This window comes from Phascolarctos cinereus, unplaced genomic scaffold, assembly GCF_003287225.1.
Source record: "Phascolarctos cinereus isolate Bilbo 61053 unplaced genomic scaffold, phaCin_HiC Scaffold_9;HRSCAF=440, whole genome shotgun sequence".
Lineage (NCBI taxonomy): Eukaryota > Metazoa > Chordata > Mammalia > Diprotodontia > Phascolarctidae > Phascolarctos > Phascolarctos cinereus.
Window position 1 is genome coordinate 225,679,495 of NW_027556402.1, and position 270,223 is coordinate 225,949,717.

The 270,223-nt window shown below is 36.9% G+C and overlaps 1 protein-coding gene across 2 annotated transcripts; it reads left to right on the forward strand.

Annotated features, from left to right (window-relative positions):
* The first annotated feature begins 2,362 nt into the window (after positions 1-2,362).
* On the forward strand, positions 2,363-232,780 carry METTL15 (methyltransferase 15, mitochondrial 12S rRNA N4-cytidine). 2 transcript variants are annotated; one of them, XM_020977970.2, is made up of 6 exons: positions 2,363-2,520; positions 5,712-5,999; positions 113,608-113,744; positions 189,184-189,375; positions 195,038-195,216; positions 212,894-213,711. In XM_020977970.2, the coding sequence occupies exons 2-6, from the start codon at positions 5,730-5,732 to the stop codon at positions 212,902-212,904; spliced, it is 789 nt and encodes a 262-aa protein (XP_020833629.1). In that variant the 5' UTR covers positions 2,363-2,520; positions 5,712-5,729; the 3' UTR covers positions 212,905-213,711. The 2 variants fall into 2 exon arrangements, with proteins under 2 accessions (XP_020833629.1, XP_020833627.1); XM_020977968.2 differs by lacking the exon at positions 212,894-213,711 and adding an exon at positions 230,062-232,780 and having other exon boundaries at positions 2,371-2,520.
* Positions 232,781-270,223: the final 37,443 nt, after the last annotated feature.

A 270,223-nucleotide genomic window follows, 5' to 3' on the forward strand; every position in this document is an offset into this window, starting at 1 on the left:
GAGCTGAGGGAAAGCTCCTCCATCCCCCAGCGAGGAGTCGGGGGGCTGCAATCGCTGGGGCCTCCTGCCGCTGAAGGCCTCCGGCCTGGCTCCCTGTCACCCTCAAGGGCCCATTCATCCCGTCTTTGATTTGTTTGTACGCAGTTGTGTGCGCTTAGGCTGCTCATCAGACTGTAAGCCTCCGGAAGGCAGGGCCTGTCTTTTACCTGGCCAACTGCAAGTGCTCAATAAATAAATGCTTATTGACTGACTGGGGCTCCGCCTGAGCGGGCGCCTCCCCAGGCCTGGCCTCTCCAGCTGTTTACTTCGTGATCCGAGCTGGCCTCATAAACCTAAACTCATTAAGAAAAACCATAAAAATTAAAAATTAACTCAGTGAGTTTGAAGCGGTTCCCTAAGCACTAGGCCAGTGGGGCTGAAAGGGTGCTATGCAAATTCATTGTTCTTACAAACTTGTAAGAATTTTGTGAACTGTGAAAGGGGGCACAACTGGGAAGCATTTCCTTTCTGTGACATCTTCATTGGGAAAAAAAGTGCTTTTTATTGGTCACTTGATCTGGCTTGTCACATGTTCTATTTATTAGTACTTTTTTAAAATTGGGGTTATAAATATCCAAACAGTCATCCTTTCCTCTTTATTAATATTTTTGTATTTGTTATCAGGGCATGTTAGCAGCCAAACAGCCATCCTTTTCTGTGTTACTTGATTTTTTAACAATACTTTTTCTACTATTGGGGTGGCAAAACAGGCACTCTTTCCTCTTGTTCATTAAGACTTTTATATTTGTTAATTAGGGAGTATAAGTAGCAAAACAGCCACAAAATGGATAAAGCCATATGAATAAAAGACTTTTATTAGGATTTTTTTTCCTACATAGAGCAAATGTGTCCTAATAAAACACACATTAAAATTGTTTTTCTTCTTGATCTGCCCCCTGTGATTTCACCAAACTTGCCACAAGTGCAGATGAGTAACTTTTCTAAGTTATAATCAGAATTGAGTGTGGGAGAGCAGGTCAGGACTAGACAATTGCCCTTGGTCATGCAGAATTTAAACCCAAATCTAGCTAACTCAAAGTATTAATAAATAGAGAAATTAAATAAAAATTAATATTAATCATCAGAAAAGGATGGCTTTTTTGTACGTGTACAATACACTTGTATACACAGTACACCCTAATAATACTGGCCTGCTATGCAAGTGAAATAATGTGTGAAGTGCTTTGTAAGCCTTAATATGCTATAGAACTGTGAGCCATTCTTACTGTTGTATTAAATTTTGTGAATTGATTCCTTCATTTAGGTTACGTTCCTTGCCACTATAAAACCAAGCCTGATTCAAGTTGTCAGTCAACAAGCATTTTTAAACACTACCTGCCAAGCACTGACCTAAATGCTGGGCATACAAAAAAAGATTACTGACAGCCCCTACTCTCAAGGAGCTCCCAGTCTAATGGAAGAGACAACATAAAACCAATTATATACAAACAAGATATGTATATGACAAATTGGAGATAATCGATAGAGGGAAGATTGTGGCATCCAGGGAAATTAAAGCCTCCTTATAGAGGGTGGAATTTTGGCTAGGACTTGAAGGAAGTCAACAGGCCAAAATGAGAAAGCAAGGTGTGTGGAAATAAGAGATTAAATAAGTATTTTTAAACATGTCTACTGAAACCCATTTTCTAACGCTTGGACGTTATGGGAGAAAATCCTAAAAATCATTTTCTTGCACTTGCACTAACCAGCCATTCATGGATGGGTCATTTGGTTTTGTGATACTTTGAAATTAAATGAGGAGTTTGCTAGAATTTGGCAGGGGCAATATTGAAATAGTTTGGCCTGGAAGCTGGTGCGTCTTTATCCTTTTTTTGTGTGTGCGTCAGTTGCGCTGGCCGGCTTTAAAAAGTAACGTGTCAGAGTCATAGGATCATGCTCTGAATCTGTTAATTTTTGACAGATTGCCGGGGTCTGGGTCTGTTTTTCTCGCCAGGATTTGGTGCAGTGTTGAGCCAAATGATGTGGTCAAAGGAGGATGGCCAAGCTGGGAGACTTTTCACCTCTCAACTCTCCTCACATTAATATAGTTTTCAGAGTCCAGAAGCTACTGTTATTGTCATCTCCTTTTGTCCTCAGCCGGGATCCCTTCAGATTTGGCAGTGGTACAAAAACCTATGAAAGGACTGCGAGGGCGCCCTTTGTCAGGTTACCGAGCGCCCGGCTTTGGCCCGGGACCTCGGCTCGCTCCGCGCGGCAGCCCTCCGCTCCGGCGCCCCGCACCAGGAGGAGACGCGGCTTCGCGCCCCCGGAACCAAAGGCGACGCGGCTAGTTGCCGGGGGAGCCGGGCCCGCGCGTCCGTCCTCGGCGTCTTCCCCTCCGGGCGGGCCACGTCGGGGGGCCGCTCTGCTCGCTCTGTGCTCGGTCCGGGCTCGGCCTTCAGGGTCCGGGCTCGGCCTTCAGGGCCCGAGCAGAGGCCAGTTAAAGACCTAGCTGGAAATAAGCCCTCGTGTCCGACCCAGGTGAGGAAGGCCGCGGCTGGCGAGGCTTCCCACCCTCCCCCAGGGGAAGCCCTTCCCCCGGACCCGCAGCCGGGGCGAGCCCGAGACCGGGAGGAGGAAGGGCCGGCTCCCCGGGCTGGCCACGGCCTGCGAGTCACTTTCACCGCCGCAGTCACTGAAAGTCCTTTCAGCCTCGTTTCCGCCTGGCGTTAAAAGAACTGAGTCCATTCTTCATGTTCCCCCAGGGTGGGTGGTAGCTGGGTGCCCTGCAGGCGTCTGTGGTAGAGAAAGGGAAATAAGTCAAATGAAGCCAAAAGGCCGGGGAAGAGCAGCAGCAAGGCGCAAGTTTTGGAAAGGTTTTCAGGAAAGTCACCATGTATAGCTCACATTTAATGATAATGATGATAGTAACATGTATAGAGCGCTTTAAGATTTGCAAAGCACTTTGCACATTTAATTTCCACAACAATCCTGAGAGGTAGGTGCTACTATCCATCCCCATTTTACAGGTGAGGAAACCGAGGCAAAGCAGAGCCGATTAGTGACTTGCTAGGTATCACACAACTAGTCTAAAACAAGATTTTATTTGAGGTCTTCCTTCGGGTGTAGGACTCTTGTCTCTGGTTCTAATGGACAATCGCCCGTTTCTGTTGAGACAAGGAACTATATGACAACTGAGCAATTTAGGTGTCCCAGTGAAATTTTTGGCAGAACTATTCAGTTCTGGCTACTTTAAAATGTATCAGTCATATATGCAAAACAAACAAACAGAAAAAAACCTTTCCCAGGTAAGATTGCCCTCTCTCCTATTTGTTTCTATATTTTTTCCCGCAGTCTTTCTATGATAATACCTTTTAGCTCTGTGCTTAGGGCATAGTTCAGTGACTTCACAAAATCTGATTTTTTTGGAAAGCATTGCAAAGGCCAGTGAAATGTTAGTGCTGCTTTTCCAAAATTTCCAATATTTCTTCCATTTATTTTTATTTTCTCCATTACTGTGGGCTCTTAGTTTGATTCCAACATTGAACTTGGGGTTCCCTGTTTTTGGTTGGTTTTTTTTTTTAAACTAAAACCTGTATGAATGGAATCTGCCACTTTATTCACATGCATACTTTGGCCAATGGAGCAAAACCAAACATTCTTGACTGCTTAATTGTCTAAATAGAATATTCCTATTTTTGAAGGTAAGACATGTAAGAATTTCCTAACCAAAAATTAGATGATTGCTGGTGGGGTGGGTGTGTCATTCTTTCTCAGATATAGTATGGACTACATGCCTTTGTAGTCACTTTCACCTCTGAGATCCTGGGATGATTCTGAGTATGTGTGTATGTAGGTTTGAATATACAGAGTATTAAATGGGAGAGTTTGGTTGGAGTTTTATTGTCAGGTAGGAAAGTTGGTATTGTCAAAAAACTTTCTGGAAAATAGAAGGCATTATTTTATGTTTAAATTGTCATCCCTTTACCTCTCCAAGGGATAAACAACCTTACCAGTTTTCACTGTTACTTTGTTGACTCTGTTAGTGTTTACTGGCAATGTTTGCAGTAGTTTTTTTTTTAACTTGAATGACCTATTATCTTTATATCCGGCAGCTTGTTGTTTAGATTTGTTTCTCTTTGGAGATAGCTAAATTAAATCTTTTCCCCAGGTTACTTGTTAAGCGGTACCACATTTTTTCATGTTTATATTTTTGCAGATTTTACAGGATTGCCTTTTCAATATCTATCATTTTATCTTCTGAAAGGAGGAACATTTTTAGGCAAGATTTTGAGTCTTCTTGGTGTGTTTTAGAAGTAGGGTGGTTTCTGTATTCTTGTTGAAAGGTTCAAGTCCCACAAATTGTATTTTAGGAATTTTTACTTCCTCTTCTGATTTGGCTGTTTCTGCTGAAATAAAAAAGTTCCTGAAATATTGTGTTTTGGAGTGATGATTAGCTAGGTAATTATTATTTTTAGGAAAATGAGGGATGATACCTTAAATGTTGTTTAATATCATTTGGCAAAATAGTTATGCAGAAGAATTTTATCTAGGAGATATTCTTTTTATATATATATATTCTATCTCAGTTGTATTTTTTTATCCTAACATATTTTTGTCCTGTGAAGCTATAATCTGCAGACTAAAAAGGAAAAATGAACAAATGTAAGAAAACATGAATCTAAGTTTGAAAGAAGTTGAGGAGTAAGTTGTCTGTGAAAAAGTGGAAAGATGGAAGGAAGCTTTATCTAGAAGTTTGGTTCTGAAAGGGAGAAGAGAAGAGAGGGTAGTAGTGCCATGTAAACATTTTTTAAACAATAGAGAAAGTGTTTGTAGGTGGCAAGGAAGGCACCAATTAATGAGGATAAGACTCATTCACCATTTAATTTTGCTACTTTGTATTTCAAAATGTGTCACTTATTTAATTTATAATAAATGCAATTAGTGAAATATTGATGTATAAATGTAATTATAAAAAGAAATGAGTCAAAGACTTTAAAAGTACAATCCATTAATATTGACATGATAGGAGTTGTTGGTCTTTTAAAATAAAATTGGTCTTTGCAAATAAACAAGGTAGCTTCCTCCAGATTAAAAAAAAACAAAAAAAGCAAAAAAAACCACCTTAATTTTAAGTGATAAGTGTACAAAATTTAGCATTTCTCAAATAAATGTTTTAAATCAAGGATGGTAACATGATAATGACCAGGGTAAAAAATACATCTACAATTAGAATTCTGTTTACAGACTGAAAGACTTGTTGAACCTGGCCATCTTTTTTTCTTCCACTAGGAATCGATTTCTGTTATAGACAGCACCTTTCTTAAAACATATTTCTTGTGCTATTGCACTCAACTACTTTATACTCATATTTTAGACTTGATTAACATTCCAAAACTATTCTGCAGAAGACTAATGATTGGCAAGTAATTTTCAGATCTTTAATTGTTAGAAAATCTCTCACAGTTTTGATGGCTTATCAGATATGTGAGCACTTGCATTTTTAGGCTCTTTCTAGGTTTTGTTCAGGCTCATTGCTCCATGTTAGAAGACTCAATGTTTCTTGGTTAAGATGTTCAAATGAATGATGACTAAGTTTCTGAAGTAATAGTTTTTCTTGATAGTTTTTAGTATGCTCTGAAGGTATAGTACTTGGCAGAATTCTGAATTTAGCTTTCTTTTGCAAATATTGTTCAAGTTTAAAAAATAATGTAGATTTTTTTTTCTTCCAGATCATATGAGCTTTCAATATGCTTCGATACCAGTGTCTTAGCAGAATCTGCAAAGGTTTCTTCCCATACAGTTTTGAAACTGGCATATTTAATATAGGCAGACGCCCAAAAGAAATGCATTCTTCAGTCAACAAGTACCATGAACGTGAAAGTGGAGAGCATGCAAGTGTTTCCAAAGATCAGGAAATGCATGATTCTCAAAGTGGAAATCATGAAACTGTGAAACAATTACATATACCAGTGATGGTCAACGAAGTGATTAATTATTTAGCACCACAGCAAGGGCAGGTGAGTTAACTGTTTCCTTGTATAGTTGATTATTTTAAGAAAGTCCAAATTTGTTCCTGAAACACAAATGCTAGAACTTGTATCATAACTGAACATTTATTTTAAAAGAACAAGTTTAATATAACTTTTTTCTAGAAAGTTCTATTGTAATTTCTGTATCTTGATAATTATCTCTTTCCTTTTCAAAAGTTGGCTTTTTACACTATAGACACAGCTGTTTTCAGCTAAAGGTGACTTGTTTTAAATCTGCTAAATAGTACTTCCTGCCTTTTCGGCGTGTATAGCCCAAGCTAACTTTACTTTACTCATTGTTCTTTTTCATATGTCAGCCACTGTAGAGAAGCTATCCATATTTAATTTTATTTAATATTTAGTAGTCATTTTTTAGGTAATCTTTCAGATTGTTGATCAGAAAATATTCACGAACTCCTTGTTGCCAGTATAAAATGTAGGCAGTGAAATGATGAATGTTTCTAAAATTTTACCAGCTCAAAGACAGTAATTTGCCTCATTTCTCTCTCCTTAGCTGCAATATATAAATAACAAAATAATTTTATAGTCTTTACTACAACATTCACCTAGAAAAACAGCATGATCCTCTATCTACAAGTATAGGTGTAAATATGAAAACATCAGAATTTAGGTTAGTAATTTTGCAAAAGATATTTGGAAGAATGGAGAAACTCATATTTAACTAGATTTCTTAAGTACTTTTTAGTCTTCATTATGTCAATGACAATATAGTTCTTTTTACTATAAAGAGTATACAGTGTTATAAAGTAGTGAAAAGTGAGATCTCAAGATTTTGGGCTCTGTGTGTAATTATTGGATGAAATTACTGTGAATATTTTTATAACCTAATTGTTGTTACCCTATTGAAAAAATGTTTGCTACTACCTTTGGTGTAAATTTTAGAGCTTCATTAGCGTACAAAGATCCATAAAAATAGTAAACCTATTCTCCATTTTGATCTACAGAGATCCTTTTCGTTTCCTTAAAAATTGGACAAATGGGGATCTCGGTAGATTTTTCATTTCATCATCATGGGAGCCTGAGACCCTGCTGGATTCAATAACTCTCCATGGAGGCAAATTAAATCTGAATCAGGTCTCATCCTGTATGATTCTTGTCCCTGTTTTATTCTAAAACTGCTCCAAAGAAGCAACATGCAAGAGGCTTCAGTCTTTGTTCTTTTCCCATCTTGGTAATATTGGTGGGCTTCTCAGATGATCCAGCCTTACTCTGCTGTTGCATAGCTGTGTGACCTGGAGTACTGGGGAATATCATGTACTACAAGTAATAGTTGTTCTGTAGACACAGTGCCTTACAAGCATTGTTTCATTTGAACATTACATAGAGCTGTAGGTGGAGGGAGATGTGGCAGAGATGATTGTCCCATTTTATAGATGAGGCAAGTGAAGGTCAAAGACTTTAAGGGACTCTCCCATGGTCATACTTAACTTCTTGAAGCTATGATGTCCTCTCCTAAGGTATCTTGTAAACCTTAAAGTGGGATTTCAATCAACAAGCTTTCATTAAGTGCCTACTGTGTGCCAGATGCTGAGCTCTACTCAGAGGATACAAAGAATGGCAAAAACGCAAAAGCATTCGCTGCTCTCAAGGAACTTAATTAGCATTCTTTTCTCCCTCAAACTAGTTTTCATTAATGTCTTTTTTTAATATCACCATAATTTTCCCCAATATCCTTCACACTTTCCTTCCCAAAGAGCCATCGCTTATAAGAAATAATATTTTTCAAGGCCAAAAAAGGGATGAAATAGGAAAAAAATCAGCATAATCGATCAATATATTGAAAAAGTCTGAAAATATTTGCAGTGTAGAAACCTGTACAGACCTCCCACTTCTACAAAGAGATGCATTGGGAGTGTCCTCTTATATCACTTGTTTCAAGGTGTGAATTATTCTTCATAATTTACATTGACACAGTCATCGTGTATATTGTTTTCTTTGCTCTGCTTACTCCACCCTGTAAATCTTCCTCTGTATTCATCACTTCTTATAGCATGGTAATATTTAATTACATTTATGTACCACAATTTGCTTAGGCTTTCTTAAAGTGATGAACGTATACTTTGTGTCTAATTCTTTACTACCACAAAAAAGTGTTGCTATAAATGTTTAGATGTGTTATAAAGATTTAGATGTAGACTATCTTCCAATCAATGACTTCCTTGGGATATGGCTACTTGTGAAATTACTAGGTCATTTATTTGCATAGTTTTAAATTGCTTTACACAATGATTGTTTTGATTCACAACTCCATCAACAATATGCCAAAGTGCCTAGTTTCTCACAGCTCTTTCAACATTGACCATTCCCATCTTTTATCATCCTTGACAATTTGCTGGTTATAGAAAGAAAGGCAGAAATGGTTTTTACTTTCAAGGAGCTTTCATTCTAATAGGGGAGACAGCATGTAAATGAGGAGGTATTTGCAAGATATAGACAGAGTAGAGGGAAGGTCACCTTAGAGGGGAAGGCTCAATTGACCAAGGCAGGAGATAAAAAATGCCTTCCATAGAGAGTGAGTCATGAGAATAACGAGTGACAGTCAAGAGGTATTGAGGAGGGATAACATTCTAGGCATGGGGACAATCATGTATGTAAAAGTAATGCTTAATTATTGTTTTCAGAAGTCAGTAGTCAAAAAGCATTGATTTAGCCCATACTTTGTGCCAAGCCCTATGCTAAATGCTGGAGATACATATAAGATAATCCTGGCCCTCAAGGAACTCACACTCCAATTTGTGGAGACAACACATAAAAAGCAGGGGAAGGAGGGGTAGGGTTGGGGAATAGTTACCTCACCAGGGGCATGATGAAGTCTTACAGTGGTGGAAGGAAATGGTCTGAGAGGTGTGATTTCAGCGTTCATTTCATCTTGTAGGATGACAAGTATGTAACATGACAAGACTTTTTTGTAGTCATACATGCCCTCCAAAGGGATTGTAATGAAGAAAAATAAACTCAAGTGTTACTTAAAAAATCCTCCTACATTAAAGGATTAATTAGTAGGAAGATATAAAATGGAAAACAGAGACCAGAACTGAACTTAGCCAAAACTAATCACGCTAATTTGAGGCTAATTTGCTGATAACTCCCCCTTCTGTCTTCCTCTTCATGTCATTTTTATGTCCATAAAATTTTTCATGTCTGTTTTTATCTGCCATGCACAAGTGGGCCTGCTCCTTGCCAAAGTATGTGTCTTCTACGAGCACCCTTGATCCTGGGCCATCCTGACTTCTCCAGTGGATTATCCCCCCATCATCCTAACTTTTTCGTTAATCTTTGGTCCCTCCCTATTTACTAGCTACTTCCCCATTGCCCAAAAACTTGTCCATATTTCCCCCATCCTGAAAAAACCCTCACTTGATTTGACCATCGCCACTGGCTCTCATGCTGTCTTTCCTCCCTTTCAAAACTAAACTTATTGAGAAAGCCAGTTATACTTGGTGGTCTCTCTTCTTCTCCTCTTGCTCTCTTCTAAAACATCTGCAGTCTCGCCTTTAACCTTTAACTTCATTCAACAACTGCATCATCAAATTTCTTTCCAGAGTTACCAGTGATTTCTTAATTGCCCATTTTCTCAGTCCCTGTCCTTTTTGACCTAGGTATTCTCTCTTTTAGGTTTGTGTTACAGTGCTTTCTTCCAACAATCTATTCTTTTTCAGTTTCCTTTACTGAATCTTCATCCAGAGCATGCTTACTGAGCACAAGTGTTCCCCTAGATAGGCTATCCTGGGACCTCTTCTTCTTCTTCTTTTTTAAAAAATTTATTTAGTATTTTATTTTTCCCCGGTTACATGTAAAAACAATTTTTAACATTTGTTTTTAAAGCTTTGAGTTCCAAATTCTCTGTCTTCCTCTCTCCCCACCCCTGCCTTATTGAGAAGGCAAGCAACTTGATATAGGTTATACATGTGCAGTCACGTAAAACATATCCATGTTAGTCATGTGAAAGAAAACGTAGACAAAAAACCTCGAGAAAAATAGAGTAAAATAAAAGTATGCTTCAGTCTGTATTCAGATACTTCAATTCTTTGTCTGGGGATGGATAGCATTTTTCATCATAAGTCCTTCAGAGTTGGCTTGGATTGTTGTGTTGCTGAGAATAGCTAGGTCATTCACAGCTGATCATCTTACAATATTGCTGTTACTTTGTACACAGTACATTTCACTTTGCATCAGCCCCTGCAAGTCTTTCCAGGTTTTCCTGAGAGCATTCTTCTCATCATTTCTTACAGTACAATAGTGTTCCATCATAATCACGTACTACTACAACTTGTTCAGCCATTCCCCAACTAATGAGCATTCTCTCAATTTCTAATTCTTTATCCCCAGAAAAGGGCTGCTAAAAATATTTTTGTACATGTAGGTTCTTTTCTTTCTTTGCTTTCTTCCTTCCTTCCTTTCTTCCTTCCTTCCTTCCTTTCTTTCTTTCTTTCTTTCTTTCTTTCTTTCTTTCTTTCTTTCTTTCTTTCTTTCTTTCTTTCTTTCTTTCTTTCTTCTTTTTCTTTCCCTTCCTTCCTTCCTTCCTTCCTTCCTTCCTTCCTTCCTTCCTTCCTTCCTTCCTTCCTTCCTTCCTTCCTTTCTTTCTTTCTTTCTTTCTTTCTTTCTTTCTTTCTTTCTTTCTCTCTCTCTCTTTCTCTCTCTCTCTCTTTCTCTCTCTCTCTCTTTCTCTCTCTCTTTCTCTCTCTCTTTCTCTCTCTCTTTCTCTCTCTCTTTCTCTCTCTTTCTTTCTTTCTTTCTTTCTCTCTTTCTTTCTTTCTTTCTTTCTTTCTTTCTTTTTCTTCTTTCTTTCTTTCTTCCTTCCTTCTTTCTCTCTCTCTTTCTCTCTCTCTTTCTCTTCTCTTTCTTTCTTTCTTTCTTTCTTTCTTTCTTCTTCTTCTTTCTTTCTTTCTTTCTTTCTTTCTTCTTCTTTCTTTCTTTCTTTCTTTCTTTCTTTCTTTCTTTCTTTCTTTCTTTCTTTCTTTCTTTCTTTCTTCTCTTTTAAAAAACATACCTAGTAGTGGTATTGCTGGTTCAAAAGGTATACATAGTTTCATAGCCCTTTGGGTATAGCTCGAAATTGCTCTGCAGAATGGTTGAATCAGTTCACAACTCCACCAACAGTGCTTTAATGCCTCATTTTTCCCACATCCCCTCCAACATTTGTCATTGACCTTTTCTGTCCTATTAGACAATCTAATAGGTAGTACCTCAGAAGTATTTTAATTTGCATTTCTCCAAACAGTAGTGAGTTCGATTATTTTTTCATATGTCTATAGATAGCTTTGATTACTTCATCTGAAAACTGATTATATCTTTTGATAATTTATCAATTGGGGAATGGCTCTTATTTTTATAACTTTGATTCAGTTCTCTATGTGTTTGAGGAGTGAGGCCTTTATCAGAGAAACAGGCTTCAAAATTTTTTTCACTGTTACTGTTGCTAACTGTATTTCTTTATTCTATTTTCCCTTTCCTTTCACCCTGTTACAATGTTACAATCTCTGTTAATACTGAGAAAACCTATTTCTGAAATAAAAGATCTTTTAAATTCTTCTGGAAACAGCTCATCAAAATACTACTCTCTAACTTTTATTTTATTCATGTAAATTTTCTAACAGAAATATAGTTTGTTCTTGGTAATAGCCATTGTTCATGACTCAAATTGGCCTTCTCAATTAATATCTTTAAGTCTTGTTTTAAAATTTTCATCTTAAAAGCTTTTGTCTTGGCTACAGGTTTTTAAAAATATGGTTTCAGCTAAAGCACAGGCAGCTTAATTTACCAGTTTTAAAATTTCCTAGTGTAATAAGGAGTCATTGCATTCCTTAAACTAGGAAGGCTACCATTTAATCCAGAAGTCATGATTTTGCTTCTTTTCTTTCTGGGCCCTTTTGCCTAAATCCCTTACCCTCATAAACTGTGAGTCATACACTTCACTCTTATCCATCACCCACTTAATTACTGTTTTCAGCATTACCATCAACACTGTTGTTACAAATGAGAATTTTGCTTGTAGCATGGACTTTTTAATATCTGAGGTAGTGTGCATTTGAGGCCCATGATATTTTATAGTTATTTTCAAATTCAAGAATTTGTTTACCTAAGGAAAGGGACTGATTTGTAGAAAAATTTTAGTACTGAGGACATTTTAATATGTACTAATTTAGCGTTGCAAATAAGGTCAGTGATTTTAAAACAAATTCATTTGTACATCCCCAAAAGTGAACTAGAAAAGGAAGTAAACAAAATTAGCTTTTTTTCCGTTTAACGAAATATTTTGTTTAATGACCACTTGTTGAAGATAGTTGAGTGACCATTAGTAAAGTTTAATAGAATTTCAAGGATTTTTTTCAAACTGAGTGAAATAGAATTGACCCATTAAGCTATTGTATTAGAGTGTGCAAGAGTTCTGATGCCCCATCTCCAGCAGCTGTCTCACTTATTATTTTGAAGCATTTTACCTTGTAGGCATTTTTGGATGAAATACTAGAGAATTAATGACCAGAAAAGACTGCAGATAAGATTTGGGTGACGGAGAAACTTAGAATCCTCATCTACCAGATGTTGAGGGTGTGCTGTCTATTTCTAGAGTCTTTGCATTTCAGTTTTTTTTTTTCATCCAGCTTCATCTGGCCGTGCAAGGGAGCATCTGAAGGTTCTCAGTGATCAGTCCTCTTTGTTGGGTTTGGATTCTGCTGCCTTGTAGGAGAAGGCAAGGAAAAAGGTAGAGGCAAACATCTGGTTGCTCCCAAACATCCTGCTACTTCAGAAGTCTAAAGGGACCAAACAGTTTTTTTTCCATCCTTTATTAACTGAATTAAGTACTTCAACTGAAAGAAATTATACAAGAAATTTGGGGAAAAGGAAAAAAAAAGGAGTTTTTAACCATAAAGAGATTATAGTTTAGTCTTATCTGCCTACTGCATGAAGCAATTAGAGAGCAATAACATTTTGAAATTTTAATTAACTCAATTAAAAATGTATTTCTCTAAACATTTAGAATTTGAATAGGTCAGTAAAGGTGTTAACTGAAAACCTTAATATTTAGAAGTTCTCTCCTTTGCAGAAGGGTTTCCAGCAATTGCTAAATAGTACATTTTCTCTAATGAGAGTGTTTGTGTAGTATTATTTAAGAAATATACATTTGTTTAAGGTTATGGAAGGTATATGAAAGTTGAGTTTTCATAATTGTGGCATATTAATAAGTAAGATATCATTATTGAATGGGTTAGGTTGTGTTAAAAGTCCCATTTATTCTGCCCAACTCTTAATTTTGTGGAACAGAATCATTTTCATGGGAAAATAAGAGTAACCCTGGGTGTTTATATTTACCAGGATTCTAAGAGTGCTGGCTTTAAAATGAGCTAGCCTGGGTGCAGATCATGGCTATGCCACTTAATTCTTGTCTTACCTCACACAAGTCACATAAGCTTTCTCAGTGACACTTTACTTATATGTAAGATTAAGTGATCAGACTAAATGACCTCAGAGGTCTCTATTTTCTCTAGGTGTGTGTATGTGTATTACATGTATTTTTTAAATGGAAATCTTTGCTCTAATGTTTAAAATGTAGTCAGAAATAGTTCTGTAGCATCTGTAATTTAGCTTCACTAGCATGATTTTACAAGTAGCCTATAACCATCCCGAGGAAAGCCATACTTAGTCAGTAAAAATTTATTAAGCACCTGCCACATGCCAGACACTATGCTAAATACACTGATACAAGGAAAGATAAAAGATAGTTTCTTCTCTCAAGGAACTCCCATAGTAATAGAGAAGACAATATGAGAACAGCTGTGTACAAACTAACTACATATATATATCAGATTGGAAACTATCAAAAGAAGAAATGCACTAGTTTTAAGGGAAATCAGAAAAGCCTTCTTATTATGGTGGTTGAAATTTTGGCTAGGACTTGAAGGAAGCCAGGAAAGTCAGGAGGAAGAGTATTCCATGTACTAGGGCAACTATTGAGAATGTCTGTAGTTAGGAGATAGAATGTTCTATTCCAGGAATGGCAAAGAGGCTGGACTCAGTGGGGGGTGGGAGAGGGAAGGGAGGTTGTAAATTGTAAGATGATTCGAAAGGTGGGGTAGTGGGTTATGAAGTTCTTTGAAAGCCAGAGGATTTTGTGTTTGATGTTGGAGTGATTGGAAACCACTGGTTTTTATTGAGGAGGGGTATGACATGGTCAGACCTGCACTTCTGGAAGATTACTTTGACATGAGTGTAGAGTTGAAAGAATGAGGAGAAACTTGTAGCCAGGAAATAAATTAAGCCATTGCAGTAATTCTGATATAAGGCTCTGTACAGGGGAGTCGCAGTGCCAGAAGGGAGAAGGATATATATGCAAGAGATGTTATGAAGGTAAATAGACAGACCTTGGCAACAGATTGGATATTGGGCTGGTGAGATAGGCTGAGGAGTCACACGCAAGATGTGAGGTTGAGAGGATGGTGATGCCCTCAACAGTAGTAGGGAAGTTAGGAAAAGGGGAGGGTTTTTGGGGAAAGATAATGAGTCTAGGTTTGCACATATTGAGTTTAAGATATCTACAGGACATCCAGTTCAAGATCTTCAATAGGATGTTGAAGATGAAGGACTGGAGATCACCATAGAGATTCAGACTGGATATGAAGATTTGAGAATTGTCAGTGGAGGGGTGATAATTAAATCCATGCAAGCTGATGAGATCACCAAGTGAGGAAGTATAGAAGGAAAAGAGAGTATAGAAGGGCCAGAGCAGTTAGCTTGTGTGACCTGGGCAAAGGTCCAGCAAAAGAGATCAAAAAGAAGTGGCCAGATAAGTTAGAAGAGAACCAGGAGAGATTAGTATCATGACCTAGAAGAGAGTAGTATCAAGGAGAAGAGAGTGATCAACTGCATTGTGGACTGCAGAGAGGTAAAGGATGAGGATTGAGAAAAGGTCATTAGATTTGGCAGTTAAGAGATCATGAATAACTTTGGTGAGAGCAATTTCAATTGAAAGATTAAGTCAGAAGCCAAACTGTAGAGAGTTAGTTAAGAGAGTGCAAGGAAAGGAGGTGGAGATAGCTATTATAGACCTCTTTTTTAAAGACTTTAGCCACCAAAAGGAGGAGAGATATGGAATGATAGCAAACAGGGATGGATAGATGAAGTAAGGAATTTTTGAGGATGGAGAAGACATGGACATGTTTGCAGAGAGTAGAGAAGCAGCCAGTAGACAGAGAGAGACTGAAGATAATTGAGATAGAGGGAAATCTGCTGAAGAAGGTGGGATGGAATAGAATTGATGTGTATAACCCTCATAAGAGGATTTTGTGATTTCATTCATATGGATAGTACTTCTACCAATACAGATCACCTGTGTTTTGTTAAAGGTTCCAAGAGGTGCTTTGGCCAAAGAAATTTATCACTGGATGGCCAGCCTTCTCATAAGAAATCTTTCCAAACTATTTTAGTTCTGCCTTTAGACAACTTACAGGGAATCCATTGTGAAACCTGTGCTCCGAACCCTTCCAGACTGGAAGGACTCACTAGAGCTGAGGCTTTGCTAGGATGGCCTTTGAAAGCTAGGGTTACCTCTATGACACAATGAAGCATTCAGTTAGCACCTGCATGCAAAGTCCTTATTGCTAATTATTATTATTGTGACATAATAATAGATCTAGTAGCCATGAAAACATCCTTGGTATTTTGGCAGTTTTCCTTTAGCTCTTCCCTTGTACCACAGTTTCCCTCATTAAGATTTTATAGGGTAGAACTTAAGAAAAGGAGGTGGGACAGTATTTGACTATCACTTTATTTAACATATTTGGGTTGAGTATATTTACATTTCTTTTCTCTAGTTTAAACTTTTCTTTGGGAAGCCTGAGAGAACATAAGCTTCTTTCCCCCTCATGTTCATTTTGTTTGGAGGGGGGGAAGCAGAGGACTGACTGTATAAAAAAGATTCTAGTTGTGAATTTTTAATAATAATATAGTTTGTAAAGGTTTATCTTTCCCATTTTTAAAGGTATGATATTTACATATACTATTTAAAATACTTAGCTATAGCTTCTGGTTTAGGAAATAGATGCCTCAGGAGAAAAATAAGGTCCGTCTTAGAAGAAAACAAATAGAAATAAAAAGAAAAAAAGCAAATGCTGTTTTCCTATTCACAATGCACATTCACATGAGTCATGCCAGGTACTAGTTACTTTCTTTTTAGGTCAGCACTAGTCCCAGATCAATAGTCTAATCATAGCTTCTGCCAGCGTCTTGGTGAATTCTTGTCACCGTTTTTTCCAAGTCACTGTTTTTCTTGTCACTGTTTTTGTAAAGGGTAGTAGGAAGTATACCTTCACCTCATGAGGTTTTTTTTTTTAAATATTTCATTTTTATTGTGTCATTGTTTTGCTACTACCTTTCTTACACATATTAGAAAGCTTTAGTAGCATACTTATGATGTTATAATAAACCAAGATGCAGAGCTTTGTGGTGACTCATCTTGTAATAATGTTTGTGAACTTGTTTTTGTCTTGTATTAATCTTTGCCCCCTTTGGGTAAAACAAATACAATTTACCAGGAGGTAGTATACATTTTTTTAAAGGTTTTTCTTACTGAAAACTGTGATCATAGAAAGGTTGTTAATTAATTGTTACTGCTACTCGTTTCCTTTCATGTTTATTTTTGTGTATGCTTTTTGCTTAATTTGCTTGTTTAAGTATTTGAGATATTGGAAAAAACACTAATTCAAAGATATATTTTATTTGTTGTGCTATTTCTCTACCACTTTGGGTGTATTACTATTAAAAATTCACAACCAGATTTCCACAAAAATGCTATTTCCTATGTTTACTCTTGTTGTGTTTCACAAGAAAAAATTCTGCTCTCACTGGGCCTTGAAGGCAGTTGTAGAAATGGAGGCTTCCCTTTGAGGTCAAAGTCTTCTGATCTCAGTAACATGTTTGGAGTGTTGTGGGATCAAATTTTATGAAGAATGCTGACCAAGTAGAGTGCGTCATGAGAACTGAAACAATGATGGTGAAGAGATCTTATAAAATTAGAAAAAAAATAGAGAAAATAAACATAATCTATGTAGTGTTAGAAGGCAGTATTAATGAGTAGAAGTTAAAGGGAGGCAGATTTCCACTCAATTTAAGGAACAAGTCTAGTAATCAAAGCAGTGTAACAATAGAATGGGAAAGAAATGCGTCCGTTTAAGCCATGTTAAACAAATGGTTTTTTATGTGATACATGCTTTCTTCTTAACTCAGTGTGGCAGAAATATGCTGCAAATAGTCATGATTGACCTAATTAAATTGGTACAGTTTAATTTCTAGTGATTTCAGTTATTTATTTTGTTTATCCTTGGTAAAATAACCCTATCATTGTTGAGTTCTTAAATAAGGTAGTAAAGTCAACCTGAAAAGATAACAAAATAGATCTTTATTTCAAAATGTATAGGGTATACTTTGTAAAAATAAAGTTTACATTTATCTCTGAATTATGAAGGATATATATTAAGAATTGTTGGAGAAAAATTTTCAGCTTATTTAAATCAAATCCATCCCACACAAAGTCTCTAGTTATGTAGGTATATTAAAGGGCACCATTAAATGATAAGGCAGCTACATGTTTTGGGGGGGTGGTGCCAGGCCTAGAATCAGGAAGACTTAAGTATTTCTAAGTTCAATTCTGGCCTCAGACACTTACTAACTGTGTGACCCTGGGTAAGTCACTGTTTGCCCCAGTTTTCTCATCTTTGAAATGAGCTGGAGAAGGAAATGGCAAACTACTCTAGTATCTCTGCCAAGAAGACCCTAAATGGGGTCATGAAGAGTATGACATGACTGAAAAATGGCTGAACAAAATTAAATGGCAAACAGCATCAGAAACTTGAAATATTTTAGCCCTCTTGAATACTTTTGTCTCCTTAAAGTCCTACTTTAATAAGTGCCTTATTGTGGCATAGTGGTGAACCTGGGTTCTCAAAGGACTGGGCCCTATGTAATTACAGATAGACTTTTCACCAATAGGTTGGCCACTTGATTTTTTTTAGGGTAATTTTGTCTTCTTATTCTGACCTGAAAACCAAAAAAAGAGCATTTACATGTACACAGTAGAATACAAAAAGAGGACTGATTGTGATGAAACTATGAATCTCCATTTTTACTCCTTGCTTTTTTTTAAAAGTATATAATAAATGCCACACATTTACTTTTAAAACTGTCTTACTTGTCTGCTATTCTTTCTGTATTTCTCTTCTGTGAGTTTTAAAAAAAGTTTGGATGGCCCTCTTTTTTGGGCATCACTATTGCTATTTCTCCCTTTTCCCTTGCAATTTGTCTCCCTCCTTCCCTTCCTCCCTCCCTCCAAGAAAACTGAAAGAAAAAATATCTTACAAGCATTATCAAGCCAAATGAATTCATACAGAGATTGTGTTAAAAATGTATGTCTATTTCTGTACCCTTAGTCCATCGCTTCCCATTTGGGAAGTGGATAACGTGCTTCACCATAGGTCTTCTGGAGACATTTAATTGATATTGATCATTGAATTGATCATAGTTCTAAATCCTTCAAAGTAGCTTTTCTTTACACTGTTGTTGTTCTTGTATAGATTTGTTGGTCCCACTCCCTTCACTCATCCTCCATTCATACTAACCAAGATCCTCTGAAATTGTCTCATCATTTCTTACTGCATAATGATATTCCATGACATTCCTGTGCTACAAATTTTTCAGTCATTCCCCAATTCATGGGCACACCCTTACATTTTAATCCTTTTGTTTCCTTTTAATTCCATGTTGGCCACTTGGGGATGAATTTTTTGATTAAACAAAGAATGATAAAATATAGAACAACGTAAAATGACCCTCTATGATAACAGCCGAAAAGGAGGAACAGAGTGCTTAGAATAACCTAGAAACTTTAGCTTGAGCCTTGATGTTCTAAATGTGAGATTCTTGTCTAATGTTAAGTAAGTTCATATACTGTTGATGACAGTTGAGTCATCTCAACCTTGATATTCTTGGTACAAACAAAATCAGAAGAAATTGCAACCAAGTGGAAGAATGGCCCAAAGATAATTCTTGGAGAGTCAAAGAAAGGCAAAGGAAAAGCATTGGAAATGGTTTTATCGCATTCCTAAAGACAAAAAAAAATGTTTCATGAGATGTTGATTATTACCCATTGTGGTACTCAAATGTGTGTATCATGTACTTCTTGCCAGAAGAAGTCAGTCAGCTAGCATTTAGTGAGCACCTATTAAGTTCCAGGCCCTGCTAAAAAGCACTGGGGAGACAAAGGGGGAAAAATAGTCCCTGCTCTCAAAGAGCTTACAGTCAGCTGGAGGAAACAACATGCAAACAACTATTTGCAATCAAAATATCGATATAAGATGAAAGGGAGATAATATTTTTCTGAGAGAAGACAATAGTTGCAGTAAATTGTGTAAATTTTATGATAGCTATTTTCATTGCTGCTCAGAGCCCTTTTTTAAAAAAATTACTTTTTCCTCCTTCACTATTTTATGAATGATTGGAAGTGCTAGAAGTAAAACTTTCCAAGAAACACTGTGTTTAGTTACATGTAGCATGTAATAAAGGTTAAAAAGTTGTTTAATATCTGGTGCAGAGAGATGATTATAGATGCTGTAGTTTTGAAGTGTGTATCTTTACTACAATATTTATTTGCATTTTTATATTACATTGTTCAGGTTTAGAGCCGCATTAAAAATTTACATACAATAAATTTCTTAATTTATGTAGTTTACTTTAGCATTATTTTCCTTGGATTGTTAACTATGTAACTAAGATCCAATGATGGAGAATTATTTATGAATTTTAAAATAAAAAAGGATATTTTATTTTTGTCAGAAGTACAGATTCAGTTAAATCCAAGACTATAGCTATGTATTGTAAAGGTCTATGAGTTTAAATTTATTCAATTTCCTGACAAATATTCTGAGCATATTTTATTTAAAGATGAATAGCCTCCAGTGAAGTGGTGTATTTTATACACCAAGATTTTGTGTTTTGATTTGATATAGAATAGAGGTATGAATGAGCTGCCAAAGTAAATTGGATGTTGGTTTTGATTAAATAGCCATGGTGATTTGTTGTATTCCAATGTTTAAATAAATGTTGGTATGTTTTTTGAGCTGGTTGTTGAGTTGGTGTGTTTTGTGGATGAGTATTTTTTTCTTTAAGGTGAAAATATACTTCCATTTTGTCGGTGTATTCTTTTATTGGCTGATACTAGTCAAGAAGTCTATGTCACATGCTGTGCTAAGGCATTCTTATGGAGGCATGCATAGCATTGGAGAGTGCATGTACGTGTGTGTGTGTGTGTGTGTGTGTGTGTGTGTGTGTGTACACATGCATACAATGTATTACGTGAATGTGGGTGGTGATTAACAACACCTCTTTTGGTTTTCTTGACTTTTTTCATACCTGTCTAATAACTCCTCAGTTTCGTTTACTGTATTGGCAGCTATATCCCACCTATTAAATGTAGTGTACCCCAAGGCTTTGTTTTAGGCCCTCTTCTGTCTCTATAATCTTTCTCTTGGTGACTCATTATTCTAATGGATTGAGTTATCATCTCTATGCAGATGAATTTGAGATTTGTAGATCCAGCCATAGTTTCGCTTCCAATACAACATCAACAGTCACCTTTTGGACATATCAAACTATATGTCGTGCAAACATCTCAAACTCAGCATGTCTAAAACCAGAACTCATTATCTTTCTATTCAAACCCTTTCTTCTCCTGAGCTTCCCCATTTCTGTTGAGAAAACTAACATGCTACCAATTACTTAGGTTCATAGTTTGGTGTTATACTTGATTTTCCCTACTTCCTAATGTCCATTGCCAAATCTTGTCTCTTCTACTCCCATATCTTTCCATTTATATGGGGTCACAACCCTAGGGAAGACCATTATAACCCATTTCCTGAGTTATTAAATTACCTGATTGTTCTCCTTTTCTTAAGGCTTTTCCTTTCTCAAGTCTCTCTCTTCTCTATCTTGCAGTCTGTGGACTACAGATTAAGCAGGCCTCATAGCTTTCAAAATAATTTTCCTCAAGTACAGGGCTCATCATGTCACTCTACTGGTCTGTAAGCTGCATTGTCTTCTTATACCTCGAAGAAAAAGTATAAGCCCTAACTTTTGAAGTCTTGTATAGCCTCACTCCAAACTTATTTTTCCATTATTCCTCTTTGTATACTCTAAAGTCTGGCTAATTCACTGAGTCTCAAATTTCCAGAATTTTATAATGAGAGTGGTTGGACCGGATAAACTCTTGAGTTCCTTCTAGCTCTAGATTTGACTCTAGATTATGACCTAGAAGAGAGCAGGAGAGAACAGGCAAAGATTCTGAATTGTTGAATGTAGTGAAATTGAACCCTTGGGAGATTGCCACCATTTATTCAGCTGAAGAATAGGATGAGCCATTTGCTTTGAACATGGGATATAGGGAAGGGAGGTGCTTGGGGATTTCAAGACAGGAAAAGGGTTGGAACAACCACTATGGGGAATTTGAAATTTGTCTTTAAGGTTTAATATTAGTTTGAAATTTAAAACTTTTGGGGAAGTGTTTTCTGTGGCTAAGATCCTTTTGATGTTCATGATTGTCATAGGACTTTGCCTTCACAGACATCATTCCATTCCCTTTCCCTGTGCCTTAGTTTAGACTTTGTTCTGTGCATTATTTTATCAACAAATATTAAGTTTAACAGTTGGGGTTAGAAAGAAAAGGTGTCAGACTACATCCTTGCCTTTAAGGAAACTTAAACTGTAATGGGGAAGACATCATCTGCTTCAAGAAGTACATATTGAATGGATGACTAACATGTGCTCTTTCCACACCTCTTTCCAAAGCAAAGGGGAGGTCACATTTGATAGGGTAAAAAATGGAATGAGCAGGAATCAGTGGCCCTACATTCTAGACCTGCTCAAGTAACTCTGTGACCTTGGACATTGAATCTCAGGACCTCTAAATTGTCATCAAAAGCCCCATTCACTATTTGGCTTCAGCCTACTTTTTTCTGACAGCAGGCATGTTAAAATAATATAAAAGGATAAAAAGGTACATTTTCTGAATTTGCTAGTTGTTTTTCCTTACTTCAGTCATTAAGATTTCAGTCTGACATACACATTCCCCACATTCCTCATGTCCATCCCAAAAAAACCCTTTAAAATTATGGAAAAATATTTACCACAGAAAGTAAAATAAATCTTTAAATCCCTTGATGTTTATATGGCATCTCCTCCTCTCAGCCCTTAAAAATTTTTCGTTTAAATTTGTTTTGTTTGTAAAGCACAGCACAGTGCCTGGCACATAGGAAGCATTGTGTATTTGTTAGCTATTGTTACCATGATACCACCGTCACTTTCCAAAGAAAAAACATTTAAGCAAAATAACTAGTGCAGAGCCCTTGGCTGGCAGCATCTAAACTATTCTGCACACATAGTCTACCATGCCTTCATGGAGAGGAAGGAAGTGACTCATCATCATTTCTTTGTAACAAATTTTGGTCATTGTCTTTAATTTGAATTCTGATGTCTTTCACTGTTTTAATCGACATTACTATAGTTGTGTTTTCTATTTTTATTCTTTGTTTGCTCTTTCAGTTCAAGTGTTTCTCTTAATTCCTCACATTCACAACTTCTTACATTAAATTCCATTATACATTCATTTACCACTGTTTATTCAGCCATTCCACAACTGAGAAGCCCTCACTTTTTTCAAGGTTGTTGTTATTGTTACTACTACAATAAGTAGATTGTTTTACATAATTTGGCAAATATAAGAACTTTCTGTGATTTACATATTTTGGTTATATGCCTAAAAATGGTATTTCTGGGTAAAATTAATAGTATAGTAACTTTTTTTCCCTATAAATCCAAAATGATTTCCAGGATAACTGGCTCAATTCAGTGCTCTTCTAACAGTGCATTGTATGCTGTATCTTTCTTCCATGGTATCAACAGTATTGACTATTTCCATTGTTTCATCATCTTTGCAAAATTATGGGGAATGAGGTTAGTACTCAGAGTTGTTTTCATGAGCAATTCTTTTTTTGATTTATTTGAAACAGTCTTACAAATAAGTTTTTGATAGCTTGTACTTTTTCTTTTGAAAACAGTTTATATCTTTTGCCTGCAAATTTTTGATGTTATTTCATTTTTGTCTTTGTATCTCCAGTTCCTAGCATAATGCCTAAAACTATACCTTATTGAATTGAATTGATTTGTTGAAATATCTGTTATGGTTTTGTAAATTCCTTATATAACAGCTTGGATATCATACTTTTTATCACATATACTAAATTCAGTGATTTTTCCCACTTGACTGCTTATCCTCTAGTTACATTGTCTTTGTTCATGTAGAAGCTATTAAATTTTATATAATCAGATTGTCAGTTTTCCTTTTCCCAATCTTGTGTATGCCTTTTGACTTGACAATTTTCCCTTAACCATAACTGTGAAAAACACTACTTTCTGATGTACTTCATTTTTTAAAAAAATAGTGTAAACTATTAAATTTAAATACTACTTTATGATATACTTTATTTTTTTAATAATATAAACTGTTAAATTTAGGTTTCTTATTCATTGGCCACTTATTTTGTTATATGATGTAAGTAAGATGCTGGCCTAAAGCTATTTTCTGTGAAATTGCTTTTGATTTTTCCAGTAATTTTTATCTAGTTTGGAGACTGTTCCCTAGTAGTTGGGGTTTTGGGGTTTATCAAAGATTGAGCCATTGTGTGTGTTATCTTTTATGTCTTGTTTATTAGTATCTTTCACTGATCTAGTTTGAAACTTTTTTTAATTAATTGTTTTTTATCACTACCAAATAGCATTGGTGATTATTGTTCTACAGTACAGCTCGAGATCAGAAACAGAATTTGCCCCGTAATTTATATCTTTTTCATTATTTCCCTTTACTTTTTGCTTCAAATTAGTTTTGTAATTTTTGTATCTGTTGTGCCAAACTGTTAATTCCTTTTGCATTTCTTTCATTCATAGCTCTCATTTCTTTTCCAAGGTTTTCCTCCAGCATTCTCATTTCATTTATAAAGCTTTTAAAAAAACAAACAAACAACAACAACAACCACACAAACAAAAACATGCTTTATCTCTTCCAGGAATTTTAGTTGAATATAAGCTATGGTTTTCTTTTAGCCTTTGTAGATGTTTTTGGAATCATTCTCCTGGGTTTGTGTGTTAAATATGACTGTCACTGTAATAGAATTTTATGGTGAATTTTTTTTTGTTCATTCCTTCTATCCTATTTCCTGACTTTAGACTCGCTCAAGAAATAGACTCCTTGAAAATTAGAATGAGCCAAAAGAATCTAATCATCTCATGAGAGAACAAGAAATATTAAAACAAAGTAAAAACAAAAAAAAGAAAATGTAAAGTATCTCATAACAAAAACAACAGACTTGCAAAAGAGATCCAGGAGAGCTAATTTAAGTCATTGGGCTATCTGAAAGACAAGACCAAATAAAGCAGACTTCATATTTCAGAAATTATAAAATTTCCCAGATATCTTATAGTCAGAAGGCAGATTGTAAATAGGATCCATAATTGCCTCTCAAAAGATACTTCAAAATGAAGTCTAGGAACATTATAGCTCAAATCCAGACTTTCCAAGTCAAAGAAAAAAAAAATACTGTAAGCAGTCAGAAAGAGTTACTCTTACTCAACTCCTAATGGGAAGATCTTGGACTCAGGGTGCAGAAAGAGATACATTTTTGAATATGGCTACTGTGTGGATTTGTTTTGCCTTATTATGCATATTTTTAAAAGTTTTTTTCTTTCATTTTTTAAAATCTATTAGAGAGTACGGGGGGAAGGATAGGTAGCAATAGTGATTAAAAAAGGGGGAGGGCATGGAACTAATATAAAAAATGTACAGAAGAGAATGAAAAAGCAGTTCATAAGGAAGCATTAATAAGTTTAATAGTTTTGAAAAATAATGTATGGAATTTATTGTGTGTGTATATATATGTACACACCCATACTTATATATACTTACATTTAAAGCAAGCAGTATAAAATGAAGATTAATAGCTTCATATTCATGTTGTTCTGCTATGTATATGAAAATGTAATACTTTTGTTGCTTAAGTTAAAAAAAATAAAAAGAATATAACCTTTTTTAAAGCACAGAGCACTAAGGAGATAAAGTACTTATTAAACACATAATGAATTCCAGGCTTTAACTGTGTGAAAGGACCATGTTTTGTTTGTATTTCCTATCTCTTCATGTAGTTTGTTGCTTTGCACATGTTAAGCTGTAAGGCATCTGGGTAGCTCAGTGGAGAGAGCACTGGTCCTGGAGTCAGGACATCTTGAGTTCCAATGTGGCTTCAGATACTTATGAGCTGTATGAGCTTGGCCAGGTCACTGTATCTTCATTCAGTCTTTGATTGTTCTGGGATTCAAAATAATTTGAATTGATATTTGTGTAAGATTGTTGGAAGAAGTATAGAAAGTTTGTTTTTTTTTTTGATTCATGATATTATTTCTTTGAATTTAATATAAATGTGTGTGCTAATTATATATTTAGATATGAAACTCCTATGTAGGGCATTTAATGGTAAAATAATAATGTGTTATGTAAAAATGTATTTCTCCCAGTATGCATATTAGAAAATTAATCTAGAGGTTTTAAAATTAATACATATATCCCAATACTTTGTACCATTCTATAACTGAGCAAACATTGTATGCATTGAGTATTTCCCCTATACTGTATTTTGGAATAGTCCTACCTATATTTTTCTTGTTCAATCTGTTTCCCTATTTTCCCCCCCAGTTTATATAGTTTATTGTAGAATTAGAAAAAAAACTCCACTGAATCTGATGAAATTTTTCTACTAGTTTTCTAGGTAAAGCTATGTACTTATAAATATTTACATTTATTCTTTTTGATATGGAGGTGGATTGACAATAAATTTCTTTTTTAAAGTTAATTAGGTAAAAATATTTTAGGGCAGCTAGGTGGTGTAGTGGATAGAGTGCTAGGCCTGAAATTGGGAAGACTTATCTTCCCAAGTTCAAATCTGGCCTCAGATACTTCCTAGCTGTGTGACTCCAGGCAAGTCACTTAACCTTGTTTGCCTCAGTTTCTTCATCTATAAAATGAGCTGGAGAAGGAAATGGCAAATCACTCCAGTATTTTTGCCAGCAAAACCCTAAAAGGGGTCATGAAAAATTGGACAATACTAAACCACAACAAAAATATTTTAGTATAATAGAAAGCCTTTTAATTGCTAATAGTACATCAATTAGCTTTGGGTGTTTTTTTAACGTAAATTTATGCCCTGGCTGTAGTAATGGAAAACTAAGATATTGCTCCCTAGGCTAGAGACATTGTTCAGTTCACAGCCAACCTGTAGACTTAAGGGTCACTGTGTAAAGGGCATTTAAGCTGTAAATAGATATGTTTACCTTGGACTCTTGAAGTTGCTCATGGTCTCTCCTCCCTAACCTGCCATCACACCTTAAATTGGTTTTACCTATTGATTTTGTTATATAGCAGACTCAGACAATATGTATTCAAGATATATCTTTGTACTTTTTTCTTTCCTTTGCTACTTAACTAGGGGAAAAATTTCTTTTGATGCTGTACTGTCCACTAATATAATTTGGTTTCTGTGTATCCTATAAAAATGCTTGTTTCGGGGGCAGCTAGGTGGTGCAGTGGATAGAGCACCAGCCCTGGATTCAGGAGAACCTGAACTCAAATTCGGCCTCAGACACATAACACTTACTAGCTGTGTGACCCTGGGCAAGTCACTTAACCCCAATTGCCTAATGAAAAAAATGAAAATAAAAAAAAAGTTTGTTTTTCATTTCACTAAATCTTACATGGCTGTTAATGGTGTAACATGCTAAGGCTATAGGAAGTGTTAAAAGAACATGTGAATATATGGAGTAATTTATTTTTTAATTTTCTTAATATTTAAAAAATCTGTCATTTATTTCTTCTTGATTACATATTGAATTCTCTATAAGGCATGCCACGATTACAATATAAGGCATGAAGAATTTTCTGTAGTTTGATGTCATGTAAAAAACATCATTAAATTATATGTGTAAGATCAGAAAGGAGGTAGTACTTTCATGTAGTGAAAGTGAAGGAAATCAGGTAGAAACCTGAGCATTGGGCAAATTCCCAAGAAATATGGAAAGAATTCGAGAAGATTGGCATTGTGTTTGATACGATTCTTGGTAGAGGGATTAGGCTAGGACCTCACGGCACAACAAGGCATGGAGAGATTGTGATCTACACTGAAGGAGGGAACACTTGTATTTTTGAGATCATGGATTGACTAAAGTGTTAATGCCCTTTGAGGCCAGTTTGGGTTCATGAAAGAAGAATTAGTGGTCAGGAAGTAGAGAAAGGAAATAGGAGAGGTCCTTTTCTCCATGCTGTGTGCCTTTCTCTATAATCCCGGATTCTATGTCTAAGATTGACTGCTTCAGAACATGAGTACTACCACTTTTCATTTCATTGAGCTCAGCTTCAAGGGTCCCCTTTTACATTACCTGAATAGATCATAAGGTCATCTATTATCAGCTAACACCTTAATTACTAGTTAATGCAACTACCCTATGCTTTTGGAACAGAGACTGGGTCTTGAGCTTTTTGTGTATTCTTCAGTGAGTACACATAATAAGTTTTCAGTAAGGATTTGCTGATTTGATTTAACACTTTAACACTTAGCTATTTGACAACCAGCTGAGAAGAGGAGTGGGTTGAAGGATTGGTGTCTGAAGGGTGCCTTAGGGGGGTGGTGGCATTAGGAGGGACAGAATTGATTGGGGAGGTGGTAGGGTAATAAAGACACATTTGTATCATGTGTTTCACAATTGATACTATTACCATCTCGAATTATTTCTTCCTATTCCTGTTAACCCTTGGTCTTGTTGATTTAGATAGCTAAGGTTTGTATTTTCATTTCTAACCTATTATTTGATGAATATCTTAAAAAGCAGCCAATCTAATTCTTTAACCACAGTGATGTGTCAGTGTAGTCCATTAAATGTCCTACTCTTTAAATTCTGGGAGGAGGGATGTTTTTGTGTCCTGCAAAGCTAGAAATGAGGAGATTTAGGCTTATTCCTATCTTTAATTAAATGTATTACCTAGCATAGTTACCTATGTGTAGCAGGCATACATTAAATGTTTGTGAGAATGATTTCAACCAAGGTAATTAGTGTAATTTTCTTAATTTTGTTTCACCAAAACAGTTTTTTTCCTTCCAAATTACTGTACTCTGAATTTTTCTTCCCCACTCATCAATTAAAGCTAAAAATTTCCATGTATATTTATATAAACACGCACTTAAATAGTAAATATATCTACATATAGACATTCACACTTAAATGATATATTTTCAGGTTGAATTGATAATTAGAGGAGAAAAATTCAGAGTACAGTAATATATGCAATATAAACATAATATAAATAAATATTCTATGTATATAATAGATCATTTATATACATATATATATTTTATAAATAATTTGGTACAGTTATAATATATTATAACATAATATATACATATGTATATATGCTTAATGCATATAATAGATATGGTTTAATACATACATAAACAAATATATAAATCTATCCCTTCCAAAAACACAGCTTGGCAATGTTTACTTTCTGAGCAATTAACAATGCCAATAACAACAATAATAATTTTATTATTTAGCATAAATAGCATTTGTATAGGTTTAGGGTTTACAGATTGCTTTATAATTTTTATTTCATTTTGTCCTCACAATAGCCCTTGGGAAGTAGATGCTATTATTATCCTCATGTCACATATAAGAAAAAAATAAGATTTAGGATTATACAGAAAGGTCCGAAGTAGGATTTTAACTCATGTCTTTCTGACGCCGAGTCTAGCATTTTAAACATTGCACTACCTAACCTCATAATATAGCATTACCACAACTTCTAAAGCTGTTCTTACAGTTTTCTCTAAAACTTTCTGTATCATACTCATGCTATGATTTCTCCAAAAGTAGATACCAATCCAAAGTCTCTATTTGTTCTTTGAAAAATTAAATCCATTTCTAACAGTCTCTCATAAAGCAGTTTAACACACACACACACACACACACACACACGTGCGCACGCGCGCGTGCACGTGCGATGTAACTGTGAACTTCTTTTATGTTGGCCTAGAAGCCTGTGTGACTTTTAGTTATCTAGTAATCTAGTAGGAGGTGGGGAACAGCAGTATGTTTCACAACGCAGGCCTCCGTAATCTGGTCCTAGTAAATTCACAAAGAGCAAACATTGGGAAACTTTTTGCTTTAATCTGAAAATTCACCAAAATCTTTATATCCTCTCTGAGGATCAAATAAAACATTTGATTTTTGTGATTTTTGATAGCATTGATAGAATCCAGGTAATCAGTGGAGAAGAAAAGACAGTTCGTTGTTGTTAATGCTCAGATATACGATACCATTGTGAACACCAATATCACTTAGATTTTAGCTGTGTTAATATCAGTATGAGCTGTTGAACATTGAACCTTTAGAGTAGATATTATTTGCCATCTTAAATAATAATTCATTATGAGACAGAGTTCTGAGGGTGCTGAGTTTTAAATGGCAAGTTGTTTTAAAATAGTTTTTGTTTATGTAATATTAAATTTTTTTCCCGGAAGGCCACTACTGGGAGTATTTTATAAGGCTAGCCCTTTCTCTCTGGGCTCCCCCCATATCCAAGAATGCTCATTGTCTATGGCTCTACTTTATTAAAAGCTCATTTAAAAATTCTATTATTATGCTTGAAGGCTTTCTGTATAATGTGTATTGTTATGTTTTAAATATGTTTTGTTCAGTTTTATTCCCTACTTTGTCTGTTAGCCCTCAAAATTTTATGTCTTGTAACAAGTCAACTAATAAATATTTATTTGGTGCTTATTATATAGAAGACATTTTAAACACCAAGTAATTACCTTCTGTCTCTTAGGAACCAACCATTCATCTGGGAAGGACCTAAACATATTAAAAAGCGCATAGGATTGTAGATTTAGAGCTGGAAGGTCCTCAGAGGCCTTTTAGTCCAGCCCCCTCCTTTTACGTCGGAGTCTGGGGGAGGTTAAGTGACTTGCCAGGCTCACCCAGGTAGCAGTAATTGGCAGCATCAGGATTGGACTCCACATTACTCACTCTGTCCATGCTTCAGTACACTACTGACCATAGAATGTGAAGGAGAGGAGATCATGGAGTACCAGTAGATCTCACAAAAGCCCTTCAGACTGGGGAATCCCTGGGATCATTGGGAGATGACTAAGAATGTCATGCTAAACTAACATATTGCAATTTTTTCATAGGGTTACTAGACTAATGGATAAGGAGATTCCTTGACAGTCTCTCATGTGTCCCTGTAGGTAAGATAGACATGTGGACTGAAGGACTTGGGAATTTTTGTGGACTGCAAGTGCAAAAAGAATCTGCAGTGTGAAGTTGCTACTGAATGAATGTACTAGTACTTTTTTCAGTCCATATCTTGAAAAAGTTTGCCCCTGTCTAGAGGATAAAAACAGCTAATACATAGCTATATGAACAATGGGATAGCAATGGATGGAATACTGGGCCTGGAGTCAGGAGAACCTGAGTTCAAATTTGGCCTCAGGCCCTTACTAGATAGGTGACCCTGGGGAAGTCACTTAACCCTGTTTGCCCCAGTTTCCTCATCTGTAAAATGAGCTGGAGAAGGAAATGGCAAACCACTCCAGTCTCTTTGCCAAGAAAACTCCAATGGGTCACGAAGAGTCAGACATGACTGTAAACAAGTGAAGTGATAATAAACAGTATTACATCAGTTGATTCATTATAAAGCAGAATGTTATGTGAATTCTGAGAGGGAGATCATTACCAACCAATGAGATCAAGGAAGGCTTCTTGGAGGAAGTTACATTTGTGTTTTAAAGGATAGAGGTATAGTGGACAAACTAAAAAAAAAATGAGGGAGAGGATGTATTCAAATGATATTGAGAGTTCAATTTGACTAGAGTATAGAGCAAGGGTGGGGAACCTGTGGCCTGGAGGCCACATGTGACCTCCTAGGTCCTCAAGTGTGGCCTTTCGACTGAATCTAAACTTGACAGAGCAAATCCCCTTAATAAAATGATTTGGTCTGTAAAACTTGGACTCAGTCAAAAGGCTGCACCCAAGGACCTAGAAGGCCCCCTGTGACCTCGAGGCTGCAGGTTCCCCATCGGTGGGTAGAGTACATGGAGAGAGGAGTAATTGGAGATGAGTCTGGAAAGGGAGGTGACAGCAGGTCATGGAGGGTTTTGAGCACCAAGCAGAAGAGTCTGAAAGTTACTGGAGAGACAACAGCGAGTCACCAAATTTTTTTTTTTGTAAGTAAAACAATGACAGGACTAAAGCTGTAATCTAGGAAAGCTCATTCTGGCATTTGTAGGAACAATCAAGCAGAGTTGGGCAGCTAAGTGGCAGTGGGTAGAGTGCTGGGCCTGGCATCAGGAAAGCTCATCTTCCTGAGTTCAAATTTGGCCTCACACACCTACTAGCTGTGTGACCCTGGGCAAGTCACTTAACCTGTTTGCCTCAGTTTCCTTATCTTTAAAATAGGCTAGAGAAAGAAATGGCAAACCACTCCAGTATTTTTGCCAAGAAAACTCCAAACGGGGTCACAAAGAGTTAGACATGACTGAAAATGACTAAAAACAACTGTCCACCTACTCTGTTATCGTGTATGTTCATGTATATTTATATTTATCTGCACACATATGTATGTGTGTATATATATATATATATATCTCATACATATACATATGTATATATATGTATGTGTATGTATGTATGTATGTATGTATGTATGTATGTATACACACATACACGTATATTTGTCTCCATTATAACATAGTTTTCTGGAGGGCAGGGCCTGACTGTGGTTTGGGTTTGTTTTTGTATCCCCGGTGTTTAGCACAGCACCTAGTATGAAGGAAACACTTGATCAGTGGTCGTTGGTTGAGTCCACATAGATCGTATTCAGGACCTGCACTCAGATGACTGTAGTGGGGATAGAGAAGAGAGGCTAGATTCAGAAGGTGTTTCAAGGGCAGAATACATAAAACCTGGCAACTGGATGAATGGTGAGAGAGAGGAAAGAATTAAAGGTAACTCCAGTGTTGAAACTGTGGTAGCCTGGGTGATTGATGGTGTTATCAACAGACATTGTAAAATAATAATCTAATGAGCTTGGTTGTAGACATGTCAAATTTGAATTCCTGTTGGGATTTCCAGTGAGAGGCAGTGTGGACTGCGGAGGGCTTACTGCGGAGTCAAGGCACCTGAGTTCAAATTCTGTCTCTGACATTTATTAACAGTATGCCCTTGGGCAAGTCATGTTACTTCCTTGGGCCTGAGTATCTCTATGTGTGAAATGAAAGAGTTTGAAAAGATGGCAACTGAGGTCCTTTCCAGCTCTAAACTGATCATCTAGTGATTCAGGTGAAGCTACTGTAGAGGGAGCTGGAGATAAAAGGTCTAAAGTTTAGAAGGAAAATCAAGAGTGGAGATAAAGTTCTTGTAGACATCTCAAATTCAACATGTTCAAAACAGACCTTGTATCTCTTTTCCAAAACCTAGCCCTCTTCTGAACTGCTTTTTTTTTCCCCAGTGGGTGCGCCTCTATGCTTTCATTTGTTTTGGTATCATCCTTGACTCCTTATTCTGTTTCACCTAACAACATCCAGTTAGTTGTCAGATCTCTTTTGAGAAAGGTCGGGCTTTTGTAGAACACAGGGTTGAGAAGAGGTTGAGTAGCCAGTGAAATGAGACAGAGTGAATGCTTTAGAGAGGTGGGAGAACCAGAAAAACGTGGTGTCTTTACGTCCAAGATGTGGGAGAATATCTAGTGAAAGGTGAAGGTGAAGATCTGCAGGGTTAAAAAGAATGAAGCTGGCAAGAAGGCCATTGAATTTTTGGATTAGGTGTCCATTGTTGGTCTTTGAGAAAACATTTTGGAATAACATGGTGAGGTATGGAAGCCTGATTACAAGGCATTTAGGAGAGAAAGAATAGTGAGGAAGTGGAGCTATCGGGTATATAGAACTTAAAGAATGTTAGCATAAAGGGAGGTGGTGATTGGATGGGGTGGAATATATCCTTCTCTTTAAATTGTATTTCTAGGTTATTTCATCAGCTCACATGGACTCAGCTATCATCTGTATAGAGATGAATCACAGATCTATCTAGCCCTCATCTCTTTTGAGCTGGAATCTACACGTGTATGTTTTTAGGCTTCTCAAACTCGTCTTGCCTAAAACTTTCCCCTTATACCCAGCCTTCTTCTTCATTTCCTTATTCCTGATTATAGCACCATTTTTATTCCACTCATTCAAGTCATTGTGAACTTTTCATGTTCTTTCAGCGCTCGTGTGCAGTCACTTGTCAAATGTTGTTGACTCTACCTCCTTCACTTCTCTTGCATCCATTGCTTTCTCTACTCACACTGCAACCATTCTAATTCAGGATCACGACACTTGTTGTCTAAATGATTGCAACAGTTGCTTAATTGATCTCCCTTCATCTCACTAATCCATTTTTCACGTTGGGGCCAAATTGGTATTCCTAAAACTGCTAGATCACCATTTTCCCTCCCTGCTTAGGAATCTTCAGGGCCTTCCCATTGCCTCTAGAACATGGGTTCTTCACTGTCATGAACTCCTTTAGCATCCTGATGAGACCTGTGCACCCCTTCTTAGGGTAATGTTTTAAAATGAAGAAAGTAAAATACAAGGATTTCGAAGGAAACAAATTATATTGAAATACAGTTACCAAAGTATATTTTTTACAAGTCCATAGACTCCAAATTAAGAACTCCTCCTCTAGAATAAAATTCAGATTTCTCAGTTTAGCATTTAAAGCACTTCACAAATTTTGCTTCATCCCGCATTTACAGGGCGATTGCACGTCACTCTCCCTCATGCATTCTGTGCTGTAGCCAAACTTGACTCCTTGCTATTCCCCCAACACAACATTTTATTTCTGCCTCTGTGCCTCTGTGTATGTTGTCCCTCATATCTTCTCCCTTGCTTATCAGAACTCCTGGTACCCTTTGAAGCTAAGCTCATGCGTCGTCTCTTTCAATGAAATTTTTCTTATTCCCCTAATTGGTAGTGCTGAGAGTTCTGTATTATAAAGGATTTTAGAGGTCATAGCCCAAACTTCTCACTTTACAGGGTTTTTTGCTTGTTGTTTTTGTTTGTTTTAATTTTAAATTTATTTTTAACATTCATTTAAAAAATTGAGTTCTGGATTCTCTTCTGCTTATCATAACCTCTCTTGTCTGGTTGAGAAGGCAAAGAATATGATATCATATGGTAAGTCATACAAAACATATTTCTATGTTTTATTAGTAGGTATGTTATAAAAAAAAAGACTGATTAAAAAGCAAGAAACATAAAGAAAGTGGGAAAAAAATAATCATTCATCTTACTTTAAAGTTGAAGAACCTGAGGCCCAGAAAAGTTAAACCAGGTTTGAAACCACTTCCTCTGTTCAAAATCCTACATTCCTTTGATTGTGCTACATTTCCTATCAGTTTATTGGAACCCTGACCTGGGTCTTCAAACATATTGTTTAAGTCAACAAGCATTTATTAAGTGCCCGCTACGTGCAAAGCATTGTGCTGAGGACTGAGTGTACACATGTAAGCAAAAAGGACAAATAGGCGCCGCCCTCAAGGAGCTTGCTGTAGCTGCTGCTTCTTCTTCATTTGTTTTTGGCTAGGCAGTGGGGTTAAGTGACTTGCCCAGGATCACACAGCTAGCAATTCTTATGTGTCTGAGGCCAGTTTTGAACTCAGGTCCTCCTGAATCCAGAACTGGTGTTCTATCCACTGAGCCACCTACCCGCCCTAGGAGCTTACTTCTAATAGGAAGACAGCACATAAAAGGAAATTGGAAAGGCAGAAGAGGAGAGAGAAGGTACCATGATGGAGAAAGTTGGAAGAGTCAGGAGCAGAGCCCCTGGAGGAAGGGAATGCAGTGGTGAACATGCCAGTCTTACTGGACTGGAGGCATCTTCTTCCCAAAAGGAATTTGGGCACAAAACACTTTTGTGCTTGAAATACATTTGAGGAACCCACAAATGCCTGTCTGAGTGGTTGTTAAATATCCCCTTGATTAAGAGGTGAAGGGTTAGGGAAATTTTGGAGCAAAATAGAGAAAATTTATCAGATAGTCTTGTTGAAAAATGATCAGACTTAGAAATTATGTATATATATATATGTATATATATATATATATATATATGTATATATATATGTATATTTTCATATATAGTATAGTTTTTTGAGGGGGAGGGGTGGATATCACTAGCATTGCTATTTTCTTGCAGAACATCAGTTCATGGTGCCTGCAGCTTTAGCACATCCTAGAACGTGTTTGGGAAATAGATTTAAGAACTTTACTTACTTGAATTGTAAAATAATTAAAAGACTTCAGTGCTTAGGAATTTCAGATGGGTAGTTTATCCGAGCATCGGGACATTTTAATCCATTCTATCTTTATTTAAGTGAAAACATTTATTACAGATTTTTCCTGTTTTTAATTTTTAATTATTTTTGTTTTATGCTTACTACTTTTGATTGTCACCAGCAGGTACTAACATTAGGAGAAGGAGAACAGATTTGATGGTAAATATTTAAATGATGATAGCATTAATAGAGTGTAAGTTTGGGTCTAATAATAGTTTATATTGCTAGCAGATGTTGAGGTGAAACTGAGAATTTTATTTTAGGAATAGGAATATTTCATTAGAAAACAAAACCTTCAGTCAACAGCTTTGTTTTTAAATCAACTTGAACAGAAATAGTGAGCTCTCGATATTTTTCATTCTTCAAGCTAGTGCTCCTTCTTATACAATAAAGAAACAGAGATGGTAGGCAAAGGCCAACTTTATCACAGACATCTTACTATTTCTAAAGATTCATAGATACTTTTCAAGGGATTTGACTAAATAGTCAACCTTTGGTTGTATGTACAACTGCTATATGTCTTTGACTTTTCAGTAAAACAAATGTGAACTGAGCTTAGTTAAAAATCCATGAATAGCAGTGTAAACATTCTGAAAAAAATTGACATTCATTTTTTACATTTGCTCCGTGGCCATCTACATACTTTGGTACTTGTTACTGCAATCATTGCTTGTGGCACAGTTTGTAAGTTAATGAAAATTGTTTTGTGTAATGCGTTGCACTTGGTAGTTCATCTCTCATTCATTCCCCTTCCTAATTAGAGCCTCAGTGAGGCAAGAGGCCTAGTATTGTCCTTACCATAAACAACAAGTGGGTATATTTCTATTTGTGTAGGTCCATTACTAATTTAATGAATTCCAAGGAACTATCCAGATATTTTTGTCATATAAAGATTTTGTTGTTTTGAATGCTATTTTAAATAAGGTGGTAATTGACTGGAGCTTTGAAATTTTCAGGGTTTTTTTTTATCAGATTTTAATGATATCATAATTGCATTTGATCTGTGTTACATCATGTGCTTCTCAGCAGCCTAGATTGCATCTTATTAGGAAAAGTTAATTCTGAATGTTGGACTTGGAGTCAGGAAGACCTGAGTTTGAATCTTGCCCCACATACTTACTAGCTGTGTGACCTTGGACAAGTCACTGAACTCTTTGCCTCAGTTTCCTTTAATGTGAAATGAGGATAATAACAGTACCTGCCTCCCAGATTTGTTGTGAGGATCATATGAGACATTTGTAAAGTGCTTATATAAATGCCAGCTATTGTTGTTATTAGTATTATTGTTTTCTGACCCATTATTTCAGCTTTTTGCCTATTGGCCCTGATTGCATTAGAGAACTCATGATGAGGAGGTATCATTTTCTGGAACATGTAGAATAAGGATTAAACTTTTTCTCTTTGTGTCAGAGGGCAGAATTAGGATCAGTAGGTGAAGTTGTAAAGAGGTACATTTGGACCAGATTGTCAGGAAAAATTCCTAACCATCAGAGCTGTCCTGAAGCAGGACAGCCTGTCTCAGGGGGTGTCATATCAATCAAAGTCTTTAAGCAAATACCAGATCATCAATTTTCACAAATATTATAATGGGGCTTCTCGCCTGAAATGGGAGCTGGATTGGATGGCCACTTGGTTCCCTGCCAAATGCTGTAATTCTGGGCATCCTGGCTTTAGCACTCACAAGGTAGCCTCTGCATAAATCTCTGAAATTCACTTTCTTTATCTATAAAATGAAGACAACCATATTGGCCATGTTTCTCACAAAGTTATTTTGAATAAAAGGGTGTTATAAATTCATAAGCATACACACACACACACACACACACACACACACATAAGAACCACTCTTATTTTTTTTAAATTTCATTTTATTTTTTTTTTAATTTTTTTTCCATATGCTTTTGAGTTGAAAATTTTTTCTCCCTTTTTCTCCCCCCCCACCCTCCCCAAGACAGCACAATCTGACATAGGCTTTACATTTACATACCCATTAAACATATTTTCACATTAGTGAAGTTGTAAGTAAAAATTAAAACCAATAGGAGGAACCATCAGAAAGATGAAACAAAACTCAACAGAGGTAAAAATAAGTGAGAGATTCGACTTCCATAGTTCTTTCTTTGGATGTGGACAGCATTTTCCATCCTGAGGCCTCTGGAGATGTCTTAGATCCTCGTAATGCTGAGAAGGGTTCAGTTTAACAATCTTAGTCATTGCATAACATGGCTGCTATTGTATACAAAGTCCTCTTGGTTCTGCTCACTTCACTCAGCATCAGACCATATAAGTCTTTCCAGGTTTTTCTGAAGTCAGCCTGTTCATCATTTCTTATAGCACAATAGTATTCCATTACATTCATATACCACAACTTGCTCAGCCATTCCCCAATTGATGGGCATCCTCTCAATTTCCAATTCTTTGCCACCACAAAAAGAGCTGCTATGAATATTTTTGTACATGTGGGTCCTTTTCCCATTTGTTTGATCTCTTTGGGATATAGCCTGGATCAAAGGGTATGCACATTTTTGTAGCCCTTTGGGCATAGTTCCAAATTGTTCTCCAAAATGGTTGGATCATTTCACAACTCCACCAACAATGTATTAGTGTTCCAATTTTCCCACATCCTCTCCAACATTTATCATTTTCCTGTTTTGTCATGTTGGCCAATCTGATAGGTGTGATGTGGTACCTCAGAGTTGTTTTGATTTGCATTTCTCTAATCAATAATGATTTAGAGCATTTTTTCATATGACTATAGATGGCTGTAATTTCTTCATCTGAGAACTGTCTGTTCATATCCTTTGACCATTTATCAATTGGGGAATGGCTTGTGTTCTTATAAATTTGTCTTAATTCTCTATATATTTTAGAAATGAGGCCTTTATCAGAGAGACTGGTTGTAAAAATTCTTTCCCAATTTTCTACCTTCCTTCTAATCTTAGTTGCATTGGCTTTGTTTGTGCAAAAACTTTTCAATTTAATGTAATCAAAATTATCCATTTTGCTTTTCATAATGTTCTCTATCTCCTGTTTGGTCATGAATTCTTCTGTTCTCCATAGATCTGATAGGTAAACTATTCCTTGTTCTCCCAGTTTACTTATGGTATCAGCCTTTATATCTAAGTCCTGAACCCATTTTGACTTTATTTTGGTATATGGTGTGAGATTTGGGTCTATGCCTAGTTTCTGCCATACTCTTTTCCAGTTTTCCCAGCAGTTTTTTTCAAAGAGTGGGTTCTTATCCCAGAAGCTGGGGTCTTTGGGTTTATCAAATAATAGATTACTATAGTCATTGACTACTGTGTCTTGCATATTTAACCTATTCCACTGATCCACCTCCCTATTTTCTTAGCCAGTACCAAGCAGTTTTGATGATTGCTGCTTTATAATACAATTTAAGATCTGGAATTGCTAGGCCACCTTCCCCTGCATTTCTTTTCATTAGTTCCTTTGATATTCTGGACCTTTTGTTTTTCCAAATGAATCTTGTTATTATTTTTTCTAACTCTATAAAATAATTTCTTGGTAGTTTGATTGGTATGGCACTGAATAAGTAAATTAGCTTAGGTAGGATTGTCATTTTTATTATATTAGCTGGGCCTACCCATGAGCAACTGATGTTTTTCCAATTATTTAGATCTGATTTTATTTGTGTGAAAAGTGTTTTGTAATTGTGTTCATAGAGTTCCTGGGTTTGTTTCGGGAGGTAGACTCCTAAATATTTTATAATGTCTACAGTAAGTTTAAATGGGATTTCTCTTTCTATCTCTTGCTGTTGGGCTTTGTTGGTAATATATAGAAATGCTGATGATTTATGTGGGTTTATTTTATAGCCTGCAACTTTGCTAAAGTTGTTTATTATTTCAAGTAGTTTTTTACTTGGTTCTCTAGGATTCTCTAAGTATATCAGCATGTCATCTGCAAAGACTGGTAGCTTTGTTTCTTCTTTGCCTATTCTAATGCCTTCAATTTCTTTTTCTTCTCTTATTGCTAAAGCTAATTTCCAGTACAATATTGAATAACAGTGGTGATAATGGACATCCTTGTTTCACCCCGATCTTATTGGAAATGCTTCTAGCCTGTCCCCATTACATATAATGCTTGCTGAAGGTTTTAGATATATGCTATTTATTATTTTAAGGAAGACTCCATTTATACCTATGCTTTCTAGTGTTTTTAATAGGAATGGGTGTTGTATTTTATCAAAAGCTTTTTCTGCATCTATTGAGATGATCATGTGGTTTCTGTTGGTTTTTGTTGATATGCTCAATGATGCTGATAGTTTTCCTAATATTGAACCAACCCTGCATTCCTGGTATAAATCCTACCTGGTCATAGTGTATTATTCTTGTGATAAGTTGCTGCAATCTACTTGCTAATATTTTGTTTAAAATTTTTGCATCTATATTCATTAGAGAAATTGGTCTATAATTTTCTTTCTCTATTTTGACTCTTCCTGGTTTAGGTATCAACACCATATTTGTATCATAAAAAGAATTTGGTAAGACTCCTTCTTCACCTATTTTCCCAAATAGTCTATATAGTATTGGAATTAATTGTTCTTTAAATGTTTGATAGAATTCGCATGTAAATCCATCTGGCCCTGGAGATTTTTTCCTAGGGAGTTCATCAATGGCTTGTTCAATTTCTTTTTCTGAGATGGGGTTATTTAACTATTTTACTTCCTCTTCGTTAATCTGGGCAATTTATATTTTTGTAAATATGTATCCATTTCACTAAGATTGTCAAATTTGTTGGCATATAGTTGGGCAAAATAATTCCTAATTATTGTTTTAATTTCCTCTTCCTTGGTGGTAGCTTCCCTTTTCATTCTTGATACTAGTAATTTGGTTTTCTTCTTTCTTTTTTTTAATTAAATTAACCAAAGGCTTGTCTATTTTATTGTTTTTTCATAAAACCAGCTTCTTAATTTCAATTTTATTTAATTTTTCCTTTGGTTTTCAATATTTCTAATTTGGTGCTTAGTTGAGGATTTTTAATTTGTTCTTTTTCTAGTTTTTTTAGTTGTATGCCCAATTCATTAATCTCCTCTTTTTCTATTTTATTTATGTAAGCATTTAGAGATATAAAACTTCCCCTAAGAACTGCTTTCGCTGCATCCCATAGGTTTTGGTATGTTGTCTCATTATTGTCATTCTCTTGAATGAAATTATTGATTGTTTCTATGATTTGTTGTTTGACCCAATCATTTTTTAGGATTAGATTATTTAAGTTCCAATTATTTTTTAGTCTATCTTTCCATGGCCCTTTATTACATATAATTTTTATTGCATCATGATCTGAAAAGGATGCATTTAATATTTCTGCCTTTCTGCATTGGATTGTGAGGTTTTTATGCCCTAGTACATGGTCAATTTTTGTGTATGTGCCATGTACTGCGAGAAAAAAGTATATTCCTTTCTATCCCCATTCAGTTTTCTCCAGAGGTCTATCATACCTAACTTTTCTAATGTTCTATTCACCTCCTTAACTTCTTTCTTGTTTATTTTGTGGTTAGACTTATCTAGTGCGAGAGGGGAGGTTCAGGTCCCCCACTAGTATAGTTTTGCTGTCTATTTCTTCCTGTAACTCCCTGAACTTCTCCTGTAAGAATTTGGATGCTATACCATTTGGTGCATATATATTTAGTAATGATATTACTTCATTGTCTATGGTGCCTTTTAGCAGGATGTAGTTTCCTTCCTTATCTCTTTTGATTAGATCTATTTTTGCTTTTGCTTTGTCTGAGATCAGGATTGCTACCCCTGCTTTTTTTACTTCAGCTCCAGCCTTTTACCTTTACCCTGTATGTGTCACTCTTTTTCAAATGTGTTTCCTGTAAACAACATATTGTAGGATTATGGTTTTTAATCCATTCTGCAATCCTTTCCGTTTTATGGGAGAGTTCATCCCATTCACATTCACAGTTATGATTACTATCTGTGTCTTTTTCTCCATCCTTTTCCCCCTATTTATGCTTTTCTTTCTCCTTTTTCCTTTTCCCCTTCACTAGTGTTTTGCTTTTGACCACCACCTCCTTCAGTCCCTTCCCCCTTTTATTATCCCTTTCCCTTTTCTTCCCCTTTAGTCTTACTGCTGCTTCCCTCCCTTCTTTCCCCCCTCCCTTTTCTTTCCCCTTTTCCCTCCTACTGCCTATAGGGCAAGTTAGATTTCTATACCTAACTGATTATATTATGCCCTTCTTGAGCCTAATCTGATGAGAGTAAGGTTCAAACAATGCCCCCCCCTTTCCCTCTGCTGTAATAGGATTTTGTGTCTTTTCCTGTAATGTAATTTACCCTTGTCTGCCTCCTCCTTTCTCAGTACTTTTCTAAGATAGATTGATCCACTTATTTGGATCCATTTAACCCACTTGATTAGATTTTTTTTATCATTACATCAAAGTCAACTAATATCCACCCTCTTTATGTATACTCCTTTAACAAGGTGTAATAACAATACAGTTCTCAAGGGTTGCAAGTCTCATATTCCCTTGTAGGGGTTTAAACAGCCCCCCCCTTATTAACAACATATTGTATCCTTCTGTCCCATTTACCTTTTTAAGTCCTTCTTGAGTCCTGTACTTGAAGATCAAATTTTTTGTTGAGCTCTGGTCTTTTTATCAGGAAAGTTTGGAAGTCTCCTATTTCGTTGAATATCCACCTCCTCCCTTGAAAAATGATGCTCATTTTTGCTGGGTAATTAATCCTTGGCTGCATTCCAAGCTCCTTTGCCTTTCGGAAAGTCATGTTCCTGCCTGTGGTCTTTTAACGTAGAAGCTGCAATCCTGTGTAATCCTGACTGTGGTTCCATGATATTTAAATTCTTTCTTCTGGCTGCTTGTAGCACCTTCTCTTTCATCTGGTAATTTTGGAATTTTGCTATTATATTTCTTGGCGTTGTCAATTTGGGATCTCTTTCAGGTGGTGATCAGTGGATTCTTTCTATGGTTATTTTCCCTTCTGGTTCTAGGACTTCTGGGCAGTTTTCCTTTATGATTTCCTGAAGATACTGTCCAGGCTCTTTTTTTCATCATGATTTTCAGGTAGTCCAATAATTTTTAAATTGTCTCTCCTGAGTCGATTTTCCAGGTCGGTTGTTTTACTGATGAGGTATTTTACATTTTCATTTTTTCATTTTTTTGTTTCTGTTTGACTGATTCTTGCTCTCTCATAGAGACATTAGTTTCCATTTGTCCAATTCTAGTTTTTAACAGATTGTTTTCTTCTGTTAGTTTTTGTACTTCCTTCTTCAACTGGCCAATTGTGTTTTTTAGGGACTTGTTTCCTTCAGCATACTCTTCTGTTAGATTTTGTACTTCCTTCTTCAACTGGCCATTTGTTTTTTAGGGATTTGTTTTCTTCAGTGTACTCTTCTGTTAGTTTTTGTCCTTCCTTCTTCAATTGGCCAATTGTGTTTTTTAGGGACTTGTTTTCTTCAGTGTATTTTTTTCCAACTGGCCAATTGTATTTTTGAAGGACTCTTTTACCTCTCTCATTTGACTATTAAAATCCTTCTTGAGCTCTTCTAAGAAGGCTTTTTGGGCTTCAGACCAGTTCATGTTCCCTTTTGTTGTTGCAGATGTGGGTTTGTTGACAATGTTGTCCTCTTCAGAATTTCTGTCTTGATCTTCACTCTTCTCGTAATATGAGTCTATGGTACCTTTCTTTTTACTCATGGTGTTTCCTTATTCCCTGGCCTTTAAAGAGATTGAGCTCTCCTGCTGGGGAACAGAGGGTACTGACCCAAGCTTCTTGTGTTGGGAGCCAAGGTCTTGGTCACTGGCTTTCGTTCTGGGGCCTCTTATGCTGGGATTTGGAAGCTGTAGGTTTCTGGCAGCTTACCTTGTGTTGGGGCTGGAATCAGCAAGGCTGGAACTTTCAGGCAATTCTAGGTTGCCTGTTTTTCCTTTCCTTTAGCTTTCTTCCGCTCCTTTTAGATGGCTGCTGCAGGATGTTTATCTGCCTGGGACCCCCTGCAGTGTTGTCTCCCTCTGTTCTGCTAATGCACCGGGAGATTCCTTTGCAGTGGAGTGCCGAGGCTCCTAGTGGTTTTCTGAGCTGGTTTCCGCCTGTTCCCCTGCCCTCACTGAGTCACTCGGAGGTCCAGGTGTTGGTGTTTGCCTGTTCTACCACCTGGGCTACCACCTGGGCTTCCGGATTTCTTCACAATTGGGGGCTTCAGGGCTCCTACAGCTCACCTGGTGTTGGGTTGGAATCAGCAAGACTTTAGGAAGCCTTTAGGTTGTTTTCTTCACCTCCTTTCAGATGAATGCGGCAGGGTACTTATCCGCCTGGGGCCCCTTGTTTTTGCTGAGGCACTGAGAGATCCGTTTGCTGGGCTACTGCACTGCTGCTCCTTGTCTTTCTTCTAGTTCAGGTGTTCCAGGCTTGTTTTTTTTTGTTTTTGTTTTGGTTTTTGTTTTTGTTTTTGTTTTGTTTTCCTGTGCTGATATTTTCTGGGTTTGCAGAGGTTGATAGGGGAGAGTGAGAGCGACTACCTTTTCACTCCGCCATCTTGGCTCCCGGAAGCCTTATTTGTTATTTTTGATAAAAAGTCATCTTACCCTAGGATTAGTTAGAAAACCAGGGAATACTTAACTTAGAAAGGAATTGGAGAGTGTGATGGTTATTGTCTTTACAAAATGAATATGCTGTGATGTGGAAAAGAAAGATTAAACATTTCTTTATCTAAGGAGGGAATAACCAGGGTCCATAGTTGGTTAGTTTCTGGAGAGGTGGATTTCAGATCAGCAGAAGGAAGGGAAAAGATGGTGGCTGGCCGAGGAAAGAGCAGTAGAGCAGGAGTCAGTACTTAGGTATGAATTCTGAACCTGCTTCGTAGCCCCTGTGGGATCTCAGGCAAAGGATGTCACCTCTCTGAGTCCTGAGCATCAGAGGAGAAAGCAAGGGGTCAGAGAAGATGACTTCTGGGGCACTTTGCATCTCTAAATAGATCATCTTGAAAACTTAACAATGAGAGTAGTCCAGGAGTTAAAGTGAAAGGTAGTTAATTCCTTGTCAGTGGAGATGTTTAGCCTGTGAACAAATAACTGTTTTTAGAGATAGTATAGAATAGTTTTCATGAGTTAGCTAATGGTTGTGCTAGATCAGTGTTTTCCGAAACAGGTTGCATTATAGATGGACAAAATACCTAAATTTTCTGCCTCAGACTTCTCAAACTGGGTTTTGGAGTCAGAGGACCTGTACTTACTATCTCTGTGGGCTTCACTTTCCTCCTCTGTAAAAACCAGGGTGGTGGACTAGACGACCCTCAAGGTCCCTCCCAACTCTAAACTGATGATGCCTCATCTTCAGTGGGGTAGGTTAGTTCTTAATAGATCGAGGGGTAGAAATAGGAAGTCAGGGAAGAGGAAGCTGAAGCTTAATTTGGTTTTCATAAGACTTAGAGCAGAAAAGGCCTTAAGAATCATCTTTTGAGCAGTAAGACACAAAGAAGGGGAGGAGAAAGAAACCAGTTTTAAAAATGTATAGGTTTTAAGTCTTTCACTTGAATTCATCAGGTTACTAAGTGTCCACCAGTCTCAGGATACTATTTAAGCTGCTTGGGATACAAATGATAACTATAATAGACAAAATTTGCCCTCAAGGAGTTTAGGTTCTATTAAGAGGCGTACAGTATGATACATGTAAACATAATACAATGTAGCGTGTGATGGAGCCCAAGTCGGGGAATCCAGACCAAGTATTCTAGGAAAATTTGAGTTACAACATTTTCATCTGGTAGGATCCGGAAATATTCAAACATTGCACAGGGAATCAAGATAGGCTTTGAAGGAAGAGAACAGTGGGAATAAAACGAAGAGGGGAGACATTTGAATCAAGTCAGTCATTTAGGATAGAATGTATGTGGAAGATAAAGGCCCTTACCACTGATTGGCCTGGTCTGGCCAAAACATCTGAACTGCTTCTTTGCAGGCTCTAGGGCACGGCTGGGGCGGGTCTTATTATTTCTCCTTCTTGGCCACCATTTTATTTAGGAAGCCGTTGTGTCCCATAGTGAACAGTGTGCAATACACAGCTTTTGAGTTTGCCTCCCCTTCTACATCCCCTTGCCTCTTGATTGTCTCTGAATTGTTGTTGCCTTTCCCTTTGTATATAAGAGTTTTAATAAATTATTAATGAATTAGATGATTAATTATAAAGGCAGCTAGGGGGCAGTGGATAGCACTCTGGACCTGGCATCATGAAGAACTGAGTTCAAATACTGTCTGAGGCACTTCCTAGCTGCATGCCATGAAGCAAGTCACTTAACTTGTCTTTTGCCTCAGCTTCTTCAAAGGTAAAATGGGGATAATAATAGCAGCTGCCTCACAGTGTTGGAAGAAACAAATGCAATACTGTTTGCAAAGCCCTAGGCACATGTTATTGTTGATCTTATTTAATTCCATTATGGTATTTTATTAAGATCCATTCTTATTAACTAAATCTTAGCCTTCATTCTTTGATTTCTAATTTCCCCACAGATTGAATGCTTTTATTTCAATGATCTCACAGGTTACATATGGGATACCTTCCTGAAAAAAAGTGTATAATTATTGGGGGGTTTTCATTTAATTTTTCTTTTCACTTAGTGAGTCGTGAAATACCCTCTTTACAGCATTCCTGTCAGGTAGAAATCCATGTTATTAAAAGATCATTTCCTTTAAGTGGGTCACTAGGCCTTGATTTAAGAACTAATTGTTCATATAAACTACTATTAACAGCCATTCAGTCAGTTAACAAGCATTTTGTTAAGTGCCTACTATGTGCCAGGCCCTGTGCTAAGCATTAAGGATACAAAGGAAGGCAGAGACAGTTTTTGCTCAAGGAATTTACATCCCAAAGGAGAGACATGTTAATAACTAGGTATAGATAAGATATATGCAGAGTAGATGGAAGGTCATCTCTTGGAGAAGGCATTAGCAGCTGGTGGGGACAGGGAAAGATCTTCTACAGAAGGCAGGCTTTGAGTTGAGTTTTGAAGAGAGACAGAGGAATTGTCTTTCACCTAAGAGGGGGAGGTGAAAGGGGCAGCATTCTAAGTACGGGAGAGAGCCAAGTGCATAGGCCTGAGGGTGCCAGATAAAGGCACATGTTCAAGGAATAGCAAATAGACCAGTTAGCTAAATCTCAGAGGGTGTGGAGGGGAACAAAATGTAAGAAGTCTAGAAAAGCAGAAGGGATTCGGGGTTTGAAGAGCTTTAAAAACTACTTATATTTGATATGGAGGTGATAGGGAACCAACTGTTGGAGCTTCTTCAGTTATTGGGGAGAGGTGATGCTGTCAGACCTGCAGAAGATTTACAGAAATCACTTTGGCATTTGAGGATGGCAGTGGAGGATGGATTGCAGTAGGGAAAGCCATGAGATTGGGAGATTGATTAGAAAGCTACTGCAATACTGAAAGGGGGAGGTAAGGAGGGACTGAACTAGGGTGGTGGCTTTATTGGTGGAGAGGTATTGTGAAGGTAGAAATAATAAGATCTTGCTCTGCTTGTAATATGTGAGATGAATGAGTGTAACAAATTGAGGATGACTACTAAGTGACTGAGAGGATCATGGTGCACTCAACAGTAACAAGGGCTTTTTAATGAGAGAAGGGTTTGGGGGAAAAAGAGAATTAATTCTCTTTTGGACATAGGATCATAGATTTAGAACTGGAAGTGCCCATAGGTACTATTGAGTGTAATATTCTTTATAGACAAGGAAACAGAAGCATGCAGAAAGATAAGTGACTTGACCAAGAGTCACAGAGCTAGTTAGCATTGGAGGCTGGATTAGAATTTGATGATGTATTAATGTAGTTCAGGAGACAGACTTGAGCATAGACCTAGGAATTACTCATACAGATAGATAAAACATTTATTAGTATTAGTATTATTTTAAAAATAATTTATTTATTTTTAGTTTTCAATATTCACTTCCATAAGATTTTGAGTTTTAAATTTTCTCTCCCTCCTCCTCTCCCCTCCCCAAGACGGTGTGTGATCTGATATAGGCTCTACATATACATTCATATTAAGCATATTTTCACATTAGTCATGATGTATAGAAGAATTTGAACTAATGGGAAGAACCACAAGAAAGAAAAAACAAAACAAAACAACAAAAGAAAAGGAGAGCAAATAGTATGCTTCCATCTGCATTCAGACTCCATGGTTTTTTTCTAGATGTGGATAGCATTTTCCATCATGAGTCCAAAACATTTATTATTTATCACTTAATATCTACCAGGCATTGTGCGAAGCATTAGGAATACAAATAAAGCAAGCAAGACAGTCCCTTTCTTCAAGGATCTCACATTCTAAAGGGAGAAGACGGCACATCAACCAGAGCTGGGAAAATGTGAGCGTGTATGTGGCTGGCGCGGCACCGAAATGATGAGAATGTAGATTGGGAGCCGGAATTCTGGCAAGAGAAGGTGGAAGCCCACCTACCAGAGGCAAGGATGATTCCAAGGGTTGAATCCTGGGTTCCTGTGGGGAGGATGGCTGCAATGGAGGAAAAATGGGGATCCCACAATGAGGTCACCAAGAGAGATAGTATAGAGTCAAAGGAAAAGAAGACCCAGAAAAGGAACTGGAGGAACACCCCTAGTTAGGAAGCATGACCTGCTAAGAACCAGTAAAGAGGACTGAGAAGGAGTTATCAGACAGATGGAATGAGACCTAGGGGAGAGCAGTGTCCAGAAAATATAGAGAAGAGAGAGTGTACAAGAGGAGAAGAAGATTGGTGGTTTCAAATCCTGCAGAGAGGTCAAGAATAAAGAAGATTGAGAAAAGACCGTTAGATATGTCAATTTGAAAAGATCATGGTGACTTTGGAGATGATAATGCTGCCCCTGCTACTACAGCAATAGTACTCCTACCCTTGCTACTACTTCCATGGATGCAGTGTAAGCTTCTGCCTTTTTGGCTTAAGCTTGGATCTACTACCTTTTAGTGAAACCAACCAACAAGAAAAAAATTCATGAAAAAGATGTAGTCCTGTTCCTGAAGGGACTTTCAAGCTAGTATAGTTGAGTGAGATGTACACAGATAAGAATAATATAAGTTAGAATTTGACAAACATAGAAGTGACATCGACAGAGGAGTGCAAGAGATTTGGGGAGGAGATGGGAGACAAGGTGGGGGATAGGGGAAGGCTTAATGGAAAAGGGTAGTACCTGAGATGGTCCTTGAAGGAAGGACTCCTCTCAATAGACAGAGACTGCTCTGTTTTTTCCAGGAGCTTTGGATACGATATAGGAATGTAGGGAGTCAGGAATAGATAGTCCAGTTAATCTGGAATATAGAGTATTTAAAGGAGGGTACTATGAAAATGAAGTTGGAGACAATTTGTAGGAGGCATAGAATGTCAAAATCAGTTTGTATTTTGTCTTCTTAGTGATGAGAAACCACTAAAGGTTTTTGACTGTGATCTGAGAATTGTATTGACAAGACTGCTTCAATTGCAATGTGGGGGATGGATTGGATCATGTTGAAACAGAGAAGTTGAGCAGTTAGGAAGTTACCATAATAGTCCAGGTAAGAGACGTCCTTACTGCTGTTTGTGATATTGGGCAAGTCATGTAAACTTCTTGAGCCTTAGTTTCTATGGCTATAACATGAGGAGGTTGGATCATGTGGCCTCAAAGGTCTCTGGATTTGTAATCCTGTGACCTTATGAATAACTGAGGTGGCAGGAGGGTGGAAAGAAGTGGGCAGATATGAGAAATATTGTAAGGATAGAACTGAGAATTGGTAAGATAGGTCAAATCTCCAAATCCCTTACCCTGCTGGAGTACCTTTTTCAAGATCTGTAGCTTTTAGCTCCTCCTAAGAGCCCCTCCTCACTAATGAAGTCCTTTTAGCCTAAGTCTCTGAGTAATGTTTAAAGTCTGCAACAGTTGTGTGTAGGAGCTTTGGGTAAGTAGAGTCTCTGCTATTAAGGTCAGGGAGTTATGTTTCTGCCACTCCAAATTGGTATGTAGTCCATTTAATTTATTTTAGGTTGTCCTTTTGACCCTTTGAATTTTTTTTTAATTAAGTGGTTGGGAAGAAATTATGTATTTTAAAAAAATTATGTGGAGATAGGAAGTTCATTATATTATTAAAACCTTGTTTTATATGTCAATTATTATTTATATCCTGCATGGTTTATTTTATCTGTAACCAGGATTCTTAGATACGATTGTCTTAAAATATAATTTTTTCCCCCCAAAACTGATATTGAAGGATTTCTGTTAATGCCTACAAAAATCAAACTTTTCTAACTCTCTGACTACTAAACCTTTCTGGAAGGTTGTTCCTTCTTCCGGTCATCTAAATTTATCACAAGGCTCTAAGAAGGTTGGTGAACCTTCTTTCTTTTTGATCTTGCATCCTGGTGGGTGCTTGGATATTTCTTCTGTAAGAAAAGTTTTGCTGAATGAGTCAGCACCCTGAATCATCAGCAGCATGAAGCCTCTAGTGTTCTAGACTAACTAATTGGAAACAGTTTCAAAATTAATTAAGGCACAGCTGTCAGCCCAGTGTTACTGATTGACATTCCACCAAAGCATTTTGTTTTTTGGCAGCTTGCTTTAATTGTTCTTGGGTATTTGGTTTTTTTTTTTTTTTGCTTCTTTGCCTTCAGATCTTAAAAACAAAACAAAACAAAAAAACAGCAACAAAACATTGTAGTGAATAGACTTCTAGTTATCAAATTGATTTTTCCCAAAGCTTTTTCTATGAACCCTGTGTCATTTGTGTTAGATTTTCCTCTCTAAGAGTCTTCTTTTTTCTTTCTTTAGACATTATAATACGTTATTGTCTCCCAATTTGTCAGATTCTTAGGAGGGAAATCTTTCCTAATCTATAAAATAATAGAAGTTAATATTGATTTGTCAAACATGACCCTTTTCTGTAACCATATATATGTGTACTTTATGAAAAGCGAAACTGTATTACATTTATGGCTTTGTGTGAGGTTTATTTGAATAAGTATTTTCTTCATAAAAGTTTTTTTATTTGTACATTCTATGGGCATGTTTCTTTGGGACTCTTTAAGAGGATAAAAAAAACATGTCCCTGAAGGTTGAGACATTCATCTACTTCAAGGTGAAGAGCACTCATTAGAGGTCACACTTTGAATATCAGTAGGTTTTATTCTCTTGCAGCTTTTATATACTTCAAGCTTCTCAAATAACTAGCATATGGACACAATAGTATGGACAATTCTCAGTTTATGTATTTTCTCTTTTTAGTCCACGGTTCAACTTATGACTTTTTCTTTTTAGGGAAAATTGTGCTATTTGAAAATTATTACCAAGAGAATTGGGGTTTTATGATGAAGTTTTTTACTTTTTTTTTTAATTTTCTTTTTAATCTGTGGAATAAAACAAGCATTTTCATAGCAACACAATAAAAAAGATGATTGTACATAAAACTTCAAATCTACTGTTCACAACTTATTAAAATATACAAGAAAATTAGCATGTACATTTCTTTTTACTTTTTTTCTTCTGTCCCCCTCCTACCCTAGAGATGGCTATCATTAGATACAAATAGGTATTTGTATATATATGCAAAATTATTCTACACATGCTTTTATTTATCAGTTCTTTCTCTGGATGCAGAGAGCATCTTCCTTCATATGTCCTTTATACTTTGTGTGTTGACTTCTTTTTTTAATTGTATTTTTTAAAAATTTATTTATTTTTAGTTTTCAGGGTTCACTTCCACAAGATTTTGAGTTCCAAATTTTCTCCCTATCTCATCCCTCCCCACACCCCAAGAAGGCATGCATTCTGTATACCCCTTCCCCTAATCTGTCCTCCCTCTATCTTTCCCCACCTTCTCTTATTCCTTTCCCCTTCTATTTTCCTATAGGGCAGGATAGATTTCTATACCCCATTTCTTGTATTTCTTATTTCCCAGTTGCATGTGAAAGCAATTTTTTTTAACATATGTTTCTAAAACTTTGGGTTCTAAATTTTCTCCCTTCTTCCCTCTGCACCCACCCCCATTGAAAAGGCAAGCAACTTGATATAGGTTATACATGTGTGGTCATGCAAAACACTTCCATAGTAGTCATGTTGTGAAAAACTAAGTATATTTCCCTTCATCCTATCCTGCTCCCCCCATTTACTCTATTCTCTCTTTTGACCCTGTCCCTCCTCAGAAGTGTTTGCTTCTGATTATCTCCCCTCCCCCAATTTTGCTGTGCCCTCTATCATCTCGCTGCTCTCTTCTCCCCTTCCCCCCTGTTTTCCTGTAGGGTAAGATAGATTTCCATACCCAATTGAGTGTGTGTGTTATTCCCTTCGCTTAAGCCAAATCTGAATAAGATTCACTCATTCCCTCTCACATCCCCTTTCCCCTCCACTGTAAAACCCTTTTCTTGTCTGTTTTATGTGAGATAATTTACCCCATTCTACCTCTCCCTTTCTCCTTCTCACAGTATAATCCTCTCTCACCCCTTAATTTTATTCTCCAGATATCACCCCTTCATCTTCAACTCACCCTGTGCCCTCTATCTATCTATCTATTATCTATCTATCTATCTATCTATCTATCTATCTATCTATCCATGCATATAATTTTTCCCTCTAACTACCCTAATACTGACAAAGTCTCATGAGTTACAAATACCATCTTTCCATGCAGGAATGTAAACAGTTCAACCATAATAAGTCTCATGACTTCTCTTTCCTGTTTACCTCTTCATGTTTCACTTGGGTCTTGTATATGAAAGTCAAATTTTCTATTCAGCTCTGGTCTTTTCATCAAGAATGCTTGAAAGTCCCTTATTTCACTGAATGACCATTTTCCCCCCTGAAGGATTATACTCAGTTTTGCTGGGTAGGTGATTCTTGGTTGTAATCCTATCTCCTTTGCCCTCTGGAGTATTATATTCCATGCCCCATGGCCCTTTAATGTAGAAGCTGCTAAATCTTGTGTCATCCTGATTGTGTTTCCACAATACTTGAATTGTTTCTTTCTGGCTGCTTGAAGTATTTTCTCCTTGACCTGGGAACTCTGGAATTTGGCTGTAATATTCCTAGAAGTTTTCCTTTGGGGATCTCTTTCAGGAAGTGGTTGGTAGATTCTTTCAATTTCTACTTTGCCCTCTGGTTGTAAAATATCAGGGCAGTTTTCCTTGATAATTTCTTAAAAGATTGTCTAGGTTCTTTTTTTTTTGATCATGGCTTTCAGATAGTCCAATAATTTTTAAATTCTCTCTCCTTGATCTATTTTCCAGGTCAGTCGTTTTTCCAGTCAGATATTTCACATTGTTTTCCATTTTTTCATTCTTTTGGATTTGTTTTCAGGGTTTTCATTTCTCACAAAATCACTAGCTTCCATTTGCTCCATTCTAATTTTTAAGGAAGTATCTTCAGTAATCTTTTGGACTTCCTTTTCCATTTGGCCAGTTTTTCTTTTTAGGGCATTCTTCTCCTCATTGGCTTTTTGGACCTCTTTTGCCATTTGGGTTAGGTTGTTTTTTCAGGTGTTATTTTCTTCGGTATATTTTTGGGTCTCTTTTAGCAAGCTGTTCACTTGTTTATCATGATTTTCTTACATCACTCTCATTTCTCTTCCCAGTTTTTCCTCTACTTCCCTTACTTGCTTCTCAAAATCCCTTCTGAGCTCTTCCAAGGCCTGGGACTGACTCATATTTTTCTTGGAGGCTTTGGATATAGGAGCTTTGACTTTGTTGTCCTCTTCTGGTTGTATGTTTCAATCTTCTTTGTTACCAAAGAAAGATTCTGTGGTCTGACTTTTTTTGCACCTTTGTTTGTTCTTGATCCCAGCCAATTACTTGAGTTTTAAACTCTTTGTTAAGGTAGAGGTCTGCTTCCAGTGGAGAATGTACTGTCCCAAGCTTCGAGGGTTTTGTGCAGCTTTTTTCAGAGATACTTCTAGGGACCTGTAAATTTTCAGTTCTCCCAAGGTGGTATAAGGGGCGAGGTGTTTACTTCTTTCCTGGCCTGTGCTCTAGTCTATGAGTGACCACAAGCACTCTTTTCTGCCTTGGAACTGTGAGGAGGATTTCTTCTGCACTACCACTACAAGCTCCACCATGCCAGCACTCCTCTTTGCCCCAGGATCGCCACCCATAACTGTGACCCAGATCCAAGCAAGGGGAAAGCAAAATAATTCTCCACCAGCAGCGAGATCCCTGCAGTCCTCCTCTGATTAGCCACCCTATTCCCCTTCAGCATGTGGGCCAGAAGCTCAGGAGGCAGCCACCGCCCCAAGGCTGTGCCTGGGACTGGGGCTAGTACGTAGCTTCTCTCTCACCACAGTCACAGACTTTTCTCACTGACCTTCTAAGTTGTCTTTGGCATTGGTGGGTTGAAAAGTCTGGAAACTACCACAGGTGCTCGCGATTCAGTCCTGTGAGGCCTGCTCCAGGTTCACTGAGGCCTATTTTGCCTGCGCGCCCACACCAAACTGCGCTCCTCTCCCCGCCAACACGATAGTCCTTTCTAATCAACCATCCAGGCTGTCTTGGGCTGGAAATTTGTTTCACGCTGTCTTTTTGTGGGTTTTGTTCCTTTAGAATTTGTTTAGAGCCATTTTTTAATAGGTATTTGGAGTGGTTTGGGGGAGAGCTCAAGTAAGTCACTGCTTTTACTCCACCATGTTGTCTCTATTACAATTTCTAAGGAGACTTCTGGGTAAGGGGTGGATCATAAGGTAGAAATATCTCATATTAGATAAAGCTGATTGTTTTTATGATGTAGAATTATTGTTTTGGGACTACTGGATTTAATGTATTCTGCATCTCAATCTGTTAACATCTTAGCTACCTTTGGGTCTAAGGTATTACCTCAGTGTTATTTTAATTGCACATTTAATTATTTTAATATCTCAAAATATTTGTGATTTGGACATTTTTTTCAGGGAGTTCTTGATTTTCTTTTGAAAATTTTTCATATCTTTTGACTATTTTTATGGTCACATGTAGAATGACTCAGTTTATTTTAATATTAATTCATTATGTAGTTGGAACGTTGGATTTTTTTTAATGAGAGAAATTTACTGCAAAAATATTTTCTCTAATTTGTGTCTTTTTTCCTGATTATAACTACATATGTTGTATTTGTACAAAATGTTTAAAAATTTTACATATTATTGCCTATTTTTGTCTTCTATGAATTTTTATCCTTCATCTATTTATAAAATTTATAAAATTATGTAAGCTACAATCCTTCATTCTCCATTTTTTGGGTGTGACTTTTTTCTTTAGATTGTTTGTACATTTTGACTTTAGTATAGCATATGCTGTTCTGTTCTGATTTTTCATCAAGCTGTTTATGAATTTGCCCACTAGTTCTTGTTGAATAAAGGAGTCATTTCTCCACTAGTTTATGCTTTCCATTTTGTCAGATTATAACCATGTGAATTTGTTTTTAGGTCTTACTTATTTGATTTTTACCACAGTTTTACTTTTCTATTTTTTATCCACTTTCAGATAGCTTTGATAATAATTCCTTTTAAATATAGCTTTACAAATGAATCTTCTTGTTTTTCTTCCTTGTAGCTTCCCTGTTTGTGAATATTTTCAGTGCTGGAGTTGTCACTGTCCACACCCCTTTAGAAACTTCTTGACATTTTGACAGCCACCTTCATTTCCTTTTTTTTTGTCTTTCAGACTTCTTATCTTATCATTTCGTATTACCTCTACCTTACTTTGCTTCACCAATTAACTCTTATATTTTCTTAAGTGCTCTCTCAATTTTTCCTCTTCCTCTTTGACTTTTTCCCCTGTTCTTTCAGTTTCTACTTCCACTTTTCCTTCACTCTTTCTGCTCAAATCCTACTCTTCCAGGCCTTTTTCTGTACTCTGCTTCTCATCTCCTTTTCTAGCTAGAGTCCCTCTGTCTCTTCAGCTCTGATATTTTTCCTCATTTATCCTGAGTCCTTTTTTTCCTCTTCTCCTTTTTCTCAAGTCTTCCCAAATGCAGTCTCTTGCCTTCTTCACACTTTCAGTGCCCTCTAAATGCTGTTTCCAATTCTTGTTAATTCTTCACATTTCTTTTCCCTCCGTTATTTCCAGCAGAACACAAAGTAGAGATGATACCCAGTGGTTGTGTCTTCATATGTGTCCTATTACCTGGGTAAAGTGGCCATCTAAGTATTTCTTATCTTGTCTCTGTGTAGGTACAGATGCAAGAAGTGTAGCGATGAGGGCTATTGGAACACCAAGGGAATTGGCCAGTACAGTCATTGGAACTTACCCTCTTTAGTGCTGTGGGGAACAATAGATGCTGCTGCTCAGGTAGCAAAACGGAGAGGCTTCAGTTGCTTGATCCAGATGTATGAAACATTGTTCAAGGACTTGATAATCTTTTGCCTTTGGATTTTTACTTGGCAGATCTACTCACTGTTGATCATTTACTTTGTATCAGATCCTGATTCACTTTAAAGTCGTTCTTAGAGATTATTTGCTGCTTCGTGATTGGATGCTCTATTTCACCTGATAGATAGTTGGAACTTTTGGAACTTCTTCTGCCTCCTCTGAACATTAGTGGAACTTGGGCTCTTTTGACTTGTTAATTCTTTGTACTGGCCACTCTCAGGCCCTACCCAAGTTTAACTTTATGGGTTTGTTTGTTTGTTTGTTTTTCCCAGTGCACTTAATACTGAAGCAAACTGGTGGTAAAAACACATGCAGTCTAATACTTCATTGCTTATCCATGTAGAAGTCACTTATAGTCTTGAAAAAGGGAACTACAAGATGGTGGAGACATGGTTGTTGTCATTGGATGACCACCACCTTTGGATAACTGCCTCTGCTTTTCTGTCCTTCTTTGTTCCTCCAAATCTCCTACCATCTGTTGTATGTGAAAAACCTCTGCTCAGCTGCCTGAAGACTGATCTCTTTTCGGTTTCCTTTTTTTCCAAATGGATAAGAACTACAAACTCTAAGATTTTTGTCACCCCTTCCAGAGGCCTTCTCTGTCATCTGTTTACACCAACTTGTCTTCTCCAAATAGTGGCCTGTGAAAGAGCTCTTTTGGTCTTCTTTAGCCTTTAGCCTTTCAGTTTTTTCTAAGGTTTAACCTCAGAGGTGCCCTTTTTAGTTTCCCATGCCTTTCTTTTTTATCTTACCTCATATGTCTCTCTTTTGATTGTTCTTATGTCTTGCACTATTTCCAATTGAAAGGTCTGGCTAATTTTTTTTTAGCCTTGCACATAGTAGGTGCTTAATAAATATTTAATTGATCACTGGCCTCCGGTAACCCAGGATTTACTGTATTAAAGCAAATTGCTATTTGCCTTATACCTACCTTCTCAGTGGTCAAAGATTGGTTTCTGCATCGCTTGGCTTCTGAATCCGTTCTGTGTTGGAACCGTGGTATTTACTTTAGTCTTCTGATTGTCTTAGGGAAACCTAGCTTAATCTTGCATTTTCTTTTTTCTTTTTTCTCTTTGCTAGGCAATGGGGTTAAAGTAAGTGTCTGAGGCCGGATTTCAACTCAGGTCCTTCTGACTCCAGGGCCACTGCTCTAGCCACCATTTTCTATAATATTAAAAAAAAAATTCTAGGTACAGCGATTTTACCAAGCTGGAGAATATATACAGGATTCTTCCACTGCAGCACAGCCAACTTGATTCTCATCCCACATCCTCTAGTCATTTACCACTCTGGCTTTTGGAGAGGCAGCAGAGTGGAAGACAAAGGAAGTCAAGGTGGGATGTAAGAGTGAGAAGATCATAGTTAAGATTTTAAAAGAACTTTCCTCCCTTCCCTAGTGCACAGCAGTGACTTGGCCTGGAACCTTAGAAATAGGGAACATAATTTAGTTGATAATCTGATTATTTTTTCAGAAGAGATTGTACTACAATTACTTTTTACTGAGAAGTGATATAGCAACCTTGCCATAGGAACATTTGAGAACAAGTGATATTGGCCCATCAGAGCTGTGGCTTGAGCTTTCTTTGCTTGAATCTTGGTATATGTCAAAGGTATTCTCATGAATTAATAATAGACTTGAAACTGGTCCAACTTTCTAAAATAATCCAGTGCTGTTTAGTTTGAGTAGATATAAGCATTTTTTGTAATCCTGTGCCAAAAAGGTCTTACTTAGCACTTGAAATTTCTAGAGGTATAACAGGTTTCTCAAGACTAAAGAAAAGTGATAAAGTTAAATTAAGGGGAAAAAATCCTCTTTGGTGATATTTTTGTGGTGGAGGATGAGCTTTTTAAAAAAATATTTGTAGAGATCTTTTGATTTCTCATGACAAATATTTCTGTCTGAGGTAAAACAAATATTTGGAATTTAGTTATCTTTAATCTTCTGTTTCTAAATATAATACCTAGCACCTTTATTCATTTTGTCAGATGTTTGAATTTAAAGCCCAGTATGTAAAATATTATCAATACCATAGATCTGATAGTATCTAGGAGAAATATTTCAATTCTTAACAGTTTTGAGAGCATGTCCTGATATTAGGCAATTGAGAATATAGAACTCTCATTTTGTGACCTTCCATGAAATGGAGAATTAGCTCTGTAAGATTTTGAGTGTGCCTTCACCTTTTCCATTCCAGAATGTTCCTTGTGAATTTTCTCTGTATAACTCTTGAAGAGCTTCAGAGCTGTTACACAGAATTCACTTCTGACTTGATCAGTTCTGCTTGTTCCTTTTGCAGAACTCAAGTGCAGCCAGCTGTTGCTAAAGAAAGTGCCTTTTGTGGGCAGCCAAAAGGATCAAATAGGGAGGCATTGGCTTCAGTTGTCACTCAGGGGGCTAACTAATGTGGCCTGTGTTGCAGGGGGCTAAGCAGCCTCTATTTTCAGTCATCCTGGAATGCTTTCGCTGTCTTCTGGATGTACCAAGATGGAATCCTCAACACCATAGTCATAGTTATTGGAAGAAGTTTGTCATTGTTGCTTGGCTTAATGAATCTAAAGGTGAGAGAAAAGCCACCCTCCAGCCATAAAAACAGGAGAATGTGCTCCTACCCAACGGCCTCAGGATCTCTTTTAGTTCGTAAGCTTGAATCCTATTTGTGCCTCATGATGCTTCTTGTGACTTTGGACAAGTCAGTTTACTAATCTGAACAACAGTTTGTTCAATCATAAAATGCCATTTGTACCTCATGAAGTTATTGTGAGAGCAAATTAAAAAAAAAAAGCCTGTGTACTTCCTTTGTGTGTGTGAAAGAGCTGTGGAAACAAGTGTTATTAAAGTGTTCCAAGAAGAAAGTGACATGGAAGATCTAACAATTTACTCCTTAGCCAGTTTTGTCCAAAAGAAGTTCATGTGGTAAATTTATGACAAAACTCTTTCACATTTTACTAGTGCAGTGATTAGTTTTACTATGGTGATACTATTTTTTTTCTTTAAGTAATTGAGTAGTATTTGCAGAAGAATGAAAGGAAAAATGTTTATTTGGGACATTGTTTAAAAATTGCTCACTGTCTTTGGGAATTTTTTTTTAAGCTTTGGAAAATAGCTTCTAAAAAAGAAATGTAGTAAAATGCAATTTGTATAGATCTCTTAAATGGGCCATATTTTTTAAAAAAGTATTCAGTGAAAAACCTGCTAGAGAATGTTTTGGTCTGTTGGCCACTTGTAAGAGAGAGAGTAAGTAAAGAATCAAAAAACTTGATTTCACTAAGTGTTATACTAAAGGTTTGTCTTGGTGACCCAGGCTACTGAGTGGGCAAGAGTAAAGGCTCAGAACATGATAGAACTGGCATTTAGAAAATCCCGCAGATAAAATTTAACACCCGCTGACTCATGAAAAGAAACAATTAAGGTACCAATTTAGAATGATTCTGGACAGAGGCTCTAACAGTTTAGGAAATAGTTCTTGTGGTAGAGTTGGAAACATGAGCTAAGCATAATAGTTACTTGAGTTTGTGAAGCTTCTTGTTTCATTTTTTTAGCCTCTGTTTATCTCCAAAGTTACCCACTTCATATTTTTTTATACAAACAGCTACATATCAGTAATATAACCAATTGAATATTCAAAATGATGCTATTTATAAGATGTTTTATTGCTTTATATTCAGTTTTATGTGTCACTCATTTAAGTCCAAAGTGTGTTCATCATTTAAATTAGTCAGCATTGGATACCTACTGAATTTACTGAAATAGATTTGTGATCTCATTCAATTGGATTGTCTCTATAGCAATGCAGTTTGCCCACCTCTCCCACCTGACTCTTGTTCATATTTGCCTATAAGTTTTCTATAGGGGATCTGTCCATTGTTGTGGATGCCTTCAGGACACTATGAGGTATAGCCAAGTCATTGAGAGTTCTGAACCTCTCATCAATGAAGTGGCTGAGATCTATTGCTATTCTGCTAGGCTGGGCTAAATCTACCTGACTATTTTCCAATTTTCCCAGCTGTTTTTGTTAAATAGTGAGCCCTTACCCCAATAGTTGAAGTCCTTGATTTTACTGAACATTATGCTGCTACATTTGCTTGCCTCTATCTCTTATGTGTCCAATATGTTCCATTGATCAACTTTCTCTTTTTTAAGCTGTACCAAATAGTTTTAATGGCTATTGCTTTTAGTAAAGTTTGAGAACTACTACTCTAGTATCTTTCTTTTTCTTTTTTCATTATTTCTCTTGTAATTATTGACTTTTTGTTCCTGCAGATGAGCTTTATTATTATAAATCTATAAATGAATTGAGGTATTATTGTCCTTTTTGTTATATTGGTCTTACCCACCAATAAGAAATTAATATATCTCCAGTTATTTAAATCTTTACTCCTGAAAATTATTTTGCAGTTTTATATATATATATATATATATATATATATATATATGTATATATATATATACATATATATATAATTCCCATGTGTCATCATAATAATAATAGTTAATATTTATATAGCATTTTATGTTTAGTAAGAGGCTTTACATATATTATCCAATTTAAGCTTCATAACAACCTTATGAAGTAAGTATTATTATTATTTCCATGTATGGATGAGGAAAGAGGCTGAGACAGGTTGAATAATTTACCCTGGGTCAATATTTCAGGCAGGATTCTATCTCTTTTAGACTCCAAATCCAGTACTGTATCTAGATAATTTTATACACTCTGTAGTCATTTTGAATGGAATGTCTGTTTATATATCTTCATTCTGGGATTTGTTGGTGATATGTAGAAAGGGTGATGGTTTCTATGAGTTTGTTTTATACCTTGCTAATTTATTGAAGTTGTTTCAATTATTTTTTCAGTTATATAGGATTTTATGTACAATTTTCTAAACCATCATATCTGCAAAAAGTAATACTTTTATTTCCTCTTTGCCTATATTTATTCCCTCAACTTTTTTCTTGTCTTACTGTTAGAGCTAGCATATCTAAAACTATTAAATAATAATGAGGACAATTGAAGTTCTTGTTTTATGTAAACCTTGATCTTACTGGAAAGATTTCTAATATTTCTCCATTACCTATATTGCTATGCCCTTGGTTTTGGCTAACTACTATTTGCCATATTAAGGAAAGTTCCATTTGTTCCTCTTCTTTTCAATATTGTCATAAAACTGATGTATTTTCATAAAACTTTTTACTGCATCTATCATTCTTTTTTGCTTTTGGTTATTAACAAAGTATATTATGTTTATAGTTTTCAAAATATTGTGCCAATCCTCTATCATTGTATAAATCCAATCTGGTTATAATCTGTTTTCTTTTTAGGATGTTGTAGCCTTTTATGCATTTAGTAATACTATCTAATATTATATAGTGATTTATTCATTATTATATCAATATTAATGATGTATAGTTTTCTTATTGTTTTATATTTCCATGGTTTAGCTATTACTACCTTTTTTTTCCTCATAGAAGCAGTTGACTGTGATTTCTACCTATTTTTGCATGCAATTTGTGTAATACTGAAATTAATTGGTCTTTGAGTATTTGATAGAATTCATTTGTAAATCCATCTGTTTATGGATTTTTTTTTCTTTTTGGAATCCCTTTATGTCTCATTTTGATTTATTTTTCTGTAATTGTATCATTTAAACTCTCTTAATCTATGATTTTATATTTATTTGAGTTATCAGTTTTTGCTTGGAAAAACTATTATAGAGGAAATGTTTTTTTTACTTTATATATTTTGATCCTCCTTTCTTCAAGTTTGATTTTTGATAACTTCGTATTCCTCCTTTTTTCTTTTTCTTTTTGTCAAATTAATAGTTTATCTACATTACAGGTTATTTTATGTAAATTTGCTAATTTGAATATAACTAAAAAAAGACCTAAATACCTGTAGTTATTCCTGACTCTGGGCCCAGTGCTCTACCCATTGTGCCATCTGTTTGCCTACTTTAAAAGTAATAAAACTTTGGTATTCAATCTAGTTCCTTGTACCAAACAGAACTCCTTATTTTCACCCATACACCCTCTATTCTCCCCTCCCCACTTTGCACCTTTCCAATGAGTGCCAGGAACACCACTCATGCAGGTTCACAAGCACAGTGATATCCTTAACTCTTTACTCAAGTTCCCTGCACATATTCAATCCATCATAAAGTTTTGTTGTTTCTTATCTTCACAACGTCTCTCCTATTCAGATACTTGTCTCCACCCGTACAACCAGCCATTATCACCTCTTGCTTGGTTTGTTGCAGTACATTTCTCTTCTTTAAAATAAATTTTTATTGATACCTTTTGTTTTTTGCTTTATCTAAATTTGTCCCTGTATTCCTCCTGTCCCAGAAACAGCTCATATAACATTTTTTTTTAAAGGAAAGGAGGAAGAAGACCAAAAAATGAGTGAAACCAATTAGTACATTGAAAAATATCTGACAACATATACAACATTTCACACACATGTGTCTCCATTTCTGCAAAATATTGGCCAGGGAGGTGTCTTCTCATATCTCTTGGGGCCAAGCTTGTACTTTGTACTTTGTAATTTTGCAGCATTTATTTTTTATTTATTTTTTTCCTGCGTAGCATTCTAATTGACTTTTCTACCTCTGTCATCTCCTAGTGATTCTAATCCATCCTTCACTTCAATGCTAAAGTAATTTCCCTAAAGCAAAGGTCTGACACATCTCTCTCCCTACACACATTTCATAAACTCCATTGGTTCCCTGTTACTGCCAGCATCAAAGAGAACGTTCTTTTTTCTGTGCACTCAGTGATCCAGTGCCTCTGGTCCACTTTTTGCTCCTTGGTTAGGATCCTGCCTCCTGACTGTGCACTTTCACTGACTCTTTTTCCTGCCTGGAATGCTCTGCCCTCTCACTTTCCCCTTTCAGTGTCACTAGCTTCCCTTAAAGCTCAGCTCAAGTTCAGAAAGCAGCTTCCTTTATATGGCTAAATACATACATATTTTCATACATAGATTTTTAATGAACTTTTTGTTGTTTAGTCATTCAGTCACGTCCAACACTTTGTGATCCTATAGACCATACTGTCAGTGGGGTTTTGTTGGCAAAGATGCTGGAGTGGTTTGTCATTTCCTTCTCCAGTAGATTAAGGCAAAGAGGGGTTAAGTGACTTGCCCAAAGTCACATAGCTAGTAAGTATCTGAGGACAGATTTGAACTCAGACCCAGTGCTCTTTACACTGAGACACCTAGCTGCCTCATCTTTAATGAACATAATTGTTTGCACGTTATAATCTCCACTAGAATAATATGAACTTCCTGAAAACAAAGTCTGTGTTTTCTGTCTTTTTTTCTAGCTCTAGTTTTTAATTATTCCACACTATATAGAAAGCATTTAAATGCTGGTAATTTTACTTACATAAGCCAACCTCTGATAAAATGTTCACTAAGAAATAAAAATTTTGGAACCAAATTTGCTTCCTTCAGTACTAAACACTTTGAACCTGAATCCTTTATATGTCAGATACTACAAAATCTAGATTCTTTTTTGAAGTATATTCCTTTCCTTTGAATACATTGTTTCAGTTACATAACATTTGATGTAAAACAGTTCTTCAGAATGTATACTTTTGTTTAAGATATTTCCTTTTCTCTTATGTAGTAGTTCCTATGGAAATTTGTAAGCTTTATTTTCTAGAGCTGCATTTCCATTTTTCTGTTATTGTGGGTTCCAAACAGAGGCAAAGGCATTTAGATTTTTTAAAAAATGTAAACATTTGCCAGACTATCTAAGAGGATTTAAAAACTATTGTAAAATCTTATGTATTGAAATGCTGTTATAAAATACTGTTACAGTTCGCAATTCCATATAGTAAAATGCACCTTGTACAAATTGGAAAGCAAATAGTCTATGACAAGTCACTGGTATGATGATGAAAGATCATATCTTATTAACTTAAAACGTTCCTTTTCTCTGAAACCTGCTTTGTGAAGACCAACTTGTTTGTCACTATGCTGGATTTTACTATTATTATTGCTGCTGCCACTAGTATTGCAAGTTTTCTTTTCATGGTGGTAAGGTATTTTTCCTGTGATCTCCCTTTTCATTTTCAATAGTCTAATCGGGTTAGATGTAGAAATTATTATCTTCATTGAACAGATAACTCAGAATTCTCAAGTGACATCAAAGAGCAAATTCTACTATATTTTTGAATGATAAATTTACTTTTAAAAATGAAAGAAACATTAGGTACTTAATTCTCTACTAAAGTCTTATTTCTTGGCCTGTGTCATTGATAACTGTAGCTCTAGTAAATCTTACAAAGTGGGAAGGCTTTGAGAGAGGGCTAAGCTATGGGCTGCCATGCCATGACCAATATTAGTTTAAGGAGGTTGATCATTAGATTGGTCTGCAAGTGACATTATTTTTTTCATGTATGACAACTCAAGATTGCTGTCCTTTAAGGTGTAGAATGATAGAAAGCTGTTTCAGTAGAGAGAATACATAACACTGTAAAAAATCAGGAATCTTTGTGATTGTGAAGTAATGCATGTGGGAATGTTACATGTCTGTATCTATGCCAGCAGCTGTAGTTTCTGCAGTTTAGTTTGAATATACTAATAGCACTGCTTAGGGCTGATTAAGAAAATTACCAAGTAAATGAATGCTAATTTGTGATCTAGTTATTTCTTTCTCATCCTTATATGAAAACCACCAAGTATCACATGAGCAACTATATAAAATATATAAAAATAAAACATAAAAATAAAAATTTAGTTCTTAGAAGAGCATGTGCAAAAACTTACAAATGTTTTGGAAAAACTTTTTACTGAAAAATCTTCATATTTTGTGGGAAGACTCATGTACATTTCTTATATCCCAAACATATTATTGTAAATGTATTCACAATTCTATAAAAGGGAATATCCCCATAGCAAAAGTAATAGATTGAATTAGTGTTTTTTTCCCAAAATACTTGGAAGTAACCCAAAGAAAATGCTGATTTCTCCAAAGACGATTGAAACAAATGTTTGAGAATTTGAAACATTTGCTGGTAAAGCAGATGTTTTATTTGTCGGCAAATGTTCTAGATACTATGATGGTTTTGAGTTAAATATTTCTTTGTAGACAAAATTGCACACACACACACACACACACACACACCTCCCTCTGTAATTTAGAGCCTTAGAGATTTGCCTGAGTGACTTGCCCATGGTGACATAGCTACTGTATATCAAAGGCAGAATTAAACCTAGGGCTTCTTGATTTCAAAGTTTACACTCTAGCCTCTCTCTTTCTCTAAGGCCTATAGTGCCATGAAATACACATACATACACACACACACACACACACACATGTATGTATGTATGTATATATACATACACGTGTATATATAATCAGTTATGCACATTTGTGGCTATTGTCTCTAACTCTGAGACTATTAGTTGTAAAACATGATAGTTGTAAAGCAAGTGATGATTTGCATGAGAAGAGTCATCAGATCTAAATTGAAAGGATCATCTAGTCCAACTGTCTCATTTTACAGATAAGAAAAATGGGCCTGGATCTATAAATCTGGGAGTCATTGGCATTGGGTTGGTAATTGAAGCCATAACAGTTAATGACATCACCAAGTGGGAGAGTATAGAGGGTAAAGAGAAGAGGATCCAAGACAGAGATTTCGGGACACTCAGGGAGTGGCATGGATAAATGAGCAGTAGTGACCATGCCAGAGCAGTTAGATGAGGAAAAGAACCAGGAGAGAGCAGTGTCAAGAAAACCCAGAGAGAAGCAGGTGTTTAGAAGTAAAGGATGATCGAGAGTGCCAAATACTATAGAGAGATCAAGAAAGGTCTGAACTGAGAAGAGACCCATTAAATAGGGCAATTGATACATCATTAGTAACTAGAGAGAGAGCAGGCTCAGTTGAGTTCTGTAGAAAGTTTAGAAGTGAGGGAGAAGAAGATGTAGAAGCACTTAGTGTAGATGTTTTTTTCAAGGATTTTGGCTGAGAAATAGAGGAAAGAGATAGGACTGTAAGTAGCAGGAATGGTGAGATTTAGTGAGCTCTTTTTTAAGGATGGGGGAGACTTGGACATGTCTGTAGGCAACAGGGAAGAAATCAGTAGACAGAGTGATTGAAGATGGAGGGAGAGAGAGTGCGCGAGAAAAGATGTGATAATGGGGGATGGGAAAGAAAGCCATTGGAAAATATGGAAGGTCATGGTAGAATGATAGATAGAGAATTTGCTAAAAATGCCCTACATCAATAAAGTCATAAATTTGAACTCCCATGTGTATATAAATACATATTTACTAGTGTATTACATTTTATTTATATTGTTCATATATGTGTACATATATGACAGATACAGACCCTGCTTTTATTTAGTACAAGTAGACTATGGAACAGTGAGACTTTTTTGCACCCTATGAAGATTTTAAAAATCTTTAACTGAGGATAGAAAGTAGTCACAGTGCCTCATATTTTTATTGTAAACAGGGCATACATTTTGGTTGTAATCTGCTGCCCCTCTCTCTTATGTCCTTAACATTCTTACTTCCATTTGCAAAAATTGCAATAACAATTTTCATTTCAGTCCGGTTCTTGAAGGCTGATGAAGGGTTTGGAATGAAAGCTCCTCCTAAAGTTGTGCTTGTCTTTGAGTTTTAGAAACAAAGGGGGAAAAAGATTTTCTCCATATTTGGAAGGTAGTAGGTTATTTTATTAGGATTTGCTTTGCTATTAGATTTCATATTTGGCACTTAAGCACTATTTAATTCCTAAGGAAGCAGAATTCACTTATCTTCTTTCCTTTCTTTGACCCAATCAAATGGTAAGCTCATCATTTTTTATATTAAACTTTTGTGTGCCTGGAAAAAATTAAACTTATTTCACTTTAGAGAAGCTTCCCTTGGCAACATAATTACTAGTTTACAGTTGGGGGGAAATAATTGGGCAGATTTTTGGAGGAAAGTTTTCAAATAAATGAAGAAATTATAGTTCATTTTAGGCCTACGCTTCTTAAAGTAGTGATGGATAGCAATCATATATGTGTGTGTGTGTGTGTATGTGTGTGTGTGTGTGTATGGATATATGTACACATATGTAATTGTACCAAGTAGTGAACAGATATATACAGAAATTTGATCAATTGTGTTCTGTTTATCCCTGTGGGTGTTTGAACACACAGAGAAATGTACGACATATTTTTACATAAAAAAATCCTAGGTGCTTCTCAGTGTCATGCATTAATTTTCAGGATTCCTCTTAGATGGTCAAAACAGTAAGAAATGTAGTTATAGAGGATGCCATGAGAAAGAGCTTCAACTTAGAGTTTTCGTTAGGAGACACACATTAGAGGCAGTGATGTGAAAGATGGCAGCGCTTAGCAGCAAAACAATGCTGGGCCTGACATGGAGTTTCTTCTCTTCATGGTTACCAAAACTCATTTCCTCTCAAATGCAATCTAGCTTTTTCCTCTCTAATTTTTCTTGAAGCGCAGAAATCTAGTGCTATATGGGCAATTTAACAACAAGAGATAAAGACCAAGAAGCAGTTCTAAGAAATGAATCATCAGATATAAGTTAGAAGCCTGTGTAGGGAGATGTTGTGAACCTAGTGTTGTTACAGGGAACCTAGTGTTATGCTATCTTGATGGTAGGAGTGGGGCAAATAGTGAAGACAAGTACATTGATTGAGAAGGAGAGATAAGAAGATAAGTAAGAAAATTTAAGAAATGATGAAAATGTAATTTAAAAAAATTTAAGAAAATGATGACAAAACTGTGAATAGCAGTATTTATATTTTTATTTTTTTCTATTCTCCATACTAAACATCTGATCTTCAGTTCTGCTCTTCCCTAGTGTTTCTGTTCACGAAGTGTGGGAAATATATGTTATTTTCCAAACACTTCTAATAGCTAATTCCTATTCTTCTTTTGAGAGGCTATTGTTTTCAGCTGGAGGCTATGAAACCAGGGATGGGGAAACCTGCGGCCTTGAGGCCACATATGGCCCTCTAGGCCCTCAAGTGTGACCCTTTGACTGAATCTAAACTTCACAGAACAAACTCCCTTAATAAAAGGATTCGTTCTGTAAAACTTGGACTCAGTCAAAAGGTTGCACCCAAGGACCTAGAAGGACACATGTGGCCTTGAGGCTGCAGGTTCTCCACCCCACTATGAACCATTTCAATCTTGACATTCTTGCTATAAACTAAACAAAAGTAGAGAAGGAAATTGTAGCTTAATGGGGAGACAAAGAAAGGAATTGGAGTGAATACAACAAGAAACAACAAGAAATATCATTTTATGTGTTACTTTATTAGCACGTGTTGCAGTACTAATAAGTATTTGCAAAGAGGCCATCGTGAAAATGACTAGAAATTATTAACATCAGTGTCTGAGTTTGAAAAATGTAGAGAAAATAAATGAAGAACCTTGGTAAGACTCCACAAAGTTTAAATCAACATATAGTCTGACATTTGGTGAATTCATTGTAAAAATAGAAGAAGTGAGAATGGAGAGAAATATATAGGAGAGCATGATTCAGAAAGAAAGAATCAGAGGCCATAGATTTGTGATTACACATAATTTTGACTCATTTACATTTTGAGCAATATCTGTGTATAAGAAATTGCAGTCACTGGTATCATTTAAAAAATATTATCGGGGGCAGCTGGGTGGCATAGTGGATAGAGCACTGGCCCTGGATTCAGGAGAACCTCAGTGCAAATCCAGCCTCAGACAAATAACACTTACTAGCTGCGTGACCATGGGCAAGTCACTTAACCCCATTGCCCAGCCAAAAATATATATATATATATATTTATATTTTATCAAGGAGATGCAGTGGATAGAGCACCAACCCTGGAGTCAGGAGGACCTGATTTCAAATCTGGCCTCAGATACTTGACATTTCTAAGCTGTGTGACCCTGCACAAGTCACTTAACCCCGATTGCCTCACCAAAAAAAAAAAATTTAAAAATATATAAATAATTGCAGTCACAAGCATCAAATAACATGTAAAAGAATTTAACCTCACTTCTGCTTTGAGTTTAAAGAATTTCAACATACATGTTATGGGTCCCTTGAATACCTTAACTTCCTAATTCCTGAACCTATTAGTCCCTATTAATATTTATTCTACAAGGACTTCTTGTATGAGAAATGTAATGGGAAAGTCAACTGATGCATTTATTAATATATAGCATAAACATAAAGTGGATGAATGCAAAAGTATAACAAGTAGTTAAGCACAGGGTAGATTGGGAGGGAGGCCACTAGCAGTTGGGCAGGGATCAGAAAAAGTTTCATTTAGAAGATGCCATGAAAACTTCAGACTCATGGAAGACTTAGATTAACTGATAGTGTGAAGTAAGCAGAACCAGGACTCATTCACTACAGAAATGCAAATGGAAAGTACAACAATGGAAGCCACTGACCACTGGGGCAATTACAATATACAGACTGGTCCCAAAGAAGACGAGAAAGTATTCTACTTCTGAGCATTCCAACGGTGGGAGATTGCCTTGAATGTTAGACTCAATAGATTTATGGATGGTTTTGCTGAGCCACTTTCTTATTTTTGCTCTTCTTATTTTTTTTTGTTCTTGTTAAACATTAGGACTTAGTGGGGAGGCAAATTCAGAAATTATGGTGACGTAGAAGAAAAAATACTAATAAAAATGAGATAAAACAATGCTATGTATCCTCAAGGCTCCTGAATGGATATGTGAGAGAGGAAAATCAAAAGTAATTCCAAAATTTCAAAAACATTAGAATATTAGGAAGGGGAGTGGAATAGGAAGAAAAAATTGGAAAAGCTTGTTTTTAGGTAACTTGAGTTTGTGACAGAGAAACATCCACATAGGTTCTAGAACCTTATAGATCTGGAGCTTCATTAAAGGGGGAGACCTGCTTTTTGGAATTAACAGTATAGAGTGGCTTTCAGCCAGATAGAGTGAAGAATGAACTACCAGTTATTGAGCAACTTATCACTAATTTTCACTTATTAATTTTTGAACGTGAAATCATTGGAAAATAAAATTCTCACCTAATCTAAAGAGACCTTCATTTCAACTTTCTACCCAAACTTTTTGGCAGTAGCTAAACATAACAAGATTAATTGAACTGTTTTTCCTTCCTTCCTTCCTTCCTTCCTCCCTTCCTCCCTTCCTTCCTTCCTCCCTTCCTCCCTCCCTCCCTCCCTCCCTCCCTCCCTCCCTTCCTTCCTTCCTTCCTTCCTTCCTTCCTTCCTTCCTTCCTTCCTTCCTTCCTTCCTTCCTTCCTTCCTTCCTTCCTTCCTTCTTTCCTTCCTCCCTCCTTTCGTTCCCTTTCCCCCCACCCCACTTCTTTCTTCCTCCTACTTTGTGGAAGAATGAGATGGAGAAAACAAGTAAGATGCACGGGTAATGAGACCACTGCATAGCTGTACTCTGTATAGTAGAGCTGTGTCTGTATTCTATTTTCATTAATACTATGAGGCCCAGCTAGCTGCAAGTTTGGTTTCTTAAGGTTAAAACCAGCTATCATGTTGTAAGTTTTCCCCAGCCAACAACATTCAACAAACATTAAGTGCCTACTATGTGCAAAGCCTTCTGCACTGAGGATGGAGACAAAAATGAGTAGCCTTGGACCTCAAAGAACTTATCCATATCCCATTATGAAATCATGAGCCCCTGCTTTAATGATGTTCAGATTGTTGCCCATTTATAGTATTTTTCTGAATAGCTCCCCGAAGCTAATGACTCTTTTTCTTTGATCCATTTAAGAACAGTAGGTAAAGTAGATCTCTATCACAACTTATATACTATAGTTGTACTCTTGGTTGTACTGTATACAAATTTTAGTATTTGTATCATTTGGAAGTCAGCCACACAAATCCCATTGAAAAGAATATGTAATAACTGAAAATAATTGAAAAATAATTGAGCATAGATAAAGTATAATTTTCTAAGATTGACTTCGCCAGTTATTTTTAGAAATTGTTCACATCTTTATCCAAATATTCACTTTGTTCCTTATAATGGTCCTGGATTTAAAAAAAAAAGTGAATACTTTCCTGTCCTGCTTTTTCTTATTCCTAGAACTGTCTTAAATTTTATTTTAATGGATAATGGAAAAGAAAATAAAGAATCAATTGAGTTGGATTTCCTGTAGTTTTTTTAAAGTGTTTTACAAGCCTTTTGAAATGAACACAGCAAAATGAAGTTTTCTGATTCATATTTATTTGAGACATTTATTATTTTTATATTTTAACAATTCTTGCCTTCATTATCATTGTTTACTGATCAGTTGTTAGCAATTTGAACTTCATATTTGTGGTAAGGAATTAATCTTAGTTTAATTGCCCCCTGAGTCTAAAACATGTTGCTTTGTAAAGCTGACCTCACATAAATATAAATCACCATAACTGCTTGTTCTTTAATTATGTATTAGTGTATTGTACTTGTATGCCAGATGAGAATGAGTATCTTAAGTTACAGTGTAGTGGAGGTCATTAAACCCTCCCAGTACAGAGATATTTAGTTGGGTTGTATTGCTCTGTAGAATGACAAAATAAAGTGTGTTGGCTTTGATTGGTTTAAAGTACAAATTTTACTCATAAGTATACACCCTCACATAAGTTATTTGGCATGGTTGGAGAAGAAGGTGTCATGATTACCTGAGAATGCATTGTCATACAGTGAAACCTGCTCAGGGAAGGAGTTTCCTGATTTTGAATATATAAAGTTAATTGCGAACAATTGTATTTGTTCATCTCTCTTTTATGTGTTTTTGTTTTTTTAGAAATAAGGCGTTTTACTAATCAGGGATCTTTAGTTACTAGGCCTGTCACCTACAGTATCTATCAGCTTTGAGAGAAATCAAAAAGTCAGTGTCTAAATGACTTTAGAATAAATTGAAAATATATAAAACTTTTCTCAGAACTTCACATTCTTAAGAAATCCAAAAGTATCCAAAGTCCTTGAAAAATTATAATTGTTATAGAAATAAAGTTTGGTTGAAAATATGTAAGATGTTAGAAATGATTCAGAAAAAGTGAAGCAGATAGAAATAACATGTAGTGGTGATGGATATATAGATCTGTTTGCCTTCGGTTCTCTCAGTTGGATTAATAAAGTCGAGGCTGAAAAAGCTTTGGAATGTGATCTTCACATTTGGGCTCATGTAGATTCAGAATGTTACAGCAGAAAGGGGTCTATTAAGATCATAAAGTTCAGCATCTACATTTTCAGAGGACACTGATAAGTTAAATGATAGCTCCCAATCTATGCTGGTAGTTGGGGTTCAACTTAGACTAGTCCTCAGGTCATTCTTTCTGCTGCTTCTCTTTTGCTCTCATTACTATCTAGAATTATGCAAGAATTCCTGTTTTGACTTAGGGTTTCATTGTGGTGCTGGTAGCTTGAAAGGAGTCTTTTAACTGGCACTAATTACCTGGGATGTTATTGTATTGGATCAAATGTTATGTATTTGTTCAAATAGACTTTTAGTGTATTTTACAAGTAAATAATGTTGATTTTGACATGTTATATTTGGTATTATAAAGTAATTTTGCCGTTGGTGTCTTTACTTCTATTTTCTTCTGGCACCTGGTTTCACAATTCATTCTCTCTCTCTCTCTCTCTCTCTCTCTCTCTCTCTCTCTCTCTCTCTCTCTCTCTCTCTCTCTCTCTCTCTCTTTCCCTCTCTCTCTCTCTCCCCTCTCTCCCTCTCCCCCTCTCTCCCTCTCCCCCTCTCTCCCTCTCCCCCTCTCTCCCTCTCCCCCTCTCTCCCTCTCCCCTCTCTCCCTCTCCCCCTCTCTCCCTCTCCCCCTCTCTCACTCTCCCCCTCTCTCCCTCTCCCCCTCTCTCCCTCTCCTCTTTTCTTCTCTATTCTCCTCTCTCCTTTTCTCCCTCTCGTCTTCCTTCTCTCATTCCTCCTCTCTTTTCCTTTCTTTCTGCCTCCCTTAATTTTACTTAACTTTACTGTTTCCTCAAGCTATCCTATCTGTCCACCTCCCTTTAGCAGTCAAATTCCTAAAAAAGCTTCTTGATAATTTTTGTTTGTTTCTTTGATTTTTATACTGAATTTAACCACCAAATAGGGAATTTTACTTGAAAACAGTGAATTTCCACTGTATACAACTTGTTTTTCTAAGTATAAAATAAATTCTTCATGTAATTTTAAAAGCTGTCTTGCTTTTCTATGATTCTTTCTGACCCATGGTCCTTCCTTCCCCTGCTTCTTCCCTGTTCCTATTTCCATTCCCTTCCCTTCTCCTTTCTCTTTCTTTCCCCCTTTTCCTTCCTGTTTTTGTTTGTAAAGACTTGTTGCTAAGTTTTATGGAGTTATTTTCTCTTTTGGAGTTTGTGTCTTGGGTGTCCCTGGTTTTACAAAAGATCCTTACCTATAATATCTTTTTTGTTTTCTCATTTTTCCAGACTTACTTCCTAAATTAGAATTTTATGTTAGGCCTAGATTTTGTATACTTCTGGAAGGAATATTGAAGCCCTGTATGATTTTGATCTGTATTATCTAATGTGTTACACCTGCTTTCTCCGTGTATTCAGTGCTTTGTTCTTCAGGGGTCTCCAAGGCAGCAGGGCCTAAGTTTCAGCAGTCCATAAGAAGTCTGTTCTAAGATATTGTGTGAATATTGCTCTTCTGGTACCAGCTTTGGGGGCTCCTGACTTTAGTTTGGATCTGGGAGACCCAACTACAGATTTTCCCCTGATTGGAGCTCCAGTGGAAAGCTGTTGGCTCTGGCATCTCTTAGCTAGTTGGCAAGTATTCCTGGTTCAGAGCAACAGAACTGTAGGCTCACCACTGTTATACTAATTTTGATATAATGTTAAATATAATTAATGTTTATATTGTAGAATTTCACCTGATTATTTAATATTTCCTGAATATCTCATCACTATGGAACACATTATAGTGGATTCATCCATGGTTATTATTTGGTAAACAAAACAGCATAAGATATGAATCACTTAGTTTGGCTTATTTGAAAATATTATCAGATGACTTAGTGGAAAGATAACCTTATAGCTTAATATTCTAAAACAATACAAGGAAAATCTAGCACTTAGCATATAACCTGGTATATATAGGTTTTAATGTCTGCTTTATGTTCGGTGTTTTTTTTGTTTTTGTTTTTTTAAATTTATTGTGATATGTTTTCTTACATTATTGAACGGATGACCTTGGTGCCTGAGGAACAGAGAGTGTTAAAGCAGGAAGGAAGTTTAATGACTCTCTTTATTGATGAGGAAGCTTTGGAAGCCTAGAGAAATTATCACTCTTCTTATGTCACACAACAGGTTTGTGTCAGGGCTGGCACCAGACCCCAAGGATTATGAGTCACTGTCCTGCCCTTCCCACCTACCACACTGCTTCTCTTTCCATTGTGCCTTCTGCTGGGATTTGAATTTTTTGTTCAGATTTATGAAAGAAGAAAGGATCAGATTTTGTTTCATAACTTTTATATTCCTACTTTGAAGTAAGAATATAATTATATGGGAGCAAGCACTTAAAACTGGACTCGAACAAAACACAAAACTTCGTAATAGTCAATACTTAGTAAGTTGAAGTAGATCAAAGGTATATAAGAATATCAAATACCTTTAAGAGTAACCAGAACATTGAAGATAGATTTACTCTTAGAACTTACCTGAATTTTCTCTGCAGCTTAGCTACAAAGTGTCATTACTACGCCATATTCTCATTGTGGCTATGCCATAACTTAAACCATAACAACTTGCAGCCTGGTTATTGTGTTATGTCCTTTCATCATCTTTATGCAGATGATCCACAGATTTAGATATCCAGCCTTATTTAGTTCCTTTTAATTAATTAATTAATTGATTGATTGATATTCTTGCAAATAAAGCAAGTGATAGAATGTCATTCAAAAATAGAAGGGAACATAACTTAGTATCTTCTGTCTCCATGGGACTGCCCATATATGTTAAGGTCTCTTCTGTTTGATTGAAGACCGCTAAGGATATTATACACTGTTTAATAAGATAAACATGTCTCTGCCAAGACAAAGATTTAGAGCAGGGATGGGGAACCTGTGGCCTTCTAGGTCCTTGCATGCAGCATTTTGATTGAGTCCGAGTTTTACAGAACAAATCCTTTATTAAGAGGATTTGTTCTGTGGAGTTAGGATTCAGTCAAAGGGCTGCACTTGAGGACCTAGAGGGTGGCATGTGGCCTCAAGGCTGCAGGTTCCCAACCCTGATAGAATTAATAGTGCACATCAATTAAAAACATACAGTTTTGTGTTTGAAATCAGTGGTTTCATTATAGTTGAATGACCTCACCATTCAGCTGAAACTTCTCTCTCCAAAGTTGTCAATATTCTCTTAATTGACAAATTTAATGGCTTTTTATTAATACTTGTTCCTTCTTGACCTCTCTCCAGCCCTCTCTAGGTGTTGCTGATCTCTCCTGATTTTCCAGAGCCAGCCACATTAACCTGTCTGTTCTTTTTCAGTCTTCTTTGCCGTATTTTCATCTAGGTCATCTTCACTGAGTTCCCCAAGACTCTCTTCTAGGCCCTCTTCTCTTCTTCCTACATATTCTTTCACTTGGTGATCTCATCAGCTTTCATGGATTCCTTTATAATTTCTATTCAGATGATTCCCCAAATTATATATCTAGCCTTAGTCTCTCTCCTGAAGTCTAGGGCCGCATTACCATCTATCTTTTTGACATTTCAAACTTGATGTCCTGTAGGCATCCCAAATATGTCCCAAACAAAACCTCTTCTCTTTTCCCCTATACCTTCCCCTGCTCTGGGGTGGCTCCCACCATTCTTCCAGTCTCCCAGCCTCTGGGTCATCCTCAACTCCTCATTCACATATACCCCATGTAGCCAGTTTGTTGCTGTGTCTTTTTGTTTGTCACAACCTCTTATCTCCACTCAGGTGGCCATCACTCTAATGCAGGCTTTCATCACCTCCTGCCTGGACTATTATGGCCATAGCCTTCTGGTTGCTCTCCTTGCCTCCAGTCATTACCTACTCCAATCCATCCTGTAAAGAGTAGATTTGTAATATCTGACCATATTACACCCAGTCACACACACACACACACACACACACACACACACACACACACACACAGTAAACTCCATTGTCTTCAGGATCAAGTAAAAATATCCTTTTTGGTATTTAAAACATTTCACTACCTAGATCCATCCTATTTTTCCAGGCTTGTTATACTTGACTCCCTTCTACGTGTTCTGTGATAAGAGTTACCCTGGTATCCTTGATATTCCTCACATAACGTACTCTATCTCCCAAGTCTGTGCCTTTTCCAATGCCTGGGATGCATTTCCTCCTCACCTTTACCACTGGGCTTGGCTGGCCTCTTTGAAGACACATTTCAAGTCCCATCTTCTGCGAGAGATATTTCCTACTTTGGTTCCCCACTTCAGAACCAGAGTAGAGGTGACACCTGCCCATGGTCCCAGAACTAAGCAAGTGTAAATAGTATTCAAATCTAGGGCTATTGACTTCAGGTTCAGTGCTCTGGCTAACATTCTTACCTGTCTTTTACTTAGGAAACCATAGTTGTGAAGTCCTATATAATAAAGTTCCTATGTATTTGTAGTTATGGTAATTGATAAAAATTCTCCTTTTAGGATCCCATGAAAATGTTGCTTTAGAATCCTCTCTTCTGTCCCCTGCTGTTTGAAATGATAAAACTGATCTCCTCCTAGATGTATATTTTTTTTTACTGCTTTAATTTTTATGGGTCAGCAATCAATAAAAAAATAAAATATAGTTTAAAACTGATAACTTTCATGAAACGAAATCGATACCTTCTATTCCTCACCCTAATTTGCTGATCTTTGGTTTGGAAAACCCCAGAGAATTTCAGCTTATTTAACCGCCTTTATTCCTGTACTTAGGTAATTTCCAAGTTCCCAGGAGTCATTAACTATTTTCATCTGACCAACACTACTGGTGTCATAAAAGGAGCTTCACATTCTTTTGGGAATGGAAAATTTTTCTAACCATTCTAGAGAGCAATTTGGAGCTGTGCCCAAAGTGCAACCAAACTGTGCATACCCTTTGATCCAGCAATACCACTACTAGGTCTGTATCCCAAAGAGATCATAAAAAAGGGAAAAGGACCCACATGTACAAAAATATTTATAGCAGCTCTTTTTGTGGTGTTAAAGAATTGGAAATTAAGAGGATGCCCATCAATTGGGGAATGTCTGAATAAGTTGTGGTATGTGAATGTAATGGAATACTATTGTGCTATAAGAAATGATGAGTAGGATGCTCTCAGAAAAACTTGGGAAGACTTACATGAACTGATGTGAGTTAAGTGAGCAGAATCAGGAGAACATTTGTTCAACAGCAACATTGTACAATAATTAACTATGATAGACTTCTCAGCAATACCCTGATCCAAGACAGTTCTAAAACACTTAGGATGGCAAATGCTATCCACATCCAGAGAAATAACTATGGAGTCTGAATGCAGAATGAAGTGTACTGTTTTCATTTTTTGTTGTTTTTTGTTTTTTTCTTTCTTGTGGTTTTCCCCTTTTGTTCTGATTCTTCTTTTTTTTTTTTTGCTTTTTGGTGAGGTAACTGAGGTTAAGTGACTTGCCCAGGGTCACACAGCTAGTAAGTGTTAAGTTTCTGAGGCTGGATTTGAACTCAGGTCCTCCTGATTCCAAGGCCAGACTGTATTCATTGTGCCACCTAGCTAACCCTGATTCTTCTTTTACAACACCACTAATGTGGAAACATGTTTGTAAATGATTCTACATATATAACCTAAATCAGTTTGCTTGCTGTTTTGGGGAATAGGGATGGAAAGGAGGGAGGGAGAAAAATTTGGAACTTAAGATTTTACAAAAATGACTTTTGAAAATGATCTTTTCATGTAATGGAAAAAAATAAAATAGTATTAAGGAAGAGAGAAAAAAAAGGGATGGTAAATTTTGCTACCATTTTAGGAGATGATTTTGATCTCTTTTTGAGGGGCAGGGGTAAGATTTGGTACTGAAATTATGGTATAGTCAAATTTAAATACTAATTAAGTATTTTCATGACTGTTTAGTAATTTTGTGGGTGAAAAGAGAAGCATTCTTGTATATTATGAGGAAACCTTATTTGTCACAGTTTCATTTGTCTATGTATCCAAACTGCTAGATGTCCATAATAACAGTAGGTCATATTTATGGAATACTTTCAGATTTATACACTATCTCCTCAGAATAACCCTTTGAGGTAGGGCAGCACATTTTCATTTTGCCTTCATTTAAAGCCATCTTTAAAATCATCACTCCAGGTCTTTGGTTTGAGAGAGATCAAATGACCATTCCTATTATTAATAAGTTTATTAATACATTTAAAAAAAATCATCACTCCAGGGAACCTCCCAGTCCCTTCCAGCTCTAGATTTCTAAGCTTGTGTTCTGAATTGTTGAATGAGTGATTGGTGAGGTTTCCATAAGAACACATTGTTTTGGTTCTGTCCTAAGCTTTGGTGACTTTTTTCTGATGAGTAATCATGGAGTAAAGCAGGAGGAACACCTGCTCAGTTTTTGTCAATTATCGTTGCAGCTTGTGCAAGGAGAAAACCAGGTACAGTGTAGTAGTGATAAAAGTTATCTTGAGTGCCATGCTTTTTCTATACCAAGGCATGTTGTAAACCGAGTCCGACGGTGAACTTCAATTGACAGAAAAGAGACCCCATATGTTTTACAGAAGAAAAATGATCCTGCTTCCAGTAGCTCTTTTTAATAGATTGCTTGTTACCATAGTAAGGTATTCCAAAGTTAACCCTGACATTTCAGATTGCCAAGTGTAACTGAGGTTGCATGAATTACTTTGTTCAGTATTACTTGTGGAATTACCATAGAAGTGGCAGGGCTTTTCCTCTTCCATTAATTGACATTATTTTTTCTTAATTTAGTTTAAATTTGTTTCTGAAATTTCAAAGTAAAAATTATTCTCTATAAATACTAGGTTCATAAATATTGTGAATTGACAAATTGTTCTTCCTTTTTCTTTGTGTTCTGGGGGTTTTATAAGATGAAAAGATCATGCACACATATATATGCATATAGCATGTATATGTATATATTTAGACATAAAAATATTAAAATTATCATATGGAAATTATAAGATGAATTGAAAATGTAGAATAAAGGTTTCAGTAGGGGATGGAGTCTGAAACGTTTATAATTGTATAAATTCTTAATTATTTAAATTTAGAATTTAGCTGTCTAGAATTATGACCTCCTCCTAAACAATTTTTTGGGTATAATTCTTTGTAAACAGGAGTAACCTCTTAAAATCTCATTTCCTTTTGTAAAGATAGTTTATGGACAAAATTCTGTGGTGTATCACAGATTTTATGGGAGGTATTGCAATGTCTTATTTTGAATCTCATATGTAAACAAGCTGTCGTACTATATTATGGAAAAATCTTTTTGACACAAATATTTAAAGAAGTAACAATTATATGTCTGAAATTAACTTACATAAGACAAAGTTGATTTATTTTTAAGTATCTTGTTAAAAGTTAACAGGCAGAAAATAGCTATACATTCTTTTCTAAGACTAAAACACCTTAACTAATTAACAGAAAATAAATCTACTATTAGGATACTTGTTCTAAGAAATGATGGTCTTTGCCTAACAAATAATGAGCCTGACTTTCCTCTTCTGGCATCCACAAAACGCAAGAAAAATGTTACTTAGGGATCACTTTTTATAAGTTTATGAGAACCTAACCTATGTCCCATGTATCTAAAATTTAGGTTAAATTTTTTTACACGCTTGAAGAACTTTATAATGATTAATGGGTTAAGTGTAGGACTTCTCAGTATTACCTTTATTTCAAAGATGAAACAACTCAACATTTCATTAAATATGCTTATATATCACTTTGCAAAAGTTGTCATTGTGTTTGCTTAGACTACATCTTTTATATTGTTTGACTCACATTCCTATAAAACATACAATATATGGCTAATTGGTTCTTGATTGAAAAATTCAGTATTCCAGTAATTAAATCATTGTTGATATCTTGTATTTCTCCCCTTGAAAACTGATAATAATTTTTAGCAGTTTGTCTCTTGTGGAATGGCTCTTGTTCTTATATATTTATATTGATTCCTTATATATCTTGGATATCTGATCTTTATCAGAGAAACTTGTTGCAAAATTTGCCTTATATTTTTGACTACTATGATTTTCTTTATGCAATACCTTTTCAATTCTTTGTAATAAAAATTATTTACTTTATTTCATAAAGTAAATAAATTAAATAAAATTGAATACAATTAAATAAATAATTTTGGAAGTTAAAATCTATTCAATACATTAAATTTAATAAAATTGATAAAAATTAATTAATTTTATCTTATTCTTAGATGTTTGTATTGATTCCCTATGTATCCTGGATACATGAGCTTTATGAGAGAAATTTGCTGCAGAGTTTTTTTGCCAATTAATTCTTTGCCATCTAGTTTTAGCTGCATTCCTTTTATTCATGCAAAACCTTTTCAGTTTTATGTAATGAAAATTATTCATTTTTTCTCCTGTAATCCTTTTAATCATCTGTTAGCTCAACAATTCTTTTCTATCCACAGTTGTGAAAGATCCTTATTTGTCTACTCCTAATATGTTTATAATTTGACTTTTTATGTCTTGATCATGTGTCCATTTGGAGCTTATTATTGTTACATGGTGTGAAATTTTGGTCTAGACATTTTCTGCCAGTCTATTTTCCAAATATCTTTGTAGAAGAATGAACTTGGGAATTGAAATAGAAAGCAATATTGAGTAATTGCATGACTAGATGCACTTTTAAGAGGCCTGAAACTAAGCAGCTACTTTTTTGCCTTGTGCATTTCAAGACCATTGATACCAATGGTATAGAAATCTTTTAATATATAGGAAGTGGGGGCAGCTAGGTGATGCAGTGGATAGAGCACCAGCCCGGGAGTCAGGAGGACCTGAGTTCAAATCTGGCCTCAGACATATAACACTTACTAGCTGTGTGACCCTGGGCAAGTCACTTAACCCCATTGCCTAGCCAAAAAAACCCCACCATACATACATACATACATATATTATATATATAGTTATAGTTATACATATATAAAGTGATGCTCTTTTATCTTTGCAAATTTTTGTTTGCCTAATGACAAATGCCAGATCCTAAAGCCTCAAATAACAAGATTTTTAAGTTGAAAGGGATCTCAGAACACCTGTCCGAAGCATGAATCCCATTTGTGACACTTCAACAAAAAACTGTGCAATCCCTGCTTGAGGACCTCTCAGTGATTAAGAACTTACTACTTTCTGAGGCATCCTATTTTAATTATTAAGCTATTATTTCTTTCATTGAACCAATATTTCTTCTTTCTGCCTTCCAAAGATTTGTTTAGAGTTTAGAATGAGTTTACGTGATATAGGCAGAATATCTTCACATAAATGAAGATAATAATCTTATCCTTCCTAATTTTTTCCTTCTCCAGTTTCTGTCAATTATCCACCTGTGTTGTGGTTTTACATCCTCTCAGCATCTTGATCACCATCCCATGATGAGCTACAGCTTGCTGATATCTCTTCTTAAAAGTGAAGCCCAGAGCTGGACAACAATAGTCATGTTGTAGCCTAAGCAAAATAGAGACCAGTAGGATGGTCACCTCTCTGCTATACTTCTACAAAGGCAATTTATGATTGCATCAGTTTTTTGACTGCTGTATCACTGCTTACTTATGGAGCTTATAGATCATTTAAAGTATGCTTTTTTCCTAGGAACTGTTTTTTACCTCATCTTGTACTAGTGCAGTTTAATTTTTAAATCTCAAATGCAAGACAGAAAACATTCCAGTTAAATTTAATTTTCCAAAACTTTAGCTGACTCTGTTAGCCTCTCAGAATTTTATTAGATTCTGGTTATGTTATCACTTATGTAGTCAGGAAATCTGAGAATGCTGTTATCCAAATTGATAAAAATGTTAACCAGAGCCTGCTTTAAACAAGAAAATGATGTTATTCTCTTCAAGTTGATATGGTTTCATTAATCAATACTGTTTAGGTCCTATCAGTTTACCTACCAGCAGATCCACTTAACTATGCTATCATCCAGATCACAGGTTTCCATCTAGAACATAGGAATAGTGTAAGAAAATTTATCAGATGCCTTGCCACAATTAAAGTATATATAATTTATATATTATATCTCTCTGAGGTACCAGTCTAGTAAGTCTTTTTTTTTTCTTTTTTTTTAGTGAGGCAATTGGGGTTAAGTGACTTGCCCAGAGTCACACAGCTAGGAAGTATTATGTGTCTGAGGCCAGATTTGAACTCAGGTCCTCCTGACTCCAGGGCCGGTGCTCTATCTACTGGGCTACCTAGCTGCCCCAAGTCTAGTAAGTCTTAAGGAGGGGAAAGGATATGAGATTAGTCTAATATGATTTTGTTGTTGAGGAACTCAGATTGGCTCATATTAATGAATTTCCCCCTTTCTTTGTGCTAACATGCTTTTAACAATTTGTTATACCATTTTACCAGCATTTAATATGAAGTGTATCACTTCTGCTTTTTGAAAATCTAATAATATTTACTTATTTCTAAGACTTTGGCACATCTTCTTTTCATTCTGTTGCCTCAAAAATAAATGATAATGATTCAGCAATCAAATCAGAAAGTTCTTTCAGTGCTCAGATAATTCAGACTAAAACAAGGGCAATAAGTACTCCAGTCACCCTTTTGCTTATTGCCATTGACATATCTAAGCCAACCTAGAGCTATCATGCTGCTCTGGAGGCACCTGCTTCCCTCTACCCCTTGGAATAGGAATCAAATCAGCATATCCATTCCTGCCAACTTGTGTGTCAATCAATTGCACTATGGCCACTTCCAGACATCCTGGCCATTGCTGCCTTGTATATTTTGTCTCCCTATATTAGAATAGAAATTTCTGAAGAACAAGGACTGTCTTGATTTTTTTGTTTGCATTTTTAGTGCTTAGCACTAAAGTAGTAAGTCAGATTAGTAAGTACTTGAAAAAACTACCTTTTCAGTTAATAAATATTTTCAAAGCTATACTTAAAACCATTTACTAAATTGTGGAGGACTGTCTTACGTTATCTACAGTGTGCCATAATGGGAAGAGACTGGATTTGGTATCAGAAGACACGGGTTTGAGCCTTAGCTCCATGAGAAAGCAGTTTAAACTTCCTAATTCCTAATTTTCTGATCTGCAAATTCTAAAGCATGATATAAATGTGAATTGTTTTTATTATTGGAGAATTTACCCATATTAGAGAAATCCTGTATGTTTCAAAGTACTGAAATAAGAACCAAAAGGAATTTCATCCTGTCAGTGATTCAAATTCTAAGCTTTCAAGGTTGCAATGTAAACTCCTACTTTTTAGAGTCCTTATTCAAAATCACTGGAGCATAATTGTTGCTTTCTGGTTCAAAAGTACAAGGCAGTAAATGAAGAACTTTCCCCCTTGTCTTGTAAATTTTCTGAGATGGTTATGCATCTAGTTACCTCTGGAGAATTGATCTGTTACTGTTACAGCTGTGATCCTAGCTGAACAGGGGCCAAGTATACTCTTCCTTAAAGTCCTGAAAATCACCTTATTGAAAAACATCATCAGGAAGTGTGAGGAGAGCAAGTACACACCCTGTTAAAGCCCCATCGTGTACCCTATCTTTCTTGTTCCCTCTTGTGCTTTTGCACCAGGATATGTTTCTGAAGGGAGTAAAGCACACAAGTTTCCAAGCATACTGCATATAATGGGGAAGGAAGTTGCTTCTCTAGCCCTAATAGACCTATGGAGGTGTTATCTAGGAGACAGGGATTTTTTTCTCTTCCATTAAGGTCTTGTTTGCACCTTTATAAGATTTAGGCTCAGAGGAGCATTCTATATATTATCAGAATGAATGAAAAAAATATTGTTATTGAGGTTTGGCTGTGTGCCAAGTACTGTGTTAGGTACTGGAGTTAAAAATATAAAAGTGACAAAGTACCTTCCCTCAAGGGTCATTGAACATAGGGAAGTATTGTCTGAGGAAGGGAGTTTTGGGGCTTTTTTTTTTTATTGTTTTAGTGAGGACCCAAGAAATAGTGAATAGAGCCACGGGGTGGTCAGTTGTGATGCCCTTTCCAGAAACTGGTGGTGTTGATTTAATTATTGTTCCCTGAACAAGAAGTATACATGGGGGAGGGAGCAGCAAAGAGAATGTGAAGCTGTTCCACGGTGTCCAGGGAGCATGTATATTAGGCATGCTCTTCTGCCTGCTAGATGTAGGCCCTTAGGAGAGTTTCCACTCACCTACTTGGCTGCTAAGCTCAGCGCCATGGCTTTGTTCCAAAAATGAGTAGAGCGGCTCATTCACGTAGAAAGGAAAACAGGGTCTCTGGTCCTGAGTGTGGTGCCATTTCAGGTAGGGAATTTGATTTCTGTGCATTTTTTTTCAATGAAAAAATGAAAATTGGGCAGGTTTTTAAATTAATGAACTAGCTAATTTTGCTGAAAAAACCAAATTACGTAAAAAAAAATTGACCATCCTCAATGTTTACTTAGATGTCATGGACAAAAAATGTCAATGGTAGGTTTTTTCTTTTTTAAAGTTAAATGAAAGTATTCTAATGACATTTGTTAAAACTTAACTAATCATATTTCCATGATATTTTTTGTCTTGGAACTTGTTTCTTAACCATAAAGACCTACAGGGAAAAAAAAAGCACCTATGGGTGGTAGAACAAGAGGCAATTATTAGAAAAACTGACTTAAATCATTTTAATTTGGCTTGTTGATGAATTTTCATGACTTGTTTTCAAGATATGATTTCAAAATACTTGGTTTAGGATAGAAAATTAAATGCTACATTCAGGAAAATAGTGTTTTGGTTTTATCTGCTGAATAAAAATTTTCAAAAGAAACACTTTTTAAACATGGAAGGAATCAAAGATAAGCCAGTGGAGGTCGTGTGCCCTCCTTTGAGTTTATGGCAGCTTACAATGTCTTTGCAAAAAATAACTTTTTCATTTGTCTTGGAAACTTTATTTATAGAAAGAAAAGTGATCTTTTTAAAACCAGCAATATCATAGTGTACATGTAGAAGTGAACTTTCTTAAAACCTAAACAACTAACAGTGATAACCTTGAATCTATACAGTTTTTCACATCTAAAGAACTTAAATTGTTTCAGGCAGTTCTTTCTTTTTTTTCATCCTTAAATAAAGCTGATAAATAGGTTTGTTTGGTAAGAAAACATAACAAATGACTTTTGTTCAAAGAGCATCCTCAATTATTTGCAAAGACAGAAACAGAGCCCAAGCCTTCTTGACTCCTAATATAGTGACATCTTCCAAAGGTAGTACCCCTAATTTTTTGATTCACTACAAATATTTCTTAATTAAATAAAAAAGTTTTACTTTACCTTTGTTGTATACATTAACAATAATGTTTCCAGAAACTTTTTCTAATGATAGTTAAGATGGAATTAGACATCGTCTTCAGCCATAAGTATTAAGAAAAAAAAAACCATTGGGTACATTGCAAACTGCTAGACAGCAATACATTTACTTACATGTGGGATTGTAACAGTCAAATATTAGTGTCTGCAGTTAAACTTCTTAGAAGGGGATTGATTATAAAAAACCTAAAATGATAGAATGTTAGATTTTGGGGAAAAAATCTAAGATATTTTTTAGCACAACCCCATCATTGTATAAATGAGGGTCATAGATTTACAGTTGGAAGTAGTCACCAAGGCCACTTAATCTAGTTGAGGCTCAGAAAAAGGAATTGCCTTGTTCAACCAAAATCATGCAGCAATTCAATGGCAGAATGGAAATAGAATTCATACCTCTTTACCTAGTACTATATCACTGGTATCATATGGTATCGAACATTCACATATAGTCAAGACTGGAGGAGAAAGTCAAGTGACCAGTTCTATTTTAAAGTAAATTTCAGCCATATTATACCAACTTTGAAGGATCATATTTTTTAAAATTAAATAATAATTTGAAGACTTTAAAAAATAAACTCTGTGAAAAGGTAGTATTATAATTTGTAATTTGGCAGATATTTTCTTTTCTCCAACTTCCAAAAAAAGTCATTGTATTACCAATTAACCTAGACTTTTAACTAATATTTTTATCGCATATAATCTTAGGGGAAGACTATATCTAAATAATGTGAGGTTTACAAATAGATTTTTAAGGAAAATGTGAGTACTTTTTTGTGATATACTTGTCACCCATGACTAAGTGTTGCCACAAACAGAGGAGTGTGCAATGAAGAAACTTGGGCCAAGCCAGTCAGTGAAAGACTGAGCCTTTTATTATTCTGAAGGTCTGGTTTATATAGTGAAAGCTAACAATCATTCCTGAGGAGTTCCCAGGATTCTTAAGTGACTAATCCCAGCCCTTATGCGCATCCTTAATTGTTCACACCCCCTTGCCATCAAGGTTTAAGGGGCAGAGTGTTCTAACACCTCCCAGGCAGGGGAAATTGGTGAGCCAAATATTCTGAGTAAGTGAGCCCTTATTAGACCCTCTAGCTCTGGCCCTCAACAATATACACATGTGAATGTTTAGATGTAGGTATATGCATATATAATAATATGTGTTATTATATGTACAATGTTCTACTTCTTGCTTCACTTTGCATCAGTTCATGTAAGTCTTTAGAGGTTTTTCTGAAAGCATCCTGCTCATCATTTTTCTTTTTCTTTTTCTTTCTTTTTTTTTTTTTGGCATTCTTTCAACTGTAGCTAAGACATCTGTTAAGGCCTTTTTTTGTTTTTGTTTTAATGTTTTTTTCCAATGACATGTAAAACATTTTGTAGCATTTATTTTTAAAATTTTTGAGTTCTAAATTTTCTCTCCCTCTCCTGCCTCACCCTTTATTGAGAAGTCAAGCAATTTAATATTAGTTAAAGAAAGTTAAAAACATTCTTTGATCTACATTCAGACTCCATCAATTCTTTCTCTGGAGGTTGATAGCATTTTTCATCATGAATCCTTTAGAATTATCTTACATCATTGTATTGCTGAGAATAGCTAAGTCAGTCATAGTTGATAACTATACAATATTGCTGTTACCATGTACAATGTTCTCTTGGTTCTGTTCACTTTGCATTAGTTCATGTAGATCTTTCCAGATTTTTCTGAAAACATTCTGTTTGTCATTTTTATTGCACAGTAGTATTCCACCACAATCATATAGAATTTGTTCAGCCATCCCAGAATTAATGGATATCCCCTCAATGTCTAATTCTTTGCTATCACCAAAAAAATTAAAAAAAGCTGCTCTAAATATTTTCATTCATATCGGTTGTTTTTTTTTTAAATATGCATTTCTTTGGGATACAGACCTTGTAGTGGTATTGCTTGGCCAAATGATATACATACTTTCATAGCCCTTAGGGCATAGTTCCAAATTGTTCTCCAGAATGGTTGAATCCATTCACAACAGCAGTGCTTGAGTGTCCCAATTTTCCCATGTGCCCTTCAACATTTGTCATTTTCTTTTTGTGTCATATTAGCCCATTTGATATGTGTGAGGTGCTACTGCAGAATTGTTTTAATTTGTATTTCTCTAATCAATAGTGATTTAGAGCATTTTTTTGTATGACTGTAGATAGCTTTGATTTCTTTATCTAAAAACTGTCATGTCCTTTGACCATTTATCAGTTGGAGAATAACTTATATTCTTATAAGTTTGACTTAATTCTCAACATATTGGAGAAATAAGACAGGAAATTTGCTGTAAAAATTTTTACAGTTGTAATTACTGTGTATTTTCCCTATTTCCCCCATTTATTCTTTTCTCTTTTTTCATCTTGATCCTTCTAACCACTGTCTCCCTCAATCTTCCCTCCTTTCTCTCACCCACCTGCCCCGTTATCTCCTTCCCCTCTTACTCCTCTATAGATGTATTTCTATATCCAAATGAGTATGTACGTTATTCCCTCTTTGAGGCAGTCCTCTCCCCTATCTTTCTTTACACTGTAAAAGCTTTTTTGTACCTCTTTTATGTGAGATAATTTACTGCATTTTACCTCTCTCTTTCCCCTTCTCCAAGGGGCATCCCTCTTTCTTAACCCTTTATTTTATTTTCTTAGATTTCATCCAATCATAGCAATCATCGTCAACTTACGCCCATGCCCTCTATCTATGTATTCTTCTTCTAACTGCCCTAATAATGATAAAGTTCTTAGGAGTTACAAGCATCATCTTCTCATGTAGAAATGTAAACAGTTTGATCTTAATGAATTCCTTGTGATATCTCTTTCTTGTTTACTTTTTTAAACTTCTCTTGAGTCTTGTATTTGAAAATCTTATTTTCTGTTCAGCTTGGGTCTTTTCATCGGGAATGTTTAAAAGTTCTCTATTTCATTAAATGTCAAATTTTTTCCTCAGAAGGATTATGCTTAGTTTTTCTGGGTAGATGATTCTTAGTTGTGAGCCTACCTTATTTGCCCTCTGGAATATCATATTCCAAGCCTTGTGATCCTTTAATATAGAAGCTGCTAAATTTGACTCCGTGATATTTATTATTTCTTTCTGGCTGCTTGCAGTATTTTCTTCTTTACCTGGGACCTCTGGAATTTGGCTGTGATATTCTTGGGAGTTTTCATTTTGGGATCTCTTCCAGGAGGTGATTGGTAGATTCTTTCAATTTCTATTTTACTATCTGGTTCTAGGATATCAGGGCAGTTTTCCTTAACAATTTCTTGAAATATGATGTTTAGGCTCTTTTTCTGATCATGGCTTTCATGTAGCTTAGCAATTCTTAAATTATCTGTCTTTGATCTATTTTCCAGATTAGTTGTTTTTTAGATGAGATATTTCATATTCTTTTTTCTTCTTTTGATTTTGTTTTATTGTTTTATGATTTCTCATGGAATTATTAGCTTCCATTTGCCCAATTCTAATTTTTAAGTAATTTTTTTCAGTTGACTTTTGTACCTTCTTTGTCATTTAGACAAGTCTACTTTTTAAGGAGTTCTTTTCTTCAGTGAATTTTTGTACTTTTTTTTCTATTTGGCCTATTCTGTTTTTTATGGTGTTATTTTCTTCTGAATTTTTTTTGTGCCTCCTTTACCAAGCTGTTAACCCCCTTTTCATGATTTTCTTGCTTCACTCTCATTTCTTTTCCCATTTTTTTTTCATCTCTCTTATTTGATTTTAAAAATCTTTTTTGAGATCTTCTAGGAATCCTTTTTTGGTTTGAGACCAATTCACATTTTTCTTTGATTCTTAATATGTTAGACTTTGTTATCGTCTTCTGAGTTTGTATTTGTGTTTTGATCTTCTCTGTAATCATTGTAACTTTCTATGGTCAGGTTCTTTTCTTTTTTTCCCCTCATTTTTCCAGCCTATTTCTTGACTTTTTTTGTTTGTTTTTGCTAGACAATGGGGTTGAGTGACTTGCCCAATGTCACACAGCTAGTAAGTGTTATGTGTTTGAGGCTGTATTTGAACTCAGGTCCTCCTGACTCCAGGGCCTGTGCTCTATCCACCTCTCCACCTAGCTGCCCCCTTGACTTTTAACTTAATGTTAAATTTGGGCTCTGTTCTGTGGGCGGAGGGGACACTGTCTCAAAATTCAGATTTTTCATTTTGCTGCTCTCAGATATAGTTCTGGAGATCTGTAAGCTTTCAGTTTTTCTAAGGAGATTTGTGGTCACTGCTCTCCTGGCCTATGAGTGACCATAAGCACTCTTTTCCACCCTAGAACTGTGACCATAATCCCTGTTCCTCTGCAGTTGCCTGCTCTAATGTGCTAGGGCTGCCCTTCACCCTCACTGGGAACTGTGACCCTGGAACAGTGGGCAGTGAAGCAGAGTTCTGCACCCAGTGCCAGCAAAGGGCTCTTTTAATCTCCTTCTGATCCAGTTGTCTGACCCCCTTACAGTCTATGGGCTGAGAGCTCCAGAAGCTGCTGCTGCTGATTCAGTTGCCCCTGAGGCCTGCTTCTGTTACTCTGCTGTCATCTCAGTGAGACAGAACTTTCCTGTTGATTGTTTAAGTTGTCTTGGGCTGAAAAAATTGTTTTACCCTATCCTTTTGTTGATTCTGTCACTCTAGAATTCATCTGAGGCATTATTTAAAAGTTATTTGGAAGGAAATTTGGGAGAGCTCAGGTGAGTCCCTACTTTTACTCCACCATCTTCTTTCTATCCATTTTAGAATTTCATCAGACTGTTAGCATTTTTTCTCTCTTTTGTTCTGTTGTATTACTGTACCCACTATGAGCATTGAAAATATGAGAAGTATGGATTTTGCATCCCTAGAATACTACTGCTTAGAAGTTCAACCAGATCATACTATAATAGCTCATAATTGTTCATTTTTTTCTTTTTACTTTGAAGCAGTCCTACACTATTCGCCTCGTATGTGATATGAGTTCAGATTTCTTGTGAGAAATCTTTATGGACTGCCATTTCACAAGAGAAGGCTTGTGTGATGGTTTAGAAACCCTGAGTAAATGACCATAAGTGTTTAATCTTTTGGGGGAGCTCCATATTTTTGAGAGCTTTTATGAGTGTTTTCTTTATGTTAACCTGCTTGTCCTAATGAGGGATGAGCTAGAAACTCAGTTTGGACTATGCATACAAAGGCAGAGAGATTCACTGGGAGAATTTCAGGTCATAGAGACCCAGATGAATTTGCCCAGACATTCAAGGGAAGCACCTAAATTTTGGTTTGGGGGCAGCTAGGTGGCACAGTGGATAGAGCACTGGCCCTGGATTCAGGAGGACCTGAGTTCAAATACAGCCTCAAACACATAACACTTACTAGCTGTGTGACCCTGGGCAAGTCACTTAACCCCACTGCCTATTCCAAAAAAAAAAAAGAAGAAGAAGAAGAAGAAATTTTGGTTTGCCTTGGCTATGAAGGGTCTCTAGAAATTTCTTTATATTGCCAGTGGATGGACATGTTCTGATGGAATCGTGGGAGGTTATTATTATTATTTTTTTTACCAAAGACGATTTGGTTTCCCACTTGAATGAATGACATCTAGTCAACCCCAGGTCCCAAATACCTGTGGGAAGAGCTCTTGTTGTTCTGGGATCCCCATGGGGACCATGGTTTCTTTCTGAGATAGGAAGCTTGATTTTATTTTCCTTTTAAGTTAGTCCACAGTTAAACCCAGCTTATGGAGCTAGAGGAGAGGCACCACAGTGGGAAAAGGTGAGGGTGAGTACCCCACTTATATCTGGTGCCTCAGTGGTTTTGTTATAGCACTTGGTACACACCTGAGCCAAGAAATAGGAGTTTCTCATTGTGAGGAGAGGTCAAAGTCATCAGCCTTTTAGAATTAACAGACCAAAGTTGCTATTAGTGTTTGGTTGTGTTTGCTAGCAAACACTAAGCTAAATTTGTTGGGTTTCTCACCTGAAGGATAAGGAGGTAACCTCTAGTAGACCATACTTGCTTAATCCCTGTGGGAAAGCCCACATGCTCAGGGGCATTCAAAGAAAGCAGGCTTTCTCTTTGAGAAGGGAAGGTTGAATTTCCTTAGCTTTTACTTTCTGTTTTTTTGTTTTGGGTTCAAAAAGACTTTTTGCAATCTGTAAGGCAATCAATTACTCTTTATGAAGCACCTGCTGTGTGCCAGATATTATGCTAAGTGCTAGGGGTAGAAAAAGAGGGAAAGGACAATCCCTGACCTCAAAGAGCTTGCCATCTAATGAGAGAGGCTGGCTCACCATCAGGGCTTGGGGGACCAATAAACAGGCTATTAGAATTTTATAAATTTTGTTAAATTGTATCACCATGTATTTGCAGGCATAGAAAATATTAATTCCCGGATGTGAACACAGACTTTTCCTAAGACCCTTGAGTACAACGTACTAATGAAGACTTTCACAAAGCATAATGCAAGCTCTCCCCAAGTTATTAGAGAAGTATACATGACTTGGGACTGGAAACTCTTCCTGAATCCAGAAGTCTTTAGTCTAGCATTGCTTCCAGCTCCGTACCCTCAGCTGTCATCCTAGTGGAGGTACAACTTGGCAGCTTACTCCAGGTGTTACAGCCCCTTTTATTGAAAACTCAAAAAAAAAAAGTTCTTGTCACTAAATGTCCTTGGCACTGTCCAATCGTTCAGCATCAGAAAGTGACATGATTTTATCAGTGGAAATAACTGTTAAAGGAGAAGCATTAACATCTGCTTTGCTGCTGCACCCAAAGGAGCATAGGACTTTTCCTTCCACGTGTTTTGTCTCTCTTGTTAGAACATGGGCTCCATGACATCAGGACTGTCTTGCATTTCTCTTTGTATCCTCAGTTTAGCACAGTGTGTTGTTTATGGTAAGTGCTTAATAAGTGCCCTCTATTCATTCATTCCTTCACATTCCATTAGATTTGCTGGGGACAGCAAATCTTAAACTGGGGAGAGAATCAGTCACTCCACCCCACTTGAAATAACAGGAGATTCTAGTCATGATGCCTTCATCAGATGAGAACAACTGTATTGAATTAATTAATCAAATCCATTAAACTAATATATGCCATGTTGTTCCATATTCTACAAAATAGCAACTAGTTCAGAACCCCAGATTATTCAAGTGTATGGCATCTTAGAAGAGAGAACAGTTCCCACCAAGCCCTCAAGAGGGAATGTTTTGGGCCCAGAGAACAGAAGGAAGAAGTAGAGCCTCTGTCCCCTTTCTCTTCCTCCTATCTTGACCAGAGGAAGACCTTGTGAATTTTGTAGGGTTGGAGGATTTCGGCTTCTCATGAGCTTCCTAGCAGTGTCCCCAAACCAACAGTGACTAGCAGAAGGGTTTGCATTAGGAGCTGAGGACAAATTAGACACACTAAATAAAGGCAGTTTCAGGACTCTGTAAGGTGCCTCACAGAAAGGGAAATCTTATGAGTACTCCACAAAAGGAAGGAAAGGACTCCCAGTAGCCAGGATTTGTTTTAGTCCTTAATCAAATGGATTCTTTCAACTTAAACTCACTTTTCCCAGGATTCAGTATGTATTAACAGAAGTATGCCCTAAGTTTGGGCTGATTTTTGTACCAATTCTCTTTACCATGCCATGTTAGTAAATATATGTTTTGAAGGACAATTAAGTCTTGTTAGCTAATTAATATTGACTGATTATCCAATAGGACAAACACAGGGCTTCTGTCTCCTCAGAGTCCTTTAGATCTCTGAAGGGAGAAATGATGATCAACCTCTGAGACCCAGCTTGTCAGTGAGAAACAGAGTTTGAGATAGTAGCACCAAACCATGCACTATATAAATATAATCCAAGTTACTTTATAGCAAGATGAGGTTCTTTGAGATCAGGTGGGAAGGAAATTACGTCCAGTTAGGGGTGATCGGGAATACATGGTGTAACTTCTGCATTTAAATATCAGGGAATTTAGACCAACATATAGATTAAACTTTATTAATAGAAATGACCTGACAGATTAGTCACATAAGCAAGGAGATTCCCCTGACAGCCATTCAGGGAACAACACTTCTGGCCATTTGTGTTGAATGGATTCTTGTGTCTGTAAGATTATCAAAAGGCATTGGAGAAAGGATGATGGTACATTCCAGATTGAACAGCACACTATTTATCAACTGTAACCAAGGAGTCATCCTAGCTACAAGTCACAAGACAGGTTGTCTCCTACATGACATTTTAATGTCTTAGAGCCTTTGTCTCAAAAATTCGGTAGAAAAAATTAAGTTGTGAAAAATGACTATTTCTTTATGAATAAAGTGACAGCAAGATGAAATATTTGCAGAATGGCAGGATGAGCCTCACAGTAACACCGATACTGTTAATAAAATGGAAAAAATGTGATCTATGTAGTGCAATGTATTGATTTTTTTTGTTTATGACATCTTTTATGTTCTTTGATGGTTGCGGTCACCCCTGCCCATAACATAAGCTAATGTAATAGTTACAAATAAAACAAAATAAGAATTTAGCAGACAGCTACCCAGTCAAGCTTAGCAGTGCAATAATAAATCAAGTGCTTGGATGGCAAAGTGTTGGTTCACAGCATTAAGACTATTGAGTTGACCTTCTGTGTTCGCAGATACATGGCTATAACTCATTTCAGGTATAGAAATGAATCAGAATGACAAATGTTTCCTTGTCACTTTAATAGGCAAGAAACATAGGTAAACCCTCAGAGAAGTAAGTGAACTATTTCTGACCTCTTCAATATGTACTTGTGATTGTTTGGCTTAGCAAATGCAAGTATGTCAGTAGCATGGCAAAGCAGATAATTAGTCCCAGTGAATTTTCCTAGCCAGAATAACCTATCATAATTATGTCAGAATAGATCATCTTTCTCTTAACATTTGATATATTAATTGCATAAAAAAATTGCCTTTGGTTATTTTCAGGGAAGATATACCAGGTAGATACTGATTTTGCCCCAAATCTCTATGAGTTTTCACAATATAATGGTGCTGAAAAGCCATTTGTCTTAGATTTTGATACATGTCAATATATGGGTCCAGGATTAAGATAAAATTAACTTTAAAATGCAGAATAAGCTAAACATGAAAGTTTAATATACTGAAAATTCAGAATTAATGGAAATGGTGTAAAATTCTACCCAGTGTATTTAATAAGCTACTTGAAAGCCTTTAAAAAGAAATAGGTCATTAATCAATGTATGTAGGGCCTTCTACCTAATAGGCATTTTTGTTTTTTGAATTGAATTGATGGCTGAATTTAAATTTTAGCATACAGATTTAGTAATGACATTTCACAAAAGCTAACTGATTTGTATATCTGCTTCTGTGTTCTAAAAGTGACTCTTCAAAGAGTTGTAATTGTTTTTTCAGTTTTTCAATAACTCTATTATTACTGTCTGAATATAGGGTATCTTTAAATTTGGTTTTTATATTATTATAGTGTTTTAGTATCTCATGTTCAGTGGAAAAATGGTATTATTTTTATTGATGAACAAAAAAATGCAATCAGATAGAAGTTTATATGGCTTTTGCAACAGAAACATATTACCCTAATTACTGATTTTTGAACTGGTCGTTTGTGTTTATTTGAATCTAGTCAATTCTGAACTTTTTCTTCTTTGCTTATAGATCCATGATCTCATAGACTTGGGTACTCATGTGACAATTATAATTCACCCATGCCTTCTCATCCTATATGATTTTCTGGATAGTATCTAGAGGAGGGACACCAGCATGGTGAAGGGCCTTAGTTTCAAGTCATACAAAGTTTGACAAATCTGAACCTACTTGTGATGGTTATGGAGAAGAGATAGAGGGCCACGATAGCTGTCATTTGTAGGAGTATCACATGGAAGAGGAGTTGTGCTTGACATCAGGTGGCAGAATCAGGAGCAATAAGGAGAAATTTCTAAGAGACCAATTTAGACAGTAGTGGGGGAAATTATATATAGTTATAGCTGTTCAGAAGTGGAGCAGGACTTCTTTGGGGGAGTGGTTCATTCCCTTTCCCTGGTGGTCTTCAGGCAAAGAATGGATGATAATCACTTGTGGGAGACAATAGAAACAGCAATAACTATGAGACATATCACTACTGATTGGAAAATTTTATTGCCAGAATTTTGTCAGAAGCTTAATAAACTGAGAGATGACAAATCCCTGTGTTGCAAATAACAGTCTTCAAAATGTCCTTGAGATTTCAACAAATTATACTGAACCTAGACACATTTGTTGTCCACAATTACTTGGACCTAGCAATGATCTATTCAGATATAAGAACAATGTTTTAAGATAGATGTTGCCATGTGAATGCTTATAATTTCCAAGCTACATGAAATCAAAACATTTCAAAATAGAGACCTAGAGGAATAAATCAGTACTATATGAAAAGAGGGTAAAGTATATACATATCATCCCCATCCTTCTATCTGCTGCTAGAGTAATCTCAAAGATGCTTTTAGTGAACCTACACAATATAAAGTTTCAAATCAACACTTGTACTCATTTACGAAAAGCATTTGCTTTATCCAGTGGCATAATAGTCCACAGACTATTAGACACAAAAGAATGATAGGATAATGACCTACCTGAGGACTGTTTCAATTTAAACTCTATAGAATGAGAATGACAACAAGATAATAATAGGAACTTACATTTACATAGCACTTTCACAGTCACATGAGGTAGGTAGTACATTGGTTGTTATCCTCATTTTACAGATTAATAAACTGAGGCTGTAAGTGATTAAGTCATTTGCCCATGGTGACATATTTAGTAAGTAGTTGAAGAATGGGATAGGAGTACCGATTGAACCTATGATATCACTTTTTTAGGGAACGCCTCAATGTAGGAAATCTCTACAATTTATAGTTATCTTTCTTTTTTTAGATTAATAAGCTGAGAATCTAAGAGATCTGCCAATGGTAACACAGCTAGGAAGGAGTAGATGGACTGTACATGTAATTTCAGTGATATAGGGAGCTCCCCAGAGAAAATTCCCTTTAGGAATTCAGATTGGCACCTTCTCTGCAATTTACATTCTTAGACAGTTTGTCTAGAATACTGAGAATAATAACACAGAATATTGAAAAGTTTAGTGAGCTGCCCATGATTACAGTCAATTAGAGCTAATAAGAATAGCTAACATTTCTATGTTACTGTGTGAGTACTGTGTGCCAGGCATTGTGCTAAGGCTTTACAATTATTATCTCATTTGATCCTCACAATAACTCTGAGAATTAGTTGCTATTATTGTCCCTGTTTTATAATCTGAGAGTCAACAGAGTTTAAATGACTTGCCCAGGGTCACACAGTTAGTAAGTGTCTAAGACTGGATTTGAACTCAGGTCTTCCTGACTCTAGGCTCAGTGCCCCATCCACTATGGCACTACCTAGCTGCCCTAAAGGCAGATCTTGAGCTTTTCTTCCTGGCTTTAAGGCTACGTCTGTATCCACTGTATCATGCTTCCTCCCAGGTACTTGAGGCAGAATTCCAGGTGTCTCTCAACTCCAAGTTCACAGTGCCTGTTTTAGAGGGGATCCTTTACAGTTTTGACTACACGACTGCTAAGGTCCTTTCCTATTCTGAAGTTCTGATTCCTTCCATGTATTGTATAGGTAAGTCCATTCAATTGTGGATCATAATCTTTGTGCAATAGACATTTAGAGGCAATTAGTTATAGGATAGTGTGGGATAGTGGAAAGAACCAGTTGGAGTAGAAGTCGGTTGAAATACCAGTTCTGCTACTTGGCTAATCCTGTGGCCATGACAACCTAGTGTCACTCATGTGACCTGACATAAGTACTTTAATTTCACTTAATCTCAGTTTCTTATAATAATTATAGCTACCATTTATATAGTGCTTGCTATGTAGCAGGCACTGTGCTAAACACATTACAATCATTATCTTATTTGATCCTGAAAACAAACATGGGAGATAGGTGCTGTTGTTATCACCATTTTACAGATGAGACAATTGAGGCAAACAGAAATTAAATGACTTGCCCAGGGTCACACAGCTAGTAAGTGTCTAAGGCCAGATTTGAACTTAGGTCTTGCTGACTCCAGGTCTGGTTCTCTGTCTACTAGGTGCTCATTCTCATCTGCAAAAGAGATAATATTTATTTTTTCTTTGTGGAAGATGCCTTGACAGAGTCCTACTCTGATAATTCATCTTGGTCTGGAAGGAGATCCTGAGTTCTTGAAGGCTCTCTCAGTGGAGTACAATCCCTGGCAGGTTCTACCATGCTGAAAATGCTTTGAGTATGGTCCCAGGCAAAAGAGATTATCTCTTCCTTCCACTGACCAGCCTACCAAAGTTCAGAGTACATCACCAAGAGACTGGCCACTTGCCTAATTCTTTAGCTATGGAAACCCATGAAATAAAGAAAAATTCAAAAGGACCCTTAGTCATATGGAGTCTCTAAGCCCTTTATGCTTCTGCAGTAACAGGGCAGAGAGTTCTAAAAACCACACGGTTTTCAAATCATATATATATATTAACCTAACTGTTGGTAAACTAAATCTGGGATCCTTTTCCTAGGAACAATAAATGGAAGTGCTACCGGAAGGGCTGAATTATATCAATTGTGGCATTTTAACCACAAATGAAGTTAAAAGGTAGAAGGAAGTTGGAGCTAAATAGAGGAATTATTCACTGCTAACAACTTCTCCTTGGGCAGACAAATAAAGGAGGAGTTAAGAATTGGTTTTATCATGTGTACAAACTCAACAACATTTTATGGGGCATTTGGTCATCTTGAATTACAGAGCTCATAATTATGGGCAAAAAGGTCACCATGAAAATAATTGTAGCTTAACCTCGTGTAGAGGATGAAGAGATAAAGGAAATCTATAATAAACTCAGTGAGACCCTACAAATTAAATCAATATACACATACATGAGGATTTATATGTTTATATTTTTTATGTATGTGTGATGTTATTTGGTACTCATCATGTCTAGGGCTTTCTGAGTATTTATATATGTATATATATTTATTTTGTATATTGTATTTATATATGTATGTACGTATATACATGCATATAAGCACATACTTTGTTTTTGTTACTTTAATGTAAAGGTGAGAATAAATAAAGATGGCAAAAATTATGTTGAAATATATAGTGCAGGAGAAGGAAGTGGGAGAGGTCAAAGACTTGTGAACTACAGAAAGGCGTTATGAATACTTTCTTTGAAAAAAATACTCAGAAAGCCCTAGACATGATGAGTACCAAATAACATCACACGCACACACACACACACACACACACACACACACACACACACACACACACAAAATACCCTGAAGTCGATATTAACAAACAGGAAATGATTCATTACTGGTGTACGAGTCATTTGTGAACCAGCTGTCTGTGTGCATTCAGATCACTGACTTATTGGAGCAAAGATCAAAATTAATACAAAGCTAGAAGAAAAAAATGAAAATGAGAAAAAAAGATAAGGCATATAATTAAAATAGCTCCATCTTGACCTATTTAAATGAGCTATTGATGTGGAAAAATAAGAGCCAGATTATGAAAGCATATAGAAATATAATTTCATGTAGAATTTTGACTGGTGTAAATCATTTGCCATAACCAGACTAACATAGCTTAAAAAGTTCCTTAACAAACAGCCGCTTGACGTACCTGCCAAGTAGACAGCAACGATAGAGAAGGGCAATGCCAGCTTAGAAGATTGGCTTAATTTTTCAAATATTAAAGAGAAAGATTATGGAAGATTATAAGCAGCATTTTCTTATAAAGAGCACAAAAAGCTATATCAAGAAAAAAACACTTTAAAGAAAACTTACCAAGAGAGAAATGTGAGCAAAATAGTCCTCAGTACATTAAAAGAAGACACTAGAAAGAAGATAGTTAACAGAAGAAGGCAAAGGTCTACAAATATTTTTGTAACAAAAGCTTTTCACCATTGAGGACATCGGAGCCTTCACATTTGGACTGTTAATACGGTCCTGGATTGTTTCTAGAGAGGTAGAAAAGATGCACTGAAGAAAACATAGATGAGAAAAGCAGTCTAACCAGACCAAATATACGTAGAGATGGACTGTTTTGGAAGTGATGTAATTTTGAAGGCATGAAAAGTACAAGGTATTTAAAAGAGAGAAAGATACCAAAGTGAGAAAAACAGCTTGGACATTATAATTTTCCCAAAAAGGCAAGTAGGAGAATATCTATAACTACCAACATGTATGCCTACTTTCTCGTATACGATTATGATGAGAATAATCTATATCCACATGTAGGGCTTTCCTTATTCAGGCATTAGGAGGAGCCAGGCTTTCAGAAGAGGTTTTCTGTAGTAATCCATATCTTTATCATTGCACAGTTGGCTTAAAGATAGAGAGAATGCGAGATCCAGCTCTATTTATTGATTGATGATGATAAAAAAGCTTTTAATTGAGTAAAGCCAAATGCCTCCTTAAAACTTCTCCCAAAACAACATGCTTCCCATGCATGTATCAGATTTATAGATGATTCCTTGAAATAGATGACAACATAGATTAGCTTATTCAGTGACCATCTGATTATTAATATCAAGACAGGCAAGAATTTCATGGCACATGTTTACTAAAACAATGCTTGCAACTGTTGTGAAGGAGACCTAACTCAGAGAACAAGTTGATGTTCTGTTTTACAGATGACGTTATATTGATGCAATTCAGCCCTAAAATGTTATATAGAGCCTCCTAAATGAAATCCATAATCACTTTAGCCAGTTTGGCCTATCTGCACAGGAAATATTCATTGAATGAACAAGGTTCTGTGTCTAGATGATGATGTCTGAATGAATGATCAACAGATTTCATCTGTCAGTGTAGGTACTACAAATTTCAACTAAAATTTAATAATCATTTGTTAAGTACCTCTGTGTGTTAGGCACTGGAAATATGAAGACAAAAGCAAAACAGATGTCCTCAGAGAGCTGGTATTCTGTTGGGGGGAACAACACGTACAGAGAAAATTATAAATATAAAGTATGTGTGGACAGTGATTTCTACCCTGTATTGAACAGAAGTGAAGAAGAGTGGATTGTCCTTGGGAAATTGTGTGGTTCTTTTAATGGTTTCAGCCTTCTCTCTGAAGCTAATATCAACATCCTTCTGATATTACTGTATGGCTACAAGTCATAAAACCTCTAGTCTCCAAAGAAATGAAACTGACTATCACCTGAAGAACCATGAAGAAATGCATGGTAGTAGATGGAAGAATAGAAAGAAATAGAGCCAAGCTTCCCAACATATCTCTTCCATAAAGATATGGAACACATACCAGATGAAGTTCTGATGATTGAGAAATTAAAGAAAAACACCTCAGCAAGTCACATTTCCAATTTAAGTCAATAGAGAAAGAAATCTAGAGAGGTCTATGAACATTGGGAACAGAATCTGGGTGATAATACCCTATGAATAGCATTCTAGCCCTTGAGAACTGAGAGAAGACCAAGGCTTTGTATCAGGACAGGAAGAGGTCTTAGTTCCATAAAGGAGGGCCCAAATCTTGTGCATGATGCAGGAACCGGTGCCAACTGGAAAATCTGTTGTTCTTCACCTAGTTCTGGTTCACAGATACAGGATGAACTGAGGAGAAGACCTGGGCCGAAGGCTGTCTACTAAGCAAGGAGCAAGTTCAGAAGTAAAAATTAGTTGCATACTTCTGACCCCAGGAATGGCATAGAATCAAAAACCTTAAAGGCAAAGTTAAATTGAGTTACAGGGGAAAATAGACAGTAAAACTAAAATAATAGAGGGCCTCAATTTGCCCCTCTCAGACCTATATAAGTCCACCCAAAAAATAATTAAACAGTGAAGGACCTTAATAGAATCTGAGAAAAATTAGATATCCCGGAGATTATTGAATGAGAATAGAAAGGAGTATTCATGTTTTTCAGATGTGGATAGCACCTTTACAAAAATTAAACATCTACAAGCCTCACGAATAAATGCAGAAAAGCAGAAATATTAAACATATCTTTTATAAACCACACTGAAATAGAAATTATCTACATACAACAAGGGGATTCTGAAGAAATGATGAAAAACTAATTTGTGACTAAATTAATTTAATCCTAAAGAATAGGGGTGTCAAAGAACAAATCAGAGAAAAAATGAATAATTTTATTAAAAATAAGAACATTGAGATAGTACACCAGAATTTTTGTGGTTTAGTCAAAGTGGTCCTTAGGAGAAAACTTATATTTGTAAACACTTTTGATCAATAAAAATTAAAACTGCAGATCAATGAATTGGGCATGCAACTAAAAAACAAACAAATACTTGAAAACAAACAAATTAAAAGCCTCCAATTAAGCACCAAAATTGAAATCCTGAAAATCAACAGAGGTGAAAAAAAATGGAAATAATAAAACAACAATATTAAATTAGTAAATAAAAATAGGAGCTATTTTAGAAGGAAAAAAAGTAAAATAAAACTATTAGCTAACTTAATTTTTAGAAAAGAAAGAAAAAAACAAAATTATTAATATCAAAAATGAAAAAGATTAATTCACAACCAATGAAGAAGTAATAAAATAATTAGGAACTGTTTCACCCAATTATGTGCTAGTGAACTTAAAATTTAAATAGGTCAATATTTCTAAAAATATAAAATGCACTGATTAACTGAAGACATAGAATCCTTAAGCAACTCAATCTGAAAAAAAAAAAGAAATTGAATAAGTCATAAATGTGCTCCCAAAGTATATGGGAGATGGGAAGAGGATGACTCAGGACTGAATGGATTTGTAAGTGAATTCTATCAGATATTTAAAGAATAATTCCAAAATTGCATGACCCGTTTAAAAAATAACTGGAAGTGGAGTTCTGCTAAAGTCTTTCTATGATATAAATGTGATTTTGATATCTATACCAGTGAGAGTCAAAGCAGAAAAAGGACAATATCTCTAATAAATTTTATTGAAAATTTTAAAAATAATATATTCTCAAGGAGTTGATCGAAGCCTATCAAAAAGATTATATACTTTGACCAGGTTGAATTTATACCAGGAATGCATTGGCTGTTTCAATATCAGAATAATTATAAACACAATTGGCCATGTTAATAACAAGAAAAACTCATGGTTTTATTAATAGATGCAGAAAAAGATTTTAACAAGATATACCTTTTCCTTAAGAACAACGACAACAATAACACTAGAAAGCAGAGGAATAAATAAATTTTTCCTTAATATTTTAAGTAATATCTGTCTAAAACCTGATCCAGCATCTGTGATTGGCATAAATTAGTGGCCTTTCACAGGAGTAAAGCAAGAATGTTCATTATCACCATTACTATTCAGTTTAGTGCTAGAAATGCTAGCTATAGCAATGAAAAAAGGGAAAAAAAGTGAGGAAACAAGAATAGTCCGGAAGGAAGGAAGGAAGGAAGGAAGGAAGGAAGGAAGGAAGGAAGGAAGGAAGGAAGGAAGGAAGAAGGAAGGAAGAAGAAGGAAGAGAAGAAGAAAGAAAGAGAAAGAAAGAAAGAAAGAAAGAAGAAAGAAAGAAGAAAGAAAGAAAGAAAGAAAGAAAGAAAGAAAGAAAGAAAGAAAGAAAGAAAGAAAAAGAAAGAAGAAAGAAAAGAAGGAAGGAAGGAAGAAGGAAGGAAGGAAGGAAGGAAGGAAGGAAGGAAGGAAGAAAGAAACAAGAGAGTTGCTTTTTGTAGAAGATATGATGGTTTATTTGGAAAATCCTAGTAATTCTACTAAAGCTAATTGATTCAATTAACAAATTCAGCAAAGTTGTAGGATATAAAATAAAGCCACATAAATCATCATATCTTTGTATTGCAACAGAATCTATCAGAAAGAGAGAAATTCTATATTAAATAGTTACAAAAAAAAATGAATTGCAAGGCAGCCTTCCAATAAACACAAGCAACTAGGTGGTGGACAAAGAGCTGGTCCTGGAGTCAGGAAGAACAGAGTTTAGATCCATCCTCAGACACTTACTAACTGTGTGACCCTGGGCAAGTCCCTTGATTTCCCTTTTCCTCAGATTTCTGAACTACAAAATAGGGATAACAACAATGTCTATTTCCCAGGGTTGTTGTGAGGGCCAAATGAGATAATATTTATGAAGTGGTTGGCACAATTCCTGGCATAAAATAGGTATTATATAAATGCTAGCTAGTCTCTTCCTCCTCATTCTCATCATTGTTGTTATAATTAACTGCATGAAGACAACAATAAAACACTTTATACAAATAAAGGCAGATCTACAGAATTGGAGAAGTATGAATTTCTCATGAGTAGGCCATGCCAACATAGTAAAAATGATAATACTAGGATATATGCTCTGCCACAGATAGTATATCTTGTCTCTAAAGATAAGCCTATCTGCATTTGGAGCAACTCACTTCTAGAGGATTGGCCACAGTCTTCTAAGGCATAGAGGTGTGGCATTTTGCATTATTGGCAACATTATCCATGTAGATGAAAAATCTGATGTTAAGGTGTTGAATAATCAGGCTCTAACAAGTGCACAATAGATATTTTATACATGTTTGCTGAATTGGATGTAAACATCAAGGTTTTACTCATCAATTATTTATTATGCATTTCCAAGTAGAGAATACTCAACCATTTAAACACAACATGATGGAAACATACCTCATTATCTTACACCTCTTTCAAACTTCTCTGTTTCTGTCACGAATACCATTGTTCATCATACTATAATCTAGTCAGTCTGGGCTACCCGACTTTCCTGATATGTGACATTCTGTCTCTTACCTTCATGCAATGAAGTTTCTGCTTTTCTCTCCCTCTTAAGACTATAGCCATAGCTTTCTTTAAAGCTCAGGGCCACTACCATCACTTACCTTTCCACATGAGGCCTTTAATCATTTGATTGTTATAGAAACATCATAGCTAAAATCCAGAAGTTTCCAGGTTAAAGAAAAAATATTATAAATATCCAGAAAGAAAGAATTCAAATACACAGTCAGAATCACACATGATTTAACAGTCTCAACCATAAAGGAGTAGGGAACTTGAATTACAGTATTCTAGAAAGCAAAGCATATAGGCTAATATTCAAGAATAACTTTCCCAGCTAAACAGTATAATGAAACAAGGGAAACAATTGACCTTTAATGAAATAGAAAACCTATAAATATTCCTGATAAAAGACCAGAGCTATTTAGGAACTTTGAAAATTCAAATTCAGAAGTTAAGAGAAACAGAAAAAAAGTAAACACAAATGAAAAATGATAAAGGACTAAACAAAGACTAACTGCTTACAATATGAGAAGATCATTTGGGGTCATAGGAGTGCAATTAGACTGAGACAGGGAGTGTTTCTGTTATGTTTTGGTGATCTTAAGAAATGAATTAAATGAGAGGATAAAAATAATACAACCAGTGGAGGGATTGGAGGTGAGGGAGAGAAAAGAAAGGAAAAGAAGATAAGGGAAATTATCTCACATAAACAAGGTAGGCAAGTAGACATCTGTGGAGATAAGCAGGAGGAGATTGGATGAATAGCTGACATTTCAACCTCACTCTCTTCTTAACTGATTAAAAAAAAAGAAATTGCACATAGACAGACACAAACAGGTAAATAAATAAATAAATAAATATTATTTTACTCAGCAGGGAAATAGGGAAAAGGGAGAAAGGGCAGGGGAAATAGAGGGAGGGTAGACTAAGGGAAGGAATACTCTTAAACAAAACAAACTCTAAGGATATCCAAAAATATTTATAGCTCTTTTTGAGGTGAAAAAGGATGACAATATAAGGGGGGTATCCATCAATTTAGGAATGATTGAACAAATAATAGTAGATAAATGTGATGGGACATTATGGTGCATGAACTGGTGCAGAGTGAAGTAAACAGAATTGGGTGAATAATTAATAGGAATGACAGCAATTTGGTAAAGACAAACAACTATGAAAGAATTAGGAACTTTGGTGAGCACAATAACTTTATCGTAATTGCAGAAGACTAATGATGAAACATGCTACCACTTCATTTTAGAAATGTGTAGATTTTTTTGGACATAGACAATGTAGAAATTTGTTTTGCTTGACGTGTTTTTGATGTTTTGCATGTTGGCAATGGGTTTTGTTTTTCTGTGGTATTCAATTTTGTGTGGATGGAGTATTGGTTGGGGAGGGCGAGAAGGTAGATTTTTGCTGATTGAAAAAAATTTTTAAAGTTAAAAAAGTTAATCTTGTACTCAAGTTTTAGAGAAGCTAAAATTATGGTGGTTTATATTCAGTTCGATATTGAATATGCATATATTTGTGTATGACAAGTTTACTAAATAAATGTTGAAATTTCCCAATAAATGATGTTCTTATTGGTTTTATTTTAGATTCTTTCAGAAATGCAGCCTTTCATTTAAGGATAAACCTATTGAATTTTACCAGAAATGAGTCCAAGTTTGCAAATATGTAAATTAAAAGGAAAAAAAAGTTAAACCTTTATTTTGTAACACTAAGAATTAGTAATTAGCAAAAAAAGTAAAATATATTCATAGGAGGAAAACTTAAAGTGAAATAAGGCCATATTGTTTCCAAAATGGGAGGAGGACTTACTAATTAAAAATCTTGCACAGATTGGAAATGACTAATCAACATTAGGGAAATAAAAAGGGAAAATCTGTACTGGTATTGCTCATGTCTAAAATTGGTTCCATGTCCAATTTTAACAATGTTTTCTAGCATGTCACCAGCAATTGTGTTTTAACTACTGGATTGAAAAGAAGTATTTTGTCATCTACTGTGTAAAAAATATTTTGTAACTTAAGATTAGTTTAAATATGTGTGTCGTTGTGGAAATATCTGTCTTATTGCAGATAAATAATGGTGGTTGCACAGTATCTGATTCAAAATTATAAGTACTAATCAATTACATCTTCAGTGTGAAGATTTAGAATTCAATGATAGCACAGACTCTCAGAGCTGGAAGGGACCTCAAAGGTCAGTCTATTCCAAACTGCCCTGTAATAGTAATACGCCCAATGCCTCTTCTAAGTGGTCATAATCCAGCATTTTTGGAAAGAATTTCAGAGAAGAGTAACCCATTGATTTAAAAAAAGCAACCAGTCTTATGCACTTTCTTCTGTATTTCTGAGTTTTTCTGTACACTGAAACAAAATGTGCCTCTCTGAAACTTTGACCCCTTAATCTTATTTTGCCCACCTAGGGCCAATCAGAACAATTCTATTCTCTCTTCCTTATGATAGTTGTTAAAATATTTGGAAATAAGTGACTCTGTATTCTCTTTTATAGGCTAGACATCACTCATTTCTTCATTTTATTTTTATATTCCAACGGTGCTAGTCCCCTCAGCTTCCTAGTCACCATCCTGTGGCTGCATTCCAATATATCAGTGATATATTGTGACTCCCAAATGGAACATGATATTCCATTTTCCACACTATCTTATTAGGGTAGAATACATAAGTTAATTTTCTTTACAATTTAATTAATCAAGTTAGTCTGTATAGACTAAAAATGCAAAGCTGGGTAGTGATATTCTAAAAACTATAATAGTTTTTAAAAAAAATAACTTCATTATTTTTACCATTCATTAAAAATTTTTTTTGAGTTCCAAATTCTCTCCCTCCCTATAGTCGTTCCCCAACCCATTGAGAAAGCAAGCAATATATCAATTATACATGTGAAATCATTTAAAACTTAATTCCATATTAGCCATGTTGCCAAAAATACGTGAGAAAAACAAATTGAAGAATATTTCAGTCTGCACTCAGACTTTATTCTCTCTCTGGAGGTAGATAGCATTTTTTGTTGTGAGTCCTTTGGAACTGTCCTAGACCATTGTCTTGATTAGAGGAGCTAAGTCTTTCAGTTGATCATCTTGGCAATATTAGTGTGTAATGTACTGGTTCTGCTCACTTTGCTCTATATTAGTTCATGTAAGTATTCCCAGATTTTCTAAAACCATCCTACTTGTCATTTCTTATGGCATGATAGTATTCCGTGACAGTCATAATGCTACAACTTGCTCATCCATTCCCCAATTGATGAACATGCCCTCAATTTCCAATTACTTGCCACTACAAAAAGAGCTGCTATTAATATTTTTGTACGTGTAAGTCCTTTTCCTTTTCGTTGATGTTTTTTTGGGTACATACCTAGTAGTGGTATTTATGGGCCAAAGGGTGTAGTTCCAAATTATTCCTTTCTTCCAAACTGCTCTCCAGTTTTCCCAGCAATTTTTCTCAAATGCTAAGTTCTTACCCCAAAAGTTTAGATCTTTGAATTTATCAAACACTAGAGTACTGTGGTCATTTACTACTATGTATTGTGTACCTAATCTATTCCATTCATCTACCACTCTATTTCTTAACCAGTATCAGTTGTTTTGATGATTACTGCTTTGTCATACAATTTGAAATCAGGTATTGCTAGGTTACTTTTATAATTTTTTTCTCATTGATTTCCTTGATAATCTCAACCTTTTATTCTTCCAGATGGATTTTGTTACTATTTTTTCTTACTCTATAAAATAATTCTTTATTTTAGTTTGATTGGTATGGCACTGAATGAGTAGAATAAGTTAGGTAAAATTGTCATTTTTATTATATTGGTTCAGTCTTTCCACGAGCAATTAAGATTTCACCAGTTGTTGATATAATCATTATTTTAGTTGTTTTTATTATTAATATGATCAATTATATTGGTAGTTTTCATAATGTTAAATAAGCCCTGCATTCCTGTTATAAATCCTCCCACCCCTGGTCATGGCATATGATCTTTGTGATATATCGCTGCAATTCCCTTGCTAGTGTTTCATTTAAAGTTTTTACGTTAATCATTCATTACGGAAATTGGTCTATTGTTTTCTTTCTCTGGTTTTGTTCTTCTTGGTTTAGGTATCAAAACCATATTTGTGTCAGAAAAGGAATTTTATAGGACTTCTTTATGTATTTTTCTAAATAGTTTATATGATATTAGAATTAATTTTTCTTTATATGTTTGGTAGAATTCAGTTTCGTTAAATTCTTCTGGTCCTGGGGATTTTTTTTTTAGTGAGTTCATTATGGCTTTTTCCATTTCTTTTTCTAAGATAAGGTTACTTAAATATTCTGTTTACTCTTCTATAGTCTGAGCAGTTTATATATTTTTAAAATTATTCACCCATTTTCACTGAAATTGTTAGATTTATTGGCATGTAATTGGGCAAAATAGCTCCTAATAATTGCTTTAATTTCATCTTCACTGGTGGTTTATTCACCCTTTTCATTTTTGATACTGTTAATTTGGTTTTCATTTTTCTTTTTTAAATCAAATTAATAGTTTATATATTTTATTGATTTTTTTTCCTGTCATAAAACCAGCTTCTAGTTTTATCAGTTCAGTTTTTGCTTACTTTAAATTTTATCAATCTCTCCTTTGATTTTGAGGAGTTCCAATTTGGTGTTTAATTGGGAATTTTTATTTTATTATTATTTTTTTTAAATTACAGGTCCAATGCTTTGATTTGTTCTTTCTTTCTTTCTTTTTTTTTTTTATGATGTAAGCATTTAAAGGTACAAATTTTCCCCTAAGTATTGCTTTGGCTGTATAACACAAATTTTGTTTTGTTGTCTCGTTTTTGGCATTATCTTTAATGAAATATTGACTGTTTCTATGATTTATTCTTTGACCCACTCATTCTTTAGAATTTAATTATTATTTAGTTTTCAATTAGTTTTTAATCAATGCTTCCAAGGACTTTTACCCAATATAACTTTTTATTGCATTATGATCTGAAAAGGGTGATTTTAATATTTCTCCTTTTCTGCTTTATTTTGAGGTTTTTATGCCCTAATAACATGATCAGTTTTTATGAAGGTACCTTGTATAGCTGATAAAAATGTATGCTCCTTTCTATTCCTATTCAGTTTTCTTCAGTGGTCTATCATATCTAATTTTCAAAAATTCTAACCACTTCCTTAACTTCTTTCTTGTTTATTTTATGATTAGATAGATCTAGTTCTGAGAAGGTAAAGTTGAGGTCCCCTACTAGTAACTGTAATAATTTTAAGCATCAACTTACTAATGTACCTAGCTGAACATTATGGGAAGAATTGAAGGTTGGTGTCTCTGACTCTCCACTTCCCCCTGGCCCCAATTTTTCCTTTTATCTCTGTCATAAGATTCCCCTAGGGGAATATAATTCAGTGTTATAGCAAGAGACTGAATTGGAAGTCAAAGAACATGAACAGGAGGCCCAATTTGCTACAAATTTAGGGGGTTGTCTTACACAAGTCACTTTTCCTCCATTTCTTTATCAGCAGAAATAAAAGTATTGGACCAGATTGTCAGTAAGATTTCTTCTAGTCATAATACTATGCATGTACAATATGACAGTGTTTTACATGAGAAACAGAGCAGTGTAGACACAATAGTATGAGACTTGGAGTTGAACCTTCTGAGTTCAAGTCCTGGTTCTGTCACTTCCTCATTTCTTTACCCATTAACAAGTCATTTCATCTTTCTGGGACTCTTTTTAATCATAAAAAATGAGGAGGTTGTAAGAGATGATCTCTAAGGAGACTTCCATCTTAAACAGTGTTATGATTTTATGATAAGCAGGCGTAACTTCTGTCAAAATATGACTCAGAAGAATAGGTTTAATCATTTTATTGTAGTTATAAAACCATAAGAGTAAAATGTCATTTATATAAATATATGCATATCTGTGTAAAATCACAAAAAATCAGATTAAATTTAAGAAATGGGAATAAAGAAACATCACAAGATCTTAGATATAAAACTAAAGGGCCCTTAGTGGCAGAAATATCCAGTTTTTCATTTGAAATGTAAAAAAAAAACTTGAACACTGAATAAAATACTTTGCTGTTGAAATTGTAAGATATTGTAATTAATTTCAACTCATGGGTGATGTTCCAAAAAGGTTTGCTCATCAAGAAGGGCATATTTATCATTAAGAATAAGTTAACATGTAATATTTAGTCAAATTAATGAATTTATGTAGGTTGCACTCAGTAGCTGAACATCTTTTTTTTAGTAGAATTTCTTATATGCACACACACATCAACACATCACTCAGTAGTGATTATAAGTTAATGACACAGACTTTGAAAAACATACCAAAATTTATTTGTATATCCAAAATGAATGCTGTATTTGAAAGAGCATAAGAATTGAATTCTAATCATAGATTTAGAACTGAACAGGACCTTAGAGGTCATCTAATCCAAATTTCTTATATGACATAGGAGAGTGAGAAAAGTAACATGAGTTACTTAAGGTTACACAGGTGTGGTAGGTGATAGAACTGGAATTTAAATCCAGGCACTCTGGGTCTGTCCACTATACCAGACTGCCTGCCTATTCAACTTGAGATGCTATTGCATTGATGCTTCTCTCTCTTAGAACAAGATTTGATGATGATTGGAGTCAATCTTTATGAGTTGCCTTCAGAGCTTCTATTACCTTCCTTTGAATAATCTCACTGGTTACAGTTATTTAACATTTGAGAGTCTATTTTATACTGATCCAAAAGTCATTTGGATCCATGATTAGTAAAAATAGTAATGGGAATGGTTTTCTTATGTACTTACACACCACCTGACTTCAAAGGTAATTGTCAAAAGTTTCCAACATGGTTTGAACAGTGCACCCATTACTGAGATTAGTGCACATCTTTTTATTATGACAGTTTTGAAAAAGACCATTCTTGTGAAATTCTGGTGTAGAATGTAAGCTTCTTGAGGGCAGGAACAGTTTTATGTTTGTCTTTGTCTCTCTGCCACTTAATGCGGTTCCTCAACCAAGGTTAGTATGTAATAATATTTGTTGAAATTAATTGTTGGATAATTTATTTATTCCTTCTTGGTCACCATTTGGGTATACAGTATTTTAGATAACTTGATGAAGATTTTCCAATCTTCTATCGCCATGCATATCTTAGTTTTCCTTTTACAACCTGGATGTCATTGTTAAACCTGAAAAACAAACTAAACAAGAATTGAAAATGGAGATGAATTTGTTCTCTAGATTATCCCAGAACTTGGGTGGTGGTCTCCACTTTGCATCTGATGGATGCTCGTTCTCTCCCCTCTGGGATTGATGTGTTACACTTGACTGGCAATGCTAGATCTTTTTCCCCTCTGGAAAGTTACTTGATTATCAGCACATCTCTAAAGACATAATCATGATATAATAAAGATAATTATGTAAATTGTAATCTATCTCCTATTTCCCTGGAAAAATCTTAATGAAATATTTTTATATTGATTGTAAGTGCTCTGACTTGGGAGATGTAACAAGCAATCTCAGGGAAATGTATTCTTTTTTTAGTGTGTGCTTTGTTGAAGTCCAGTGGTTAAGTTTAGGGTAGGTATTCAAAAGAAAATAGTTTTCTAGCATCGCCCAGGGTAAATGTTTCCTGTAGTTTAACTAAACACTTTGAGGTATTAAAAATGGAGAGGGGAAAAGAATTCAACAGGGATTTTAATATTTCAGTTCAAGAAATGATTGTACAAACTAGAAAAGAAATTCTTAGGTGTTCATGCCACTGTGGGATTTAAAGGGCCATGGAATGCCCAGACACATCTGCAGAATTTTCTTACCTTTTAATAGGATCAGAAATAAGAATGGACCCCCCACAGCCCTTTGCACTACTTGTTGCATATTTGTTAACATTGACACTTTATGCATCCATGTTAGCTCCTTTCCTCACTCTTACTCCTTCCTCACGTCAACCTTTTTTTCAGGAGGAAATGATGTAGGAAAAAGTTTTCCTCCTCGCTCTTCTCTCCATCTAGGGCACTTGGATGAGCTCAAGCCACTGAAAGCATGGGCAGACCATGGTCTGTGCTGACAGATTACCTGCAAGGAAAATTAGCAGCATTATTGCTGTCCCCTTTCTTCCCTTTTGATGGAGGTTGGCAGTGAGAATTGTCAAAGGATACAGTCATATTTGTTGCTGTGCTTTCATTTATGCAGAAGAAAATATGGTATTACATAATAAATCTGTGCCTTTATATGCTTTTAAAAGGGTGTGTTACATTTACTATTCTGTATTTGTTTTTATTTTTTATGGGGAAGAATAAAGCCCTGCATTTTTGAGGTAGAAGAAACACCAAGAATATTTCAGATTTTCTAATAGGAAGCATTTTATATTGTAGCATATATAGGTGCCAAATGACTTTTGAATCAGATCCTCCAACATTGGTGATTGCATAAGAAGAGGATTTGTTAAGAGTTCTTTGTAAAGAATGATTTGTTAATCATTAACATGTAGGATTTGAGTTGTAAGGAACCTCAGAGGTCATCTAGTATACCCTTCCATTTGAGAAAATAAGGCCCTAGATGGTGACTTGCCCAAGGTTACCCAGGAAGTAAGTGTAATTTAATTCACTATTCGACTGTCATCCACCATGGGAGGCACTGTAGTGGTATACAAAGAAATGTGACCATGGGGTGCACTAAAGGTCTTGGAAGTAAGGGAATTCAGTTCAAGTCCCTGCTTTCTCATTTATTGCCTTTATGACCATGGTCAAGTCACTCTCTGGGCCTTTGTTTCCTTATCTATAAAATGGAGCATTTAGAATGGATAACTTCTAAGGTCTCTTTCAACTCCAGAACTTTGATCCTTTTTCTTAACACATTGCCTTGCACATAGTAACTGCTTATAAGCATAATGCTTGTTGAATTGTTGACTTTGTAGTTTGGGCAATAAAAAATAGACAAGGACTCAATATCTTAATCGTCTTACCATTTTAATAAAGTTCATACTGTATCAATAGGATTTTCTTGCTCATTTGTTTTGTGTTTTCCTTTATTTAAAAAAAAATTGGGGAGAAGTTAGATGGTTCTGGAATAGGAAGTTATTTTCTGTTCTTGAATATTTTTCTCATTTGTATGCAATATTTTTGAACATTGAGATAAAATGGCCCACATAGAAAGCTGTTCACAAATAGTGGGAGTATGGATTCTAATCCCCAGCTTTTCTACTGACTGCTTCAACCAGTTACTTAAGTGTCAATTTCCTCATCTGTGAAATTGAATGCATTGGACTTGATGACTTCTTCAGCTCTTTTGTGGATTTAAATTCTGGCATTCTACAGAGACAGGAGAAAAGATGAATATTTTCATAGAACAAATAATTTGAGCTCAATTTAACAGTTGTCTAAAACTGAGCCAGAATTCAGTTGGATCCAGTTTATATAACCTCATCAATATTTATTACTTTTATTGGGGAAAAATCATTATACATATTTAGAAATTGACAAGCTACTTGAAAGAGAAACCAGTGAAGACTTAAAATTCACATTTAAATAATTTGGTTTTGCTTTTTTGTATGTTCACTAGAATATTCTCGATATGACATTTGGTTCAGGAGGCCACTCCAGAGCCATTCTCCAGAAAGAAGTGGATATTACCTTATATGTTCTAGACAGAGATCCAACAGCTTATGCCATAGCTCAACAGCTTTCAGAATTATATCCGTAAGTATTGTGTTCTTTCTTTTATGTAGTTTAAGTATTTAATTTCTTCGGATATCCTCTGTTTTGGGTTCTGTTGTCCTTAATAATAGTGACAACTTTGCTCTCTCTCCTATTATATGCTCTCATTGTTTTCCCCACCGTAATTAATGCAGTTACCTGCAATATTGATACCACTTATATAATGTTTTCTGTGCTATTTTTCCTCTTACTGCCATCATAGATATGCAAATACAATAACTGGTTCTGGCCACGAAATCAACACATATACACATATATTTAATAAATTAATAGCAATTTGGCAAATGAATTTGTCTCTTAAAAAAAAGTAGGAACACTAATGTTTTCAGAGTCCAGGAATGTACTAGAATTCCCATGCTATTTAGCGGGGAGAAACAAGCACGAGAAAATACATATAAGTTCACCAGACCACATTTCTACTGTATGTACTTCAGAGTAATATCACTGCATATCATTATTTTTTTTCCCTAACATTCAGACTGACTTTCCTCTAAATAATCTAAATCAATGCCATCTTAGTAGTACATGTTGGAGTTGTGGAAAATTTTGTCCTTGATAAAAATGAGATGATAACAATTTTCTTTGGAAAAATGTAGATGGGGAGTAGATTAAATCAAAATTAAAAGTTATTTAAAAGGCATCGGCACAGAATAAAAAAGAGTTATGGAGGAAATTATGCTTGTCTCCAGATATTTCATGGGCCATATACATAAAAGATGGTAACCTTTTTCTCTAGAGTAGAACTAGAATATATAGGTAGATATTACATAGAAACTCAATAGAAGGAAAGACTTTTTTAAAGATGGAGCTGCTGAACAATGGAATGGACTACTTTGTGAAATGGTGTTTTAGTTCCTATGATGGGAAATGCTAGGCTGGATTACTATATGTTGGTTATATTCTAGAACTAGATTGGTTTGGAAATTGTAATAAATGATGAACTCCAAATTTCCTTCTAGATTTCAATTATATGAACCAAGTAGACATGTAATGAATGGTTGTTCAATTAGTGAATAATTTTTTGTATCAGGAATCACGTTGATGCAAATTCTAGGCTCATGGAACTTGAGATGTCTGAAGTTTATTTCTATACTTTTACCTAGGAATTTGAAGTTGTGCTAGCAGTTGTTATTATTTATAAATAAATTTAAAAAATTCAGTCTTTCTGAGATTATTCTTATCAACCTAGAATGCTAACTGTTCCATTTTCAAAAATATGTTGTGATTTTTTTTAAAGGTTTATAAAAAAATAACAAAATGCTTCTCTCCTTGCAAGGTTCCAAATTCTCTCACTTCATAGTTTTTTCCCAGCCATCTTCAGAGTTATTTGTGGAAACAATGAAATGCATCCTATCTCTTATTTCTTTGATTACTATTTCCCAGTTCTTTTGATCCATCTTATCTTTTATTCTTACCATTCTTTGGACTTGAACCTCACAGAACCTGGACTTCATTAGAGCTGGAAGGGACCTTAGAAACTCAAATAACATAGCCTACAATCTTCTCTCGCTCCCATCTCCTCCTTATTTTGCAAGTGAGGAAGCTCAGGCCCAAGAGTTTTAAGTGCCTTGTATAAAGTTGCCCACCTTATTAGTGGAAAGTCTTCTGTCTTCTGGGCTAGTATAATTTCCTTTACATCATGACATCTTCTCGACCAATAAAACTGTATTGAGCCATGTATTTTCTACTGGATTAGATGATATTTTCTCATACTATAAATGATTCAGTATTTCCATTTTCAGTTTGGGTTCACTGTTGGAGAACTCAGTTTCTTCCCACTTTTAATCAACATTCATTATATATCAATGTTACCAAAAAATTGATCTCATGGTGACTAAATCTCTGTTGATCATTTCTTCCTTGCTTATATAGGCCTGTCATATAACAACAGGTGCACAGTTTGTCACCTATAATCAAAGACCTTCTAGCTTGACATGACATGCTAGAGACTTGAACTGGCCCTGCCTTTTAAGTACCCGCTGTCTATTCCAATGTCTCCTCCAATCCAGGGATGGAGATTTTAATTGAATTTCTTATAATTATTTTATCAAAAAAGTAAGTGATGTGAAATCCTTTGAGAAATATCACGACATAATCTTCTGAAGTTTTTCTTTTTTTAACAGTACTTAGACTTTTCCTCTAAAAGGTAGTGTTTTGAACTTTCACAGAGAATCATAAACCAGCCATGTTAACAAAAGCTAATTAATTGGTGAGGCTGGAGTTTAAACTCATGCTTGACATTATAGGCAAGAACACATCAAATAATATATGTTGTCAGAAACCCACATAGTAATTTTCCTTTGGGGACAAGAGGAAACAAAATATAGATTAGAACCATAGGGAGTTAGGTTGATTTTTAATAATAAAAGAAAAAATATCAAATTGCTTGCCTTCTCGATGAGGGAGGAAGGGAGGAGAAAGAGGGAGGGAAAGAATTTGGAACTCAGAATCTGAAAAAAAATGTTTAAATTGTTTTTATATGTAATTGGGGAAAAATAAAATATTAAATTAAAAAAAGGAAAGAAAGAATTGAATTAAAATTTTGCATAAGTAAAAATGGATTAATAGAACTTGGAGACTTGTACAGCTCTACACACACACACAAATCATTCATAATGGCACATGTACAAGGGGCATATATGCATCTGTAAACTATAAGTGTGTGACATGAATTTGCTTCTCATTTTCTTGTGTCTTTTTGGGCTGTTATATGTAGTGTAGAATGTTTCTCAATTTTTTTTACTTAATTTATCACATCTACCCTTAAAGCTGTTGCATGTTGTTTTTGCCTGATCTGTTTTATACCCCATTTCATTGACCCAGGTACCTTAAAATTAAAATATACACATAATGAGGAAGAAAAAATGGAAATGATGAGGATTGTAAAAACTGTAGATTTTCCAAGAGTTCAAAGGCCACAGTTTGGAAAAGTGTGCTATTTATATATGTGACACAAGGATTTCTTTTACATTTCCATCAGAAAATGTTCTTTGCTGCCTCCTATTCTTTATGCTTCTCCCTAAAGTGGAAGTATTCACTGGTTTTGGAAGGCAAAGCAGGTCCTATTAGGCTGGAAGAGCTTCCGCCACGGGCCTGATGAGTCCCCTTTGTGTCTTTGGTGTGATGTTGTTTTTGTTGTGGTGGTAGTTTAGTTGTGTCTGACTCTTCATGACATCTTTTGGGATTTTCTTGGAAAAGATACTGGATTGGTTTGCCTTTTCCTTCTCTAGCTCATTTTAAAGATGAGAAAACTGAGGCAAACAGGGTTAAATGACTTCCCCAGGGTCATACAGCTAGTAAGTGTCTGAGGCTGGATTTGAACTAAGGTCTTCTTGACTGTAGGCCCAGCGAGCTATACACTGCACTGCCCAGCTGAGCATGAGGACACACTTTGTAATTTCTGGTTTCTTCACCTAGGTTCTTCATCAGGCAGGATCATGCATTTTTTGTTCCCCTACCTCCCATCTGCCCTCAGAAACTGTCTTACTCTGTTCTAGAGGAGCTGTGTGATCTGCTTTAGGGAGGCTGGGAGAGGGTCCATATTGACTCATTACAGATCCTGGTGGTAGTGAAGTAAGTGTTTTATTGCAGAACATCCAATTTAATCTCCATTTTAACAGCATTGGATGGAGGTAAGTGCTTTCTGGTTATACTCAGTTTGAGTATTTCCTGTTTCAGCAACTCTGCTTTGGAGAGAGATATGAACCAACTTTTACCACCCCAAGTTAAAAAGTATGCCATAAATCTTTATATATTCACACCATTCATGTATGTTGCCTCCCCCTTACCACTTCCCGCATTATTCAAGGAAATATGTGATTTTTTTTCATGTCTACCTTATTTCTCTCTTGACAAGCTGTATTGTGTCTAAAGCTTTGCTAGGAGTAGTCAAAGGGTTGTAATTCTCAAATAAGTGATAGAAATGCTTACCTGCTGCTCTGACAGAAACTTCAGGAATTTTACTTGTTGGGAAAATACACTTCCCTTTTCAACAGCTAGCTTCCAAATTTGCCTTTAGCATAGTTGGGAGACGGGGAAGGAAAGCAATTTATCCTAGTAATTTTCCAATACCCTCTCACCACCTTTTATTGTTAAATTGTCTGCTAAAAGACTGTGTGTGTGTGTATGTGTGTGTGTGTGTGTGTGTGTGTGTTGTGTGTAGGTAGTAGTACTGAGAAAATATATTATAGCAAACGTTTCTTCTTACTCAAAATTCAGATTTCTTGGTAAATATTCACACAATTTTCCTGTAAGATACACAGCTGCTGTAAATTTCATTAGCCATAGGCAGTCATTTCTGCTATGTGACATTAAAGTGGATGAATTTCTATAAATGTATCCAAATTAAAAAAAACAAATTGGAAACAACTAACCTGGGTCATTTTAACTATTGATAATGATCTTTTACCTTTTTGGCATCATGAAAATAAAAAAAGTGATATTATAGTTTTTTTTTCCATTTCAATATTATTAAATGCCACCTGAACCAAATGGCCATCAGACATTATTTAACTTGAGAAGGGAAATCAGTTAAATTGCTGATGTCTTGAGCATTTTGTTCCTTTTCTAGGGAAGAATTTTCTCCTCACCATCTTGTTAAAAGGTACTAAATTTGGAAAGCAATAGTATTAATAAGCTAAATTTGGAAAGCAATAGTTTTAAGATGTCTATTTTGTTGAGATTTCTTTTGTATAACTCTTTGATATGTTTTAATTTTTTTTGATTCATAAGTAAATTGGAGCTCATACCTGTACAATTTAAGAGGATTTTCAAAATCAGCTTGTAAGAGTCCCCCTTTTCCCAGGTATTAGTGCTCTGCCGAGCCATTCTAAAGTATGAAATAAATTGACCCTAATCTGTGCCATATACTAAGGTCTAGAATATAGACTAAACTCTTTGAGAAGATAAACAGTAATGTCAGTGAAAACTAATTCCTGTGCTACTCTTTTGGTTACAGGCTCCAAGTTCTCCAGAGTCTTAGAAATGGCCAAAGGCAATATTTTCCTACCTTAGACTTTGGTCATCAGCTCTAGGATGAATGCAGCATAATCAATCAACAAGACTTCATTAAAAACATATCATGCATGCCCAGGTCTGTGCTAGATATTCTAAGAGAGAAAAAAGGTAGGAACATGGTAATATAAAGGAAATATGAGCCTTGGTTCTTGGTCTGAAATAATTTACAATCTAAATAGGCAAATAAGTCTACAATACAAAATTAATGGATTCAGTTGTGTGGTACTGACTAAAACGACAATAGAACTTCACAGATGGGAAGATCAGTGTGGGTTGGAGTTAGCAAGGCTTAAAAATCTCTATCTGGCCACATGCACTGCTTTTCTGGGATTTTCAGATAAACTTAGTAATGCCCTAATGTCCACATTTCTGATGAGCCTTTTCCTAGCCAGGAATTCTTAATATGAGATAGGAAGTGATATGGGTTTTCCTGTTGTTGAAGATATAGACAAGGAAGTAGAATCACAAAGAGACAGCTTGCCAGACTAAGTCATGCCAGACTAAGTACATTTCTTTTTGTTTTTGGAAGGGTTACTAAATTAGCAAAACAGGAAAATGGCATAAATGTAATATGTCCAGATTTTAATGGAGCATTTAGCAGAGTCTCACTTGTTATTATTGTGAAAATGATATCCTTGTATATGCTAGATAATAGGTTAGTTAAGGGGATTTAGAACTTGTTGACTGACATACCCAAGAATTGTCATTAGTGGCCATTGTTAACTAGGATAGAGGTATCTGGGAGAAACCATTAGGGATCTATGCTTTACAACATTTTTATCAACAATTGGGTTAAAGGTGTAGATGACTGTAAGCTTAGTATAAGTTCAACTTAGAAGCTAAAAAAAAGGCTACTACGAATTATTCCACATTAAGTGAAAGTGTTCAGAAGAAAAGAGGTCTTCTTGCCGTTTGCCCTGGTCAGAAGCTATCTGGAGTGTTGTGTTTAGTTATGGGATTTTAGGAGGATATTGATAAATTGGCAGTCATCAGAGGAAGGTGATTAAGATAGTGAAAGACCTCAAACTCATGGTGTAGAAGGATTAGCGAAAGGCACTGGGGCTATTTAGCCTGAAGATGACTTGGGGTTCAGGAATGCTAATCTGCTTCAAATATTTGCAAGGGATACCATGTGGGAAAAAGGGTTAGACTTGCGTTTGTTCCCAAAGATCAGAATCAGGAATGATGAATGAAGGTAGGGAACTGATTCAAATTTGTAAGATTGAGACCCGTTCTCTAATTGATAAGTGGTCAGAGGATATTAATAGGCAGTTTTCAGCAGATGAAATTCAAGCTATTGATAGCCACATTAAAAAAAATAAATGGTCTAAATGACTAATAGAAAAATGCATGTTAAAGTAATTCTGGCGTTCCACTTTGCATTCATTACATTGGCAGGGTTCACAAAAAAAGAATGAGAAATGCTGGAGGGGCTGTGGGCAAACAGGTACATTCATACACTGATGGTGGAGCTGTGAATAGTCCTATTCTGGAAAACATTTTAGAATTGTGCCCCCCAAAACTGTTAAACTTTGGATGCCCTTGGACTCAGCAATGCCATTGCTAGATATATACCCCAAAGAGATGAAGGAAGGAAGAAAGGGACCCACATGTACAAAGATATTTATGTCAGTTCTTTTTGTGGTAGTAAAAAATTGGAGACTAAAAGAGATGTCCATCGATTAGAGAATACCTGAACAAGTAATGTGTATGAATGTGAAGGGATACTGTTGTGCTATAGGAAATGATGAGAGAGACAATTTCAGAGAAACCTGGGACCTAATGCAGAATGAAGTGAGCTTCTAGAACCCAGGAGAACAATTTATACAATAACAAAACTATAGTAAATTTGAACAATTTTGAAGACTTGAGAACTCTGATCAACACAAGTGACCAATCACAATTCCAGAGGACTCAGAATGAAACATGCTGCCTACCCCATCCTTGATAAGTGATATACTCAGAGTACAGATTGAAATATTTTTTTTTTTGGAAATGGAATTTATGTTGCTTGCTTATACATGTTTATAACAGCGTTTCCCCCCCCCCCCTTTTCTTGCTTTCTTAGTGGTTTGGAGAAGGGAGAAGGTAAGAGGGAGAGAATATACATCTTTTGAAAATAAAAATACAATTTAATATGAAAAAACAATGAATGAAGGTTGTAGAGGCAAATTCCCTTCAGTTTAAGGGGAAAAAAACCCTTATTAACAATTAGAGTTAAAATAATGGGCTGCCTTGAGATGTTAGTAGAACCTCATTAGAGGTACTCAAGTTAAACTCATTATTGTAGATGTTGCAGAAAGGATTAATTTTCAGTCATATGTGGTTTGGAATATATTGACTCTGAGGACCCAACTCTAAAATACCATGATTCTAAAATGTCACAGAAGAAAAAATCTTTGTTCATATTTTTGAAAGAAAAAGATATTGGAATGTGTTTAATTACAAAATCAAAATCATTTTTATATATAAATTTATTCATTTATTTTTAGTTTTCAACATTCACTTCCACAAGTTTTTGACTTCCAAATTTTCACCCCATCTCACCCCTCCCCCCACCCCAAGATGGCATGCATTCTGAATATTCCTTCCCCTAGTCTGTCCTGTCTTCTATCAATCCCCCTTCTCTTATCCCCTCCCCCTTCTATTTTCCTGTAGGGCAGGAGAGACTTCTGTACCCCATTTCCTGTATTTCTTATTTCCCAGTAGCATGTGAAAACATTTTTTTAAACATATGTTTTTAAAACTTTAGGTTTCAAATTTTCTCTCTTCCTCCCTCCCCATTCACCCTCATTGAAAAGGCAAGCAACTCAATATAGGTTATACGTGTGCAGTTATGCAAAACACTTCCATAGTAGACATGTTGTGAAAAACTAACTCTATTTCCCTTAATCCTATCCTGCCCTCCCATTTATTCTATTCTTTCTTTTGATGCTGTCCCTCCTCAGAATTACTTACTTCTGATTACCCCCTTTCCCAATCTTCCCTGCTCTCTATCATCCCCCTGCTCTCTCCTCCCTTTCTCCCCCTATTTTCCTGTAGGGTAAGACAGATTTCCATACCCCATTGAATGTGTATGTTATTCCCGCCTTAAGCCAAATCCTATGAGAATAAGATTCACTCATTCCCTCTCACATTCCCCTGTTTCCCCTCCACTGTAAGAGACTTTTCTTTTCTGTTGGTTTTTTTTTTTGTGAGATAATTTACCCCATTCTACCTCTCCCTTTCTTCTTCTCCAAGTATAATCCTCTCTCATCCCTTAATTTTATTCTCCACATATGACCCCTTAATTTCAACTCACCCTGTGCCCTCTATCTATCTATCTATCTATCTATCTATCTATCTATCTATCTATCTATCTATACATACATATAATTTTTTTCTTCCAACTACCCTAATACTGACAAAGGTGTCATGAGTTACAAATATCATCTTTCCATGCAGGAATGTAAACAGTTCGATCTTTTTTTTTGTTGTTGTTCTTCTTGTTGTTATTTTAGGCAGTGGGGTTAATCTACTTGCCCAGGGTCACAGAGCTAGTAAGTGTTATGTGTCTGAGGTCGGATTTGTACTCAGGTCCTCCTGAATCCAGGGCCAGTGCTCTATCCACTGAGCCAGCTAGCTACCCCTAAACAGTTCAATCTTAATAAGTCTCTTATGATTTCTCTTTCCTGTTTACCTCTTCATGTTCCACTTGAGTCCTGTATTTGAAAGTCAAATTTTCTATTCAGCTCTGGTCTTTTCATCAAGAATGCTTGAAAGTCCTCTATTTCACTGAATGACCATTTTTTCCCCTGAAGGATTATACTCAGTTTTGCTGGGTAGGTGATTCTTGGTTGTAATCCTATCTCCTTTGCCCTCTGGAATATTATATTCCATGCCCTGCGGTCCTTTAATGTAGAAGCTGCTAAATCTTGTGTTATCCTGATTGTGTTTCCACAGTACTTGAATGATTTCCTTCTGGCAGCTTGTAATATTTTCTCCTTGACCTGGGAACTCTGGAATTTGGCTACAATATTCCTAGGAGTTTTCCTTTGGGGATCTCTTTCAGGAGGAGATTGGTGGATTCTTTCAATTTCAATTTTGCCCTCTGGTTCTAATATATCAAGGCAGTTTTCCTTGATAATTTCTTGAAAGATGTGTAGGCTCTTTTTTTGATCATGGCTTTCAGATAGTCCAATAATTTTTAAATTCTCTCTCCTGGATCTATTTTCCAGGTCAGTTGTTTTTCCAATGAGATATTTCACATTGTTTTCTAATTTTTCATTCTTTTGGATTTGTTTTACAGTGTCTTGATTTCTCATAAAGTCACTAGCTTCCAATTGCTCTATTCTAATTTTTAAGGAAGTATTTTCTTCAGTAATCTTTTGGACTTCCTTTTCCATTTGGCCAATTTTTCTTTTTAGGGCATTTTTCTCCTCATTGGCTTTTTGGACCTCTTTTGCCATTCGGGTTAGGCTATTTTTTAAGGTGTTATTTTCTTCAGTATTTTTTTGGGTCTCCTTTAGCAAGCTGTTGACTTGTTTTTCATGATTTTCTTGCATCACTCTCATTTCTCTTCCCAGTTTTTCCTCTACTTCTCTTACTTGCTTCTTAAAATCCCTTTGGAGCTCTTCCAAGGCCTGGGACTGATTCATATTTTTCTTGGAGGCTTTGCATGTAGGAGCTTTGACTGTGTTATCTTCTGGTTGTATATTTTGATCTTCTTTCTCACCAAAGTAAGATAATATAGTCTGACTCTTTTTGTGCTGCTTGCTCATGATCCTGGCCAATTACTTGAGTTTTAAACTCTTTGTTAAGGTACAAATCTGCTTCCAATGTGGAGAATGTACTGTCCCAAGCTTCAGGGGTTTGTACAGCTGTTTTCAAAGATACTTGTAGGGATCTGTAAATTTTCAGCTCTTCCAGGGTGGTATGATAAGGGACTAGGTGTTTACTCCTTTCCTGGCCTGTGACCACAAGTACTCCTTTCTGTCCTGTAACTGTGAGGAGGGGTTCCTCTCTACAACCACTACAAGCTCCACCACGCCAGAGCTCCTTCTCACCCCAGCACCGCCACCCAGGGCTGAGACCCAGATCCAAACACGGGGAAAGCAAGAGATTCCTGCCTCAGCACTGGCAAAGAGATCCCTGCAATCCCTCTCTGATCAGCCACTGGATTCCCCCTCAGTCTGTGGGCCAGAAGCTTGGGAAGCATCTGGCTCCCCCCCAGGGCCACTCTCTTGGGGAATGGAGCTGAGATCCCGCCTTCCTGTCTGAGCACGGCAGAAACAGACTTTTCCCACTGACCTTCTAAGTTGTTTTTGGCATTTGTGGATTGAGGAGTCTGGAAACCTCCACAGCTGCCAGAGATTCAGTCCTCTAAAATCATTTTTATAAATATGGATTATAATATTTTCTGTATTGTGCTGGTATAGTATAGTTATATAGTGTCTTTATTCACCGTTTAATCATTTTATTATGTTCTTAATATTGAGTTATTTAACCCTGAAGTAATATATTCTGTTGCCCTAAGGCACAGGAAGAAAGATGTATGGCTCATTTATAATGCATTCTGTTTTCAACATTAAAATTTATTTCTTCTCATGCTTATGAATATAAATTTTTAAAAACTAAATAACAAAACTGAGCTTTTGAAAACAGATGCTATTCATTGATTAAAGATAGAATTTTACATTATCATTTAATATATACCAGAAATAAAATATAGGCATATAGTCAGGATAAATTCCCCCTTCAATTCCTTACTTGGTAAGTCTTTTCTTTATATTTAAAACTCAGACTAGTTTTAATCCCCACCCCATTACCACCCCCTATGTTGTGTATACTGGTGCATTAATAAGGCAAAAAATAGGTCAATTCCTATTTAGATATTCACTGTGTAGGTGGAAATCCTTTGATGGGTTTTCTGGGGAAACCTCTAACATGGGAATTGCTGCTGAGATTCCAAGAGAATAAAATAAATTCTGTCAGTAGCAATATGTATTACAAATAAATACTTTCACACCCACTAAAAAAAAAAAAGAGGCAGAATGAAAAGGTTACTAAAATCTAGCAATTAAACAATATCATTGCAAACTTTTAATGCTGTGAATCCACTCTGAGGTTTTACATTCCACTCAATATGTTCATTTCACAACATTTGCTCATGTGGAGATGATATAAAATAAGGTAAAGACAATAATATGGGACTCCATCCTTAATTATTTTATAATTCTACAGTACCTATTGTCATTACATAATAATTTAATAGCTGTACTGTTGAGTATAAACTCCTTTGCAAAACAGAATAAAAGATTATAAAAAAAGTGTCACCTCAGAGAAGAGTGAGTTTTAGGGGAAGGTAGTTGAACCTCCAGAGAGCTTAGTGTGAAATTGAATTAAGTCAGTTCATTCTAATATCATTTATTAATGAAATGAGGAGGATAGCAAATAAACATAACATGGAAAATATCTGATCTGCTAATGTTTCAGTAGCTATATATTTTCTTAAGTGCTATCAAAACCACCAGGTTTAGACTCCTTTTGCTCCTGTACTTATACTGTATTAGGATATCAAAATAGGTCCAAAAAAGATAAAGTTAGGGGATGCACATAGGAAATTTTATTAAACTGACCTAGTGATTTGACTACTGGGAATATATCCCACAGAAGTTTTTGATAAGAAAAAAAAGCCCATATGTGTGTGCATGCGCATGTGTGTGCACACGCATGCGTGCACACACACATAATATTAACACCAGTATTATTTGAGATAGCAAAACAAAAACCTGTAAAACAAAATATGTGTCTGATTATTCAGAATGGCTAAAAAATATTTGGCATGATACTGCAATAGACTCTTACTGAGCCATAAGAAATGATCAATATGTAAACTTCTATGAAATCATATCTAAACCAAAGAGCAAAGTCAAAATAATAATGTAAAGTCATATTCCAAGCCTTCTCCTTCTTTGTGATGGTAGCTGCTAAATCTTGTGTGAACTTGACTGTGGGTCTACAGTATTTAAATTCTTTCTTTCTGATTGCTTTCAGTGTTTTCTCCTTAACATGGGAGCTCTGAATTTTGGGTATAATATTATTGGGAGTTTTCATTTTGTGATTTCTTTCAGGAGCTGACCAGTAGATTCTTTTAATTCCTACTTTGCCCACTGGTTCTAAGATATCTGGACAGTTTGCCTTTATAATTTCTTGAAATATTATGTCTAGGTTCTTTTTTAATAATGGTTTTTTGGTATTTCTATAATTTTTAAATTATCTTTTCTCAATCTGTTTTTGGGTCATTTGTTTTTCAATTTTCTTGTATTTTTTGCTCTTTTGACTTTGTTTTATTGTTTCTTGATATGTCATGGAATCATCAACTTCCACTTGACCAGTTATAAATTTTAAGGAGTGATTTACTTCAGTGAGCTTTTGTACCTCTTTTTCCATTTGGCCAATTCTGATTTTTAAGGAGTTATTTAGCATTTTTGTGCCTCTTTTAACAAGCTGTTAATTCTTTTTTGTTGTTATTTTCTTGCATTATTTTCATTTCCCCCCTTTTTCTTTTAACCACTTTGATTTAAACTTTTTCCTTTTTTTAAAGTCTTTTTCTGTAGCTCTTCTAGGAATTCTTGTTGGATTTGTATCCAATCTGCATTGTATTTTGAGACTTTGCTTATAGATATTTTCAAGACATTGTCTTCTTTTGAGTTTGTGTCTTGGGCTTCCCTATCACCATAGTAGCTTTTTATGATCTTGTCCTGTACCCTTCCCCACCCCCACCCCCTTTGGCTTGTTTTTCCAGCCTGTTTCTTAACTTTGGACTTTATGTTAGAGTTGGGCTCTATTTACCTTGCAGGCATGAGAAGAGGAATTATAGAACTGAGCTTCAGTCTTTTATGTCCTTCTGCTGCTTTCACAGCTAGGTCCGGGGGGCATAGTCTGGTCATTGCCCTCCTGGTCTGTGCTCTGGATCTTACCCAGGTAAGCCTTCTGCCCCTTTGTGACTACAACTGCTCCTCTCCTCCCTGTAGCTGCAACCGCAGACTGGATAGTGGGTGAAGGAGCTGCCGTACAGTACCAGTCCTGTGCCTAGTGCTGGCACTGGAGTCCCTTGGTAAGGGGCCTTATTGAGGTGTTTGTTAGGAATTATCTGTTGTGTCAAAACAATATGTATCAAGTGTTTTTTTGAAAGATGAGATTTAGAAAGGTAGCGTTTCCGGACAAAATCTATGAGGAAGGGATTTAGGAGTCTCTTTTTCCGACTAGGAATTATTCCAACAGAATGGAAAAAAGGAGAAGAGCCCACTGCGTCTTTTGTCTCTTGACAAAATCGAGCTTTCAAGGCTATCCCTCAGTGAAGTGTCTCTCGCACACATAAGTCATACAAGGGTTCTGGGCAGACGCAAGCAAACTTACGCGGCTTTAGAGCTGAGGGGCACTTCAGTGTCCAGTTAGTCTGACCCATGCTCCCAAAGAATTTCCTCTGTGATATATCCCTGCCATCAGTTGTGCAGCCTCTTGTGGACGACCTCCACTGAGGAGGAGTTTACCACCAGGTATTCCTGGCTTCTCCTGTGCTACAGGCTAAACATCTCTGTTTCCTAAAACTATCTGTCATGAGGAATGAACTCAGAGTCCTTCATAGAGATGCTGTGTTCAGTACTTTATTGATGAGTTTTATGCTATTAAACATGGCGAGAAAGACAAGGAAGCAGGGTCATTTAAAGGCTGGTGCTGTGCAAATAGGGATTCTCTATTGTTGAGGAGATTCAGTAGGTTCAGTTCAACTCAACAGGCATTTAAGTGTTTACTGTGTGCCAGATTTTGTGCTGAGCACTGGGGATATTGAGGCAAAACCTAAATAGTCAAGGATCTTGTATTCTCGTGAGGAGAGGGCTCATTTTCCCCAGAGATCTGGTGAGTTAAGGTTTTACTCTATTTTGATTATTATGTTTAGCCATGGGATGTAATAATTAAATCCTTGTTTCCCAACTAATGTATTGGGACACTTTGCTGCATAGGTCATGATTGTACAACAACATATTAAACTTCTTCATTCCAGTTGCCAGTTTTTCATGCTCTATTGTGATACACATTATGATCATCATAAAGAGCTGAAATGTTCGCCTATAACGAGACAGATGGAAAGAGAGATGACTGTATGGCTTCTCCAGTGAAAGGAGGATAGAGATGAGGGGATTTCTGTGTATCAGCAGCTGAAAACGTTTTGGAATCATTGATCTAACCTGCCTTAAGTATTAGGATAAGACAGCTGTCAGATACAGCTGAAACTCTTCTTTCAGGGGCTGGCTAAACTTTGATAGTGGTGCTTTAGCTCTGCTCTGGGCAAGTTATTTAACACATACATTGCATATTCTTATCTGTAAAATGGGTATTGGTTTTTCTTGCACTGCCAACCTTTCACATTTGTTAGGAGGAAAGCACTTGATGAACATTAAAGCTGTCAGATCCCCTAAAGTGATCAAATACTGTTGACTTGTTATGGAGAGGACTATTTTTAAAATAATTTGATTTTATAATTCCTTTGACAGTTTGTTATTTTTCCTTTGATTACTGAGTAAAGATTGATACTAGTTTAGGAATCTGAGACATTATAGTAGAAGAAAAATCCATTAGAGAAAATTAAGAAATCAATGGAAACATTAGAATTCTTTTTAGAGGAATTTCAGCTGAGAATATGCCCTGTGTTATACAGAACCGGAGATATCACTGTTTGAAATTTCTACCATCTATAAAACCTTCCTAAGAACCTTAGCCTCACTTTCAATTAATTAGATTCTATAAAGCATTGGGAGCCCCAATTGACAGATACAAATTCTGAAGTTCTGTGAAGTCTTCTAAGATTTAAGTCATACTCTATGACCTGAAATATTCTACAGGAATGAATATTTGGAACTTACACAAATTGCTTTTAAGAATATTAATAAGAATTCAGATTTTAAGATGATGTTCTCTTGAATCTCAGATCATAGCAGCTTGATATAGGAGAGACACAAACACAGTTGCATGTAATTAGCACGTAATTGTGTATTGTTTGAGAGAGGGCACTTTCTTCCAGGGCTTCCTACTTTTTTTCTCTCAAATACCCATAATGTCAAGCTTTTGCTGACACCCATCAGAGAAATATCAAACAAAGAAAAAAATAGCATATTTCAACCCTAAGCTGAAAGGTGAGAAAGGAGAGTATTTAACATAAGCCTTATTTCTCCATGGCCAAATATGGTGCATTTTAAAATGTATAATATTTGGTGGTAATTTGGGATCAAAATAAAGCAAGCAGTCCAAAATATATGGGAAAATATCTTTTATGTACATGGTACACAGTTTTCTACCTTGTATTTTATTTGACCTTTGTGACAAAAGTATTATGATTTTATAGCAACTTGGAATTTCAGGGTTCTTTTTTTTTAATTGAAAAAAAATGTGTTGTTGCTTTTTTAAGAATGTTCTTCTTAGCCAACAGGTTTACTTTATTTAAATATCAAATTGATCAATGTTCATATTGGTTTTTGACTCTAATTAATAATACAATTATAGTGTCCTTGGATTGGTCTTTGTTGCATAAAACATAAGTAACCAATCCTTGCTAAGAAAGGAAAGCTCATGCTTTTTAAGACTCTCTTGCTTGCCTGATGGATCATATAACACAATAAGAGTGCTCCTGAGAACCTTGTTGTGAAAGGAACTTATGATTTCTTTTGAGTGAATACTATATCCCACCTTTGGTAAACAGAATCAAATTGGTATATGAAATTATATTCATCATTATATTTATCATCAAGCTAACTACCATAGAGAACAGTTCCAATGTTGGAAGAATAATAGCGGTAGAAGTAGCCAGAAATTCATAGAAGATAAAAATCTAACAAAAGATCAATAAAATAGCAGACTAGTTAGCGATAGTCTTCTCTAAACATTTCAAATGATGATTTGTTGTTAATCCATTCCTGTGATTTCATTCGTGTAGATCATTCCAGGTGAGGCAACTTTCCTCACGAATGTCAGCCGATTTCTCTGTAACTTGTAGCTTTAAACAATTTCCTAGGGCTGAGAGGTTAAAAGCCATTCTCTGTGCTTTAAAACCAGACCATTGCAGAGGCTGGATTTGAACTCTGGTCTTGCTGCCTTGTCTAAACTTTTTTCTTCTGTGCCATACAGCATTTTAATAAAACATCAACGAGAATGCTGAAAATGTTAGCAAGACTCAAGAAATTAAGATATAATTATATTTTTAAAATATCATAAAATGGAAATATTGAGAATGACGGCATTTGGACGTTGCAGACACTTAATAAATGATCATTTGGTTGTGGTCAGAGGCTCTAACATATGATCTGCTTTGCTTTATTTAGCACACTAAAAAAGCTACCATCTTTTTAAAGATTCACGTCTCAGTTAAGTAAAATGTGTTTTCTCTGTTATGGTATCTTTAGATATTACATGGAAGGAGCAACTGACAAGAAATACTGAAATGGCCCTTCCCTACTTAGCCAAAAAGGTACACCCTAATATATGCTGAGACATGGAGTTGTCTAGCAACCAGCTAATATCTGAGGATGATCAGCAGATGAGTGGTGAATGCCTGTGTCAACCTTTCTGTTTCCAACTTAAATGTTTTCTTTATTTAACTGATAGTGTCTTCCTCTTGAGCTATCTGTTTGGATCTGGAAAAGTGTTAAAATTCATGTAATAGGGAAGTTTTGTAGCTATAGTATACAGCAGAAGCAGAGACAAGATACGTACAAGATGGCAACACTGGAGCTGCTATGTTATTGAATGGCATCCTCTACCAGTAGATACTTTTATATCTCGAAGCCTCAACCTGGCAGAGTGCAAAGCCAGTATCCATGTCACCTTTTCTGTCATCTACTTCCCCTGCACTGAATGGGCTGTGCACCATAACAAGATGCAGTGAAATATATAGCTGTCCCCAGAGCTAGTTGTGGCTCCGCTCCCAAACCGCTGGTAAAAGGCTGCACTCTCACTTCCCTCCCTACCCATCAGGAATCTTAAGGCTTTTTGGGGAAAAAAAGGAGATTTCCTTCACCAATAGGGTGGGGTCATCATTTGTTGATGATTCTGTGGAGGAGATCCATTCTAAGTTGTGGAAGCTGGACCAGATAATCTCTGCCATCCTTTTTAATTCTGAGTTTTTGTAATTCTGTGACCCTTGCTCCCTAAGTTCAATGTGTGAATTTGTGATTTGCTAATGAAATCTCTTGAGTTCTGCATTCTATTTGGTAGATTTAGTTCAAAAGAAGAAAAGGCCCATTTTTCTGGAGACTTCCAGAAGCTTCCATCTTTTTGTATGGTGACCTCAAGGTCAAATTATATGTTTACATTTGTAGCCCCGCCTTATTTGCACTTTTGTTAGGATTTTGTGATCTTGGGCTAGACCCTGAAGACCTTAGAAACACACCTGCTATTACCATTGCTCTACACTTCAAAGGCAGGCAAGTTTGAACAGAGAAGGCAGCTTTGGGAAAGAAACAACTGATTAAGGAGATGATGTCCAAGGGTAGAATCCAGACTTATGTCAAAAGATAGGAATGATGGGTTCCTGGCCAAAGATGGAGTGTGGCTAAAGAGGGCTATTAAGAACATATCTGACTTGTCCTACAGATCTAATCCAAAGAACTCTAGACCAAAGGCAAGAGTAGGGAAAACTGCCTATATTCATCAGGCTAGCTGCTATGAGAGTAGTTCTCAATGTTGGAAGAACCAGAAATTCCCAGGAGATAGAAATTGACAAAAGATCAAGTAATAAAACTCATGGACTCCTCTGCCTGCAAACAACCCATGTGAAAGGATCTGAATAGTTTCAAAAAGATTATAGAAGTGTCCACATTCAGAGGAAAAACATGTTTGAAGTCATCTCTAGGAAAGGAAGCAGAAATTGAACAACTCTGAAGTTTCGCCTCATACTCATTGAACAGCCAAAGATAACCAAAGAAATCCAGAAACAGACGCTGTTGGAAGGGCTGTGGGAAGACAGGTATGCTGGGTATATCTGTGGTCCAGTTCTACATCAGTCTGGCTGTTCTGGAAAACAATTTGTGTTTCTAAGAGAGAATTAACTAAGCTTTCACCAAGTGATCCCAAGAAATGTTTAAAAGGACATGCCAAAATATTCACAGTACTCCTTGTGGCAGAAAAGAATTGTACATTAAGAGGATGACCACCAATTGTGGAATAACATAACAGCTGTGTTATGCTAATGTAATGGAATACTATTATATAGAAAGATGGATCCAGAAAAGCAACAACAGCAGCTTTGTAAGACTTAGCTGCATTTTATGACTTCTGAAGTCCCTTACAACTCTAGTGGCTTCTCGGCTCTTTTCCTCAGTTTGGTGCCAGTAACTGCAGTCCCTGAGACATGATGGCAAAGATCGTAGCCATGGATTGGCTGTATTGGATGCCAAATATAATAACATCAAGAAAGAGGTGAAACAAGCATTAGAAAAGTCTTTGGAGGGCATCTTCATGCTACACAAAGGGCCAGGTTGTGTGACGTGAATTTTACAGTGACACTCACTCTCATACTTTTGATCCTGTCACCGGCATTGCCCTTAAAGACCATTCTGTCAAGCTCGTTTTTTGGTATAGCAGTAAGTATGGTTATAGGAATAACATAGTAGAGCTCATGGTCTACATGGGCTACCTCCAAGGAGTAAATAGGACACCGTGGATCTTCTTCCCAGCTGAAGGAGCCTCCGTTTGTGAGCCTACATCCCACGTCAGTGTCTCCACCTCATGGCTCTCAGACCCTGCCCCAAGGTATCCCCGTATTTGGGAGCCAAGCCTAGTGCTGTGTTCTGCACCGTCAATAAAATCAACACCATATTCAGTGAAAAAAAATATAAAACCTGTGATCTGTGATGCACAGTTAAGTAAGCAGAATCAATAAAACAATGTACTCGCTGACTATGGTATTGTAAATGAAAAGAATATTAAATGAAAGCCAGTCTGTACGTAACTGTAAGGACCAATCTCAATCCTGGAAAATGGGTAATGAAGTATATATACCTCCCTTCTGTTAGTAGGTTGGTGGGGGACCAGAAATGCAGAATGTTGTATTCAGTATCAGATATAATCACTGTTTTAGTTATCTGTGCTTAAATTACTGATCCCTTATAAGTGAGTCATCTTTTTAATCAGGGTTTAATGACCTGTGTTAATATTATTTAACTGGTTATGTTCAGATTGTTTTCATTGACTATATAAACTGTTTGTATTTATAAATCAGAATATATGATTTTATATTTTACTACTGAATTTAAACTATAAATACATTTTATACATTCTCAAATAAAGACAATTTCAGCGAGGAGGAAATTGAAGGTCATCCAAAAACAAATTCTTCCCAAGGTCACTGTTAAAAGAGGGTTCCCAGGCCAGCTTCTTCTTCCTTCCCTAAATGGCCACACTCCTTTGGATTGGACTCTCTCGTGATCATCTCTGCACCCTCCCCATGGGTCCTTTTACTTCTGCCCCTTTCCTGATCACGTGTTGTCTTCCTCCATTAGATTGTGAATTCCTTGAGATCAAGAACTGTCTTGTGTTTTGTGTTTGCGGTGTTTGTTGACTGACTGACTGACAGAGACCAATGAGATTACGCAGGGAACACATCAAGCAACTTAGATTTTTAAAAGGCAGGTACAGAAGATGGTAAGAACAGCAAACAGTGGAGGCTGCGTACGAAGAACAGTGCTCGGAGCGAGCTGAGGCGCGGGGTGAATGCTGAGGAGGAAAGTAGTTTTGTTGTTGCTGTTGTTGTTTGTTTTTAAAGCTACGTTGCGAGGGGAAAGGAGGAGGATGAGACCTAAGGACGGAGTAAATGGTTTAATAATAAGGGAAGGGAATATGCATTTATAAGGCAACTGCTGTGTGTTGGGGACTGTGCTGAGGCCTTGAAATCAATCAGTAAACATTTTTAAGAGCCTACTATGGGCCAGATAGTATTTTTACAATTATTATCTCATTTGATCCTCACAACAGCCCTGGGAGGTAGGACCTATTATCATCTCCATTTCACAGATGAGGTAAATGACTTGGAAGGGACTTTCCCAGGGTCACATAGCTGGTAAATGTCTGAGGCAGGAAATGAACTCAGATCTTTTTGTCTCTGGGCCTGTTTCTCTGATCACCGTGCTACGTAGAGCTTCTTGTGGACAGCAAAGAGAAAGCAACACACTTTTTATTTTATTTGTTTTCTTTTCTAAGGAAAAGAAAATTGGACCTTAAATGATAGAATGAAAATGGTTTTTAGGGAGTATAAAACCATGATAAGTAAGAGGCCAGTACAAGAACAGCACCTCATTCCTCTTGATGAGTTTAAGTCACCAATCCCAGATGAGCTTCTCAATCTGTCCTATTCCCAGACTTCTTTACTCAGGTCATCACTCTTACCTCTTCCCCACCTGAACTCCATCCCTAGGTGTATTGACTCTGATAGATCTGGATTGGATGTAAGAAAATGAAACGGAATAGGGCTATGTAGTAAACCTCCCCATTATATCCTTACCTGACTCCCCGATGCCATGTTTATACCTTGCCCCACCTCCCTTTCTGACATACGGATTTCCCTCATTAGAACCTAAGTAAGCTCCTTTGCAGCAGGGACTGTTGTGCTTGTTTATATTTTTTATCTCTAGCTCTCAGCACAGTGCCTGTCATATAATTAGCTCTTAATTATCTATCTATCTATCTCTATCTATCTATCTATCAGATCATATAATAGTTAGTAAACGTAATTGCTGATCCATGATCTTTGCAGGATTGTGTTAGAGGCTTGACAGTTTCATAATGCCACTGATATTCATCAGTTAATAAACAGAGATTTATTAGGTACTTACCACGAGCCAGGCGCTAAGGTAATCTTAGAAGGAAGGCACTGGCATGAAGGGAGATTGGGAGATGCTTCTTACAGAAGGAATCTTAGCGGGAATCCAGTGGAAGCCAGGGAAGCTCGGAGGAAGAGAATTCCAGGCATGGAGGACAGCCAGTGAAAGTGCCTGGAATAAAGGATAGAGAGCTGGCTTCAAAGCCTGGAGGACTGGACTCAAGCCCCACTTCTGACATATCCTAGCCGTGTGTACACCCTAGACAAGTCGGTGAGCATCTCAGTGCTCTAAGAAACTCTCAGACTCTAAGTTGCGAAACAGGTGCCAAGCTGCGTTGGTAGAAGTTTCCTTACATCGCAGTTGCCTATACCAGTACATCGCAGGTCTAGCTTCTATTCCTATTCCTTTGCATAGTAAAATAAAACCACTTTTTCACTTTTTCCAGTCATTTTTATCTTAAATAATTGTTTCTGAGACTGAATTCCTTGACTTTGTGGGGGGGAAATGGTACCTACTTTTAAGTAGATATTGGGCAAGAATTAGCAATAATAATCCTTCATCTCAGAATTGTTCATCAAAATATACTACCTCTCATGAAAGTCTTAAGTTCGGTCACCCACGTTCCTAATCATAATCATCCCAGCCTCTTCCCTCATCCTTGCCCACATATCAAAGAAGGTGCCAGGTCTTGTTCATTTTATCTCCACATTTGGCTCATGGAACTTGTGCTTGTTCAGGCTGTTGTCTCCCATGTCCTCACCTCCACCTCTGAGAAACCACCCCCTCCTACATCAGGCTTTCCTGTTGCTCCTGGAGGTTTGGGCCTGTCCTCTCCCCCACACAGTGTATTTATTTTTTGTTCATTCTGTATGGACATACATGCATACACAATCGTCTCCAATGTTTACTCTTTGAGTACAGAGGCTGTTTCGCTTTTATTTTTGTATCTCTAGTTTCTAGCATACCACTTGGAATGTATTAGGCACTTAATCAGTGTTAATTAATCAGAGTACATGACAAAGTGATTCCTGAAAATTCCATAAAAGCAGAAGAATGTGTCTATATAGCTCATATAAATGTAAAGATATGTTTAACATTCAATCTCATGCAAATGCTGGAGAGTCTGTAGGAAAACAGATGCATTAATGCCCCATGGATGGAGCTGTGAACTGGTCCAGCCTTTCTGGAAATCAATTTGAAGCTGTTTACTCAAAAGCTATTCAACTGTGTGTACCTTTTGCCTCGGTAACACGCCTGCTAGGTTTAAACCCCCAAAGAGATCAAAGAGAAAAATAACCCACATATTGAAAAATATTTAGAACGGCTCTTTTCATGATGGCAAAGAATTGGAAACTGAGGGACTGCCCATAAGTTGGGGAATGGCTGAAGAAACATACATACACATGTGTATATTGATTTGTATATATTAATATTTTTTGTATATTAATTTGCATATTGTCCCCCCTATTAGATTATAAGCCCCTTGAGGACAGGTACTATTTTTTTTTGGCTCTTTTTGTATCCCCACTGCTTAGCACAGTGCCTGGCATACAGTAGACACTAAACAAATATTTATTGATTGAATAATAACATATAATACATAATTTCAATATTTGTACAAAATTACTCATAATACTAAAGAAAGGAATGATTATGTCCTGCTATTTTACATCATAAATCACTTAAGGTCTTTCTTGGATTTTTCCTGCATTCAAATTTTCATTACCATGACAGAAAATCCTTTCTTTTTTTCTTTCTTTCTTTTTTTTTTTGGGGGGTGAAGCAGTCACGGTTAAGTGACTTACCCAGGGTCACACGGCTAGTAAATGTCAGGTGTCTGAGGTTGGATTTGAACTCAGGTCCTCTTGACTTCAGAACTGGTACTCTATCCACTGTGCTACCTAGCTGCCCCAAACCCTCCTATTAAGAAAAAAAATCATTTTGAGTTATTTCTTTGTCTTTCCAGACTTCAATGTACCATAACAGTTGTATTTTCAGGGACTAATTAAATACCATATGATAGCACAGGTTGTATTTGGATATAACACTAAACATTCTTCAGAAATTTGAAAAACCAACTTAGTTTTAGAAGCAAAAGCAACTTTTTAATCAAAAAAAAACTTTGAAAATGAGTGATATTGGTTGTGATTTATATGCCCTATGTTTTAAAAAGAACTATGTAAGATATTGAAACCAGTATCTTTACATATATATAGTTTAATTTGATCCTTCCTTTAAATGCTGTTGAATTAATGTAAAAAAATACCTCCCACCTGAATCTTAATATATGCTTATATATTTTGCTTCCTAATATTTTGACCATCTCCTCAGAGGTCTTACCAGGATAACTGACCATTCTACACGGGTTTGATACTTGTTTAGATATGAAATTGAAGCATTTCACACACAAACTTAATTGTCATTAGAAGTAATACATTATATAATGAGTCTACCTGGATACATAGCTTTCTGTTTGTGTGCTTCTTGAAAATACATATTTTATAATCCATCTACCAAATACTAGTTTTCTAAGTCTTCTGAACTACTTTCTGCTAAATAATAGACTTTTCAAATTAGGGAGTTTGTTAATATACAAGTTTGGGTGGCATGTGGAATGTTTTGTCTATATTTAACTGCTTTAAGTCAGTCTGTTGGTGATTGGTGTGGTTTGACGCACATATCAAGCCGTAAGGTCAGAACCAGGGCACATTTTAAACTGGAGTGGCAATTTGAACAGAGCTTCCTGAAATAATGCATCGTGCTGCATATCCGGAACCAAACACACTTTCCCTTCTTATTGGCCTTCTGACGTCTTTTGTCCCATAATCAACTTTTAGAGGTACAGCAGGTGGCTTGAAGGTAGAGTGAGTTAACGATTAATGTGGCTTTACACAGCTTTTTGCGTCACTTTTTATTTCCAAATCATTTGCTAACAAGTCTCCCAAGGGTTTGAAATCGACCAGGAAAATAACCAAAGGGAACCTGTGCAAGAGCTGACACTGAGGAAAATGAAATGGAAAACGCAGGCGTAAGAAGAGAGATGCCCTAGTTGTTGTTGAGCCCCATGGTATCGAACCGTATCTGGGACTTTGACTATGGTTAGTCTCATTTAATTTTGGATAACCATTTTACGATTAGTTGAAGAAAGCTATCAGAGCCTTTCTAACATAATCCCTGCACATGAGTTATCCAACATGGCTGGAGAATAAAGCATTTCACCCAGATTTAGAAGTAACTGAAAGTTTCACCCATCTTAATTTATAGGCTTGTGATGAGCAGCTCTCTAAAGTGTTTTATAAGGTACTTTGATGTCCCACTAATACCTGAAGATCAACATGTTAAAGATCAAATTCTTTCTCTCTTTGGCTCCTTTTTCCCCAAAGCAGTATTGATCAACAGTATCATCTTTGGCAGCGCCTCCCAGACATCTCTTTGTTGTGTTGCCTACACTGTGGCCATTAGCCTCATCTGCCCCCACTGCTCCTGTGTGATTCGGCTTTGATGGGTGATCTTTCACCATAATTTGCCAAGAACCAGGCCTCCACCACTTCCTGATCCTCTTCACGACGTGCCACCCCACTTTTCCAGCTCCCTTTTATATGGTGTTTCTCCCCGTTAGCATATAAACTTCTCAAGAGAAGGGACTGTCTTTCTTACTTTTGTCTGTATCCCCAGCACTTGCCACCATACCTGGCATATGCTAAGCACTCGATAAGTGCTTAGTCTGTCTAGCTATCATATATCACCAAAGCTTGAAACTAAATGTTCACCTCGGACTCCTTCATCTTCACTTAACTACAACAGATGTTTATTAAGTACCTACTGTATACAAGACTATGCTACTCTCTGGGGTTATGAAGATGGAAATAAAACAGTGAACCAGACCTTGCCCTCAAGGAGCTTATATTCTACACCCCCCCCTTCATTTTTCCTTCCCAGTAAATCAGTAAGACCAACTTATTCTTCTTTTGAAATATATCTTAACAGAAATAATCAAAATACTTCAAAGATCTCTGATATCATGGCTGTGATTATGCCTTGCACCAGTTTAGATCACAGCCCTTCTGTGACTTAGTGAATATGTTCATGACTTGATTTAGTTGAAAAAAAATCATTACTTTCTGACCATCTTCCAAGAATGAGCCTCTCTACACTGAGGTAAACTGATGCTCAGTGAACCATCATAAAATTGGTTGACAGGACTGTACTCCCAAGTTTTGCATTTTGGAAGGGGCTTGCATCCCAGTGTCATACCTCTAAGCTAGCAAGACTCCCTTTATGGCATGGTGGGATAATCAGGTTGATAGGTAAATAAGAAGCATTTTTATTGTGTGTACTACGTGCCCATACGCGAAGCAAAAAGAAAAATCGTTGCTGCCCTCAAGGAGCTACATTCTGATGGGAAAACAACTCGTAAAAGGGAGCTGGAAAGGGGAGGTGTGGGTATGGTTGCAAAATCTTCCAAAGAGAAATGATAATAACTAACATTTGCATCATCTTTGCTTATAGAGCCCTCTAAAAACATTATCTTCAATGTTTACTGGATGAATAATTTCATTTGATTCTGATAACAATCCCATGAGCTAGGCATTGGAAATGCCCTACAGAAATGTGGTTATGGGGGCAGCTAGATGGCACAGTGCATAGAGCACCGGCCCTGGAGTCAGGAGGACCTGAGTTCAAATACGGCCTCAGATACATGATACTCACTGGCTGTGTGACCCTGAGCAAGTCATTTAACCCCAATTGCCTTGCAAAAACAAAACAAAAACAAAAACAAACAAAAAAAATGCAGTTGTGCACTCAAGGCGATGCAGACCTAGAGTTTGAACCCGTGTTTCCTTGACTCCAACTCTCTTGTTCTTTTCATTATATCAGTCTGTTTCTACTGTGACAAAACAGCACTGCTTCTTTCCCATTACCAGTATCACTGTCACACACAGAACCATGTCACCAGTCACCTAGATGTTGCTGTTGTTTCCTAACTGAAGGGGTAAAATGTGTGAAAATGTAAAGCCATGTGATTTAAAAAGAGTGCTGGCTTTTTCACTGGTGTAATGATAGAAGCAATAGATTTGGAGAAAAAAATAAAATGTGTATATATAATATATGTTTTTAAAGCACTCTTATAGATCCAAAGTATCTTTTTTTTTAGTTTTGAGCATTAAAATGTATTATATATAATTTTGGTCATGTTTGTTATTTTAAATGTAAAAGAATAGTTTATTCAATCATAAATATAATAGTAATAGCTGCCATTTATAAAGTACTTTGAAGATTTGCAATGTATTTTCTGCACACTGTCTCTGAATTAAGTTTATTTTTAAATGTTTTAAATTTGTGTTTTAAGCAGAGCTATAAGCTGTTGAAATTCAAGGATTCTGGCATTTATTGTTTTGAGAAGAAAATCAAAAACTAAGGATGGGAGGCATACCAATATGGTTCAACAAAAACGATCATTGTTTCCCAAGTTAGTAATAGTGCAACTTCCAGTAAATCATATGGCTTATCTTTTTTTGATTTTTTCTAACAACCATCATATGTATTTCTATTTTGTAAATGAGCTAGTAAGTAAAAAAAAAATAAGCCCAGGTTTCTCCTGACTATAAGTCTAGTACTGTTTAAAATAATTATGCTACACTATCTTTCAAAACAGTATAGACAACATATAGTGATTAGCTTATAGCATGCATAGATTAAGTCAATGGTCACTACCAACCAAACTTGTCTACTTTCTGTGGCAACTCTCCCTTTATAATTACCCCTCCCTCAATTGTCCTCTCCTTCCCCTTTGCTTACCTAACTTTTAACCATTTTTTAACACCAAGCTAATATTTCAACTTGTTTATAGAACCTTTTCTGATTGTTTAAGAAGATTTAGTTTCTTCATATCACACTATTTCTAATAGGGAACTGGCAAGATTATTTAGGCATAAGAAAGATAAGGGAAGGGAACTGGAGGTCTTGGGAGTAGAGTACAGGTTTTATTGTATCTCTGCTCTCTGTGGAAAGTAAGAACCTTGAAGGGAAGATAGTATTTGGGAAGTGAATTGCTGACTAAAAAAAATTAGATATGGTAGAATAGTAATTGTTTTTTCAGAACCTTGGCTTAAAATAGAAGAACAAGGGGCTTTGGGCCAGGGACAGAATACATTTAATGAGGCCTAGCAAGAATGTATGTGCTTGGAGATTGAGTGGGCTTCTTTGGAAGCTTCCAAACCAGAATGGAAAGGGAGAGAGAAGATACTAGCCAGATTCTCCTTGATAATTGAGACACCCTAGAGAAGAATAGCAGGAGTAGCATAGGAAGAAGAAGAGCAGTAGAGCTGGTCAGTAATTCATAGGAGGCTGTGACAAGGAAGAAGAGGAAGCAGGAACTATAGGCATAGTCTCTGTATCAGTGAACAGAATGTGGAGAAATAAACAAACTAGATCTTCACATGAGGAAGTGCATATGGCTTCATAATTATCGCTGAGTCTTAGTATGATATGTCTCATGACTGCAATATGTCAATAGAAGAGTACACCTTGTTCAGAGAGAACAAATTAGATAGAAGAGGCAGCAGGGCAGCACTGTACAGCAAGTATGGATTAAGTGAATGAAACTGAGCAAGCTACGCACAGCACAGGTCATCTGGAGGAGGATCACAGGAGGGGCATGGTGGGAGTAGATCCTAGATGGTCATACCAGCCAGGGGAATTGGATGAGTCCTTTTTTGATAGAGATCACAAGGCTGGCGTAAAGTCAGGATAAAACCATGAAAGAGAGCTTCGCCAATTTAGGCATTTAGAGGATTCTTTCTTTTAAAAATTGTTTTAAATAATATGCATAGTAGGTAGGGCATTGGCCTCAATACCAGGAAGATCTGAGTTAAAGTCCTGCCTCTAACACATATGGCTCTTCAATCCTGGCAAACTACTCACCCTCTCACTTCTTTAGGCAGTTTTCTAGGACTGTGAGTGGCAGAGAGGGTACCAAACTGCATTGGTAGAAGAAGTTTCCTCACCTGGAAGTTCCCTGTACAAATGAAATTACTGGTCTATTCCCTATCCCTATGTTTAAAAGTTTTATGTTTCAATTTCATTTCTATACCACTGTAATTTCCTTTGAACCTTCAACAACCACCAAACAGTTGAGCCAAACCAGCTAATAAAATGAATTCCTGTGATACCATATGATAGTATCCCACCTTTATACTGAGAGGAGGGGGAATTATCTTATTGGTCCTAGGTTATCAGCCCCCAGATCAGTCATTTCAAATTCAAAGTTCAGTTACCTTTTCACTTTACTTTTGCTTACATTATTCTAGTTGTAATTTTCTTTTCCTTGTTCAGATTGCTTTATTCTGTATCTGTTTGTCCAAGTCTTTCCGTATTTCTCTGAATTCCTTCTGCTTTTCCTTTCTTATGGCACAGTAATTGTGCATTTCACACATATACCAGTGTATTCAGCCAGTCCCCAATTGACAGGCCATTCATTTTGTCATTTTTGCGTTTTTGCTACCATAAAAAGTGCCTACACTAAACATGCCCTTCTCCTGGATGAAATTAGCAGCTAAATAAGACAAGAATTGATTAGTTGCTCTACTTTTAGCAGAAAGAAGCATTTAGAATAAAAGGTTTAGAATCTTCCCACAGCCCCTTCAATACTATTTCCATTTTTTAAAAACATCTTCATCGCTTTGGTGGGGGTGGAGAGGAAGGTTGAGCTAAAACCTCAGAACGTTTTGGATGTTCATTTCTTTTATTAATAGCGATTTGGAACACCCTTTCACATCATCATTGCTAGATTGCAGTTCTTTTGAAAATTTTGTATCCTCTTAAATATTTCTGATCAACAAGCATTTATTAAATACTTGCTGTGTGCTGGGCTGTGCCAGATGCCAGGGGTACAACAACAAAAATGAAAGGGGTCCCTGGCCTCAGGGAGCTGCTTGTTGTTACTCAGTTCTTTCAGTTGTGTCCAATTCTTCATGACTCCAATTCACCTCAATTCACCTTTGCAACATCTCTTGAACATACCCCCTTCTCTCCTCTCAAAAAGCTGGTACTTTGGGCCATAATAATCTGTCAGTTGATTTCCTTACCTCAAGTCTCTCTCCATTCCAGTCCATCCTTCATTTAACCACTAAAGTGATTTTTCTAAAGCACAAGTCTGACCATATCACCTCCCTGCTCAATAAACTTGTGGTTCCCTATCATCTCAAGGATCAAATATAAAAACCTCTGTTTAGTGTTCAGAACCTTTCCTAACCAACCCCATCCACCTTTCCAGTATTTTTGTACCTTACACCTTCCTCTGGTGTTCAAGGAGGACTAGCATCTCTAGTGTGAAGGCTTGCCAAGCCCTTTTCAGGGCTGCTCATCCACCTTTGATGTCCACTTGGCACTCAGCTCTCACCTGTGGCTCCAAGAAGCTTTAGCATGCACAGAAGCCACAGCCCAGTAAATCATCTCAGCAGATAGGCTAAACCAGGTTGAGGGTAACTGATAGACCCCTAACTTGTCAGTGAGTTAGGGGAATGTCTAGTTCAAGCATGTGAAGACTTCCCCTGGTGGAATGGATAGATGAAAACAATTTGTTCCAATGGTAAAGAAGGGGGCTCAAGCAGGCACTGTGGAGTGCCTAGAGCTTGGTCAGACGTTGAAGATGCTAAGGTCATCTGCTGCATCCTTGGCCAACACCAGTCATCTTCACTTTTGTCTTGCCACTGGACTTCAATGACTCTGGATGAGAGAGTGGGACTAATGACTTTGCAGAACTTTGCCTGACTTAAATCTAGTTCACCCATGAGTGAAGACATCACCCTGTGATGCCATTGGTTCTCTTCTGGAATGAACTATGAACAACAACAACAACAACTCTTTCATCCAGTAATGATGGCCTCCTGGCTGTCCCATGGGAAATCACTCCGTCTCTTAATTCTAGCATTTTCACTGGCTGTTGCCTGTGCCTGGAATGTTCTTTCTCCTCATCTCTGCCTCTTGCCTTCTCTGACATCCTTCAGGTTCCACCAAAAATCCTGTCTTCTATAGGAAACTTTCCCTAAATCTTTCCCAATTCTAGTGTCTTCCCTCTGTCCATTGTTTTCTAATTGACCTGTATATAGCTTGTTTGTACATAATTGTTTTCTTGCTGTCTCCTTCATTAGATTGTGAGCTCCCAGAGAGCAAGGACTGTCTTTTGTCCTTCTTTGTAAACCCAGGATTTTGCACAGTGGCATATATAGGTGCTTGATTGACTAAATAGATTGTTGGTATAAAGTTGTTTGCATGATTTCACTTCCCACACTCTCCCTCTCCCCCCATTAGACTGTGATCTTCTTGAGTGTAGGGATTGTCACCTTTTTTTGTATCCTCATCACTTAGTGCAATGTCTAACATATAATATGCACTTTAGAAATGCTTGAAGGGGATTCATATAGACAGTCCTTTTCTGCTTAATACCTGAGGGCAGAACTAGAAATCTTGGGTATATTTACAAAGATGATAATGTGCTTTGTGGAAGCAAAAAACAACAAACAAAAAACATCCTCCTAAAAATTCAAGTAGAGTTATCCAAAATTGGAATAGTGTGATTCTAGAGATGGTAGTGCATTCTCTGTTACTAGATACTTTCTTTTTAAAAAAAATATTCTTTGCCTTTTTCTCATAATAATGGGATGATAGGACCTGGACCCCTAAAAGGAAAAGATTATGTTTTTGAAAGCAACCAAGTCTCTGAATTTTCCCATACATTTCAGCAGCCTAGATCGCTGGTACCTCCGCCCAAGGCAACTGGCCCACCCCAACCCAACTCGATCAGCTAATTAGCTTACTTGATATTCCTTTCACTATTGCACCTGGCCTGCCCCAGATTACTTACCACTCTTTAATTCTGTCCAGATCCTTTCACTGTCCTTTTTGTATATAAGCATCAGTCTCATCCCCATTAAGTTGCAGGTTCACTAGGAGTCCTGCCTGCTTCCATTGGCATTACAATAAACCTTGCCACTTTGACTGGAAGAAGGTTTCAGTGTGTGAATTCTTTCCAGGCAGACACTTCCCTGTACCCTGACATTTCAGGGTTCCCAGCAACCTCAAACCTCACCCATAATCATTTTCCACCTACTCCCCCAGATTGAATCTTTCTTTGTGTAGAAAAATACTCATACATTTCCATTACATAAACCAATTTTCTTTCCTAGCTATTTCTCCCCTCTCTGCTGTGAAGGAGGAAGTCTACTTTATTTTCTCTACAGGACCTTCTTTGGTTTTCCCTTTATTCAGAATTCAACTTCATTTTGATCAGTGGAATTGAACTCAAATAGAAATAGAGGCCACTAAACTGTACCTGAGGATCCCTGTGGCCGCGTATCGTTTTAGAAAACCACATTTGAACATGGTCTGTGTTCTGTTTTATTTTTATTTATTTTGTTGACTATTTCCCAGTTATATTTTAATCTGTTTCTGGCTGTGCTGAGGTTGTTACTGCAAGGATTTGACACCCCTGTTTTAGATGACTTTTTCTCCATGGTTGCAGTCCTTGTGTATATTCTCTTGGTCCTAATGGCATCATTTTTCATAAATCCTCATAGGTTTCTCCGTATTCTTCATATTTGTCATATCTTATTGTACTGGGATCCTCTATTACATGCATATACAATTAATTTTGTTTATGCCACAGGTACCTATTTTGTTTTTATTTCTTTGCTATCATGAAGTGTGCTGCCATGAGTATTTTGGTATTTATTGGATCATTGTTTCTGAGTTTGATTTCCTTGAGATTTAGTCCCAGTGGGATCTTTTGATCAAAAAGTATAAATACTTTAGTTACTCCTCTTGAATTATTGTAAATTAAAATCCTGAGTGATTGTAGAAATTCATTGATAGCTGCATCAACATTTTGTCATTAGTAGACCTGTCTTCCCACAACCCACTCAACAGACTTGTTTTCATCTTTTTTTATCTTTACCTCCTTACACAAATTGAGGCGAAACCTCATTTCTGGGGTTCATTTTCATTAAACAAGTTTAATTTGCATATCTCTTAGTAAAGTGATTTGAAGCATTTTCATGCAGTTAGTTAGAATTTTCAGATTGTCCTTTCAAAACTGTCCCATCTTTTGCTCACTTGTTTATTGGGATCCAGATTTCAGTGTTAATTTTTGTATCACTTGCTGCTATGTTTTGGTGTCAAGTTTTATTAGGGAAGTGCAATGCAAATATTTTTCCCTTTATATTATTTCATTTCCACTTTATTTTCCAATGATTTTATTCACATTGTGCAAAGTCAGCTATTTGTACTCAGTCAGAGTGACTCCATTTAAAAATCTTGTTTAGAGTTTGAGCACGTGGCAGCTTGTCTGCACGAGATGGCAGTGCACCTGCACACTAATTCTATCTCCTCATAATTACTAATCAAAATACTTAGGGAGGAGCTGAGATGGCTAATCCCATCTCTTCATAATCCATCAAAATACTTTTGTCCTTATATGGAAGTTGTTTACTCCTATTTATAAAAGCAGAGAGCAGTTTGAATTCCTAGCCAGCTGTGCTCCAACCCAAGCTGCCTTGGTGTGCCACCAAACTCCTCTGTCTCATTTCCTGAATTTGCCTTATTTGATCAGGATGAGGCTCAAATCAAGATTTTCTTTTAACAGCATGGAAGCTTTTTAATTTTTTGTAGTTAAAATTGCCTGTTTTATCTTTTATAATTTTCATTCCTTGTTTCATTAAGAATTTTCCTCCCAGCCATAGTTGTTAAAGCTACCAGAACTTGTTCTAAGCTTTTTTAAAAAATGTTTTTAATTTTTATATTCAAGTTACATATACTATTTTGAGCTTATACTGTATAGTAAGATACTGGTCTAATTATAATTTTGTATACATTTTTTCAATTTTTTTTTCCAGCACTCTTTGACAAAAAAGTAATTTATTCCTAAGTATTCTCTAGTCTCCAATTTATCAGACACTGGACTACAGTCTTGTAAGGCTTCTGGTTTTTTGTCTATTTAGTCAATTCCACTGATCTAATTTTCTCTTTTTTAAAAATTAGCTTTGGCTTTGATGACTGTAGCTTTATACTGTAGTTTGAAGTCTGGTAATACACTGCCCCCTTCCTTTGTTTTTTTTTCTCATTGTATTTCTTGAAATTCTAAAATATTGTTATTCCAGATGTTTTTTGGTAGCATCTTGTCTACTTTATCTGTAAATTAATTTAGGAAGTATTATGCATGGCACAACCATAAGTAGTATATATCTTTCCAATTACTTGTTTCACTTTATTTTCTCAAAGAGTGTTTTAGTTTTATTTATGTATTTTTGGTGCCTATTGATAAATTAGTTCCCAGCTATTTTATACATTTCATAGTAATTTTAATGAAACATCACTTATAATTGCTTCTAGTTTTTTTCACTCATATGTGTATATATATATATATATATATATATATATATATATATATATATATATATATATATGTATGTGTGTGTGTATGTGTGTAATGCTAATTTTTTTTTCAGATTGATTTTGTGTCCTGAAACCTTACTATGCCTATTAATCATCTCATTTCCTTTGCTAATTCTCTTGAGTTTTCTAAGTATACCGTCAGATTATTTGTAAATAGATGTAATTTTGTTAATGATTATGCCTTTTATTTTGTTCTTTTAGGGTTATATTAGGTATTTCTAGAAATCTCTCTTTTAAGACTAAAGATATATAACATCTTTGCTTTACTCCTGTTACTGGGAAAGCTTCTGTTTCTCCATTGAAATCAATGCTAACTCTTGCTAGCATATAAAATGCAAACTTTGGTTTGATATTAAAGAGGAACCTTTCCAGACCTTTGCTTTTTAGTTTTTAGCCTCAGTGAGAGCTGAATTTTGTCAAACCCCTTTATTAAATCTATGGATGTAATTATGCTGTTTTTGTTATTAATATGATTGATTTTGCTAATTGTTTTCCTAATATTAAACTGTCCCTACTTCCTAGGTATGAATCCGACTTTGTCATAGTAAAATATTTTCAGCATTTCTGTCATATTCTTTTGAGGATTGAATTTAAAATCTTTACATCAAAATTTATTTGTGATATTGGTTTACAATCCTCTTTGTTTCTCTCTGATTTCAGTGTCAGGATTATACTTCTTTCAAAAGAGGTTTGGAAAAATACTTTCTGTATTTTGCAGAATAATTTGTATAGATTAAATAAAATTCACTAATAAACTCCTCTGACCTGAACATCATTTATTTATAGCTTTTTTATTTGTTCCTTCACTCAATCATTAAGTATGTTGTTAGTTAGTAGTGTCCATTTATATCTGTATCTTTCCCCCATATTTTCTTTATTCAATATTTATTTTATGTTAAAATTATAAGTGGAGCATTTATTATATTTGACTATTTACTTTTTTTTTATTCCTTCATGTCTTCTCTGGTGATCAATTTTTATAGTTATGAGGAGTTGTTAAAGAATACGTGTATTCTTTCATATTCCCTTTCAGAAGTACTAAAAGTTTTAACCAACATTTGGATGGCCATTTGTCAAATTTGTTGTAGAGGAGGTTCTTGTTCAGGTACAGGATAGAATAAAGAAGATTTCTGAGAATGCTCCCAGTTCTAATATTCTGTCATTTTTTAAAAAATAAATAAAACTTGGAAAAGCATATCTGGTTATGAAAGCATAAGTCAGGTAGCAGAAAGGATAAAAAAGAGTAGATGTTTCAAGTTGTAAGAATTGGGTGGTGCTTTTTTCTAGCTATCCTTGATTCCTAGAAACCATTGTTAGGGCCCAAAGAAGAATATCTTTCTCAGTAAGAGTACAGATCTTTGAACTTAGTATTAGGTGCTGATTTCTTCTTGCACATATCTCTTATATATACTCCAAAACATTGGAACAATTTTTTTTTTAACAGGGTGGGTTAATATCCTAAGAAAAGATTCAGTAGAGGTGAAACAGTGGAGGGTTGATCTGGAAAGGGAGATGCTGTAACATCATTAATTCTATAAAAATAATATTTTTTGTGATACTGAAAAATCAAAGGGTAAACAGAAATGAAGGTGATTTTATGGAGGATAAGAAGCAAAATTAAAGATTTCTTTGGTCTGTAGGAATAGGTACTTGAAGGCATACGTATTAGGTGATAGCATCCATTCTTTCTGAAATCCTTGACTCCTTAAGAACTGGGGTTCAGATCTGAACTAGTTTGGATGGTTACTTTAACGTACCTGGTGCTGCTTAAAGCTACTGCATTTCCAAAATGTGGTATGACCCATTCTCCACCCACCTAATAGATATAGAGATAGCTATAGCTATAGAAATAGATATGTTGTTGTTGTGGTTATTTTAGTTGTAGCCAACTCTTCGTGACCTCATTTGGAGTTTTCTTGGCAAAGATAATGGAATAGTTTGCCATTTCTTTTTCTAGCTCATTTTACAGATGTGGAAACTGAGGCAAACAGGGTTAAGTGATTTGCCCAGCATCACATAGCTAGTTAGTGTCTGAGGCCAGATTTGAACTTAGGTCTTCCTAACTGCAGGTCTGGTTTCCTACCTACTTTGGCACCTAGCTGTCCAGAAATAGATATAGATATATCTTATAATAGGACAGATGGGTGTTGCAATAGATAGAGTTCTGGGCCTGGAGTTAGATCAGATTTCAAATCCAGCCCCACTCGCTGACTAGTTCGGTGACCCTGAGCAAGTAACTGAATCCCTGCCTGGATAAAACTGAAAAAGGAAATGGCAAACCATTCTGGTATTTTTGCCAAGAAAACCCCATGGACAGTTAGTCCATGGGGTCATGAAGAGTTGGACGTGACTGAATAACAACAGTATGTTATAATAGGTATAGATATGTGTATAATCAAAGACACAACATTCCTATCTTCTATATATGCTACTCTTTAGTATTTTACCTCGGTTTCCTATGTGTGCTATACTCAATGGAAAGAGGTAGTTGATGGGCTGGGCCTGGAGTTAGCAAGTCCTGAGTTCACATACAGCCTCAGACACTTACTAGTTGTATGGCCTTGGGTAAATCACTTAACCCCTGTTTGCCTCTGTTTCCATGTCTGTAAAATGGCAATAATAATAATATCACTTACTTCACAGAGTTGTTGTTAGGATCAAATGAGATAATATTTGTTAAAAGTTCTTAGCACAGTGCCTAGCACATAGTAGATGCTAATATAAATGGTTATTCCCTTCCTTTCCCTCCCCTTCCAGTGCTGCCAAAGACTGCTGTAATGTAATGGTGAGCATGACTTTAGCATGGCATTCTGTGAAACACAGTGAAGTCCTCTGAGGCTCTTATGTAAATAAGACTTAGCTGGCTACTTTGCTAAATGCCTAACATAGTTATGTCATACTGGTTAATGTGTGAGAAACTATTGAGGGATATGGGACTCTTTCACTGAATGCTCCCAGACCACTCTGCTGTTTGGTTTTGGTCCTCTCCTTGTTCATGGGTCTTTAGATTGTCACTGATTTTTCTTCCTTTCCTATTGTTACCATATTTGAGTTTCCAACTTCCTTTGCAATCTGCCACCTCAGCTGTTTTGATGTGTCCTTTTTCCATTCCATCTCTTTAAAAAAAAAAGCAGCATTTGTTCCCTTTTCTTTTCCTATTCCTCCTTCTCCTAAGCCTTGAGGTTTGGACATTTTGGCATGCTGGGCTTCAAGGTTTCTAGTTATCAGCTGCCTATAAGGGCAAAACTTTTATTTTGATCAGCGACCTACAGAGGTATGTTTGCATTTTTAGCTCTTTAACACACTTGGAGGTATTTTTTTATTATTTTATTATTAATAATAATAGTCATTTATATGCTGCTCTAAAGTTTGCAAAATACATTACTTATATTATCTACTTTACAATTTGGGATACAGTAAAAAGCAGATATCAGAGCACTAGGTAAGGAGGATCCTGTCCTGTAGAGCAAAGCCTCTTCTTGGACATTTTGTGTATAATTTGTGTACACCTAAGATCCATTGAGCCAGATTTCCTTAGTGCTTAAGCTATTCTCTGCTAGTATGCTAAGCATTTTTGAATAATTCATCTACTTTTCTGGTTCATGGATGACCAACTTAAAATGAGATTAAACAGACATTTCAGCAGACATGTATTAATAAATGTTAAACTGTTTTGAAGAATTAAAGTACTATACAAATGTAATTTATTGTTATTTTTTTAGTTTACTAAAGTGATAAATTAATGTAGAAATTGTTGCAGTTTATGAAGGTGCTTACTTTGTTCTCAAAGGTTGCTTGAGCTTTGAGAAAATCTGGCTCCGTAAGAAGGAACATTGAACTTAGTGTTCCATAGAGAATGACATTATTAATAATGTTTTGATTTGCCTACTCGAAGTAGATACTTCACCCACATCCACCCACATTTCACTGAGAAGGATAAAGCGGAATCATAACTTGATTTAATCCAACCTCTAACACAGTGCAAGACGATCTAATTTATAAATATCCTTTTCTGGATTATCATGATGACTTAATTTAATGATCCCAGCATCCGGGACCTTACTACCATATAAGGGAGACTGCTTTATTGTTAGAAAGTACATTAATTAACATTAGATTTGAAATTGTCTCTTTATACCTCCTGCCCATTGGCACCAATTCTTTACTCTGCTGCTACAGAGAGTCTGTTTAATCCCTCTTTCAGATAGAATGGGCTTCCCCATTTCAAAGAAAGCAGTCACGCTAGCCTTGCATTTTCTCTTTTTTCTACCCATTGTGCATCTTTTGTCACCTGGAATTTTGATTTCTCTGAGATTATGGTGTGCCATGATTCACACTCATATTACTATAAAGAGGATACTATTAGTGTTTAAAAAAAAGGTGGGGGGAGCATTAGGGATAGTCAGCAGCTTGGAATGATTTAAAGTGCAACTAAGTTTCCAAAGTGCAGATGACCTGTCCTCTTCCTCCAAGTCCTCTTCTGGGCTAGGATTAGCATTCATGTTGCGCATATACTGCCAAGTCTTATCATTTCTATGTCCACATTATCTCTTGTATGCTCATCTTCTTTCCACTTAAACTGCCACCACCCTAGTGCGGGCTCTCATCAGTTCTTGCTGGACTATTTCAGTAACTTTCCAGAGACTTTTTTTCCCCATTCAGGTTGCAGAAAGGCATCCAGAAGTCCAATGGATAGAGCACTGGGCCTAGACCCAGGAAGTCCTGAGTTCAAATACAGCTTCAGACATATACTAGCTTTGTGACCCTGGTCAAGTCACTTAACCTCTGTTTGCCTGAGTTTTCTCACATGTAAAATGAGGATAATAATGCAGGGTTGTTATAAGGATTAAATGCAAAAAGGGCTGAGCACAGCACCTGGCACATGGTAGGTCCTATATAAATGCTTATTTCAATCCCTCCCATCCTCCCATGCAATCCCTCTTCCATTCAGCTAGCTACCACAGTGATTTTCTCAAAGTAAAAGTCTAACCATGTTATCACTCTCTTTAATAAAATCTTCAGTGGCCCCCATTACCTCTGGTGTCAAAAGTAAAATCTTGTGTAGGGCATTACAAATCCTTTACAGCCTGGCCTCTTCTTACCTCACCAGTCTTCTTATACTTTACTACCCACCCTGTCCCCCACTCCTGTATCCTGTGATCCAGTGACGCTGGTCTCCATGCTGTTCCTCCCACAGGACACTCTTTCCTAACTTTGTGCCTTTTCACTGTCTGTCCTATGCCTGGACTGTTCTCCCTCCATGCTTGAGGGCAAAACCCATGTTCTTTGCCTTTCTTTGTATCCTCAGTGTTTAACACAATGCCTCGCACATAGGAAGCATTTAAAAAATATTTTTTGGCTGCCTTGCCTAAGCTAGAGAAGGTCTGATCACCTGGCTGCCCATCCAGTGACATGGTATCATCTAGGCAATAGGCATTTTTAATCTATGTGTTGTAAATGTATTTGACAGAATGTATTGTCAATCTGATTTCTTTCAAGTTTGCATGGCAGCTTTTTGGTGTTCCAGAGTAAATGCGATCAGATAAGGCACACCTAAAGAGCTTTGTCTATAAGGAATACTTTTTTCTATTTGGATTTAGTGCATTTTATCTTTTATAATAATAGCAAAAAATGCCTTTTATGCCGACTTTAATGGTCATACTCCTAGGATTATTCATCAAATGTATCACTGTAGTTTTATCTGTAAAGCAATATTTTTTTACCTTTTTTTTTTAGTTTTCAATATTTACTTCCACAAGATTTTGCATCTCATCTCACCTCTCTCCCTACCCCAAGATGGCATGCATTCTGAATATCCCTTCGCCTAGCCTATCCTCTCTTCTATCTCTCCCCCTCTTCTCTTATCCCCTTCCCCTTCTATTTTCCTGTAGGGCAGGAGAGACTTCTGTACCCCATTTCCTGTATTTCTTATTTCCCAGTAGCATGTGAAAACATTTTTTTAAACATATGTTTTTAAAACTTTAGGTTTCAAATTTTCTCCCTTTCTCTGTCCCCACTCACCCTCATTAAAAAGGCAAGCAACTCAATATAGGTTATACATGTGCAGTTATGCAAAACACTTCCTTAGTAGACATGTTGTGAAAAACTAACTCTATTTCCCTTAATTCTATCCTGCCCTCCAATTTATTCTATTCTTTCTTTTGACCCTGTCCCTCCTCAGAAGTATTTGCTTCTGATTACCCCCTTTCCCAATCTGCCCTCCTCTCTATCATCCCCCTGCTCTCTTGTCCCCTTCTCCCCCTGTTTTCCTGTAGGTTAAGACAGATTTCCATACCCAATTGTATGTTATTCCCTCTTTAAGCCAAATACTGAGAGTAAGATTCACTCATTCCCTCTCACCTTCCCCCATTTCCCCTCCACTGTAAGAGACTTTTCTTTTCTGTTTTTTTTTGAGATAATTTACCCCATTCTACCTTTCTGTTTCTTCTTCTCCCAGTATAATCCTCCCTCATCCCTTAATTTTATTCTCCAGATATGATCCCTTAACCTTCAACTCACCCTGTGCCCTCTATCTATCTATCTATCTATCTATCTATCTATCTATCTATCTATCATTTATTTCTCTCTCTATGTCTATATATATATATGTGTGTGTGTATATATATATATATATATATATATATATATATATATATACATACAGACATATAATTTTTTCCTCCAACTACCCTGATACTGACAAAGATTTAATGAGTTATAAATATCATCTTTTCATGCAGGAATGTAAACAGTTCAACCTCAATAAGTCTCTTATGATTTCTCTTTCCTGTTTACCTTTCTATGGTTCTCTTGAGACTTGTATTTGAAAGCCACATTTTCTATTCAGCTCTGGTCTTCTCATCAAGAATGCTTGAAAGTTCTCTATTTCTGAATGACCATTTTTTCCCCTGAAGGATTATACTCAGTTTTGCTGGGTAGGTGATTCTTGGTTGTAATCCTATCTCCTTTGCCCTCCAGAATATTATATTCCATGCCCCGTGGCCCTTTAATGTAGAAGCTGCTAAATCTTGTGTTATCTTGATTGTGTTTCCATAGTACTTGAATAGTTTTTTTTTTTGGCAGTTTGTAATATTTTCTCCTTGACCTGGGAACTCTGGAATTTGGCTACAATATTCCTAGGAGTTTTTCTTTGGGGATCTCTTTCAGGAGGAGATCTGTGGATTCTTTAATTTCTATTTTCGCTCTGCAGTTTTCCTGAAATTCTTGAAAGATGATGTCTAGGCTCTTTTTTTGATCATGGCTTTCAGATAGTCCAATAATTTTTAAATTCTGTCTCCTGGATCTATTTTCCAGGTCAGTTGTTTTTCCAATGAGATATTTCACATTGTTTTCTAATTTTTCATTCTTTTGGATTTGTTTTACAGTGTCTTGATTTCTCATAAAGTCACTAGCTTCCAATTGCTCTATTCTAATTTTTAAGGAAGTATTTTCTTCAGTAATCTTTTGGACTTCCTTTTCCATTTGGCCAATTTTTCTTTTTAGGGCATTTTTCTCCTCATTGGCTTTTTGGACCTCTTTTGCCGTTTGGGTTGGGCTATTTTTTAAGGTGTTTTTTTCTTCAGTATTTTTTTGGGTCTCCTTTAGCAAGCTATTGACTTGTTTTTCATGATTTTCTTGCATCACTCTCATTTCTCTTCCCAGTTTTTCTTCTGCTTCTCTTACTTGCTTCTCAACATCCCTTTTGGGCTCTTCATATTTTTCTTGGAGGCTTTGGATGTAGGAACTTTGACTTTGTTGTCTTCTTCTGGTTGTATTTTGATCTTTTTCACCAAAGTAAGATAATATAGTCTGACTCTTTTTGCGCTGCTTGCTCATGATCCCGGTCAATTACTTGAGTTTTAAACTCTTTGTTAAGGTAAGAGTCTTCTTCCAATGTGGAGAATGTACTGTCCCAAGCTCTGGGGGTTTGTACAGCTGTTTTCAAAGATGCTTGTAGGGACCTGTAAATTTTCAGTTCTTCCAAGGTGATATAATAAGGGGCGAGGTTTTTATTCCTTTCCTGGCCTGTGCTCTGGTCTATTAGTGACCGCAAGTACTCTTTTCTGTCCTTTAACTGTGAGGAGGGTTTTCTCTTCACAGCCACTACAAGCTCCACTGCACCAGAGCTTCTCCTCACCCCAGGACCGCCACCCAGAACTGTGACCCGTATTCAAGCATGGGCAAAGCAAGAGATTCCTGCCTCAGCACTGGCAAAGAGATCCCTGCAATCCCCCTCTGATCAGCCACTGGATTCCCCCTCAGTCTATGGGCCAGAAGCTCAGGAGGCAGCTGCTCTGCTCTCGGGGAACTAGAGCTGAGACCCCACGTTCCTCTCTCAGCACCTCAGAAACAGACTTTTCCCACTGACCTTCTAAATTGTCTTTGGCATTTGTGGATTGAGGAGTCTGGAAACTGCCATAGCTGCCTGCATTCAGTCCTCTGAGGCCTGCTCCAGGTTCGCTGCAGCCTGTGCACCCACACCAAACTGCGCTCCTCTCACAGCACAGTGCGAATACCTTTCTGATCAGTCATCCAGATTGTCTTGGGCTGGAAATTTGCTTCACTCTTACTTTTTGTGGGTTCTGCTGCTTTAGAATTTGTTTAGAGCCATTTTTTATGGGTATTTGGAGGGGTTTGGGGGAGAGCTCAAGCAAGTCACTGCTTTCACTCTGCCATCGTGGCTCTGCCCCCCCAAACCTTTTCTTATCCTAATATATGTTTGGGAGACACTTTGTGGGGAAGGATTACTTTAAGCACAGATTTATTCTACTCAGTCAAGTACTTTTTGTAATCAACAATTCACAAAAATATCTTGTGTTTTATACCACTCATTTTGCTATGAAACTATAAATATGTGATCTGTTACAGAAAATCAGATGTGTATCTATTTTAATTAAGAATGCATCCTATATGGGCATCTATATAAGGCTGATTAAGATTTTAGAGAGATAAGAAATTGTGTATAGGTCAATAGTTTAGGACAGGAGTTAGGAAACTATAGATGTTTTGACCTACACCAGCTGTTTTTGTATGGCCAATGAGCTAAGAATGGTTTTTGCATTTTAAAATAAAGTTTTATTATATTTACAGCAGGGACACCTGGAGATGGAGAAAGGCCTTCTCTTTTTTGTGCTGACAATAAAACTTTATTTAAAAATGCAAAAATCGTTCTTAGCTGGTAGACTATACAGTACAGCTGGTGTGGGCCTTAGGGTACTGATTGCTGGCTTAGGGTATCTTCTCAGTTGCTTTATTTTGGTGATAATACTATCATGATCTTTTCTTAGAAATATCTTAAACTGATTCCTGACTGCCTTTAAAATTATGTCACCTCTCATTTAAATTTCTTCAATATGTGCTTCTAACATTAACAGTAACAGCACACATTTATATAGCACTCTAAGGTTTACAAAGTGCTCTACTCGTAATAGGTTCCTGAACTGGGTTTTACAAATATTATTATACATATTTTATTGATGAGGAAACCAAGGCCTACCAGGTTCAAATGCCTTGGGGGAGGATTCATATTAATGTCTTCACACATTATGTAAAAAAAAATGTATTAAAAGTTATCCTCCATATGCAAAACATTTCATCTCCATCCTCCATGCCTTTGTAGAGACTATGCCTCGTGCCTGGAATTCATGCCCTTCTCCTTACCGCCTTAGAGAAGTGCTGAATTCTAGAGGAGACATTTTCTTTTTTCTTTTTCTCTTTCTTTTTTTTTTTTTTTTGGCTAGGCAGTGAGGTTAAGTGACTTGCCTAGGGGTCACACATCTAGTAAGTGTTATGTGTCTGAGGCCAAATTTGAACTTAGGTCCTCCTGAATCCAGGGCCAGTGCTCTATGCAACGCGCCACCTAGCTGCCCCGAGGAGACCTTTTCTTGTCTTTCTGGCGGTTGCTTCCCTCCCAGATCCCTGAAATTACTTTGTATGTATCTTGTAATCTTACGTCTGTGCACATGCTGTTCTCCTCTTGTAGACGTTGAGCTCCTTGAGAAAAAGGACTTTTTCATTCTTGTTTTTGCCTCCCTAGCACTTAGCACAAAACCTTCCACATATATTGGTAGGTGCTAACTAAATGCTAGTCAAATGAGTGAATATAATGAAGATATTTCTTGAAGCTATGAAAAAAAGACTAAATGTCAAGTCAAAAGAATTTGTTAAGCATTTACTATGTGGCAGTGCTAAATACTACAAAAACAAATGCAGGTATTCTGGGTCAGAAGGTAGGAGGAGCATGGTGGATGACAGGAGAGAAGTCAAGAAAGGAATGAAGGAGTGAATGTGGCTAGAGTGACCACTTCCTCAAAATGAAAGTTCCTAGAGGAACTCACCAATCAGGGAAGGGGGCCAAAGTGGTAGAGGGATGTTCTAGGATGGGAAGGCAGCTGAGGTGGGGTGGAGAAGTTGAAAGAGTCAAGAACAAAGCTGGGAGAGGAGTCAGGTGACAAATGTTTTAGTTTATGTAGGGGCTCTTCAAAATAAAAATATTCACATTTTACCAAATTTAGAGTAGGTGCACAAAATTCTGATAGCTCTAAACATTTAGAAAATTTAAAAAGATATTTCTTATGCTATTTAAGATGACAGTATGTGTACTAAAAGGTTTTCATTGTGACTGGGGAAAACAAAGTAAGTTTGATAGAGCTATTAACATGTGTTCTAAGATCAGTTTAATTTCAATATATTTGCATATTATAATCATAATGCTTTAAGCTTAAGTAATTGATCCCCAGAGTTGGATAGCACCTCAGAGATCATATTCTCTTGCCCATACCTAAAGCTTAGTTCCCATTTACAACATCCAACATTTGCTTGAAGACCTGCAGCCCATTCCATTTCTGGAGAGCAGTGATGGTTTGGGAGGTTTTCCCTATTTTGTTGGGTGAGTTCGAGATTTTGCAAGAATGTGAGCGCAAAATATGGGCAAAAGCAATTTAATTTAGAATGATTGTGAAAAGGAAGAAGTTTCTCTAGGAAAGGGTGTGAGTTAGAAATCACCAGTTGTCCTTCAGCAAGACTAACCCACAGCCACAGCAACCCTGGTGATTGTCCAATGGTGCCTCACACATATTGGTACCATAGCTTTGTCATTGCTCACAGAAAAACTGAGGAACCCATTGCCTTGAGGGGTGTGGGGGATTGCAGGGGGGGGGGATCTTCCCCAATTTATCTTAGGACCCAAGAGGTTACAACTAAAAGAGCATAATAATTAGATGACTTGGGACTTAGTAGAATGTGAGTAAGCTCCTTAAAGAAGGCTCTAGCTTACAGTGTCTGGCACAGTTTAGGCCCTTAATAAATACTCATGGATTTACTGATTGACAAAGATGGCTACCATCCAGGTGCTGGGTAAAGACCATATACTTTTTTTTTTTTTTTGCTGAGGCAGTTGGGGTTAAGTGACTTGCCCAGAGTCACACAGCTAGTAAGTGTTATGTATCTGAGGCCAGATTTGAACTTAGGTCCTCCGGAGTCCAGAGCCGGTTCTCTATCCACTGCGCCACCTAGCTGCCCCCAAACCATGTACTTTTAAGATAGAGCTTATCATATGCAGAGCCTGCTTATTTTATTTTATTTTTTTCTAGTTCTATAGATATTGTTCCTAGATGCTGGCTACCAGTTTCATACCACCCTTCGAATGAAAGAGCTGAAGGATGTAAATCCATGTGCTTCTATAGAGCCCAAATCTGCCTCCCTTTCCCTTCTGCCCAGTAGTCTCAGTTCTGCTCTTTGTAGTCACAAAGATTAAATTAGTCGAATCCTTCTTCCATGTGATCACCTTTCAGGTCTTTAAATACAACAGGAGAGACTTTCAAAGTCAGGTAATCCAACCTCTTACAACAGATGAGGAAATTGAAGCACAGAGGGATTAAGTGAATTGTCAAGCTTATACAACAAGATAATAGTAACAGTAACAAAATCCATATTTTATATAGCACTTAAAAGTTTGCTAACACTACAAATATTATCTCATTTGATCCTTAAAACAGTCCTAAGAACTAGATGTTATAATTATCCCCATTTCACAGTTGAGGAAACTAATGTCACAGAGGTCGGATTTGAACTCAGGTCTTCTTGACTCTGTGCCCAGTGCTCTAGTGACTGAGCCAACTAGCTTCCTTAGCGAGATAGAATACCTAGATAGAATATTAGTTTATTCTTTAATTGTTTAATATGTATAAATTATGTCTCCCCAACAGGAATTTTTACTTTTTGAGAACAAAAGATTATCATTTACAACATTTGTAAACCTCAGAGACCCAGCATATTTGTCAAACTAAATATTCCATACAGAATTTCTCTTGAATTGAATTTCATTCTTATAATCATAGACATTTATCAGGAAGGGACATTAGGGATGATCTAATCCAATCCTTGTCTTTTAAAGGTAGGCTTAGAGTAGGGAGATAAGTGGTTGGTCCGGTATCACCTTGCTGATGAAGGACCACGCCCAGTTCTTTTGACTTTGAGTCCAAGCAAACCACTCACTGTCTCTTCATTTGAATTTTATAATAAAAAATAAGACTTTAAAAATAAAATGCCATATATATATATATATTATATGTACATATATATGTAATATATATATATATATACACACATATAATATATATACATAAAGACAATGTTTAAAACTTAATTCTGTCCCTTCCACTGATTTTGATATAATTAACTTTTTATAGCCTAGTTTATTACATTTAATAGTACATTTCTGTTCAAGCCCAAATTAACTCATCTATGAGAACTATTAGTGTCACATAAAAAAAAATCACCATTCTCCCCACTGATTTTGTTGGTGACTTTTGAAAGTTGACAAATGAGCATAGGGTAATAAGTGACTCATAGCAGTCCACAGACCAAAATAATGAGAATGATAATAATAATAGCTCATATTGACATAGTACATGCAAAGCTTTTTTCTTTAACAAATTTTATCCCATTTCATCATCACAATAAATTTGTGAAGTAATGCAAATATTATTACCCCATTTTAACAAGGAAACTGATATGGAAATGACATATTTGATACCAAAGATCACACATATTGGTATGATTCTTTTTATAATGTGGTGAAGTTATTCAAACCCAGATCTTTAGACTCTAATTCTAGTGTCCTTTTCCTTGAACCATGTTGTCTCCAAGGTTTGAGAGCCATGCCCTTAGATGACAGTTCTTGACCTTGTGTGTGTCATGGACCCTTTGAAAAGCAATCTGGTGAAGCCTATTGACCCCTCTCTCAGAATCTGTCAAATGCATAAAATAAAACACATCAGATTTTAAGGGGAACCAATTCCATTGAAATATTTATCAAAATATATTTTTTAAAAAATTAACAGACCTCCAGTTAAGAATTCTAGCCCTAGAAGATATCTGATATAAAGCTTCCTTCCCTTGTAGGAGGACAAATGAGATATTTGTAAAAAAAAAGTACTTAGCACAGTGCCTAGCACCTAGTGGGACTTATATAAATGATTATTCCCATCTTTTCTGCACTTCCTAAGGGCACTCCTTGTATTCAAGGGCACTCAAGTACCTTTTCTACGAACAGTAGCAGGAAAATGCATTTTGTACTAGTGTGTCCTCACATAGCAACATGTGCTCTAGGGTCGAGGTGGAGAATTGGTGAAAGTTTAATAAGCTAGACAAAACCAGAGCAAATAGAAACAAAGCAACTCTAAATACACACTTTGTCTTTCTCTCTACCCTTTTCCTTCTTCCCTTCCTTACACTTGGTACGTGACCCATGTAGGTATCCATACTGAGCAAATCAGTACAGTAAATGACTTCCCCTTCCCCATTCATCCCCTATTCTGTAACAAGGCACTGATATAAAAATATCCTTAAAATGCAGTAATTATATATTTTGCTTGAAAATTGTTCACATATTCCATTTTCTCAATTACGTATCCTTTCAGGTAAAACTTTATAGAATAGCTCTTGCTTAATGAGTGTATTACTTCTAGACATATGTTTGGAATAAATCCTGTTTCTTTTCAGCTTACTTGCTTCTTCTAGTTCAGGGATGAGGAGAGGGTAAGTGAAATTTGCTCAACTTTGGTTGTCAGGCACTACTAGTTATTTTTTCCTCTCTGGGAAAGAAATGGCCTTCTGAGAACAACTACTCTAACTGCTTGAACCATCTTTGTGAAGAATACTCTCTCCTTTATCACTCTTTATGGCTAGTTAGAACACTATTGGAGATCATTAGGCAAGGGATTTTGAGAACATGTAAATACTTCTGAATCGATACTTCTTGTAATAATAGAGAACTCACTTGTGTACTTTTTCAGAAGAGAGAAAGTAAAATATGATATTTTATTTTTCTATCTAAAATCTCATAAGCTGGGACATCCTTAGCCACCAGGTACTATTTTGGTATCATCTATCATCTTTGTTAACATTTTATTGGATATAAATCATATCGTATCAGGTTGCATAGCGACAATATGATTTGCCAGGCATTCTATTTTTATAACTTTATTTAAAACTGACATGTAACTTGCTGTACCTGAAGCCCCAAGTGAGCCAGTTATTGGAGTGTAACAAAGTTTTGACGTCAAAGTAGCTATTTATTCCACTGAAAACCATTAGCGATGCATTATCCTTTGGCATTGCCGTTTTTCAGAAACATGGTTAAAATTTTATGACTAGTTTTGACCAATTACAATTCTTCTCTTCCAGAAATAAGAAGTTATATGTTTATATATCCATGTGTTTATATTCAAGAAAGGGTACATGTCTATATGCTTACATATATGCATATAAAATACAATGACAACATATATGTATTATTTTAATTTTATATTAATATACAACATAGAATATATATGTATATATGTTTATATGTCTTTTTAACATGATCCTTCTCAAAAACCGTGTTATGATTTCCTTCTTGAACTTCACAAGTCACATTTGTCTAGGTTGGAATTAAGTGGATTTTTCTTTTTTTTTATCCTCTTAAATTTGGCTTGCTATCAGTGGTACATATGGGTGGAAATTAAGGAGGGAAATGCCATTGTGTACAAATGTAATCTAATCTGTTACAGACAGGTTTTCCTCCTGCTTAGCTTTCACTGACCTTCTCCCCAGGGTACTGAATCTGCACTGGGCATCCATGCGTGAAGCCTGAGTTCCTTACCACCTGAGCTAGCAGTGGGGCCAGCATAGAGACAGAGCTCTGTTGATATGGTTCAGGATGAATATAAAGATATCACTATATAAGGAATGAGGAGAAGAAAATACTTCAGTTTTTTATTTAGTATCCTTCTCTTAAAACTGTACAAGAAAACATTGCCAGAGTTTTGATTGGGGAATAATTTCGTTGTGTTGGCTAAGGAGGTCCATGCATTTAATCTTCTTTAAGATGAGAAAATTTGTCTATGTTTCTGTAAGTCTTCTATTTGAGAGCTAAATCTCCATAATCTTTCATTTTGGTCTGGCAATTAATCTTCTAATAATATTGAATGTAGTGTTTTTCCTTGGAAAAGTTTAATTACTTATCTATAAAATTACCAAGTCAGCATCACTTTGGTCAGCCTGTGGGTATGCTTGCTGCAAATTGCTCCATCAAAAAGTTTGTCACAAGAACATTTCAGCAGGTTCATTTGGTATAAAATGTAAAAGAATAATTCCTATTTTTAAAATAGCTTTTAAAAAACCTTCATGTCATGTGCTCATAGGCTATCCCCATAATGCACCAAACAAAATCAGCTAATTCATCCTAAAAATCCATGACCCAGTTCAACTCAACAAGTTATTTATTATGCATCTTCTGTATGGCAGGCACTATTCTATGTGTACAAAGACAAAAATGAAGTAATCCCTGACCTTAAAAAATTCGCGTTTTACTGGATCTTAATTAATTACTCTGTTGTTTGCAATTGCTTCATGTATGGGTTCATGCCTTAGGTTTCCAGCTAAACCACAGTGTCTTAAAGGGAAAGAGTTATGTTTTTTCTTTCTTCTGTCTCTTCCACATAATGTAGTTCTGAACACATGGGATGTGTCCAAAAAATAGTTGTTGACTTGGTATCTTTCCTGGACATTCCGAGACCCTCATGTTCTTTTTGTGTAAGATTGACACCAGTACATCTCAACTTTCTGCTTCTCATCTGACTTTATCTCTTCCAGAGAGACAAGGTCAGGGGAAGAAACAGCATGATACTGTAGCAGTGGACTCATTATTACGTCAGGTGATGTCTTCTGTCTAGTTATTCATTCAACAAGAATTTTGTAAGTACCTACTAGACACCCAACACTGGCAAGAGGTGCAAATGCAAAAACAGGGTCATCCTTCTTAGAATGATGTGTTAAGAAGAATTCTCTTCTTTCCTTTTTTTTTTTATCAGAAGGCATGCACCTTTTAAGAAACAAATCTGCTTAGTTATGACTGTCATTGATTTAAAGCTAAGCTGGATAATTCTTTCTTGGATTTTGTGTTGTGTGAATTTGTAGGCTTCTCAACTGCTACTATTCCTACAATGTAGCCCTTCTCTGATATCTAATGAATATGTGTAGTTTTCTCCTTCCCTTTTTTGTTTAGTTTAAGGCCTTTTTGATTAGCTTTTCGAGACTTTAGGCAAATACATTCTTTTTTTTTTTTTTTTGGCTAGGCAGTGGGGTTAAATGACTTGCCCAGGATCGCACAGCTAGTCAGTGTTATGTGTCTGAGGCCGGATTTGAACTCAGGTATTCCTGACTTTAGGGCCGGTGCTCTATCCACTGTGCCACCTAGCTGCCTCTCAAATATATTCTTATTAGCCTTGTTAGGTGCATTCTACCCTTGCCAAGAGTCTGTTTTGGAAATCTAAATCCCATTCTCATACACCATCTTATTTTAACAAACTATTTACTTTTCAAATCTTATTTTCTCTTCTGTATCCCTTGATTCTATTATAACGTAGTTTTCAGTAACCTCACCATTCTGATCAACTTCTGAGGTCATTTACAGAATTAATAGTATTGAAACAAAAAAAATCAGAGCTCTAAAAACTGAAATTTATTTTGGGTTTCTAATTTTTAAAGCAGACCAGTTTTCAGAAGGGAATATTTCAGAAGAGAATAGCTAGTAAATAAATATAGATATTCAAATAAAATTGAACATATATTACATTTGTGCTAGCTTACATTGATATTTCATTTTATACTTCATTTGAAAATTCTGATGATCTAGCAGCATTAGGGACATACAGTTGGTTCGTACATTCTTCTACCCTTATACGTTAAGGACTAGCAAAATGAAGTTTACATCTCTGTCCTGAAATATTGCTAATAGAACTTCCTTAATACCTCCTACTTCTACCAGTTTGCCTACCTGTTTAAAGGGCATCAATGTCTCCCCGTGTTGGCATGTGAAGTTCAAGTGGTAGTTCCATGACACAAAGGTTTTTACAAATTGCTGAGCCTTTTATTTGTAAGTATGGCATTGATACTATTCCTGGAAGGGATAGCTCTGCCCTAAATCTCAGGTACCACTAGAATTAACAGCCCAGTCTACAGTAGATCAGGCTCTCCCTGTGATTCTTTTATATTCATTAGCTTCTGTTAGATACCTGTAGCACCATCACTTGAACTGTGACTGTTCACTTACAGATGCCATTCTAGATACTGACACCTTAATACAGCAAACCCCACAACAATCAGCATATTTCAATGGGAAGAATATGTTGCTGGGAGTCAGGAAATCTGAATTCTTATCTTTTCTTTGTCACTAACTGTCTAGCCTTTGACAAATCAATCTAAGTCTCATTTTCTTCATGTATAAAATTAGGACATTAGACTAGATGACCCCTGACCTCAGCTCAAATATACAATAACCCTGTAACACTAAATTCTTATTTGTTGTGCTGCCCAGTTTTTTAATGTTTAATTATTACTCTTACAAGAGTTGATCTTTCCTTCGAAGAGTTAACATAATTAGTAGACATGCATAAACCTCCTTTTTAGACCATCTTAACTTCAGAAAAAAACATCTAATCATTGAGTTAAAAATCTATCCTATTATACAAGTACATTGCTTCACAGTGCTAAACATCCAAATTGACTGATTTTTTTCCTATGAATTCTCTGAATTATTGATATAATTGCCTGAATATTTTGGCATTAGGTAAAAAATGACTTATGTGGTGGTTTATATTTGTTGGTATGAACTATGTTGAGTTGTATAACTGTTTGATAGTGCTGTTTGGAAGAGATGGATGTGCCTTGTTCTACTCATTTAAATCAAAATTTTGGAAAATTTGAGAATTTGGGAGGAAGAAAAGGAGATTATTGAGCATATAGGTTCCCAGCACATGGAACATTAGGGAAGGGACAATTTAAAGGGGATTTTGCATAATGTTCTGTGATAATTCTAATTCAGAGAAAATAAGAATAGAGATGAATAAGTCTTTCTGAGAATTAAATGAATTATGTTTCTGTGACTTTTCTATTGCCCCAGAAGAGCAAAGAAAAAAAGAAGCCAAAAAAGGAATTTTGCTTAAATAACATTGTGATTGTGATACAAACCTTCAAAGCTAAGAACTTCAAAGTTTTTTTTCTACACTCTGTGAGTTAAAGATGGAGTGTCAGCCTTAACTGAATTTCCTGGCTTTAGTTGGTCTAAGTCGTGAATGTTATTCCCTTTGTTATTAGAACATGCACTAGCTCTTTGTCTCTGAATTTATTTAAGTTCTGCTGTGATATTATATGTGGCAGGGTTCCATGAACAAAACTTCAGTTAAAAAACTTTTAAATTGATCTCCTGCTGTTGAACAGTGACTCTATAAAGCTTCTTATAGCCATTATACATATAAAAATAAGTACTTAAAACTTTGTCCTTGTCCTATTATTCAGTCATGCTTGTGAAGCATACTTTATGAAGTCACAGGGACACGCTTTTCCCCTTCCAACCTCACACGTCGTGAGCATTTACCAGTATCTGTCCTCTTCTTCCCTTTTCTTAATATGAAGAATTATAAATCACATCCTTTGGAAAGAATATTACCTTTGAAGTCAGAAGACCTAGGTTCAAATACAGGCCCCATCATTTCCTTTCTTTGTGACTTTGGACCAGTCACTTCATTGATCTGATCTTCATTTTTGTCATTTGGAAAATGATGGCTTTGGAATAAAATCTCTGTGAGATCTCTTCCCAGTCTAAGATCTAAGTTGTTACATACAAATTTCTATTATAAGTCTCTTACCTGGTCATCTTTCTACCTTTTGAAATCACCAACAAACATTTATTGATCTCTTACCATGAGCTAGGTTCTAAGGTTAAAAAGAGGCAGAAGAAACACAACTTAGGGTGTAGTGGTATGGGTAAGGCCTTAGATTTTAGCTGGGTTTTAGCTTTACTTTCAGTCCTTACTTTGGTCAAATGTTACCAATACTTAATTCTTTTTAAAATTCTGTGATGATATCTTTTTTTGCAATTTATTGTGAACACTGCTAAGGAATTTCAAGAATCAAGTCAAGTACAGAAGCATTTATTAAGTGCTTGCTGTATACCAGGCACTGTACTAAGCATTGGTAATATAAATACAAGCAGAAAGACAGTCCCTGCCCTTAAGGAGCTTCCATTCTAATGGGGAACAGAGCTGCAAAGAGGGAGGGGGAGGTACCTAGCTCAGGACATAATGGAGAAAGCCTGGAGAATAAAGAGTGAATGCAGCTCAGAGAAGCAGGAAGACTTGGTTGGCCTGGGCCTCCTTCTTAGCATGGAGGTTCTGGGAGAACTCACCACTCAGAGAGAGATATCCGAGGGCAGAAAATATATCTAATGTGAGAAGCTGGTAGAGTGAGCTTCCAAGGTGAAGAGGTTTCTATGAAATGGTAGAAAATGTCCTGTAATGATGAGTTAGGAGTGCTGGGGGAGAAATGAAGATGAATCAATTCCCTTTTCAACCTAGCATCTTTAGAGATTAGCAGAATAGATGGCAGGCTGCTCATTTAGATGAATCTCACTTCGTACAGGTACAGCTTGGGGGGCAAGGAGTAGAAAAGTCAATGAGGACTTAAAGTCATTTTAAGGGATTTTTTGGGAGGAAATTTCTAGTTCAATGAAAATATGCAAATTGATCAGAAATGACTCCTAGAAACGGACAATTTAATTCTTAGCGATTAAAGATACAGACACATAAACATTAATTCATGTAGAATGGGAGTAGAGATTAGCTTTTAGACTGGAGGTGCAGAGAGAAGGGAAAAAGAGATTCCCATAAAGAAAAATGTAAAAAGGTGTGACTCTTGATGTGGTCAGACAAAAAGGAGGGCAATGTTGGCAGATATCCAAGAATGAAGAGAACTACAATCTGCTGCTCTGGCCACCAGGGCAGAAGCTCCTAAAGAAGGCAAAAGTCCTTTATGACTGCTTCTGTTATAGCTAGATCACGTCTCCTTTTCCTAGACTGTATAGTGTTAACTCCTTTGCACCTCCTAAGGCTTAGAGACAAAATAGCATGTGCTTCATTCCAAGCTCTGTGCCAAATTTGACATTTGTTATGCGTGCAGGGAGGGGAAGTAAGGGAAGGGAGGCGTTCCACCATGTTAAGGAGAAGATTATATTTTGTACAAGAAAGTCCAGCTGTTAATAACAAAAAAGTTGCCTCAGCCAGTCACATTGCCCTTTGCTGATCACTTTTCCAAGACTTATTGTTCTAACTGAAAGTGAGGGGTTAGGTATCATGTTTTCATGTGTGCCCTTCCACATACCTAAAAGGTAGTAATTTTTCAGTTGACTGTAACAATATTACAAAGGATGAATGAGCAGACAAGTAACACACTAAGTAAGCTTATGGCACTTCTCAGAACAGAGTTTCTTCATCTGGAAAGGAGATTAATAATACTTGGACTTGAAAGTGTGAGAAAGAATTAGGAGTTAGGCTTCCACAACAGAACAAGGGAATTCTGAGAAGGACTTCCAAGATCTTGTGGACAGTCCCTCAAATCAATCAGAAAGTGCCCCAAACATTCTGCAAACAACTAGTTCCGTAAGAAAGGTCCCTGGAGGCTAAATGGGTTACAACCAGTCTGGGTCAAGGACTGGGCAAAGGCTTTTCTCCACTGAGCTTGCTTAATAAGCGCATTTAATATCAACTGACACACCCCAAGAGTGGAGATAGCTGCCATTTCTAAACATAGGACCCATGAACTAACATGACAAGGAGGAACATGGAGGAACATGGGATGGGCGGTTCAGGAAGTATAACTGAGATGAGCTAGTCCAATCTGGGACTCAGGTGGGTGGAGTCCGCATCTTACTAACCATTTAAAAGTTGATTCTACCACTGTACCAGCGCGCACATGCTGCTAGGGTGCGGTGTGCCCGCTTCTCGTGAGAAGTGTAATAAAGGCTTTCCTTCACTCACTCCTGTAGTAGATTTTGGTTTCAGATTTTTCTAACAAGAGGAAGAGAAGAGAGAGAGAGAGAGAGAGAGAGAGAGAGAGAGAGAGAGAGAGAGAGAGAGAGAGAGAGAAAGGGAGAGGGAGTGGGAAAGAGAAAGAGACAGAGAGAGAGACAGAGACAGAGAGAGACAGAGAGAAAGAACATTTAAACATTATGTACTTACGCTGTGCCAGGCATTGTGCTAAGAGCTAGGTATACAAGGAGAAGACCAACCCTACCCTCAAGTAGCTACATTCTAATGTGGAAATTGGAAAGGTGGGAGGAGGAGGTTGAGCAGAAATGCTAGGGGTAGACTGGCGAGGTATGCATGGATCAGAAGAGTAGGGCCTTGTGACAGAGTACTATCCAAAGTGGGAAAAAATCATATGTATCTAGAAAATTTGGGAAAATTTTAAATTCTGTGTAATTGAAAAGAGTTCACCTACACTTATCTCAAATGATCTGTATATTAAATGTATACATTATTTACAGATCAAGGATGCTCATCATTAGGAAAATAAAATAGCATTATATGCTAACCTTGGTTTAAGATACCATCTCATTTTTAAGAATTAGTGAGTTGGAAGTTACTATATGTTTTTAGGTGAATTATTACCTGAAGCCAGAGATTGTTTCATGTACTCTTTAAATCAAAAAAAGAAATCTTTGTGATTATATTTTAGCCATACAAAAAACAAATCAGCAGTTTGCTAAGAAAAGATAAAAGATGCCTGCTTAAATGCAAACATTTTTTCAAATCTGTCTCCATTAATTAGCTCTGTTCCTCATAACTTGAGATGCATTTTTCTTTGAAATGTAGCACTTACCCACCCTCACCTACTACACTTTAAATTCACCGTTTCTGAAATCAAACTTGCCATCTTTTCGCATAAACCATCCTTTTCATTCACACTTCCATCACCCACTGGTCTCAGGAGTTTATCCTTGACTGATCTAAAGTTAGTGTAGCTATTCCAGCCCTGTCTCCGTAGCCAAGAGAGAAAAGTATTTAGCGGGTTTGGATGGCAGTGGAATCCCCTGGTTTCCCAGGGGTGGGGTGACTGTTCCGCTTTGTGCAGGGTCCATGCAATGTGGTGTTTTCTTGAGGTCCTGTCAATCTTTTAATGGCATGTGATAGTCTAAAAGTAAATAGATCACTTTTGGCTGTGATTGGAGAGTACCTGCCAGCAGATGAGGAAGGCCAACCTGAGAGATTTTTAATCACAAACTAGCCTAAAGCTTTGGAGCTGTGTGATACTTGAGGGATTATACTGCAAGAAATGATTGATAGGTGGTTAGAGAAGAAAAATCTATTCAAGTAAAAGACAGACTGTGATAGGTGACAGTCAACAAAACATTTATCAATATTACTTTTATCTCTGCTAGGCAGTGGCGAGAAACTTGGGCTTATAGGAGGATAAGGCACAAAACGTGGATAGCTATAGCATCCAATATTACATTAAAATTCCACTGAAGAGTTTTAAAACAAAGTGTTCTGTGAGATTAGAGGGAGAAGGTTAACATCTCGGACATCAGGGAAGGCATCCTGGAGGATTTGGTATTTGAGGTGGGCTCGAAAGAGTTGGTAACAGTTTACCAGGCAAAGCTGGAGATGGAAGGCATTCCAGGCCTGAGAAAAGAGTGTATTGGAGAGACTAGCCAATAGTGGGATAGAAAGAAGCAGGACAGCCCATCTCTACCACATGACTACACCAGCAAAGATCTAACAACATCATACAGAATGAGGACCCAAAAATCCAAGGAGGAAACATAAGGAGCCCTTTTTTCCAGCCCAGCAAACGAAAAGGAACCAGCACACAACTTTGTCTCTTTGACCTCAGAGCTGGGCTGCAGAACAACAACAACAACAACATCACCAGAAGGCTCTCCCAAGAAAGAGTTTGGCTACAAGCGCACCTGAATGTATTGGGATCAAGGAAGTGAGGATTGTAAAGTGTTAAAGATAATATTGTAAATTAAATGAAAGGACTAGAAAAGAAATGGAAAAGAAAGGAGAGTGCTGGAGGAAAGACTTGGGAGAAGAATTAACAGTTTAGGACAGCACCATATACAGGGAATAAATTTCCTGAAAATTAGAGTGGATCAAACAGTGTCAGTCAAGAAGTATTTAAGAACCGTTATGGGCCAGGGAGGGCACTAAGCAATGGGGATGCAAAGAAAGGCAAAAGACAAGTCCCTTCCCTCAAGGAGTTCACGGTCTAATAGGAGAGATATCATACAAACACCTATGTACAAACGTGGTATATACATACATACATACATACATACATATATACATACATGTGTGTGTATATATGTGTGTATATATATGTATATACACACACATATATATGTATATATGTATATACACACACATTATATATAGTATAAAAATTTCTTGAAATAGAATTTTTTTATTAATTTATTAATTGAATATTAGTTTTCAGCATTCACTTTTGTAAAATTTTGAGTTCTAAATTTTTCCCCATTCCTCCCTTTTCCCCTCTCCAAGATAGCATGTAGTCTGGTATAGGCTATACATGTACAGTCATGTTAAACATATTCCCACATTAGTCATGTTGTGAAAGAAGAATCAGAACAAAAGGGAAAAACCACAAGAAAGAAAAACAAAAAGAGAGAGAAAATAGTGTGCTTCTATCTGCATTCAGACTCCAAAGATCTTTCTCTGGCTGTGGATGGCATTTTCCATCATGGATCTTTTGGAATTGCCTTAGATCCTTGTATTGCTGAGAAGAGCTAAGTCTATCAAAGTTCATCATCACACAATGTGGCTGTTACTGTGTACAATGTTCTCCTGGTTCTGCTCACTTCACTCAGCATCAGTTCATGTAAGTCCAGGTTTTTATGAAATCTGCCTGCTTGTCATTTCTTATGGAACAATAGTATTTCATTACATTCATATACTACAACTTGTTCAGCCATTCCCCATTTGATAGGCATCCCCTCAATTTCCAGTTCTTTGCCAACGCAAAAAGAGCTGCTATAAATACTTTTGTACATGTAGGTCCTTTTCCTTTTTTTATGATCTCTTTGGGATATAGACCTAGCAGTGGTAGTACTAGATCAAAGGGTATGCACAGTTTCATAGCTCTTTGGGCATAGTTCCAAATTGCTCTCCAGAATGGTTGGATTAGTTCACAACTCCACCAGTAATGCATTAGTGTTCCACTTTTCCTGCATCTCCTCCAACATTTATCATTTTCCTGTTTTACCATATTAGTCACTCTGATAGGTGTGATGTGGTACCTCAGAGTTGTTTTAATTTGCATTTCTCTCATCAATAGTGATTTAGAGCATTTTTTGAAATAGAATTTTTAAAAAGTTAGATATTTTCTAGACAAAATTGAATAGGAATAGTTTACCTTTTTCTTAGCTGTACATGTCACCTTCTCAAAAATTTACCATGTATTAGGGTATTAAAACTTTACAACCAAATGCAGAAAAGGAAAAATATTAAATACATCATTTTTAGAACATAATACAATAAAAATTACATTCAATAACTGGCATTGGAGACATAAATTAAAAATTAATTGGAAACTAAATAATCTAATCCTAAAGAATGAGTGCATCAAAGAACAAATCATAGAAACAATAAACAATTTCATTAAAAAGAATAACAACAGTGAGACAGCATACCAAAATTTATGGGATGTAGCCAAAGCAGTACTCAAGGTAAAATTTATATCTCTAAATGCTTACATCAGTAAACTAGAGAAAAAGCAGACCAATGGATTGATCATACAAAAAAAAAACCTAGAAAAAGAACAAATTAAAAATTGCCAAGTAACACCAGATTATAAATTCTGAAAATCAAAAAAAAAGGAGAGTAATAAAATTGAAAATAAGAAAACCATTGAACTAATAAAAATAGGAGCTGATTTTATGGGGGAAAAACCCGATAAAATAAACTATTGATTAATTTGATTAAAAAGAAGACAACCAAATTTCCAGTATCAAAAATGAAAAGGGTGGATTATTAGGAGCTCTTTTGCCCAATTATATGCCAATAAATCGAAATCTAATATGCCAATAAATCTATGCAAAATAGATAAATATTTACAAAAATATAAATTGCCCAGATTAACAGAATAGGAAATAGAATATTTAAAAACCTTATCTTAGAAAAAGAAATTGAACAAGCAATAAACGAGCTCCCTAAGGAAAAATCTCCAGTACCTGATGGATTCACAAGAGAATTCTACCAAATATTTAAAGAACAATTAATTCCAATACTGTATGAAAGATTTCAAAAAAAAAAGTTAAAGAAAGAATCTTACTAAATTCCTCCTATGACACAAATATGGTGCTGATACCTAAATCAAGAGAAGCAAAAACAGAGGAAAAAAACTATAGACTAATTTTCCTAATAAATATTGATGCTAAAATTTTAAATAAAATATTAGCAAGGAGATTATAGCAATATATCAAAAGGATCATACACTGTGACCAACTGGGATTTATACCAGGAATGCAGGGCTGGTTCATCATTGGGAAAACTAACAGCATAATTCACCATATCAATAATGAGACCAAGAAAAATCATATGATTATCTCTGTTGATGCAGAAAAAGTCTTTGGCAAAATATAACACTCATTCATATTGAAAACTCAAGAAAGCATAGAAATAAATGGAGCTTTACCATTACCATAAAATGATAAGTAGCATCTATCCAAAACCATCAGGAAGCATTATATGTAATGGTGATAAGATAGAAGCCTTCCAGTAAGATCAGGGGTGAAGCAAGAATGTCCATTATCACCACTTTTATTCAATATTGTACTAAAAATCCTAACCATAACAATAAGACAAATAAAAGAATTTGAAGGTATTAAAATAGGCATTAAAATAAACTATCATTCTTTGAAGATGATATCATGGTATACCTAGAGAATCCTTGAGAATCAACTTAAAAAGCTTAGTTGAAACAAGTAACTTGTTTCAGTGTTGCAGGATATGAAATAAACCTACATAAATCATTAGTGTCTCCATATATTACCAACAAAGTCCTTCAAGAAGAGATAGAAAGAGAAATTCCTTTTAAAATAACTGCAGACAATATAAAATGCTTGGGAGTTTAACTGCCAAGACAAACCCAGGAACTATATGAACACAATTACAAAACACTTTTCACAGAAAGTCATATCCAAACAGTTGGAGAAATATTAATTGCTCACTGACAGGCCGAGATAATACAATAAAAATGACAATTCTACCTAAATTAATTTGCTCATTCAGTGCTATGCCAAACTACCAAAAATTATTTTATAGAGCTAGAAAAATATAGCAAAAACAAAAGATTAAGAATATCAAGAGAATCAGTTTTAAAAAATGTAAAGGAAAGTGGCTTAGCAGTACCAGATCTCAGACTGTATTACAGAGCAATAATCATGGAAACAGTGGTACTGAATGAGAAATGGAGCGGTGGATCAGTGGAATAGACTAGGTACACAAAACACTAGTAAATGGCCGTAGTAGTCTAGTATTTCATAAACATAAAGATCCAAGCTTTGGGAAAAAGAATTCACTATTTGACACAAATTGCTGGGAAAACTGGAAAGCAGTCTGGCAGAAGTTAAGTATAGACCAACATCTCACACTGTATACCAAGACAAGGTCAAAATGGGTACATGATTTAGAAATAAAAGGTGATATCATAAGCAAATTAGTGGAATATGGAATTCTTTACCTTTTAGATCCATTGGTAAAGGAAGAATTTTTGACCAAATAAGAGATAGAGAGCATTATAAGATATAAAATGAAGAATTTTGAGTAGAGTAAATTTAAAAAGTTTTATGCTCATAAAACCAATGCAGCCAAGATTAGAAGGAAAACAGGAAACTGGGGAGGGTTGGATTTTATAGCACATTTCTCTGATAAAGGCCTCCTTTCTCAAATAAATAGAGAACTGATTCAAATTTATAAGAATAAGAATCATTCTCTAATTGATAAATGGTCAAAGGATATGAACAGGCAGTTTTCAGAAGAAGAAATCAAAGATATCATATGAAAAAGTGCTCTAAATCAATATTGATTAGAGAAATACCAACTCTGAGATACTATCTCACTCCTCTCAGATTGGCTAATATGACAGAAAAGGAAAATGAAAAATGTTGGAGGGGATGTGGAAAAATTGGGACACTGAAGCACTCTTGGTAGAATTGTCAACTGATCCAGCCATTTTGGAGAGCAATTTGGAACTATACCCAAAGGGCTATGAAACTGTCCACAGTCTTTGATCCAGAAATACCACTACTGGATCTGTATCCTAAAGAGATCAAAGAAAAAGGAAAATGTCCTATATGTGCAAAATTATTTATAGCAGCTCCTTTTGTAGTGGCAAGGAATTGGAAATTGAGAGGATACCCGTTAATGGGAGAATGGCTGAACATGTTGTGGTATATGATTGTGATAGAATACTATTTTGCTATAGAAATGGGGAGCAGATGTTTAATAGGAGCCTATATCAGATTGCATGCCATCTTGGGGAGGGAGGAGAGAGAAAGGGGGAGAAAATTTAAAAATCAAAAGCTTGTGGAAGTGAATGTTGAAAACCAAAAATAATTAATCTTTTAAAAAGATAATAGGGTTTAATAAAATGATGTTCCATCATTCCCCCCCAAAAAAAAAATAGAAATGACTAGCAGGATGGTTTCAGAAAAAACCTGGGAAGACTTATATGAAGTGATTTAAAGTGATCTGAGCAGAGCCAGGAAATCATTGTATACCAGTAAAAGCAATATTGCATGATGATGATCAGCTGTGAATGACTGCTATTCTTAGCAATACAGTGATACACATAATTTACAAGGACTTAGGATGGAAAATGCTGTCTACCTCTAAAGAAAAAACTGATGGAGCCTGAAAGCAGATCAGAGCATACATTTTTTTTTTACTTTATTTCTCTTGTTTTCTTTTTCTTTTTTTTTCTTCTCTTTTTTTGGGGGGTGGGGAGAGGTCTGTGTTTTCTTTTGCAACATGGCTAATAGGGAAATACATTTTGCATAACTGTATACATATGTAATCTCTATCTAAGTGCTTGCCTTCTTAGGGAGTGGGAAGGGAGAGACTGGGAATTCACAACCCAAAAATTATTTTAAAAGAATGTTAAAATTTGTTTTTACACGTAGATTGAGAGGGAAAAAAACATTATTTAAAAAAAAGAAAAGAAAAGTTTCTGATAGCAGTCAGGATTTTAGCTGGAACTTGAAACCAGGGAAGCAGAGAAGCAAAGATAAAGAAGGAAAGTATTCCAGGTATGGAGGATAGCCAGTGAAAATGCAAGGGTTTAGGAGATGGAGTGCCTTGTGTAAGAAACAGCAGGGAGGCCAGTATCACTGGAATGACAATTGCATGGGGGTGAGTAAGGTGTAAGAAGCCTGGAAAGGTAGGAGGAAGCAGGTTATGAAGGGCTTATATTTGATCATGGAGGAGTTTGGTGTAGAATACATTCAATTCAAAAAAGAAACAGTAGGGAATGAGGAGGGGGGATAGGGATAGGTAGGGCTTAGTCTAAGCAAAACAAACTTTAACCTTGGAGGATGAATCAAAGAGAAGGCATTGAAAGGAAAGTAAAAAGGGTAAGAACCTATAACTGGGTACTAAATGAGGAGAAGAGAAGTGAACAGGGAAGCAGAAGCAGACCACATCAAGTATATGGCATTGGTTGGTGCAGACCAAATTCCCTTTTATTCTTTGTACAGAAAAAAGGTGACTAACCACAATTCCCAGGGATGCTCCCGAATTCCTCACATAGAGGTGATGAATTTAAGATTGTGAGAGATGAACTCTCAGAAGAGAAGCCTCCTCAAAGGTCAATAATTCTTGATTATTGCTTTCAAAATCCTCCCCCACTCAGACCCTGTTTTAAAGCACATAACAGAAAGAATAAGCCCTGACCCCAACATGAACTGTTTGCCCTGGCTTCACACCTTTCTCTTGTCTCTGGAATAAGGGAGAAGGGGGTTGGGGAGAGGAGATTGCAGTGGATTTTGGTTTCCTAGGAATTACCTAACTCATGGGAATTCGGCCCTAAACGCCTCCTGATCATCACACCACTGCTATGTCAGCATTAGGTTTACTAAATAAGGACGTGTATGTTTGGATTGGCTATACCATGTTTCCTTGTCTTTCAATTTTCTTTTTTTTTTAGCTTTAATTTTTTAATTTTATTAATTTATTTTGATTTATCAACAATCACTTCCATAAGCTTTTCAGTTGAAAATTTTTCTCCCCCTTCCTCCCCCCAAGCCTCCCCCAAGACAGCGCACAATCTGATATAGGCTTTACATTTACATTCCTATTAAACATATTTTCACATTAGTGAAGTTGTAAGTAAAAATTAAGACCAATAGGAGGAACCATCAGAAAGATGAAACAAAACTCAACAGAAGGTAAAAATAAGTGATAGCAATTTGACTTCCATAGTTCTTTCTTTGAATTTTCCATCCCAAGGCCTCTGGAGATGTCTTAGATCCTTGTAATGCTGAGAAGGGTTCAGTTTAACAATATTAGTCATTGCATAACATGGCTGTTATTGTGTACAAAGTCCTCTTGGTTCTGCTCACTTCACTCAACATCAGACCACATAAGTCTTTCCAGGTTTTTCTGAAGTCAGCCTGTTCATCATTTCTTATAGCACAATAGTATTCCATTACATTCATATACCACAACTTGCTCAGCCATTCCCCAATTGATGGGCATCCTCTCAATTTCCAATTCTTTGCCACCACAAAAAGAGCTGCTATGAATATTTTTGTACATGTGGGTCCTTTTCCCATTTGTTTGATCTCTTTGGGATATAGCCCTAGAAGTGCTATTGCTGGATCAAAGGTTATGCACATTTTTGTAGCCCTTTGGGCATAGTTACAAATTGTTCTCCAAAATGGTTGGATCATTTCACAACTCCACCAACAATGTATTAGTGTTCCAATTTTCCCACATCTTCTCCAACATTTATCATTTTCCTGTTTTGTCATGTTGGCCAATCTGATAGTGTGATGTGGTACCTCAGAGTTGTTTTGATTTGCATTTCTCTAATCAATAATGATTTAGAGCATTTTTTCATATGACTATAGATGGTTTTAATTTCTTCATCTGAGAACTGTCTGTTCGTATCCTTTGACCATTTATCAATTGGGGAATGGCTTGTATTCTTATAAATTTGTCTTAATTCTCTATATATTTTAGAAATGAGGCCTTTATCAGAGAGACTTGTAAAAATTCTTTCCCAATTTTCTACCTTCCTTCTAATCTTAGCTGCATTGGCTTTGTTTGTGAAAAAAACTTTTCAATTTAATGTAATCAAAATTATCCATTTTGCTTTTCATAATGTTCTCTATCTCCTGTTCGGTCACGAATTCTTCTATTTTCCATAGATCTGATAGGTAAACTATTCCTTGTTCTCCCAGTTTACTTATGGTATCAGCCTTTATATCTAAGTCCTGAACCCATTTCGACTTTATTTTGGTATATGGTGTGAGATTTGGTCTATGCCTGGTTTCTTCCATACTCTTTTCCAGTTTTCCCAGCAGTTTTTTTTTCAAAGAGTCGGTTCTTATCCCAGAAGCTGGGGTCTTTGGGTTTCTCAAATAATAGATTACTATTGTCATTGACTACTGTGTCTTGCATATTTAACCTATTCCACTGATCCGCCTGCCTATTTCTTAGCCAGTACCAAGCAGTTTTGATGATTGCTTCTTTATAATACAATTTAATTTCTGGAATTGCTAGGCCACCTTCCCCTGCATTTCTTTTCATTAGTTCCTTTGATATTCTGGACTTTTTGTTTTTCCAAATGAATCTTGTTATTATTTTTTCTAACTCTATAAAATAATTTTTTGGTAGTTTTGTCTTTGAATTTTCGCACCTAGAATGTAAGCCCGCCTCCCAGTTAAAGGGATAGGAAGATTTTCTTTCGTGCCTAGAATGTAAGCCCAACTCCCCAGCCAATGGGACTAAGGGATAGTGGTGGGTGAAGGTTTTTGCATTAGGGTTTATAATCTCATTTTGCTTTTTGTGCCTCGCCTCTCTCCTCCTGGAAGTATACCGGGGGAAGCAGATGCCCCTTCTCCTGAGATTGTAATAAAAGTAACTTTTGCTTTCCACCTTGAGAAGTCTCTGGGTTTAATTTGGGTCAGAGTTGCTGTCCCACACAAGATGAAGACTGATGCATAGTTTTGGATGTTGTCACTGTGGAAATGTGTTTTGCTTGTCTATGCTTGAAGGTTTATTTTTTTTAATGGAGGGTGGTGAGGTGGGAGGAAGAGAAATAAATATTTGGTAATTAAAATAATAATAATAATAATAATAATAAAGATATGTCAGTATTATGAATTATTGAAAAAGGCACTACTTAACTATGTTTCCAAGTCCCCTGCTAATCACCAAATACAGTAGGTTTTTCTTAATACTTTATAGACTTTCAGTAACATTTGGCACTGTTGACTAATTGGTCCTGACCTCTTGATAAGATTCTCCACTCTTTGTTTTCATTTCCCTGAATACTCATAGTTCTCCTCCCTCACTGACATTTTCTTCTTTGTCTCCTTCCCCAGCTTGAGGAATTCTTCCTTGGGCCTCTCTTCTCTTCCTTGGTGATCTCATTGACCCAGATATGCATATCACTCTACGATCTACGCCTGAAGTTCTTTCCTCTTTTCTGAGCAATGCAATTTTATTTCCAGATGCTTCCTGAACATTTGTACCTGGATATTCCACTAGGATATCAGGCTATATATTTCTAAAATTAACTGATCGTTCTCCAAAAGACTATTTATCATTTCCCGTACTAATCTAATAAGTCTCTTATTCACCTCACTTCAAGTTCTTGGAGTAGTTTTCACTCCTCCTTTTCTCCTTCTACTCCTACGTGCCCCTGGCCAAGTTGTCAATGTCCTGTTGATTCTTACCTTTGACATATCTTGTGTATATCCTTCTTTTCTGCTTTCCTCAATAAAATAAGTACCTACTATGAAACAAGCACTGTGCTAGGTGTTGAGGACACATATCTAAAAGTAGGAAAGAGAGTCCCTCCCCTCAAGATGTAACAACTGAGTGCATCAGGAAATGCTTCTTGAAGAAAGTGGTGCCAGAGCTGAGCCCTGAAGGGAGCCAGAGCTTCCCAAAAGGCAAAGGTGAGGAGGGAGAATGTTCCAGGCACCATATGTTATGTCTAGTCTCCCTACTTGACTTTGTGGGAGGCAGTTACTTTAGGTCATTTATATCTGGATTCTCTGTCTATTCTTATGAGACATTGGCCATTATCGTATGCGAGACTGGGAGATTCATCTCTAGCATTCATTACAGATTGTTAACCTTTTCTGTAGTTGAATAAATGCAGTAGTGATTTTTATCTTTCTTAGGCAGTTGCAGAAATAGCTTTTCTTTAAATGCATGATTTTCCTCCATATAAAGCATTTATTAAATTGTATAGATTTGGAAAATACGTATCAACAACCTGGTTTTAAGTAATTTTATTTTATATGTAGGACTGCTCTTCCTTCTGCATTGTATAAGCCCAGAAATTCAAAGACAATGCATTTGTAGCCAATAAAAAGTATTTTTGCTTGCATCTAACACATTCTGAAGCCAGGAGATAGTTGGTTCCCAAAAGTGTTGCCTATGATAGAGTGAAAAGAGCACTGGACTCAGAAACAGGGAAATTGGAGTTCATGACTAGCTCTTCCATTTCCTGGCCACGTCTCCATGGGCAAGTCCTGTGTTTTCTGAGCCTCAGTTTCCTCTTCAGTGTGATATTTAAGCCCCACCCCACCTCCCAAAAAAATATGGCTCCAAACTGTCCTAGATTTATTTCACATTATTCTCTATACTATGTTTCGATGTAAGTGAAATATTCACTTTTCCCTGAATTCAATATGTCTTTCCTGTCTCTTTGGAACTCATATCCTCATCTCTGCCTGTCAGAATCCTTATCTTCTTTGACTGCCCAGTTTAGAAGCCATCTTCTCCATAAAGTTTTCCCAGATTCCTCTGATAAAAATATTCCCTCTGTCTTCAGATTTATCTGAAACTCTCCTTTGCCCACTTCACACTTTACTTGATATCATGTGCACATACACATACATGTTGTGTTTCCCTTTTTTCCTCCGTGATGTCTCTTCATGATGTGGAAGTGACCTTGGGTTCTGAAAGTCTGTGATAGCATAGTGTAGGCTTTGTCAGGTTCTATCATGCTAGAAAAGCTTCAAGTAGGATCCTGGCAACAGAGTGAAGAAAAGCCCAACTAAGCACAGAGTGGCTCAACTCCAGTAACCTGGCCACTTACTAGCAAATTTTTTTGTCATGTGAATCCATGAAACCACAAAACAAAATGGTCCTCAGTCCTGCACAATTCCCTTCTGCAGTAATAGTGGATGAAAAGGGTGCATACACACTTTAATTTTAGCGTCTGTATTCTGAAAACAGTCCTTACCCAGTGATCAGTGAGAGGACATACTACTTGAGGAACTAAATCATAGCAATCTTGACTTCCTTGCTATCACTGGAATAAGAAGAAAGAAGGAAGTTGTGGATAAATGGAAGGAAGTGTCATAAGTCCTCCTTGGAGAAACAAGTAAAGGAGTTGGCAAGAGGTAGCTGAGGATGAAGAGGTAGAGAAATTCTATGAATAACTGGAAATGGTTCTCCATTTTAAATCAGCATGCATTCTTATACTTTGTAACTTCAGTTGAAAGCTGAAAAATAATGAAGATGATGAGAATTGTGGGAAAGCATGTTTCCAGAAAAAGAAATGGGAAAAACGAAAGGTTTAAAGGGCACAGAAGGCTCAGGTCTTTATGTCATGAGCACTTTCATTCAGAAAAGAATTGGTAGATGCACATAAACTAATATGTTAAACATGATTAAAGCAGCACCAAAATAGATTATATTTTAACAAGTGCAAAAAGACTTATTGATGTTAGTCATTTATTCCTGAAACAGCTGTTGGTATACAGTCAGACCCCTGGCTTGTGAGGGCAAAGCTTAGAATTAGTAAAAAGGAATAAAGATAGTAATGAGAAAAAGATATAGTGCAATTGAGTTAATTCTATCCTGAACGATTTACATCAAAACTGGGAAATGGATGTAAGAAATGACATTGATATCCATCACATTAATTTTATATAGAATTTTAATCACTTTAAGTCTGTTGCCGCAAGAAAACCAGGAAGCACCTTTCTCAGCCTACTATCTCTTAAAAGCAGAGAGATGGTAGGTAAAGCCAAGAGTGGTTGTTTATAAAATCTTACAAAGAAGAATGGAGGGCAGTAATGAGCAGCATCATTTCATACAGTAGAGAAAAGCAGTGGAAAGGAAAACCAGTTAGAGAAAGTTTGGCAAGTAATCCAACTGAACAGTTATCCCAAAGACACTTAAAAGTAAAAAGGAGATAAGAAAAGCAAAAGTGTAAAGATTACTGCAATCACGATTAAGGATACTAGAACTATCACCCTTGGATTCAACTGGCACAGTCCTGGATACGCTTATTTATAGGGAAGGTCAAAACTGGCATCGAAGAGTGGAAAAGCATCAGATTGGACCAAGTCTGCATACAGGAGATCTGTGCTTCAGGAGACATATTTAAAAAGCTATTGCGGGACGTATATCCCTTAATGTATCTGAAGCAGGGAAGGATAAAGATAGGAGGACAGAATAGTGAAGAACACATTAAAAATTACCAGTTTAAATGCCTGGCTTACCTATACAAAGTCTTGATGAGTCATTTTTTTACACAACATCAGGCATCCTTGATGACAGTATTAGTAGAGAACAAGTAGGTTTTCACAAAAATATTTTCAGTTGTACCATATCTTTTCCTGGAACAATATAGGCCACTGCTCTGCCTACCCAAGATACCCTTTCCAGAGTAAAACCAGGTAGAACCACAACAAAGGCAGCAATGGTGATCTTGAGCAATGGAAAACTTGGCATTGTCTACATATGTCCTGGATTTGGGCAGAACACATTTCCAGGGGTTCAGAGTAAAGGTTATGTATATGACTCCATGGTCTATGATTTTATAGGAAAATTCCAATATCTGGCCAGCCTACTGGTGGGGCAGCTTCATCCAGCCCCTGAGGGTGAACTGCTAGTGGAGGAATGGAGAGGATTACCCCAACATACACACTACCTCCTTGATCTTGTGATTTCACAAGGTCAGAAGATTTAGACTTCTCATGAATGTCCGTAGCAGTGTCTCAGAACAGCATTGTCCTGAGGACAAACTGGATGAAAGATGGCTTCAGGACTATACAAGAGCCCGGCATGGACCTATACACACCTTAAGGGAACTTCATCAAGACTTGTGAGAGAAAATGACTTTCATCCAACTAGAAACTCCATCTACTCAGTCCATGTCACTATCTTCTTGTAGCAGACCTGATCTTTCCCATCAGTACCAGCACCCTCACACTGGACTCACCCTTGTGTGCTGGTACTGGTAAGAAGGATCACGTTTGCTGCAGGAAGATGGTGATATGCACTGGGTACACTTTGTTTCCTCCCTTAGACTATGAGCTCCTCAAGGGTAGGGATGATGTTTTTGTCTTTCTTTGTATTCCTGGGGTAGGTAAGAGTAGAAAAGGCTTTTCGATTAAGTTAGGATGTGAGCTGTTTGAAGGAAGCCAGGAAGTCAGACTTAGAACATCTGTAGTTAAATCAATGTTTATAGACAATCTAAAAGCTGTGATTCTTAGAATCCTCTGCCCCCTTTTCCACAACTCCACAACTGTCATAAATGACCATGGTTAAAGAACACATTGCCCAGTGGTCAATCTACTGGTGTTAGATTTGTTTATTTGTAGTATAGCAGACTCAGATTTTATAGCCATCCCTGAGGAAAAAAATGTTAAATTGGTGATGATTTGAGTAAATTATATCGTATTTGTAGTTATTATTACTGTCTTGGATTGGCTCTATTTTTGACACATTATGAATGCATCTATTACCTAAAAGAGTACATAATTTAAAATTGTACCCTTTACATTGATTTTGATTGAGACGTTAGTGTTCTAGTTCTGGAGAAATTAGAATCATGGATCAAGGTGGTATAGATTTTTTTTAATAGTGAAGAAGATCCTGATAACTAAGGGAGATATTTTAAACCTAAAAGTGTTGTGAATTGTTGTAGAGAAGGAGTTATTAGTTATCACAATATTTGGCAATTTAGGATCCCTTTATGTTTTTTAGATGTTAAGAATAAGAATATTTGGATAGCTGTTTGACCATACTTATTCATTAGGTAATTTTCAGTAGCTATTTACATGTAGTTAGAAGATCAGCAAATTTGAATCATTATATAAAATTGGAAATAACTACTGTGGTTGCAGTAAGGAAAGTTCCAGGAAGTTAGCATTGTATTAATCTAGTCTTGGGGATTTTGAATGAGATCTGCAGACACTGAAATACTCAAATGGAATTGTGTTCCATTAAGTCTGGTTGTTCCCTCCGATGATGCAGACCACATCCATCCATGCTACCTGTCCTGTGTGACTCTTGGCCAGGCTCTTCTACAAGTGTGCCTCAGGGGATACATCAAATGTGCTGCAGGCCCTTCTTGCTTTCTCCTAACATCAAAAGGGTGCACTTGGAGCACTCTGGCTGTCCACCTGTAATCTTTTACCACATGACCAGCCCATCTTTTCTTCCTGTCATAGAATTCCTTGATGCCACATTTTACTGCTGCTCTTTGCAATTCCATGTTGAGTCTATGTTGCAGCCTGCTCACAACTATGTATCTACCTTTCATCTTTAGTTCTTTAGAGGTAGTAGTGTTCTATGTCTTGCTGCCAAATAGAAGCACTAGTAAAAATGTTATATTGAAAAGATTGGCCTTTGCTTTCATAGGAAACTTTAAATCAGTAGAAGAGTTTAGCAATGTCTACAAAGCTGTCCCAGCAGTTCTCTACGTTTTCAGTTCTGGGCCCAGATCATCGGCCAGCTGCACTATGTCAGATATTCATAATCTCAGACAAGCTTGAAAATGTGGTTCCTCACTTGGGATACATGGACCCTTTAGGGATCCATGGATAGATTTCAGGGAATCTTTACATTTAGATGGGAAAAAATAAATTTTTATTTTCACCAACCTCTAACTAAAATTTAGGATTTCCTTAAGTTATGAATTATTTTTTTTTCTGATAAAAGGCCTATAGACTTCACCAGACTGCCAAAGGAATCCATGACACAAAAAAGGTTAAGAATTTCTGCTCTGTAGCATCCATCCAAATTCATGTTGGAATATGGGAAATAAACATTCTGAATTCATTTAGTCTTTCTTGTCTGGATGGACACACAAATGCTTTTGAATACTTACATATCTGTTCTAGGGCCTTGATGCTGTCAACATAATGTCATGCAAAACAGGGGCATTTAACAGACTTCTCCATCTACATAAATCTAGTGATACTTGGCATTAATACTTGCTATTGGTCATTACTTCATTGATTGCATTAATAGAAAGTTCAGTGTGGAACGTCCATAGGGGATAATGGAAAGAGCTGTAGACTCAGATTCTCTTCTGGCTCTACCACTGAGAATCAACTCTCTGGGTCTGTTTCCTCACGTGTGAAAACAAAGACATTTTGTAAAATGAGAGGGTTGGATTAAATGTGTTGTAAAGTTCCTCTCAACTCTAACATTTCTTTAATTAATTCACTCTTTTCAGCTTAATTTTAAAAGATTTCTTTCATGAGTCTTTAACCTCTCACTAAATAAAATCATACATGTCTAAAATAGTCATTTTCTTAATCCAACTCCTTCTAAAATCCCCACTCATTCCGCCCACCTCCAGGAAGGAGTGAGTGAGGTCCTGATAGCTGTGCTTGACTCTTCTTGCTCCACATTCATTCCCCCTTGCAAAGGTAAGCCTGTTGTCCCGAGGCTTCTGAGAAACTGTGACAGGAGCATTCCCCTCCGAGAAAGAAGAAGAATTAATATAGCTACCGAGCGATCTGTATCTCCCTGTGTGTTCTGTTAATTCTAAATGGTTCATTCTTTTCAAAATCCCCACTCACAGCTCAATCTCTGCAAGAAAGCAGTTATTAAACATAGGTTTCATCCTTAAACAGTCACTCTCCTTGTGTAACCTAGGAAAAATATGGAGAAAATAAGTTGATCCTAGCACCATACAACAGATACATCAAGCCAAGTTTTACTGAAGATGTTCTCAAAGAAACAAAACACAACACGGTCTCCCCACCCTCAATTTCAAGATATGATCATCTGGCAATCAGGAATGTATAAATCACTTACTTAACATTTAGAACCTACATTGTGTACGTGAAATAGTTTTAAGGCCATTATTTCTGTAACAAAATTTATGTCTGTTGTGTCCCAGATTTACTAAAATTTCTCAAATATGTACATTTTTGGATCACAGGGAGTGTTTTGAATTCTGTGCTGTACTGTGGAGATCTTGGAGAGTTATCAGTGTGGCAAAGGTCTGCGTGTGAAAAGAAACAGGGGAGAAGATTCTCTAGAAAAAAACCTTTCTCATATATGACTTGAGTAAAGTACTGATTGAAGTAAAACCTTTTGCGTCTCCTGAGTAAGGTGACAACTACTCAGCTAGACATTTAGGATCAAATACACTGGTTTCATTTCACCTTTCCAGCTTCATCTCACACTAATCTCCCTGCTTGGTCCCCACAGTGTGCCATATGCACTGGACTCATCATCATCCTCCAAACACCTCTGTTGTCCCATTTCCATAACTGTGATTTTATTGTTCCCTATTCCTAGAATGTGATTCTCCCTTTACTGCCCACTTCTCCTTGTAGATGCCCTTCCCATCTTCAAAGCTAGTTGTCATATGATCACATCCATGAAGTCTTCCCTCATCTCTCCGGCTAAGAATGATTTCCCCTTTGTGTGATCTAATAGCACTTTACAGTTTTCTTATGAACTTAACATATTTGACTTCCTATCATACTTAACCTCTGTACATGGGGTCTTATTATCCCTATTAGATTTTAAGCTTCTTATGCAAGATATAATAATATATGGTCCCTGTCCCCAGTACCTACCACAGTGGATTACACATAGTAGGTTATTAATAAATATTTATTTATTGTAGGGGCAAAGGAAAGGACCAGAAAGGGAGAGTGTCCAATCCTTGATAATGAGTATAAGTGCAAGGCATCTTGAAAGAGCCACCTAGGGTAGAGGGAATGCAAAGAACACTGGATTTAGTGACAGAAGGCCTGGAGAGGAATCTTCCTTTGCAGACTATATGACTCAGCACTTAACCCCACCCTGGACCTCTGTGAAATGAGGGAAGTGAGACTGGATGGTTTCTCGGGCTCTTGCAGTTCTAAGTCCCAGGAGGCTGTGATGTAGAATAAATCATCAAAGGAAAGGATACCAATAGTGAATGGAGTTGATTTTCTCCACCATAAAAAGAAAATCTCCATGCCTGATGTCACTCAGAAAAACCACTCTTAGAGTAATTCCCCTCCCTCCTTCCTTCCTCTAAGAAGGCTTTAGAAAATGTGTGAGATGATTGTGGTCATCACTATCACCATCACTGTCATCATCATTCTGAATAATTATAAACATAATCATTGGTAAATATTAGAAGGGTGCCATTTTGCTATTATTTTAGTCTGTAATTCTATTTTCCCCTCATTTAAAGACTTTCATTTTTCGAAAGAAAACAAATGATGACCTGAAAAAAGGGAATGTATGCATTTGGGGAAGTTAATCAGTTTTAATGAAGAAAAATATCTAATTCCACTAACTAATCCCTTCTAAAATCCTAAAAATTAGGATACTACTTTACTTTTAAAAGATATGAAAAAAAAAAGAATGGAGTGGGGTAGGGAAAGCATTCTTTCAGTCCTTAGGAATGATTAAATGATCCTAAAGGTTTCAGTATGGTCAAGGAACTTAAAATATTGATTACTTTTAGGATGCCATCTATTCCAACTCCCTCATTTTACAGATGAGGAAATTGAGGCTGAAGGAAATTAGGTGGTTAGTCCAGAGATGCACAGCTAGTGTCTAGAGCAGGATTCAAGCTCAGGTCTTCCTGACTCCAATTCCAGCACTCTATCCAGGCAGGATTTGAAACTCCAAAGCAAGGGCCCTTTCTACTGTACTTCATGAAGTCTCAGAAGGTATTTTCTAAAATATACTCCCATATAGCAACAACTGGAAGCAAAGGATGTATCTACTGATTGGGAAATGACCTCACAAATTGTGAAATACTATTGTGCTATAAAAAAACAACAAGCATGAGGAATTCAGAGAAACACAGGAAGACTTGCATGAAATCTAAACTAATGGAGAGTAAAATGCAGAACCAGGAAAACAGTGGGCCTAACCACTGCAGTAATATAAATAAAAACAACACCAAAAGAATGCCAGACTTTACTTGTAGCGACCACTTTGATCTGGAGAATAGAATGAAATATACCTCTTTCCTCTCATTTCAGGAAAAGGATATGGGATTTTATATATGAAGCCAAATGCAGCCAATGTGTAGGATGGTGTTAACTATTTTTCTTTGTTAAAAGGATGGACTGGGGTCTGGTGGAGGGGCATTGTAAGAGGGCAGGGTTTGGGAATTGAGAAATTACTGTTGTGTGAAAATAAAAAGCATCAGTAAAACAGAAAATGTTTCAAAATCAAGTATAATAAACCATAGTGAGTGGGTAGACTGGTTGTTCATTGTGAACATAGGGTGTTGGAAGAGCATTGGGTGCTTGGTCTCAAGCCTGACTTTAGTACCAAAATGTAAACACTACATTTCATCTTTCTTTTTTCTTGCACATGAAACGTTCCTTCATGCCATTCCAAAAATGTAATCATTAGTTGTTAAATTGTCTTCACTTCGTTCCTTTAGTTTAACCTATTTTCTTACGTTTAATAAAGTTAAACATCTGTTAAAAGCTAAATTTTATTTACTTGTTCATTTAAGTTAAAAGTACATTGACATAATGTAATCAAACTCTCAGATAAAGTTCCACCAGCAGGAATGTACAGACTACTTATTTCAGCTATTTAGAGGGCAAGAAAAATATATGGAAAAATAGTACAAATAATAAACATAACAGTTTTTCTTTAGGCTTCTGACTAATGATTAATTAGTCCTGATGGGGTTATTTTTAATGATATATAGTCTTTTTTTTTAACATGGAAGAAACAGAAATGTCATAATGATCTTTTTTGTATTAAATTTATGCTAAGATAGCGCACATATCCTTTCAAACCTAAATGTAACTTCCTTTTCTCTTTCACTGGTGTTTTGTCATGCTTCAAGGGAATACACCTTACTCTTAGCCTTTAGAATGTGGGTAGTGGGGGAGATACTAAAGATATATTAATTTGTTTCTTTTCTTGACTAATCAAAGGTTATATAGTTTTGTTTTTCTTACAATTATAAGGGGACACTAAATTTTATGCAGTCATGCATAAAGATTAAGATAGGTAAAGAGATTAAGACAATTTATTGCAGAGTGGACATTTTTTATTACTGTTTTTAGATTTTGCTCTGCTTCATGTATTTGATCTTAGTAGAGTATGTTGATACTTGCTACATAATATTACCTAATAGGTATTGATCCCTCTGTAGAACTGGACCAGCTTACCTCAAAGGCCCTTCCTAAGGTTCTATGATACTTGTTGGAATGAGTTTATGTCCATTCATGGCAAAAGAAAGGCAGTGCTATAGTATTGACAGAATTCTTTCTGTATGTTTGTGTCCAGAAAACAGATTCAAGCCTTGCTAGGCCGGTTTAGCCAAGCTGAGGCCATGCTACTGAAAGCTGGAGTGCAGCCCGGGACTGTTGATGGAGTTCTTCTAGATCTTGGGTGTTCCTCCATGCAACTTGATACCCCTGAAAGAGGTTTTTCCTTTCGAAAGGACGGCCCCTTGGACATGAGGATGGATGGCGGCAGGTGAGTATTGATGAAACACTTCTTCTCGCGACAAAAAATCAATTTCTCAACAACACTGAATTTAATTTCCTTTTTAGACAGCGGAATTCCCCTCACACACCTACACCTAAAGCTACACATACATAATAAATCAGCTTTTCGGGTTTTTCTTTCCCATTGTATACTTCTATATTTCTCTGTATTTTAGGTTTTTGTCTTTATATTTAAAGTAATGGTTTTCCAAAATGAATATTCTTAAACTTTTAAATCAAAGAAAAATCATTTGTTACTACTGTCACAAACTCAGGAAGGGACTGACTCTCCTGTCTTTATCATTGTAGTTACATTAGCCAAAATGAAGTTTTAGATGCATAAAAATCTCTAGTTTTATGATATTTCCAACTGTAGTTTTCTGTGATGAAATTGATACTGTTGAGCTCAACTAAATGTTAGTCTTACTTTGTTTCCAGTGTAACTCTCAGGAAACTTCCATACTACTTGGAATTTTGTTGAGTAACAAGGGGGGAAGCTCTAAGACCTGGGGAGAAGAAGAAATGCTTTCCACAGGAAGTAACACAAGCGCTGAGCCTCAACGGAAGATCAGAATTCTCAGAGGCACCCCTGAGGAAGGAGTGTGGTCTGGGATTGGGGGCAGCCTGTGCAGGGGTGCACAGGTCACAGATGAAAAGTAGAACAAGAGGTCATTATGGCTGGAATACAGAGTTCATGTATAAATCTAGACACTTGACTGGAGTGGTAGCCTTAAAGCCAAACCGAGGAGGAAGAGGAGAGAATAAGCATTTATTAACTGCCCACTATGTACCAGGCACTGCAGTAAGAACTTTACAGATATTATTTCATTTGTGTCTCAAACAGCCCTGTGAAGTAGGTGCTATGATTATCCCCATTTTACAGCTTAGGAAACTGAGGCAGTCAGAAGTGAAATGACTTGCCTGGAGTCACACAGCTAAGACGTGAGGCAGTATTTGAAGTCGGGTCCTCCTGGCTCCAGGCCTAGCACTGCGCCCGTTGCTCCAGATGTTGTTAGTCGCTGAGTCGCCTCTGACTTGACCCATGGACCATCACTGGGGTTTTCTTGGCACAGATGCTGGAGAAGTTGCCGTTTCCTTCTTCGGGGGGTTAAGGCAAACAGAGGTGAAGTGATTTGCTCAGGATCACACAGCTAGTAAGTGCTACATCAGCTAGCTGCCTGTGTTTATTCCTCAAGGTAGTAGGGAGACACTAAAACTTCTCGAGTAGGGAAGTAGTTTAGCTCATAGGATTACAGATCATTGGAGGTGACCTCAAAGTCTGTCTAGGTTCTGCCTTCTCCTTTTACATGGGGGTTACCTGAGGCCCAAAGAAAATCAAGTGGCTTGCCCAAGGTCATTAAGGTCCTCTAATTCTAGACCAGTGTGCTTTCCAGACCCACAGATTAGGCTTATGCCCTAGGGAGCTACTCTTGTCAGCTGTGTGGAGGATGGCATAGAGGGTGAGGTGGAGAGCTGGGCTGCATTGAGGGAATGAGGACTTGATGCAGAGTGAAGGGAGCAGAAGCCAAGAACAATGCTACATGAACAAACAGCTTTGAAAGCTATGGGAACTCTGAACAGTGCAGTGACCATTCATGAGTGCAGGATGACAGGAGTCTAGGCAAGAGTGATGGGGGCCTGCCCTGGCCTGGAGAACTGAGGTGAGAGGCGTGCAGCTAGAATCAGTGACACTTGACAAATTCATATAAGGAAGCTGAAGGAGAGGGAAGAATCATGGCTAATTGCAAGGTTACCAAGCTGGGAGATGAAAAGGAGAGTGGTTTCCTTGACAATAGGGAGATGGGGAGAGAAAGTTTGATTTAGAAAGATCAATTCTGCTTTGAACATATTGAAATTGAGATGCTCATGAGACATCTAGGTGGATGTGTCCAAGAGACAGTGATGGGGGACTGGAGCTCAGGAAAGAGATTCAGAAGTCAGCTAATAATGATAGCTTATGAGATCATTGAGACAGAGAGTGTAAAGGGAGGAGAGAAGACATCCCAGAATAGACATGGGAGGGTTTTCCACATTCAGGCATCAGGACATGGAAGATAATTCCCAAAAGAGATTGAGAAGAAACCAACAGGTAAAAGGAGGAGAATGTCATGTTATGGAAGCCAAGTTTACTTTTGAATGTTGTAAGTCATTTTCTCACAGGTAGTTAAATGGGACATTTTGTCATCATTTTCATTCTGTAGCTCTGGGTATGCATGAACATTCTCATAAAAAGAATGCTTACCAGGTCTGTAAGAAGTAACATTCATTGATTCCAAGGTTGTGAACCTAGGTGCCCAGGAGGATATTGGTACCCTAAGCACAAATGGGGAAGTTGAAAAAGGGGTGAGTTGGTGGAGAAAAAAGTGAATTTCAATTTGAATGTGTTGAGTTTAAGATGTCTTTGAAGCATCCATTTGGGAATGTCCAATAGGTCCAATGTCCTTAGGACTGGAAATATGAAGATGTGACAGGGAATGTAAGGAGGAACTTTTTAAAAAATTCCTCTGAAGAACAATCATCTGAGTGACTAATGGGAAAGGACTGATATCTTCTCGTATTTGGGGATTGAGGTTGTTGTGCAGCAATGACAAAATGATGACCAGCAAATTCTTGCTTTTTAGTTGTTGTGCAAAAAGAGGCTTCAAGCCTTCTGACATACAATAAACCAAATATAAATCCTAATTTTGTTTAATGACCATCAACTTCAGATGAAAGAGTAATATGAAAGTAAAGGAATATGGCAGGCTCATGATGTGCATGCCTGTGATTCTTTGAATCAGGCAAGGTTAAGAGCATGTGTAAATAAGATTGCAGTACATCAGAAGGGAAGTTCTCAGAAGGAAAAATGATCTCACAGATGAGCTTTTGTCACATCTGTAAAGAGTCCTACTTTGACCCATGTGGTAAACAACAGGCAAACTCCTAGAAAAAGCTGTCTGTACAGGTTCCCTCCATTCTCTCAAATCTCATTCACTTCTCCCCCACCTTGCAGCATGGCTTCTGACTCCACCACTCAACTGAAATTTCTTTCTGCAAGATTCTATATCGTCTCTAATTGCTAAATCCAATGTTTTGGTGGAGCCCTTCATTCTTGTACTCTCTACAGCATTCTCCAATGTTGACAACAGACCACAACTTTTGAATGTATTCTCTTACCTGGGTTTTTACGGCATTGTTCTTTGTTAGGCCACATAGATAGTTCTTCTACCTATCTGGTTGACATTCCTACTCAGTTTTCTTTCCTGGACCATTGTTCATATCTTGCATCCCATGGGTGGACTCTGTCCAGAGCCCTCCTCTTTTCTCACTCTTGGTTCACCAGCTTTTATAGGGCTCAGTTATAATCTGTAACGAAATGACTCCTGAATATACATATCCAGTCATTGTCTCCCTCACAGCTTTACCAACTGCCTCCTGGGAATTTCCATTTGAATGTTCCATAGAAATTTCAAATTCACTAGATGCCATTATCTTTCTGACTAGACTCATTCCTTTTCTTAGCTTCCTATTTGTGTCACTCTCCTTCTAGTGACCCAGGTTTTTAACCTTGTAGTAATCCTCAAACTCTTCATCTGCTATATCAACTCAATTAACAATTTGTATCAACTCTGTCACCCACCACAACATTTCTTGCCACTCACACATTTATGACACAAATTTAGGCTGTCGCCACCTCTATCTTGGACTGTTCTAGTATCCTCCTTCCAGCCTCTCCCCTCCCAACCCCACTGCTCCTGCCACCCAACGATTGCTGTGTTGATATTCCTGGAACGAAGGTCTGCCCGTGTCCTTCCCCTGTGAATTAAGCTTTAGCAGCTCCCTAGGGCCTTTTGTGCAAAATACAGAATCATTTGTGGCACTTAAAATCTCTCACAGTTCAGCTGTTCTCTTTCCAAATTGCTTTCACATTACTCCCTACTATGCCTACTTTGTTCCCAACTAGCTTACCTTCTTTTCCATCCACGGCATTTCATTTTTAGGTGCCATTACGTAGACTGTCTCCCATGTCTGGAATGTTCTCCCTCATCAGCTATCCCCCCAAACCCCAAGTTGCCATCCAGGTTCAAGTCGGATGGAGAGATCTCTGGACTGAAAGATAGGAACACCTGGATTTGACTCCTGCCTTCTGTGCTGGGGAAAGCACATGACCATTCTAAGCCTCAGGCACCTTATCAGTAAAGTGGGGATAAGAGCAGCAACTTTCTCTCCAGTTACTGTGAAGTGCCAATGAGATCATGTATATGAAGTACTTTGCTAACTTTAAAGTAATAAATGTTGGCTATGATCTTCCTTAGCTATTCATATTACCTTCATTGCCATAGCTAACTCTGTAATTAACTCACATTTACTTTGTAAATATTTTCTATTTTCTTATTAGTGTACATGTTGTTTTCCCCTCAGGAAAATGTAAGTTCTTTGAGGAAGGAATGATTTCATTTTTCTTTGTGTATTCCCAGTACCTAGAACAGTACCTGGTACATAGTAAGCATGTAATAAATGCCTAATTAGCTAATACATCCCAATAAGAAACCAAGTCAGGTCTCAGTCACCCTCAGGGTTTCATGGCCCATTTCTGAGGCATATTAATTAAGATCCTAAAACACTGATGTTCTTTTTGTCCTCATGTACTAATTTCTCCTTAATTTCAGTTGAAAAATGGTATTTCCCTTTTTCAGCATTTTAAACCCCTATCCATGCTGAGAACTATTGGTTGGTTGCATCTTGGTTTTGTTAGTTGAACCAATACTTGTAATTTGTTTTATATCTATTTCCTCTATAGTCATATATATATATATACATATATATATATATATATATGTATATATATATATATACATATAGATAGATAGATGGATAGATATGTATATACATATAGAGAGATATAGATGTAGATATGTTGTTTCCTTCAATAAAATGGAAGCTTCTTGAGGGGAGGGACTGTTGTTTTGTCTTTTTATTTTTATTCCCTTTGACTAGCATAGTACCCAGAACATATATAATAGGCTTAGTAAATACTTGTTGATTGATTTAGTGTTTCAGTTTTGTGTAATTATTTTTAGTTCATAATATTCTTTGATGGTAAATGACATCATTGTCATTGTGGTTCCTCAAGAAGTTCTCATGACAGAAACGTACCAATTGCATCTTTTTTCAGGCACTTTCAGAATTTGCATTGCAACCCCATTTATAAAGCAGCAAATGCATTTTCTCCTCTCCAGTGCAGTCGTTTTTTTTTAATCTCTAGATTCTGATGTCCCTGACAGCTTCTACACCTGCCAAACTGAAAACATTATTCAGAATGACTGACAATATAGATATGATACAGGATTGTAAAAATCCCAAACATTTCCCACTGTTTCAGGCTAAAGAAGCCCCATTAAGATAACTTTCTTATATATATTAAAATTATTTTAATTTTAAATGTTTTTAATTTTATGTTTTTTGTATACTTGTTAATGTTATAAATGGGACCGCTTGACATAGTGATAAGGAATGTCAAAGGGAACATCTCTACCATTTGTACAAAATTCTAGTCTCTTACTTTAAAATCTCTGAAGTCCTCATAGCCTGTGTGTCCCAAAGCTCTGAAGCTTCACCTCTTGTCAATGAAGGCTGACGTCAGTGAACTAATTGGCTCTTCTTGTGTGTAGGTACCCTGACATGCCCACTGCTGCTGATGTTGTGAATGCCTTAGATCAACAGGCACTCGCGTTGATCCTGAGAACATACGGGGAAGAGAAGTATGCCAAGAAAATCGCTTCAGCAGTCGTTCAGGCACGCAGCATCTACCCCATCACCAGAACCCAGCAGCTCGCCAGCATTGTTGCAGGTATCCTCATTAATTCCAAACAGTGTCTGAGAGGGGAAGAAAAAATATATTAATCCCCCAAACTCCCAGAGGGATCTATTTGTTCCTGAAATCATGCAGGATCTAATTCTGTTCTCCATCTCTGATGTCAGTTTTATTTTTGTTTTTTTAAGCTCCCATTTTTTTCTACCACTGTAGTTTTCTGATTAGTTTAATAATAGATTTTACATGAAGTAATTTATCATTGGTGCCTACCAAGGTGTGGAACGTGGAATGACAAGAGCAGAGGGAATTCTTGAAGCCTTCCTGGCGTTGATAAGCATCCAGTATCAGATATGACATAGCCTTCCTTAGTTTTCAGATTTCTGCATTTTAATATTTTGGGGAAAGTAACATTGCATTGCCCAGCTCCTAAAATAAAATCTAGTGACTCATACCTCTATTCTAAAAGACCAGCTAACAAAGGGTGTGTGATGTGTAGGTTATTTCACTTTGTGAATGCTAGCTAAATCAGCCTGAGGGCTTTATGGAAACATTTCATCTCTTCTGCTGTTCCCCATCATCAACCTCCTGAACCAAAATCTAGCTAGGAGGCGCTTTATTACAGTCTCCCTTTTTGAAGCCAGAGTTGTTTCACAGCTGTGTCCCATGATGAAAGTTTTCCAAGGCAAAAAAATACCTCTGCTGCAGTTACTTAATGCTAGTGGAGCATGGAGAGTGTTGGTAGGAACTCTGAAACACATCACTTGCAGCTGCCATTTGCAGGAGCCAGAAAACTATCCACTGCATTATAGTTTCTTTTCATTGTTGCATCTTAAGTTTCCCAAAGAACTAAAAAACTTAAGAAGGTATATTTGGGTTGTTTATAAATGGAACTTGAGATTGGCTGCCTCTACCTTAGAATTAGTCATCATTTAGGGAACTAAACCTAATTTTAATTTAAATCTGGTTTAATTCAACCAGATCATTACAATGTAGAAATAATTTAGCAGTTTTTTGAACATAATTTAATAAGATCATGTCCCACACAATTTTTATGATTGTAACTTATGCAATAAAAATAATTTACTATATACCTTTAATTTTTTAAGCTCTGTACCTCATGCTGTTTCTTGCTTAACATGGAGATTATTTTTAGACACGTAAGTCTTGTGGGCTATGTGGGTATCAGCTATTCCATGGTATCTTTCCGAAGAAGAAGTGTTTACTTAAAAGTGTCTGCATTAAGTCAGCCTCAGTTTTGAGTATCTTTCTCTCTTCCCACTCCATTCCTACTGACCTTGTCCTACTCAGGTCCTTTCTATCATTCTTCAACAAGCTGTATATTGTTCTCTCTTCTCTTTCAGAAGGAGATACAACCAAAAGTCAAGTATTTGCCCCATAAGGAAAACATAATATTTCATTAGTTAGAAAACATTAGATCACATAGTCCTTGGGTACCGATGAGGCTATATCTTTATTTCATCTTTGTGTTTGTCCGCAGGGCCTAGCAACTGCCTTGAATATAATCAGTGATTAATAAAATTTTTTATTTGATTTTAAATGATAAAAATGTAAAATATTAGAACTGTAAGGTACCTTGGAGATTATGTACTTTGTTCCCTTCATTTTATAGATAAAGAACCAGACTCAGAGAGACTGACTTTCTCAAGGTCATATATTTAATTAGTGACAGAGTAAGGACTAGGCTTGAAAGCAGAAACTCAGGAATTCTGAGCTTGGTTGCTAACTTGTCCTTAAGAAATAATTTGACTTTTCCACATGACATTCTTCACCTGAAAACCAGAGAAAATAAAACTTGCGGTATGTCATAGAAGTGTTATATATATAATATATATGTGTGTGTGTATACATATATGTATATGTATGTATGTATATGTATGTACGTATACACACATTCATATACATATATATTAACAATGGAAACTTTTATCATCTACAATAATTTAATGTGAAGCATCTTCACTAAATTCCTACTTTTGTGACAAGGGAACAACCCTAGATTTTCAGTGGCTGTGCCATCCTTACTAATATCCTGCTTTGAAGGCCTTTCGTGTGTGGGAATGAGCCTGGACTTTTGGGGGCTGTGCCAGGAGAGCACAATCTCTTGCAGATCTCAGTAAGCTAGAAAGTCTTCCCAAGGGCATGTTCCTAGGAATGAGCTGCAGGAGTCCCACTGGAACTCCAGCTTGGCTCTGTTTTGAGAGCCTCATCACCAGAGTATCACCAGGCTGCAAAGTAATTAATTTTTTAGCCACCACAACTTTCAGAGGACACTTACCAAGTTATCAGGTTAAGATCTTTGTAGGGAATACTCTTTCCATCTGTGATGGAATCAGAGATGCTCACAGTATAGCAGTCATGTGAAGGTACAGAAAAATGAATCCATAAACATGTTTAAAAAGAATTTCCATATGAACCTAGCTAGAATCCTACTTTCAGAAATAATAATCGCAGCTGATATTTCTCTAGTACATTACAAAGTGCTTTATATTCACAATTTCACTGGATCCTCCAGACACCCTTAAGAAAATCCAGATAAACATAAAGAGACTATCTAAGCTGTAACATCAACTCATACTTTTGTGACTTTATGATTGGTAGATGAGAGATTATGCTGAATGAGAAAGAATATAAAGAATATATATTTGTACAGTCCTGCTCATTTATAAGTGTTTTTCACTAAAGTGTTAACCTTCGATATGCTAGTTATATAGGAAAACGACATTCAGATACTTGTCCTGCCCTCTGTGCCAGGCATTGTGCAGAGTATTAAAGAGACAAAGGTAGAAGTAAAACCGGCCATCTCCTCAGGGAGAACACAAAGGAATTGTGGTAGGGAGTGAGGGCACCAGCAGCTGGAGGGACCAGGACAAGTGTCAGAGGTGGCACCTGGGCTAAGTCTTGAAGAAAAGCAGGGATTCTAAGAAGGAGAGGTGAGAAAAGAGTACCTTGGCCAGTCCATCCATAAAACAAGAATAATATCTGGTCCTACCCCCTCCATAGAGTTATTTTACAGACACTTAGCACTTATGAAATGTCATTACAATAAAATTGATGTAGTATAGTGCAGTGGAAAAAAGACTGGATATGGATTTAGAAGACCTGCGTTCAAATACCTGCTTTGTCCCTCCTTACCTGTGTAACGTATAAATCACATAACCTCTTGGCTTTTCTCTTCATTTCCAGCCTTTGGAGTCCCTGCTTTTCTTGTGACTCAGCTTGGGTCCCCTTCTTTAAAAACCTGTTCCTGATGCTCCCCAGTATCAGCGCCGTTCCTCCCGAAACTAACTGGTATTCACTTTGCATAGATTTTGTGTGTACTTGCCTTGTCATTTCTATTTAGTTATGAGCTTCTTGAGTGCAGAGAGAATTTTGTGGGGTTTTTTAATTTATTTTTCTTTAACTCTTCAGAGCATAGCACAATTCTTGGCACAGAGTAGGCAGGTAATAAATCTATGATGAATGAATAAATAAAAGAACAGATTAACATTTTTCCTATCTCTCCCATTGCATGAGAAGCACAGTTGATGTTCATTGAATTAAAAGAATTAATTGTTTGATAATTCTCTCCTTTTTTAAAGTGATCTTTTAATTTTTATGTATACAACAGGGAAAATTCCTTGGTACTAATGTGGCTTTATGTCAAAGTGTGATAGACCTGTGATTTCATTGTTTATATGAACTCCTTCCACTAAGCAAATCACAACCCATTTCTGTAACTTACAGCTTTAGAGGTTGTTGTGAGACTTGCCTTGGGCAACACAGATAGTAAATATCAGAGGCAGAATTTGAACCCAACACTCTCTCCACCCTCTCAGACCTGCCTGTCTTTACCATCCAAGGATGCCCCTTGTAAGAAGAGTAGCCGGACACTAGGGAGTGAAGGCAGTTCAGTTTACTCTAGGGGATTCTAGGTTGACAGTGATTATCTTAAACCCGGAATTGGGATCATTTTTTGAATGTGATCTTTGAGTTCCAGATTTAGGCCTTCTCCAAAATTCCTGCTTTGGAGCCTCATAATAATGTTGAGGTCAGCCACAATTCTTCTAGTCTGGCCAGCAAAGTACACTTTCCAGCAGGTTCTACCCAGCCAGAAAAATCTGTCAGTATGGTCCTAGTTATAGATAGACTGTGTCTGCCATTCAGGTCAAGTACCCAGAGGTTCATCACAAGAAGGTTGGTCATCAGGTGGAATTTTTGTCTAGTCATATAGAAAACAGGTAAAAATATGAAACAGCCCCAGGTGTGCTTTTGTAATGATGGTGGTCAAAGTGCAGGAAAAGGTGAAGAGGATGTTGAGAATCACACAATCCTTAGACTATCCATACACATTAACTTAACTTCTGTCATTTTGAATGTGTGATCTTTGTTCAGTGACTAACAAGTAGATAGTGAAACCAGAAGACACAAAGAACTTGAAGCTAAATGAAAGGATCACAGTATTTTCTTAAAAAGCTATCAAAGGATTTGCCTTTACATGCACCCAAAAGCAGCAGGAAGTATCAGGATATTATGGGTAATATCACTTCACAAAACAGTGAAAAGCCGATGGTAAGAAATGAGCCTGCCAAGAGTTTGGTGTGAGACTGAGCTAAATCAGATCATCATGAAAGCAGCTGTAGATTAAACTGGAAAGACAACAAATAGATGTGAAATGAAGCAGATTTGCCAGTATTTCTGTAACAGTCTGTTCTCATCTATGATGAGTACCATGTTTGGTTGTAAGCCCTAGGTACTCAGAGATACAAGAAAGTACCATTTAAACACAGGGGAAGATGAAGACGGAGCAAGTATCTAGCTCTGACCATGTGTGTGGAGATGAAATCTCTGAAAACAATGGGATTTTTAAGGAATTATGATATTAGTGTTACAGGAATCCTTGTATTAGGGACTAATTTTTATGATACCTCAAAAAACCTAGCTTTTTAACACTAACATTCTGCCTGCTGTGAATTATGGAACATCTGGTCTCTTAAAAGAAGTTGTTGACTTAAAAAAAAACTTGTAAATGGATAAAAGTAAACCTATATGACTCATCATTTCTTAAAACACTCATAACCCCACAATTTCAGAATAATCTAAATTGCAAGTGACTTAAAAGACAATAGAAAGATGCATAATAAGTATAAGTAGGATGCAGCATCTTACCATCTTACATGTGCCTAAGGCATGATATAAGAGATATCAGGGATCAGAATGACTGGAAAATGCCTGTTATACAGTGTGACCTTAAAGGTGGGCTGCTGGGTAGAATGCTGGAATTGGAATCAGGAAGACCTAAGTTAAAATTGCTCCAGATTTCTGTTGGCTAGGTGACCCTGAGCAAATTGATTAATCTTTTTCAGTCTCAATGTCCTCATCTGAAGTATAATGATCATAAGAATGCCAGTTTCCCAAGGTTGTTGTGAGGGTAGGTTAGAAAGTGTATGTAGAGTACTTTGCAAAACTTAAAGCTAGTATAAATGCTAGCTATTACTATACTATTGAAACAGCCCACATATTCCATAGGTAGCCACAGAATTTTGAAAGAACCAGATGAAAGTCCCTAGTACATTGGCTAGATCCTCTTTAGAGGATTTGTTAAAAGACATGGATGAGAATTTCCCAGGATGAGAAGTGTGGATGGGTTGGGATCTGCATCATTGAAAAGAGCCATTACAGCAGGCGGAGCCAAGATGGCAGAGTAAAGGCAGAGACTCTCCTGAGCTCTCCCCCAAAACCCTCAAAATATCTTTAAATAATAGCTCTAAACAAATTCTAGAGAGACAGAACCCACAAAAACACAGAGTGAAAAATTTTCCAGTCCAAGACGACTTAGAAGGTTGGCAGGAAAGATCTATTGCACCACGGTGACAAAGTAGCAGAGTCCAGTGCAGGCCACAACAGAGCAGACTGGCCCCAGCAAACCAGAAGCAAGCCTGGAGTGACTGAATCAGTAGCAGTAGTGGCAGTTTCTAGACCTCTCAGTCCACAGATGGTAAGGGGGTCAAACGGTTGGTCAGAATACTACAGGGGTCTCTTTGCTAGCACTGAGGCACCACTCTGTTGCTTTGCCCATACTCAGATCTGGGTGGCAGTCCTAGGGTGAGAAGGAGCACGAGCACACCAGAGCTTGTGACCGAAATTGATCACTGAGGCACCATTCTGTTGCTTTGCCCATACTCAGATCTGGGTGGCAGTCCTAGGGTGAGAAGGAGCACGAGCACACCAGAGCTTGTGACCGAAATTGATCAGGGACTCTCCTCACAGTTCCAAAGCAGAAAAGAGTGCCTGTGATCACTCACAGGTGACAGCATAGGCTAGTAGAGTAGTAAACACCTTTCCTTATACCATACCACTTGGGAAGAAATGAAAACTTACAGGCCTCTAGAAGTGTATCTGAAAACAGCTGCACAAAACCCCTGAAGCTTGGGACAATGTACCCTCCACCCTGAAAGCAAAGCCCTACTTTAACAGAGTTAAAAGTCAAGCAAACAATGGAAGAAAACATTCTGACCATAGACGGTTACTATGGTGACATGGAAGATCAAAATGCACACTCCTAATAAGATAACAAAGTCAAAGCTCCTACATCCAAAGCCTCCAAGAAAAATGTGAATTGGTCTCAGGCCTTGGAAGAGCTCAAAAAGGATTTTGAAAATCAAATAAGAGAGGTAGAGAAAAAATTGGGAAGAGAAATGAGAGTGATGCAAGAAAATCATGAAAAACCAGTCAACAGCTTGGTAAAGGAGAGACAAAAAAATACAGAAGAGAATTACGCCTTAAAAAACAGAGTAGGACAAATGGTAAAAGAGGTACAAAAAGCCAATGAGGAGAAGAATGCCTTAAGAAGCAGAACTGGTCAAATGGCAAAAGAAGCTCAAAATTCACTGAAGGGAAAAAAAAAACTCCTTAAAAAGTATATTTGGCCAAATGGAAAAGGAAGTACAAAAGCTTACTGAAGAAAATAATTGCTTAAAAATTAGAATTGAGCAAATGGAAGCTAATTGACTTTATGAAAACTCAAGAAACAATAAAACAAAATCAAAAGAATAAAAAATAGAAGACAATGAAATATCTCACTGAAAAAACAACTGACCTAGAAAATAGATCCAGGAGAAATAATTTTTTAAAAAAAATATTAGACTACCTGAAAACCATGATCAAAAAAAGAGCCTAGACATTATCTTTCAAGAAATTGTCAAAGAAAACTACCCTGATATTCTAGAGCCAGAGGGTAAAATAGAAATTGAAAGAATCCACCGATCACCTCCTCAAAGAGATCCCCAAATGAAAACTCCCAGGAATATCCCAGAGTTCTTAGATCAAGTAGAAAATATTACAGTTAGCCAGAAAGAAACAACTCAAGTATCATGGAGCCACAGTCAAGATAACACAAGATTTAGCAGCTTCTACATTAAAGGACTGGAGGGCTTGGAGTATGATATTCTTGAGGGTAAAGGAGCTAGGATTACAACCAAGAATCACCTACAAAACTGAGTTTAATCCTTAAGGGGGAAAAAATGGACATTCAATGAGAGAGAGAGCTTTCAAGCATTCTTGATGAAAAGACTAGAGCTGAATAGAAAATTTGACTTTCAAATACAAGTCTCAAGAGAACCATAAAAAGGTAAACTGGAAAGGGAAATTATAAGGGACTTAATAAGGTTAAACTGTTTACCTTCGTACATGGGAAGATAATATTTCTAACTCATAAGAACTTTTTCATTATTAGGGTAGTTAGAAGGAGTATGTATAGACAGAGGGCATAGGTGTAAGTTGAATATGAAGGGATGATATCTAAAAAAATAAAATTAAGGTGTGAGAGAGGAATGTACTGGCAAATAGGAAAGGGAGAGGTAGAATGGGATAAACTATCTCACCTAAAAGAGGCAAGAAAAGACTTTTACAGTGGAGGGGAAGAGGGGGCAGGTGAGGGGGCATTAGTGAACCTTTCTCTCATCAGAATTGGCTCAAAAAGGTAATGACATGCACACTCAATTGGTATATAAATCTGTCTTACTCTACAGGAAAGTAGGAGGGGAAGGAGATAAGAGGCAGGGCTGATAGGAGGGCAGATTGAGGGAGTGGGTAGTCAGAAGCAAAACACTTTTGAGGAGGGGTAGGGTAAAAGGAGAGAGAGAGAATAGAATAAACAGGGGAAATAGGATAGAGAGAAATACAGTTAGCAATAGTAACTGTGAAAAAAAAATTTGAACCAAGTTTTTCTGATAAAAGATTCATTTCTTAAGCATGTAATGAGAACTGAGTCAAATTTATAAAAATAAAAGTCATTCCCCACTTGATAAATGATCAAAAGATGTGAACAATTTTCAGATGAAGTAATCAAAGATATCTACAGCCATATTAAAAAAAATACTCTAACTCACTGTTGGTTGGAGAAATGCAAATTAAAACAATTCTGAGGTATTACTTCAAACCTATTAGATTGGTGAATAGGACAGAAAAGAAAAATGACTAGTGGTTGAGGGGATGTGGGAAAAATGAGACATTGTTGTGTTGTTGGTAGAGTTGTGAACTGATTCAGCTTCTCTGTAAAGCACTTTGGAACTATGCCCAAAGGGCTATAAAACCATACACATACTCATTGACCTAGCAATGTGACTAGTAGGTCTATATCTAAAAAGAGATTAAAAAAAAAAAGGAAAAGGACCTATGTGTATAAAAAAATATTTATAGCAGCTCTTTTCTGGGGGCAAAGAATTGGAAATTGAATGGATGCCCATCAACTGGGGAATGGCCAAACTGTTCTGTGATTACAATGATATGCTAGTGTGCTATAAGAAATAATCAGTAGGATGCTCTCAGAAAAACCTGAAAAGACTTACATGAGCTGATGCAAAGTGAAATGTACTGTGTACAAAGTAACAGCAAGATTATGAGATGATCAGCTGTGAATGACTTAGCTATTCTCAGCAGTACAATGATCGAAGACAATTCTGAGGGACTTTTGATGAAAAATGCTATCCCTCCCCAGAGAAAGAACTATTGGTGTCAGAATACAGATTGAAGCATACTTTTTTTTTACTTTATTTTTCTTGAGGGTTTTTTTTCTGTTTTCTTTCACTACATGACTAATATGGATAGGTTTTGCATGGCTACACATGTATAACGTATATCGAATTGCTTGTCTTCTCAGTGAGGGGAGGACAAAAGAAGAGTATTTGGAACTCACAGTTTTAAAAATAAATATTGAATGTTAAAAATTGTTTCATATGAAACTGGGGAAAAATAAAATACAAATAAACAAGAGCCATTATGGTATTATTAGGTTTTGCTTAGCAATAGCTAGTGAGTTCTGAGTCCTATCAATCTTAAATTTATACTATGAATGAAAGCAGAAGACAAAAGCAAATTATAGCTAAATGAAAGGATGGCTCACAAACTCTCTGGTGAGAGGAATAATGGAATTGATGGAGTCGGTCTTACTATTCATCCAAAAACAACAAAAAATATGGGCTTATTACCTAGTTATGTACCTGGTATTATGGTGCTTATGGTAAACATTTGCAAAAAAGACCAGGAAGATACATGCAACTTATGTTTCACCATCTTTTGCAAAGAAGTAGATGGAAAAGAAATGCCACAAAGAATTGAATAAGACCCACTATCTAAACAGCATATTAAAATACAGCCAAAGCAGTCCTGAGGGAAAAATGTACATCCCTAAACACTTTGATCAGCAAAAAGGAGAGGGAAACAATCAATAAACTGGTCCTAAAGCCAATATAAACTATAAAAACAATGAATTTTAAAGCCTCAACTAAACACTAAAATAGAAATTCTGTAATAAACAAGAGATGAACAAAATTAAAAGCAAAAAAATCTGTTAAACTGATAAATAAAAAAGGTGTTTTTTCCCTACAATTTTATTTTATTTTATTTTATTTATTTTTTGATACAAATTTATTTATTTTTAGTTTTCAACATTCACTTCCACAAGTTTTTGAGTTCCAAATTTTCACCCATCTCACCCTCCCCCACCCCAAGATGGCATGCATTCTGAATATCCCTTCCCCTAGTCTGTCCTCTCTTCTATCTCTCCCCCTTCTCTTATCCCCTTCCTCTTCTATTTTCCTATAGGGCAGGATAGATTTCTGTATCCCATTTCCTGTATTTCTTATTTCCCAGTAGCATATGAAAGCATTTTTTAAAACATATTTAAAACTTTAGGTTTCAAATTTTCTCCCTTCCTCCCTCCCCACCCACCCTCATTGAAAAGGCAAGCAACTCAATATAGGTTGTACATGTGCAGTTATGGAAAATACTTCCATAGTAGACATGTTGTGAAAAACTAACTCTATTTCCCTTAATCCTATCCTGCCCTCCCATTTATTCTATTCTTTCTTTTGACCCTGTCCCTCCTCAGAAGTATTTACTTCTGATTACCCCTTTCCCAATCTGCCCTCCTCTCTATCATCCCCCTGCTCTCTTGTCCCCTTTCCCCCTATTTTCCTGTAGGGTAAGACAGATTTCCATACCCAATTGAATGTGTATGTTATTCCCTCCTTAAGCCAAATCCTATGAGAATAAGATTCACTCATTCCCTCTCACCTTCCCCGTTTCCCCTCCACTGTAAGAGACTTTTCTTTTCTGTTTTTTTTTTGTGAGATAATTTACCCCATTCTACCTCTCCCTTTCTTCTTCTCTGAGTATAATCCTCTCTCATCCCTTAATTTTATTCTCCAGATATGACCCCTTAATCTTCAACTCACCCTGTGCCCTCTATCTATCTATCTATATATACATACATATAATTTTTTTCCTCCAACTACCCTAATACTGACAAAGGTCTCATGAGTTATAAATATCATCTTTCCATGCAGGAATGTAAACAGTTCAATCTTAATAAGTCTCTTATGATTTCTCTTTCCTGTTTACCTCTTCATGTTCCACTTGAGTCCTGTATTTGAAAGTCAAATTTTCTATTCAGCTCTGGTCTTTTCATCAAGAATGCTTGAAAGTCCTCTATTTCACTGAATGACCATTTTTTCCCCTGAAGGATTATACTCAGTTTTGCTGGGTAGGTGATTCTTGGTTGTAATCCTATCTCCTTTGCCCTCCGGAATATTATATTCCATGCCCTGCGGTCCTTTAATGTAGAAGCTGCTAAATCTTGTGTTATCCTGATTGTGTTTCCACAGTACTTGAATTGTTTCCTTCTGGCAGCTTGTAATATTTTCTCCTTGACCTGGGAACTCTGGAATTTGGCTACAATATTCCTAGGAGTTTTCCTTTGGGGATCTCTTTCAGGAGGAGATCTGTGGATTCTTTCAATTTCTATTTTGCCCTCTGGTTCTAATATATCAGGGCAGTTTTCCTTGATAATTTCTTGAAAGATGATGTCTAGGCTCTTTTTTTGATCATGGCTTTCAGATAGTCCAATAATTTTTAAATTCTCTCTCCTGGATCTATTTTCCAGGTCAGTTGTTTTTCCAATGAGATATTTCACATTGTTTTCTAATTTTTCATTCTTTTGGATTTGTTTTACAGTGTCTTGATTTCTCATAAAGTCACTACTTCCAATTGCTCTATTCTAATTTTTAAGGAAGTATTTTCTTCAGTAATCTTTTGGACTTCCTTTTCCATTTGGCCAATTTTTCTTTTTAGGGCATTTTCTCCTCATTGGCTTTTTGGACCTCTTTTGCCATTTGGGTTAGGCTATTTTTTAAGGTGTTATTTTCTTCAGTATTTTTTTGGGTCTCCTTTAGCAAGCTGTTGACTTGTTTTTCTTGATTTTCTTGCATCACTCTCATTTCTCTTCCCAGTTTTTCCTCTACTTCCTTACTTGCTTCTCAAAATCCCTTTTGATTTCTTCCAAGGCCTGGGACTGATTCATATTTTTCTTGGAGGCTTTGGATGTAGGAGCTTTGACTTTGTTGTCTTCTTCTAGTTGTATATTTTGATCTTCTTTCTCACCAAAGTAAGATAATATAGTCTGACTCTTTTTGTGCTGCTTGCTCATGATCCCGGCCAATTACTTGAGTTTTAAACTCTTTGTTAAGGTATGAATCTGCTTCCAATGTGGAGAATGTACTGTCCCAAGCTTCAAGGGTTTGTATAGCTGTTTTCAGAGATACTTGTAGGGACTTATAAATTTTCAGTTCTTCCAAGTTGGTATGATAAGGGTCGAGGTGTTTACTCTTTTCCTGGCCTGTGACCACAAGTATTCTTTTCTGTTCTGTAACTGTGAGGAGGGTTCCTCTCCACAGCCACTACAAGCTGCACCGTGCCAGTGCTCCTCCTTACCCCAGCACCACCGCCCAGAACTGTGACCCAGATCCAGGGGAAAGCAAGAGATTCCTGCCTTAGCACTGGCAAAGAGATCCCTGCAATCCCTCTCTGATCAGCCATTGGATTCCCCCTCAGTCTGTGGGCCAGAAGCTCGGGAAGTAGCTGCTCCCCCCCCCCTCAGGGCCACGTTCTTGGGGAGTGGAGCTGAGACCCTGCCTTACTTTCCCAGCACTGAAGAAACAGACTTTTCCTACTGACCTTCTAAGTTGTCTTTGGCATTCGTGGATTGAGGAGTCTGGAAACCTCCACAGCTTCCAGAGATTCAGTCCTCTGAGGCCTGCTCCAGGTTCTCTGTGGCCTGCCCACCCACGGGCGCTGAGCTGAGCTCCCAGCCAGGCGAGATACACCTTTCTGATCAAATGTCCAGGTTGTCTTGGGCTGGAAATTTGTTTCACTTTGTCTTTTTGTGGGTTCTGCTGCTTCATAACTTGTTTAGAGCCATTTTTTATGAGTATTTGGAGGGGTTTGGGGGAGAGCTCAAGCAAGTCACTGCTTTCACTCTGCTATCTTGGCTCCGCCCCACAAAAAGAAGCTGTTTTTTAAAAAAATAGAAAAGCCATTACTTAGTCTGATTAAAAGAAGAAAGAAAAACAAAAATGTCAGCATAAAAAATTAAAGAGGGTATCACAACAAATGAAAAGGAAAAGGGATCATTGGAACATAAACTGGCCATCTAGTCTGACCCCCACAGATGAAGAAACTAAGGGTTAGAAATGTCAAGTGATTTGCCCAAGGTTACCTAAGTATTAACTAGCAAAGCTAAACTTTAAACCTTGATTTTCTTACTCAGTCCAGGGCTCTTTGAATTCTACCATGCTGTCTCCAAAATTATTAGAAACTAATTTTGCTAATTGCATGTCAACAAAACTGACCATTTAAAGGAAATGGACAAATGTTTATGAAATATAAAATTCCCAGAATAATAGAATAAGAAATAGAGAATTTAAATAACCTAATTTTTTAAAACAATGAATAAGCCATTCATGAGATTCAAAAGAGAACAATCATTAGACTAGCTGATTTTATAAGTCATTTAAAAATAATTATATTTCATAAACTCTTTGAAACACTAGAAAAAAAGAAAAGACACTACCAAATAATTATAATGAGTCAGAAAAGATCTTGATAGCTAAAGTGGCGAGAGAAACAAAGAAAAAAAATTATAAAGCAATGTTCCTATGAATATCAGTATAAAAAAATTAAGTAAAAGATTATCAAAGAGGTAACATCAACATATCATAAAGATTACACACTGTGACCAAGTATAGCCTATATATTAGGAATACAAAAATTGGTTCAATGTTAGAAAAACTATAGACATCATAGACCATATTAATAACAAAAACAATCAAAATCACATGATTATTCCAATAGAGGGAGAAGCTTTGACAACACACAGCATCCATTTATGCTTAAAAAAAGACTTAAAATCCATAGGAATAGAGGTACCTTTCTTTAGTATGTAAATAGTATTGATCTAAAACTGTTATCTAGCATTATATGTAATGGAGATAAACTAGAGGCCTTTCCAGTAAGATCAAGGGTAAGGCAAGAACTTTCATTATCACAACTATTATTTGACACAGTTCTAGAAATGCTAGCTATAGCAATAATGAAGAAAAAGAAACTGAGGAATAAGCATTGAAAATGAAACAAAATTGCAACTTTTTAAAGATATGATGATATAGATGGAAAACTCATGAACTAAAAAATTAATTGCATCAATAATAACTTCAGTAAAGTTGAAGGATGTAAAGTAGCCCCACACAAATCACTAACCTTTCTAATTTTTCCAACAAACAACAGGAAGAGAAATTCTACTCACAGTAACTTTAGAATAAATAAAATATTTGCAGACCCACTTAGCAAGAAAAATAGGAATTATATAAAAAACAATTAACTCTTTTATGGAAATAGACAAGTCTAGGTAAATGGAGAGATTAATAATCATAGTTGGTTTGTGTCTAATATAACAAAAATACACACTCTACATAAATTAAATTTATTCATTTAATATCATACCAACAAAACTACCAGAGAATCACTTAAAACAGCTAGGGAAAAAATAGCAAAATTCATCTAGAGAAAAAAATAACAATTTTCAAGTGAAATAATGAAAAAGTGGGAAAGTAAGGACCTTGGAAATAACGCATCTCAAACTGTATTACAAAGCAGCAGTGATCATCAGAACTATTTGATTATATATGTAGTTGATTAGTGGAACAGATTAGGTATAACCATACATAATAAGATAGCACTTGATGAAAAGTAAAGATCCCAACTACTGAGCTAAGATTATTTCAAAATCTCCTGGGAAAGCTGGAAAGTATTCCAGCAAAAATTAGTTTTTAAGTTAATATCTCACAAGCTCCAAAAACATAAATGACTTGGATGTAAAAGCTTATATCATAAACCAATTAGAGAAGCATGAAAGAAAATGTTTTTCACAGTTTTGGGTAGGGGAAGAATTCATGATTTGATAAGCGAGAGAATCATAAAAGATAAAATGGACAATTTTGATTGCATAAAATTGATGTTTTTACACAAGCAAAACCAATACAAATCAAATTAGAAGGGAATTGGTTAACTAGGAAAAGATTTTTGCATCAGGTTTGTCTGATAAAGATCTGATATCCAAAATATACAAGGTGTTCCAAAAGTCTTAGTGCAGACTTCTAGAACACCCAATTCACCCTAGAAAGTATTTGAATGACAGACATTCTACAATAGATGAATGATCAAAGGATGTAAACAGGCAATTATTAAAGAAAGAAATCCAAACTATCCAAAAAAAATGCTCCAAAGGACAGAGAGAAATGCAATTTAGAACAACCCTGAGGTTTCACCTCCTGTCAACCTTATACCTATCCGATTGGCAAAGATGACGCAAAAGGGGAAAAAACCAGGAGGGTTTAGGAGGAAATAAGCACATTAGTGCACTGTTGTAAAAAGCAGGGTAGTAGCGAATATCCCAGAAAGCCATTTGGAATTTTGCCTCACAAGTCACTAAACTGTGCGTACCCTTTTCCATGGCTATGCCTATGCCCAAAGAAATCGAAGGGAAAGGGAAAGGGTCCACATATACAAAAATGATTTTAGAAAGTCTTGTTGTAGCAAAGAACTGAAAACCAAAGGTGTATCCAACAACTAGGTAACAGCTTAACAGGTTATAGTATATGAATATCATGGAACATTATTGCACCATAAGAAATGACAAAAGAGATAATTTCAGAGAAACATGGGGAAATTTGATTAAACTGATGCAGGATGAAGTGAGCAGAATAATTCATATAGAAATAACAACATTGTAAAGTAAAGCAAATTTGAAATACTGAAAAACTGATAAATACCATGACAACTTCAGAGGGCCGGTAATGAGGCATGTTACCAGCGGCCTAACTGAGGTGTTAACTCAAGAAGAATGAAACATACATTTTTGGACATGGCTAGTGTGTGGATTTGTTTTACTTCACTCTGCTTACTTGTTGTAAGGATTGCGTTTTTCTTTTTTTCATGGTGGGGGGGTAGAGGGAAGCAGGAAGGAAGCCAAATGGTGTTGCCAAGAAAGAGAGTCATTGAAGTCATTTTAAAAATGCATAGAAGGGAAAGCCTGAGGGAAACACACAAGTGGCGCAGCTTTGAAAATTGTATGTTGAATTTATGATTACTTTTTAATAAAAGCAAGCTGTATGTAATGGAGAACTACATCTAATCCCTTTTTTCTGTTATATTTTATATTTTCTCTTTTTTGATGTTTGTGAAGTTCAGAATTTTTAAAAAGAATAATCCACATGTGGATTCTGGCTGCAGATAGGAAAAAGGAACAGGAAAATTTTCCTAAGTAAGACTTGACCTCGGCAGACCACATCTTAATAATCATACAGTTGACTGAAGGGGACATGGGATTCACTATGTTTATTATTTGTTGGCTCTAAATTTGTAATCAGTTGGTAGAGGAAAATTCCCACTTCCAAGCTCTCTTCCAACAAGGTGTCTTCCATGCATGTTTTGCAGTTATACAAGGTTCCTTGAAAAGTGTAACACTGATAACTTTGTTCAGTATCCCCTCTGATTATTAACATCAAGTGAGGTAGAAGGTCAAGGCCCTTCTACCTTTGTCAGGACCAAATCAAGTCACTTTTTCACGTGACAGATATTTGAAGACAGCTGTCATGTCCCCCACAAATCTTCTCAATTCCTGGCTTTTTCCAATCATTACTAATTTTTCAGCTACTAAGTCTTAGTTTCATGTCTTCACCATACTGGTCACTTTTCCCCAGGACATAATCCAGCTTGAAATGTGGTAAAGAATTGGGCACAATATTCCAAATATGGTTTGACTCCATCAGAATATATTGGGACCAGAAGCTTCCTCATTCTTGGTAATATATTTCTATTAATGCAGTCTACAGTCATATCAGTTCTTTCTGTTTCCACTTCGTAGTTTTGACTCATACTGTCTTCACAGCCCACTAACACTCCCATGTCTTTGGCACTGGAGACTGTTTTCTGACTATATCTCATCCATCTTGTACTCATGCCATTCATTTATCACCAGATAAAGTTTGTAGTCCCTTCCAACCCTTAAGAATCTATGATGCTATGATTAGAATTGACTGAAATTACGTGGTAGTAAAGTTTATATCAAGTGTGAGGAATATGTTAAATGTTGGTCGATGCTGTTGAATTGAAATATATAGTGTGGCTATCACCTGAAAATAATTTCAGTAAGGTTTATTGTAGCTCATTGCTGGATACATGGTTGAAACATGTTTGTTGAAGAGTAAATCAATGAAAGATTTGTATATTCCCCAAGTGAAATTTAATTCTTGTAAAAACTATAATGTTGAAAGTAGTTACTGACAATCAGTTGTATCCTTTTTTCACTTTTTTAGAGTGTGTCAGCTGTGTATTTTGTGAGATGCAAAGAAAGAATATTCTTTCCCCCCAGTGCTGTCTCTTTCCTTTGTACTCTTTCCTCTGCCTTCAACTCTTGGTACCTGGAAGGAAGAATACTGACTTGTTTGGAGGAGGCTACTGATAGTACTGGCCCTACAGTCAGGAAAGACTGAGTTCAAATCCAGCTTCAGATACTCACTAGCTGTGTGACCCTGAATAAGTCACTTAACTTCAGTTTCCTCATCTGTGAAATGAGGATAATAATACCACCTATCTCACAGGGTTGTTGTGAGAATCAAATGAGATAATATTTGTAAAAATATTCAGCAGATTATCTGACACATAGTAGGTGATATATAAATGCTTTTTCCCATCTCTTCTGGTTCTGTAGGGATGTAGGCTGGAGGAAATAAGGAGAACTAAGCATTGAGAAAAAGGAAAATAGAAATCATGCTGTCTTGGCAACCATTATTAAAAAGTAGTGATTTTCATCAAATTTTAGGCACTGAATGAAGCTCCAATCCTGGGATCCTGTGCATCTCATTGATAGACATTCATCATTTGTATCCTGGACCCAAACCCACCACGGTACCTGACCATCTTCATGCTGTATTATATATACCTTTTCCTCTACACCCATCTATGCTTTTAACCTGCCTATGAGAATAATCATAAATGCCACCATTCCTGGAAGGGATGTGTTCATCTGATTTAGTTGCCCTGACTCAGCTTACCATTCCTGCAACAACACTACTCTCTAGCCACCACTCCCTTAATTGAAGGGAGGGCCGTTTTTCCCTATTAGAATGTAAGCTCCTTGAGGACAAGGACTGTCACTTTTTATATTTGGACTTAGCACAGTGCCTAGCACTAGCACTTAATAAAGGTTTTTCACTCATAGCATCATATTTAATATGGTCTTAAGATGCATACATACCTCCAATAAGTTTAAACTATTTTGCCATTGTTTACATTCTTTAAGTATACTTTTCCATCCTTTTCAGTAAGCTCTGTGTCTCAAAAAATAACCACCACAAATTTCTTTATACTAATGTTGCCACTATTAAGAAATAAAACTCTCAGGACATTTAATTATCAGTTCTGTGTAAAGTTCGACGGTCATACCTACGGCAGTATTTGGATGGGTTACCAATGAGTCATAGCTGTAATTGTTGCTGCCTATGATAATGCATTTGTTCTTCTGTCATCTCAAGTCTCTTGAGTTCAATCCATTGTATACTGTGCATTTTTTATGTGTGCATCATGCCAAGTAAATTATCAAGTGACATTTCATAAGGAGACTTATTTCTTCCTTTTAATAAGACTATTAGGAGACATTCTGTACAGAAGGTCCAACGTTTAATAAAAAGAAAGATTAAAAAAAATTGAATATCTACTTTCATTGTAGCTCTGATTGGTCTAAGTTTCTAAGGATGAAGTTGGGCAGAATAAATCTAATCCACTATGGCTTCTTCCCAACCCTAATGGTAGACAGTATTTTAAGGTCTAATCCCAGGTTGTGAAGGCAACCTAAATTAATAATATGGGCCCAGAAACATCCCATTTCTTTTTAATCTAAGAAACATTTATTAAATACCTACAATGTGTACCAGTGTACTTAATTGCCAAATCCAGTAACCTGTCCTCAGTCCTCATCTTTCTTGACCGCTGTGTAGCATCAAACAATGTCGAACACCTTTTCCTAGATACATCTTCCTGTAAGTTTTCATTGGTCTCTCAGCACTCTAATCTCTTATTGCTCTGTTGCTCCCCAGTCTCTTTTGTTGGATCTTTTCCCATGTCATATCCCTTAACTGTGGGCAATGCCCAAGGCTTTCTCCTGGGCCCTCTTCTCTTTTTTCTCTATATTCTCTTAGTGACCTCATCAGCTCCCACAGATTTGGTTAACTTCTTGATGGAAATGATTCCCAGATCTGTATATCTTCTCCACTGAGTCTCTCTCCTGAGCTCCAATCCCACACTACCAATTACCTATTGGACATTTGGAACTAGATATCCCATACCTCAACATGTCTAAAACAAAACACGTTATCTTTCCCTTCTGAATCCTTCTCTTTACTGAATTTCTGTTTTTACCATCAAAAAGACCATAATTCTCGACAATTATTAGACTTGAAACCTCACCAGTGTCATCTTCACCTTCTCACTCTTATCCCATATAGCCAATCAATTGCCAAATCATGTCCTTTCTACCTTAAAAATATCTATTGTCTATGTGCTCTTCTCTCTACTCACTCATCCACAATCCCAATTCAGGCTCTTATCATCTGCCTGGGTTTTTATAAGAATCTTCTAATTATTCTCCCTGCCTTAGCTCAACAGCCCCACTCAAGATCATCCTCCACACAAGTGCCAAAGTGATTTTCCTAAAGTACAGGTCTGACTATGTCACCAGCCTACCCAGTAAACTCCTCTGGCTGCCTGTTCCTTCCAGGATTGAATGTGACATCCTTTGTTTAGCCCCTTCTTATCTTTCCGGGATTCTTACACTTTTATTCCCTACCATATACTCTACGATCTGCCTATAATTACTTACTTACTATTGCTGATCTTCATGCCATAAGACTCAATCCACTTTCTGAAGGAAGCCTTTCCTAATCCTCTCTACCCCCAATCGCCAGAGGTTTCCCGTCTGAGTTTACATTTCATCATTTCCCTTTGGAGGGAGAATGTAAACTCTTTGAGGTAAGGGACTGTTTTTGCCTTTTTTTTTTCTTTGAAATCTGCAGCACTCAGCAGAAAGCCTGTGAGATCTTAATAAGAGCTTTGTAAATGCTTACTGATTGATTACTATCCTAAAATGTAATGCCTACCCACTGAGTCCCTGTGTGTGTCCTGTACGTATTTACTTATGAACATGTATCCCTTAGCAGAACATATACATTCTTTGAAGGAAGGGACTTAGAAGAAAACCTACACTCAACAGGCACTTATAAAAGATACTTATTGACTTGTTATGGACAAGACATATGCAAATCGATATTACTCTAGGGAATATGAATCAAGTACAGAGCAAAGTAGACTACTCTGGAGAGCTCTAGTCCAGGGATGGCTCCCAGATCAGCTCACATACTGCTGCTATGCACCATAGTCAAAGCCCTGTGATTTCTGGACCTGGCCTGAATTTGAACCTGGCTCCAGGGAGTGGAGAAGAGGTAAGAATGCCCACTTACCTCACTTTCTATTTCTTGCCATCTTGTATTGTGTGGATTTCTACTGATGGAAATAAAAATAATGTATTCCAAATATAAATTATATTTATGGTTTTCACCTTGGTGAAATTTTACAGACCTATTTATCATTCTGCTTCCTTTTCCTTTTTTTTTAAAGTAAATAATTTTCTGCTGTTACTTTGATCAGTGATATAGAAGACTTCAAGAGGTAGCTAACATTGCAAAAATCTGAGAGAGAGCAGCCAATTTGAGAATGAGGACTACCCAGAACTGCCTTTTCATAGAACTCTGACTTGCTTTTGAGATTTCTATGCTTCCCATCCTTTCTGAGATGGTATGATGAAAGATGATAATGTGTGCACTTACTTCCCCCAAAGATATACTGAGAACACCTACCTTGCACCAGAATAGGTGAAGAGTAAATGTTTGTTGAGTGAATAAGTGAATGAAATAGGTGGTCAGGGTACTGATGGGCCAATCTCCAAGGCAGTGTTTTCAGAGTTTTTGCTCAGACTGTAGCTATTACATGTTTTATATGGAAACCCTTTAAAAACAAACATCTGCTTTCATTTTACAGAGTTTAAAATGTTTATTTCATCCTAAAGGAATGTCAAGAGGAGAAAACTCCAATGTTAATGGGGTCAAATAGATCAAAGATAGTATTTGAGGGAGGGGGAATGGATGAAAGAACAGTTTTGATGTCTGAAGTACAATGGTAAGTATAAGAATCAAGAATAATGTCCCTGAATCATTGTATATGGTTCCTTTTGTTTTAGAGATGAAGATGAAAAATTATGGGGTATCTGGAAAAGAAACCCCTCAGGAGTTATGGATACATTTTTTTTAAATTAAGGAATGGAGGTCATCTCTCCATATGTTCTGTTTTCCTTTTATGTAGTTTTCAAGTAAGAACATCAACCCTTTTGCTATTTCTCAAACTCTTCATCTACTTGAATCTTCTTTGATTCAAAGAATATTATAGATTTTAGTTCTAGAAGACATTTCTCACCATTTAGGCTCTCCATAACTATATTATAGACCCTTCCCCCCCTTTTTTTCATCGTCATCTCAGCATAGTTTTGTACAAATAGCAATAATTATAGCAACTTATATTTGTATAGCACTTTACGGTTTACAAAGATTATTCCTCACCACATCCCTCTTTTACAGATAAGGAGTCTCAGAGAGGTCAAATGCCTTATAGAGGATCATGATTATCATTTACGTTTACCAGCTGTCAGACTAAATGTAATGCAACTATTTCATGTGGATTTTGTATAACTTTTAACAAAAAAAAAGTGAAATGGCATAAGTAGCAATAATGGTAAAGCTACTTACAAAATCATAACAACTGGGCAGAGGACATTGTCATTCAGCTATTTAATAATCATGATTATTTCTATTATTTATTACTAATACATTTTTTTCTCTTAAAATCCAACCCTACAATCTGCTGTGGAGCCAACAATAGGAGAGACAACTCTTAAGACTGGTATATTATGAATATATTGGCATATCATCATGGAGTTCTTAAGTTCTGGTATAAAAACCAGGAACACAATAAGTCAGTAGCAATATGATCTGACAATGCTTTCTTTCATCAGACAAAAGTGCAGCAAGTGGCAATGCCCCAAAGAAGGAAGGCAAATCATTTTTGCACCAGTGAGATCCAATGGTGCGTGTTCTGTTTATCTAAGATGGCGTTAAATGCCAAATTTAGAACTTACCACACCTGTGCCCTGTATTGTGGAGTTCTTTTCTTTACTGTTCTTCTTGAACTTCCCTCCTTCCAAAGACCTATTATCCTTTCTGGAGCATTACCAGCCATGGTTCATGGTTCAGCTCTCTATAATAAAGGGAGGGTCTAATCAAAATTATCCATGCAACAGAGATACCTCCTAATAATGGAAGATACTTCATTCAGACCAATAGCACACCTGTCAAATTTATCGTAGACACTATACAAAAAATCTTTTGATGATGGAGAACTAGTATAACAGCCTCCTTCAGGGAACTAGTGGGCAATGGTGCTAAACTTCAGCAAAGCACAACAAACGTGTGTTAGACCTCTGCTATAGGCTAGACATTGTGGGCACCCCCCCCCCAATATTTTATAATATTTATTCACAGATACCTGAACTCCTTTACTAGATCTAGAGGACATATTTCTTTCCACTGTTAATAGTTTCCTCGTTGATTTATCTACTCATATTTGAGATCTTTGAATTTTCTTCTTCCTGAGCTCTTTGGTAATTTCAGGTTTGGGATTTTGTTTTCCTTATATTCCCCTGTTGTTCACTATCTGACTCCCTCCCCTCTAAGGTGAAGTTTCCTTGGAGGCTTGATCTCAGAATGCCTCAGCCTCCTCCCCTGCTGGGCAATTCGTGGTTCACCCACTGAGGTCTCTGACCCAAGTGAATTTTAGGGAGACAGAATTGGCCCTAGGTGGATGCTGAGCTCTTTCCTTCATGCTTAGTAGAGTGCTGCATAGTCCCCACACACAGTGTCCTGTTCCTCTCCTTCCATTCCTCAGTTCTCTGCCCCAGAATCAGCAGATTAGAGCTTTTCAGGACTGGTTCTCCAGGGTTGCTTTCTGTAGTTTGGGTCTCCTGGGCTCTTAAGAGGAAGTTGGTTGAGTGGGAGTGCCCTGCCCCTTTGTTTCTGATTCTGGCTCTGCTGCAACACAGATCACTGAACCCCTCATCAAACTCCCAATGCTGGAGTGCTGCCAAGGCATGAAACTTCAGCAGGCTTTCACATCCTGGTGCTGGGAATCTCCATGACACTGAGGAATATTGTGTTCTTTGTTCAAATCCTTCAGCGAGCTAAGTTCAGCCTCACTGCTGGTAGTGTGGGAGGTGGGGGTGGGATGCTAAGTGAGGAGTCAACTCATAGGTTTGTTTTAACCTTCTTTTGGATCCTGGGTGATCTAAATCATAGAGACAATTAAAGTTGCCTTATGTTTGGTGCATAATTTCTGTTCTGGAGAGATTTGAGAGATGAGGAGATCAGCAAAACTTTTGAGCCCTCTGTTCATCACACAATCCAGAAGTCATCCACACGTTTTGTGGGAAAGATGGAGGGGAACTGGCAAATAGAAACAACAGTTCAGTATTGGGTTTGAATGTGGAAAAGGAAATCAGAAACAGTAGTAGTAACCTATTTTTTCCAACAGACATATCCCACTGCCTTTGCCCTTTGGTTGTTTATATGTCATCCCATAAACAAAATCCTGCTGTTATTAGCTCTAGGATCAGATACTGATCTCACCAGTGAGTGTCTAATATATAAGAACATTATCAATTATCTTTTTTTCACTCTCCTCAGAGCTCTTCTGTTGTGACAGATGTTTAGAGAAAGTTTAAAGAGCCCATCTCCCAGAATAGCACACTGTAGATATGCTGCAGAGTACTTATTATGGTTTTAAATAAGCTCATTTTGGGACTTAATATGCCTCTTGTATAGACTTCTCCTTTATGCCCCCAGGGGCAACTAGGTGGCACAGTGAATAGATCACCAGTCCTAGAGTCAGGAACCTGATTTCAAATTCAGCCTCAGACAATTTCTAGCTGTGTGACTCTGGACAAATCACTTAACCCTGTTTGCCTCAATTCCTCATCTGTAAAATGAGCTGGAGAAGGAAATGGCAAACTGTTCCAGTATCTTTGCCAAGAAAACCCCAAAGGAGCATCCAGAGAGTAGGACATGAAACAACTCAGCAACAAAAAACTTTATGTGCATGGGATCTCTTCAGACAGTCTGTGACCAGTTGTTAAAGAGCCAAAACTTGAGTTCATCTTGACTGTTGAGATTAGCTAATAAGTGAGGCAACTAGGTGGTGCAGTGGATAGAGCACCAGCCCTGAAGTCAGAAGTACCTGAGTTCAAATCCAGCCTCAGACACATAACACTTACTAGCTGTGTGACTCTAGGCAAGTCACTTAACCCCAACTGCTTCACAAAAAAACAAAACAAACAAAAAAAGGATTAGCTAATAAGACACATGGTTCTATTTGAAATAGTTTATATTCAGAAATTTAAGGCAAATAGTATAGAATAATTTTTAGCACTTCAAGTACCTATGACTTCACCAGAGTAGATAGACCCTTCTTTGATGGTGCATGCAGCACTCTTTACATACAATCTTTGGGAGTTGCTATCACCAAAAAAGTTCATGAATTCTTGGCTAGCTCTCTCTGGTGACAGTGTTCTCCAGGCTCAGCTGGGTTCATCTTCAAATGGCATAGAATTCAGCATTCACTGGGCTCACACTCCAAGGCTTGGTTCAGCTACTGACCATAGCTTCCTCTTACATGGTCTTTGAAAGCCCAGTGTCAACCCATGGCATTAGAGAGGGACTTGAATGGAGCTACTTAAAAATTTAAATGGGATAATTCAGAGCCTAGATTTTTATTTCACCTTGGTAGATACTAGTCCTTCTTCCATTTTCTCTAAAGCTTGGAACTTGATGTTTTCCAGTTGGATCTGAATTGTAATTCTTGGGCACCCATAGTGAGAGCATGTTGTCATATGATTTAATAGGAGATAGAGATCCCATGAAACATTGAAGAAGTCATCTACTCTCTCTCTCTCTCTCTCTCTCTCTCTCTCTCTCTCTCTCTCTCTCTCACACACACACACACACACACACACACACACACACACACACACACACACCACTTATTGTAAAGCAAGTTTAATCTTGAACTATCCAAGTTCAATTCTTGAATTTCAGATGGTTAAGACTTTAACACTATATTCAGAGAGCCTAGGCAAAAGGACCCAAGTTGCATCATAGAGACTTATAAATGTGCTACAAGGTCATCAGATGAATTCCTGCAAACAGGTACAAGATCTGAATTAATTTTTAACTCAACCACTTGGGGGATTGCAATGCATCACACTGACAGACACAGCACGCTGCTAATTTCATTCATAACCTTAAAATTTTCAATACATTTTAACATGTGAATCTATTAAATTTGAAGAAGTGTAAGTAGCAGAAGAGTATCCAGGAACCCAAAATGATCATTTCTCTCTGGAATTTCAAATCACTTATCTAGCCAGAAGCATGGTGCTTTTTATGAATGAAATATATCTTTACAGGCTTTCTGTACAAATTGTGTTCTATTATTATATATAGAGCAAACTGTTCCTAAGCAAGGTTTTCTTTTATTTTTAATGTGAGTTTCCTTGTGAATGAGGATGAAAGTGAGTATTGGCCATCATATTTTCCACCTCTTCCTATCCACCAAGTGGGTACTCAATCAAATTAAGTAAGATCATATTGGTAAAATACTTAGCACAGTGCCTGTCACATAATAAGCACTATATAAATGTTAACTTATCATTATTACTATTAATCAATAAGTGTATATGGTATTGATGAGTTAAATGTTAAAAGGTTATTCTTGATGGTACAGTTTTATTCTTTAAAAAAATAACTTAAATGTAGGGGTTCTTTTCTAAAATAAGTTTAAAGGGTGGTAAAGTCAAAAATGAAACTTCACCAGATCTCCTAATCTGTAGGTAGGATGTTCAGCTTGGCTTTCTGGAGGGTTCATGGATGTTCTTGCATTGATTACAGGTATATGTGTAGTTTGCAGAGCTGTCATTTGTAGGATCCACAGACATCCCTCCCTTTTATCCCAATCACAGTTAGCTGATTTAAGTTATGACTACAAAATTTCAGGCCATATTTTTTTCCACTAAACTTTACTGAATTGTTTATTGAATGGGCATAATTGGGTGTTTCAGTGTTACAAACATGATTGTATGTTTACTTAAGTGTCATGTAAAGGCAACCCAAGAGAAGGGAATGTGCACCTCTTAGATGTCAGTCCTACTATGGGGTAAATATCTGCTCCACAAATCAGTGGTAATGTCAAGACTATAATTCAGGTTTTCCAACTGAAGTTCATTTCCATATAAGGCTCGTTTGAAGGAACTGTAGATATTGAGCCTACAGAAGATTTAGTGGGTGTATAATTGTCTTCAGATATTTAAATAGCTGTCATGTAGAAGGAGGAGCAATGGGTGTAAGTTACAAAAAGTCAGGTATAGACGACAAGTGAGGAGAAACCAGTAAAATAATTAAGAGCTCCACAAAAGTGGGCTGGGCTCTCCCTCCCTGGAGTTCTTGAGGCAAGAGCTCCATGACCCTCAGCCAGTGTGTTGTGGAAGGAATGCTTGTGTCAGTGTGGAGAGGACCAGATGGCTTCTGAAGCGCGCTCTAAGTCTGAGAGTCTGGGGCTCTGTGGAAACACACGTCATGTTCTTTCACTTGATCAGTAATTCACTGTGGCTTTGAAATTCTTTAAGAAAATCCTATAACCCGTGAGAATGTATTTTGGGGGGAAAAAAAGACAAATTTCTTACCAATTTTTTTTGAATGAACTGCCAATTCTTTTTGTTTCTTCTACAATCATATATGCATATGTGTCTGCACATATATGTGTATGTATACATATGCACATATTGTTGTCATTCAGTCATTCATCTGCGTCTGACTCTTCATTACCCTGTGGACTATACTGTCCATGGGGAGTTCATGGCAAAGACAGTGGAGTGATTTGCCATTTCCTTCTTCAGTGGGCTAAGGCAAACAGAGGTTAAGTGATTTGCCCCAGGTCACACAGCTAGTAAGTGAGGCTGGATTTGAACTCTACATACATTATTTACACACACACAAATATATTTTCAGTTCCTCTCCACAATAGATGCAAGATATGCCTATGCTAAACTCTAAAATAAAAAAAATAAACTCTCTGAAAGTATATATGATGGGCACAGTTAGCCAGTGGAGTTTGACCCACTAATGGCCAGTCATGCTCTCTCTAGATAAATTATTTGATAGCCCCAAGAAAAATAATCATGTTTAATTCTGAAATAACCTTGTGCAACTTCTTAAAATTTAATAGATTTGCATATTACTGTTAAAGTGTGTTGAAATTTTTACACTCATGAATGAAATTAACAACCTGTTGCAGAGGGAGAAAACATAATACACTGAGAATTTCATAAAGATCATCTGGTTCACTTTACAGATGAAGAAACTAAGGCCCAGGAAAGTTGAATAACTTGGGCAAAGCCGGACAGTCACTAGCATCACTGAGCTAGGACAGATAGAAGTTAAGAATTTAACTCAGGGTGGTAAGTCTGTTACTTATGTTTATAGACAGATGTGTCATATCTCAATGCAGATTATAAATCAAGTCAATGAACATTGATTAAGCACTTACTATGTGATAAGCACTGGGCTAAGCACTGGGGATACAAAGAAAGGCAAAAAACAGCCCCTGCTGTCAAGGAGCTCCCAATCTAATGGAGGAGATAACATATAAACAACTATGTCCAAACAAGCTACATACAGGATAAATTAGAGGTAAACACAAAGGGAAGGCATTAGCATGAAGAAGGATCAGTATAGGCTTCTTGAAGATGGCAGGATTTTAGCTGAAACGAGAAGGAAGCCAGGAGGCCGAACTGTGGAGGGAGAGAATTCTGGGCAATGGGGAACAGCCAGTGATAGGTCATATGGTTTTGTATCGCCAGTACCTAATATGTGGTAGACACTCCATATTTGTTGATGATTGTTATGTATGTATAGTTTTACCTATTTCTTATGAAAATAGTATGTTCTTTTCAAGGAGAATTAACTGTTTCAGGGTGGGAGAAGTAATTTTAACAGGCTATGCCTTCACTAAAAGGCTCATTGATTCAAAGAGTTCACTAGATGATGGGTATGTTTAGCCAGTAGGTGGTAAAAAAATCATAAGTTTTGGCTAGATATTTGCCTTAATTGTGGCAGTACATGCAACTTTGAAGGCAGCATTTTGTTTAAGTGGTTTTTGGGGAAAGATCAAATTCCCACTAATACTTATGCCAATATAATATATATCTGTTTATACCTTTATAATTGTTTTCTTTTTTGTTATTGTATAAATATGAATAAAAGTATAGATATTCATGGTATCCATTCATTTTTCCAAAAATCTACCTTGTTTATTTTTAAACTTCTATTTAGTCATCCTTTTTAGTTGATAAAGCTTTGGGAGGTTTGGATTATTTTCTTTTGTTTTGTTTGAGGAGGGGATACTTTCCCAGCAAAGATTGCCTGACTTTGGATATTTCATATCAGATAAGTGATCTAGAAGACAATAAAAGATCTCTCATGGCTCCAAAATAGCAGTAGCTGTTTTCAAACAAGCATTTGCCATAACAGAGCCTCCACCTTACATAGCTAGACACTTTCTTTTGCTCTTGAAATGTATGTGCCCTCCAGGATTATGTAACATCATCTCTTTGAGAAATCTTTTTATTCTCACTGATCAAGGAATCTTTCCTTTATTCTTTCAAGGAGCATTTTTTCCCAGAAGATTTTTTTTCTTCTTCAAGTTCTCAGGATTTAAAGCTCATCCTTTAGATGTACTTCAGTAACTTTTTAAGCCCTTCACTTACAGAGCTTCCTTGGTCTATCTTCTATTTATTTACTTGACTAGGAAATATGAAGAGCTAATTTTTATTAGATAAAAACAAATGTGGAGGGTTTTTTTTTAAGTTATTTTGTACTCCTACACAATGAGTCAGGAAAACATTAATGTGTAGAACATTGGATAGTCTGAAACTCTTAATCCTACACATGAAATCAGTAATACTTGCTCTTAGTTCTGTTGCAAATGGCAACAATAATGCCTGTTTCTTTTTTTAAACCCTTGTTAAGAAAAGCTGATACCTCTCTGATATGAGAGAGAGAAAAAAGAGAGAGAGAGAGAGAGAGACAGAGAGAGAGAGACAGAGAGAGAGAGACAGAGAGAGAGACAGAGAGAGAGAGAGAGAGAGAGAGAGAGAGAGAGAGAGAGAGAGAGAGAGAGAGAGAGAGAGAGAGAGAGAGATACACACCGGGTAATAGCCTGACTTAACAATAAGTTATTTTTCAATAGGCCAAACAGTACAAAGGACAAGGTATTCATTACAGTTCCCAGGATAAGAGACTAGGGGAGTTGCCTCCTTCACCAGATGCACTGTATTTAAGATTGACAATGTACCCTTCCCCAAGAGAAATGTAGCTAGAAAGCCATAGTATTGCAATTTGATGCAGAGCGGTTTGGGTTCCATTAAAACATCTATCAATATAGGGCCATTCAGGCATAGCATTGAAGATTCCACAATCCTTCTCTCTCAGAAAGGCCCTGATGAATAAAATGCCAAACAGAGAAAGTATGATGGAACAGTTTGATAAATATGGCTTCTTAAAAGGCCTTTAGAAGTCTTTGAAAACTTTAAGGAAATGACAAAGTAAATTAGATCATTCTCAAATAATTCATTTGATCCAAACTGTCAGAATGCAAGTGATCTGGACTTCCTAAAGAAGGTATTGCATTGCAGACCAACTCGCCATCATTTGAGTGCTTTCTTCTGAAGCAAGTTTTCATTTTCTACTTTAAAATATAGAAAATTGAACTGAATTCAAATGGAAGTATCTCCCCTCCCTCAACTTCTCCCCACATTTTGTCAGACAACCTTGATATGAGTTTTAATCACTCCCACCTTCCAAGCCCTGTTATGAAAGGCATGTCTTTCAGCACAGCTTAGGAATGGATCAAGTAAACTGCTCCCTAAGGACTGGTAAAGCAAAGGAAATGGTTAAAAGGACTAAAAATATGTATTAACCTTGTGGACCCATGGTTGGTAAAATGACACCTGCTCAGATACAGGCAGTCTGTGAAAATGAGAGGCAAGGGAATAGAAAACTAAATGTAGTGGCTTAAAATGTCAGAACAGAGTTTGTCTGAATTAGAAGGTGCAGAGGGTGAGTGAGGGGAGGATGTGCAGGAGGGGAATGCCAGAGCGTAATTATGGAAAATAATCTTGTGTCCATGTGGTTGTGAGGCAACCTGCAGGATTTAGGTTAATGAGGAATCAAGGTCCACTCACCACTCCATATCAGCTATCTAAACAGTCACTATTGAACTAGAAAAATGGTTCCTCATTCATTCTTTATTTCCTGTCTTCTCAGACCTCTGGAATTTTCACCTCTTTCGTTTATCCACAAATGAAAAATGATTCTGTATTCAAATAAATTTATTGTAATATATAATAAATAGACATAACATACTTCCTCTTGCATTCCTGAAACTTTTATTCTGATTTTTTTTTCAGGAGAGTGTTTTTGTCACTGTGACTTCTCCACTGTAATAAAACTCCTTCTGGGGATGTAAAAACAACTCACCTGTAATTTCCAGTCCCAGAGTTGCTTGGGGCACTGTGAGTTTAAGTAATTTGCCCAGAGTCACACAGTTTGTTTCAGAGTTAAGATTCTTCTTCTGGATGCCTACCTGAAGCTTTGATTGGTATCAGTAGACCCGAGGTTCTAGTTCCAGTTCTGTCATTTATTAGATATACATGTCCTTTGGCAGATCACTTAAACCCTCCCAGGCTCAATTTCCCCATCAGTAAAATGAGAAAGTTAAACTAAATGTTCTCTAAGATCTCTTCCAGTGATAAAATTCTGTGATTCTATGGCTAACTACTCTGTGCTTTACAGATCTTCCTATCTGATTCTGTCCTCAAAAAATCAGTGAATTCTAGAGTAAATGTTATATCTGGAAGGGACCTTACAGATCCAGTAACTGCACTCCTCTCATATTTCTATATTTATTTTGTTTGACCAAATTTTGTTTTTTACACCGTAGTCACTTGCTGACATACATATTCCTAAATTCACTCTTGGAACAAAGAAAAATTGTTAAGCAAAAGTAATCAATACAATACCACATCTGGCCATGTGTGCAACCATTCCATGGTCTCCCATTTTTCTACAAAAAGGAAGGAGGCAGATTTGACCATCTGTTCTCCTGGATCCAAATTGGTCATATAGATAATTTGTAGTCACATAACTGAGGAGTTTGGACTACAACTCAGATCTTCTAACTTAGGGTCAGTGTTCTTTTCATTTCACTATACTGACATAAAATACTTTTTGTTGAAGTTATGCTCTTCTTAATAGATAATCAGAGTATCTTTTTATGAATATTTAGATTGATCTAACTGGGGCTAACAGTGAAATTTTCACATTTCAATTAAATATTAACTCACCCAAGTCAATAAAGCACCCCTTGCTGTTTTACCTCACCAATAACATACTACAGAAATAAGTAAGGATAATGAGTCTTTAATTTTTCCAAAAGTTCTATTGAATGTCTAGGTAGCAAATATTATCACCCCTCTGATACTTGAGTGAATCCATGATCTCAGCACCATGAAGACTCCTTTCCAGCAGCACAGATCGGCAACTCATCCATGCCTTCCAAACATGAGCGGTTCTTCTCCGTCCCCTCCCATAAGTCTTTGATAGAGGTGCCATGGTATGGTGGAAAGGGAGCTGGACCAGGAATCAGGAGAGACCTGGTTTCAAATCGTTTTGCTGATTCTGACTCCCTGTGTGGTCAAGGGCACGTCGTATCCCAGGGGGGTTGTGAGGGCCGACAGAGATAATGTCTGTAAAGCTCTTTGCCCACTTTGAAGGGCCTCTGTAAATATCAGATCTCACTGAACATTTCATGCATCTAGAATAATGGCAACTAAACAGGACCTTTGTATCAGCCCTTCAGTGTCCACTAAGAATGATGCATTTACTTATTTTGTGGACTGTTATGTTTAACTTGGACAGTCTTTACTATTAAATGCAAAACTCACAATTAAAAATTCTTTTCTAGTCAATTATGGGGAAAAATTTTATCACCTTGCAGTATTGTGACAACTCCTGTGGTTCAGGAGCTCTTAAGTGCTAAGTACATAAGACTCCCTCAATTACTGTTTTACTCTTTAGGGGAAAGGAGAAGGAAGGACGTAGTTTTTATAAAGCAGTAAATTTCATATCTTAGTGTAAATTTGTGTTGAAGTGGAACTTTCACCCAGCATTGTCATCATTATTATTGTCTATTAGTATCATTGTTGTATATTATAGGAATTGAGATAAAAGCAGACTTGTATGGTCACAGAGTAAAAGCGGGGGATACCAACAGATAGACCACCCAAATGGGACAGTGATATCCACAGAATACTTAAAGACAAGCAAAGGAACACCTCTGATCTTTTGGGTAGTTGCTTTATGGAGAATTTTTGGTGGTAGACAATAAAATTCTGTAGGATGGAAAGGCATGGATTGGTGGCATTTTGCACCAGTGGAGGGAGTATCCACAATGAATCATCATTTTCTATGGAGTTCAGATAGAAGTAGTCACTATCGTAGTATCTTTTATGTTAAGTGTTTCACTAACTCATGCAGGAATATATAACTGTTTTTTTATAACATTGGGATGTAAGCACATTGTCGTCTGTAGACTCCTTGAACGTACCATTAGGACAGCTAGAGTAGCACGTAGGACACGGAGAACGATATGCATCTCATCCCGTGCCAAGATGGTTTGGACTTCTTCTACTTGGTTTCTGTATTTTGGTATAGTTGATCTGCTAGCTGGATTCATACTGTCAGACTCCAAAAGGGCTTTTAGGAATTCCAGTCTAAATATGTTCATCTCCTTTTCAAAATAATTGTTAATATCATATTCTGCTTTTATCATCAGTTTTGTTTTTGGGTATGATATCTGTAATCTGCATTAAGTGAAGATTTTCAGTGACTTCAGGGCCTTCCGTTTTTGATGGACAATTTAATCAGTGGTCTCACCATAACCCAGTTGGCCAGTGATTCAAGGTTCCTGCCAGGCCTTCACAGATACCTATAGTGATCTCAGGGCACAGAGTCCCCATCTACATCGCCCTGACTGGCATTATCTTATTTTGCTGTCTTGCCTTTCCCCCAGCTCTCCCATGGCATAGATGAATGGGCTTACAGGGAATAGGACACTTTGTGCTTGCCTAGCTGCACTGTGATCCAGTGTGAACAACCAGGACTCATGAGACTGAGCTTTTTTGAGGTCAGACTCATTTGCAGCTGCTCTTAGTACATGTGCAAGACATTGGTTAATCAAGACCTTGATTGACTACTGCCAGATGGAATTAGCCAAATGCAGTCAGCTGTGTAGAGAAAGTGAAATTGCCACCAAAGTCAAGGGCATAATCAATGAGCTTATGGCCACCATCAATTGCTTCCAGTCGTATTGGGCATAAAATTGTCTACAAGAAGGAGGGCAAGAGGTATTGGTGCATTTGGAATCAGAGGACTTCCCTTTCTGTACATATCTCCAAACTGCAGGTATTCCCTCTCTTCCAATTATGAGACATTTTATACCTCCTTATCTCCAGTTGTTTAAATAACTTTGTCATCATCATTATTATTTTCATTACTACTATTACTACCATCACTGCTGCTGCTGCTACTAGTAATTATTTAGTCGTTTCAGTGTCAGACTGAATTCAGTTTCAGACTCTTTGGAATCTTCTTGGCAGAGATACTGGAGTGGTTTGTCATTTCTTTCTCCAGTTCATGTTAAAGATCGGGGAAACTGGGTCAAACAGGATTAAGTGACTTGCCCAGGGTCACACAGCTATTAAGTGTCTGAGGTTAGATTGGAACCCAGGTCCTACTGACTCCAAGACTCCTGCTGTATCCACCACAGTGCCACGTAGCTGCCCACTAGTACTACTAGTAGTTACTACTAATAGTAGTCGTTATCACTATTGATACGAGTCTAGAAGCTAGACAATGCAGTGGCTAGCCTGAAGTCAGGAAGACCCTAGTTTAATATGTCCTCAGACATTTACTTGCTATGTGACCCTGGACAAGTCATTTAATGTCCGATGAAATGTCTTTTCCATCAAGGGCTTTAGCATCCATATGTTCCCTTTCTGTACCTATCACCGGCCTTAGTTCTCCCCCCACACTCCAACACACACACACACACACACACACACACACACACAAATTAAATGACCAAATTGTAGTAAGTAGAGTGAAAGAAACCTTTCCTGAAAAGCATCTGTCTAAGAACCCACGTTCAAGTAGTTCCACATGGGGCAAACAAAATGTAACGATCCCTCTTCTACAGATTCTTAGAATGCTGATTTGAACAGATGTGGAAAAGTCTTGCATTGACTCTTCCACTGAACTAGGAAACTTGGGAGGTGGGGGAAAGCAGTGGACACAGAGGAAGGAAATGCCTCAAACTTAAGCATTTTAAATATGCACAAACAGGTAAGTAAATTTCACAGAATTGTGGGTAGTTACCAAGTGATTTTCCAAAAGGGCCAGGTAGAAGTTTTCAACCCCCTTTTATTTTCCTTAAGGTAGGCTCCACATGTGTGGCATTTCAAGACAATAGCTGAGTTGGGGAAAGACATTCTAAGGTGAGAGAAGCATGGAGATGGGAGTGGGATGCCCAGATAAAGCACTGCAGTCCTTCTAATGGACATAAGTTCATCATAGGGCTACTGAGTTCATAGGAGAAAACTTTAATTCAATCTGCTTTCTCTTCTCCCCTCCCCCAACCCCATCCCCTTACCAAATGTATCCCCAGGTGCTTTTCCTACTGCTGCCCTGTATGAAAGGAAAGACTTACTCCAGAGATCCACCCATATTGCTACCAAGACTTTCCAAGCCCTCCGAATATTTGTAAACAATGAGCTGAATGAACTCTGTGTGGGACTGAAGACAGCTCAGAAGTTTCTGAAGCCAGGGGGTCGCCTTGTTGCCCTTTCTTTCCATTCACTGGAAGACCGCATCGTCAAACGATTCTTGCATGGAATCGATGTGACAGAAAAGCTTAGACACAAAAGGAGACAGAAGATAACCCAAGCCCCAGGACTGTGTTTAAATCTAGAGAACGAAGAAGAATTCTTTAGAAGCTCATCTCCCTTGGAGTGGGAAATGATACACAAGAAGGTGGTGACACCGGAAAGCCAGGAGGTCCAGGACAATCCTCGAGGGCGCTCTGCCAAGCTCCGGGCAGCTATCAAGTTATAAAAACAAAAACATCACCTATTCTTTTCCCTCATTTTTGTCTATATCATTTTTTTAAAATTAGCTTTTTAAACAGCTCAAATAAAATAAAATGTTAGGGATATAACAACCCAGGATTTGAGTATCAATCACTTTCTGTGGAAAGTAAGACTCAAGGAACATAAACGTGACAAGAAAAATCCAGCACATGAATCTGTGTTCCAAGACTAGAAAATTATTTCATTTTAGTGAAGAAAAAAAAAGCCATGTGACGGTTTTTAAGTAGTCCCCTAATCAAGAGAATATTAATAAATTATAAATGAATACAATTTAAAGAATAAGTATGGTACTATACTTATCTAAATATGTAGACCCAAACTATGTTCTAAATTCTCAATTAAGAAATTCAAATTCTGCAACAGTCTTTTTATGGCTCAATGAATTGGTCCTAACCATAAAGGAAAACTTAATTTCTCTCACTGGGGATAAAGAATTATTACTCTAGCTTTCTCAAATACAGGTACTAGGCTACTTAACAGTCTTCAAGTGTCTCTCAGTAAGAAATCATCTTATACCAATGAATTTCATTGTTGTAATTGTCATGATTAATATCTAAAAGTTTTTATCAGTCCATATAATGTAAAACTAAAATTGGTATATATCAAGTCAACCAGCATTTATATTAAGCACCTACTATGTGCCAGGCATGATATCATTTCTATTATATCAGTTTCATGAATTGGGAAAATAAACATTTCACCAGATCAGCACTGAATGTATATTTTAACAGAGAAAACCTGTTACAGTGTGATATTACTTGTCTTTTGAATGTTTCATTTCATAGATCGTTTGATAGCTCATTGGCATAGTCAGCTCCTAACTTAAATTCAGGAAGAAAGACCTGATTTAAAATCCCTCCTCAAGTTTAGGTTCCTTAATTTCCCTGCCTCAGTTTCCTTATCTATAAAATGAGCATAATAATAGCACCTACCTCACAGAGTAACATACCCAAAATGATTTTCAAATTTTAAAGAACTACATAAATGTCAGCTCTTATAGATCCAAAGAAAATAGACTGAAGCTTTTTTTAATTATTAAAAAAGTCTGATTTATAAAACATACAAATACAAGATATTACTTTCAAACAAGTATAATAACTGGAAATAGCATAGCAAAATGTAGAATAGAACTTCCTTGGGGATCTGCTTTAATGAACAGTCAAAACCAGTTTATCTTTGTTTGTAAACATGGTCTTCAGAGTGATTTTCAGGATCTTTCTGGGACTCACAGAATTTTGAACCGAAAGGGACCTCACAGGCTATCTGTTCCAATTCACGTCTAAGCAAGAATTTCCTCTACCATATACCAGGCAAGTCTTCATCTAACCTGTGCTTGAAGATAAGCAGTGAGGAGAGGGAGGAGGGAGACAACTTACCACTTCCTGAGAAAGCTCTGTTAGAAAATTTCCCCTTCCTATAACCTATATTAAATTGCTTGCCTTCTCACTGAGGGCGGCAGGGAGGATGGGAAAGAATTTAGAACCCAAAATTTTAAAAACTAATGTTAAAAAAATGTTTTGCATCTAATTGGGGAAAGATAAAATACTAAAATTTTTTTTAAAAAGAAGGGAAAATTTCCTCTTCCATCAAGTTCCATCTGCAACTTCTACCTGGTAGTGCTGGTTCTATATCCTCTGAGAACAAGCAGAACTAAGTGTTTTTCTCATGACTACTCTTCAAATATATGATAGCTATTATGTCCCATCCACAACCCCAAGTCTTCTCTCCTCCAGGCGAGACTTGCTAAATTTCTTCAACTGATTTCATGTGACATGATCTCTTTGAAAACAGTTTCTTTTAAATTATGTCCCCTGAACTCTTGATTATACCATTAATTTGCTTAGTACACCCCATCTTCACAGTAAGCCTCAACTGTCTCTGCAACCATTTTCCTCACTTTCCTCATCTGTAAATGAGCTGGAGAAGGAAATGGCAAACCACTCCAGTATCTCTGCCAAGAAAACCTCAAATGGGGTCATGAAGATTTGGACAGGACTGCAGCGACCAAACAGAAGGTTGTTTAACTATAAATTGTTTCGTGACCTTGGGCAAATCATACCTTCTCCTTCGTTTCCCTAGCTACAAAAAGAGAAGCTTGAACATGATCTTGGAGGTCTTTTTTTCCATCCAAAAGTTGGATTTAGGCACGTGTAAGCATTATCTGGTTAGTGAATGTGAGAATAAAGTGAAAAGAGAATTTTGTGAGGTACGTTATAAATAAAACTCTAATGCTAGAAATCCTGATCTGAGATATATTTTGCTCAGTGCTACAGTGCCATGTGTTGGATGTCTTGCAAGGCATAGTTGGGGGAAAAAACAGTATCCTCTTCTAAAGAGGCTTGATTGTATAACAAATGAAACTATGTTTATTTTATTTTCAAAACTTTCATCTGTTTGTATCTGCTACTAGCAACTTATGTTTGGTAACATAAAATGATCAACAAGAGGGCTAAGAAAAGTAATTTTTTTAAAACCTAGTCAAAATGGAGGTGAAAATTTTTAAAAGATCTCTTCTAGAAAAATTAGACAAAGTTTGATAGGAATGATTCCTCAGATCTGTCTGCTAGATGGGCTTCAAAGTTCTCCATGCACACCAAGATTGCCTCAGCCTCTTCCTTGAAGGATTTAATGATCCACCTAAATCCTTAAATCACAACAGATTATAATGTCCTTAAGAGCAGAGAATTTTTTTTTAATCTTTGTTTACTCAACACAGTAGCTTACAGATTGTAAATATTTGAATTGAACTGTATTGAAAGTACGAGATGAAATTGAACTGGAGTGGAGAAGGTAGGTGATAGTAATAATAGATAACATTTATATAGCACTCACTATATGCTGGCTATCAAATGAGATCATAATTGCAAAGTGTTTACAATAGTGCCTTCATTTTATAGGAATTAAGACGTCTGGGTTCTAATTCCATTTTTGATACTAACTAGCTGTGTGATTTTTGGCAAGACACCTCAACTCCCTTGGGCTCCATCTGTGATTGAAAAGGATTGTGATAGATGATCTGTAGGCAGTTAGGTGGCACTACAGTGGATAGAATGCTGGGCCTGGAGTCAGTAAAGCCTGAGTTCAGATCCAGCCTCAGACACTGTGTGAACAGCTGTGTGACCCTGGGCAAGTCACTTAACCCTTTTTGTCTCAGTTTCTTCATCTGTAAAATGAGCTGAGAAGGAAATGGCAAACCAGTCTAGTATCTTTGCCAAGAAAACCCCAAATGGGGTCATGAAGAGTCATGTACTACTATAAACAACTAAGCAATGAAAAGATGATGTGTGAGAGCACTTCCCATGTCCTCTCTGTGAAATGAGAGCTAGATGGACTCCCTGATCATATGCTTGCTTACAACTCTAACATCCTGTGATTTTGTAGATCACTACATACCTCACTGCCTAAATTGTGTTCTTTAGCTCTCTTATCACAACTTTCATTTGTTTATTGACTTATTTAGATAGTATTTTCTACCATCTTAGCTCTGAGACCCTGAGGTGGGACATGCTGCATAAATAATGGTGTCCCACTTTTCCATTCTAATTCTTAAGCAATTAAAAAGCCCCCAGCAACCTGCATGGGTCAGTATGACACATCATTATTTCGCTGGTAGGTAGATATCCTCAGTGGATTGAATCAGTTTGTCCACAGAGTATTTTTTAAAAATATGCTTTTAAATAAGAAAAAAAAAGACAGAATGAATCTCAATCATTTCAGCATTACAAAATAATATTTGATAATCTCCTTGTGTTCCTAGACAGGGCCAATAATTGGTTCAAAAACAAGGATAAATAGGGTCCCTTTCTGATTCTGCCTGTAGTATTCTTTATGATTGCTCCTTTTGTGGATCTCCCTCTACCTGCTTCCTCAGAATCTGGAAAACAAATATATATAACAGACGCCGCGTTTGATCAGAAAGAAACTAGGTTGAAGGGCACACCAGATGTTTTTCCCCATTTATTAATATGTGTATATTATGTATGTGTCTATGTACATATAGTATGTACGTATTTTGGTCAGAAGAAACAACCCAACCCTGTACTCCAATGTTGAACATATATAGCCATTCTAGACTCTACCATTGTTACTTTGAAGAAATTCAACATTTGCCTTACAACTACAGAATAAACATCAGCTGCCAGGGAAGGCTATTGAATTTCAAAATCCCTTTGAAATGTCACATTAACCTGTTTAACTTTCAGTCCGTCCTTTAAAGCATCAAACATTTCCTGATGACTCCCAGATTTCCCATTCCTTTTCTTTTTCCAACTTGAAAGTTTGTTTCCTCTCTGGCACAAGCAGCTCTGGTGAATGAATCAGTCCTACCTGCTCCCAATAGACATTTCTCAGGGTTGGTTCCATTCTTACACAGGAGACAGAGAGGTAAGAATGCAACAGATGTTCCTTCTGGATGATCACCTATGAAAGTGAAAGACTATCATGGCATAGTATTGAACGTATATTATTTAGAGACAAGGTACAAGGTTCAAGTCCTGGCTCTACCATTTACTACCCAAATTACTTTGTGGTAAGATATTTAACTTCTCAGGGCCTCAGTTTTCTCATTTGTGAAATGAAAGGGTTGGGCCAGATGACTTGTAACGGTCCTTTCCATCCCTAAATCCATGCTCCTATGATCCCATCCTTTTTAAAATAGCGTGTAGATTGCCACTTGGAATCAGGAGAACCTGGGTTCAAATTCTAACATTTTATCATTGTGTGAGCATAGGAAAATCACATAAAATTTTTGGGCTTCAGTTTCCTCATCTATAGAATGGGGGCAATAATACCTGCAGGATAGACCTTATGAAGTTGTTTTGAGGCCCAAATGAAATCAACTAGATAAAGCACCATTGGAATGTCCAAGTACTGTGTAAATGCCAGAGATTAACAGTGGGCATAGAGTCTCAGATTAGAAGTCATCTAATCCAAACCCCCTAATTTTAAAGATGAGGAAACTGGATCACATAGAGCTTCAGTTACCCAAGTGATAAGTGGCAGAGAAGGAATTCAAACTCAAGACCCAACTAGAAATCTACAAGTCCTTCTACTAACTGGCTTTCTTCCTTTGAAAGATAAAAAACATTTAAGACCTTAAGTCTCTATGTAAACATTAGCTAAAAGAAGGGCATTTTATAATCGAAAGATTATGTTGGCATTTTCTTTTACATATGAGTAAGGGCACAAGGCATCTGACAGCTAATTCATCCTGCTGTGCCGAACTGGTTTCTTTAGTTATCCTTTTAAATCCTTTTAGCAGTGGAAATTCCCCTTATCACAAAGTTAAGAAACCTGGATTCTGATCTTGGGTCTGCAATTAACTAGAAATGTCCTCGCAAGTTATTTAACCTATAGAGATCTTAGTTTCTTCATCTGTAAAATTAGGGGGTTGGAGGAAGGGAGCTCCAAGATACCTTCCAGCCTTAACATTCTGTGATTATTTTGTAAAGTAGAATGTGGGGCTGAATCATCAGTAAATCAATTTCCTGGGGGCACCTAACCGATAGCCTGCATGCCTCTGTTCACACCAGCATGATTCACATTTGATTTTTATGCTTCTTTTTACACTGTTCTTAAAGCTCTCTCCAGCATATATGTTTGAAATTAGAAGCTTAAAAAGAGAGACTGACTTTTGTCCGAGTGAGTGATATATTTCCTAGAACAATATACTACCCACTACACTATCAGTACTCTTCAGCATTGACCAGTGTGTTAAAAGCACTGGAGATGTGCACCATGAGTTTACCCCCTTTCCTCCCAAAAGGAAATACATTTCTGCCAATCCCCCACTTACAGCCCATGCATCACTGTATTCTGGCCCCTTGCTCCTGAATTGAGTGTCCCCATATCCAAATCTGTTATCTCAAATTCTTTTAATCAGGTCAAACCCAGGTTAGACTTCAGCATTACTCAGGTTACTCGTAACAAATGTTTGTATTAAAGGATACCAGGATCAAGAATCAATCACTTTTGATCATAATAAACTAGCTTTGAAATACTAGATTCTCTGAATGAGCTGTTAAACCCTTTTTGTGTACACATTTCGTCTAGGAACAATGAAGTTTCCTTTCCATTGAATCTCCACCTATGCTCTAAGAAAAACACTCAAGTTTATGCAGGTATCCCTTATTTCATCCAACCAAGCATGGCAGTGATTTTATTTAACTGTGCTATCTTATTCCAGAGGTATTGTTCTTTTAAGAAAATGGCATCTTTTTAAAAGTCCAACCTAAGACTCCTTTAATTAGTTCCTACAACTTTTCTACTGTTCTCACTTAACAAATGTTAATGAAATTATGGGGGGAAAATGGTTAAGATGCTACCATGTTAATTTCATTGCTCATTGAAGGAAATGCAATAAGTCATAGTCTACTGTCAGACCTTTTGACTCAGTTTAGAGAAATTTTCAAGTAATAGATGGAAATGGGTACTCAGGACCCATTCCCCCATATGCCACCACCCCACCTTGGGCAGGCCTGCACAAGCAAATCCACTGGCTTATACTAGAACTCAAGTCTACTCATCCCAGTGCCATGGAAAATCAAAAGGCAGAATGTCTGCTGTAACAAGGACAGCAATAAAATAGTACTCTGTGTGGCCACAAAGCTCGGCCAGAGAACTGAGGAACAGGGGATTAGAGCAGGATGCCAACATGTGGCACTCTGCAGCACTCTACTAATCCCAAGGAAAAGAGCCCAGCATCCACCTGGGACTATTCTGCTTTCCCATTTATTCCCAGAAGTTGATTGAGGCAGAGAATGAGGCTATAGAGCACAAGAGAAGACTGAGAGGGCTTTAAGTTCCATCAAAGAGGAAGGAGGAAGAAAGTGGGCAAGAAGGGAATATAAGGAAATAAGAACTGAACTTATCAAAGATCTCAGGAAGAATAAAACTGAGTTAAAGACCTTGAGCATAAACATATCAATCAGTGGGGAAGATATGAATAACAGAAAGGATATGGCTTCCAGAGCAGTTAAAAAGTCTAGACATCTTTGAGTAAATATTGTAAAGAGAAGAGAAAAAGAATTAATACCTGATGAGACAGAGGCCCCTATGTTTTCTCAAAAGAGCATTGAACCACAGTAAGGTCTTCCTGAATCATTTAAAAAGGAAATAAGAGTTATGAAAGAATTTGTGATCTGTACCCCAGAAATAATTGGCAGAAGCAAAAAACCATTAACATTAAAAGAAAACATGATCACCATGTAAGCAAAAAAATACTAATCTTGAAGGCCACCATAATACAACAAATAATACAGAAACAAACCAAAAAACTGCCCAGAACTTCATAACATAGAAAACAGTGTCAATTGAAACAATCCATAGATTGCTTCCAGAAACAACTACCACCATCACCTTATACTGCAAACTCCAAGACACAATAGCTAAATTTAACAATTCAATGAAAAACAACAAATTTTATAAGGAACCAGAAGAAACCTTCAAATTTTAGTAAAGAAAAGAATTTCAGAAAACACAGGAATATTCTGTGCTTACCAGAAACCACAGGAACAAATGGGATAACACATTCTGAAAAGCAGAGGAACTCAAGGTGACATACCCTGCAAATCCAAGCCTAGCCGCTAATGAAAAAAGATGGACATTCACTAGAAAAGGGGAATTTGTAATATTCCTAGAAAGAAGATCAGACCTGCACAATCAGGAAAATGGGGGGGGGAATAGGAAAATTCCTACCATGTAGCAATATCCTCTCTGTCTCAGAAATGCAGGAATTGGTATTTCTAAAAGTGAGACAGCAGAAAAAGGCAGTATCAACAAGGCAATAACAGAAACTGTTTAGAAGGGGGAACCCAAAATAGGCATTTTCAAAGCTTTAATTACACAAAGAATATAGAGGCTGAGGAAGACTAAAAATTATAATGGCCATGAATCAAAGAGTAACAGTCTGGAATACATGGAAGGGAAAGTTGAATAAGAGAATAAAGTAAAAATTCATCTTAGAAAAAAAGTGTAGAAAGTGAAAATTTTAAAACTAATAGAAAACGAGTTGATAGGCGTGAAGAGAAAGGAATTTTTCTTAAATGAGACAGGAGAAGAGGATGGGATAGGGGGAGGGAGAATTAACTAACTAGCTAAAAGTTAAAAAAAAAAGAATTAATGTACAAAACCAGGGAAGGGGATAACAAACGGGAAGGGAGGGCCTTGAAGGTAAAGGGAAGAGAAATGATGGGAATGAGGTTACCTTAAAGTAGATTAAGCTAAAATAACTGATGAGCAAAGTACTATGTTTGTAGAGAAAGGAGGAAAAATCCTATTTGGGAAAAAAAAACAATATTAGAGATAAATGAAGGAAATTATAAACCTAATTCTCATAACAGTAAATTTCATGAATTAAACAATCCAAAAAAAAATGAAAAAGTACGACAGCTTGAATAAGAAAACAAAACCCCATTATCTATTCCTTAAAAGAAACAAATCTAAAAGCAAAGACATACACAGAATAGAAATGGGCTTGAGAAAAACAAAACAAAACAAAATTCTATATCAGCTAAATCCAGAAATTAAGAGTTGCAATCATGCTATTAAGCAAAATAATAACATTCACAATGTAAAAAGGTATAAACAAGGAAAGTACATTATGCTAAAAGGAACCATTGAAAATAAAACAACATCAATATTAAACTGGTATGCCCCAAATGTTTTAGCATCTAAAAACATACAGGAAAAATTAGCTGAACTTCAAGACAATGTAGACAGTAATACATTAGTAAACTTCAATGTCCCTCACTCAATTTAAGATAAGTTTAACTGAAAGATAAGCAAAAAAGAAAATAGAGACTTCAACAAATTTCTGGAGAAACCGGACTTTAAATATATATACATACATACATATATATATATATATGTATATATACATTATATATATATCATGTCTTCTGAATAAGACTGCTAAAGAACATACATATTTATCAGAAAGAGATGGAATGTTTACAAAAACTGACGATGTGTTAGGTCACAGAGATATTGCAAACTAATGTAAAATATAGTAGAAATTATAAATATATTCTTTATACACTGTAATGCCATAAAGATGGTAATCAGTTCAGAGAGCTCAAACAAAAGACACAAACAAATGGAATCATTACAATAAATCCTAAATTATTAGCAGGCCAAAGACCATATCATAACAAAATTAATAATTATGTTATGAAAGAATTATTAAAGAAAATGATATTGATAAAAACAAAACCCTTAACTTTTTGAGATGTAGCTAAAGCAGTGCTTAGGAGAAAATCGTTTTCCTATGTACATACAAAATAAGGAAAGAGAAGAACAATGAACTGAAAAAAAATATATTATATATACATTTAAATTAGAAAGCCAATAAACAAACCTAAAATAAGGACAAAATCTGAAGCAATAAAAGTTAATGAAGAAATAGTTAAACTGGAAATTTTAAAAAACCCTTAGCAATGATAAACTAAAATATGGTCCTTTGAAAAGACCAATAAAATTGATAAATCTTATCCGATTAAAGAGAAGAGGAAAGAAAACCAGATCAACAAAATAACTAACAAAATGAAATCAAAACAAAACTAGAATTTGCAAACTATTAATAGCCACATGAGTGCTCCAAACTATTAATAATAGAAGCAAATTACAATAACCCACCTCACATCCTGCAAACTGAGAAAGATGACAAAGGATGGTCAGTGGAAGAGCTGTTATGAGAGAGACAGACAGAGACAGAGAGACAGAGAGAGACATACTAGTGCATTAGTGGAGTGTGAATCAGAACAACCATTTTGGAAAGCATTATGGAATTATACAAATAAAGTGATGCAGAGATTCCATGACTAGGTTTATGCCCTAAGCAAGCCACTAATAAGAAGAAAGTCCCCTTATGCAACAAAATATTTGTAGCAGTTACTTTTTGTGATTGATAGTAAAGAACTGGAAACAAAGTAGATGTCCATCAACTGAGAAATAACTAAATAAATCATAATAATATAAATGTAGTGGAACATTATTGTGCTGTAAAAAGTGGCAGATATGATGAATGCAGGGAAGGATGGAAAGGCTTACATATAATGTTGCAGAATGAAATAAGCAGATCCAAGAAAACAATATATACAATGATTAAATAATATTTAATTACAAACTACTGCACACACACAAATTAAAAGTGAAATTTGCAAAATCATAAAGAATAAACATGGCTTAAAAGAAGAGATATGAGAAAGCATTCCCACCCTTTGCAGAGGTGGTAGGTCCATAATTGCATACTACATGTTTTCAGTCTTTTTTGTTTGATGTATTGATCAATTATGCTGATATTTTCTCTTTCATCTTTAAAAATACTATCTGTTATATGGGATGGTTCTCTTGGAGGAGAAGAGGCAAAGAAAAGAATACTGGTAAAAACTGTGGTGATGTTAAAAACAAAAGACATCATTAAAAACATATTTTTAAAAAAAACCAAAATATCACTAGAAAGTTCTACATCAGAGATGTACGAGAGCTAAAATGGACTTTAGAAATGGCCTAGTCCAAATCTTGCATTTTGTTGATGAGAAAGCTGAGGCAAGAGATGAAGTGATTTGCTCACAATCACACAGCCAGTTAATAGAAAAGCTGGACCAAAACTCAGGTCTCCTGATCACTGCTCTTTCCACTATAATTCCAACTTGGGCAAAAGATTTTCAGAATAGTAGAGCCAGTGATCTGGTGGCCAAACTTCTTTGACTATCATTCAGAGTGTTCTACCACTGGCTCCACTCCTTGTTACTGTACTACTGTATTACTCTCCTCTCTGTACTCTATCCTCAATCAAGTACCTGCTCTTTGCCAATTCTATCCCTTTTCCTACCAAACATCTTGCTCTTTCCCTGCTTCTTTGACCTTGCATAGGTTTTCTCCTATGTCAGTCATATCCTCCCTCCCCTTCTTCATTTGTTAAAATCCTACTCATCTTTTATAATCCAATTCAAATATCACCTTATCCATGAAACCTTCGCCATCCTCTTAATAACTTAGCATCCTTGCCCCCCCAGCACTTTACTTGAATCTCTTTAATATTCCTATCGTGTGAAATTACATTTTATGCTATGGTATTATGTTATACTGTCATAGTACATATTATAATTAGGTTTTTGTAAATTATGCCATTAATAGATTATGCACCCTAGGAAATCAATAATCCTTGATCCTGTGAACTATAAGTTTCTGAGAAGGTATCAACTTGATTTGATTTAGTGAATTTCCTCATCTGGGAGCTTCCTTTATCATTTAAATCACATGTGCAATTTTTATCCCAACCAGATTACAAACTCAATGAGGACAGAAACTATGTTATCTAAATTTTGCATCATTCCTCCCACCCCCAATACCTCCCATAGAATTTTGCACACAACAAGCACTTACTATTTGTTAATTTATTAATTCATAGGATCATAAATCTAATCTAGAAGGCACTTCAGAGGCTATCTATCCCAACTTTTTTTTTATACATGAATAAACTGAGGTCCAAATTAAGTGAGTTGTGAAAAATCACATAGTAACTGACAGAGATGTGATATGAACCTAGCCCTCTGAGTCTAGAACAAGTGAGGGGTTTTTTTCCCCCACTGTACCAGTTCATTAAGACAAAAAGTATTTTCAGAGATAAGAGAAAAAGGAAAAACAAAAGAGTTTATCTTCCTATCTGGGTCTCAGCTCTCTTGGCAGGTGTAGCAAACCAGCAAAGATAGATAGCTCTCAGTAAAGGTAATGAATGGTTGGGTAAACATAATACTTAGAACCGAGTACTAAGTGCTTAAGTACCTCTTGGTCTATTCCCTAGAGTCCACTCATCACTCGTGGTTCTGACTCAGACACTGGGAATGTAAAGAGTCCACCATGAGGATGATTCCTTGTCCTCCATATGTAGTTATTGCTGCCATTGAGATACGCACCCCCAAAATGTGTTTAAACACAATTCAGTTCAACAAACTCTTATTAAGCACCTGCTGTGTGCAAGACCTTATAGTAGAAAGAGGAGATGATAATAATAATATTAATAATAATAATAATAGCTCGCCTTTATATAGTAGCATAAGTTTTGCCAAGAGCTCCAAGCCTGGAGTCAGGAAGACTCATCTTCCCAAGTTCATATCTGGTCTCAAACACTTATTAGCTGTGTGACCCTGGACAAGTCACTTAACCCTTCTTGCCTCAGTTTCCTTATCTGTAAAATGGGCTGGAGAAGGAAATGGCACTCCATTATTTTTGCCAAGAAAATCCCAAATGGGTCCCAAAGTGTCAAACACAACTGAATAGATGACTGACTGTACCTATGTTATTCCATTTTACAAAATTAATACAAAATGTACAAAAATTAATTAGTTCTCACTAAAGTTGAGGACCATGTATGATATTTGGCTATAAATACTTGTTGAATTAATTAATTATTTTAATTCAGACCCAAAGTTGCTAAGTCCAATGTGATGACTTCTAGGCAAATCTTTTGGTTCAAACACTGTGGTTCCTTGTTGCTTACAGGAGAAACACAGTCTCATTAATCTGCCATTCAAGGCCCTTCTGCACTTTGGTTCCCACTTACCTTTCCAGCTTTATTGCCTGTTATTCTCTTTCAAGAGTGCTGCTATTAATCTGAAATTCAGCAAACACTTGATAAACACTAACTGTGTGTCAGATGCTGTGCTGAAACTGCCCCTGATTTCAAAGGGCTAATAGTCTCCTAGGGGGATACAACATGTGCACAAATTCATTTGTTCTGTCATTTCAGTCATGTTTGACTCTTTGTGACCCCATTTGGTGTTTTCTTGGCAAAGATCCTAGAGTGGTTTGTATTTCCTTTTGCAGCTCATTTTACAGAAAAGGAAACTGAGGCAAACAGGGTTAAGTGACTTGCTCAGGGTCATACAGCTAGTAAGTGGCTGAGGCTAGATGCAAACTCAGGCCTTCATGACTCCAGGCCCAGTGCTCTATCCGCCAGGCTGTCTTAGCTGTTCCTCTTATACAAGTAAGTATAGTATGAGGAAAATTAAGGAAAGAACATGGCCTGGGATAATCCTCGAAGACAGGAGGAGGTGGCAGCTGAATGGAGCCTCAAAGGAAGACAAGGATTCTGAGAGGTGAAGGTGAGGAAAGAGTGCATGCCAAGTTTGCAGGAAAGCTTATGGAGATGCATGGAGGCAGGAGAGGACATGCTGGATTCAGAGAACGGCTCCAATGTCCAGACTGGCTGTAGCTCCTCGATGCCTAGCACTGTATCCTTTATTCTCCATATCCCAAACCTCCAGCACAGTCTCTGAAGCATAACAGGTGCTCAGTAAATAGTTCCTGAATTTTAATTTGATCATAGACTTCCTAAAAGGGCACACCATGGAATAAGGCTGGAAAGTTAAGTAGAAACCAGATTGCAGAGGGCCCTAAGTGCCAGGATAATAAGAATATGTTTATTCTACAAGAAATGGGGAGCCCCAGCATGGGAACCAAGGGATTAGAGAGAAGTAACCATATTGGACTCAGCAACTCGGGGACTCACTTTCATTGAGATTCATTTCATTCAACAAGTATTTATTGCAAAGTAAAAGACATGGTCCTACTTTTAGTGGGGATGATCATTAAAATCTAATTTACAGAGTTACTGTGAAGAATAATTTTTCATTCTAACCATACAATTATTTGCATCAGAGAATCTGGGGGACCTTGGAGATCATCAAGCCCAGACCTCAAATGTCTTGCATATGTTTTCAACAAGGATGCTGTAATTGCTGCTGATCATGACTCATTCTCAAAGGGCTCACTGTTTATCATGGTCCATCAGTCTGTCTGACAATTTCAGGGCAGAGTTAATGAGCTGCCATCTCAGGGACCCTGATGGGGGCAGGAAGAAAGAGGGAGTTGGATTCTGACTCTACAATTTATGGGTGGGTTTTGATCATTAAAAACATAACGAGGGATTTTCGTCTGATTAAGGCTCCCTAAATTCAATTCTTTTAAACTATGTTAAAACTGTTCGGACGGGCTGAAACAATTGTCCCACTCAGAATTTTTAAAAAATAGACCAACAATATGGAAAATTGATTGTTCTGGGTTGAAGCTTACTGGCTAAGGGCCTGCTTTTTTTTTTCTCAAGTACAATGCACATTCTGTTCTTGTTCCACTTGTTTTTGCTTTCAAATTTGCATAGTCTGGAAGCCCACAATAAGGAATAGGCTGCCACATTGAGAAAGTGTTATATCCCCCAGTACTGCCTGGTGCCTGCCTTATATCCAGAGCAATAGTGTCTAGGTGCATTGCTTTGACACCTGGTCCCTCAGTTACCTGGGCTCTGACATTAGTTGTGGGACATAAATTCTGTACCAGTTGCTTTGACACAGACCTAATGCTTTGCCTTTCTCTCATTTATATCAACACTGTCCTCATTTTAGACTGGATACTTTGGCTAATGGTACTCATTGTATTTCCATTTCTGTCCCTACTCAGGACTCCCCACACTGATTTCCCAGTTGTGCTTTTACTTTCTGAGCTTACACTCACCTCATGTCCATTCTGAAAATAACATGTCCAAGGCCCCCCAGGAGGCAAGGCCCTTTGTGCACAAATCCAACTGCTTACCAGGTATGAGGCTGGCCTGCATCATGCTAAATTCCTTAAATGCCAGAGCAATACAGCTTCGCTCACTGGGCTACTGCTCCAACCCTGGTTTTGAGAGTTTTCTTGTCATTTTCCATCCAACTGCTATTGATTCTTAGTGGCTTCCTATTCTACCTTTTTCTGCTCCTATTTGAGTGGTATTCTTCTCGCATTGTCACCTTTGTCCAATGTTACTTGCGCCATTGCTCTCCCAACAGATTTACCCCAGTCCAGCTCTGGGCCACATTTCCATCTTTTCCTATTAACGTCTCAATTCACAGGGCAAGGACTGTCTTTCGCCTTTTAGCATAGTTCCTGGCACACAGTAGGTGCTTAATAAATGTTTTATAGATTGATTGGTTAGCAAACAGCCTCCAAGTCCTGCACTGATTTCCTCTATTCTACCTACCTTGGTTAATTCCAAGAGCTACCTGAGCTAAGTGCATATATCACTGCTTTACTTCCTTATTCCATGTCCCCATGGAAAATACATTGTTCAAGCCTTGGCCGAGCACTTATTTTTAGAGTTCTACAATTAAAGAGGCCTCAGTACCACACTCAGTAACCCTTTTACAGGATCTAAGAATTCAAGTTCCAAGGAAATCAAAATTTCTTTACTATATCTAACTTTCATCCTTTTTGTTTTATTCTGAGCAATGATAGAAAGGTAAGATCACCTTTGTCCTTTACTAATCTGTCATATGTTGAATATCACAATTAAGTCCCTCTTTCCTAAGCTTACTCACACGAATAAGAACATAACACCTGGGAGCATAGACTGATACTTGTCATGATTAAAGAAAAGGTAACATCATGTCCTAGATTTAACATAATGCCTGGGTGTTGTTTATTAGAGGCTCAATAAATATTTGCTGAATAGATGAATTGAATGTGTTCTCAATAAATACTGATGATGACATTAGAGACTTATAATTCTCAAGCTTACATGGACATCAAAGATCACCTAGTCCAATTCCCTCATTATATAGATAAGAAACTGAGGCCTGAAGAGTTGAAGTAACTTGCCCAGGTTTTCAGAGGCATTGAATGGCAGAGCTGGGGTTTGAATGGAGGGCCAGTGATTCCAAGGTCAGCACTCCTAGGTCAACACTTTCTCCACTGACAATAACTTCATAGAATAATGATAATTACTGGCATTTAGGGTTACCAAAAATAGAAAAGGCTGTCTCAGGAGCAGAAGAGTAGCTAGCAATTCTGGTAAATGGAGCAAGTAGCATAAAATGTGTTAAACAACAGCAGCACAGAAGGTACCTTCAAACCAGCTTATGATGAGTTTAGTATTGTAGGGATAGGTGTGACAAGAGGCCTGGGGATGTGAGACTCCACAGAGTAAGGGACCCAGGACACAGGCTCCCACGGGAGGAGACCCCTGGCAAAGCCAAGGCTGGGTAGACCATCACAGACTGAGAGAACATGGCAGGGTGTGCAGGAATTGGAAAGGATGATTTGGTAGCCTCGTATTTTAAGAGCTATTCACGTTAACGAGGTGGTGAGCTTAGTTTCTACATGCAGAAGATTTCAAGTGCTATCAATGCCTCCTAAACATTAAAATACAGGGACGAAGTCCAGGGTGCCCTTCCCTAGTTACAGCTTTGTTCAGGAGTTAGTGGGTTCTCCTTGAGGAGGCCTTCAAGCAAAGGCTGGATGGCCATTTGTGGACTCAGTCACGGAGGCAGCTCTTGTTCAGGTATGAGTTAAATTAGAACCTCTAATGTTCTTTCCACCTCTCAGATCATGCGATTTTGTGAAATCTACTTAAGATCTAGGTAAAAATAGAAATCTCTTAGGAATAGAATATTAATGGTTGTACTGTACCATTACGATTCAATCTTTTAATAGCCTGTCAGCGCTGTCTGTGGCATTCAGTTCAGTCTATGTTCTCTTATCTAAAAATCAGATCTCATTTCCAATTTTGCGATTTCCATCAGTGATGCCACAATTCTCCCGTATGCCCAAATTCAGACCCTCACTCATCTTTGGTTCTCTCCTCTCTTTTCTTCTTCGTATGAAATCAGTAACTAATTCCTTTTAGGTCTTCACAGGGTCTCTGGCGTCTGTTCCTTCTTCTCTATTCCCAGTGCTCTGATCTTTTTCCAGACCCCCATCATTCATGCTGGGATGACTGAAATGACCTCCAATTGTTCCTCTTTCCTCTGGTGTCTCAGCGTTCCACCCCATGCTACATACAACCATCAGATTAGTCCTCCTAAAACACTGTCAGCCTCATGGCACTGCTGTGACAGGGCTCCTCATTTACTACAAGGTGATATATTTATAAATTCTACCTGATGTTTAGGGCCTCCCACTTTATCTCCCACATTCCCAATGGAAGCCCTATGCTCTAGCCGGACTAGGCTCCTCACCAGCGCCTAAACATCTCAGTCTTGTTTTCTTCCTCTGAAGAAGGAAGCATCGAGTAATATTTCCACCCTGTCTTCCCTCTCCCAACTCACACTGGTGCAATCATGAGGCCAGCTTTCTCTGTTAGGTCTTCCATGACTACTCCACCCACACAGATACCCTCCTCTGAAATATTATCACTCTTACTGTCAGTTTAACTCAGTAGTACAAATATTACTGGCCTGTAATGATATTTGAAGTAGTTGCTCAATAAATGCCTGTTGAATAAATGAATGGTGTTAATAAGCTTATATTAGTATAGTGCTTTGCGTATGGCACTAACAAATATCAGATTTACAAGGAGCCTTAAAGGTCACAGACTGAACTTCTATCAAAATAATGACGAAGAACTCACCGCTTCCTGAGGAAGTCCCATTCCACTTTTAGATAGCTCTCATCAGGAAGTTTTTCCTTATATCAAGACAATATTGTCCTCTCTGCAACTTCTCCGAAGCAGAACAAGTCCAATCTTTCTTGCTATGAGAGAGGGCTTTAGCTATTGAAAGACTGCAGTTTCCTCATCTGTCAAATGAGCTGGAGAAGGAAATGACAAACCACTCTAGGATCTTTGCCAAGAAAACCTCAAATGGGGTCACAAAGAGTCAGACATGACTGAAATGATTGAATATCAAATGTCTCTTCTTCTCTGGACTAGATATCCCCATTTACTTCAGCTAATCTATATACGACATGGTCTCCAGTCATTCACCATCCCAGTCATCCCCCTTGGGACATGCTGTAGCGTGTATTACTTCCAAAATATGGTGCCCAGAACTGAACGCAATGTTCCATATATGTGGCCAATACAGGGCAGAGTACCCTAATAATCCCCTTCCTCATTGACTACAAATTACAACAACCCTAAGAGGGAGGTGATACAACTCTTATTGTTCCTATTTAACTGATGAGGAAACTGAGTCTGAGAAAGGTGAAGGAATTCGTTCAAGGCCATACAACCTGTGTCAAAGCTAGAAATATGCTGTTCACCATTTATACCACATTGCCTTTTATGGGCAAATGACAGTCTTGTCTTCACAGCTGGATTGTCAATTCCTAAAGGAGAAACACTTCCCCTCAGTCCCTAGCACATGGTAATAGGCATTCCTTATGCTAATTTCTACTTGAATTATTTTCCTAAGTAATGCACAAAATATGAATGCTTTAGAGTTGTCAAGTTTTCATATTAACATTGGATTTTACTTTCTTGTCTGAAGATTACCATGTTGCCTTACCTTATATTTCTGAATTTAATTTCAAGTCAAGTGTTGGGTTTATTTCATGTTGGAGCAGATGTTCGATTACACTTTCAAAGTACCAGGGGACTTCCTGGTCATTGAGGAGCTAGGAACTTAGGCTATTAGGGAATAACCTACTCCCTGACATGACATAGGTTTCGATAATTTACAATTTCATTTGATGTTTGAACACGCTATTATTTTTAGTGATTGATTGCATTTATTCCTGAAGAGAACTATTCTCAGATAGCAATTCAAGACATACCAGTAAAATCAACCAACAAGTAATTTTATTTGCTGAGCAACCTGCCCAAAAAGGAGAAAGCCCAACTTCCACCAGTTATAGAGCTCACTAAACTCCCAAAGCAATTTTCCTCAAGAAAAAGAGAAGTTTAATAGGAACATCAGCCCATAGGATCCTAGCTCTAGATGCAGAAGGGACCTGAGAGACCATTGCATCCAACCTTTCCATTTTGCAGGTGAGGAAAATGATTCCAATAGATGGATGACTTATCCAGGGTCATATAGGGAGTTAAGTTATTTGAACCTGATTTTCCTGATTTCAGGTCCAAGGCTCTATTCATTCCTGTGCCATACTGACTCAAGTCTCAGAGGAGAAGAAGAACGAATTTCCCAGGGTCTTGCAGCTTGTATTGGAAGCAGAATTTGAACCCAGGCAACCTGACTCCTCACTATCCAATGCTCTTCCCACTCTGACACACTTCTTTTAATCACTAATAAGTGGGAAATTCTTAGCTTGGTAACAAACATAGCAACCCAGTAGAAGTTGTATTACCTAGAACAGAGACTATTAAAATTTATTTTGGTGCTATAAAGAACATGCAAATATATTTTAAAAGACTACTATGTAATGAAAATGGAATCCTTAACAATAATGCTAAGTAATGCACCATGATTAATTGATAAATACCTTTCCTCAGCCCTGTGGGACCTGACTGAACGTGAAGTTAAGTGGGCTTAATAACTCCAAGCAGAGAGAAAGAAAAAGAAAAGGGAAGAACACAAGAAGCCTTTGATTCTCTATTTGGCCTAGACAGGGTAAGGAAGGGTGGGGACAGAGCCAAGAGGAGATTCCCTCATGGTTGGTACCAAACAGAAGGAAGAGAGGAATTGGGGTCACTAGTCAAACTCTAGAAGCCCTGCCTACCACCTCTAGACAAAGGCTCAGAGGTCTAGCCCTGTTACAGATCTCAAGGCCAGCTAGTCCAACCCACCCATTTTACAGGTGAGGAAACGGAGGCCCACAGAGGTGAACTAATTTGCCCAAGATCACACAGTGTGTCAGAAGTAAGATTTGAACCCAGTTCTTCTGACTTTAGACCCTATGCTCTTTCAACTGCTCCACAGACCACATGCTTCTAGTCTTATATTGTATTTCTAGGTACCAAATTGTGCATCAGCTCTCCTTGATAGCAGTGGAACCTCTTCCAGTGGTGTTGGAATGAGGGGAGTCTGACCCTAAAAGAACCTCCTCAGTGCAGTCCACACAACTCTTCAGAGGCCACATCCCTGGAGCAGGAGGCTTCTATCCTACTGGAAAGTTAAAGGAGGGAGGGGCAATCTATTACGCTGCCCTCTTCTCATTCAGACAGCCAGAGGAGGTCCTTTGCCAGACATGCCATCAAGGACAAGAGCTTAGGATCCTTCACGTGAAAAGTACAAAATGAATGGCAGAGATGATAGGTAAACAATGAATTCCAAAGGGGGTGAGATCACTGCGGGCTGTGTGTTCAGGGAAATCTTCATGGGTAAGGTGATTTCTAAGGATGAAAGGCTGTAGAAACCATGAGCAAAAGACATGCTCCCGAGACAATGAGTAGAGCAGTCCTGCTTCAGCTGACCACAAACACAGGAAAGGTGGCCACCGGGCATTGTAGGAAGAGCAGCCAGGAGATGTAGGCTCAGAGTCCTACTATGGTATTTACTGGTACTGTAGGAGAAGGACTTTGGAGTCAAAAGGCTTGGGTTTGAATCCCAGCTCTGTCACTTACTACCTGTGTAATATCAAGCAAGTAATTTAACCTAACCAATATTCAGGTTTTTCCTATATAAATGAGAGGTTATGCTCAATGACATCACTCTAAGGTTCTCTCGAGCTCTGAATCACTGATTTTTTTAATTCAAGGACTTGGGGCAAGCCACCACTTCACCCCTTGGGCCTGTTTCATCAACCATCCATAAAAATAAATAAATAAACAAGCCTTGATTCAGTAGGAAAATCACTGGATTTGGAGTCAAAGGACCTGGGTTCAAATCCCAACTCTGATGTTTCCCAATGATGTTACCACTGGTAAATCCCTCGACTTCTCAAATCAAACCTGTTGCGTCTACCTCCTTTGGTAACTGAAATCCTGAACTTGTATGAAGCAAGAAATTGAATTACATCTGGAAAACAGTGTATGCAAGTTGTACAGAGACATAAAGAATGAAAAAGGAAACAGCTGGTTTCTTAGAGCAAATGTTCTTACTTTTCAGTCCTTTGTACAGTTTTATAGGAAATTGGCCCATTGTTTATTCCACTGTGAAGGCTATGGTCAGTTGATGACAGTGCTTTTCAATGTATCCATCAGCCATGAAGGAAGGCTGAGGATGGTTGACTAGGTGATTTGACCAAGTGAGGGGCTCACGGACTACCCTATGATGTTCAAGCACAAAAGAATTTCTCTATCAGGATCTCTTATAATGGACTGTTATGTAATTTAAAACAGCATTTTTAGGTAATTTCAACCATATGGAAAACTCCCAGTATGGATGCTCCCTCTGTTTAGCATATGCTAAAACTTACAGTCCTTACAAAGTTGCTCTGGGGTATTGACTGTTAAGTGACCTGTCTAAGGTGGCACAGTCAGCATGTGTCAGAGGTACTTGACCTCAGAAATTTTTGATCCTAAAGCCAGCCCTCTCTCCTCTACACATATTGCTTTAGATGATATCATGGTAAAAAGCTTTAATTTGTGGCAAAAGTGCACCATGTCTCACCTGTCCTCCGCACCTAGTTAGGAGAGTATTAGCTTCCTCCAGGAAAGTTTGCATGTTCACATATGTGACCAGTTTATTAAAACTAAGGATCAACTCCAAGTGGTTTAATAGAGACAGACCTGGACAATGTTCATTCATTCAGAGCGGCCTAATAATGGAATTCTTTAAAGCAGGTAATTCACAACAGAACAGCATCACCAAATGTGGCTTTGTGAAATCTTAAATGAATACAGCCCATGGTTAGTTATCAACTCTCTGAGCCCAGGGTGGAAGAGGAAGCTAAATGGAACCACTGTACTCATAACAGAGATGTACAAGTGAATATCTAACCAACAACTCCCCACCCCACCAAATGTGTGTGTGACAGTTTTAAATTTAATCTATATTATTAGTGTTTTTTTTCCCCATCACTTCTTAAGTCTAGGTAATCAGCAAAACAATAAATCAATCCCTGGTTCATGGTGTTTGCTAGTTTACAAGATGTAAATAGTCACACTGAAAATTTAAAAATCCGTTCAGTAAGAATTGGCTCCAGCACACCCCTGCCTAGAAGCTTAGTGGGGAGGTTTAATTTCCTAGAGTGATACTCTAAAGAGGATCTAGAGAGTGTAGCTCTAGAGGGCCATTTAATTTCTCTGCCTTGGTTCTCCCACACAGGGATTCCTTTAAGATCAATGGCCACAAAGAAGAAACTGTTTTCAAAGATGAAAATTATAAATGTCTAGACCAGTTTTAAGAATTATAATTCATTTTTAATGTGATTTATGAAGTGATCTTCATTAAAGAAACTTCTACTGGAGGCATTCATAGAACCTCTAGGAATCTGTTAAATGATGTTTTAAGGGCCAGGCCAGTGCCTTTTCAAAGCAAAACTGAGTGCTGCCAGACTTCTCCTCTTGGGTATGGAAAAATTAACTAGTCTTAGGATGTAGAATGTAAGCTCCTTGAGAGTAAGAATGGTATCATTTTTTTTTCATTTTTATATATTCAGCACTTTAACACTAGTAGGTCTAATAAATGATTGTTGAATTAAAGGTGATAAGTCTTCAAGTGAAGGCTGGATGATCACTTATCATGTATGTTATCCTGGTGAGTCTTTTCCCTATGGGTTGATGTAGATGGCCAGTATGTTCCTTTCTAACTAAAATTCTGTGGGAAAGTATGTATCAGGCACCTCTACAATCCAACACCATTCTCCATCCTGTGGAGACATGAGAAGCATATTATTTGGCCTTTGCTTTCAGGGGACTTAGAAGATTATTGGAGAGATTAGACTAATACACACAAAACATTAAGAGTATAAGACACATAACCAACAGCTAAATTTTGAAGTACAAACAATAAGTGATCTAAGAATTCAGAGGAGAAGGGAGATGAAGGTAGGCTGGAATATTGGAGAAGACTTCAAGAGGAAGTAAGACTTGAGCCAGGCTGAAAAGTAGAGAAAGAGAGATTTGGATGGGTAGAACATAATGTAAGAAAAGACCCAGAGATGGAATGAGTTTGGTATGTGCAAGAAAAAGGGAGGATGCCAACCTTCCAAGAAGTAGATTATCTTTGAGATTATCACAGATGTTCAGAGCTAGAAAAGTCTATGGTCTAGAAAAGACCATAGAGTTCACCTAGTTTAATCTATTCCTCAACAAGAAACTGGCTTGGCAACACACAGGCATAGCTTGAATGCCTTTAGTGAATAGAAACCCCCTGCCTCTCAAAGTAGCTGTTTCTACTTTTAGGCAGCTTTCGTGGTTAAGTGTGGGAAAAATAAATGGATAAATTCTAGTTGTTGGGGGAGGGAGCTATTTAGATAGGACAAGAACTAATTATGGATAAGCTCTAAAGCTATCCTGAGGAAATTATATTTATTTAGCACAGCAGAAATTAGGAAGCACTAATTAATATGAATGATGATAATGATGATGAAATTGCCCCTATGAATCTAAGAAATTGGAGGTGTAGCACAGTAACATAGGTTAGCCATACTCAAAAAGATCATGATGACCGGTTTGACACGGAAGACATCAAATGATTCCTAGAATCACAAGAAGCAAGACAAGAGCAATAAGAAATTCTAATACTCCACCTCCAGAAAATGTATCCATGCAGATGGCACTGATTTTCAAAGTATGAATTTGCAGGAAATGACTTGAAGAAGACATGCATACTTGGACTGTGTACCAGTACTACATCATAAAATTGGATACAGATCTCCCTAATTATATGTATGGGATTCATACTTTCATTTGTCAGTGGTATCAGCTTAACGTCACACAATAACATACTGCTGACCAATACAAAGCGATCGTTAAGAACAAAACAAACAAATGAACAAAAAAAACCTCACTTAATTCCCAAGCCTAAATTAGATGAAATAGGAAGTGAAATTGGTTAACTAATAAATACTGAAGAGGGAAAAACTGGAAACCCTGAGGTCATTGAAAATCTTCACTTAATGCAGATTCAGAAACTAGACCTAAAAATAAAACATTACGAAAACCTCAAAGGAATTTGAAAAGAAGTAGGGCCTACTGAGACTGGAATTCCATAAAACCCTTCTATAGTTAGATTTCATGAATACAACTAGCCAATAAATAATACTAAAACAAAGTAATTCTTAAAAAGCTGATATCTCTTATAACCACAACAGATCTTCTCACAATATTTGATAGAAAGTGTAAAAACATTTCAGGACTTGCACACAACAGCATATGCAACAAATGTTGATGCGGTGAGAACCATAGGAGGAAAGATGGGGGCTATCAAGAAATACTCCCTAACACCACTGGGGTAGAAGAAACTTTAAAGAACTATTGAAGATCTGTGAAAAGACACGGGGAGATGACGTCAATATCTAACCGATCTGCGCAATAGAAGATGTGAATACCATCTTGTCCAATTAAAGGCAACAAACATGAGGAAAAGAAATTCAGAAAACAAAAGCACCTCAGAAGATCTAGACTCTCTTGTTATTGAAAGCAGAATTTTAAAGGTTAAGGTGATACATGCAGTCAGAGCATTGAAAAGAACAAAATAAACAATTCTAAATCAATCAAAACTATTGTTTCAGAGATTTGAGAAATAGAGAATTCAAGGGTAAGATGTAATCCTGAAGGAGGAGGCTGTAGAAAACTTCTGGTCATGTATATCAAGATATCAAACCCAACAAAAAGAGGAGCTTGGTCAAACAAGAAACAGAAAGATTGTTTACCACAAAAATAACAATGATAATAACTAGGAATTATATAGTCTTAAGGTTTGCAAAGTGCTATATATGTTGAAAAGTGACATGTATATATGTATATGCAGATGCGTATGTATGTGTATACATATACATTATATATAACATGTCACGTGTTTTCTGTATATACATATGTAAAACTTCAGTTGATCCTCACAACTCCATGAGATACATGCTATTATTTTCTCCATTTTACCAAAGAAAAAGCCAGGGCTGAGAGAATTAAGTAATTTGCCCAGGGTCACTTAGCTAGTAAGTCTCTGAGGCAGGATTTGAACTCAGATCAAAATTATCCATTTTTTTCTTCTCATGATTTTCTCTATTTCTTCTTTGTTCATAAAATCTTCCCTTGACCATAGATCTGACAGGTATATACCCCTGAAGTATGTTCTAAGTTTTCTTAAGAGAAGATATCACATATACAACCAAAGGATGAGAACACTAGAGACCTTTCTAAATGTAGGCTAATTACAAGTTCCTATACTTTATACAAAGTATTCATAGTTTGTATCGTCAAAAAAAAATCTATAAACGTAAGAAAACAATATGTTGGCTGATAAACAAGAAGAGTTAAGTCAATAAGCATTCCATTCCTACTATGTGCCAGGTGCCGTGAACAACTTTCCATTATTAAGTAGTTATCAAAGAAGTTAACCCAAAGCACCATAACATATATACCACTTTTGTTAATTGTTTTACATCCTTTGACTCAGTTCCACACTCATAGCTTATTCACAGATTACAAATATGTAAGATAGACCCAGGTATAATGAGAATGCCAAAATGTATTTGATGGCTGCTTAGAAAGCTTGTTTATATTATTTTTTAAAAAAATATTTATTTACAATTTAATTTTCCCCAATTACATGTAAAAACAGTTTTTAACATTCATTTTTAAAATTTTGAGTTCCAAATTCTCTCCCTTCCTCCCTATCCCCCTCAATAAGCAGGCAAGCACTTGTTTATTTTAAATATGCCACAATAATAGCAAGAAAAATTCATATAAAATAATATTTTTCAAGGAGGCAGCTTAGATCCATTATGATTCTGTTGAGCCTTAAAAATATTGTCGTCTTTCCTAAACAGAACCAGGTATGGCTTATAAATTAAAGAAAGAATTGAACCAAAACATGTTATTAACCATTTAAAGTACATAGATGATAAGTCTTTGGACTCCCCTCCAAAAAAAGAAAATGAGCAGCTATTTCATCTCACAGAATCTTTCTGTAATGATATAAGAATATCATTTAGATTCAAAAAGAGTAACATTTTAAATGTATAACCATAAATGTAGAAACTAAAGATTTTGAACTTGAATATGGAGGTCATCTTTAACCAATGGAGGAAGGTGATAAATGATTCATATTAGTCCAACAGTCTTTTGCACAACTTCTCCATTTCTCTTTATGTTTATAGAATTTCATTTCTGAGCTCTTTTAATTGCTCCTGGTTTGACTTTCTTTGTAAAATTTTCATCCTTTGGATTCTCCCTATCCTTCCATAGGCTATGTGTTTGACACCTCTGCCCTACATATAGCTTGTGCTTTAGATGAAACTGGTCTGTTCACTGTGTCCATAAAACTTTTTTCACTTTTTCAGGGAAGCTAGGTGGTGCAATGGATAAAGCACCGGCTCTGAAGTCAGGAGGACCTGAGTTCAAATCTGGCTTCAGACCAAACCCTTGGCACTTACTAGCTGTGTGACCCTCTGCAAGCCGAGTTGCCTAAAAATTAAAAAACAAACAAACAAACAAAAAACCCCAACAAAACCTCTCTCACTTTTTCATCTCCACACATTTGCTCATGCAACCAATTCTACCCCTTTGATTTTTGCCTCTGAAGAATCATACTTCGAGGGCCAATTCAGTTTCTATCTTTTTAGTGATCTTAAATCTTAGACCATCTTACATGGAAGGGATTCCTGTTCCAAACTCTATAGAATTTGACAAAATTTTATCCAGTGCCTGCTCTATGCAAAGCATTGTATGCAAATTAAATAATTAAATTTAAATAATAAATTATTTTTAAAATTTAAAAAAAGATTGAATTTAAATAATTTAATTAAATAACATCTCTGCTTTCATAGAGTACTCATAGAGGGATATGCCAAATATAAGAATAACTATAATATACTACGATACTTTGCACAGGAGGCCTAAACCAAGTGCCCTGGGTAGCCAAAGTGAAGGCTCGTTACTGAACTGAGAAGTCTGGAAAAGCTTCTCTGAGGACATGGTAATTAAATAGAGCTGTAAAGTATGGATAAAATTTCAACAGGCAGAAGCTGTATGAGAAAAGGCATAAAGACCAAATGACACACACACACACACACACACATACACACACACACGTATGTGTATATATATATATATATACATATATACACATAAACATATATATACATATACATGTACACATTCATATACATATACACATACACACATATGCATATATACATATATATACACGTGCATATACATATACACATGCATATACATACACACATACATATAATATGCACACACATACATGTACATATACAAATACATATACACATACACTTACACGTACATATACATGCACACACATATATACATACACATACATATACAATACATGTACACATATACATGCACGTACACATACATATACACATACACATACACATGTGCAATACAGATACATGTACGCATATGTGTACATATACACATACATGTACATGGACATATACACATACACATACATGTGCATGTACACATACACATACACATACACATACCTATACCTATACCTATAACTATGTATATACATACACATACACATATATACATGAAGGGCCTAGCTGGTCAGCAATCCTATAAGGCTGGAGCATCTCATGTGTCTGGGGGGATCGTAAGAGTCCAGATTTAGAGCTGAAAGGCAGGCCAGCTAATCCAACCCCCTCATTTTACAGATAAGGAAATAGACTTAAAGTTCAGGATCGGCCCAAGGTCACACTGATGAGAAGTGGCAGACCTAGGATTTGAATTCCTAGACCTCAGAGTCCAAATTTCACCACCATGTTGCATTTCACTACAGAATGAGACGAACCTGGAATGGATATTGTGAGATCGTTGCAGGCTCTAGTACCGTGCTGATTCATTTGATTAAGGAGACAAAGGGAGTTCTTCAAGAGTTTTGGGTAGAGTAACATCTTAATGGTTCTTCTTCGCATAGGAGATTGATCTTACACCACTCTTGGCCAGGAAAGGAAGAGGGAGAAGGATGGAGAAAGCCAAGTAGGAGACTGTTGCAACAATACCAGCAGAGGATAATGGGAGCTTGGGCTAGGGTGCTTGTCAGTGGAAATAGGAGTCAGAGGCAGGAGACAGAAACTCCAGGACCTACAACTTCTTTCTTATCTGCTGCAGTCTTGTACTTACCCTTGCCTCATATTGGTCACTCTAGAGACTACAGATTTAGATCCTTTAGTTTACATCAGCAAACAACTATAAGCTCCCTGAAGATGCAAACTGTGCTAGCGCATGTCAATGCTCACTAAGCGTCTTCTGGATCTGGCCAGTGCCACGTTCGTGTCAGCAATGCCTGGACACTTCTTCCCCACCTTTCAATGGGACCCAGAAGCTAGCAGGGGGGAGGATCATGAAGAACCCACACTATGAGCCTCTCTCTGATCTCAGCCTTTACCACAGGCACTCAGCATCTGCCAGCCAGTACAAGAAAGCAACAATGGAATTTCCATTTGTCCAGAAGAGAGCCCCCATAACTGGCTGTACTCGCCTGTGGAAAGTGTCGGGCTCTTTTCATGTTTGTGGAGAGAAGGTGAATGGTCAGTCAGGTTAAAGATTTTGAAAAGATGAAACAGCAAAGGAAACACTGGAGAAGAAATTGTATCACCACCTTTCTTTGGAAGGCACATGGGAGGGAAAAGTTATTGAATGAAAGGTTTGGAGTAAAGCGAGCTGACCCCTGGGTGCACTGACTATCTCACACAATGATCTGGCACTCCATCTCCCAAAGACAGCTCATTTGAAGCCTTTACACAAATTCTCTGTTGGCAAAGGATTTTCAAATAAAATGGAACTAGCCAATGTGAGAGCCTGGGAACAAAACTGACATTTGAAAAGGATGTCATTCTGTAGGGCAATTTGGAATAATTTTGTAGGCTGATAATGATTCCCCTGTTCCCACTTCTTGTAGTGTTTGGAATGAAGGTGCCACAAACCAATCATTGTCTACCCTCAGATTAGGCAGTGACCCAGGCGGCAGTTCCACTGAATCAAGATGTTTCTCCTTAGGAGAGGGACTCTTTCCTTTGGCACAACTTTGGTTAATGGGGGCCAAGGTCCACGGCCCTCCATTTATGACTGTATCCAAGCATCTTTCAAGGGATGCTGAACCCCGAGATGTGTGTCAGTTCTAGCCTAGCTCTGTATGCCCTGGAGTAGCGTTGTCTTTAATCATTTTCATTTCCAGGTCCCATTTTGTTCTTCTAATTGCCTTCTTTTCCTTCTAATACATTTGTGAATTGTTGCTATTTGTTCCAGAGGAGATTTTTGACACATGGAAGGTTTTCATTTAAAGGAATTCCAAGAACTTGTTACAAGACTTAAGAGCCCAGGCCTCTGCTTTGCCTTTGGCAGGGCCACTCCCAGAAGGCAGTGGGAGGTTTGAACTATGACAAGTAGTGAATTAGTCAGAGCTAAGTAGCTCCATGCCTAATGCCATTTCCAAATTTCTGTTCAGCCAAAAAAGCTTCATCTCCCTTTGTCATAAGCTGCCATGTTCATGGAAGACAAGTAATAAAGTCTGGAAAAGCATCTCTCCCTGAGGCTTTGGCCTCTGCTAAATGATACTCAATAATCCAATCATAGAAACTCAACAGAGGCATACAGTTTGTATAACAAACACACTCCTCCTTCCTCAGCCACTAAAGACCAGTAGCAGGATGAAAAGAAAACTTGGAGATGTCGAGCTATGGGACCACAGAATTTAGAGATGGGCAGGACCTTAGAACAAAGAGAGCTGGTGCTACCTGGGGCTTTTAAGATTATCTGGTCCCACTCCCTGATTTGGGAGAGGAGGAAACTGAGGCCCACACTAGGGAAGTCATAAAAGCAGTACATGAGAGAGACAGGATTAAACCTAGGCCTGCTGATCACAAGTCTTGCGGCCTACTGTATCACACCAACCAGAGGGTGCAAGGATGAGGGGTAAGGCTGTCTCAAAACTGTCTCACCAAGAAGACTGATTAGAGAAATGGGTGGATCCTCAAGTGTCTCTTTCCAGCCTTTCACTTTTTTTCTGAGCTCCAGCTCCACATCTCCAACTGTGGAAAAGGCTTGAGCTGTCTTTGGTAGCATTAAAAATGCTGCCCAATCTGGCACCCCTCTTCTCCACTCCCAGCTTTGGGTCATCGTGCCCATCTCCAGCAGTTCCAAGTTCTCACCAAGTCAAATACACCCTATGGACCTCTCCCACCAAGGCTTTCCTCACTTTCCTGCACATGCTAGGCCCTCTGCCTAAAATGCCTAGAACCTTTTGTTTGTTTGTTTTTTTGTTTAATGCCTGCCCATCTATTAGTACTCAAGCCATCAGGTGTCACCTAAGCTTTTCCTGATGCACTTCCAAATAACAGCCTCTCATCCTCGGATATCATGTAGCACTTTGTTTTACATCTTTCTGATGCATTTAATATCTCATATTGTACAGTATAAGAAGAGGTACTTGTTTCTTATCCTCTTACTAGACTATAACCCCCATGGAAGCAAGGACTATGTGTTATCTAAATTTCATAGGTTCCCCTGTTCCTAAAACAGTGCTCTGAAAATATATCTTGAACTGAAGGACCTAGAGACCAAAGAAGAAAATATTGAATGGGGGACAGAATCTCCGTCTTAAAATATAATAAGGGCTTTTATTTGGGAGGGTTTTGTTTTCTGTATGGCTCCCAAAAGTAAGAGTAACAAGTGGAAGATTAGAGGGCAGCCAATTTCCACTCAATTTAAGGAATGGCTGCATGCATGTACATAGATATTCCCACTACTTGGGGAGTACAGCCACTCAACCATCTACCTCTTTTTTCCTCACTGGAAGTATTTCTCTTCATGTCTTCAGAATGTCCTTCTTGAGAGTTCCCCATTCCTCCTGGGTTAATTGTTATATAATTTGTGTCTGTGGGATCTTACTTATCTTTTCTGTGAACCCTTTGAAATCTGCTCTCCCCAGATCTGGGGTGCATTTCCAACCTTATCCAGTTTTTCTTTTCTCCATCACAAGCCCTAAAAGGTTGTGTTTACTTTCCCCCAGGGCACCCCTGACTCCAGCCACAGCAACACTAGTTCCTCCCTCCCTAGTGGTTAAGACTCAGATGCAGAAGATCATCTCCCCCTTGTTGATTCCTCCACCTTATAGAAGGTGATTAGCATTAAGACATGTCAAGAAAACATTCATCTCTCATTTTGGAGAGAGATCTGCTGTAGATGTTCCGATGGACATCACTTCTAGCCACCTGCCAGAGTGCATCCTTTTCCTTGTCCTATTCCTTTTTCTCTAGGCTTCTTCACTGTCTATTAGTGGGTCCCTTTTCTTAGGGGACTTTTCCCACTGGCAACAAAGTTTGGTGGAGGGAAGCTTGAGAAAGCTGGTAACATAGCGAAATGGTAGAAAAGATGCTAAATCGTGCCTGCATGCACACACACACACACACACCCACATACCCACACACCCCAGATCATTAGAATTTCTATTTCCTCTCCTAATTAGCCAACAACATTTATGTTGAGAACAATGTACTAGGTGCTGTAGGAGGATCAGAAGGGAGTAGAAGAGAGCTCACAATCCAGCAGGTGACAGTAAGTTGGGGCTGTCACATCTGTTGCCACTTTCTGCTCAGGAACAGAAGAGACTCACGTGCCCTAGGGCATATCAGGGGAGCTCATGAACATCCTCCCACACTCACAGCTGCAGCCAGATTGCAGGTGAGACACCCCTCCCCTTCTGAGGCTGCCATGCTCCAAGAGCTAGAAAGCCCAGGACTCATAGTCATCTAGTACCTGTTTTCTGGTTCTATCACTCTCCAGCTTTGCCATAAGGTTATCTGTACAGCAGTACCCTTGCAGGACAGAGCACTAGGGAGCCATCTTTGGATACAGTTTAATGAGAAACTGTGACCCTGGAATCATGGTGGGGGCTGAGGGGGCAGGGTTAGGGAGGACCTTTTTACTACAGTGTGAATGTGTGTTTTCTTATACACAGAATCTCAGTGCTATAAAGGACCATCTATTCCAATCTGACCCTGAACAAGAATCTCTTTGAAAATGTCTATTATTGGTATCTAATTAAAAAGGTTTTGAGGCTTGCATGTGGCATAGACAGATATCTGATTTACCCTACTATGAGGGAGACTGCAACTGGCACCTTTGTGGAAAGAAGGAGGAAGGTTATGACTGGGCACTTGTGTGTGGGTTAGAATAATACCTCAAATATTGATAGTCTGGGAGTACAATCCTCCAGGGGGTCTAAGATCAATGCCACTTTCTTTTATTGTTCCCAAAGGCAAGGTAATATTTAGCCTACTATCACCATTTTAGGGCTCTCCCTTCATATGTACATAAAATACTATCACAAATAGCTAGTACACTGTTCTATCAAAATAAAGTAAACTGTAAACACGGCAATTATACAGATTAGAACAGATCAAAGAATAAAGGACCTCTGTGGCTGGGAACAAAATAAGTAAGTGCTCAGTTAAACCACACAGAGAGAATATTCTTATGAAATTGAGAGAGAGAGAGAGAGAGAGAGAGAGAGAGAGAGAGAGAGAGACAGAGAGAGAGACACAGAGAGAGAGAAAGAGAGAGACAGACAGAGACAGACAGAGACAGACAGAGAGAGAGAGACAGAGAGAGACAGAGAGACACAGAGAGAGAGAGAGAGAGAGAGAGAGAGAGAGAAAGAGAGAGAAAGAGAGAGACAGAGAGAGAGAGAGACAGAGAGAGAGACAGAGAGAGGGAAAGAATGATCTCATGAAAGGGTGTTTTCCTCTTTCACCTTGAAATGAGCTTTCCTTTCCTTTACCAAAGAAAAACATTTAAGTAAAAGCAATCAACACAAAGACCATGTCTGGGAGTGAATGTGCCATTCTGTTCTTGCAGCTGCCTGCCTATCTACCCCAAAGGGGCAGATATAGTTTATCAACATGGCACAATGGAAAGAGTGCTAGATTTGGAGTTGGGGACCTGAATTTGAATACCAGTTATTTTACTTACAACCTGTGTGGCCTTGGACAACTCACTTAACTCATGTCTCTCTCTCTCTCTCTCTCTCTCTCTCTCTCTCACACACACACACACACACACACACAGACTTTCATATATGTATTTGTGTGTGTGTGTATATTTCATACTTTCACAGAATCACAGAACTTCAGAGTCAGAAGCCTTATCCCCCATTTAGTCCAACCCCAAAGAATTCCCACTATAATAGACCCAATTGTGCATCCAGTCTTTGCTTGAAGACTTCCAGGAAAGAGGAAACTGCCACCTCACGAATCAGACCATTCCACTCTTGCATCACTGTAAGATGGGGGTTCTTAATTATGTCTTGGGTCTCTTTGGCATTCTAGTGAAACCAATGGACCCCTTCTCAAAATAATGCTTTTAAGTGCATAAAATAAACTACATAAGATTGAAAAGAAAACCAATTAAATTAAAATAAAGATGTAATTTGTTTTTTCCCATCCAAGTCCAAGGACCCTCTGAAATCTATCCACGAATTCATGGACCATAGATTAAGAACTCCTGTTCTCATGGTTAGGATGTTTTTCATTACATCAAGCTTAAACTTTTCTTTTGGAAACATCCATTCATTCCCTGCTTTCTGCACCTTTTACTGGAAAAGCTGTTGTCTCCTGGTGAATTCTCACCCATCCTTCAAGACCTAACTTGAACATTACCCCATGCGTAAAGTCTTCCTTCCCTAATTTCCCTTTCTCAACCTTTCTATAAGAAATTGTCCTTTACCTTTATCATACCTGTATCTTGTCCTGCTTTGTGTTACAACCCCAGTCTAATACCCCTCCACAGTATGGAAGTGGCCTGCGTTCTCAAAGGTTCTTCCAGTAGAACATAATCTTTGACATGGCTTTCAGTCAGGCCTATCACATACAATATGTCTTTTGTCTAAGAACCAGCCTTGCTGAGTTTGAAGAGGCTCATCACCACATTGACCATGGAATAATGAAGTTTCAAACCACAGTAATTCATGAAAAATGTCCCCAAACACATCGAGGTTTTGGGATCTGCAGTGGAGGATGGAGGAGCCACATTGATGAAATTCTAGATCCCTAAAGTCTTCAAGAAAATAGAGTTTCTTCTCCTATATAATCAGTTCACTGAAGGAAGAGATCACATCTTGCTTATCCATAATATCCCCCGTTGTCTGGCACAGCCCTGTGTGTGAACTAAGGGTCTGGTATTCAACCAATTGGTCTAAAAAAAAGTTTTGCTGCCATGTGAGTTGTATGTAGTTAATGAAGCCGCTAGAAACAGCAGGATTTCCAGCTATACGGCTGCAGAATGGAGGCAGCTGAGGCAATAAAATTGGGAACACTTGAACTCGGGCAGCTGATGATCACGTGCAGTCTTATCTGGTCCTCGTTTTCTTTTCCATTCTCTTTAAGATATTTCATTCTTATGCCACGGCTTCCAGATAAAGGGGACACAAACTCATAAATACAGCAGTTATTGGAGATGATAGGGGGAAAAAAAGCAGCTAGGTCGCACAGGGGATAGAGTGCCAGGCCTAAGAGTCAGGAAGACTCATTTTCCTGAGTTCAAATCTGGCCTCAAACACTTACTAGCTGTGTGACCCTGGGCAAGTCACTTAACTTATGGCTACCTCAGTTTCTTCATCTGTAAAATGGGGGTGATAACATCTACCTTCCAGAGTCATTGTGAGGATCAAATAGGAAGGTATTTATAAATTCCTTAGCACAATGCCTGGAAAAAAGCAGCTACTTAGTACGTGCTTATTCCCTTACCATAGAGAGGCAGTATGATGTAGTGGGAAAAATCCTAGACTTGGAGTCAGTCAGGAGAAACCTAGGTTTGAATCCCCCCTTTTCTACTTACAAGCTGTGTGACTATGAGCAGGTAAGTACCTTCACTTCCATGAATCTATTAGAGGGAACTATAGAAATGTCATCTCAGATTTTTATGATTGTCTTGTCCTCTTCTTTGCAATGAGGGAAGAAACAGTCTTAGGACATGCCACTATCCGGCTATTATTCTTTCATATTTTATGTTCTACAGGTCCTGGCATAAGTGGGAAAAAAATCACTGTTTTGTATTTGGATGAAAGTAGTAGGTTATGCTCTCTTAGGCTTATTGAGACCATCCCTGGTGATTTTCATTAACAGACAGGATGAAGACTTCCAAGGAAGAGGAAACTCATCCACTTGCCTTTGGATTTCTTCTGCTAGGTCTCTGCTTTTTGAAAGCTTTCTGTTCAACACACAAATACAAATGCACTCATGCAAACCAGCCTCTATATGCATGTATGTGGTTATACTATTCACCAGCTTTCTTACTTTGCACGAGTCTCTTACCTTCTCTCAAACTCTGATAACTTCTAAGACAAAGGTTAGGAACCTGTTTTTTTTTTTTTTTATCATGGTCCCCTTTGACAATCTGGTGAAATCTATGGTCCTCTTCCTAGAATGTTTTTAAATACAACAAAATACTTAGGATTACAAAGGAAACCAGTTAAGTTGAAATAGTTATCAAAATATTAAAAAAAGTTTAGCTATCTCAGGATAAGAACTTCTGATCTAAAATAATTCACAATTATTTTTTAAATTCAATTTTGCTTTCAGTTCCAAATTCTCTCCCTCTTCCCCTTCCTTCACCCATTAATAAGGAAAACAAAATAAAACCCATTACAACTATGTGTAGTCATGTAAAACAAATTTCTTTATTAACCATGTCCAAAAAATAAAGAAAGAGAAAGAAAAAAAATGCTTTGATCTCTACTCTGAGTCCATCAGTTCACAATCTGGAGGCGAATAGCATGTTTGATCATGCGTCCTTTGGAATTGTGGTTGGTCACTGTGTGGATCAAAATTGTTAAATCTCTCACAGTTGATTATCTTTACAATATTGGTGTCACTATGTAGATGGTTCACCTCATTCTGGTCACTCCACTTTGCATCAGTTCATGAAAGTCTTCTTAGGTTTTTATGAAACTATCCCCTTCATCATTTCTTACAGAACAATATATTCCACCACACAGACACAGTAACTTTTTTTGTTCATTCCCCAGCTGATGGGCATTTTCTTAGTTTCAAATTCAGAGATACACTGGGAACTGAGTCAATTTTTTTTTAAAGAATTAGAGCCATTCCTCAAATGATAAATGGCCAAAAGATATGAACAGGTGGTTTTCAGAGGAAAAAATCCAAACTACCAATAACTGTATTTTTAAAATGCTCTAAATCACAGTATTTGTTGTTGTTCAGTTATTTCAGTGATTCCCAACTCTTTGTGACCCCATTTGGGGTTTTCTTGGTAAAGATATTGGAGTGGTTTGCCATTTCCTTCTTCAGTTCATTTTACTGATGAGGAAACTGAGACAAACAGGGTGAAGTGACTTACCCAGGGTCATATGACTAGTAAGTGTCTGAGACCAGGTTTGAATTCAGGTCTTCATAACTCCAGGCCTCATGCTTTATCCACTCTGCTACCTATCTGTCCTAATTAAATAAAATAACTCATAGGTATTACCTCATACCCATCAGATTGGTTAAATTGACAAAAATGGAAAAAGACAAATATAGAGGAGCTATAGGAAAGCAAGTCCTTGAATGCACTGTTGGCAGAGCTCTGAACTGGTCTAACTGTTCTGCAAAGCAATTTAGAACTGTGCCCAAAAAGCTATGAAGTTGTGCATGTCCTGTGACCCAGTCATACTGCTCCTAGGCCTACATCCAAATGATATCCAAGAAAAAGGAAAATAATCCATATGTACAAAAACCATATTGCAATCATTTTGGTGAACAAAGTTCCCATAACAAAGAAAGGAGAACTCCTTAATGTAATCACAGGGTTTTGTGAGTTCAGGTATAAGCCACTTATCAAAATAAGCATGTGAGTTCCAATGAAAAGTAGGATATTTCCTGATATGCTTTCCCTAGTTTTGCATGAACTTCTAAAGCCCCTTCCAGCTCTAAATCTCTGATCCTAAGACTTGGATATAAACTATATAATCCCATGACTAGCAAACAGGCAGACAGCCATGGAGGTGTGTCAACAGCAGCACACTGCAGTTGGTTGCAGGCAGTTACAGTTCAAATCTCTTTCTCTTTTCTCAGATGCAACAATCTCTACAAAAAAAGTTTCTACTTGAGCCCAGAATCTCTTGCTCAAGCCCACCCTTTCTTTAAGCTTTTTTAAAAAAAAAGTAAGTGCACCAAAACCTGGGTTCGCAGCCTGGAGGGAAGATACTGTTGCTTCTACTGATCGCCAAGGGTAAGATGAACTGCAAGCTGGGCCCCATCAAGGCGGCTTCAGCTAATTAGCCATCATCCAGTGTGGGGTCTGATGTGGCCAAGGTGGGGCACGGTTCAGAAAACAACTTGTATTTGACAACAAAAGCTGGGTTGACCTCAATTGTTTTTCCCCCCTGGGGCCCTGATGGGTACAGATTTTTCCAATGTTTCTGAATGGACCTTCATAGTATTAGCAGTCTTGTGGAAACAGCAAGGTTCACATTACTCAGATCAGTGGGGCTCAAAGGAACGTGCCATCTTCTGTCGTGGGTGGGCTTGGGGAAGCAAGTGAAAATATTTGCTAAATCTGGAGGGTTCTATGATGCTCCCTAACCATAAATATGTGTTTTCAGAACACTCATTTTGGAAAGGCAGAACTTTTTTTTTTCCTTTTTCTCCTAACAAGCTTTCCTCACCGTTGAATGGAGCTGAATTGAAAACACTTGGGAGCTGAAAGGTTTCCACTGGACCGAGGACATGAAACCTATGCAAAGACAGAGAATCAGTGGGCGTGGACAGCTGTCAAGAGGAAGTCGTCATCCGTCTCAGCTAGTACGATGTACAGTACGTTCTCACTATGGCAAGAAATGGGTTTTCCCTCGCTGCAATCCTTTACTAATGACGTAATATAAACAGTGGTCTGGGGTGAGGTGTCTCGGTTTTAATTTTTACTGAGGTCTTCAACTCCCAAATAGCAATAACATTTCCATTTTTCTGGTTTCAATTTAATGAAGTTATCTCAGGGATTTCCTTACGTGTGGCGACATCCAGATTCTCCTTTTCTCAAAGTATGTATTTTTTAAATCCATTATACCTTTGATAGTTAATATAAAGCATATGTTCCCACTCTCCTAATACAAAGAGCTAATTTGCTCCAAAGAGAACTTTTGAAGCATTAGTGGTGCATTTCCCCCAAACCCCTATTGCTTTGTATCGAATCTGTATGTATTTTATGTACACATCTTATTTCCTCCCAATAGAGTGTAAGCCCTTTGAGGGCAGGACCTGTTTCTGTCTGTGTATCCCCAGCACCTAGCACAGTGCCTAGCACAGAGTAAGCACTTAATAAATGCTAATAGAATAAACTAGAATCAAAACTCTAAACGTTAATTCCCTTAGCCCTTAACAACGCATACTAGATTGCTCATTTGTACAGTTAGGCTGCACATTTACTTGCGTATACCGTGGTAAGTATGGTTATGTGAGTCGATAAAATGAAGAGGGTAGCCAAGATGGCCCCTAAGTTCTTCCAACTCTAACTCTGTGCTCCAACCATGAAAAAGCCTTTCGTGTCTCTGGCAGGAGTGTCTTCCTTGAGACTTTGTTATCTGTAGCAATGCTCTCCAGGTTTCTTTTGGCAGTATCATTGGTGCCCACACAAATTACCAGAAGTGATTATCAGAATATGGAGACTGGAGGATCACATACAAGAAGGACCAGAAGTAAATTGGAAAGAAACAACATGGGAGAAGGACTCAAGTGTGAGAGCAAAACAAAAAATACCGAAGGGGCAGAAGGGAATACTTACCAATGCCAGGAGGCTGGAAAAACGTCATGAATTTGTGCCCACATGAATAGCCAGAAGTTTTCATCTGTTTTGACCATTTTGGGAAGGTTCTATTACTTCTTGGACACATGCCTTCAGAAATTCTTTGCCTCTCAAGCCCCATGGCACTCTATTTTTTTTCCTGATCAGTAGCTGCCCTTTTCAAGCCCTCATAAGGGGATCACCCACCAACCACTGGTGGTCTCTTCCTCCTTAACCCTTTCTCGATGATGTCACATCACAGTGATGTAGATCCATAAAATCCTTTCTTGAAGGACAAGTGGCCATTTCCAGTTCACATTACTGTGGGAAGAGCCTTACATGAGCTTCTTAGCTCCAGGTATTCAATGGTCCTTCCCTACCTTCTTTATGCAACATTTTTTCCACCCTCCAACCTCCTGACACAAGGAAATATTCCCTTCTGTCCCTTTGGGATCCTTTTTCTTTATTTTCACACTTAAGTTCTTCTTCGATGTTTTTGTTTTTATTTTTTCCCAATCTATTCCTGGCCTATCTTGTATGTGATCCTCCAGTAACCATTTGTGAACTTGTCAGATGGGGACAAATCTTTATACTCAACATTTGGACCCCCAGTAAACAATGCTACATAAATGTATTTCCCATTTCTCAGTATTAAGTGTTAGGTTTTCTGACAACAACATATAACAATGATAGGAAAATACCTATTTTCCAAGGATTCTAGGAACAAACAACATTAATAAGTGGGCAGGTGCTGTCATGTCAATTTTGTTGACAATGACAGAGAAGTTAATGGTCGTTTTCAGAATGTCTCATTAGAGTGAACTTATATGTTCTCCTAAAGTCTTTGTTTTGCTGTTCACCCTGGATGCCTGGAAGAGGGAAGGAAAAAGATAATTATGCCAAGTATTGTCTTTTTCAACCACCATGGTGTAGCCTGGGCTTTGCTGACAAGATCCTGTCTCCCAGATTCTGTCCTTGTCCCTGCCCAAACCCAGCCTGGTTCAAGGGCCTACAAGTCTTTCTCCAGTGCCAGCCTTCCTCAGAACAAAATTGCTACCATTTCCCCTTCTTCCCCCTCCCTGTCCCCCAAATCTGGTTGTAGGCCCAGT

What these genes read in the sequence shown, in the direction of transcription:
- METTL15 (XM_020977968.2), top strand. Translation starts at nt 5,730, where the DNA reads ATGCTTCGATACCAGTGTCTTAGCAGAATCTGCAAAGGTTTCTTCCCA. An exon ending in TAGCACCACAGCAAGGGCAG is followed by an intron (nt 6,000 to 113,607) that starts GTGAGTTAACTG and finishes TATGTTCACTAG; the next exon opens with AATATTCTCGATATGACATT. An exon ending in GCTCGCCAGCATTGTTGCAG is followed by an intron (nt 195,217 to 230,061) that starts GTATCCTCATTA and finishes ATGTATCCCCAG; the next exon opens with GTGCTTTTCCTACTGCTGCC.